This window comes from Dipodomys spectabilis, unplaced genomic scaffold (assembly GCF_019054845.1).
Source record: "Dipodomys spectabilis isolate Male_0828 unplaced genomic scaffold, ASM1905484v1 ptg000140l, whole genome shotgun sequence".
Taxonomy (NCBI): Eukaryota; Metazoa; Chordata; class Mammalia; order Rodentia; family Heteromyidae; genus Dipodomys; species Dipodomys spectabilis.
The window spans coordinates 33,774,589-34,062,946 of NW_024870817.1; the positions used below are offsets into that span (position 1 = coordinate 33,774,589).

General features: G+C 37.5%; 4 protein-coding genes across 11 annotated transcripts; 1 reads left to right on the forward strand and 3 right to left on the reverse strand.

Moving 5' to 3' along the window:
* Positions 1 to 19,070: 19,070 nt before the first annotated feature.
* Positions 19,071 to 146,436, reverse strand: Ipo11 (importin 11). Of its 3 annotated transcripts, XM_042690747.1 has the most exons (31): positions 146,281 to 146,436; positions 142,606 to 142,691; positions 130,238 to 130,381; positions 127,637 to 127,737; positions 127,135 to 127,207; positions 125,742 to 125,945; positions 120,015 to 120,147; positions 117,243 to 117,301; positions 113,602 to 113,650; positions 110,374 to 110,444; positions 106,589 to 106,781; positions 105,619 to 105,771; positions 103,946 to 103,989; positions 101,930 to 102,020; positions 96,878 to 96,925; positions 96,082 to 96,187; positions 93,304 to 93,430; positions 92,431 to 92,464; positions 92,165 to 92,205; positions 89,634 to 89,750; positions 87,336 to 87,449; positions 80,617 to 80,732; positions 73,626 to 73,702; positions 65,898 to 65,977; positions 65,339 to 65,419; positions 58,641 to 58,736; positions 57,734 to 57,847; positions 52,516 to 52,637; positions 32,021 to 32,116; positions 24,587 to 24,671; positions 19,071 to 20,408 (listed from the first exon to the last, which is right to left on the reverse strand). In XM_042690747.1, exons 2-31 carry the CDS (start codon positions 142,630 to 142,632, stop codon positions 20,244 to 20,246), a joined length of 2,961 nt encoding a protein of 986 aa, XP_042546681.1. In that variant the 5' UTR covers positions 142,633 to 142,691; positions 146,281 to 146,436; the 3' UTR covers positions 19,071 to 20,243. The 3 variants fall into 3 exon arrangements, with proteins under 3 accessions (XP_042546681.1, XP_042546682.1, XP_042546683.1); XM_042690748.1 differs by lacking the exon at positions 142,606 to 142,691; XM_042690749.1 differs by lacking the exons at positions 19,071 to 20,408; positions 24,587 to 24,671; positions 32,021 to 32,116 and adding an exon at positions 46,470 to 46,553.
* Positions 45,633 to 46,404, reverse strand: Lrrc70 (leucine rich repeat containing 70). The gene has a single exon (XM_042690750.1). The coding sequence runs from the start codon at positions 46,402 to 46,404 to the stop codon at positions 45,700 to 45,702; it is 705 nt and encodes a 234-aa protein (XP_042546684.1). The 3' UTR covers positions 45,633 to 45,699.
* Positions 146,437 to 148,321: 1,885 nt separating the features above from the next.
* Positions 148,322 to 163,912, forward strand: Dimt1 (DIM1 rRNA methyltransferase and ribosome maturation factor). Of its 3 annotated transcripts, none has more exons than XM_042690700.1 (12): positions 148,322 to 148,512; positions 148,779 to 148,852; positions 152,367 to 152,453; positions 154,668 to 154,729; positions 154,811 to 154,904; positions 154,985 to 155,034; positions 156,901 to 157,024; positions 157,160 to 157,252; positions 158,678 to 158,742; positions 159,828 to 159,891; positions 161,870 to 161,976; positions 163,488 to 163,912. In XM_042690700.1, exons 1-12 carry the CDS (start codon positions 148,434 to 148,436, stop codon positions 163,528 to 163,530), a joined length of 942 nt encoding a protein of 313 aa, XP_042546634.1. In that variant the 5' UTR covers positions 148,322 to 148,433; the 3' UTR covers positions 163,531 to 163,912. The 3 variants fall into 3 exon arrangements, with proteins under 3 accessions (XP_042546634.1, XP_042546635.1, XP_042546636.1); XM_042690701.1 differs by having other exon boundaries at positions 155,009 to 155,034; XM_042690702.1 differs by lacking the exons at positions 148,322 to 148,512; positions 148,779 to 148,852; positions 152,367 to 152,453; positions 154,668 to 154,729; positions 154,811 to 154,904 and having other exon boundaries at positions 155,021 to 155,093.
* Positions 163,913 to 165,820: 1,908 nt separating this feature from the next.
* Kif2a (kinesin family member 2A) lies at positions 165,821 to 226,247 on the reverse strand. Of its 4 annotated transcripts, none has more exons than XM_042690699.1 (21): positions 225,904 to 226,247; positions 197,141 to 197,235; positions 196,272 to 196,391; positions 193,650 to 193,704; positions 192,701 to 192,766; positions 191,998 to 192,098; positions 189,316 to 189,411; positions 187,667 to 187,721; positions 186,995 to 187,157; positions 184,336 to 184,426; positions 184,151 to 184,214; positions 183,048 to 183,139; positions 182,127 to 182,269; positions 181,317 to 181,521; positions 180,627 to 180,737; positions 179,666 to 179,733; positions 173,424 to 173,537; positions 172,431 to 172,581; positions 168,799 to 168,900; positions 167,704 to 167,839; positions 165,821 to 166,714 (listed from the first exon to the last, which is right to left on the reverse strand). In XM_042690699.1, the coding sequence occupies exons 1-21, from the start codon at positions 225,965 to 225,967 to the stop codon at positions 166,629 to 166,631; spliced, it is 2,178 nt and encodes a 725-aa protein (XP_042546633.1). In that variant the 5' UTR covers positions 225,968 to 226,247; the 3' UTR covers positions 165,821 to 166,628. The 4 variants fall into 4 exon arrangements, with proteins under 4 accessions (XP_042546633.1, XP_042546632.1, XP_042546630.1 ...); XM_042690698.1 differs by having other exon boundaries at positions 192,644 to 192,766; XM_042690696.1 differs by lacking the exon at positions 173,424 to 173,537 and having other exon boundaries at positions 192,644 to 192,766; positions 225,904 to 226,246.
* Positions 226,248 to 288,358: the final 62,111 nt, after the last annotated feature.

Sequence of the window (288,358 nt, forward strand, 5' to 3'; positions counted from 1 at the left end):
TCAGATTCCTTTTTCTTTTATTGGAGAGTGGTTTCCTTATTTTAGATGGAGTTTCACTACGTATCTCAGGCTGGCCTTGAACTCGCTATGTAGCTTCAGGCTGACCTCCATCTCGCCATTCTCCTGTTTCCACCTTCCAATGACTAGGATCATAATAAATGCCACAAACCTTGGCTCTCTTTTCATTTCATTGACTGAATTAGAATTATACATTTCTTTTCTTTTACCTGACTTAGCTGGCTGGTCATATCTTAAGCAGTAAGCTAAAGCTGCGTTTTCTTTGAAACACAAGAGGCTAGTTCAGAACTGTATGGCCGTCATAGAAGGATCTGCATAGGAGTGGTTGACAAAGGCTCAATAGCTATTGAATATGATTGTATAAAATAACAATATCAAAATAAAATCCAAGAAAAGGCAACCAGAGATATTTTTAGTTGTTGTGGTTGCTGTTTTCGTTTTCTTTTCTTTTTGTCTTATTAGTTTGTTTGTATTTGGAAGGATAAGGGACCACAGAAGAGGTGGAACCAAGGGTGAATAATACAACAGTGATACTAACTAGAGACTGTGGACAATGAACCATACATCATGTGAGTGGGGACCGGAGGGAAAAACAGAGAGAGCAAGAAAAGGGGAGACGTGGGTCAAAAAGAATGGTGCTCATTACCTGATTCATGTCACTGCCACCCTCTGTATGCCAATAAAATTAAAATTAAAAGAAACGTGTGGCCTTTTTGAAATAACAGGAAGGCATTCAAGTGTCTGTCATAGTCTTCATCTCCCAAAAACAAAATGAAAGAGAAAAATATAGAGCATTGAAGAACCAGAGAAAAAGACAAAATAAGTCCTCTTGCCTATCATAAGCAGAGCCATTATAACTGATCCGTTTTAAGAAATGGGTCACAGCTCCAGCCTGGTTATTTTGGAGACAGTCAATCAAACATTTCTGGCCAGGCTGGCTTTAAACCTGGCCAAGTGCCAAATGACTTTAAGACCACAAAAAGTTCATCATACTTATTTTTAAGTAATTTGTTCTTGTCAAACCATCACATGAACAATAGATTCTTAGCTAAGTAAGTACACAGATTAGTATGATTTTATGGAACAATTTCTAAGGCATTCCAGAACTGTTAGGCAAGACTATGGTTCAGGATGTTGAAGACAGGAATAGACAATGATTAGGTTCCTCTAACTGAAGTCTTCCTTAATGGACCTCTAAAAAAAAAAAAAAGAAAGAAAAAGAAGAAGAAATGAAGAGTATTAACCACAAGAGATAAGACTCCAAGGGGAAATCCTGGTCCACTAAGCACAAGGCCCAACTTCAAACGTCAGTACTGCCACCCCCCCAAAAAAAAATACAAGCCATAAATTCAGATACAGAAGGTAAATAAAACACTCTACCAAAAGGAAAGTCATTAGCATATGACAAAATTAGCCAAGAAAATACCTCACATTCTCAGACCTTCAATTTATGTTTGGCACTGAAGTATTTTCAATACAGTTAAGGATTAGATCATTCATAAGGTGAAAGCACACTAATGCTTATAATCAATTTGTTGAAAAAGAAGCTTAATCACGAATTCTTGCCTCTTACCAAATGATATGCATGCTTAACTACATCACATATCTATGGATAAGAAAAAGTAACTTTTATTTAAAAATGTATTTGGAGGGGCTGGGAAGGTGGCTCAGTGGTAGAGCGCTTGCCTTGCATGCATGAGGGCCTGGGTTCGATTCCCCAGCACCCCATAAGTAAAAAGAAAAAAGCTGGAAGTGGCGCTGTGGCTCAAGTGGTAGAGCATTAGTCTTGAGCTGAAGAGCTGAGGTACAGGGCCAGGCCCAGAGTTCAGGCCCCATGACCAGACCCAAAAAAAAAAAAAAAAATGTATTTGGAGTCACTACTCTGGTTGGTTTTCTGCCACTACTCCAGCTCTGAGGGAGGGCCCCTCAGCTAGAAGATTTCAGGTAACTGGTAAATTTCATCCTATTTCTAGGGCTTTGATGTATAGCTTGGGTCTCTGACTCCAGGAACTTGATGAACATAGCTCTCTGTCTCAGGGACCTTGAGGGAGAGCATGGGTCTCTGTCATTTTTCCCCTCCAGGCCAACATTAGCTTTCTAGACCTTTGTGATCCAGCAGAAATAAAATGTAAGCTCAAAATGAGAGCCATGTAATTTTAAATTTTCCTAATAAATTGGTCAAGTTAATTTTAACAGTACATTTTGTTATGTCAAAATTATTATTGTTATATAACTATACAAACATATTAATGACATAGTTTAATTTTGTATACTATGTTTTGAACATCTAGTGCTCTATCAACTTGGAACATGTCTATTTTTATTTTTTATTTTTTGGTCAGTCATGGGGATTGAACTTGGGGCTTGGGTGTTATCCCTGAGCTATTTTTGCTCAAGGCCTAGTGCTCTACCACTTTGAGCCACAGCTCTACTTCTGGTTTTCTGGTGGTTAATTGATTCTTTTTCACTATTTATTGAATTTTGAGAAGTAGCCCAAGAAACACACACACATGCACACACACACACACATTTTCAATACACCATGTTGAATACACACACAAGTCTATGTATTGACCTACTCTAAAGAAGCTATTAGACAGGAACACAAGATATATATTAGAGATGGTTAAATTATTTTATAGTATATAGCAGGAAAATGAAAATGGCCATAGTAGCTAACAATAAAGGATTATGTAAACTATTTGTGATGCATCTGTGATGGCCAGGTTGCTGTGCCACAAGATTTCCTTCCTCAGAACTTGCTGTGGGGAGACATAGTCAACTGGAAGGATCTGGTGGCTTCTCTCTGGAACCACCATATTGTTCATGGTAAGGTTATGCTGCCATTGCTGCAGCCAGCCAACGATCCAGCAGGTAGGGCACTAGAGTCAGACCATTCTTGTCCAATACTAGAACTGTCCAATGGGCCACCTTTGTCCCCCATCATCCTGGGAAAGACCCTTTCAGCATCATTCCCCCTGACTAGCCCTTCTTTCTCTCCATTCACAGCATCCTGAGAAAGGACTCCTGCACTTCCTCAGCTATCTGGTTCTGCACTCTCTGTCTCTGTCTCGGTCTGTCTGTCTGTCTGTCTGTCTGTCTTTTTCTCTATACTTCACAGGAATTTCCCTCAATGTCTCATATAAACTCAATCCTCTCTCAGTATCTGCTTCCTGGAGGAGCTGCAGTGACCGAAGACCCACACACCAAATATTAAAAGCTGTTTTTAAATATTATATTCATACAAATATTAAAGGATGGAAAAAATGTTCAGGATATAATAGCATCAAAACCTACCAGTATTCTAAAGGTATATTGAAAATGGTCCTAACCTGATTTTTAAAGGTAGTGAGTAATATGTGCATATTAGTAAATTCATGCATATATGTGTGTGTGTGTGTGTGTGTGTGTGTGTGTGTGTGCACATGTATATAAGAGATTTTATCTTTCTCATTGTTCTTTTTAATGTACTTTGTGATTTTTTTCTTTGTATGTTCTTCCCCCATGGTATAACCCCTATTGTCACTGTATTTGATTCCGGTGTCCTGCATCTTGTATATACATTTTTCTAATTTGAGGAGGGGAAGGGAAATAACAAAATTCTGAAATAAGGATAGAGAATGACCCATTGTAACAACGAGATGTACAAGACACTATGTTGAAAACAAACTTTACAACTTTGCAGGGAGGGGGGGAGGATTTGGGGAGGTGGGGAGGGAAGGGACGGTAGGGGAAAAACAAAGGAGGGGGTAACAATGATCAATAGGAAATGGACTCATTACCTTATTCATGTAACTGTAACCCCTCTGTACAGTATCTTTACAATAAAAACATTTTAAAAAATAAATCATATAATATGTGATATAAGTGTGTGAATATGTTTCACTTCTCACACATACATATTGCATATTAAGAGCTACTATTTCTGATGTTTACTCATCCTTTATTTTACAGCCTTTCAGTAATGAACATTATTACCATTATAATCAGAAAAAAAAATAAGGTGCACATACACAATGTACCCACAGTATGCTCAACACACTCTGAGGTATGACCCTGTCTGAATGGAACTTGGTGGCTGGCCTCATGTTTGAGGGTCGATGAACAGCCGACAGGCATTACTAAGCAGCAAGAAATACAGATTATAATGTCAATGCCTAAAATATGTGCTTGACTGATTCCAGATGTTCTCAAAAGCCAAACTGCATTTAGGATTCTTGATGGAGCATCAGAAGGGAACAAAACAGATGGAGTGCCAATCCTACTGAACATTACTTGTTTTTGTTTCATTGTGTTTTAAAAGAAATTTCTATCAAGTCTATGTTTACCCAAATGACTTTATTCGTCATTTAATCACTTATCTACTAAGCAAAAATACTGTCTGCTCCTTGCCGTGAAGGACAGGCAGCTTTCCTCCCAAATCCATGGAAGGGGTCAGTGTGGGGAACCTAAACTGACATGGGCATTTGCTCTGCCCTCCTACCCAGCCACCTGCACCTTTGTCCATTCATCATACCTGCTTCTGCATCTGCTGTTTTGGAGGAACTCCTATAAGTAGAAGTGTCAGAACAATAAAATACCACCATCGACACCATAGCAAGAGCTACATACATGTCAGGCAATGTCCCAAACCTGTTCTAGATATTAAATGACTCACTAAATCTTCCTAAGAATCCTATAGGAGAAGTAGCCACAACATCACAGGTTACAGAAAGGGACACAGAAATAAAGGGAGGTAAAGGAAGTTTGCAGACCCACATAGCTAGGGGATGGAAGAGCTGAATTACAAACACAGAAAGGCACAGAGGAGAAATCAGAGAACAAAAAGCAAGCATGTCTCTCCAGTCCACAGCTTGCTGCCCTTGACGGAAATGAAAGCTGGACAAGGCTAGATAAGCAGAAGGGAAGTGAGATTCCACTAGAAAGCTAATCATTCAAAACAGACAAGAAGACAAGAACTTGAATAAACAAGGGCGACAGTAGACAGAGGCCTCCAAGACTGAAAGGCAGATAGAGAAAGTGATGCAAACAGATATGAAATAGGAGGGCAGGGGGCTTCCCTCCAAGTCTAAGGAACCATTCTGTGGGGGAAAGGCCAGGAAAGGAAGGGAGGCCAACTTGAGAAGAGCGGATATGAAGGACATGAGGCAAGCAAACAATCAATGACAGTGTGGCATGACTGCCAGCCAAGAGGAAGGAAGGAAATGCAGAGGTGGAGAGCTGAACACTCTGGGAAAGCAAGAGGCACAGAGAGGAAATGACTGACTGGAGAGGGAACGGCATCATTTCCTTTTCACTGTTATTCCAACTTCCTGTCTTCCTTAACCACTCTGCCAATGAGTGGAAAGATGAATTCTCCCTCAGGGCTTCACTCCCTAAAACAAAATGGCAACATACCAGTTGCCAAGTGTATTGAGTTAGTGTAGTTTTTCTGTACATCCTTGGTAATTTAGAGGATTCCTGCCAAGAATGACATACAAGTTCAGATGAGTAATTGCCACTTAAAAGGGGACTCTTATTCTCAGAATAAATGTGGCCATGAAATAAGATGGTTTATATAAGGACATATAGATAGGACTTGATACTTACTGTGTGTTCATGAATGGTGTTCTCCCTGTGCTTAAACATATTCAATGCACACTGTCTAGCATGTGAGAAGATTTATGAATTAAAAGACAAATGTCTCCTTCATTACCCAGCTTAGTCATGGATCAGAGAAGTTTATCTATCAACTAAGTCTCCAGGTCTAGACAGGAGAGGAGAGATGACATCCTGAATTGTCTGGATGGGACGGGTTCACTGGAGAGTATCTTTCTCATGAGATAATGGTAGAAGAGGAGGAGAGAGCCTAGCAAATTCCACAGCAAAGACAGCAAGCTAGTGAAGCTGATGGCTTATCATTTCAAGTAGTAAATGAAGTTGGAGTCTGGTGTTTTAAGGTAGACAGCAACCAATAGGCTTAAAAGTAAGCAAACTTATGGGCTGGGAATGTGGCTTAGTGGTAGAGTGATTGTCTAGCATTCACGAAGCCCTGGGTTTGATTCCTCAGTACTACATAAACAGAAAAAGCTGGAAGTGGCACTGTGGCTCAAGTGGTAGAGTGATTGCCTTGAGCAAAAGAACCTCAGGGACAGTGCCCAAGCCAAGTTCTGACAAGGACTGACAGTGCCCAAGCCAAGGACTGACAAAAAAAAGTAAGCAAACTTGGCAAACATTGATGGATCTGCTGAGAAAGCTGTTGTACACATAATTTTCTGGTATCACTAATAACCACTTGGGTCTACATTCTAGAGACCAAATTTCATTTTTTTCCCAACCACTCTATAGCTTCAGGCTAAAGAGTCTGTTTTACTTCATTACTATTGTCCTTGCCATGTAGTAACCCTCCAACTCACTTCTCCTCTATCCTCAGAACATACACTTAGGGATGTATTGCCTGTTCCAAAGGTGGGCATGTGACTTAGACCTGCCTAGTCCATCTGATACCAGTCTTCTGGCTACAGTGATTGGCTTAAAGTCTTGAGCCCAATAAGAACCAAAGAAGCTAGATATAGGTGGCTCATCCTCCTTATTTGGGAGTCTAGGATTGGAAAGAACATAATTCCTAGTAGTATTTTCCTAGTAGAAAAGTCCTTAGACTCCCATCTCAAGAAAAGAAATTGGGTGTTGTCGCATACAACTGTTTTTATAGCTACAATGGGAAGCCTAAAATAGGTAGATCATAGTCTGCATGGGCTCCTGGGACAGGAGGGGAGACTACCTCGAAAATTTCCTGTACAAAAAGTACTGGAGGTGTTCAAACCTCAGCTGGTTTGAGAAAGCAAGAGCTTACCTATATAAGCAGCTGGTTCTATCTTGTCCTTATCTGGTTTCAGATGAGAGGCAGTTAACCAGCCTTTCTTCCAGAGGCCACTTCACCCCTGACCTCAGGGAAGTGGCAAGAGATTGAGGGAGACAAGCTAAGTGACCCTCTCCCAAGTACCTGAACTCTGCTTTCTCCAGAATTCCTTGGTTCCCTTTCCTGCCCATCACCAGCAGAAGCTGTAGTGTGGAGGTAGCCCAGTGTCCTGGGTGGGCCACCAGGTAGGATGGCTTCTCTGGTCTGCCCCATGCTTTCATCCCCCCCTGGCTGGAGTACACATGCCTCACCTCATGACCAGCCATGTGAACAAGGTGGTCCTGAGAGGGTGAGAATGCTTCATACTGTTTCACATATTCACCAAGAAAAAGGCTTTCTGTGGCCTCTGTCACCCTATGTAAGTGCTCCAGAAAAGTGCCAAGCCCCACATTCCATGAGGCAGTGCTGGTGCCCAGTTCTGATCATTGCTGGGTTGCTCCTGTCTTACTTTGGTGACATTGTGGCCGGGGATACCTACTTTCTGCGAGAGGAGCAAGGAGAGGACACAATAGGAGCACAGGAAGTCTGATTTCTCTCCTCTTCAAAGGCAAGGAGCCTGGAGGCCACCAGGCCTGACTCAGAGTTTTGGTGGCCACTTATTCATTGAGTGAGCTCATGTAAATCATTTAACCTCTTGTATTGCAAATTATTCTCTTTGTGGGGAGGGCTGATCTTGGGAAAAGTAAGCAAGGCCCTTAAGAGTAATTTCTGGCACCTTTTAAGCATCAGCCTACATTGCTGGCTGAACAAGGCTCTTCTCTAGAGATTAGGTATTGCTGGCCACAGTAGGTTCAAGTGCTTTAGCTAATGCATCCGTCCCTTTCTACTGCATCCCTATGAGACTGTCCCGGAAAACCTAGGCATGGTGACATCAGCAACCTTCTTAACAGGACAGAGGCCTGGACATCTCAGAGGATGATGACTAATTTTCACTGTCAACTTGACTGGATTGAGAGATGTCTAAGGGATAATTAGAACCCATCTGGGGGTGTCTCAGAGGGCATTCCCCAATATGGTCTGATCATGAGCACTCTACTTAATTAATGACTTCATCCATTGTTGGATTCATAATAGGATGGTATTCTTGGGAGTTGGTGAAAAATAGGAATAGGAGATTGGGCTGAGTTGGAGGAAGTAAGACACTACAGTTATCTTGTCTCTACTCTCTTCCTGTCTTACTTACTGCTTCCTGTCTGCCATGAGGTAAAAACTTTCTCACAAACTCTTGCTGCCATGATTTTCTTCCTAAGCACGTAAGACCAAACACCATAGACTATTCCCTGTGAAACAGTGAGCCTTTCTTCCTTATGTCTCTCCTCCTTTAAGTTGTTCCTGTCAGATGTTTGGTCACAGAGGTAAGGAAAGTAACATCTGACTTGGGTCTGGAAATGCTGTCCCAGTTGCTTTTCAAAAATTTTGCTTTGAAAGTTTGTTTTTTGAGTTCTGAATCCGCTGAGCAGAACCTGTGAGGCTCTATCTCTGTCAAGATACTGTCCTGGTGGATCCACAGGAAGCCATAGCCACCGAAAAAAAGCCTGGTTTACCAGAGCAAAGGCTTTCTGTACTCACACCAGTCTGGTGAGACAGGATGCTGCCACAGCAAGTCAGGCTAGGCAGACTAGGCACTCACAGATAGGCAAGAAGGGTAAAAAGAACCCTTGGATACATGCCCCATGCCTTAGGAAATTAAGTTGTCCAAAAAAATGGAGTCTCACTAGTATGTGTTCACATCACATCATATCACAACACAGCTCAGGAACGCTGAAAGCCATCTACCCTGGGTGTCACATAAAGTTTCTGGAGAAAAGTATTATAGAACATCCAACCAGAAAGGCAAGAAGACATAGCCCAATTGTTAAGACACCATCTTAGTCTGAGAATTGCAAGTGGGAAGGGCAAGAGGTGGGTGGACGTGGCCATCACAGGATCCCTCTCTCTACATCAGGCCTTACAGTAAACATGCAGGCTTGCTGAGCCCTGGGTGGCAGCAATAGTATGTTTTCTCTAAGCCTCCTCATGGTTGGGCCTAACCCTCAGCCTACTTGCCTTTTCCTGGAAGAAGTCCTGAAGGTCCAGCACATAAGAGGAGGCCCAGTGCATTGGTGGTATATTCTTGATACCCAGTCTACAAAGAGCCACAAATGTCTCAAAGTTGCTTGAGGCAACTGTCCAAGCATTTCATCCCTGCCTCCCACTCCTACTCCTCACCCCATGGGCACCCACCTTCCCATTCTCAATGCAGAGACATCCAGAGCCTTCATCTGTTTGATTAGACTTGGGGCTCCTGAGGCTCCTGGGCTAGAGTGTGAATCTAGGCAGTCTATGGATTCTGCCTGGAGCCTGAACCTCTATGTCTCTTGTCCTGAGAGCTCTGGAGAGCAGAGCAGCTGCTCTAGTTTGGGTTCTTGAAGTACAACTACAAGATCATGGCCACCTGCAGACATGGCTGGTCTGCCCTACTTAAAACTGCTGAGTTTTCTCATAATTGCACTCAACAGTGGGGGAAGATGCAGTACTCCTGGAACAGAGTGCTGTCCAGAACCTCTCATCTGTTATCTAATCATTGTAAGTTGTGATTGCAGTTGGATCTCTCTTCTGAAAGAGAAAACAGCCCAGATTTCAAGGCAACAGTCCACAGTTTGAGAGTTGTCTGAGGATTGCTTGTAGGTGAAGCAGGGGGTGAGTCTTATGAATCAAGTGCCCAGGAGGAAGCCTGAATGGGAATCTGACAGTTAAGAGCCATTGAGAATTTGTCTCTGCTTTTCTTTAATGTTTGTTATCTTAAGTAATTTGTAAAAATATGACAATAAGTAAAACTTGCCGAAGCTTAGCTGTTTTCTTTAGAGGAAAAGGTATAGTCAAGTACTTCTCTAAGCATTTATTTCAGGGATTGTCAACCCTCTGTGTATTGAAAATAACTGGAAAAAGAAAACAATTCAAATGTTGAAGGTCCATGCCCATAAATCCTGGGCCTAGCAATCTGTTCTGTTAGACCTGTGGTGTTAGAGAATATCCAGTAGCTCTTAAATTTCAAAATGCATACAAATCACCTGGAGATCTTGTTAAACATGGACTGAATCAGTTGGTGTGCAGCGAGACCTGAGATTCGGTGATTCTAATGAGTTCGGAGGCAAGCCTGATGCTGCTGGTACATGGAAGAGCAGAGCACAGAGCAAGCACACCATCAGACATTCACCTAATGTCATCTGGACATGCACTGCAGGCCAGGCACTAGGGCACAATAGCCAGAATCCTGAGAACTGGACCTCTAACAAGGGACTTAGCACACTTCATCCCAGTTGGTCCACACATATTCTACATTTCACAGATGAGGAAACAAGACTCAGAAAGCCATGCAGCAAGTAAGTGGGTGCCTTAGTTTCTTGTTGCTGCTTTATCTAATGGCAACAAACAATGACTTAAAATAAGAATGCGCATCTATGGTTCTGCAGATGAGACATTCTAAAACCAAAGCACTGACAAGGCTACCTTCATGTGGGGCTCCGGAGGGACTCTGTTCGGTTGCCTCTCCAGCTTGTGGAGACCACCTGCATTCCTTTCCCTTCATTATTTTTTCTCTCTACCACAGCTGAGGAGTGTCCTCTGCTTTTAAGGACCCATGTAAATAGATGCCCCCCCCCCCAATATAATACTCTTTCCATCATAGACTCTGTAAATGAACAGACTTTTGCCATGCACATGAACAGACTTGGTTTCTTGAGAACAGGGCACAAACTGGGGAGGAAGTATTATTCTGCATACCACATTGGAGAAATGAGGATTTGGAGCCTAGAATCAAGGTCAGGTATATCTGATTACAGAGTCAGAGGTCCTTTCAGCAGCTACATTGAGTGTTGTTCTAATGGCCAAATCATGAACTTAGCCAAGTATAATCTAGTGTACTTAACTCATTACAAATCATTTGGCATTATCTTCAGACTGCCAAATCCAGTTCTGTAACCCAATGCAATGGCTCATATCTTGGTGAGTACAAAGGAACAGAGAAAGATTTACATTAAGTAAGGAGAAAGCATGAGAATTATATCCAAAACAGTGTCCTTCTCAAACAAAGTTAGTGTGTGGACTTCAGTTGGGAAGCTTATGCATACTACTAGGAAAGCACTTTAGGTGTCGATTCATTTCTAAGTAGCACATTGCTGAACATGCTCAGTTTAAGGTCATAGTTCACCAAGGAAAAACGGTGGGCACCTTTTGGAGCATGGTCAGTTCCAAGTTATTGTGTTCGCTTAGGTTTGCTTGTTGAGTTAGCTGTGGCTAAAATACCCGAGACACCAACTGAAAGGAGGAAAGATTTATTTAACTCTAGTGTTTCTGGACCTATGGTGAGGCAGAACACTACTGCAGTGGATGTGGGGAGATGGGGTTGTCTGATCACCTTATGGAAGACAGGAAGCAGAGAGTAAGGAAGTTATGGGGACCAGGTATAACCTTCAAAGTTATTCACCCAATGATGTGCTTCCTGCAACTCCGTAAGTTTCCAGAACTTTATAATATAGTGCCACCCTTTAAGGACCAAGCCTGGGGACTTTAGCCTGTGGGGAACATTCTGTATTCAAACCATTACAGTTGAATAGAGTATGTTTGGAGGCTAAAAATGGCAAACTGGAATGCTTTTGGTCATGCATCATAAAAACAGTGGACAGGAATGCCTCTGGGTGTACTTGAGTTTTCCCAGAGTTTTAGTTCAAAGAAAAGGATATTTTAAAAGTACACTAATGTAGGAGTTTTCTCCCAAAGATACCCGTCATGCTTGGTGGAGAACCTTTCTGTACCACTGCACTGCTTCATGATACCTGAAACTCAAATCCTGGTTCCTGGTCATTCTTTAATAGAACTTAAAAATAAGGTCTGGAATGTGGCTCAAGTGATAAAGTGCTTGCCTTAGAAACCTTAAGGCTCTGAGTTCAATCCCTAATACCGCCCCTGTCAACCCCCTACCAAAAAAAAAAAAAGATGGACATTAGCGAACACCTTTAATCTGGAAATTAATTAGACTCTGGGCAACTATATTCATAAGATGGAACGTTCACCTCCACTGCTGGAAGCCTGAGGATGCTGAGGTACATGTTCACATGCCTGCTCCGATTCCAGCCCCTGGATAGCCAGGCTACCTGAGAGCAGAGGTTTAGGCCAGAAACCAAGGCATAACTCATCCCATCTTAACTGAGTACATGCAGACCTAGATTATTTTTATGTATAATTTTATTGGTGATATTGGGCTTGAACTCAGAGCCTTGAGCTTGCTAGACAAACACTTCTAGCTGAACCACACTCCAGCCCTCAGATTTTATTAATTAGCATTATTAATCTACAGTATTGATGCTCCCAACTATCAGACATACTAACATGAAAATGTGAATAGAGAATGTGAATGCTTAGTTGGCTTCTGTATGGGTTAAATTTGCCTTCTCTACCCCCTCCTCCACACCGCAAAAAAAAAAAAAAATGTTGAAGGCCTAGATCCAGCACTTTTAATGTGATCTTATTCGGAAGTGGGACCCTTGCTGATGTATGTAATCCCTTAAAATAAGGTCATAGTGGAGTAGGGCAGACCTGAATACAAGTTGGCAGTGTTCTTATAAGGAGAGACACCAGAAAGTTGACCATGTGATAAGAAGCAGAGACAAGGCAAGGAACACAAAGGAATGCCAGCAAACACCAGAAGATCTAGAAGACACATGGAAGGCTGTCCCTACAGGTCACAGAAGGAAACAATCCTGCCAACACCTACCTAGTCACCAGAGCTGTGAGAATACACTATGCTTGTTGTAAGCCATCTGGTTGGTGGTGCTTTGTCAGGATAGCCTCTTCAAATCTACAGTCCTTCAGGATGTTGTTGCAATTTTACTTTTTCTCATGTTATAGAATGAATGTTCTTCTGGAAAGGTGGAGAAATACAGATCAAGCAATGGTCAGAATGTGGCTTACATACTTGGACACAGCCTCACAGAAGGAATGGCTGTGAATACAACGTTATTTAAAGTACTTCATATTTTGCCAAACGCTATCCATTATCAAGCAGAGTGCAGCCTGTGGGACATTTCCTAGTCCTTAAAGAAGTCTGCTCAAAAGGTAGCCTAGGGCTGCACCCATGTCAAAAGCTTTCCTGGGGCACCTATGCGGGCAGATTCTGTGCTAGCATTTTACATACTGATTTGCACAGTATTTCTTTTTTAGTAAAGAAAGCCCCACCACAAAATCCTTCTTCTTTTTGGGCAGTGGCTCTGCAGAGGGAGGAGAAAAGGATAAATAACTGCACCAAGAAGTCTCTCACACAGTCACACTCAAAAGCCCCTGTCTTCAGAGATCATTCCACCTTGGGAAGTGGACATCACACCTGTCAGTCCTTCCAAGCTGCCCATCAGCCACACCTGCTCCCTCTGTGATAACCCTGCAATGCTACCTTTTCTCATCTTTACTTTGCAGCCTAGTTTCCATAGTTTATCTGTCCTATCCAAGCACACATTATGATGTGTCCTTGGCCTAATAGGAGCACCAGCTGCCCAAGCCTGACCTCTCTGCCCCCAGCTGAGTGACACGGTGCTGCTGGGCAGTGTCACACACCAGAGGACAGGAGGAGGGATCCTTCCTAGTCTACATCCATCACTTCCTGCTGTCAGTACCTCTTCAACTTCTCCAGCTACTCGTTTCTTCCATTTTCCCATTATTCCAGGGCATACAACAGTTCTACCATAGGCACCCCAGTCACTTCCCCATCTTGTCTCACTCCACCCTCCCTTGCGCTCTCCCTCTACATCCTGTGGTGTAGGCTTCACTTGCCCTTCTAGACTCCAAGAGGGAGGTCTAGCGCCATGTTTTTGTTCTTTCTGCCCCCTACTGCTCCTCATCCACCTGCCCCTGAACCTTTGTGTGTTGTTTTCTCTAACAAGACGTTCTATGGCTCTCTGGTGTACCCTCATGTTATTGGCTCTTTAACCGCTCCCCTCCACAGCACAGCTGCAGCTAGCTCTGCCTGCCCACAGTCAGATCTGCAGCAGCCATGCTCAAAGCTCCAGGTCACTGGCCCAATTTACCTGTGCTTAAAGAAGATACAAACAAACCAGTGCTGTCTGCTCTTGTTTGGCTGATTCTATCTAGGCATTCAATAACATGTGTCAAGTGAAAGTGGAATGATTCCAACATCAAGGAATCACAGATTTTGTGGTATCTGGCAAAGACCCTCTTCCTCACCCCTCAGGGTAGAAAGGGTAAGTATGCCCTCTAAGGTTCTATGTCCAAAAAAAAAAAAACATCAAACAAGGTGGGGCTCAGTGGCTGATGCTTGTAATCCTAGCTACTTAGGAGGTGGATTGGAAAAAAGCAATTCAAAGCCAGCCTGGGGAAAAAGTTTATAAAAATGTCCATCTCAACAAACAAGCTAGGCATGATGGTATACTTATCTCTAGTCCCAGCTACAACAGAATAACAGGTAGGAGGGTCATAATCATGTTTCCTTCTTTTTGCCCCGGACTAAAGTGAGATCCTTTCTGAAAGATAACCAAAAGGAAAGTGAGCTAACGGTATGGATCAGATGGTACACTAACCTGAGTTCAAAAGAACTGACCTCTCAATAATTTAGAGCAATTTTAAATAAATAATTTAGAGCAATTTTACTTCACTAATGACCAAGTTGGATTATTTATGTAACAGAAGGACATATGGAGACTAGATTTCTTGTTTTAGCTAAAACACAAAGAACTTGGAGTCTTTTCACATTCCTACCAGAAAAACTGGACAGACTGAAAACTGATTTGCAAGGCAAATTGTCTCCCCGAAATGTGTCACAATGGGAAATCCAGTTACAGCTCAGATCTACTTAAAGGATGTGGGATAAGGGGAACTCTGGCAAGCAACCTGGTAGGTTATGTGGAGGATCACAGTCTTGGTGTTAGGCAAACCCCTTGCTTCTATGCAGTTTCTGCAGATGATGCATGGGTTTCTCATGGCAAAGATCACAGACGGATTCCTGCAGGGTTCTGGCAGAAGGAGAAGAGTACCACCACTACCACTAAAATAAGCCCAGAGTTTGCTCCACAACCAAAGCCTGCTCCCAATGCACTGACTGGAGGGGCATGGGCACTTCTCACATACCAGCTCCTTCTTCTCTTCCTGTTTTACCCAGAAGGACAGGCTAACATTTTCCAAGAAGACAAATGAAAGTCTCAGACCCACAAAGACTACATGATACTTAGCCAGGCACTGGTAGCTCTCACTTGTAATCCTATCTATTTATAAGGCTGAGATCTGAGAATCAGGGTTCAAAGTCTGGGCAGGAAAGTCTGTGAGACTCATTTCAAATTAGCTACCAAAAAAAAAAGCCGGGGTGGGGAAGGTGGCTCAGTGGTAGAGCGCTTGCCTTGCATGCATGAGGCCCTGGGTTCGATTCCTCAGCACCACATAAGCAAAAAGAAAAAAGCCGGAAGTGGCGCTGTGGCTCAAGTGGTAGAGCACTAGCCTTGAGCCAAAATGCTGAGGGACAGCGCCCAGGCCCACGACCAGACCCCCCCCTCCTCCCCAAAAAAAGCCAAACATGGAGCTGTGGCTCAAGTGGTAGAGCTCTAGCCTTAAGCAAAATAGCTCAGGGATAGTGTCCAGGCACTGAGTTCAAGCTTCAGGAACAGCACAAAACAAAAAAACAAAAAACAAAAACAAAACAAAAATACAGACATGAGAATCAGGCAGTAAGAACACTCTCTCTCCAGACCCAGACCTCTACCTCACATATAGGGCCACAGAAAGGGCCACAAGACACTGGATCCCTCAGGAGGAGGCAGGTAAACCCAAAGTCAAGGGGAAAAACAAATCAAGGGCACTGGAGGAGACTGAAGCCACAACATTAGTGCATCAAAGAGCAGTCCCTAGACTTTAACACTAACCCTGCCAAAATACCACAGTTTCTATTATTACACATGAACAGCCAGCCACAAGAACTACAAGGCATGCTACACCGCAAGCAAAAGTCAGAAAAGACCTAGTGAGCTTCAGAACTGGACTAATATGACTTGTCAGAAGGGAGTTTGAAATAACTACATTACATACATAATGGTATAACTACATTTGATACACAATGGTATCAAATGAGAAAAGCAGACAACATGCAATAAACAGGCAACGTAAACTGACACAGAAAGTCTAGGAACTAATCCTAATGTAAATGCTACAAGTTCACAACACTATAACAGAAATAAACAGGATTGAGGGGAGAATATACCTAGTCTTATCATATTTAAACTGCAGAGAGCCAAAGATAGAAAAATGTCTTAAAGAATTAAGCTGGAGAGGGGATTTTTAATTTTAGAGGAATAAAGGTAAAAATTATATTAAGGTTTTCATCAGAAACTGCACATATAGTTGGGTGTATACTGTGGACTCAGGAGACAGGAAAGTTGGAAGTTTCAAGCCATAAGGAAAGAAAGGAGGACAGGAAGAAAGGAGGGAGGGGGAGGGGGAGAGGAGAGGAAAAAAAGGGAGTAATTGAGGGAAGAAGGGAAGGAAGGAAAGAAGAAAGGAAAGGATTTACCCATCTTGTAACAATGGAAACTGCCCCTCAGATGGGCAATGTCTTCTTACCATTTTGTAGGAAAAGGAAAACTTACCCCAAGGAACTCAACAGTACCCCCAAGGAAGAAAACAGTCAAAAGTTCTGGTCAGACTGCCAGGAGACAATGACCAGGTAATTGTGATCAACTTGTTCCCTGGAACTCCTCCAAAGAAAAGGCTGAGATCATGGTAAAATGGGTGACATCTGTTTTGGGCTGCTCACTCATTATGCATACCTCTCGTCCCCTACCCCAGTTCCCTGTCATTTGAGTGTGGGGCTTGTCTGTACCCCAAAGGCAGTTAAAGATTTATTGAAGTGCTGTCTTCCTGTGGCTGCCATGTAATAAATCTCCTGTCTCTGTCCTTAACCATGTCTCTTTATTTGGTGTGTAGAGTTCAGTGCTTGCATCAGACATGTAAAAATCCAGGAGAAACTCCTGGAGTTAGAGCAACTCCAGTTTCAGGATGAACATCAGAAATAAATGAAGGTAAAATCATCTTTGGTTTTTCAAAATTCCTAATAGGTCTGAAAGATAATTGTTTAGAGTAATAATGTATTCATATGGCAAAGTGAAATAAATGACAGCATCTTCCTTAGAGAGGAATTGGGAATACCATATTAGAAGATACCTATAGAACACACAAAAAAAGTGTTAATTGAAAGCAGAATTATTTATATTAGTTAAAATGCTACTGTAAACTTAGGCAATTAAAAAAAAAGAAATATAATTGGGAGTATGTTAAAATAAGTGCACAGGATGCAGGGCCACAGGCCTCACCTTTCTGGACCCAGGTTTCTTCATCTGTGAAATCATCCTGCTAGAATAAGTCATTTGTCTTTCCTGTTCTGCAATTTTATTAGTAGAAAATAAAGTCAATCAGTAAGTCTACCTTCTTCCTTTTTAGCAATTATTTACAAGGAAGAGCCTTTTAAAACAATCCATTCTCTCATCTGTTACTTCACTGGGTTTTCATATATCCTGATTGTGTACCTTTAGCAGCCTCCCCTGGTACCTACAGCAAGACACTGGATGTGCTTCACCTGGCTTAATACTGCAATGCGCTCGCTGTAAGTAGGGTGCACACAAGCTCAAAGGAAAAGGCCATTTCAAGGTATTGATTTCACTGCCAGAGGCAGCACAAGACATGTGCCTTTCAATCAAAAAAAGAAAGGAGAAAAAACGAAATGTAGCTGCTGTCCTTGACTAAATGGAGCTCATAATTAGTTCTTGATTACCTCCAAATATGTCACAGACATTCCTTCCCTGGCTGACTGTCAATCTATTTCTGAGCTCAGTGAACATTTTTATGAGCTACAACATCTCGGTCAATCAAAAAGTTTTACTCTTCCAGATTACTGCTTAAGTCGTAACATTCATTAAAAAAGAAACCAAACCACTCTGGGGCTAGCTGAGATAACTGTGGAAATGACCTGCCCTTTTAGAATGAGAGGCCGATATAGCTTCAGGTGAAAGCTATTAAGAAAAAGCAAGTGCTTGCCCACAGCTCTGCTCACAGCCTTCTCTCCAGCTTTTATTGCTGTAACCCTTTGCAAGAAAAATCCACTCTAGCCCATAAGTCCAATTTTCTACTTTAAAACCTGCCTAGTGGCCAACAGATAGAAATGTATTAAGCCTCCCTATGCTCACAAATCTTCCAACAGTTCCTTGCATACTATTTTGCCCTACTAGAAAATTAAAGTGTCATAAAAGTCAATGTTTCACTTTGAAGGAAAAAAGGGCTAGATGACCAGACATCCACACATTTCTTTCTGGATTAGACTGTTCATCAAAGCACAACTAAGTAAACCAATTCTGACAGATAGGCCCAGAAGGGATGGATGTAAGCATTAACTGGAGCAAAGAGCACAATCTTCCTGTTGTTAAGGATCTTTGACTAATCAAGGACTCTCCATTTATGGTTAGAAGTCTGAAATAGGAAATACATTGAAAAAGAATATGTTTACAGAATAACCATCATTCCTCATATCAGTAGTTAAACTGTTTGGCCAAAACTTAATATACTTGCTATAAAGTTGTGTTAATGAACAGAATTCTGTACATCTTTATGTCCAAACTGAGCACAGAAACTCAATACACATCTATTCTTTTTCTGAGTTTTTAACAAAGCTTATTTTAATCTATACATTCTTTTAAATGAACCAAATTCTTCCCTTAAGACAAAATTTTTACTTTTTTTTTTTCCTTTTCATCCAAGCAGCTGCTTTAGTAACATTTGCTATAGCACTATAATGAAATCTGTCAGGAATTGTAAAGGTGGTAATTTTACTAAAACTGAAGAACCAGAGCATGTCTGGGAAGTCTCTGATTATGTTAATAGAGATAGATAATGCTTCAAATGAAAATAAGCCTCCTAGAAGATTCATTCTTAGATCAGTACTGAGGGCTGAATAATAGCAAAAACATATCACATTAAGAAGCATTCAGCCTTTAAATGAAGAGATATGAAGGGCAGCTCAGATCTATTTCCTGCAGTACTACCCCTACTAGTATACAGCAGGAGCAGAGCCTCCTTTTCTAATTCACTAGGCAGTTTTTATGCAAGAAAAATAATCAGACAGATCAGTCAAAGGTGAGGTATCTTTGGAAAATTTAATTGGGCCACATTTTCTTTCTCTTGCTGAAAACATCAAATATCCCCGGACATCTTGGGTTCCACAGCTTACAAAGGGGCAGTGGATTTCCCACACTTACATACTTTATCCAACTTTCTGTAGAAAGATAAGACATTTTCCAATCTTCCTTTTAAGTATTTCCTAAAAATACTTTAAAATACAACAAATGGCAAGTGAAACAAAGTAAGGCTCTATTTTTTCCTTTCCCCCTTACTAGGTACTGCATGATGGAGAAAGGAAGGAAGACTGGTGATATCAGTGTTTGCCACCCCGAGGGTTGCTGCAGGATCCTCTGAGACCCATGTCAGTGAAGCTTGACAGCCCTGCAGATTGCCTGTCACAGGCTCGTGGGAGACTGGGCGCTGTCCAGTAATTCTCAGCACCCACACAGGGCTGCTGGCCCTCAGGAGTAACAAAGGAATGAGGACCAAGACAAGACCGGAGGTCTCCCATCTGGTACTGCTGTACCACAGCTTCACTGCTGCCTTACAGTGTACATGCACATAACTAAATATAGTTAATGAAGATAAAATGAGAAAAAAAGTGCCTTTACTAGTTCCTCTATCAAATTACTGGAAAGAAAATAGAAGTATTTGTCTGAGAAAACATGTGTTCTATGTCAGAACTCCCTTGCAAGACATTTTAGAGATGCATTTGTCACTATATATGTATTTTTGCCTGGTGCACAGATTTCTTTAGCTGTACTTTTTAAACAGCTTTGCTATTTTTCAAACTTGTTTCATTGACTTAGAAAAAGGACAAAGCAGCCAAATTTAACCAATTTGTTGCAGAAAACATCTCAGACATTAATCTTCACTTTCTTGTGTTAAAAGTACATGATTAAAAGGTAATCAAACAGTTTTCTTCTTACCAGGAAACTAAGCAGCTATTGTCATTAAATGTACCTCTAGTAAACATGGGGCCTTTTATAAATATAAAATTAAATTCTTTTAAGGAATAGGTTTGTGATTTTAGTTATGTGGGATTTACATTTATACTTTGTAGTTTAAAAATAATGCGTGGTCTTCCCTTCTTCACCTCCACAGCAACTTCACTTCAGCAGGCTCGCACGTACAGGTGGGGGGCTAGGGTATTCATTCGGCTGTGGCAGCCGGCACAGGGCATGTGCTCTTAGAATCCTTGCAAAAACTCCTGAAGCTGGGTGACAATCTCTGTGTCCACCGTTTCCATGAGGGACTGGAAGCCTTGTTCTCCGAGCATCTCCTGCTGTGCCTTGAGCTTCTCATAGATGAACTGCTGCAGCGATACCGTGTGCACAGGATCCTTTAGGGCCAGCTGTGGATACAGAGGAAGTGCCAGACAATCAGACAAGCAAAACGAATTCCTCTATATGCAGCTTTGCAGTCTCTTTCCCAACTTTGCTTCTCCCTCTCTCCTTTGAAGGGATTCTAAAATAATCCCAGGGCAGAAGATCTCATTCAATTGACTAATTGATTAGCCTCAGTTTTCTATAGCCCTTTGAATACAAGGGCCTGATTAGGGTTCTGATTAGCCTAGTTTCTCGTGGGCCAAGAGCTTGTCCTACTTAAGGCAATAAAATCCTAAAAGGAACAAAACATGCTAAAGAGCATTTCAACACAACTGCCCAGGAATCTCCTTCGGAAGAATATAATGTATTATATAATATAGTATACAATTATATAACATACCATATTAGTAAAGGTTTTCTTGGGAAAAGGGTGCTTCATATAATCATTTGTTTGTGGTTTTAAAATCAGTAACAGGCTTACAATTTTTAAAATTTTCTTCAAAATGGTAACTTCCATATATAATATAATTCTTAAAAAAAGGATATTTAATTTTGTCTACATTGAAATACAGGTCTGTTATTTAAAAAAAACACACACAATTAGTATTATTGGTAGTTTACTGAGAAAAAAATCAGGCAGGGATGAAAATATGGAAAACTACCACAAATATAATTAAATGTTCTTGTAAATTTCCCCAATCATCCATATTCTTCCTCTATACACCTAATTTTTTTTTTACATTTAGCAAATACTACATTGCCAAAGTTTCCAAGTGATCAGCAGCAAAGTTACTAAACTCTGATTAAGGTTTTTTAAAAGCAACCACTCAAGTAAGAAAGGGTCAATACTCAATAAGGACACTGACACCACCACCAGGCAATTAATTTGACTTCTCAAATAAAAACCAAAACAAAACAAAAACTCAGAGCCATCACTTTATTTAATTCCAAAGACACTTGCAACAGAATTTTCTCTTCCAATGTCTTTTGATTACTATGAATTCACTTGATGTAACAAGTCTTAACCTCTGTGATTAATATTTTCACTCTATCACAGGAAGAACTGCTACCACAGGAGAATGTCTGGTTATCTATGGGTAACTTTACTGCATCTCAGTTGGATTATTTCATTATTTCCTATCTTCTTTTTTTTTTTTTGATTCAGTCGTAGGGCCTGAACTCTGGGCCTGAGCGCTGTCCCTCCGCTCTTAAGCTCAAGGCTAGCACTCTACCACTTGAGCCACAGTACCACTACGGCTTTTTTTTTTTTTTTTGCTTTTTGCTTATGTGGTGCTGAAGAATGGAACCCAGGGCCTCATGCATGCAAGGCAAGCGCTCTACTACTGAGCCACCTTCCCAGCCCATTTCCTATCTTCTTAAACTCTGTTAATGTCACTTGCAACACTGCAGTTTTTAATAGCAAATCACCTACTGCAACAGAATTTTTCTAAGATTTTTGGGATAAATCTGACGCTATTTTCTTCCCCTGTTTGTGATGCTGAACCTTGCACATGTCCACATGGTAAGCAAATGTTCTATTACTGAGCTATATCCACACACAGCCCTTGGTTTTTGTGAAGGGGAATTTACTATGTTACTCAGGTTGGCTTTAAACTTATTTATTTTGTGTAACCTTCTAACTAAACAGCACTAGATTTTTCTTCCTAGGGAAGTCATTTTTAAATATAAATGCAACCTTTGCTGCTACATTAAAAACCATAGGTCATAACCACCTATGAGCAATTGTTTCTCCTTTCCCTTCAAAATTCTCTAAAAAGTCTAGTATTAAAGACATTTCAGCAAAAGAATGATATAATGTATGATTTATACTTGTAACCCTGAAGAGATGAGTAAAACTAGCATTTTTAAGTTATGATATTCATAATTAGACTTAGTTAATATTAAGCTATTTAACCCCCATCTCTCACAAACTAGGGTAGTACCTTTAACGTATCCAAAAGACTAAAGCACTGGGGATCTTAATAGAGATGACACCACAATCTAATTAACTTCACATGGTAATGGTTGTTCTAGAAATCAATAGTACATATAATCAGAACAACTTTAACAAGATAGTAATAAGTAAAAAAATAAAATTTAGGATCCCAAAACTGAATCAAGGAATTTTAAGTGTTATTAAAAATATAGTTTTACTCTAATCTTTAAGTCAATCATTCATTCACCTTAAAAGTATAAAGCTAGAGTGAAAACCAAATTACTATATGATGTTATGACATTTGGATAGTTTAGTTTATAAAGGGCAGATCTACCACATTAACTAAATGTGTCTGCACAAGAGCTAGTGATTGAATATGTGTTATTCATTTACACGTTAAGAATCTTGTTAAGGAAAATATTATCATAGATTATTTAACACCAATGATATATCCAATGATGGGTAGGAGTAGGAGTGGAGAAAAGCCAAACAAAGTTATATCAAGAGGCTATAAATAAAGAAAATGTACATAAAGAAAATAAACTTGCCACAAGTTCAGGATATTACATTAACAAGTCTCATTCCAATGGAGAGAAACTTCTGGAAGTATACTATGAACATTATATGTTGGGAAATGATAAAAATGGTATTGAGAACTTTGAAAAAGATTTTTTAAAAATTCAGCTTATATGCCCTGGAAATTCACTAATCTAATTTTCTTGAACTTAGAAAGATCTAGAAAGACAATGTGGCTGGCTCAAGTCACAGCTAACAGCACAAAAAGGAATAGAATTTGATCTTTAAATGCCCCTCACAAAGGTGCAATTTCTCTGAACATTTAAAATACAATTTATCAAAATGAATTCCAGGAAAGGGAAACATGAGGGTTTTTTGTTTTTATTGTTGGTTGGAATGGTGTTTGTTTTTGCTTTTTTTTTTCCATTTTAAGGGGAAAGGGAGGTAAAAAGGGAGAGAGGAGGCAGCTATAAATGAAATAAACTAAACATACTTGAAAAGATAACAGAGCCTGACATTGGTGGCTCATACCTGTAGTCCTAGATACTCAGGAGGCTGAAATCTAGAGGATCATGGTAAGAAGTTAGCACAGCAGAAAAGTTTACCATACTTTATTTTCAACTACCCAGCAAAAAGTCAGGTCAGAAACATAGCTCAAGTGATAGAGTGCCAGCTAAGCAAACCCGAGGGCCTGAGTTCAAGCCCCATTAGCACCCCACTCCACCCCCCCAAAAAAAAAGAAAAAAGAGGCTATTAGAGTAGCCAGTATTAGCTATATATTGAGGGTTTGTATGAAATTATTCGAATATATTGATCAAAGAAAAATGACAGAAACAAATAGAAATTAGTAGGTAGTGTTTACTGTTATTCCACAAACAATTTATGTTTTCATTTATGTATTCTACTTATGAGTAGGTTCTATTGCTGTTTTCATTTGCAAAGGAAACAGGACATAACACAAGCAGGAAATGCTAAAGCAAAGGCTCTTACTTTTGTATTCATGGTCAAAGTAAGTATTAAACAATTAAAGGCTTTCTAAAAGTAATGTATTTTTGATGTTTCCTATTCACTTTAAAAAAAATGATTCATCTAGTGCAAATAAGTGGCTTTCAAAACAAGGTAGCAGTTTATTCAAGGGTATTATTATAATAGATGTAGACCAGGAAAAGTCCACTGCAGAGATCCAAAAAAGCAATAAGGGATGAAAATAATTTCCTCAAAGGAGAAAATTAAGCATTTTAACTTTACGGTTTGAGAATTTTATTTTTTATTAAGTAAAAGTAAAGCTTCAGGGGTTGGAAAGGTGGCTCAGTGGTAGAGCACTTGCCTTGCATGCATGAGGCCCTGGGTTCGATTCCTCAGCACCACATAAGCAAAAAGAAAACAGCCAGAAGTAGCACTGTGGCTCAAGTGGTAGAGCGCTAGCCTTGAGCTGAAGAGCTGAGGGACAGTGCCCAGGCCCAGAGTTCAGGCTCCACGACCAGACAAAAAAAAAGTAAAGCTTTAGTTTTTCTAACACATGCAACAATTATTTTAGGTCTACTTTCTAGACTAGGAACATAACTTACCTGGTGAGCATATACTCCCAAGTTTTAAAACTCAGATACCTAACATTAATTCTCCTGCAAGTGATGGATAAATGTATGCATGGGAATATGTGTATGTACAAACAGATCATTGGAAACTGTCATATTTACAAAAGAATAATAGTAATAGAAATTTTAATTTTTAGACAGTGGTTTTGTAACTTACCATCTTTTTCCTTTTATCTTGTTCTGTGGGTGGTTCTTCATCTTCTGTTACTTTTGGTTCCTCAAGATGAGACATTAACATGCAGCTGCAATTTTTAAAAAATCTTTGTTTTTAATAAATAAACATATCTATAACATAGAAAACCTAGCCCTCAATATCACTGAAAGCAGGAATGCTTCTATGTTCTAAAATGGGAGACACATGCTAGTTGCACACTTTGTATCTTTCTGTAAAAATGATACTTTAGAAACACAAACTTCTGGGCTGGGAAGGTGGCTCAGTGGTAGAGTGCTTGCCTTGCATGTATGAGGCCCTGGGTTTGATTCCTCAGCACCAGATAAGCAAAAAGAAAAAAAGCCGGAAGTGGTGCTGTGGCTCAAGTGGTAGAGCGCTAGCTTTGAGCTGAAGAGCTGAGGGACAGTGCCCAGGCCCAGAATTCAGGCCCCACGACCGGACCCAAAAAAAAAAAAAGAAACACAAACTTCTTTTCCCTTATGTATGGAGACATACAATATGCAATAATCTAAATAACACTATTATTAGATCACTATTATGTACCGATATGTTTTGTGCTTCGAATGACACTACAAGACTATAAGTAATTTGTCTCTGATGACACACAGAGACTTTCAGTACAGATACAAGTCATTTTATTTTGATTATCCACACCACTGTGCTCTACCATTAGCAGAGATCATCGAAACAGTTTCTATCCAGTCAATGCTAGTTATATCAAGACAAAAAGTGAATATTATCTAGCGGATCATCACTGATGGGACACACCCCATGGGTTGACAATTTAGAACAGGAGATTTCAACAAATTATCAGTCATAGCTTCCTAATCAACAAACCGTGGCAAGGGAATTTTTTTTAATGTTTTGTATCAAGTATAGGTGAAGGGCAATTCCTAATTCACCTACTTAAATAACTTTTTTTTTTTTTCTTGGTCGGTCATGGGGCTTGAACTCTGGGCCTGGGCACTGTCCCTCAGCTTTTCAGCTCAAGGCTAGCGCTCTACCACCTAAGCCACCACTTAAGTCCCAGTGCCACTTCCACTTTTCTGAGTGGTTTATTGGAGATAAGATTCTCATGGACTTTCCTGCCCGAGATGGCTTTGAACTATGAGTCTCAGATCTTGGCTTCCTGAATAGCTAGGATTACAGGCATGAGCCACCAGCACTGGGCTTAAATAACTTTTAAGTTAAGGCTAAGCACAGGTATGGATGCCAGAAAACTGGATCAGGCTCATTCCTCCAGTGGACTTGGGTATTCTTCACTTCTGTTCCCCATCACTAAAACAACATTTTTTGACACAAATGCTACTGGGATCAAACAATAAGAACCTTAGACTGGAAATAAGAAATCCTGATACACAAGATTTCGATCAGTATGTTCTTTGATCTCAATACTGCAATGCTTTTTGTTCACTGTGATATTATAATAGATCAGAGCACAAGTAGTTGGCCAATGCACTCCAAAACAAGGTAAGAAAATTCAATGGTACTACATCAAACCAAATCTATTTAATAAACTGAAATGTCTTGAAAAGTCTAGATCCCAGTCTGTATTTCAGAGCTGAGTAATAAGATAGGGATCCTCTATTCTAGCCACTTTATGCCAACCACAGACTTGAATTCTAGCTGTAATAAATGTAGGTTTCCATGCACTGTATTTTGCATAAACTCTTCCACTGACCTGCAAAATTTACTGTCTTCCCTCTGCTAAAATATTTATCACACTATTATGGAGCATATTTTGTAGTTTATATATAGATAGATAGAGAGAGAGAGAGAGAGAGAGAGAGAGAGAGATGGGCCCCCCCCACTTTTATTCAATGACCAAAACTACCCACATAGACAAGACAATTTTTGCTTTGCAACTCTGTACATTATACTCATTTGGACTTCAGGAAAGTGCTAAATTCAAATGTGTGTGTGTGTGTGTGTGTGTGTGTATGTGTGTGTGTGTGTGTGTGTGTATGTGTGTGTGTGTGTGTGTGTATTGTAGTGCTAGGAGTCAGTCTTGAGTATGGAAGGCAAGCTCTCAATCACTGAGCTACATTCCAGCCCCAAACGCTAAAACATTTTCGTGACTGAAAAACTCAAAGCTGAAACTCCTACAGGAAAATCTGTAATTAAAAGTTAAATTTCATTTTGCCAACCAATATTAAACACAGGCAATCATGCTTTAATTAAAAGCACATGAGAATAGACTTCAACTAAAATGTGTTGGCTGTGAATGTAACGATGGTAATATTAACAAAACAGAAATAACAATAGTTTAAAATTGAAATGCCTAACACAAATATCCACAAAATCAATTATGTCAGGTATCTAGCATGCTATATCAGAATCTTCTGCAACAATTAACTCCAACCAGCCAAATACAACAAAGAAGTGTCCATGTGATATGAAACTCTTTACATAATTTATTTTAAAAAGATAATTTAATTTTAAAGGGTAATTTAATTTTTTTAAAAAGGATCTGTGAAAGAGGCAGGGTAATATACATGTAATCCCAACTACTCAGGAGGAAGGGCCAATCTGGGCAAAGTTAGAGCCAATTTCAAAAACAAAACTTTGGAATAGGTAATAAGGTGGAGGAGGAGTGTAGCTTAAGCAGTAGAGAACTTGCCTAGGATGTATAAGGTCCAGGGTTCAAACCCAGTATTAGCAACACCTTTCACTTAATCTGAATTGAGTCATAGCATTGTTTTTAAACAGCTGAATTTACAAACAACTACTAAGCAGTGATACTTGCTTTCAAAATTCCCTAGAACAAATGAACTTTTCCCTATTTAATTTAGGAGCTTACTGTAGCCTTCACAAAACCAGAGGAGGCCTCCTAAATAAGCCCTGTCCTACTCTATCTGGAGCCTACTCATAACCAAAGGCAAGTGTACAAATCACACTCTTGAGAGCCATTATTAACAAGCCTCAAACTAGAGGTTACACTGGTCATCTGGAGGGCTCTGTTTCAGTATTGACTGTTGGCTGCCGCCCCAAGTTCCTAATTCAGCAGGACTGAGTGGGGTCTGAGACTACATTTCTCACAATTTCCCCAGTAATGCTCTTTCAAAAACACTGGTGCTAACACTGTTAGTGGTATGGGGAGTACCAGAAGACAGAAATTACTCTGAGCACTGACTTGTATCAGGCCCAAATACCAATAGGGTATCCTCCTTATATTTCTATCTCTCTTATCCCGTGCAACTGACTTCAAAATTAAGGGTTAAGAGAGAATGGTGGAAGGGGTGACACCGACCAAGTTGCATTACATTCATAAACTGCTTTGTTGAATGACAACTCCTTGGTACAATTAAACATAATTTTAAAAATCCAAATAGCTATTTACAAAAATAAAAAACAGGGGGGCTGGGAAGGTGGCTCAGTGGTAGAGTGCTTGCCTTGCATGCATGAGGACCTGGGTTTGATTCCTCAGCACCACATAAGCAAAAAGAAAAAAAGCCGGAAGTGGCACTGTGGCTCACGTGGTAGAGCGCTAGCCTTGAGCTGAAGAGCCGAGGGACAGTGCCCAGGCCCAGAGTTCAGGCCCCACGACCAGACCCAAATAAATAAATAAATAAATAGGAATTAGAGTGCAAATAAATATTCACGTCTACTTTTTTCCACAGGAAACATGTTCAAATTTTAAATGTCTATATGAATAGGTTATGAGGGCATATTAAAGTGTGAAAATAAGAATAGGCTCCTGGGTATAGTAAATTATTTCTTAAAAGTTATATATGCATGTCACCAAACTGCAAATCTTTTAATTCTCTCTAGCCATCCCTACTTGTTACCAACTTCTGCCAGTCCTTCCTGTTGAAGCCCATCTCAAGCTCATCATTGTTCTCAGGGACTAGATTACTTGTTATCTGGGTCTTCCTACCACCAGTGAAGTCAATTCTCAATTCCTAAAGGTTATATGTATTGTCAGGGCTCCTGTTTCAATGCAAGTCCTATTGTCCTACTTCCAAATCTTCTGATACATAGGACTATAACTAAAAAAGGGATTTCTAATTATAAATCTGATGTTACTTAGAAGCTTAGAAGCTTTAAAATCACCTGTGGAGTTCCACTAATTAGAGAAAACAGCCCCAAATTCTTCATCTTTCTCATAGGTTACTTAACTAGGTAGCTCAACTTATTACACATACTATAGAGGTTAAAAGCTATGAACATATGACCATACAAGATGATGCTAACCAGGGCTGGGTAGGTGGCTCAGTGGTAGAGTGCTTGCCGTGCATGCATGAGGCCCTGGGTTCGATTCCTCAGCACCACAGAAGCAGAAAAAAAAAAAAAAAAGCCAGACAAGATGATGCTAAGCAAAATGAACCACAAGACGGGGACACGAGGTTTTATCTTTCTTGCTGTTGTTTTTAAATGTATTTGTAATGTACTGTGTGAACTTTTTTTTTCTTTTGTATGTTCTTCCCCCATGGTATAACCCCTGTTTTCACTGTATTTGATTCCAGCGCCCTGCATCTTGTATATACGTTTTTCTAATTTGGGGAAGGGAAATAACAGAATGCTGAAATAAGGATACAGGTTGACCCATTGTAACAATGAGATGTACAAGACACTATGTTGAAAACAAACTTTACAGCTTTGGAAGTGGGGGGAATGGGAGAAGTTGGGGAGATGGGGAGGGAAGGGATGGTGGAGAATAAACAAAGGAGGGAGTAACAATGATCGATAGGAAATGTTCTCATTACCTTACTCATATAACTGTAACCCCTTTGTACAGTATCTTTACAATAAAAAAATAAAAAAATATATATTAAAATTAATATATTCATTATCTTACTTATGGAACTATATAACCCCTCTATACATTACCTTTATAACAAAAAATAGATAAAACAAAATTTTATTCTATGAAAAAAAATTCATTCTTTACATGTTTCAAGTGAAGATACTGAAAACTAGTCCTATCTCCTGGATTTTTTAGCATGCTCATCTTTGTGTGTATATGTGTTTGTGTGTGTCTTTTTTTGTTTCTCTAAAGAATCTTAAAATACTACTTCGGTGAGGTTTTATCCTTTGTTCTAATTCATTCTCAAGTGAGACTACAGAAAAATTTAACAGAACCCAAAGGATTAGCTTTGTTTGGATTCAATAAACATGAAGGGGAAGCTAGAAGCTGAGTTAACTACATAAGGAAATATGTTATATGCTTCTCCTATCAACTTTTCTGACAGTCTATGCCTATAGTCTTATGGGACTACTTAATTCATAAACAAGGAAAATTTATCAAAGTCTAGAATAAAGTCTTAGAAACTGAGATTATGAAAAGGAAGGTAACTTGTTTTCCCCTCAGACACCTATACATACATACTACCATCCCATGGTTAAAATTCAATCTTCAAACGGTTGTGGGGAAGAACCTAGTCAATGGTCAAACAGTCTAGTAACTATGATCATATGGCCTAGTTACCCAAGAATAACAACAGTTGCATTTAGGGCTTTCCACTTTGGTTCCACAGTTTGCTTTCCTTACTTACAACATTTGCCTTTCCAGCCAGAAACATTTTATTCATGCTCAACTTTGCATATTGAATAAGACCTTTCTAGTCTTGACATTTTTATAAACTTTGCTACATTACGATATATTCCTGAGCCTTGGTATCCTGATTGTAGTTTTATCTCACTGTAATAGGTAAGTTCTACTTTATTTCTAACAGATTCCAGATTCTCCTCTCTTCCAGTTAAAATGGCATAATTTTGTTCTACTTCCTATTTTCTCTTTGCCTGAAACTCTTAACTCATAAAACATGTAACTTCTTGTATTCATTACTTCATTCTGTTATTAGTTATGCCTCCTCTAAGCTGAAAATTATATACTCCAAAGAGGACAGGGGACATCAGAACATAACACAAACATTTTACAATCACCCATTGTATAAAAACACATTATTTATAGTTTTGTGTCATAAACTTATTGTTAACTAGTTAAATCCTATTTTTAAAAATTACCTAAAGCTGGGTACTGGTGGCCTGTAATCCTAACTACTTAGGAGGTAGAGATCAGAGGATCAGGATTCAAAGCCAGCCTGAACAGAAAAATCTGAGACTCTTATCTCCAATTAACCACCAAAAGCTGGAAGTAGAGCTTTGGGTCAAATGGTAGAGTGATAGCCTTGAGCAAAAAACTCAGCAACAGGTCCTGAGTTCAAGAGCCAGGACCAACACACACACACACACACACACAAAAACTGCCTTAACACCCCACTTTGTTTCGGTTTGAGTATGGAATGTCTCCCACAGGCTAATCCGTCGAACATTGGTCCCCTGCTAGTGCTATTATTTTAGAGGTTCTAGAAACTTTAGGTGGCATATCACTGGGGGGGACATATCTTTAAGGCCACATCTTGCTCTGGTTCCTCCCTATATGCCCTTTGTGCTCGTGACCACCACACATTCTCACCAGGGTATTCTGCCCAAGCACATAAAACCAAGCAACCATGGACTAAACCCTCAAAAATTATGAGCTGGAGTACATCTTTCACCTTCTAACTTGCTTATATCAAGTATTTTGGTTTGTAGACACAAGGTTGATGTTTCTGCTTCATATGACTGCTGTTTTCCCCAAAATTAAGTGATATGTCAGGCATATTTAGTAAGATTCAAGAACATGTATCTGCTTTACTTATTTTTTAACAAAAGAGGATAGAAATGGCCATTTTTCCCATATGCCATAAAAAGCTTCAAAATGACTGAAGAAAACAGGTTCAGTGTTAAAAGAAGTCAAGCAGTTCAGAATTCCATCAAGCCTTTATTATCATTACAAGAGATATCGCCTTTATTAATAATATTAAGAAATGGAAATGAATAATTCTAATCACAAAAAGATATAATGCTTGATTTAAACATAAGAGAAATTTAAATTATCAGTAAATTATCGATGTTTCTGGTCATACAGTTTTACTAATTATTCATTCAAGAACATAATTTATTTAATCTATTACTTTTTAGAATTAGTCAATTACCACATGACCCCTGAATACCTAAAAGGTACCAGAGATGCTTCAATAAATATACTAAGCAGCCTATTCCAGTTCCCTCTGAGTTTCCTTCCTTAAGGCTAAGTAAACATTCTAAGATTAAAAGAGAAAAAAAATACTGAAATATCTTTAAAAAGGAATGTATATACCAAAATATACTTGGAATTTCTTAAAAATCTAAAGTGAAATTCAAAAACAATGATTATTCAAAAAGCCCAATTCAGAATATGATAGTTACATAATAAAGGTGATTCTAAGATCAAATATTAAATTCTAAAGGCTAACTAATGAACGAAAACTTTTACTATAAGACAAAATTGCCATGTTTCCACATTATGCTTATAGGGTTAATGGTAAACAAAAACCATGAGGCATGTACTTCATTATTTCTCAATCCCAAATATTAATTAAATCATCCACTCACTCTTTGTAAGTTCTTGTTTCAGGGTCTTCTGTCATGACATCATGTAGGCCCTCCACTGAAATATTAATAATCCCACAGAATTTATCTTGGATAACACTGGAATAAAGGAGTAAAACAGATTAGCGGGAATATTTTAACAAGTAATTCAAATATTTGCATACTGTCTTGAACATAAAGAAAAACTTTGTTTCTAAGACACAAAAGAAACTTCCAAAATATACCCGATAAGTTAAAAGTTTTACCTTTAGACATATTACACATTTCTCTTTCACAACATTAGTAGCGTGTTTAAATACGGAAAGGGTAGGTTACACATGAAAGTTAATATATTTTTTGTGTGACAGTACTGAAGTCAAGGAACTCTCTATCAGGTTTTTCAAAATATTCTTTATTCCACTGGTCTTAAACTAGCAGGTACCAGTCTGTAATCCTAACTACTGTCTATAATCCTGACTACTTAGGAGGCCATGTAATAACGGGGTAATAGAGTTTTGGGACCTGCTAGAGAAGAAAAGTTCTCAAAAACCCTTCTCGACCTATAACTGGGTAGAGAAGCATATGCCTGTCATCCTCCATGTGAGGAAGGTTGAGAGAGGATCGAGGTTCTAGGCTGGCATGGACAGGAAAGTTCACACATACCATCTCAATGGAAAAAGCTGGGCATGATGATACACACACACTTGTGTCCTTGCTATGACAAGAACAGGCAGAACCACAGTCTAAGAACAAGCCTTGACAGAAAGACCCCATCATCTACAAAGTAATCAGCATATAAAAATAACTTCAAGGCACGGTCCATCGACCCTGCCTAGTAAGTGTGAGGTTCTGAGTTCAAACCCCAGTACCAACTAAAAACTTGTGCTAAGTTTAAAACTACAAAGATCAAGAAAAAAGTGCTGAAAAAACTTCTGTTCTGAAGGCATATTCAGGGGGCGGGAAGGGGGAAGCATACTATAATTTAGAAGAAAAGAATAGTAAGATCTAGAATTGTATATCTATTTTGGTCATGGAGCTTGAACTCTGGGCCTGAGAGCTGTCCCTCAGCTCTTCAGCTCAAGGCTAGCACTCTACCACGTGAGCCCACTTCCAGCTTTTTCTGCTTATGTGGTGCTGAGGAATCAAACCCAGGGCCTCATGAATGTGAGCCAAGCACTCTACCACTGAGCCACCTTTCCAGCCCTGGATCTAGAATTATTAAGAACTCTAAAATAAATTTAAAAAAAAGAACTCCAAAGACTCAGTAATATGACAAATAACTTCACTTTGTAACAAGTAAATACTTGAAAAGACACTTCACCAAAAAAGATATTCAAAGGTCAGGTGAAAAATCTGAGAGAATGGTCAATATCATTAGACATTAGAAGTGCAAATTCAAATTAGTGGAATTTTGATTGAAAGTAAAAATCAGGAAGATTGATGATACCAAGTACTAGCAAGAATGAGAAACAACAGGAAATCTCATACATTGTTAACACAGAAAAAAAATGTCCATTGTTAAAACAATACACATTTTGGAGAACATGTGATTTTAAAATACAGTTTTATCATTGTTAAGATTTTATAGAGAGGGGTTACCATGCCATAAGTCAGGTAATGAGTACCATTCTTTTTGGACAATGTCATCCTTCCTCCACTTCCCCATTTCCTCCTCTTGTCCCTGCCCACAAGTTGCACATTTCATGACTGCATTTGTTCACCCTCCTCCCTCCATTTGTGTCCCCCCCCCCTTACCCTCCCTAAAAATACCAAAAAAAAAAAAAAAAAAAAAAGAGCAAAGATAAATACCACCGCCAACCACAAAAACCAAAGTTCATTAAAAAAAAAAATTAGTTGAGATGGGTGCCAGTGGCTCATGCCTGTAATCCTAGCTACTCAGAAGGGTAGCAGTTTGAAGCCAGCCCAGGCATAAAAGTCCATGAGATTCTTATTTCAAATAAACTCTGGGTATTGGCTGCAGACCAAAGTAGGCAATCAAATATCTATATATGAATATTTATGGTTGCTTTATTCCTAATAATCTTCAAACTTTCACACAAATCTCCATCACATAGTAAATGGTTCAGTAAATTCTAGAACATTTTATTTGGCAGAATATACTTAGCAATAAAAAGGAACTAGCTGGGCGTTGGTGGCTTACACCTGTAATCCTAGCTACTCAGGAGGCTGAGAGATCTGAAGATCAAGGTTCAAAGCCAGCCTGGGCAGGAAAGTCCATAAGACTCTTATCTTCAATAAACCACCAGAAAACTGGAAGTGACACTGTGGCTCAAGTGGTAGAGTGCTAGGCTTGAGATGAAGAGATCAGGGACAGTAATCAGACCCAGAGTTCAAGCCTCACAACCAATAAAAAAAAAAAAAAGAACTATCTTAGAACAATGTGTATAAATCTCACAGCATTTTGATGAAAGTTAAAATCAAAATGCTAAATGTTGTCACAACTCCATGTATATAACTTTTTGCAAAGGCAAAATTATTTTGCAGGGGTTTCCTGGCAAGGAATACAAGGGAATACATACTTTTAGGATGATAAAAATATTCTATATATTATAGATGGCAGTGTTTACATATTGTGCATATTTACTTGAACTGTACTTTTGCTACATATAAACTATAGATTGATATATGTATCAAAAATGAAAACATATAAACACCTACTGGTACACTGAATTATACTACATGAATTTAAAACCAACTACACAAATAGTAATTTTCCTCTAGGGAATTTACAGCATCATTCCTGCAAGGTACATAACTTTGTTTCTCATACCTCATTAACATGCATAATTACCTTTTTAAATGTTCAGTAATTCCCAAAGCCAGCTCAATTTGTATCATGTCCTTCCTTTGTAGAGTTAGAACCTTCTCTCTATATTCAAATGTGATCGAGTTTAGAGAACTAAATAACCAAATGGGCTAACTAAAAACCAGCAGATATTCTAATTTGTTCTTACCTATGCATTACCACCTTGTTTCCATAAGAATCTTAATTTATGTCATATTTACCTTGTGTAAGAACTAAAAAAAAAACCACAAAAAAACTAAAGAAACACAAATTTATATCTTATTTGATGAGAAACACTTGAAAAAAATTGGAAAGCTAAGATTTTTTATTACAAATTCAGCTGTGTGATCCTTTGGTTTGTTTCTTTAGGTCTCAGTTTCATCTGTAAATGGAGGTTAGACTCTGGCAGACGTTTTCCATTTCCTCATCACTAAGTTATCATGGAATACAAAGGCAGGTAGAACTTGAGATTCCTTAACCTAACAGCTTTCTGAAAGCTAAAAACATTAATTATTTAAAAGACAAAGGCCCCTTAGATTATGTGTACAGAACTCTGACCAGGCCACTTCTTTCTGTATTACCTGGAGACAATCCAGTCAACTCCCTTTTCTACTCCTATTAACTACAAGCACCAATCTTATAACTTCCAGAAAAAAAAAAAAAAACTTGCAAATTTCATAAAATATCATGGAATTGCTAATGCTATGCATTTTCTCAAAATAGTGATTATAAACTTTCCCAACTGACATTTGCCAGCCAAAGTATGGTGTATTCTACTATGTGGCATCAATGTTAATTAAGAAGGCATTCCAGCTGGGCACCTGTGGCTCATGCCTGAAATCCTAGCTACACAGGAGGCTGAGATCTAAGGATCTAGACTTGGAAGCCAGCAAGCTCTTATCTCCAATTAATCACAGAAAAGGCTGGAAGTGGAACTGTGGCTCAAGTAGTAGACTGCCAGCCTTGAGCAAAGGGAGCTTAGGGACAGCTCCTAGGACCATTGTTCAAGCCCTAGGACCAGCAAAAAAAAAAAAAAAAAAAAAAAGTAGTTCGAGATGGAAAACTATGCTCACCCTGGAGTATGAAACAGATTAAATTCCAAATTCAGAAATAAGAAAAATAACTATGGTTCAAAGGAGGAAAACAAAGCAAGCTGGTTTTGAATAGGAAGAGTTGGCTCTAGGCAGGAAGAAGTAAAGAAGCGCAAAAAGGAAATAGTCAGGCAACATTCAGTAAGGAGAGAAGTGATAGAATAATCATCTTCAAAGCACTCAAGTTTAAAAAAGTAATCACCAAAAGGATGAGTCTTAATTAACTCATTAAGCACTTTGAAGTAAGTGTCCCCAAATAACAGAGAACAAAGTACAATTGTACTTTCTGGGTATAAGGGAAAAACAACAAGAACATATATATATATATATATTTACCTTGTGTGTGTGTGTATATATATATATTTAAGGAAGTAACATATATAAGGCTATCTTTAAGCACAAAGCCTCTTTTTCCTTCTTTTTCTTTCTCTAAACCCTTTTCCTTTAGCTCTGGGTTTGCAACTCTCTTTTGGTTCTTTCCACTTAAAATGACTATACCCTTTTAAAAGCATAATTTGGGAAGATTGTATAATAATAGGATAGGTTTTTAAATTTATACTCAAGTGTGAGAGTGCTGAAGAATAAAAGAAGACCCAGGTGTCAGTGGCTTATGCCTGTAATCCTCTTTACTTGGAGGCAGAGATCTGAAGATTGAGGTTTTAAGCTATTCTGGGCAGACAAATCAGAGAAACTCTTTTCTCCAGATAACCAGCAAAAAGACAGGTGCAGGCATGGCTTAATTTGTAGAGTCCTCATTGTGAGTGGAAAAGCCAAGAAAGAACCGTGACATATATATATATATTTGTTCTTGTTGTTTAAGTTACAAACTTTTCCCCCATTTTATCTATTTTATCTAATCATTCCCTTCAATGGGTAACAAGTTACCATGAAGCCTTTTAAAAAGATATGATATACAGTATTCCTATTAAAACCTCCAGAAACATGAAATTTCATCGTCTTCACTTCACCTTTGTTTTCTTTCCTGCAGTATGGAGTGGGGGATTAAGAGGGTTGAACTCAAGAGTCTTGAGCTCTCACTTGGCTTTATTTTTTCATTATATTTTTATTATCTGTAAGAAGTTGTACAAAGGGGTTACCATTCAACATGTCAGTTTTTGAGTACCATGCATCTTGAACAGTATCACCCCTGTCACGGTTCTTTCTTGGCTTTTCCACTCACAATGAGGACTCTACAAATTAAGCCATGCCTCCACCTGTCTTTTTGCTGGTTATCTGGAGAAAAGAGTTTCTCTGATTTGTCTGCCCAGAATAGCTTAAAACCTCAATCTTCAGATCTCTGCCTCCAAGTAAAGAGGATTACAGGCATAAGCCACTGACACCTGGGTCTTCTTTTATTCTTCAGCACTCTCACACTTGAGTATAAGTTTAAAAATCTATCCTATTACTATACAATCTTCCCAAATTATGCTTTTAAAAGGGTATAGTCATTTTAAGTGGAAAGAACCAAAAGAGAGTTGCAAACCTAGAGCTAAAGGAAAAGGGTTTAGAGGAAGAAAAAGGAAAAAAAAAAAAAAAAAAGAGGCTTTGTGCTTAAAGATAACCTTATATATGTTACTTCCTTAAATACAAGTTAGTAACTGTATAATTTTCTGTGTCTTGATGAAAACTACCCAGTTTTTCTTCTTTTATATGCATAACATGCAGAGTCATGCAGGAATTTATTAGAATTCTCATGTGACATCTCCTTGTCCTCCTGTACTCATACATTCAAATCCTAAGTCAGGTACAAAATGGAAGAGAACTGAAGGCAGACTGAGGAAACCATGTCATTTTAGATCTCAATTTTTTGTTTTTTTTTCTTAAGATTTATTTTAGCTTAATAGGTTAATACAGACAGAAATATAAAAGGAGAAACATTTCCAGTTGCTCACCAGGCAGGAAATGGGAGTTAGACTCCTCTAAGAGTTCTTAACTACTAAGAAGTGGCATTCACAGTAACTAGAGATATACAGGAATCTGAAATCCCTGAAAGGGTTAGCTAAGATTTATGCTAGTTTAATACACAGCAGCCTACTAGAAAAACCTACATTTGGCTGTAAGGAAAAAAATAATCAATAATTGCTGATTATTCTGGGGGTGAGTAGAGGAATAATATCTAGGGTTAGTATCATGAGCAAATTACACTATAAACATAAATAAGAACATCAATACATAAAAATGCAGTCTTGTCCAGTTAATTTACGAAGAAGTCAATGGATGAGAATAGATGGTCATATTATTGAGGTTATTTATTCTAGACTACACTACGTCTGGTGAAAAGTCATTGTGATTAAACTCATTTATCGAAGTCAACATTATATGAACCCAGGAAAGGAGTCAGATAATATGACAGGCTCTGGGAATAAAACAAGATACTTAGATACTAAGAGTAGCTTAAAGTCTATTGCATAGAGCTTTGAATGCACACTGGGAAATATGCTGCAAACGTGGATGTTATCTCTTCTTTGACTCAAAGGACCAAGTTAAAAAATCCTGTGCTATAAGCTCAGTCAGGCAGATTTAAAAAAAAAAACCACTAAGCAATAAATTTAGATGTTCCTTTTTTCTATTATTTAATCAAGTTATAATATCCTGATCAGCAACATTTAACTCAACAACTATATTTCTAATTCATTTATTGGCATATAAAACATGGCAAAAAATTACAGCAGCAAGTCATTATTCTATAATTCTCATCACTGGCCCAAAGAGAATCTAATTCATCTATAACTTAGGTACCAGAAGCAGCAAACCAACTCATTGTATTAAATTGTAAATGAATTTAATAAACTTGACTGCATTAAGGCTTACTGTCTTGCTAAACAATGAATCTCAATTCATAATACTGAATAAATAGGACCCTGATTTTAAGCTTTTCCTTTTCTTTTAAACTAAGGGCTATTTGAGCCCTTTTTCTCCCAACTGCCAATACAATGTTTTTAAACTCTGGTTTGCTTTGTTTTTCAAGTTCAGTTCTCCTAATTTTCAGGCTTTAGATCTGTGGATTCAATCTATGCATTCAGACAAGCAGGGACTGAAATTATTTGGGAAAAAATGTACTAAATATTTAAAGATTTCATTATTATTCTCTAAACAACACAGCATAATACTACTTACACAGCATTTACTTATTTTAATATTTACTTTATTAGGTATTAAAAGTAACCTAGAGATGATTTTAAAGTATAGAGGAGGTTGTACAGAAGTTATACACAGATATGACATCATTTTATAGAAGGGACTGAGAATCCTCAAATTTTGATGTCTATAGGGGTCCTAGAGTCAATCCACTGCAGAAATAAATACACAATTGTGTGATAAGTGTTAAACATTAAGCAGGTGAGAGCGTAGGACATAATTGGCAAACAGAGACAATTTTACTATGTAATGTAATTGCATAGATTTTTTTAGCTCACTTTTATTTTAAATAATGAACATGAATAAACTGTAGTTTTTATGTTGGTCTTAGTACTTATTAAGTATTTGGCTTTCTAGGATTTTCTAGATATAAAGAATTTGACAATAGTGTATGTGAACAGCAAATAGTAATTTTTTTCCTTAAACAAAGCCTTTCTTTAGCTTATTCAGCTGATTTTAAAAAACCATGCTGACTTTACATTGTTTCTCTTAAATCATTATGAACTCAAATCACATGTGTTTAATTAAAAAACAAAATGACCTTAGAAAGCCAAAATGAAAATTTTAATCCTGGGGGCTGAAGATGTGGCTCAAGCAGCAGAGAACTTACAGTCATGAGTTCAATCCCAGCTGAAACTGACAGTGCAATTAGTTTTTTTCCCCCTCTATCATCTAGCAATTTTATTTCTGAACACCTAAACAAGAATTGAAGGCAATTGTTTTTCACAGTAGTGAAGAATCAGAGCTTTAATAATAACTTTAGAATTTTCTCTAATCTAACTATACTACACTTTATACTAGTTATAAAATCACATATAATATTTGAGGTCATTGTTGCATTGTTATAACTTAAATATAAGCAATAAGTGAAGTTAGGGCAACTTAAGAAAATACACAAGGGATGGGAAGGGGAAACAAAGGAGGAGGCTATAATGCTTGATAAGAAATGTACTCATTATCTTGCCCATGTAATTGTAACCCCTCTGTACAGTATTTTCACAATAAAAAATAAATAAAAATTAAAAAAAAGAAAAAAATAGACAAGTTTTTAGCTCCTAAAAGCCATAACAAAATTAAACACTCTTAATTACATTTCTTGGCTTATAATATTTAACCAGATTAAGCAAAGAATAATTATTGAGTCAAAAAAAGAAAGCCTCGATTTAGCAGTCTTATTCCAGAATTTCTACAGCGCTCAAAACTAAAAAAGTGTGACATTTCCACTGAAATTAATTTTTTTCCTCTTTGTTAGATATTTGCCAAGACCTAGGCTGAAAATATTTTTGTTAGTTTCAATGGAAACTTGTATCCTTTCTACACATGACCATGAGAAAATATATTAATAAATCTTGCTGTCATGACAAATACCAGCAACAATGAAAACTAAAAACCATAATGGAAATTTACTACCTTAAAATCAAAGTTGTTGTTTTTTTTTTTAACTTATGATGATTTAGGGGCTGGGAAGGTGGCTCAGTGTTAGAGCGCTTGCCTTGCATGCATGAGGCCCTGGGTTCGATTCCTTAGCACCCCATAAGCAAAAAGAAAAAAAAAGCCAGAAGTGGTGCTGTGGCTCAAGTGGTAGAATGCTAGCCTTGAGCTGAGGGACAGTGCCCAGGCCCAGAGTTCAGGCCCTATGACCGGATCCCCCCCCCAAAAAAAAGAATGATGATTTAAAAGGTTCTTAAAAAAAAAAAATCAGTCTTCCAATTACTTCAGGGTTTTTGTCTTTTGAGTACATGGACACACTGATCCTCCTTATGCCCAAAGTCATTATCTTCAAAAACTGTAATAATTTAGATGACATTGTACATAATTAGATATATAGAAATTTCCATCCTATGTGAAGTTCAAGAAAATGTTTATGCAGGCTATAGAAACTATTTAAAGAACTACTAAGGTTCATGAAAATGAGATAGTTCAATGTCATGTCTAAAACTATTTGGAAAAAAAAACCCATTAGATTGAGAAAGGAAGGAAAAACAAAACAAAAAATGATTGTTTTGGATCTTTAAAATAGTTACTTGAGTTAGCTCTTCTTTTAAAAAGAGGATAATTTAACAGAGATTTTGGTTACTATGTGGTTGGGATAACCTGACCATTGGGAATGATGGAAATCAATGAAAACAAAGCTATACAATAAATACATAATCACAAAGATATGACTTCAGAACAAATAAAAAGTCCAACTGTGCTAATGCTAAAGTTAAATAAAAAAGAACTTGAAGCTCAGGATTAAATTCCTGGGTAAGTTCCACATGTCAAATAGCTCCAAACAAAATGAATTTAGTGTACTCCATAGAACAGTATGATATACTACAAGAAGACTGAAAAATTAGGATGAAGACACTGATATCAACAACTGGTAAGAAATTACCTGTGAATAAAATAGAAGATGATCATTTTAAAGCTTAAAAATTAAAGCAGTGTTGGGGCTGGGAAGGTGGCTCAGTGGTAGAACGCTTGCCTTGCATGCCTGAGGCCCTGGGTTCAATTCCTCAGCACCACATAAGCAAAAAGAAAAAAAAAGCCAGGAATGGCGCTGTGGCTCAAGTGGTAGAGTGCTAGCCTTGAGCTGAAGAGCTGAGGGATAGCGCCCAGGCCCAGAGTTCAGGCCCCACGACCAGACCACCCCCCCACACACACACACAAAAAAATTAAGTGTTTTTTTTTCTTTTGGTCCGGTCGTGGGGCCTGAACTCTGGGCCTGGGCGCTGTCCCTCAGCTCTTCAGCTCAAGGCTAGCACTCTACCACTTGAGCCACAGTGGCACTTCTGGCTTTTTTCTTCTTTTTTGCTTATGTGGTGCTGAGGAATCGAACCCAGGGCCTCATGCATGCAAGGCAAGAGCTCTACCACTGAGCCACCTTCCCAGCCCTAAAGCAGTGTTTTAAAAGTTTAAAAAAGTGGTAAGCATTTGAATAAAATTATAAATTTACATAAGTATAACAATTTAAAGTATTATAAAAATATATGCATTATATACATTAATATAAATTCAACTCTACATTAACAGATATTTACTACTTTGTTATGGCTTTGGTAGTATAATGTATTCTAGTTGACCACTAAAAAAAAAAGGTTTAGATATTAGACAGTTTTCTTATAGTGAAAATGGATAATTACCTTATATCTTTAAGCCTGCCTTATGCAGGCTCCAGACAAATTTTCTTACACACAACAAGCACACTGATCCTGTCCTGGGCTCAGGAACCCAAATGACATCTGCATCATATCTCATTTACCCTTGGAAATCTTACATACACCTCAAGCTTCAGTTATCCAACACTAAACTTATGAGTGCCTTTGAAACAAAGAAACCAAACCAAATTAAAAAAAAAAAAAAAGCAGTTCTCCTTAGCTTACTTAAAAAGACTATCTCTGTTGGATCTAGTCAAACGAGAAAATTAAGAGTTCAGTTTTGACCTATCTTCTCATGTACCTTTCTCAAACCTAATCCATCCCCAAATTCTTCTAAATTTGTCTCTGAAGGACTTCTTTGTCGCTATTTTTATATATTCTTTCTATAATACAGTGTCACAATGCCAGTTCTGTCTAGTTTGAACTCTTGGATAATTTCTCAAACAGGGAAACTTGTCATCAGTTTCCTTTAATCCATTCTCTACAGAGCAGACTGAAGTGCTCTTCCCAAAAATCTAAATATAAACTTTCTCTTGCTTTAAACAAAGTTTTATTCATTTCAATGATGCTCAACTACACTTAATCTAAATACTCAACTTTAGTGAACGTATGCACGCTGTTTCTCTCTTTTCTTCTCCTTTTCTTAGGGGGCTATATTTGGATGACAGGCTATGAACCATGCTTCCAGCTCCCATACTTTCTCTTCACTTCTAACCTTACTGCTATTTAGCTCAACCAGCTTTCCTTCATAAACACTTTCTAACTTGGAGCTTTTCATCTGCTGAAAATTCTACTACCTATACTTAACTAGTGAGTTATGTTTACAGTAGGAATAAAACTACAAATGGCTCAGTTCTGATGCTAGAAGATGGAGTTCAAAAGGCTTTCCTACATGCTAAGTAAGTTATTGAGGAAAAAGTGGGGAAACTGCACTTTGGCTCCTTGGTGCTTCAAAGAAAAACACAAGGGAAATATAAGCCTCCATATTAGGCTAAAAGAATACTGGAGAAATTGTCTCGTAAAAGCAACACAATTTTCCACAGACAAAGATCCAAACTAAACAAGCTAGAATTTAGCTTGGACTCAGAAAGAAAGATGGAAACAAAAGGGGAGGGGGGAGGAAAACATATGTACAAGGTCTCTACATTATTCAAGTAAGAAAACTACTTCCTACTAAAGTGCAGTATCCTATACTGTATGATCCCTCAAGAGTCAGAAACCATGAAACAAAGTACTTGGGTCAGCAGTAGGTACACTATATATGCCTCTTATTGATGCTGTTTTGACTGAGGTATTTTTATAGCTTTATTATCTTTATTAATAATTAATAACAGAAGTGTGCAGACACACAAAACTATTATCTTCAGCTGAAAGTGACAGAAGTAGAAGCATTAAAAGAAAATTAAACATTATGCTTGAAACATATCAGTACACAAGACAAAATGGACCTATCACCCTGTTTCTACTATTTTCATAATTGAAATCATTCAGCACGTAGATAAGCAAATAAGACAAATGATTCACATCATTTCCTACTTTGCTATGGGTTCATAGGTACTGAATTTAAGAACCATTATCTTAAGGCAAAATGGACATCAGAGCACCTTCTCATGAGTATATATAATCCATAATATGAACTAAAATTATCACTAGGTTTAAGCATTGAGGATTGCTTCAGACTAATTTTATTTGGTTGGTATTAACTTTTAAATAAAAACACAAATATCGAGGAAGAGGAAGGACAAACATAACAGATTTACTGAAGAAGAATTTTATGTGTGTGAGAGTCGTGGGGCCTGAACTCTGGGCCTGGGCGCTGTCCCTCAGCTCTTCAGCTCAAGCCTAGCACTCTACAACTTGAGCCACAGTGCCACTTCCGACCTTCTCTACTTATATTGTGCTGAGGAATCGAACCCAGGGCCTCATGCATGCAAGGCAAGCAATTTACCACTGAGCCACCTTCCCAGACCCTGAAGAAGAAATTTTAAGTGGCTATTTGTGGTGCAGGTCCTTACTGAGCCTTTACTACATGTATAATAATCTTCCAAGCTAGTAAAAGATATTCATTTATGCTAATATACAACTTGTGAGTGGAGACAGGAAGGAAAAACTGGCAGAGAGGAAGGGAAGGCATGACACTGTCCAAAAAGAAAGGCACTCATTACCTGACTTAAGTAACTATAACTCCTCTGTACATTATCTTTGTAATAATATAAAAAATAGAAATTAAAAAGAATGGATTTACAAAATTATGCTGAGTAAAATGTTATACTACTACAATTATCTACTTTAAGTGGTCTCAAAGCTATTAACATCTCTTGAGGACTTTTTCACTTCTACTAAGTCTTAATAGTTCATATTTATCTGTTTCAAAATCACAGCATAAGTTCCTGTGGTTACTGTAAAGAATGTAAAATGATTCTCCCAATGTATAATGTATTCTCCCAATACACATTTACTTCCAATGTAATAGTCGAAGACTAAGAATTACACTGTCTGATAAAGATCAGACAGACCTCTTTTTCTAACTTTTACTTGCTACATGTTTCCATGAGAATATTTGACATGAATCTCAAATTCATCGATCTAAAACTGAATTCAGTATATTGTCCCACCGGTACCTCCACTCCTGTTATTTCCATATCTCAGTGAATACAACACAAAATCATAAATCTATCAACCCTCACCTACTCCCCCTCCATGCTCCAACAGATCACGAAAGCATCTAAATCATCTCTTCATGCACTCATTCATCTGCCACTTCCTGATCCAGGCCCTCGTCATTAGTATTCTTTCCAGAATGAGTAAACTTTCTAAAGGGTAAACCTGATGATGTCTTTCCACTGCTTGAAACATTCAGTCTCACTGATAAAGCATAAAATGATAATGGTCTCATCATCTGAAATCTCTCTCCAGCTCCAAGTCTCATACCACTCACAGAACTCTAGCTAGTTCCTGAAATGCAGCATTCTTTCTCCTTTAATTCTTCTGACACAGTGTTACTCAGCTTCCTTCACTAGGCTAATTTCTATTTATTCTTCATGATCTAAATTAATGTTACTTAATGCTATTGTTCCCCTCCACCAGTACAGTTCTTACCAAACTATACAGTAACCACATGTATTACTCTAGACTTTATGCTCTATCAAAAACAGGAAACATGTCTAAATCCTAGCACCTGATGTCAGCAGTAGATATTAAAAGCATCAAGCTGACCTATAATATGTTAAAAGCTGTGAGACTTAAATTCTTCTGTTTCCTTACTGTAAAATATAGGTAGTATTACCTTACAAGACTGTGTATGGATTAAACATGGTATGAGAAGCATTTTTAATATAGTGCTTGCTATCAATTGCTATCAATATTATATTTTCAATGAAAACATTTGCTGAATAATTACACTTCACAAATTATTAAAAACATTTTAATAACGCTATGCTCATATAATTCTATTTTCAAACATAATTCTGTAAGAATGATTGTTTTGTGTTCATATGGTTCTATAGTTTTGTTGGAGCCAATATTTATTCATAAAGCAGAATGTTCAAAGAGAATGACTTGTGCCTCATTTTCAGGAACAATTTGTTTATGAAGTTGAATCTGCTCCAAACCAGGGCTTTCTAGAGAATTAGGGGAGGTGTTACAAATGGAGGCAGTTACATTATACCTTGCTGACTGATAAGAGCTGTAATATTCCAATCTATTTTCCCCTGAGTTTTCTGGTGCCTTTAGTTTTTGTTTAAACTGAACAACTTTATAGATCAGAAAAATGATTAAAACACAAGCTAAAATGAAAAAGGCTAGCAAAATGTCAAAAGCTTCGTTTAACTTCTCAACTTCTTGGGAACAAATTAGAGATGTTTTCCCTGACACTGCAGCAGCATCAACAGGTAAGGCACTGTTTTTTTCCAAGTTCAAGTTAACAGAAGAAGTAAGTTGTATTTGCACAGGCAATACTGCAGGAGTCTCTAATGATTTACCAAAAGTATTCTCTTGAAAAAATCTACTGGTAGGTGAAGTACGAATTCGTTCCCAGAAGGTAACACTCTCAGTTTCAGTATTTTCCAAGTGTTTCCCATTTGTGATTACTTTAGGCCAGGCCATCATTAATGCAGTGGTCTTGTGATGAATATGAAGAGACTTTACAGCCCAAGTTCTGGATACATTTGTCGAAGATGTAATGCAATTTGCAAAGTCAGTCCACTTAACATAACGTAATGCTTTGCCATGCATGGATAGGGGATTTTTGATGTTTAGAATAATGGCTGAAGATGCTAACCAGTCTTGAAGGCTCAATAGTTTGCAGTTACTTTCCCAAGGATTAGAATTTGCATGGAGATGAGTCAATGAAGACAGTGGCTTAAGGACCTTTGGATGTAAGTCTGTAAGATTATTAAATGACAGATTAAGAACCTTCAGAGATGCTCCTTTGTCTTCAAATGTATCATTATCAATGCTGATTATTCTATTCCTAAGTTAAAGTAAATTATTTAATTAAATGTGTCAGAATTTAAATTTTAGGTCATATGAGTTAAGATAAAATGTTGAATGCTATTGACTCCACTAAACACATCCCTACTAACATTTTATCTGTTTTATGACTACCCTGTAGTTTAACTAGGACTTGGGTGTCCTTGAGCTTATCTGCTCCTGAGCTGGTGACTTAACTCCACTCTCAGATTTTTTTGGTTACTAATTGGAGATAAGAGTCTCACAGACTTTCCTGCTTGGGCTGGCTTTGAACCATGATCCTCAGATCTCAGCCTGGAGTAGCTAGGATTACAGGGCTTGGCCTAAAGTATGTGGCTCTACTAATAGTATTGATCTTAAAATTTTCAACCGCAGAAAAACATAGTCCTTTAACAGCAAAGAATTATATTGCATAATAGGGTATGTGTCATATATTTGCTGGTATATTTTGTTAAATTATTACTTTGTGGATACAACTAGGGCTTATATCTATAAAGTTATACTCAAGGTTTCCAAAGTAAAGCCTGAGATCTTCAAAACTTTATTGCTTGATAAATCAAGTATCATAAGAGCAATAAATACCCAAAAGAGGTATCAGTCCAAAGAACAGTGATGTGTTTCTTTTCTAAATTTAAATACTGATTAATTAAAAATATTCCTCTTGAACCAAAAGATACTTGAACTAGGCTGTAAATATACATTGGGAAGATTTGAAAGTCCCTTAAATATTACAGGATTTAAGTGTTTTATAAAATTGCTACATGCAGAAAACATAGATATCACAATTTAACAAAAGCTTGGATATATGCACAATATTAGAATTATTCAAATGCACAGCTACAAGAGAATTAAGCCTTGTTAATGAACTTTCATTTGTACGAAATATTATTATTTCCAATCAGATAGAGAAAACTACTTTCAGGAAAATATGAAAAGCCTGTTACAGGAGTTGCCTTCTAGTACAGAAGTGGCAAACTGACAAAAACATCCAAATATCTCCTTATGAGATAATAATAAAAGATAACAAATAATCAGTAGAAACAGTTGGAGGCAGTCAAAGAAAACTGTACTTAACACAGCCATGTTCTTATTTTTCTCTGTTCATATCAGAATTAGCTAGAATAAGAGAAGATTAAACTGTAAATCATCAGAAAGTTCTTAAAATTAATGTTATAAAACACCTCCAGCCCATAAACACATTTTGACAAAATAATTGAAACTTAATAAACTGTAAATTAAACTACTGCAATTAATTGTAACAAAGGTGACAAATAACATATAGATGATAATCTGTGGATGTATGTCCTTTTATAAATCTAAAGTCCAATATCAAATAACAGTATACTTCATGAAAATACGAACACATTTACAGATTAAACACTCTTTGTAAACCATATCTTTTTAAAAAATCAACCACATTTTCACTCCAGCTAGCAGTCTATTTTTAAACAATAATCTTACCAAGAACAGAAAATTCATATCAATACTCGTTGATTCAAATAAAGGTTTCCTTTTTAAATCTGAAGAGCGATATTTCTAAACTCCATTTCTTTCTGTGCCACTGCTGACTGCCAGCCCCCCACCTTTTTTTTAAAGTCACAATTTGCTCAGGAAACGCCACTCTTCACATTGGTTCCTCTGTAGTCAGTGTACAAAATAGAGGTTGCCATAGAAACAGGAAACTGAGAGACAGGAAGTAATTTTATCTGTGTTTCAAAAGCACTGTTGAAAGGAAATCTCAAGAACTTGTTTTTCAGAATGCATTCGGTTTCCCTAACACATATACTTAAATACCTCCCACAATTTAAAAATAAGAAAAAAGGTTTCAACTGTATTTGAAAACTTAAATATCAAGGCCCTAACTATCAATAACGTATGACTGCTGAGTGGAAAAAAGCAAGCTGAAATTAGAAACAAGTAAGGTAATATGAATTAAAAATTATTTTCAATATATAAAATTTGGGTTACTTTATTCCTTTTTAAACAGGTAAAAATCAACAATATAGAATAATGAATACAAAAATTGTTACATTGTCTATATTCTTTTAAATTTTCAAATATTTTTTAAAAAGAGAAGATACTGAGTGCTTTAGTACATAAAGGTATATGCTTTGAGTTGCCACTAAATTACTGACAAAGGCTAAAGGTTTAGGAGAGTAAAAAAGCCCTTCATTTATTTTACTCTGTGTGTGTGTTTGTGTGTGTGCATACGTGTTTGCTTACTATTCTTTTCTAACTAAGAAAATGAGGCAGAGGATATTTCAACTTAAGATGACTAGGACCTAGATCTGTAAAGGTAGCTTTGTATACTACTGTAGAATGTCTTTTGACTTTTCCTAAAACGAGTATCTAGCACTGCTTATGAATATGACTTTTATATAACATTCTTTACGAACAATGACCTTTATGTGAAAATTAAACAAAACGATCACAGAAGGGAAATAACTAACGTGTCTATGTACAAGCTGCCATAACTGACAAATTTAATAGCATAGTAAAACTAGTAACATACTAGAAATTCAGCTCCCACCAAACAAAACAATACTTACTAACTTCATAACTTCTAAATTCCGAGAAACTGATTCTATTTGTTACTATGTGTACAGAGTATTCAAATGCCCCAACAAAAATGACATTGCTATGCAGCAGAACAAGTCTACTACTACTACTACTACTACTACTAATAATAATAAACCCAGTGTACTAACTGAAGAACAAGCTTCCTTTGGTAGAACACATTGATTTTTTTCAAAAACTCTTTTCCACAATTTTCCTTCCTATAGTAGAGAATAAAGTAAATATCAATGCTAGTAGTGGCCTACACCATTAATAAAAGCAATAAACATTTACTGAAGTTTTAACATGAAGTATAAAAAGCAATCTAACATCCACTGATTTCTTAGAATGAACTATATCTCAATATTAACAACAATCCTATAAAAAATATGTTCCTATTAACCTTACTTTGTCAAAGTAGCAAGATATAAAATTAATCCACAAAAGATATAAAATTAACCCACAATGAGAAGAGTGAGGCTGAAATCAGGAAAGCAATTCCTTTTGTAGTAGTCTCAAACAAACAAACAAAAAAACTCTAGAAATTAACCAAAGATGTGAAAGACCTCTATAATGAAAACTTTAAAAAGCTGAAAAAGGAAAGTAAAGCAGACTTAAGGAGTGAAAAAACCTCCCATGCTCCTGGGTTGGGAAGATTAACATCATGAAAATGGCAACACTGCCAAAGCTATCTGCAAATTCATTGTAATACCCATCAATATCCCAACAACATTCTTCAATGAAACAGAAAAAGCAATACAAAAATTCATATTGAATAGAAGACCACCAAATAGTAAAAATAATTCTTAGCAGGAAGAATAGTGCTGGAGGAATAACAATACCAAACTTCAAACTCTATTCTTTAACAAATGGAGCTGGCAGAATTGGTAGCAAACTAAAGTTAGATCTTTTTATAACTCACCCTGTAATAGAATCAATTCCAAATGGATTAAAAAACTCAATTTGAGATCAGATACCCTGAAAGTATTACAGGAATAGGGGAAACACTAGGGCTCCTTGGCACAGGTTGAAACTTTTTTATAAAGACCCAGAAACACAACAAATCAAAGAAAGGTTGGACAAATGGGATTGCATGAAACTGCTGAGCTTCTGCAGGGCAAAGGACCTAGCTAGTAAGATAAATAGAAAGCCCACAGATTGGGAGAAGATCTTCACTAGCCATATAACAGACAAAGGCCTTATATCTACAATGTACTTAGAGCTCAAAAAATTAACCCCCTCCAAAAAAACAAATCCTCAAAGAAACAACCACTCCTTCTCTGAAGAGGAAATAAGAATGGTCAATAGACGCATGAAAAAATGCTCTACTTCTCAAGCCATAAAAGAAATGCAAATCAAAACGACATTGAGATTCTACTTCCCCCATTTAGAATGGCCATTAACAAGAAAAATAATAATAACTGATGCTGGCGGGATGTGGCCAAAAGGGAATGCTAATGCACTCTTGGTGGGAATGTGACTGAATTCTTCATCTTAGCATATAGTTGTTGTTGTTGTTGTTGTTTTTTGGGGGGGGGGGAGGTGTCAGTCTTACTAGACACTGTTGAAAATGAACCTTACAACTTGTGAGTGGGGATGGGAAAATATAATTTCTAAATAAAACTGGATATATACCACTAATATATCACTAAAAAAATGTATGTTCTAAAGTTTTCCTAAGATTTAAAGATCTGATGTACTATATTTTCACACAATATCAGTCTCGGGTGCTTTTGGGTCAAGTAAAAAAACAAAAAATAGAGGTCTGGAAGAATGGCTCCTACAAATAAGGACATCAAAGAAAAAAGTCATGTCATCAATTGAATACACTATTAATATTCATAAATGCAAACATAGAATAGGCTTCAAGAAGCATGCTCGTTGGTTACTCAAAGAAATCTGGATAATTACTTTAAAGTGAAATAAGCCAGGCACATTAAGACATGATCTCACTCACAGGTGAAGTACATTTTAAAAAAAAAAAAAGCTGATCTCACAAACATTCAAAGCAGAATGACAGTTACCAGAGGTGTAAGACTGTAGGAGAGAAACAGGATGAAAATGTTGACCAATAGGTACTAAGTTACGGCTAGATAACAGTAAGAAACTCTAGGGTAGTAATACACAGTAGCATGATCACAATAGACTATAGCAAACTGTATGTACTGAAACATTACATGGAACACCATTTATTTGTATATTTTTGTTTGTATTACCAAAAAGTATTTTTTTAAAAAAAAGAGCCAGGTGCTAGTGGCTCACAACTGTAATCCAAGCTAATTAGGAGGCTGAGATCTGAAGACCGAGGTTTGAAGCTAGCCTGGGCAGGAAAAGTCTGTGAAACTTATCTCCAAGTAACAATCAAAAAGCAGGAAGTGGAGCTTTGGTTCAAGTGGTAGAACACTAGCCTTGAACACAAAAACTAAGAGATAGCCTCAGGACCTGGAGTTCAAGACTTAGAACGGCATTAAATAAATAAACAAACAAACAAATATATAAATATTTTTAAAATAAATCGGGAAATCTACAATGAATAGGACAGGGAAATCCAGATGTGTACATTGATAAAAATGAAGCTCACTGAGCCAAAAAAGGAGAACATGTTTTTAAAAAGAAATGTTTCATACAATATCCCAAGATGACTTATTCAAAAAATGTAAAGAGGTGAAAATTCACTAAACAACCTTCATATAATTATCATCCATCACAACTTTCAAAAATCTACACAAAGTAGATGAAAACTCCTATCAAGTCAAATTGCTGAAAGTACAAAAAAATTAAATACATAATGTAAAAACATGTAATAAAAATGAAAAGAAATAGTCATTCTTTAAATGTCAGAATCAAAACATTTTGTATTTCTAACGGAAATGAACATTTTAATCAAGTATGTATAGCACAATGACTTCATCTATATAGAAAAAGAAATTCAAGCCGTTTTATTGGCAAATTAAAAGGTAAAATAATTATTTAACCAATGTTTGGATCATCATATTTTATATAGTTAGGAAGCGTTACTGAATATAAAGTATTATATGTAAAAAAGATCCTAAAATGATTAAACCTGGTCAGTATAAAATATGGGAATTCAGATAAAAATAAGTTGAAAATATAAACAAGTTAAACTACAGCCTATATCACTAAAGAGTAAGTATGCCATTAACTTTATAAGTTATATCATATTATTATCTATCAACAAAATTAGCATTCACATATACAAAAGTGGTCCATAACCACACACAGCATTACTGATAGCTAAAAGTTGTACTGACATTTTGATGCTTTATAGAAACTAATTTTAAGGAAGCATTTCCTCACCTATTATCAGATGGCAGAAGGGAAAGCAAAGCCAAAGCTGAAAGTTTTCTTCTTTCAGGCTGGGTAATGTTGTCCATTCGATCAACCCACATTTCAATCATGTTTCCTAGAAGCTGATCCATCTGAAAAAAGGGAAGAAGGCATCTCCAAACCCTTGAAATTTGATTTTCTCATGTCAAAGGTTAAAACCTCCTAAGTCAAAGTTAAAGTTAACTACAACAAACCATAGAAATGAATAGCTGAATTTGGGATAGGTCTTGAGCTGGACAAGAAATAATTTAGCCCAAATCAGAAACAGACCCTAACTAATCATGAAAAAAGGAAAATAAAAAAATATTCAAAACCTGTATGCAGGTAATTTCATGTAATAAATTACCAATCAACAATGAAAACTGTTGACCAATCAGGGGTGGAAGGATATTCAAGGATTTGGTTAATAAGGATGAATAAACTTGAATCCTGTCAAAGTAGAATACTTGCAACTACTATGAAAAAAGCACAACCAATCTGATTTCAAGGTTTGAGAATCTGAGTCCTGCCAAACACATATTTCATTAGTAGCTGATAGTTGTAATTTAAGAATGAAATAAAATTTTCTGAATATTATTTCAATAGCTACTAACATATCAGGGCATGAAAGTATATTAAGTTATGCACACATAACTACCTAATAAATAGAACTATTTGTTGTTGGTTTTTTTTGTTCTTCTTTTGTTTTTCTGCCTAGGTATAGGACACTAAACATACCATGAATCAGTATAGTTTGCTGTCATTTATACCACTGTGCTTTCCATTCAAATTTAATGTGGAAAAAATTGGTATAGATGATTTATAAATAATAAGAAAGATTCAGGAACACACTATTATAAATGCAAGTAATGCCAAGTGCGGTGGCTCATGCCTGTAATCGTAGCTTCTCAAGAGAATGAGATCTGAGGATCGCAGTTCTAAGCCAGCCCAGGCAGGAAAGTCTGTGAGACCCTTATCTCTAATAAACAATCCAGAAAAAGCTGGAAGCTAAGCTGCAGCTCAGTGGCAGAGCACTAGCCTTCAGCAAAAAGAGCTCAGGGACAGCATTCAGCTCTGAGTTTAAGCACCAGGACCAAAAATCAAAACAAAACAAAATAAAAGGAAGTATCAAGTTATATCATTAAAATGTGAAATAAATCAAGCTATATTAACATTTTTGGTTGAAATAAAAACAATCAGCCTAAATGAGGAGCATAGGGAAAAAATTAAGGAAATGCTCACTTTTAGTATCTCATCTCCTGCCTCTCTCAATTCTCATCCTGGATGATATAGTTCCAATATTATAGAGAATGCAAGAGAAAATCTAAAGGTCAAAAGACTGGGGCAAAAGTTCCCGAAGAATAAATGCAACTTTTAAATTAGAACTTAAGAGTTTAAGAATCACCTGAAGAGGGCTGGGAAGGTGGCTCAGTGGTAGAGCGCTTGCCTTGCATGCCTGAGGCCCTGAATTCAATTCCTCAGCACCACTTAAGCAGAAAATAAAAGCCAGAAGTGACGCTGTGGCTCAAGTGGTAGAGTGCTAGCCTTGAGCTGAAGAGCTGAGGGGCAGCGCCCAGGCCCAGAGTTCAGGCCCCACGACTGGACCCAAAAAAAAAAAAACAAGAAGAATCACCTAAAGAAAAAATGAGGGGTTGGGAGGCAGAGGAAATGGCCTATATACAGAGCTCAGAACAGAACAGGTTAAAAGGATTAACTAGAACTTCTTGGTCTTCTCCACTTCTGAAGATAGCCAAATATACAATATCTAGAAAATGAAATCACAGTAGCTCTAACTGGAGACATTGAGAACAGGGCAAAGATACAAATTACACCAAATGTCTAACCCAGAAAAATAGCACAGCAGTTGGGAAGTTAATATATTCTAAGTACCAGCCCTATGCACTGTGAATAGTAAAAGAATATAATACTGGAAAAAGGGTGAAAAAAAATATGGCAAGTGGAAGAATAAAATTATTTCTCTGACTTATTGATTCCCTGAAAAAAAAAAACAACTGATTTGTGAACTTGGCACAAAGGCTTAACATTCTAATCCTAGCAACTCAGGAGAGAGATAGTGGGAGAATCAGTATTCAAGGCCAGCCTGGGCAAAAAAAAGTTCATCAAACTCCATTTAAACCAATGAAAAGCCAGGCACCTATCAACCAAGCTACACAAGTAGGAAGACTATGTAGGTCGTACATTTATTATTGGTTTGGCTATTTGAAAAATCATACAACAAAAACATTTGCAGGTATAACCAAGTGGTAGAGCACCAACCTAAGTTCAAATTCTTAGTATCACAAACAAAACAAAACAAACAAAAATGGAATTGTCAATAAGAAAGGAAAAGCTGAGGCTCTGTTCCTAATTAAATTAAGAGAAGGCTGATGACCATCCTGGAGTTTATATCATGGACAGAAAGTCAGTTAGGTAATACAATAAAGAAACCTAACATACGGTCAGGGTTTGAATGGGATGTGAGGGAGGAGAAAATTCAGTAGTAGGACAAGAGTCCTTGGTACCATGACATTTTAGAATGGGTTAGACATTTAAATGAATCTAAACTTCAGAATATTAAACATTCTCAATCTTTATTTTAAAAAAATCCACAAGCCACAATAAAAAAATTACAAACAAAACCAAGGAAAGAACAAAAGAGCAAGGGAAGAAAAAAATAACGGAATGGATATTGTAGGCAAAGGTAGTAGGTAGTAGGTTGTTTCTGTAGTAAGAATGTTAGTCTTCAAAACTATCAAAGAGTGAATAAAATAGCACTTGATTTTACTTTTAATTATATGATAAAGTTAGGCTATGAAAACTGCCCCCAAAGAAGTTTAACACCTTATTACAGAATATTTTAAAGCTAACACAACCAGAAGGGTAATATCCATAGTTATGTTATATTCAAATCATTTAACCTTTCATTGACACATTCAGATTTAACCTGACGATCAAGTGCTGACACAGATCTACGTGGTACTTTTAAGTTTTCCAAATTAAAAACATCTCATTAGTGTAATAAACTGCTTTTCTTTCTGTTCCCATAGCACACTAGACAAATTTTTACTATTATGAAATTGTCTTTTCAGTACTTTCACTTCATTTTTATTTTGCCAGTCCTGTGGCCTGAACTCAAGGCTTGTGTGCTAAGTACTTTCACTCTTAACAGCTTGTGAAATCAAGTGTTGCCAGTAGCTAATAGGAAACTTCATAGTTCTATGCTAGGTGGGAAGAAGCAGTGTCAGGTTCTAAAATTAAGATGCTAGGATTTGTGTATAATCTTCATTATTTAGCAGCTGTATGAACTTGAGCAAATGACCAAATCCCAGATTTCTCACAGGTGAGATAGGAATGAAAAATACTATTGTCTCTGTGAATTATAGATGTTAAAAATCAATGAGCTGTAGATTTTTTAAATATGTGCAATGTTTAAAATTTATATTATTGCTATATTGTTATTATTAGATTCATGCAAAAAAATCACTGAACTCAACTGAGTAACTGTCTTAATTATTTAACATTAACCCATTCCAGTTGAAACTATCAATCTTGGGACACCAGTGGCTAAGGCCTGTAATCCTAGTGACTCAGGAGGCTGAGATCTAAGTGGTACAGAGCCAGCAATGTGTGAAAAAAAAGTGCTCAACTACAGTCTGAGTTCAAGTCCCAGTACAGGTACAAAAGAAAAAAAGAAAAAAAGGAAGAAAAAAATTTTCTTAGATATTCATTAAAACAAAGGATAGTGTAACTACTTTGGTAAGTCTAGTTCTTAAAAAACAATATACACTGTAAAATTTGTACTTTTCTCTAGTTATATTTGTTTCTGTCATAAATAGTGTATAAATATCTTTATTCTAGAAATACCAAATACATTTTGTCTTCTATATCTTAAAAATCTTAACAGATTAATAACTAAAAATATGGAAGTATTACTTGAATATCATGTACTTTATCTAGTCTCCAGTAACTAGATTAAAATAATTAAGAACCTATTCCAAACTTAACTCTAGTAGTTGGTGTCAGCTACAGTATTTTTATTTTATCATCACTTTGCATAATAATTAGAAATACAATAAATGGCATTGAAACAAATTCATTAAAAGAATGAAGAAGCTAGGCCTGGGTGGTTCACACCTGGAATCCTACCAACTCAGGAGATCTGAGTTTCCAGTGCAAAGCCAACCCTGGGAAGAAAAGTCCATGAGGCTCCATCTCCAGTTCATCAGCAAAAAAGCTGGCCTAGAAGTATGAAGTATGGTTCAAGCTATAAAGTTTTAAACTAGCCATGAGGCTTTAAGTTTACTCCCTAGTACTGGCAAGAAGAAGGAGAAAGGAGGAGGAAGGAAGAGTAAAGAGGGAGAAAGAAGGAAAAAGAGGGAGGAGAAAAGGGTAGGAGAAAGATGAGGAGGAGAAAGACAAAGAAGAGGAAGAAAGAAACCCATCATACCCGTAATCCCACCACTCTGGAGAAGGAAGCAATGAAGCTTGAGAGTTTGAGACCAGCTTCAGAGCTTCAAAGACAATCTAGACTACAATGAGACCTTGTCACAACAAAGAAAAGGGAAGGAAAATGGAAAAAGGAAAGAGGAAAGAAGAGGAGAAAAAAAATTACAAATATATTCAAAAGAATTCCTAAGCTGGCACGAGCATCTCATGTCGGTAATCCTAGCTACTCAGAAGGCTGAGATCTCAGGATCACTGTTCAAAGCCAGCCCGGTGGTGATGTGGCTCAAAGCAGTAGCCTTGATCAACAGAGCTCAGGGACAGTCCAGGTCCTGAATTCAAGCCCCACATTCAAAGAAAGAGAGAGGAGAGGAGAGAGAGAGAGAGCGAGAGCGAGAGAGAAGAGAGTGCGAGAGAGCGAGTGAGAGAGAGAGAGAGAGAAAGGGGGGAGAGAAATTCCTATTCCTGTCTCACATAATTTAGTAGTTAAAAAAACTGTAACCAAAAAACAATTAAAAATCCCATTTTATGGTTAGGCAAAATAATAATACCTATTTTGAATAGGAACAAAATGTGAAACTTTCTACTGTGATTTAGATTTCTCTTCCTTTCTTCTATTCTCAATAATAGGTACAACTTAAATTATTAATTATTCAAATGCCTCAAAAGAACTTGAGTATTTCATCAACTATTTCCAGCTTATATACTTTTTCAAATTTATATTTAAATAAATATTTCCTGAATTTAAGGAAATATGGGTTCTTACCTCCTGATTAAACTTATGTGCCATCTCATTAAGAAGTGAAGAAAAGAAACTAGTATTTTGTAGTAAGACACGACCCATAACTCCAAGATATGTGGACATCACTACAGGATATCTCTGTACAATTAAAACATACTACATGTAAAACTGTGTCAAGGTGCAAGAACGAACAAACCACTAATAAAGTATTAACAGAAATATAAAACAACATTCTCATTCATGTAGCTTCTCCTTAGGCTGATTCATCAATATTACCTGAGTTCTAAGCAAATGTTAACTATGTACAAGTGATACATGCATTATATGTGTATGTATTTACACGAATTTTATGTTATATATGTAATAAGCAGAAAAGAAGTACTATGTATCAATGGCATGCTTGTTTTATTCTGGCTACTCCTCTATACAATTAGATAAATCTTAAGAGCAGATGGACTGCAAAACAACCAGTGATCAGGCTTATGGGAGTGGCTCAAGTGGGCACATTGAAAAATTAACAAGCAGCAAGTTCACTATAGTGTCAGAAAAACAAACAAACAAAAAAAAGTGTGCCAACAGTTTCATACATTCAATCTACAAAAATACTACATCTCCCACTCATATTCTCAACAGTGAGTTATTGGAATTAAATTATTAAACATTTTTCTACTTCAAACCAGAAGTACGTAAATACACATGCATGTGAGTAAAAAGCATGAGATATCAAAAAGAAATTTATATTTTTCTGTGTAAGGGGAAAAAAAAGGCAAGTTTACATAACCATCCTGAAATTTACTTAATACAATAGGATCCAAATGATAATAGGTTTCCTTTTACATTTATCAATTAAAGATGGATAGTCTCTCTGGCAATGATAAATAATTAAAAATGAGAACAATAGGAGCCTACAGAATTACAAAAAAAGTCTTACCTCCCCTTCTATAATACCTCTGAAAACACAGGGTAGAATTGGTTGAAACATTTGGGGACCTAATACTGGATTCACTTTAAGGGCATTTTCCACAACCTAAAAACCAGAAAGACATTGATAATATTAAACAAGCAAGTCATTGCTTCATAGAAAACACAAAGAAAACAAAAATCAGTGAACTAAATTAAATATCATACACCAAATGAAAACACTTGCAGGTATATAAGGTATAGAGAATACTAACACTAGATACACTTTTAAAAAATGATCTATAAAAACTGCAATTTGAGAACATTTGCAGAAAATTATATTTAATCACACTCTGATAACATGTAATATGCAATTAATGTAATTCTGATCCTTGTACCATAAACAAATAATCCGTAGAAAATGTTATGCTAACAGAAGCAGCAAAAGGATTTTGTGTGTGCGTGCGTGTGTGTGTGCGTGTGTGCGTGTGTGTGTGTGTGCGTGAGTGCGTGCGTGTGTGTGTGTGTGTGTGTGTGTTTGTCTGTATTGAGGTTTAAACTCAGAGTTTGGGCACTGCCCCTGAGCTTTTTCACTCAAGGCTACTAGCACTCTACCACTTCAGCCACAGCTCCAATTCAGCTTTTTGCTGTTTAACTGGAGATAGGCTTACTGGACTTTCCTGCCCAGGCTGGCTTTGAACTGCAAACCTCAGATCTCAGCCAACTGAGTAGCTAGGATTATAGGCAAGAATCACCAGCATCCAGCTAAAAGCATTGTTTTAAATAATTAAAAGGCAAATTACAACATAATGTTCACTGTCTAAAAATAAATATATACATTTATTAAATTGCAAATCATAATTATCATTATATAACTAGCCTTATGTATCTATGGTTACATAACAAAACTTGAAAGAGAAATTACTTTTCACATTGGTGAGACGTCTCCTGTATAACTAAGATGAGCAAACATGAAATTCAATGTCGTGAGATTTGTTTTGTCACTTTTTGTCTTATTTATGTACATAGTATGGAAGAAAGCAGCAAGGAGAGCAAGGACAAAGTAATCAATGCTTCCAGCTGAATGATTTGAGGGGTAGGAAATAAAAGATACCATCAGAGCTGGATTTCCCTTCTGAATTTTAGCAGTGTGTCTCAGGATATCCTGTTTACTGTGCACAACCATTCTTCATGCTGAAAGGCTTTTAGTATCTCGCCTGCTCAGTATGGGACAATAGCATGTTCCAAACACTATGATAATAAAAGATATGTTCCTGCATTTTGAAACACTTTCCAGCTAGAAAGCAGCACACCTGGTTGGTTAGCAACTTCTCTAACTTGAAGCAAGAAGTAAAGGAAATGTCCCTTAGCCAAAAACTATTAAGCACTGTGCTTTCCACTAAGAAATAGGGATTTTTAAAAACGCCAATTGCTTACTAATAGCAAGAAGCTTTAAGAGTCAGAACAAAACTAAGTCTAACCTCGATGGTCAATTAAAAAAAAAACAGAACTGAGAAGAAAATATATAAATATAGACAATAGGTAGACAAGCTACTAGACTGAGTCCCAAAGGTAAATAAATGTCAGCAGTCATCTGCTGATTACTAAACACAAATTTAACTCCACTCTCACCTTAAATCCCAGAAAGAGTATAATATATGGATTTTAGGGGTCATGGAGATACAATTTTTAAAAGACCAGGGAATGAAAGATGGAAGTACAAAAGAAGTTAAAAAGGGAACTGATTCAATATGTCAAAAAAAAAAAAAAAAAAAAAAAGCTGAATCCTAAGGTAGCAATGAATCTCCTCATATCTCTTCCTGAAAAAAAAAGACAGGAATTAGCAGAACCATCTACCTTTACACCTTTGTAAAGGTATAAAGGAGAAGCTAAAACTTAAATTCTGAAAATAAAGAAAACAGTAAAATAAGATTGGTTGCAAGTCTACCTACCTAAGAAACTAAAATGCCAAATATTTTCTAAACTTATCTGAACAAATGATTCTACCTACAAGAAAAGAATGTTCATGTATTTTTCATACAGCCTAAGAGACTGCTTCTAAAACCAAAAAGGACAATCAATGTCATATATAATGAATTATAATAAGCTACATTAAAGTAACATTGTATCACTTCAGAACATTAAGAAAAGCCATGCATATTTGGAGAATAAAGAGCTCAGAGGGGAGAGTCAATGTGATAACTAAAACCTATCATTGTCAGAACTAGTTCAAGCTGGCTCACACAGAACTAGCTTGACCCTTAAATTTGAAGTAATTTTCAAGAAACTGTAACCTTGTGTGGGATAAACTGAAACTCACAAAATCTCTGCTCTACTCAGAACTAAAACCCAGAACCCAAGTGCTTGTTGGTTGAGGTTCAGACTTTGGAGTAGGAAGTCCTCTGAGCATGCCAGCCTAAATAACGTTGAGTTCTACAACTCTCCAAGTGCTGCTTGCCTCTTCCCAAGTATTTTCCACAACAAATGTAGCTTTGGAATAGTACCTTTAAGAAAATTAACGAATATCTGATCTCATCTGTGTGAACACACTGAACTAAAACATATTACTGAATTCAGCTGGTGAGGAGGGAAGGAAAAAGGAACACAATTCACTGTATAACTAGTCTATGTAAACTAGTACACCACCAAAAACATCAGTATGCAAGTTCCACAAAAAACTAAAAACCCATAACCCTGCTATACCACTCTTGGGCAAATATCTGAAGGACTGTAACTCAACATATAAAATAGGCCCAAAACATGCCCAAGAAATATGCCTGAATATTAACTGCAGCACTATTCATAACAGCCAACCTGTAATAGGATATGAAGTGGGCTCTATCATTCCGGTAATCCTAGCTATCAGAGGAACAAGAATTTCATAACTCAAAATAATATGTGTATATACATATAGACACATTTCAAATTAATGTTAACAATTTAGAGTATTTTTAGAAATATAATTGTATTCATCTAATTTGTTTCAAATCACAGAAGAAAGCCTATTTTTACTCTACACCTTTTTACTCTAAATCATTTGCTCCCAAAGCAGACATACTGATCTTCCCAGCCAATTTTCCTAAAATTGTAATTTTCTGCCTCAAATAACAAAGAAGTTACTTGCAGGTACTGTCAGAAATTAGTTTAATGGTGACATTTAGTCAAAAATATATTAAGAATGCTATGTAGCTAACTATATTAAGAAACAGTATCTGAGGGACATTAATGAGAATAATGAACTAATATTAAACACTTATAATTATACTAGAGCTCTGAGAACAAGAAAATACTAAAAATTTTGAGTACTCTCAGCTTCAAATACAGACATAAGATAAAAACACCATTGTTCTAAAATACTTTTATAATAATAGCACAAGAATATTTATTCATGATAACTACCATATTTCTAGTATCATTCAACATCTACCTATTTACTAGTTAGACCAAATTTCTGAGATTTCAAACTAAACATGTAAATTCAGATACAGGAATATTTATATAATTTGTTATCTTAAACATTTATCAGACTCTCCATTTTTTTATGTGTGCCAGTTCTGGGGCTTGAACTCAGAACCTGGGTGCTGTCTCTGTGTATTTTTGCTCAAAGCTAACATTCTATCACTTGAGCCACAACTCCACTTGCAGCTTTATTGGTAGAGATGAGAGTTTCAGACTTTCCTGCTTGGGTGGGCTTATGGTGGCAATCCTCAGATCTCAGCCTCCTGAGTAGCTAGGATTACAGGTGTGGGCCATCATTAAATGACAGATTCTCAATTTTTAATTCAAGTATATATATACATATATATATATATATCATATTAATAACCTGCTGGTGGTATACTTAAGAGAAAAAGGCTTATTCTGCAACTTTTTTTAAAAAATGCTAAAAATATTTTATCATACATTTGGATTATGACTGATCTATGCTGAATCACTTCACAAACGAAGTTAGGGACATTGTATTCACAAACCGACATGTTAAATTGAAAACTCTTCATATAACTATATTATAATAATAATAATAATGTCAGGCACCAGTGGCTTATGCCTGTTATCCCAGCTACTCAGGAGGCTGAGATCTGAGGGTCACAGTTCAAAACCAGCCTGGACAGGAAAAGTCCATGAGACCCTTATCTCCAATTAACCCTAGAAAATCGGAAGTGGTGCTGGGCTCAAAGTGGTAGAGTGGTAGCCTTGAGGGGAAAAGCTCAGGGACTGTTCCTAAATCCTGAGTTCAAGACCCACGACTGACAAGAAAAAAAAATTACAAGAAAAAATTACAAGAAAAAAAAAAGATCTCCGAGGGAGATAAGCACCACTGTGTGTGTGTGCGTGTGTTTGTGCGTGTGTGTGTACACTGGTACTGAGGTTTGAACTAGGCCTATCTTTCTGTTTTGGTCTTTTTTCTCTGCCACTTGAGTTATACCTCCACTTGCAGTTTATGCTGTTTAACATGAGGTTTTGAACTAGGCCTACCTTTCTGTTTTGGTCTTTTCTCTCTGCCACTTGAGTTAAACCTCACTTACAGTTTTTTTTCGATGAGACTTAACCAGATATAAATTAACAGTTGGCATAGACTTTTCTGCCTAGGCTGGCTTCAAACTTTGATCTTCATATCTCAGCCTACTGAATAGCTAGGATTACAGGTGTGAGGAAACAGCATCTCAACAAAATAGACCTTTGTTACTTATATTATTAAGGACATCTAACATCTAACTTTGAAATTTATTTTAATAATTTTTAATTGTGCTACTCTGAGAAGTGAAAAATACATAAAATTAATTTTAGAGTGCCAGTTGAGATACACAGTTTTTAGTAATATGTTACCATTGCATAAATCATTTATTTTTAAAAGCTAACTGCATGTACTGTTCATTTTAAAGAAGCTCTTATTTAGGAAAACTGTCAGTTAGATCAATTTACTTTAGTTTTTCTACAAACAAAGATCTCCCAACCAAATAAATTAGTATAAATATATATTAGCATGTTTCATCCCAAAGGCAGACTCTGCATGCACGCACGTACACACACACACACACACACACACACACACACACACACACACACACACACACACACACACACACACACACACACACACAGGCTAAAATGTAGGAAGTAGGTAATGGTAACATTCTCATTTTACAAATGGAAAGTGAGAAAGAACACTTGTCCACCTCACAGAGCTATAAAGTAGCTAATATTCTAACCTGCAGTCTCTATCAATTCATAGGCTTACTTGATATGCTAGTATTCCCCCCATTTTGTGAGACTATAATTAAAAACAAGTAGCAAGAAGAAAAATGTATTCTTCTTAGAACATCTTTCTCATTTTTGATGGAAGTTTTAATTGTAATATTTCATAAACTATCTTTCAAAAATATTAGTCATAGTTACAAAAAGGATCTTGATTCTAATTTAGAGAGTGTTTAAATATGGCAGAGGACTTCAAATATTACATAACATATTGTTAGAAATTACTTAATGTTCCAGGTACCAACTGCTCAGGACTATAATTCCAGCTAGCTACCAGGCTGGGATTGAGGCTGAGAATGAGGATTATAGTTTGAAGCCAGCTAAGGTAGACAAATCTTGGAGTCCAAAAAGTCAGAAGTAGAGGCATGACTCAAGTAGTACAGCCAGCCATCAATGAAAAAGCAAAGGGAGAATTGAAGCCCTGAGTTCAAGCCTCAGTTCCAGCACACATGTGTATATATATGAGCACACACAAACATATACAACACACCCTCCCACACACCACTTAATACAATTCCTTATATAATAAATGAGGGAACTAAAGTCCAGAATGTACTCAAGAGCTTTAGAGGCAGCACAGCTCAGCTCAAAAACCAAGGCAAGTACAAGCAGAGAATAACAAATAAACTATTAGTATGCTAAAATTTCATTTCCACTGGATATATACTATTTAAAATAAAATCTATTAGATTTTCTGACTTTCAATCCACTATGTGAATTTATAATAAACATGTACTACTATTTCTATCCTTAATATACAGACATAATAAAGATATATGAAACTATAGGTGAATAGGTTCTAAATTAAATATAGTCTCAACAAACTTGGAACTCTAACTTTATTTGATAATCAAAACTACAAAATTATACAATTAAAAATTGATCCACAAAGCAAACTAACAAATTGAAGAGGCAAGAAGTTTTGGGGCCATTTGTTAAAATGATTTTAAATAGCTGATACACAGTGAGGTATGAGGACTAGGAGCAACCTAATCATTTAGTTTTAGAAATCAGATTTCCAGATAATGTATATGTACATTCAAAATTGAACCTTACATTGCATAGGTATTAAGCCATTCAAATATTATTAAAAGAAAATCCTGCCAGGTGCCAGTAGCTCACACCTGTAATCCTAGCTACTCAGGAGGCTGAGATCTGAGGATCATGGTTCAAAACCAGCTCGGGCAGGAGAGTCCATGAGACTCTTATCTCCAATAAAACACTCAGAAAACCAGAAGTGGTGCTGTGGCTCAAGCAATAAAGCGCTGGCCTTCAGCTCAAGAGCTGAAGGCCAAAAAAAAAGAAAGAAAGAAAAAAGAAAAGAAAATCCTCTCCACTACGACATCAACTCCTCTCTTTACCAACCTCCTACCTCCATATGAAGGCCCAGTTCTACAAAACAAAACAAACAAACCTCAAAGATTTAACAGATGATTCTTTTATGGTCTGTTGGTGATAAAAAGATAACAATACCTTGAGCACTTGAACTTGACCTTCTGTAGTAATTTCCTGTAAGAGTTCACAAAAGGACTGACAAAGACCTATTGCATATGTCTGAAATTCAATCAAAAGTCAAATATATACATTAGAATCTATAACATAAAGATAGGATAAAACTTAACTTTGGATGTATCATATAATCTATGTGAGATATAGATAGATAGATAGATAGATAGATAGATAGATAGATAGACAGACAGATATTAAAGGTGTAAACACATAGTTTAAGTTAGAATTTCTGGTAATAGTTAAAAGCTAAACAAAAAGACTGAACCTAACAAAAATAATTCGCTGGTAAGTTGTGCTTTTAAGGAAAGATATATTTATAAACTTAGTACTTTCTGCATTAAATAAAATGGAACTGCATGCTGATCACATCTTCCCAGGAGTAAGGAGTGCTCAGTAAGAATCCATCCCCTACTTCAAAATAACAAATCAATCTACAATTCTGAAAAGGCATCTCTTAATTTTAAACAAACACCAAAATAATGACCATACAATTTCTTACAATGCAAAAGTAAGTCCAACATACCTGTAAGAATTCTGTTGATGATAAAAAGATATAACCATTGATGATCTTAAAGCAAGTTCTGAGATTGTCTGAACTTAGTTCTGTAAAAACAGTAATAATGAAAAAAAAAAAAGAAAAATAAACTCATTGAAGTCACTGTTAAAAATTAGTTTCCCGTAGGTTCTCTAACAACATGTTTTCTTAACACTTCCTACTGTTTCTCTGTAACAGTTTGCTATTATATATTATGAATAAGTACATAAATATTAAGTATTACAAACATTATATATTGGTTTATTATTAATGATCACTACATGTTACTCCCATAGTTTATAACTTTTGATTATAGGAATTATCTATCATATTTTCTAAATACTGAATTCTCCTCATTGCAGTTTTTCTTTATAGTCTACATGTGAGTTAGGATTCTCTGAAGTATTCAAATATCAGAGTATCTGGGTCTCTAGTTTAACAGAATTTATTTTTTAATTGTGATCCCCTTAATTTGTGATTGAATTAAAAATATTTCCAACATGTACTTTAAAAAATAGTTTAAATGAAATGATTCATTTTAGTTAAAATTGAGTTACAAACTGGGTACTATAAACCTGGATACTCAAGAGGCTGAGATCTGAGGGTTGCAGTTTGAAGCCAGCTGGAACATAAAAGTTCCTGAGACTCTTATTTCCAGTTAACCACCAAAAAGTCGGAAGTGAAGATGTGGCTCAAGTGGAAAAGTGCTGGCCTTGGGCAAAAAGATTAGGCAACTGTGCTCAGGCCCCAGCACCAGCACAAAAACAAAGAAGCAAAACAAAACAACAACACCTAAATTACAGACAAGCACGGTAGAAAACACTGGTGATCCTAGCGCTCAGAATGCTAACTGATTTCAGTTTGAGGACAGCATGGGCTTGATGACACTGTCCCAAAACAAATAAACAGCAACAACAACAACAAAGTAAGGTGCCAGTGGCTCTAGTCTCTAATCCTAACTACTCAGGAGCATGTGACCTGATGATGGATGGTTTTGAAACCAGCCCCAGAGAGACAAACTCCTAAGACTCTATCTCCAATTAACCAGCAAAAGGGGTGACTCTAATGATAAGTTGATATGTTGATGAAATCCAATTTTACCTCTCATCCAAAAATAAAGTAAAATGCATACAATAATGATGCAAGAGTATACAGGATATATATTATACTAATCAAAACATGATTAAAACCTACTATTCTCTGACACAAATCTTTTAGAAAGTCTATTTCAATAGGACTGATAAAAACTTTTTCTGACCCCAGTTAGAATGGCTATAATCAAGAACTTTAATAACAACAGATGCTGGAGGGGATGTGGACAGAAGGGAACCTTACTGCATTGTTGGAGTGTAAACTTGTTCAACCACTTTGGAAAGTAGTATGGAGGTTCCTCAAAAGACTCCACATTGAGCTTCCCTATAACCCAGCAATCCCACTTCTGGGCATTTACCCAAATGATCAGAAACAAGGCCATACTAAAGCTACTGGCACAACTATGTTTATTGCAGCATTATTTACCATAGCTAAAATATGGAACCAACCCAGATGCCCCTCAGTAGATGAACGGATCAAGAAAATGTGGTATATATATATATACACAATGGAATTCTATGCCTCCATCAGAAAGAATGACATTACCCCATTTGTTAGGAAATGGAAAGGCTTGGAAAAAATTATATTAAGTGAAGTAAGCTAGGCCCAAAGAAACATAGGCCCCATGGTTTCCCTTATTTGTAATAACTAGTATATGTCTGAGACAAGCAGAAAAGGCCAGATATGTTGATGTTAGGTGAAATGAACCCCAAGGTAAGTATTCAAACGTTTTTTACTTTCATGTGATTGTTTCTAACATATTTATAAGATGATTTCTTTGTTGCTTTGTATGTCCCTCCCCCACAATATAACCCCTGCTTTCACTGTATTTGATGTTGGTATAATTTGTGGAGGGGAAGGGGAAAAACAAATTGTTTAAATAGGGATACAGGTGGACCCATTGCAACAATGAGATGTACAAGTCGTTATGTGGAAAACGAACTTTACAACTTTGACCGGTGGGGGAGGAGAGGAGGGCGGGATATGGAAAGGGATAGGAAGGGGAAATAAAGGAGGAAGCAGCAATGCTTGATAAGAAATGTACTCATTCTCTTGTCCATGTAATTGTAACGCCTCTGTATGGTATTTTCATAATAAAAAAAATTGGAAAAAAAAGAAAAAAAAACTTTTTCTGGCAAAATACACCGGCCCTGACCTTGGCTTCATAATTTATAACATAAAGGAAATGAATAGGTATTCTATTCAGATGTAAATTTTCAGCTCATGTGCATTAAAGAATGACAATTCTATGCCTAACTCAAAATATCACTTAGGACATTCCTATACATTATACTAACTTTTATAGAGAAAGGGGACATAGAAAGCCAATAACAAAAACATGATGAAGTAAGAAGTCTTAACAAGCAGAAAAGATCAGATAAGATGATGTTAAGCGAAATGAACCCCAAGATAGGGACACAAGTAGTTTTTTTCTTCCTTGATATTGTTTCTAACGTTATTTATAAGGTACCATGTGATTTTTTTTTGGTTGCTTTGTAATGTCCCTTCCCCATGGTATAACCCCTGTTTTCACTCTATTTGATGTTGGTATAATTTGGGGAAAGGAAGAGAAAAAACAAAATGTTTAAATAGGGATACAGGTTGACCCACTGTAACAATGAGATGCACAAGATGCTATGTCAAAAAATGAACTTTACAATTTAGGTGGGGTTGGGGGTGGTAGTTGAGGAGGTGGAAGGGAAGGGATGGGAGGGGATAAACAAAGGAGAAGGCAACAATGCTGGATAAGAAATGTACTCATTACCTTGCTCATGTAACTGTAACCCCTCTATACAGTATTTTCACAATAAATAACTTATTTAAAAAAAGAAGAAGTCATTATATTGAATAAAGTTATCCTTCTGAAAAATTCAGACTTAGCTTTTTCTCCTCAAGGAAATGTCCGGTAGGTCTAGATTTTTATATGTTTTTGCAGACCAACAGTGAACCACTCACTACTTGGCCAAGCACTGTGATAAGCCAGTCATGCAGTCTATAATTTGGGAGCCAAGAATGGCTTTACTTGGGTATGTCAGGGAATGGAATTTTGAAATCACTGCCAAATAAAATGTCAGCAAAATCTATACTGAAAGAAATGTTTACCAAGAACTAACTTTTAAAAATTATAGCATTCACAATTTTATATAGATATCTTTAAACTTCTGGACAAATCTGTACAAATACCAGGATGATTAAGTTACTTCATACTGCTTTCTTTCCATACCTTAAACCATGCCCAGGATAGCTTTTTCTAGATTGTTCTTGAAAATAGCATCATTAACGAATAATAAATACTAATACTGAAAATGTCCTAAGACAAAAATTAATTTGTTTTTAGATATTCAACATTTTCCATTACAGCTGTAAATTACTAGCAAGACTCTAAAGGAAAAGCACACAAGTGATTTGTATTTACTTTCATATACAGTGAATAATTTTAACCAATGATTCTATCAACGGGAATTTCGTCCCTCAGAAAGATCCATGGCAATATATGAAAACTGTTTTGTTCATCAGCAGTAGCATGTGGTAAATACAAGACAGGAGTATTATGAAATATCCTACCGTGAAAAGAAAAGCCTCTCAAAACAAACGAAATGTAAAAAAGCCAAGATGGAAGGAAAACCTCTGACTTAAGTGATTGAATTTTTCTTTATTCTAGGAGCTCTATGGTAAGCCTTTCGCTTAACAAAGTACCTAGACCTGCTTTATGTAAATATGTTGCCTATTAATCTGTTAGCTGTTTTAATCTGGTCCTTATGCACTTTGCTATTTAAGTATTTTCATTTTACTATTGTTTTAAATTTGTGTAAAAGAGTAGAGAATGGATAAATTACTGAATTACACTAGATTTATTAAGAATCATTTTTAATAAGTTTTTTATTGTGAAAATACCGTACAGAGGAGTTACAGTTACATGAGCAAGGTAATGATTACATTTCCTATCAATCATTGTTGCTTTCTTCTTTGATTTTCCCCTACCATCCCTTCCATCCTACCTCCACAACTTCCACCCCTCCACCCACCCCCTGCCTAAATTGTAAAGTTCATTTTTCAACATAGTGTCTTGTACATTTCCTTGTTACAATGGGTCAGCCTGCATCCCTATTTAAACACTGTGTTTGATGTTGGTATAATTTGGGGAGGGGAAGGGAAAAAAACACATACCCTTAAAAAACTAAACCAAATATCCTGGATGTATTCATGTATAACCTAGAATTAGCCTACAAACCTATAAGTAAACACACAGGGAGGAATGCAAGTATTTACAAATGTATTAACTGAAATATGGTTAATTTAAGAAAGAACTGAAACAGTGTAATTCTTTAGAAAGGCAAAGTCAAAGCCCCAAAAAACAAACACTAGGAAATGAGTACTTACAAGGGGTGATGTTGGGATCAAAAGAGAGGGGTAGAACAATGAAGAGGAGAAGGGGGGAAAATGCAGTCAAGATTGCAATGTATATAAAATTAAGAAAAGTATGGGCTGGGAAGGTGGCTCAGTGGTAGAGTGCTTGCCTTGCATGCATGAGGCCCTGGGTTGGATTCCTCAGCACCACATAAGCAAAAAGAAAAAAGCCAGGAGTGGCGCTGTGGCTCAAGTGATAGAGCACTAGCCTTGAGCTAAAGAGATGAGAGACAGCGCCCAGGCCTAGAATTCAGGCCCCACAACTGGACCCCACCAAAAAAATAAAGAAAAGTAAGGGAGCCAGGCACGGGTGGCTCACACCTGTAATCCTAGCTGGTCAGAAGGTTGAGATCTGAGCATCATGGTTCAAAACCAGCCCAGGAAGGAATGACCATGAGAGTCCTATCTCCAATTTACCACTCGAAAACCAGAAGTGGCTGAAGCAGTAGAGTGCTCGCCTTTAGCTGAAGAGCTGAGAGACAGTGCCCAAGCCCAGAGTTCAAGCCCCACGACCAACCAAAAAAAAAAAAAGAAAAGTAAGGGAAGAGGTGGGTAGAAAGGGGTGGGTCAAATGTTGAAAGGGATGGTACATTTTATTCATAAACTGCTTTGTTAAATTGCAATCCCTGTGTACAACTACTTAAAGAAAATAAAAAAGGTATTAAAAACATCTGAAATTGTTATGTATATAAAAAGCTTCCTAGCAAATGATAACAATTACTGAAACAACACTCAAAAATCAAGTTAACACTGATACTAAGATAAACATACATAGATGTGATTTATAATTTTTAAAGTAAATATATATACAAATATACATGCCACAATGAAGAGGGGAGGCAACAGACACACAGACAGGCAGGCAGGCAGACAGACACACAGACAGAGAAGGAAAGAAGAAGGGGAAGAAAGAAGGAGAAAGACTGCCTCAAAAAAATATTAAGAGTTAATCACATTATCTGGACACTAAGATAATCAAATGATGATGAGATTTTCATTGTTAAGGTACAACTGTGTGTTAATCCTTATTTGCTAATAATTCCAAAGAGTGGTTTTGCTTTTTCAATGTGCTGATAAACCTTAGTAATAATTTTGCATACGATAAAATTTCTCAGTACAATTAAGTTCTCAAAATATACTCAGATATTGTTATTAATAATTACATATTTTTCTACATAAATGCCTGCTCAGTATAACACTAAACTATTCAGCTAACATCAAAGTTTTAAAATACTTCATTGATGGGACCCCTAGATGCGAACATAAATTGATACTGAAAATAGTTTATGAATAAGCAATAAGCAGGTAACATTTTGCAGGTTGAAAAAGAATAAAAAAGCAGTTAGTTTGCACTATGTATAATTTTTTAAATAAGCCAAATTTAGGTGTGAAGCTGTACTGGCAAACTCTCATACGAAACAACTCTATAATCAAAGTATTGTTTAAAAATCAAAAATTTAAGGCTTGGGATATAGTCAGTGGGAGAGCATAAAATAGTAAAGCCCTGGGCATAAACCCAGCACCACAAGAGTGTGAGGTGTGTCAGGGGAGGGAATTAAGTTATTATATAATTGAGAATAGTAGCTAATATGCAAAATAAAAAAGTAATGATTATTATCTATCATCAGAACACTTACTTAGAAAACCATCTAGTTAAACCTCAAAAGGATTTAGTACCCAGTACAAAGGATGGTAAGGGAAAACAAAGGAGAAGACAACTTGTACTCATTACCTTGCTCATGTAATTGTAATCCCTGTGTACGGTATTTCACAATAAATACATTTTTTTTTTAAAAAAGGTGTTTGCTCAAATGTCTTAGGAGAAGGAGTGGAGTACCAAGCTGTATTCCTATAATCTCAGCTATTCCAAAGGTAGAGAGAGATAGGAGTATCACAGTTCCAAGTCAGCCTATGACAAAGGGCAGGACCCTATCTAAAAAATAACCAAAGTAAGTTGGGTGTCAGTGGCTCATGCCTATAATCCTAGTTACTCAAGAGGTTGATATATGAGGATTGAGGTTCTAAGCCAGCCCAGGAGGAAAAGTCCATGAGACTCCTATTGCTTATAAGCTTCCCCCAGAGAAGCTGAAAGTGGAACTCTGGCTCAAGTGGTAAAGTACTAGCCTTCAGCAAAAGGAGATCAGGGATAGCATCTAGGCCCTAAAATGAAACCCCAGGACTGACACCAAAACAAAACAAAATAATCTAAAAAGGACTGGAGTTATGACTCAAATAGTACAATGCCTACTTAAGCAAGCATGAGGCTGTGAAGTCAATCACAGTACTGCTAAGGGAAAAAAAAAAAAGGAGCAGTGGCATGTTTTATGTGGTAGAGCTATTGTCTAGCACACTACAGGCTCTGACTTCAAACAACAACAAAAAAAATTAAATAGCAGGGGCTGGAAAGGTGGCTCAGTGGTAGAGCGCTTGCCTTGCATGCATGAGGCCCTGGGTTCGATTCCTTAGCACCACATAAGCAAAAAGAAAAAAGCCAGAAGTGGCACTATGGCTCAAGTGGTAGAGTGCTAGCCTTGAACTGAAGAGCTTAGGCTCAAAGTTCAGGCCCCACAACCGGACCCCCCCCCCAAAAAAATAAGTAAATAAATGCATAAATAAATAAATAAATAGCAGCTTGAAGACTTAGTGAAAGAACAAACGTGTGTATAGTGGGGGTGGAGAAGCGGAGTGATCCATTAAGCTTTCCTATTATATAGTTCATTCATAAATAGTATTTAAAACTACATACATCCATATTTATATACATTCATAAACATATATATATCCTTCTAATATCCCATTTCAGTGGTTCCTTGGCAAATACAGAAGTATATACAAAACTTATTTTTGAAAAATTAGTAGCACAGAATTCCTCTGTAAAACAAATTGGATAAAACCATAATGTCCAGAAGCAGTTTTATACTTTTTAATCAGAATATAGAACTCCTCAAACAAATTTTAGCAGAAAAGATCAAGCTTAATCTGTAATCAATCTCTTAAGATTTTTTGTTTTTATTACAAAATTTCTACCAGGACCAAGATTTTTATTCCAAAAGATTACACTGAAAACTTTAGAAACTATAAAAAAAATAACTACTCAAATTACTTGACAATCCCAAGGACTTTTATAAAAATGGAAGGTAGAATTTAAAGTTAGCTACAATAGCCCCAAAGTTTGGCTATATTAAAGACATCAGTAGTTTATGCTTTTACACATACCAAGAAGTGGTGACATATTCTGAAATATCCGAAGCAACTCTGGTGTAATACACGGGCTGTTTTCCAATGTAACTAACCTAGGAAGAAAAAAACATGATAATTCACCTTCAGTGCCTTAATGCCATTAACACATAGACATAAAATATAGAAAAGTCTTACCTAAGGGAGAAAAAAGGGACAATACTGAGACTAAAACAATAGCATCAAGGAAACCAGGGAGGGTTGGGAATGTGGCTTAGTGGTAGAGTGCTTGCCTAGCATGCATGAAGCCCTGGGTTCCACTCCTTTGTACACATAAACAGAAAAAAGCCGGAAGTGGTGCTGTGACTCAAGTGGTTGAATGCTAGCCTTGAGCAAAAAGAAGCTCAGGGACAGTGCCCAGGCCCTCAGTTTAAGCCCCAAGACTGGCCAAAAACAAAATAAAAAAGAAAGGGGGACGGGGGAGGAGGAAGCTGTCCAAAATCTAATATTAGTAGTGCTCTGTTTGGGTTGGGAATATCTCCAAAGACACGTGCTAAAGACTTGGTCCCCAGCACAGCACTTCTGGAAGGTGGTGAAAACCTTTAAACAGGAAAGGCCTATTAAGAAGTTTAAAACCACTGGAGTCATGGCCTTAAAGAAGTGGGGCTATGGATATCATTAATTCCTCTCTTTCACAACTTGCCATGAAGTTAACAGGCTTCCTCTGCCATATACCTTTGTAATAATTGACTGTGCCACCAATGCCCACAGTAACGGGAAAAATTAGTGGGGACTGAAATCTCCAAAACTGTGAGCCAAAGATAAGCTTTCTCTCTATAAGTTAATGATTTCAAGAGTCCGTTAAAGTAATAGAAAGCTAATGTAGAAACAAAGACTTTCATATCATTATGAATAGGAAAGAACTTCGTTAACCTAGTAGCTACCAAAGAAAGTATCTACCAAACATCTAAACAAATACATTTACTGAGGATTCGTTGAAGCCATTCTCTCAAGAGGCAGAAGGAAGCCTTTAAGAACAATTCGTTTTACCTTGTCTACTTCCACATTACCTTCAGTGTTATGTTTGGAAGGCCTCTTATATACCAAGTTAAAAAAAAAAAAGTTAAAAAGGTAAGAGAAGAAAAAGTTAGTCTTTTAATCACAAGACATAGACAAAAGAAAGAATCGATCAACAAGTAACTCAAAGTACTGAGAGTTCCACAAGACTACTAAATAAAGAGAAAAATGCCTTTATAAACAAAACAGTTGATATAAATGAGTGATGTTATCTGTCAGATACTAAAATCCAACATCACAAGGATGCCAATGCTCTGGAAATTGCAAAACAGAATCACAATAGTTTTAAATACAACTTCTACGTGGTTATACCTGGAAAATAGGCAAACTAATGGTAAAATAATCTGGAGGGCCAAGAGTAAACAAAAAACTTTTCAAGAAAAAAAAATTATGTGTCATCAGGGGTTTAGGTGAAGGAAAGATACTTGCATAATCAGATACTATGGCTTACTGTAGTACCATAGTAATGTGTTTAGCAAAGAGAACAGAAAATGCAGTACTCTCCTGTCATCATGTCCAAACTAAGATTCTATTTGTAGCTTGTTCTTTCCTTTCTGTTTCATCATTCCTTTAGTGAAAAGACCATTCATGTTGTCACTTGATTTCCCATGCTAGCTTTCATAGTGTAAATCTTACTATTCAAAACAGAGGCAGGGAAGACTTTGAATTTAAACTATTTAAAAAGAAAATGACATAGTAAGCAATTTTAGACGAAATTAGTGAGGATTAAAAAATGAACAAAAATAATCAAAACACTATTTATTACCATTAAAATAAAATGAAAATTACCATTTTGATCAAAGTGAGAGTAGTTATATGTAAGAATATCTTTGACTACAGAAAAATAAAGCTAATGCCAATCTTCCAAAACAAAATAGGACAAAATAAAAAGAGACTATCAACTCAAAGATATTAAAGTAAAACAGCTTTGGTGAAGGTAAAACACAATTAAAAATTGTTCTATGTAAGAATAAAATATAATAAATATAATAAAATATAAATAATGAGCAAAGACATTAAATCAAATCTAAACAAACCATAGTGTTAATATCAGATAAAATTCAATGTAAAAATTTAAAACAATAAATGTAAATCATTGTATTTTTTGATTTACATAATATGTTTCAAGAAAACAAATCATTAGGACTATGGGAAAAAGAACTCTTCTTCATTGCTAGTGGGAATGAAAACTAGTTTGGCCACTCTGGACATAAATATAGCAGTTTCTCAAAAAATTAAAAGCAGATCTATCATATGATCAAACTATACCACTTCTGGGAAAATAGCCAGAAGAAGCAAGCTCACCATTCTAGAGTGATACCTATGTATCCATGTATATTCATGTTTACATTAGCCAAAGTTTAAAATGAACAGAGCTGCCCATCAAAAGAAGATAAAGAAAATGTGGTACACCTATATGCCTTAGAATTGAATTTAAGACATTTAGAAGAATGATTACTTGCAGGGAAAAGGATAAAACTAACAATGATCACATTAAGTCAATAAGCCATTCTCATTAAGATAAGTATCACAATTTTCTTCCACTTGTGGAAATTAGGAGAAAACAACACCCCTACTCCCCCCAAAAAACAAAACAAAATAACTAAGGTTATAAAAGTAAGAATGTCTCTTAGGAAGGTAAAATAAAAGTGGAAAGAGGGTAATAACAAAAGTAAGGGAGGAAATATGATCAAAGTACATTATATGCATAAATTCAAATGTCTAGATGAAACCCTTACTATGGTAAATTTAATAAATGTCAGTTAAAAAAGAAAAATGTTAAATTGGTAAAATAAATATAAACGATACAAATCAAGCAGCATCAAAGGGTGGATCATAGATCTACCTCACTTATAAATAGTGGAAAAATAAAATTAGCAAATAAATTATTTTAGGAAATCAAGAGTTCTTAAAAACTTTTTAAAAGAAAAATATAATTTTTAAAGAAAATGTATATGACAAAAAACTCAAAGTAATTGTTTTGTTCTTTTTTTTAAAATGATGAGGATCATCATTTAATGTTATGTGCTTGACATTGCTTATTGCTTCCAGTATTCATTATCTCACTGTCTTTCCTGGAGATTAAAAACAAACAAAAAAAACCTAGTAATACAAAAAAATGTATAAAAGACCTTTAGTTCCAATTGTGCTAAAAAAAACAATTTATAGCTATTGAAAATAATCACTATACATTCAGGAGCTAATTCTTAAAATGACCAAAAAAAAATGGAAGCAAGCAGAAAGAGGAAATAATGCAGCAGTAGCAGAAATTAATAAATGGAAAACAAAGAATCAAAGCCCAAATTTGATTATGTCACAAATCTCTAAGCGGAAGGGGGCAAGAGTAAAATAAAGAGCTATTTTTTTAAAAAATCACATTGGGTTTGAGAGTTTTATTTTATATCCATGATCACAAAAATAACTGGTACTGGTTATCCAAAATAAGCTCAAATTCCCATTCTTTATAACTTTGCTCCTTCACAGACTTGTGTCTTGTATCCATGCCTATTCTAGCCCATAACTGCTACCTCGTGTCCATGGCTCCTTATTTTAGTTAGAAAATACAAGGCAATACATCAAATATTTTCCTAGGTCACTGAACTATAAAATATGGAAATCCACTTTCCTCCAACCAGTGAACATGAAGTATACCTGGAACTATCAAATTCAACCCATCTACTTGAGCTGATTCCTATTCCTCTTTGCTTCCTTCAATTATCCCACTCTCTTGATTCAGCCTCCATCTTCCTCTAGAGCTGGCATTCCCCACATCAGCCATACAGTCTATATTACCTTTATTTATTTATTTTTTTTGGGTCCGGTCGTGGGGCCTGAACTCTGGGCCTGGGTGCTGTCCCTCAGCTCTTCAGCTCAAGGCTAGCACTCTACCACTTGAGCCACAGCGCTACTTCCGGCTTTTTTCTTTTTGCTTATGTGGTGCTGAGGAATCAAACTCAGGGCCTCAGGCATACAAGGCAAACGCTCTACCACTGAGCCACCTTCCCAGCCCTCTATATTACTTTTATATCCTTGTTTCAAGGTTTGGTCTTCCGCTTGCTCAGCTGGCACTGTCAGTTGAGCCATGCAGCCAGCCAGCTTTCTGCTGGTTATTTTTAGAGATGGAATCTTACTAACTTTTCTACCACAGCTGGCTTCATACTTCAATCCTCCAGATTTCAGCCTCCAGAGTAGCTAGGATTACAGGCATGGGGCATCAGTGCTTATCTTTCTTAACAGTAAAACCCTCAAACAAGTTGCTGGTGCTCAATCTAAACTGATACATCTCCAATTTTCTCTGCAATATGCTTTGATTCTAATTTTGGTTCCTACTGACCAAAAACTTCTCCCACTGTCTCCATTTGGATAAATTCATTTCTCTGTACTATATTACTAGAATAATCAGTAATATTTGGAATAAATATTCCTCTTCTAGAAATACCCTCTCTTGAATTGGTTCTCTTATTATAACAGCTCTTCTCTGTCTTTCTAGATGCGTCCTCTTGCATCTTCAAAACGTTTTAAATGTATTAGGGTTCTTTCATGGACAGAATATTCGCCTCCACTCCTCACCTCACAACCCCTTTCCTCTCTGCTCTCCAGCAAACTTTGACATGGGCTTTACATACAAAATAGCAAGTGCTGACCACTTTAGCCACCACTATCTCATCCTCACCATAACTATGAAAGGTAGGGATTATTTTTCCAAATGTTACAGACAAGGAAACTGAGGCTCACAGAAGTAATAAAGTAAATCACAAACTGAATGCAGTAATATGACTAGAAATTATATCCGTTTCCAAAGATAAGCTTCAACCTATCAAGAAAAATATATGAAGAAATTTGTGCCTGATTCTTTAACTTATATTAATAACAATTAACGTAACTATTAATAAGCTCTGTAATTTTCTATGGGCTAAACCTTTGTAATTAGCATCAATTAGTTGTAGAGGAAGATTCCATTTTAACAAGTCCATTTGTGTACACAATGTATCTTAATCATAATCACAACCTCCATCATTCTCTATCTTCCCCAAGCCCCCTTCTCAAATCAATCTCATGAACTTTCCTTGTTGCATTTTCAGAGATGTACTTAAAGTATTTTGACTATTTATCACAATCCCTTTCCCATCTTTGATAGAAACTTTTGCATTTGCACATGTAACTTAAGGCAACAGAAAAAGTACAATTAACACAGCAAAGCATTTTTGTAATTACTTTGTTTTCATAACCCTTTGAAAATGTATCTACCTCTAACAAACACATTAATGTCTGTGAACTGATAAATCTGATTCTACCTTTCTATAATATTTAAAATTTTTCTAATGTTCAACACAATACAATGTGTGCATGTTTATAAAAATTATTTATGTGATAGTGTTTAATATTTTAATTTATAATCTAAAACAAGTACTCAACAGCCTGAAAGACGTGACCTAATTCAACTCACATCCAATTTTCTGTAGATGATGTTTATTAGGACCATAGCCATGTCTATTCATTTGTATATAGACTTACAATTGCTTTGAACTAAAACATCAGAGTTGAGTATCTGTAACAGAGACTACACAGCCTACAACACTTAAAATATTGACTTCTAGGTCCTTTACAAAACAAAAAAAGAAATGTATTAACTTCTAATCCAGGGCAATTCATACTCATAAAATATAAATACTTCAGTATAAGATTTCAACAATGTGTTAATTTATAACCCAACTATCTACAAACTATTTAATTTCAAACAGAAGAAACACTGCACATTAGCATCTACCTAGTTATATCTTAAAATCCTTCATCTAGTACTCTAATACAGATAATTTATAACTTGTTGATTTATATACATACAATTCTCAAGATTCAAAATGTTTAATAGTTAGAAATCTAGGGAAAAATAGAAGGGAAGAAAAGAAAGAGGGAAAGCAAAAAATGCTCATTTTTTTCCTATGGTTGATTTCTGTGATTTTTAAAAACATTACAGCAATCTATTTTTATACTGGCATTTTTTAATTTCACATATATTATTCAAAGATTTTTCTATTGCCAGGCATAGTGGTTCAAGACTATATTATCCTAGCAAAAAGGAGACAGAAACCAGGAGCATCACAGGCCAAAGCCCTAAACAAAAAGTTACCAACAACACCCCCCATTTCAACAAATAAGCCAGGCAAAGAAACTCAAGCCTATTATCTCAGCTAAACAGGAATCAAGATCTGGGCCACCTTTAGGCAAAAAAAACATATTCCCTACTGGAAAAACAAAGCAATAAAGTACTCAGGGCATGATTCAAGCAATTAGAGTACCTGCCTACCAAGCATGAGGCCCTAAATTCAAACCCAATACCCCCTCCTCAAAGATTGAATCTCAAGAAAACTGCTACCATAGACAAGACGAATTGAATAAGGCCAAAGGAATTTTGTAGACTATCCACACATGGTGGATAGTCAATAAGTGTAGCATTAAGTTGCCATGAAGTAAAGTGTTTAGTTTTTTTATTTTAAAACCTTAAACATTATATACTACTTACTCAGATAAATCCACAGTGTCAGTAGCACTAGCATTTGGGGTTGAGTAACAATCCATTAAATACTTAATGGATTGAGATAAAGAATACAAAAAATAACTCAATACCTTCAAAACATGTCATTTCACAGACTGTAAATCTTAAGGCAATCTTTAGTTTAAGAAATCTACCAAGATTCCTATTTACATGCCAAATTCCAAAAGAAGGAATCCAGCAGAGTTCCTACAACAATTGCATGTTTAACTTTGTCTATCATAAACGTTCACTGAGAGGCAGCTGCCAAAAGGAGTTATTTACCCATTTAGGGAAAACAATTTGACATACTTATTTTTAAGTGCTGAATATTTAATGCCTTACATGACCTTTATTGGCATGAAAAGAGGGAAGGCCAGGTAAAGAAAAAAAAAATCCATGGTATCAAGGATTTCCTCTTACCATAATTCTAAACCATCTTCCAGAAGATAGACATGTGGAGGCTGGGAAACATCTGTACTCAGTTGGATAACTGGGAGCAGGAAAGGGTACAGGTTCTTGCTGTCTGCTCCTAATCCCTATGGGAAGTATAAATACAACTTATGATAAGACACTCTAAGGTCCCTCCCCCACACCAAAAAGTAACCTAACATAGAAAAGAAAGGAAACCAATTTATAAAAACTAAAATATTTGTGTTGTTTAAGGTAGTCTTGATTATGGACACTAGTAAAACAAAGTTATTTCTATTAGTTACTAGAAAGTAAGGTTCAAAAAATATTGTTCAACTGCCTAATAGCTGCAAAAACATGTATGCCACGAGTTCATTTAAAGCACTTCCACATACAGGTTAAGTATCCCTTATTGGAAATCAGTGGGATTAGAAGTGATTCTTGTTTCTGATTGTTTTTTTGGGGTGAGGGGATGGACATTTAGAATATTTGCAACATACATAATGAAGTATCTTGGAAACAAGACACAAATCTAAACTTAAAATTAACTTATGTTTTATATATCTCTTATATACATATCCTGAAGATAACTGTATGCAATGTTTATAGTGTATCACCATTTTTTACTGTGATCTATAACATCAGGTAAGACAGGGAATTGCCTGTGGAGTATCATATCAATGAAACAAATTTCATATTTTAGAACATTTCAAATTCCAGATTGGCAATGTTTAGCCTTCCTTATGACTACAGAAGAGGTATTAATACCGGTTTTTTAAATTGTATAAGTATTCTCCTCTAAATGATAAATGGAAAATGAATTCATCCTAAATGGCAATGAAAAATCAAATTACAGCATATCCTATTTTAGAATACCAGTAGCCATGAAAAAGAATTTGGCATGGAATAAAAAAAAAAAGATACAGAAATGTACCTAACAATTCTATGTTAAAGAACTTAAAAATATACCTATATATTTAGTATATGCATAAAATGTTTCTGAAAGCAAATAGAAAAACCAGGTATATATAGGAAAAGGAAGAAAGATGAAGAAGCAAAAGTATTTTTTAACTTTTGTGTGTGATCTTTAAAAAATATGTACACACTATGTGTAATTAAGAACTTGCATTGTGGGGCTGGGAAGGTGGCTCAGTGGTAGAGCGCTTGCCTTGCATGCCAGAGGCCCTGGGTTCGATTCCTCAGCACCACATAAGCAAAAAGAAAAAAGCCAGAAGTGGCGCTGTGGCTCAAGTGGTAGAGCGCTAGCCTTGAGCTGAAGAGCTGAGGGACAGCGCCCAGCCCAGAGTTCAGGCCCCATGACTGGACCCAAAAAAAAAAAAAAAAAGAACTTGCATTGTATTTTAATGAGCTGAACATATAAAGATGGAGGAAGTAAAAGGGGTTTAATTGAAAATTATAGTTTACCTGCTGCTGTCTCATGAGAGATTGACTGGGTATATAACAGTAGTGATATTTTAGAAGGAAATAAAAAGAATTAAAAACTCTATCTCTATGCCATAATAATCTCTATAATAAACACAGGAAGGAAATCAAATGAACTATTAAACATCTCTTCACTTACAAAGTACAATGTCAACAGTTTATAACAAATTACAATGCCACAAAATAAATATATATAACCCTTTTGGTAACATCTGCAAACTCAATTCCGTTTGTTTGTTTATATTTACTATAGTCAACATGCTATACGATGAATTCCTATAATTTCCTCCTGCTGTACTAAAACTGCAAACTTCACATCTCTGACATTTAGCAGCCACTACTTTGTTTTTTTACTATGTTCCACCTTTTTAGATTCATGTATGAGATCTTGCAATATTTTCCTTTCAGTTCATCTTTATCTGTGGAGCATAAACATTTACATAGACATACAAGAAATTTATTTATGTATTTATTTTTGGTCGGTTGTGGGGGTTGAACTCTGGGCCTGGGCACTGTCCCTCAGCTCTCCAGCTCAGGGCTAGCACTCTACCACTTGAGCCACAGCACCACTTCCAGTATTCTGGTGGTTTATTGGAAATAAAAAGTCTCATGGACTTCCTGCCTGGGCTGGCTTTGACCCACAATCCTCAGATCTCAGTCTCCTGAGTAGTTAGGATTACAGGCATGAGCACTGGCGCCCTGCAATGTTTATTTTTAAATCAACTTCTCCAATTAGAAAAAGCTTCTCTAATACAACAATAATTTGGAAGAACTTAGTAAAGAGTTTTTTCAAAACAACAATTCAAGTGCCAATAAATGAGTATAGGACCTAAAAACTCAATTAAATGCCATTCAGCACAGCTCAATATTTACAAAAGAGAGGAAAGAGGGAGGGAATTAAAAACTAGTCAAGTTCATTTACACTACCAAGTAGAAAATTTCCTAGGAAAATTAGAATGTACTAATTCAAATACCGAGTCAAATAGGCAAAATTTGCTAACATTACCAAAACTAAACTAAACAAATGATAAACATGTAAGTTTTTTAGTCAAAGTCATGAAATTCCATACCTGGTAATCTAGTGGTCCCCAACATACAGAGTTAAATAAACTGGAATACAGTTTGAACCCACAGTAAATATTAGATGCTACACAGGACACTATGGATGCTTATAAGTAAAACTAATCAATTCTTAAGAAAACTATTAGAGCCAGTGCCTATGGCTCCTAGATACTCAGGAGGCTAAAACTTGTGGATCACAGTTAAAAGCCAGACTAGACAGGAAAGTCTGTGATTCCAATTAATGATCAACAAGTAAGAAATGGAGATGTGGCTCAAGTGGTACCAGCCTTGAATGAAAAAGCTCAGGGACATCATCTAGGCCCTAAGTTCATTAGACACACTATAAATTAACTATACAACTTTGGGGGGAGAGAAGTCAGGCGGGGAAAAACTGGGAGGGAATGAGGAAGGAAACGTACTCATTACCTGAATCATGTAACTGTAACCCTTCTGTACATCACCTTTAACATGAAATTTCTTTTAAAAATCTATCAGAAGTGACTGAAGGGAGAGAATCACATTCAACTATAATTATATAAAGATTAAGGGAAAAACTGAACTATCTGTGAAATTTTAAGGGAAATAATGGAACTAGTACCCTCTAGATATTTAGTCTTTCTCAGACAGTGTTTAGCTTTGTCTCAAGAACACACTGATCAGGTATAAGTCTATAATCTACAATTGAATTTTCTAAACATCACACATTTGAATCATCAGACTACAAGACAACATTACCAGAAGGCCTCTCGAACTCTTGACTGAACTAACACATCCCCTTCCCTAAAAAACTGTTCCTTTTCATACATTTCTAACTCACATGACATGAACCACTGTCTGTCAACCAGTTCCTTCTTACTGCCTTATCTATTCCACAGCTATTTAAGCCTTAATTCTATACGTTTACTTTTTTTTCAAAATTTTCCTGTTCTTTCCATAGCATTAAGTCAGGTCCTTAACATCTTTTTTTTTTTTTTTAATCCTTAACAGAAGAATATCTTAATTGATTTTCTTGACGTTGGTTTTACCCCCATTCAAAACCAGTGGTAACAATGTTCAAGAGGAAGTGTACTCATAACCTCACTCATGTAACTGTAACCCTCTGTATAGTAGCTTTACAATAAAAAAAAAAAAAAAAACAAAACCAGTGGTACCCTGACTACTTTCTCATTTTTAATCCCAGTACCAGGGCTTGAACTCAAGGCTTGGAAATTGCCTCTTTTTTGCTCAAGGCTGGTACCATGACTCTAATCCACTTTTTTGTTGGTTATTTGGAGATGGAATCTGGAGGAATTTTCTGCCTGGGCTGGATGCAACCCAGATCCTCAGATCTCATCCTTCTGAGTAACTAAGAATTATAGGTGCAAGCCACCATCAACTGGCACCTGATTACTTTAAAAAAAAAAAAAAAAAAAAAAGGCCAGGTGCCAGCTAAAAAGCATCTATATCCAAAAGCACATAGAAAACTGCTCTCCTCAGAACTAGCATAAAATAACTGTTTATTTTCTAATAGGATAAAACAAATGGCCTTAAGACAAGGAAATACCAGGTAGGGCATGATAAAAATTGAGAAGATTAACTTGTAATAGGTAGGAAACTGAAATATGCTTTACTTAGGAAAAACATCAAAATAGTAACATCCTAAAGAAATAAAGCTACAAAACGTCAAACTTCCTTCTTCACTCACCTTTCAACTCAGCTTTACTGCTCACTGCTAAGGTAGACAGACAAGATATTGATAGTTGTTGAAGTTTAGAAATGTTTATAGATGTATTATACTTCCTTCTTTCACTTCAAATTTTTCATAACAGAAAGTAAATAAAAGCAGGCAACCAAAGATTAACAGATATAAATAAAGTATCTAATATGAACAACAAGGAAACACACGAAGTATATTGAAGAAAACAGACCAAGCAGAGAAGAAAGCTTGGAAAAAAATCAATCACTAATAATATCCTTGGTAGAACAAAATACTGTCGTCATTAAACAAAAGTAAAATACACAAAATGATTTCTCAATAAAAAGAACTCCTAGACATTAAAAGTGATAGTAGGGGAAAAACAAAAAAGTCAACAAAAAAGTTCAAAGATAAGGTTGAGGAATCTCCCAGAGCAAACACACAAAAGTAAGAAAAAGAAGAAAATAAACTGTAAGAAAATGAGGACAACTTGAGAATATCCACCATCTAAGTAACAAAAAATTTAAAAAGATAGAAAGGAAACAAACAGAAAGGGAAAACCCAATAAAATACAATAGAGTTATCTAAATGCAAGGATGTGAATTTACAGTTTAAAATGTCTACCATGTGGCCAAACACTGCGATGAAATCACAGCCACATCACCATGAAAGTGAAAACAGAAATACTGAGATAAATATACAAACTGTCATAAAGAAGAAAGGATAATACAATTGAGAATTAGAATAACTTTAGGATTTCTAGAGCACCTTCAAAAACTATATATTAGGTAATGGTAAAATGTCTCTAAATTTGAGTGGCTAAACTATTTATTTATGTACAAGTAGAACAAAGACAATTTAATATATGTAAAAAAATCTCCCCAAAAAGCTGCCTTCCACTATCTTTTGCAGAATATAAATGACATTCATGGGTATTACCTGAAATAGAGAATTAAGCAAGATAACAATGACACAAGACAGAAATCAAGCAGAATACATAGGCAAGAGGAATCCTTTTCATGGCAGTGAGAAGGATGAACTGTAACAAATATACACAGCAGAAAGTAAGTCCAAGCAAAAATAAAACTACTTATTTATTTATGTAAGACAATAAAAGTAGCAAAGCACCTATTAAGTGTGTTCATGATGAAGGACTGTTTAGAAAAAAGGTGAAAAGTATAGGTCCAATTAAAAAGGAATCTAAGATGATCACCTAAGATTCTTTGGCTTTTCACAAATACATCCTTTCCCCACTATTCATCCAACACTCTAGATACCACTATGAAGACATAATTAAACTCCCAAAATACAAGAAATCAGGAGATTTAACATGTTCCTAAAAGGACCTGTCAAAGATGGAGCCAAAATATGTAAAAGGGGCCCCCAACTAACAGCTAGCAAGTCAATTATGATCTCAGCCCAACACTCAAGGAATTGAATTCCACCATAAAGCTGGAAAAGTGTACAAATCAACTCTACCCCAAAGCCTCCAGGGGAGAGTCTGGCATATAGCTTCAATTTCAGCCTGCTAAACACTGATGACAGACATTGGACATGCCATGACAGATTTCTTACTTAAAAAATCCACAGGCTAATAAAACAGATGATTTACATGCTTTTGGTTTGTTTCTGTTTTGGCAGTACTAAGAATTAACATCAAGCTCTCATGCTTGAGTTGAAAAAGCCTTAAACTTTTCCCAAGAAGAGGCTTGTACTGGGATCCTTCTACCTTGGCCTTGAGAGAATCTAGGGCCACTAGCATGCACCACTATGTTCAAGCTTGTTTCTGAGATATGGTCTTTCATTATATTTTCAGGGTCTGGCCTCAAACTTTGACATTCTTACCTCTGCCTCCCAAATAGCTACAGTTACAGACATGACTCACTGCATCCACCATAGAAGGATTTTTTTTTAAGCCATCAAATTTCTTATAATTTACTGCAAAATAAATATGAACATATACACTAAGAAAATAAAATGATTAATATAGGGGGTTAAAGGATGAGAAGATTGTATGCAAAAAAATAGCTGAGGTTTGAGAATCGAGGTTCAAAGGCAGCCTGGACAGGAAAGCTCCTAAGACTCTTACCTCCAATTCACTACCAAAAGAGGGAAAAAAAATAAAAGTAGAGCTGTGGCTCAAGTGGTAGAGTGCTAGCCTTAAGCAAAAAACTCAGGGTCAGCACCCAGACCCGGAGTTCAAGCCCCAGGACTGGCAAAAAAATAAGTAATAATAATGAAATAATTTTATACATATAAATGTATGCATACACATATATATACACATATACATATATATATATACACAACACACACACGCGCACACACACACACACACGCTTTCAACAGTCTTGGGGGGAAAAAATCTCCATTACAATGCATAGAATTTCTCAAATGCACACAAAAAGTAAACAAAAGTTGTCTATAAAACTGTTTAGATGACATAGTTTTAAAATGTGAAAACTTTCACTACCAGTAAGATAAATCAAATTAAGACAATGAAAAACTTAAGAACAAGAAAACTAAGAAACTCTATGGCAAAGTGACTTACCTGAACAAGATGAATAAGTGTTGTCAGAATAGCACATCTCAACATATTGTGTTCCTCACTCTGCTTCCAAAGAAGAGGTAAATACTGCACCAAACATCCTACATACGGTCGTATCTATCATAACAGAAGGGAAAACAAAATAATTCTATTAGGAAAATAGTAATTTACTGAGAATCAGAGCACTATTAAGTCCCAAGCAAAATGCCAACAGTACAGGAAGGCTTGATAACATTGCCTTGGGCATTTATGACCAGTAAGAACCTTCCTCCTTGTGGAGGTGTTCCAGTTATTGGGATAGCACTTCATGCTACAGAACCAGACTTGTATGACCATCTCATCCAGAGGCTAAAATCTCAGATTCCACCACAGAAAAATTTCTTCAATTAGCCTCAAGTAGAATGATCCTAGTATATTAAAAAAAAAAAGTTTAAGTTTGTACCATTTTATTCCTTTTGTGTTAATGGCCTCTGGCTCTTTCTCCTCCCGCTCCTGATCTTTTATGATGGTGATGATGAAGGCAACAACTGAATTTGTTGCTTATATTGCATCTATATACAGTAGATTAAAAAAAAAAATCCATTTCCCACAAAGTAATGTGTCTCACTTACTGATATTTAGTATATTATTTAGCATGGTTTATTCATTAGGATAACTGTTACTTTCTATATAATTTAAAGGCATGTGATAAGTTTCTGAGTCATGACTACCTTATGATGTGGAAAAACTGCCATTTGGAAAAATCCAGTAAGTCTGAATTCCACAAGTAGCTTGACAAAAAAAATTTAATTCCCACCTCAAGGTTTCTATGAGGATAACATGAGATATGTATGTGAAGCACTTAACACTGTAAGTTTACATGAACTAGTTGGGGGACAGAAGCTCACACCTGTAATCCTAGCTAGTCAAGAGGCTGAAATCTGAGGATCATGGTTCAAAGCCAGCCCAAGTAAGTCCATGAGACTCTTATCTCCAATTAACCACCAGAACACCCGAAGTGGTGCTGTGGCTCTTGACTAGCCTTGACTGCAAAGAGGCTCAGGGACAGTGCACCCAGGCTCTGAGTTCAAGTCCCATGACCAAAAAAAAAAAAGATTAAATCTACTGTCTTTACTCCATATTTGATAACTATTCTTATCAATAAAAAATAAAGCAACAATGGGTCAAAATTCACAAATAGCAAATCCAAGAGTAAAGTTATGTCTGTGAACTCCAAATCATTCATCTTTCCCTAATACCTCACAGAGTTACGTTGGTGTTTTTCTCTTTTATTTTTTCTCTTTTATTTTCTTTTTATTTTTTTTTCTCTTTTATTTTTTCCATTTTATTTTTTCTATTTTATTTTTGCTGTACTGGGCCTTGAACTCAGATACCTGAACCTGCTAAACAAATGCTCTAACCACTTGATTTATACCCCATAAAGGAAATGTGCTCCTCTTTTTTTAGTTGTGGAGCTGAGGATTGAATCCTCAGGATTTGTGTATGCTAGACGTGTTCTTCCATTGAACTACATCCTCCTTAAGTTTGTGCTTTTCAAACAAAGGTACAGATAGTGATGAATTAGGGTATAAAAAGTTACAGATTATAAGGTGGTTTCCTGAGCTATCATTTTTTCACAAAAATCAAGGACAACAAGGAAGCTAAATAACTATTAAGAACTTTAGGTTAAACCAAGTATGGGCAAAATGTATATTAGAATAGGAAACAATTTCTTTTCTAACCAAGAAAACTTGTATTTGTTTTTGAAACTATACCCTCCAACATTGAATTTGAAGGTTAGTAAGCTAAATTGGAGCTTCTAAAACATCAAAAATTCTACTTTCTAGATGCGTACCAATAGCTCATGCTTGTAATCCTAGCTACTCAGAAGGCTGAGATGTGAGGACTGCGGTTCAAAGCCAGCCTGGCAGGAATGTCTGCAAGACTCTTATCTCCAATCAATCACAGAAAAAGCTGGAGGAGGCACTGTGGCTCAAGTGGTAGAGTGCTAGCTTTGAGCAAAATGAGTCCAGGCAAAGTTCAAAGCCCAGGATTAGAAAAACAAAATATCCTATTTTCTAAACACCTCTACATTGTTAATATAATTTTACCATTTTAATTTTCTTCCTCATTTTTTTAAACTTTAAATACAAATGTCAATTTTGAATACAGAACTGAAATCCCAACCCTTATGTTAGAAATTAAGAATGCTTTGTCATTTAAACAATGTACATTAATCTGAAGATTACATTACTATATTAACAAATTCTATATGCATTTTATTTAACTCTGACATACATTTTTGTTTTACAACAAACTTACCTGTATGTTGACTCTTTCAATTACACAAGAAAGAACATGCAGAACATGCATCTTTGTGTCACATTCTGTAACTTGCTGCAGTAACTGAAAAAGGAGTGTGAACACGCTTTCCAAATACTGCAGGAAACAAAGAAAAGGCTCAGAAGACAAATATGAAGACCTCCTCCACACACAAATGGAAATAAGTAAACCACAGTGCAAAAGCAATGAAGAAAAAACATAAAGCCAAACAAATCCTCAACGATACTTCAACAACCTGTCTGGGTCAGAGAGAAATTTTTATTACTGCTTAAATAAATCCATTTCAGAAATGTAACCATCAACAAACTGAGTAACATTTAGAAGAGACTGCCTAAACAAGAAATGTTTAAATTTTATTCTATCAATTAAGCTGTTCACAGTGCCCTGTCATTATTCTTCCATATACATATGTTGTCAATCACATAGAAATACAAGACCTATGTATTAAGGTAAAGAGTACTAATTAATGCAATCAAATGGACAGCCACCTGAAAGGCCCCTTAACATATAGACATTTGTCTGTGCATGTGTACATATATGTTTGTTATTCTAAAAATGAGTGTATTAGAAAATGAAAAATGAGCTTTTATCCTGATTGAGCTAAAACCAAACAACAACAACAAAAACACACCACAGCAGCTTTCATAAAACATACATTTGTTTAATCAGATATCTGGTTAATTTGTTATTGAGGGAGTTCTTTAATTTCTTGGAAGAGCTTCATTTGGGTCTATTTTATAGAATTTTTTTAACATATTTATAACATTAAACAAAACTTAGCAACTATTTCCTTAAAGATCTTATACATTTGTGCCCTACAAATTCCCCCATATGTGACAGATACAAGTATACAAAGAAAGACATTTAATCATGTAACTTCTCACCTAGTCCTCTAAAGAATAAACACTAACTACAATCCTGTTTCATATTTACTAAGTCTAAGTACCAGCTCTGTGAAAACACCATGCTATGTGCTAGGGGTTGAATGAAGAGTAAAAAGATATGAGTATATGGGCTGGGAAGGTGGCTCAGTGGTAGAGTGCTTGCCTTGCAAGCATGAGGCCCTGGGTTCGATTCCTCAGCACCACATAAGCAAAAAGAAAAAAGCCGAAAGTGGTGCTGTGACTCAAGTGGTAGAGCGCTAGCCTTGAGCTGAAGAGCTGAGGGACAGAGCCCAGGCCCAGAGTTCAGGCCCCACAACCAGACCCAAAAAAAAAAAAAAAAGATATGAGTATAGCTAGGTGTGGTGGCTCAGACCTATAATCCTAGCTACCTGGAGGATCATGGTGGTTTGAAGACATCCTAGGCAGAAAAGTCTAAGAGACTCCATCTCCAGTTAATTAGTAAATGTCAGATTGGATATACAGTTCAAGTGGTAGAGTGGCAACCCTGAGTGAGCAAGAGTCCCAGGCCCTGAGCGTAAGCTTCAATACTGACACCAAAAAAATTTTTAAAAAGAGTAGAAATGTAATAGACCCATGTAAAATTTAAATACTACCTATTTTATGATCAGGAGAAAAGAAAAATGTGGCAGTCAATTGGAAAATAGACGTCCAGATAGCTAAACATAAATGTGCAAAGTGTTACTAATAAAAGTTTACCAAAATAGTTCTGCTCTGCTGGCTGATGTTAACTCATACCTATAATCCTGGTTACTTAGGAGGTTGAGATCTGAACATCATGATTCAAAGCCAGCCCAGGCAGAAAAGTCTGAGACTCTTATCTCTAATTAACCAGAAAAAAAGCAGGAAGTAGAGGAAGTGAAAGAATGTTAGCCTAAGCTAGGCACCAGTGGCTAATGCCTATAAACCTAGCTACTAAAGAGGCTGAGATCTGAGGATCATAGTTCAAAGCCAGCCCAGGCAGTAAAGTCCATGAGACTCTTATCTCCAATAAACCACCAGAAGACCAGAAGTGGTACTATGGCTCAAGTGGTAGAGCACTAGCCTTGAGCTGAAGGACAGCACCTAAGCCAAAAGTTCAAGCCCCACAACCGCCCCCTGCCCCCCCTCCCCCAAAAAAAACTCATTAAGAATATTAGCCTTGAGCAGCAAAGTTAAGTGAGAACTCAAGGCCCTGAGTTTAAGCCACTGGAGTATACATAAGCACGCAAATAATGCATGTGTAAATAAATAAATAGAGACCCCCATCTCTCAACAAATAAGCTGTCTATGGTGGCACATGCTTTGTGGGAGGCACAAATAGGAGGAGTGCAGTCCAGGCTAAGCTAGGCAAAAACACAAAACTTTATTTGGAAAAATAAAGCAAAAAAAATCTGAGGGTATGGCTCAAATGAAAGAGCACCCTGAGTCTCTGAGTTTAAACCTCTTACTGTTGAGAATAGAGAGAAAGTAATGTCCTCCAAAATAATCCAAAATTCTTTTAAATTCACCCTACATATATATATACATACACACACACATATACATAAATAAAACAAACGTACAAAAATACTTGTGTTCAAAATACTAACAAAAACTGTTAGAAAATCTGGAAATCAGTACTCTTACCGGTAAAAATTGATCTGTTCTAAATTCAAAATCATCAACAGGTAAAAAAGCAGTTAAGGAAAACTGAGAACTAAAAGATGAAGCTTATCAAAATAAAAATATACCTAAACCAAGTATTAAACAATCATTTTAAACTACATCTGAAAGTCTTATAAATAGATTTTTTTAGCCCCATGTATGAATAAATGAACAAATGAAATCGATGAATGAAGCTAACGCTAACAATCTTCTTTACAATGAAATATGTTCAAGTTTTAGAAGGATATTTAACTTCAGAGTTGTAGCTGTTTCAATTCGAACCTAAAACAAAGTATAGCATGAGTTTTTCATCATTCTAGAACTATTAAACATTTAGTACTTAACCAAAAATAAATTGGTAACATACCACTCTGTTTTGTTAACATTAAAGTCATAGATCACATTACCATGTGGAAATAAAAGGATATCCCTCATAGGTTCATCTTTGTGCACTTTACAGTATTCTTTCATTTGCTTATGGACAGTCTTTAAATCCAGAGGGTGCTTACAGAAAGAAAGGCTGGGCATAAAGTATATAGAGAGCAGAGGACTAAGGTCAGTGACAAGAGATGCCAGAAGAAAAGACTGAGAAGCAGAACAGCAGCATGGATCTGAGAAAGCTGGAGGACAGCTACGTGAAGTGAAAAGGGCAGGAGGCGATAAGGAAGGAGAAAAAGTGAACAACACAAACTCTATATCTAAGGTCCATACCATAAATCCTTAAATCTCAAGGATTTTCTACATTCCAAAGTTCACAAATACAAACTCCCAAATTTTGTTTTATATTTCACCTTGCTTTCTAGGTAAATCATACCATTACAATCTGATCTCCTTATTTGCTCAAGTTTTGCCTAACTACTCAGCTAAGTTGGCAAAGGGTAACATACTCATAGTTTCTAGATCAAGTTACAGGAACTCAAGCCATGACTAAATTCTAGTTTCCTATGCATAAAATAATCTATATAAAGCTTACTCCCTGGCTAAAGTGCTATATGCTATACTTTTCACATCTGTAATAGGATTACTTTTCACTTTGAAGCCATTTTAAAGAAAAAAAAAAGTTCTGAACATTTTATAGGAGCTTCTGATGTCTTGAGATGTTGATTAGGTGGCTGACATACCACTAAATCTTGATCTTGAAGCAAGTTACAGATTGCCTGGTATAGCATGGGTCTTAAGTCAGGCTTGAATTTCACAGAAATCCACTGACCAATGAGCCAAATCACTCTGCGCCTCAATGGCTTATACCTAGGTAGAGAAAAATCATGGAATTAAAGAACTCTATTAAAGAAGTCTTATACTTTAAGGAGTCTATTTCATTTAATATATTTCATTATTTAACTCTAAAATGTACTAATAAATGCATTCTGCCTTTACATAAAAGCTATTTCTAATTGTACAACAGCATAAAATACTGACCATAAATTCCTGATCTAAGTTAATAAAAATTTAGAGGCATATATACACATATTTGTGTAATATGTATATATTAATGATCTTTTTACTTTTACATTTAAAAACTATGACAACTTGTAATCCAGAACTTGGGGAGCAGGAAGAAGGATCATGAGTTTGAGTTCACCCTGGGATACATAGTCAATTCAGTATCAGTCTGAACTACAATAGCAAGACTGTCTCAAGAAAACAAGGACTCACTCACTAGTGGTAGAGTATACAACTCTGGCATTCACAACATCCTGGGTTTGATTTCTAGGACTCAAAAAAAAAAAAGGAAGGGCTGGGAAGGCGGCTCAGTGGTAGAGCGCTTGCCTTGCATGCATAAGGCCCTGGGTTCGATTCCTCAGCACAACATAAGCAGAAAAAGCTGGAAGTGGTGCTGTGGCTCAAGTGGTAGTGCGCTCGCCTTGAGCTGAAGAGCTGAGGGACAGCGCCCAGCCCCAGAGTTCAGGCCCCACGACCGACAAAAAAATGAAGGAAATAAAAAGAATTGTAATGATGATCAGTATATATAAATGAAGGCCATTTCTACTCTTCAAGGAACTAAAGACAGTACTGACATTTTAAATCCTAAAACTGGCGAGGTAACAGTAAGTGGTATCCAAATACCACCAAAAAAATGTATTGCCATTAGTAACAAAAGGATAAAATTTTAATATTTTTTAATATTTTTATTTATCCCAACACTCAAAATACCCCTTCAACATATTATCAATACTTACTATATTCTTTTTTTTTTTTTTTTGCCAGTCTTGGCGCTTGAACTCAGAGCCTTGGCACTGTCCCTGAGCTTCTTTCACTCAAGGCTAGCACTCTACCACTTCAGCCACAGCGCCACTTCTGGCTTTTGCTGCTTATGTAGTATGAGGAATCAAACCCAGGACTTCATGCATACTAGGCAAGCACTCTACCACTGAACCAGACCTACATTGTTAAAATTTAAATTTAAATGAATTAAATTTTTCCATAATGTCACTAAGCATAACTAAAGTTCTTAACAGTCCTGTGAGAGTACTATACAGTGAGTCTAAATGAAACAGCCATATGTTTTAAGGATAATTAGATCTCCTCAATGGAGGCTTTCTTTCCATTAAAGTCTTACTAGCACCTTGGCAAAATCAAAGGTTATTTTATTTAACACTGGTTCTATAGAACACTGCAAATTCTACATAATGAAAATATTTGTTGACTAAATGAGTAACTGAAAAGATAAATTTCAACTTACTGAATAAAAATTATACCTTTACCCAGGTACCAGTGGCTCACACCTATAATCCTAGTTACTCAGGAGGCTGACATGAGGATCAAGGTTCAAAGCCAGCCCAGGTAGAAAAGTCCATTAGACTCTTAACTTCAATAAACTACTTAGAAAAATCCAGTGGCAATGTGGCTCAAGTGGTAAAGTGCTAGCCTTGAGCACAAAGAGGCTCAGGGAAAGTACCCAGGCTCTAAGTTCAAGCCCCAGGACCAGTTAAAAAAGAAAACTCTCTCTCTCTCTCTCCTTCTCTCTCTCCCCCCCAAAATAAGCTTTTAGTCTTTAGTTTTAAATCAAGAATTTTTAACAGCTTTTTAATTTTTAAAAAGAATTTGTAACAGATTTTTCTCCTTCTATTCATTCACCAAGAAAATTTAGATAGGCAAACACTTACATGTAAAACAAAGAAACTAGGCAAAATGTTCCTAAATGTTATATGGATTTTCACTAGTGAGAGAGACACCACAGTAAGAGTCTAAAGTGTATTCAAGTGCCTTTTGAGATGTTTTTGCTAAACCTACTCTACTGTCTCCTCAAAGACTTGTAGCATGGCTCTATATGAATTTCCACAAGTCACTTTTCATGGATGTTACTTCTAATAATTAAACACAGTCCCTCTTTGCACAGCTTATATCTGGGACTTGGGAATCTGTATCTTCTCTCACCTTTGCATAAAGTCCTATTTCTTTTCTCCTACAAATGATCATTTATGTGAAATACTTTACAACTATCACAATTCCTGTAATTATGAAAACAAGTAACATAGAAGTCTAGTCTTTTACCTATATTTCAGTTATAAATTTCAGAAGTCTTCTTTTCTACAGTACATAATAACTGCTAAGTCATACTATCACCTTTTCAAAATTGTAAACAATTTCTTTTTTTGGGGCCTGGGTGCTGTCCCTGCGCTCTTCAGCTCAAGGCAAGGGCTCTACCACTTGAGCTACAGCGCCACTTCCGGTTTTCTAGTGGTTTATTGGAGATAGGAGTCTCATGGTCTTTCCTGTCCGGGCTGGCCTTGAACCGCGATCCTCAGATCTCAGCCTCCTGAGTAGCTAGGATTACAGGTGTGAGCCACCAGCGCCCGGCTTCAAAATTGTAAACAATTTCAATGCTTACTTTCCTTCATTTAAAAAAAAAAAGTAAAGCAAAAGAAAGGTATGTTAAACACAGAAATTATACTTGCCTGTTGTGATTGACTTGTAATTCTGGAAGAAGTTGACTTTTAAACCACTGATCAAAATCAATACTGTCAAAAAGTTCATAAGCAGCTAATCCAACAGCATTATATACTAAAAAGAAAATTTAAGAAAGGAAAAGATTTCAGACTACTTGATCTTTTGTGCAAAACTAAAACTACTGCTGAACATGGTGGCTTAAACCTGTAATACAGCACTTAAAAAGATGAAAGCAGGAGGATGGTAAGTTTAAGGAATATACAACATGTTAACCAGGAAAATTATTGAAACTGACATTAAAAAAAAAACATAGTTTAAGTAATTTTAGTCCAAGCTTTTCCCAAAAACTTCACAGTAGAAAACTAAATTCATTCAAATTATAAAATAGTATCTAAACAGATCTAGATACTATCTAAAATAGCATCTAAACAGATCATCAATGTGTATCACAAGCATCACTTGGATGGCTGAGGCAGAAAATTAAAGAGCTATGGTAAATTTAAGATCAGCCTTGGCTATATCATGAAACCTTGTCTCAAAAAAACAAATGAACAAACAAAAATGATCTGCTTCTAAATGGAGATAATGTTTTATGATATGATCTCTGATATCTTTATCTAGTATCCTGGCATTAAACATTCCACAGTATTGTAATTAACTGTCTATTTCACTGGTTATCTCCCTTACCACAGTTCAGATGTTTAATTACTGTACATATCTGCTCTCCTAACACAATACCAAACATAACACAGACCATCTAACAACTAGTTAAATACATATTTAAATCATTTCAGTTTTACATACCAGCATCTTTGATTAACAGTGCTTCCATATCTTCTACATTGGTGGGTCCTTTAAAAAAAGTTGTTATATTTTAGTTTTTAACCAGTATATAAAAAATTACGCTTTAATATCACATGATATGCTGATGCATGACACATTGTATAATGTTTTAACCAGGTTAAGTATCTATCTCCTTAATCTATATAATTATTTTGTGGCTACAAACATTTATTAGTTTCTTCTCTTTTAAATAAACAGTACATTACTGTTAAATATGGTCACCATACTGTGACAGAACTTCTTGCTTAAAACAAATGGTAACTTAATGCTAAATAATCCATCTTTCCTCATCTCCTCCCTCTTATCCCAGCCTCTGGTAACTGACATTCTATTTGTATTTGCAACTTCTGTAAGACCGACTTTTTTACATTTCACAAGAATACGATCGTGCAGTACCTGTCTTTCTGTATAAAATTTATCTTAAAAATAACATTTTTAGCTGGGAAGCAGTAGTAATCCTAACTACTCAAGAGGCTGAAATCTAAGGATCACAGTTGGAAGCCAGTTTAGGCAGGAAAGTCCACAAGACTCATCTTCAATTAACCAGCAAAAAGCCAGAAGTGGAGCTGTTGCTCAAATGGTAGAGTACTAACCTTGAACAAAAAAGCTTAGGGACAGTGCTCAGGTCCTGAGTTTAAGACCAGCACAAATAAAGAGTAATAATAATTTTTTTCACTTTTACTTCAATTAATAGCCTATATTAAAAAATCTGAGGTAAAAAATGATTTATGAACAAAATGTGGTATTAATTAAATCAAACTAGTTAATATTTCTACCATCTTAAATACATTTCTGTAGTGACAACTGAAATTTTCCTCTTAGTCCTGGAATGTGCAACTATATTAACTATATTTATCACAGAAACTTTTTTGTGTATGTGCCAGTTTTGGGGCTTGAACTCAGAACATGTGTACTCTCCCTGAGAGTGACAGCTCCACTTCCACCTTTTTTTGGTGTTTAATTGGAGGTAAGAGTCTCATAGGCTTTCCTGCTTGAGCGCACTTCAAATTGTGATCCTTGGCTCTCAGCCTGCCAAGTAGCTAGAATTAAAAGCATGAGTAACTGGTGCCTGGCTAAAACTTCTAAAATATTTTATTCCTCCTAGAACTTTGAGCCCTTTAAACATTGCTTCCCATTCTCTCCTCATTCTAGTCTTTGCTTCTATCAGCTGGACTACTGTAGATTTCACATGTAATTGTATATATTTGTATACATAATTTATATATACAATATATAACATATAATTTTGTTTATATAATTGTATATTTTGTATATATCATTTCACAGTATAATTTCACTTGGCATGATATTCTCTCATCCCATCCATGATGTCATGAAAGACAATTTCTTTTCCTTTTAAGTCTATGTAGTATTCTATTGGTTATGTATGAATACCCGTTAGACATGCATGCATGTGAGGCTGGAGATACAACTCAGTAATAGAATACTTGGACAGCATAACACTTAGCTAGCAAAAGCCAGATCCTAAATTCAATCCCCAGTGTCATAAATAAACAAAAACATGCATGCACATTTAATAGCAAAGTCATTTTTTTATTGTGAAAATACTGTACAATAGCAAAGTCTTTTAAGTTTTGTTGTCATTACCAATGGAGAATACAGGCACAACATATAAAAGCATAAAATTAGTTAGAAAAATCATTCTACTGTATTTTTAAATGTTCTAATAAGCAAAACTCTTCAAAACATATACCGTAAACTGCTGCTGAATTATACTCTCTTATGCTAAGAGAATTAAAATTATACAATAGAAAAAAAATTCAAGAACTAGAAGCCAAGGATATATAATTCACAAAACAAGTGCTACATTAAAAAAAAAAACAAGTTTAAAGGCTACAGAAACACTTTAAATAGAGTAAAACGAAAAGTATAAACTGACACTGATGGCCAGAAAAATAAAAGAATTTTAAAGAAGCTGCCAATCTCTGCTGTCCTATTCATGCAGGAGGATGGCATAGCTGACAGTGAAAAACAATTTACTTAGTAAGTGCAAGTTTTCTTTAAAAAAATGTTCTAACAAGTCGGCGCCAGTGGCTCACGCCTATAATCCTAGCTACTCAGGAGGCTGAGATCTGAGGATCAAGGTTCAGAGCCAGCCCGGGCAGAAAAGTCTGTGAGACTCTAATCTCCAATAAACCGAAAGTGGCGCTGTGGCTCAAGAGGTAGAGCGATCGCCTTGAGCTGAAGAGTGCAGGGACAGTGCCCAGCCCCAGGGTTCAAGTCCCACAACCAACCCAAAAAAAAGAAAAAAAAATGTTCTAACAAGCTTGGAAAACTTGTTAGCTGCTGTCAAAGAATTATTGAGCTAAATATTACAATAAGCTAGTTTAATTAGTCCTAAATCAGAGTTAGAAAGAAAACAGAGATCAAAAGTAATTGAAGCTGGATACCAACAGCTCATGCCTATAATCCTAGCTACTCAGGAGGCTGAGATCTGAAGATTATGGTTTGATCAGCCTGAACAAGAAAGTTCATGAGACTGTCATCTCCAGTTAATCACAGAAAAAGCTGGAAGTGGTATTGTGGCTCAAGTGGTAGAGTTTCACTTGAGCAAAAAGGATCTCAGGAATAGCACCCAAAGCTCAAGCCTCAGGACAGGCAAAAAGGAAAAAAAGTAATTGAAAATCCTACTAGGAGACAGCAACAGATCAAAATGTAACCTTAACAGTCTCATCATTCCTACAGTGGCTTAAAAAGGCAAACTGAAGTTAGGCAAAAAGTCACCTCAGTAGTATAAAAATTATTAAATCTGTTGGGTGCTGGTGGTTCATGTATGAAATCCTAGCTACTCAGGAGGCTGAGAACTGAGGATCACAGTTCAAAGTCAGACCAGGCAAGAAAGTCCGTGAGACTCTCACCTCCAATTATTCACCAGAAAACCAGAAGTGGCTGTGACACAAAGTGGTAGAGTGCTAGCCTTATTATCAAAAAAGCTCAGGGCCAGCTCCCAGTTCAGGGAGACAAATCACTAAATTTATGTAATCCCACATGAAGAAACCAGTAACTACACCTTGCAAACTATTCAACACAAGAGTATTATCCTCATCTTTAAAAGTTAACATCATAAACTGGATAAATAGTTCATTATTTCACTTGGCTTATTTTAAGCAGAAGACTGAGGCTTTTGAGAGAACAGCTTAAAAAGTGGAGTCACACTGACAATCTACTTGCTCTTGTTTCCTTACATTGCTACTACTCAAATGTGTGTACACACACAAATGTGTGCACATTTATGGGTACTGAGGTTTGAACTCAGGGCCTCTTGCCTGATAGTCAGGCACTCTACTGAGCCATACCTTTAGCCTTATAACAAGTCTCACTTCCTAGCATAAACCACCTGTTTTAGACTTCCCATCACATCTACACTAACCAGGCACATACTACCACCTTCTTCCAGTTGAGAAAATCTCCTAGAGCTTCATTCCTAAGTATCTAAGCTTCCCACAGAGCTGGGATGACAGGCACATGCGACTGCACTTACTTATTACTGAGAAGCACTCTTGTGTATATGCCAAAGCTGCCTTGAACCGCAGTCCTTCTGACCTCAGCCTCCCAAATAGCAAGAATTACTAGTGTGGGTCACTGGCATCTGGTGTCAATTACTCAATTCTTGATCATATATACCATGAGTCTTGCCCCCCAATAATAATAACAACAACAGCAACAAACTATTCTCTCAGATTTCATTGCCTTTTATCTCTTACAAGCAATTCATACTAATTTCTGACAACATAATCATCTCCAATATTTCCTTTCATACTTTGGGATACTTTTATTGTTTGTGTGCTGGTCTTAGGGCTTGAACTCAGGGTCTGTGTACTGTCCCTGAGCTTATTTGTTCTTTTTTCCCCTCAAGGCTAGTGCTCTGCCACCTGAACCACAGCTCCATTTCAGCTTTTGTAGGTTTTGGAGATAAAGGTCTCATGGACTTTTTCCTGCCCAGGCTAGAATTGAGCTGTGTTCCTCGGATCTCAGCCTCCTAAAGAGCTACGATTATATCCATGAGATGCAGGTTCCTGGCCGAAACACTTTCTTATTAAGCCTTTTTGTAGGTTATTTTGCTTCTTCCCTACATTGAAAATCTTAGGTTTGGCTTTGAACCTCTTTTCCCTCCCAAGTCTCCTTATAAACATATACCCCCAAAACTGTCTACAACCAATTGTAGTATTCTCTGAAATAAAGACTGTAAACCTCAAGAACATTTGTAGCCACATTGCATTCGATCATTTGGTCAGGTCAGTCAGCTAAGAAACAGTATTCCAGCTACTAGGAATAAAGTACAAATAAAAGAGGTATGATCGGGGCTGGGAAGGTGGCTCAGTGGTAGAGCGCTTGCTTGCATGCATGAGGCCCTGGGTTCAATTCCTCAGTACCACATAAGCAAAAAGAAAAAAGCCGGAAGTGGGACTATGGCTCAACTGGTAGAACGCTAGCCTTGAGCTGAAGAGCTGAGGGATAGTGCCCAGGCCCAGAGTTCAGGCCCCACAACTGGACCCCCCCCTTCCAAAAAAAAGGTATGGTCAATGTGGCCTGGAACTTAATAGTCTAGAAGAAAGGATAAATTAATGCTAATTAAAAGTAAAAGTTAATTACATATGCATAAAATTCAGTTATAAAATATCTAAAATTTGCTTTATCATTCTTTTGAATTAGTCTTTCTATTCCCAAAAGTACAACTGTGAACACAATATATCACAATTAACCTTTTCTCACTACTTCCCACAACATGCTCTGGAGAGATTATTTCCCTAGGCAATATAGGTACCATTTTGCTTTTGCTGCTTTCATGCTAAGAACAGCAAAAACGATCACATTCTTAATTACAAATCAAGACTCATCTCAAACACCAAACTTTCAGGAAAGAAGACATTCAGTCATTCTCAAAGTCATATTCAATATATGACCTAGGAAACAGCACCTTACTCACAGTACTCAGGCTATTCTGACCATTAATTAAGTGGCTATATAGGATTATCACAAAATATACCTTACCTTGAAGTGATTTTACCATTTCTAGAAGTACAGGAGTAAGAGTCTGATTATATTCATGGAATATATCTATAAATAATACTTCAGTGCAAGGCTGGATGGGGAAAAAAGAACCAAATTTCAAAAATAAATGACATGTTGTATTGACTACTAAAATAAAGCAAAGAGCACTCATTCTTGGAATCCTAAACCTCTGTAGTAAATCTCAGTAGTAGAGTGCTTGCCTAGAAAAAAGGAGCCTGGGATTCAATCCTCAGCAATGAAAATAAAATTACTTTTTTGTAATCAATACAATGGAAAGTAAAGTCAACTTATAATAATTTAATCCACAACAAACAGAACCCTTATTTTAATCACCTGGCATTTGCATTCAAAAATAAATTTTAATTATAGCTCAAAATTCATTCCATAAACCAGGTGCAGTGACTCATGCCTATAAGGGAGGCAGAGATAAGAGGATCACAGTTTGAGGTAAGCTTCTCCCCTCCAAAAAAAAGAGAAGTTATCTCTAAGAACAAGTCGAGCATTTTGATGATAGTGACCTAAAATACTAGGAAGAAGTAGGTAGGAAAATCTTAAGGCCAATACTAGCCCCAGGTAGAAGGTTATGGAACTACCTGGGGGAAAGGGGAGCCACCTAAAAGCAAAGAGCTGTAGGTATAGCTCAAGGGGTAGAGCAATGTACCACCTAAAAGATAGTGTTCTCTGCATCCTAAAAATAGAGAACTCATGCAGGCTAGTATGATGCAAAGCAGTGGTTCATTTACAGTTAAGTACTATATTGTACATTACTGTTACCAGTAATATAACAACCAATGACACAATTCATAAATTTACCTCATCATAAAAATCACTATATTTTTTAACAAATACAAACATTAAGAAATGTAGTTAGCCATTGTTAAAAAAAAGATTGGATTTGATTCTTAAAAGTACTAAATCAGAAAATAGTTCATAATGTGAAGGTATAATAATTAAATGTCCACATTATTTGCTTTATGTTTGAAAAGGAATTCTGTGGATTCACATACTGAAATATATACAGGTAAGATACTATACCATCTTACACATCTGCTTGACAAACTTGGAATGGAGAGATTAGCACTGATATCTGACAAACTAGTTATCATGAAAGGCTGCTTAGACATTAGCATGTTTTTTGTGTTTCTGAAGCTACCTAGAAAGAAAGTTTTTTAAAAAGTTAAATTGCCGGGCGCCAGGGCCTCAAGCCTGTAATTCCAGCTACTCAGGAGGATGAGATCTAAGGATCGCATTTCAAAGCCAGCCTGGGCAGGAAAGGCTGTAAGACTTGCTTGCCTTGAGCTGAAGAGCTAAGAGACAGCACCCAGGCCCAGAGTTTAAGCCCCACAACCAACCAAAAAAAAAAAAGTTAAAGTAATTATTTTTTCAACTTTTAATAGCACCAGTGTACGCTGATTTAAAACTACAAGCTTATGAGTCTAAAACATTTAAGATATATTTTCAGAAAACCACTAATTCACTTTAACAACAAAACAATGTCATTCTTATCTCCAATTAACCACTCAAAAACTGAAAGTGGAGCTGTGGCTCAAAGTGGTAAAGCAAAAGAGCTCAGGGACAGCATCCAGGCCCTAAATTCAAGACCCATGATCAACAACAACAATAAACAACAAAAGAAAATGTGTAAATGTGTGTGTGTTATAAAGGAAAGACTTCGAGGTGGGAGGATCTTTCTAGCCAAAAAGTGACAGCTTACACTTCTACAAATATTATCCACTTGTGAAACAATTACTTCCCAAACTACAAACACATGAAGTTTACAAACCTCATGTTAATAAAAAATATTAAAAATTAAATTAAAATGCATAATTTAATTCAGTAATTCCCTCTCAGATATATAGTTTCTGCAATTATAAATAAGTCTAAATTATAAATCTGTCTGAGTTAATGTTTGGGATTTTAATATAGTATTCTCCACTATGAGTTTTAGAAGAGTTAATAAGCCTTTCCCTATTGATTTTTCTTTCAATTACTTACCCTCAAACTGTATTTCCAAGAATCTCCTCCTGTTTCTTCCACTGCTGCAATAAAAAATAATGACAAATGATAGTCTCCAGAAATGCAATAATGGTGTTTCCAGAATCCAATTTTTGGCAAACAAAAGTTAGAATGTTATCAACATAATGTTTCTTTTTTTCTTTTTCTTTCCTTTCTTTTTCTTTTTATTTATTTATTATTATTTTTTGCAGGCCCTGAACTCAGGGCCTGGGCACTGTCCCTGAGCCTCTCTGTGGTCAAGGCTAGCACTCTACCACTTGAACCACAGCACCACTTCCAGCTTTTTCTGTTTATGTGGCACTGAGGAAACGAACCCAGGGCTTCATGCATGCTAGGCAAGCACTCTAACTAAGCCACCTTCCCAGCCCCTCAACATAATGTTTCTATGACTAGTTTTAAACACTAAATGGAAATCCTTGAGTACACTGGTCTTGCCCAAACTTCTTCACTATAAGCCACATCATAGACTCTTACAATCACCTATCAGGTATATTATATTCATAAGCATTCTAACTTTGAATAAAACTTCTTTACGGAAGAAAGTGCAAAATATCTGTTGTTCAAGTATCTGATATCCCTTAATACAGTATCATTACCACCCTGAGATTTATTTCAATATATCAATCATGCTTTTCAAATTAAGTTACTCTTCATAAATGCCTTCTATGTATTTACATTTAATGTAAAATATTTTACAGTTTTAAAAAATCCAGGGACTTGAACAATATTTCATGTTATTATATGCGCTATATAAAGAAAACCAATTGAAATATATGATTCTAGCTAGGAAATAAAATGGAACAAAAGAGATATTGTGCAGTACAACACTGTATCTTCTAAATAAACTATTTCCATATGAAAAAGATTAAGCCCTCTAAAAAAGTTTTAAGGGACTGTTAAAGCATTAGGAAACATGTTGTTCCTACACAAAAGCATCTAACCAAAGGGCTAAGCAGACTCCAGTTTCTGCTATGTTTAACAGAATGTCAAATGAGCTTTTTGTCATTTGTACTTTTATTTTCTACACATTAGTGAAGAAGCCTTTGATCCAATGCAGCCAGTGATTAACACGAAGGCATTTGATTTGACACCTGACTCTTCTAAGCATGGGTCCAGACACATTTTATGCAAATCATCTATCTACTACTAAAATTCAAATAGATTAAAAAAACTCTTATCATAAAGGGGAATGAAGCAAGCATTTTAAGCATACAAAAAAACCTCTAGCTCAGTGGTGAAGCACATATTTAGCATTCACTTGCCTTGGGTTCAAGCTTAATTATCTACTTCATCCTATCCACCCAGAAAAAGAAACAAAAAGAAAATTCTCTATAAACAAAAAATATGAAATCAATCATAAAATATAAAATTAATAGCAACTTAATAGCAGAGGCAGTATTTTATATTTTTATTTTAAATTACACTTCTAAAAATTAAAAAGATTGCTTTCTAGATAAAATTTTGCTTCATATTTGAAAAAAATCATTCATTTCCCGCTTCTTAATTTGTTCAAATGGGTAAGAAAGAAAAGGCTAATTTTAAAGACCCCCCAGATACCCATATCAAAACTGCTACAATAAAGTATTCGCCATCATTTAAACACATGTATGGAGAAAGATGAGCCATGCTAAAACTGAAAACTTAATTCTTACTAAAGCCTTCTGGATCTTCTTCCCACATTGTCAGTTCTTCTTCAGTTAACAGAAAATACTGAGAGACTAATCTTCTACATATCTCTGTCAAAGTGGGATATGTGAAGAAGGCCATCTTAATCTTATGAGCTTCAAGAGTTTCAGGGCTGCTATCTAGAAAAACAAAATTTCTCAATTAATGGTATAGCTAGACATCCTAAATTGAACTATATACTTAAGTACAAAAATATAGCCTTGAGGGAAAAGATGTATTTGTCTATTTTTATCGTAAACACATTTCACGACCCTCTTTCCTTCTGAATATACACATGAAGGCCGTCTTAGCTCTACAGTTTGTGGACTGCTGTGCTACACTAGAACAACGTGTTGAAGTGACCTCTTGCTCTCATGGTGCCCTCTCCCAAACATTTCTCATTCATCTTGATGTTCATGTACAGAATGAGTTCTAAATAATTCAACAAACAACTTCTAAAAAGTCAGAGAAAAGTTCTAATTGTCCAGTTTTAAGAGTGAATAATCTTGTTTTTTGGTCAGTCATGGGGCTTGAACTAAAACATGGTCACTGTCTCTGAACTTTTTTGCTCAAGGGTAGTGCTTGAGCCACAGTTCTACTTCTAGTTATCTGGTGGCTAACTATAGATAAGAGTCTCACAGACTTTCCTGTCCAGGCTGGCTTCGAACCACCACTCTCACATCTCAGCCTCCTGAGTAGCTTGTGAGCCATCAGGGCCCAGCTTGAAAGTGAAGTCTTTTTAAAGTCTCTAAGCGTCAACCAAGTATTTATTAAGTGCACTATAAAGTTGTTCCAAGCTGGTGTTGATATACTGAAAAAAAATCCTTATTTCTATCTCATGTCAGACACATCAACAGCAAACTAAAATAAATGAATTAGAAGAAAACTTTATAACAAAATAATAATTATTTCATTTAACGAAATAAAGAACAAGGGGTAGAAAACTACAAGTATTACCTTCAAAATTTTTGGATGGTTTATAAGCATAATTTTTGACAATCATCTTAATAAGATTCATGCATTGGACGATAAATCGTTCAAATGTAACACCTTCACCAACTTCAGTAAAAACATAGGTTACAGAAAATTCCAGTGATCTCTGAATTAGAGGAGTAAAGGAAAAGGGATGCTGATCCAAGAAGTCCAAAAGCTATAAAGAAAAAAATTAAAATGTATTGTGTCAAAATTCAAAATGGAAGAAATCATTTTCAAGTTTTAATTTTACTATTTAATATTTACCAAGTTTTAAGTGTTGGTGGGGATTTTCTGTACATGCAACTTTGACTGCATACAACCTTTTTTCTTTGGAGACTATCATATAATGTAAATTTTCCAACATTATATCGCATAAGAATTTTCTATTTCCAGTAAAGGGATCAAAACAGGCCAACTTAATTTTATAACAATGAATAAATGTAATATAAAAGGAATTAACTCCATAAAAGGTTGGCTGTTTAAGACCATACTGAGGATTGAATCAGTCTAGCACTTGCTACACAGGTGTCTTACCATTTGAGCCACACCTCTAGTCCTTCATTGAAAAAAGATAGTTTTAAAAATAACCAAGGAGATAATTAAAAATTAATCCTGTCTTTCTGGCATTAATTATATTTCAATGAATCAAACAGTTGCTGAAGATCTCTCCTTTATAGAATTCCAGCTAATGTATAAAAATATAAGCTAGAGGCCAGTAGCATAGGCCTAGATACTCAGGAGGCTGAGATCTAAGGATCACAATTACAAGCCAGCCTGAGAAGGAAAGTCCAAGAGACTCTTATCTCCAATTAATCAACAAAAGGCTGCAAGTGGATCTGTGGTTCAAGTGGTAAAGTGTTAGCCATGAAAAGAGGCCCACGCCCTGAGTTTAGTCCCCAGGACCAGCACACACATACACGCACACAGAGGAATAACAAAATGTCATCATTTTTTTTTGTAACCTCTAAAAAAAAAATTCAAGCAATGATCATCAGAAAATCAAGAGGAGAAAGATTTCTGAAAAACTCGCATAGTTTACTCTTAAATTTTAACCACACAAGTAGAGAACCAAAGATTGTTTGTCTCCTTATAAGGTAATAGTATGAAATCCACATAAATACACACCATAACCTATAAAGTATTATCATCCCTAGCTTCTCCCACAGAAAAAAAAAGTATGCTTCTATCTCAAACGATAATTTTTAAGAAAAACGAGGAGAGGAGGCAACCAAAGGGCTTACTCCTTCTAAAATGGACATAAACAGCCAAATCTCTAGTGCAGAAACGCTTCAAGAAATAACCTGTTACCCCAATAAACCAACCCAAAGGGGAGGGAGGTGAAAAGGTATCTGACACTACTCAATCCTGTCTCAAACCACCATAAAAAATTTTGTGACAGAGAAATCTGAATCTTAATAGATAGTAAGAAATCATGTCCATTTTTCAATGTGATAATTTTAAAACTATGGTTAAAAAATATTTAAAGATATAGACACAAATTTTACAGAAAATATAATATCTAGGACTTGTTTTAAAATCATCAGCAATAGGAAAGGAAGGTAGCATGTAGAAAAAAGAGGATTGTCCATGAAGATGTGATATAATTGCTAAAGCTGAGCTACTGTGTCCTGGAGATTCTAAGTTTACAATTTTATTTGGATCTATGTTTAAAGTATCCCAATTTCAAGGGGTAGTTATTCCCCCCTTCTGGTTCTTGTTTTTGTCTTTGTCAGTCATAGGGCTAGAACTCAGGGCCTGGACACTGTCCTTGAGCTCTTTTTTCTGAAGGCTATCACTCTACCACTTTGTAGTTTCCAAATGGTTAATTGGAGTTCAGAATCTCAAGGGGCTTTTCTGCCTGGGCTGTCTTCAACTGTAACCCTCAGATCTCAGCTTCCTGAGTAGCTAGGATTACAGGAATGAGACATGGGGCTTTCCCCCTTGTTTTTGAGACAGAATAACCTTATATAGCCCAAGTTAGTCTTGACTTTACAATCTTCTTGCCTTTATCTCTCGAGTGCTTGAATTATATGTATTTACCACAAACTAAGGCTTAAAGAGTTTAAGTAACCAAGAATGTGTTATCTCAAGTAGGTAGAAAGTGGGAGGATCACAATTCAAGGGTAATATATACACAAAGTTTGTGAGGCTACCTCAGCCAATTAAAAAAAAAATTAGTGTGGTGGCACATATCTATTTTCAGCTACATAGGAATCGTAAATAGGAGCATCACAGTTTAGCCAGCCCAAAACATAGATAAGAGACCCTGTTAGAAAAGTAAAAAAAGACAAAAGGGACTATCGGCATGGCTCAAGTTGTGAGGTACCTGTTTAGAGCACAAGGAATTGAGTTCAACCCCCAAGTCTGACCAAAATAAAATTCTTAAATTATTGCTGCAGCTTGTGTCTTTTCTTTTTTTCAAGGATCAAAGCTGATTAATTTTATTGTGAAGGTAACATACCCTCACACAAGTAACTGTAACCCCTTTGTATATCACCTTGCCAACTTGTTTTAAAAAAGAAGTATAAGGACTAGGGGGAATATAGCTCAAGTGGTAAAAAACTTAAATTACTACTTCAAGTGCTTTATAGAGTTAAAAGAATTTCAGAGTTAAAATTGAAAACTAGAAAATTCAGTAGGTAAATAATCAGGGTTTGTTTTTTTTTTCCTAAAACAGACCATCTAAAAAATCATTTTTAACTGTTACTTACATATGTGACATACTAAGCAGGGACTGTTGCTGGCAGATATTCAGATCATTGACTAACTTCATCATTTTGTTTTACTTTGCTTTGTGTTAGGTTCTAAGTTAACTTTGGAACGGATTTTGGAAAGTTAACTTAGTTTTTGCTATGGAGACTATTTGGAACTTAAGAAACAAAGACAACTAAACTAAAGGTACTGTGATGGCTAATCTCGATTAAGTTGATTGCTTTGAGATATACCTATGATTAGTATACCTCTGGGTGTATCTGTGAAGTAAAAAGGTAGAAGGCCAGCTGCACAAGCATTCTTTCTCTCCTCTTTTTCCATCTCTTTTTCTCACTCTCTCTCTCTCCTCCCCCCACTCTCCTCTTTCTTAGCCACTATCATTGGAGCAGCTCTGTTCCACCATTCTTCCTCAGCAGGGTGGACTGAAATCTCAGACCACCGGCAAAATAAACATCCTTCCCTTAATGAGCTATCCACAGCAAGAATAAAACTGCACACCCAAACATGAAAATTAAGTTTGCTTCAGCTGTTTCTCCCCTTCAATGAATACTTTTCCTAATTTTCCAAAACCCAAATTTCATAAAAATATATTTTATGAAAATTGCCTAATATAGTAGACCCTATACAATTTCACTAAAACACATATCACACTGGTGATGAAAATCTGGTATCTATTCTCAATATATTGACTTCTTGATGATATCCTGCCTGCTAGATTTGTCTATTTCTGACTGAACTGCTATCTTCATTATTTCTGCTTTCTCCTATGGTCTAAGAATAAGAAGCTTTAGAGTAACCAACTTGTTTAACATTTATTAAATTCATTCTTCACACCAAGATGACAGTACAATATATGGAACATGAATAAATTATATATACTTTCTAAAGGTTTAAAGATACAAAAGTAGGGTTTTTTTTAGCTTTCCTTGATCATCAGATAGTTAAGTTTGCATACATTAAAGTAAAATGTATACTTACAAAAATATTTTCCTTTCTAAATTTCAGCATATGTACTATATTTGAGAAAATACATACAAGATATAAAAACAACTTACCACTTTAGTAAACAGAATGATGGTTTTTTCCAATCTATCTCTACATACGTTGTCTGTACCTATACTTCTACCTGTTAAAAATATATTGCAAATATTAGTACAAATTTTTAATATTCTATAAATTCACAAACAAAACATTTACAAATTTACAAAAATGACTGTGAAGTTATATTCTTCTATATTTTATATTTTAAGTTCATTATTTAAAAAACAATATAAGATTTGCCCTTAATAAGACAAGTAATCATCACTAATTATTATAACTATGTATTAGTACGTATTACATGCAATATATATAACTATACAAAAAGTTAACCTTAAGAAATAAGCTACTTTAAAGTAATAATTTTAGGAATAAAACCTACTCAAAGCTGAAGTATTTTCTAAGCAATTCTAAGCACCAGAATAACATTCTTAATATCATTTTTCCTTTCTAATGACAAATTTCTTTGAATAATTCCTTTGTATATTGATTAATGACCATTAGTCTATCAACTTGTTTGTTCTCTCATCCTATTCTCCATTATCTGTTTTGTCATTTATTTCACTCAACTTTGACTTCAATTCTTCCTTTTACTATCCCACAATGATGGCTAGAGAAAATTATCTTTGTTTTCTTTCTCAAATTAACTACAAGGCTTGATTGAGTTGTCTTACAAATTTCTGAATGCATAATACATATGAGGGTACCTGACAACAACCTCAATGTTTTCACCTAACTGAAAATAACTGATATAAAACAATCAGCAGGTCAAATTAAGAAGTCCCCAAATGTAAACACCCGCATGACCAATCACCCACACTTGTATGTATATGCTCCCTAAGCAAAGTTCTTATAATCAGAGAAGAGAGAAAATAAGAGATCACCAGTAAAATATAAAGACTTACACACACACACACACACACACACACACACACACACACACACACACACACACTATTTGGAACAAAGGATCACAAAAGGACCTAAAGGCAAGCTAGTAAACGGTCTGACAAAATCAATGTATAGCAAGGTGCCAGTGGCTCATACTTGTAATCATATCTATTCAGGAGGCTGAGATCTAAGGACTGAGATTTGAAGCCAATTAAGGCTTACCCTCATGTCCACCACATATATTATATGCATTTGTGTATTTATTTAAATTCTTTTTTTTTTGTTGTCGGTCGTGGGGCTTGAACTCTGGGCTTGGGCACTGTCCCTGCGCTCTTCAGCTCAAGGCAAGCACTCTACCGCTTGAGCCACAGCGCCACTTCCAGTTTTCCAGTGCTTTTTTGGAGATAAGAGTCTCATGGACTTTCCTGCCTAGGCTGGCTTTGAACCGAGATCTTTAGATCTCAGCCTCCTGAGTAGTTAGGATTACAGGCGTGAGCCACTGGCACCCAACATTATATGCATTTATATACTAATACCCACTATGGAATACTACAACACCATAAAGAAAAATGAAATCATGTCCTTTGCGGGAAAATGGGGGCAAGTGAGAGAACATCCTACTAGGTGAGAAAAAACAAGCTCAAAAATGAAATATTACCAAGCACTGATGGCTCACGCCTGTAATCCTAGCTACTAAGAAGGCTAAGATCGAAGGACTGCAGGGTTTTTTTGTTTTGGTTTGGTTTTAGGACTGCAGTTCTAAGTTAGATATAAAAGACACCCATACTCACGGGCATATATATATATATACACACACACACACACACACACACACACACACACACACACACACACACACACACACACACACACATTTATGATTAAACAGAATCAAGCTAAGAGACTACTCAGGGGAAGAGAAGAAGAATGGAAAAATAAAGAGGGTGAATAACTGTGTAACACACTGGAAGTATACAGGAGAGCAATAGATAAGCTGAACAAAAATTGAGGATCAATAAGATGTGGAGGAGAAATAAGACTACAGGTGCATGGGGACTAGCAGGAAAGGGTTGGGCTAGAGGAGATAATAAGAGGTTGAATACTGTCTTCTTTTGTTTTGTACCAGTACTTCCTGGCCTTTTCACTCAAGATTTGTACTCTATTACCTGAACTACAACTCCACTTTTTAATATTTGATGGTGAACTGGGGATAAAGTTTCACAGATATGGGGCTGGGAAGGTGGCTCAGTGGTAGAGGGCTTGCCTTGCATGCATGAGGCCCTGGGTTCGATTCCTCAGCACCACATAAGCAAAAAGAAAAAAGCCGGAAGTGGCGCTGTGGCTCAAGTGTTAGAGTGCTAGCCTTGAGCTGAAGAGCTGAGGGACAGTGCCCAGGCCCAGAGTTCAGGCCCCACAACTGGACCAAAAAGAAAAAAAGGTTCACAGATATATCTGCCCAGCCTGGCTTCAAACCACAATCCTCAGATTTCAACCTCATCAAGATGAAGGATTACAGGTGTGAGGCACTGGCACCCTGCTAAATAGAACTTCTTCACAAATTCTCTGTATCAGTGAGCCACTGACATCCAGCTGAATACTGTTAAAACAGATTATTTGCAACTATGAAAAATAAAACAAGGAAATGTGTTAGGAATGTTATCTGGGGAAGAGAAGGCAAGGAGTATAATAGAGCAGTTAAGATTGATTAGAACACAGTATGAACATGAGTGGAAAAGTAACAATTTTACTTTTTTATTTTTTTGGTCAGTCATGGTGCTTAAACTTAGGGCACTGTCCCTGAGCTTTTCACTCAAGACTAGCATTCTACCACTTTGAGTCATAGCACTACTTCCAAATTTTACTTTTACTTTACAATATTACTAATATAAACCAATTTTAAAAAGATGTAGATACTAATTTTAAGCATATACATAATCTTTCCAGCTGCCAAGGGCTCAGACTTTCCAATGATTTGGACAGATCTATATGTGGAGAGTTTGAGTTATTAAAAATTCATTTATGGCTGGGCGCTGGTGGCTCACATCTGTACTCCTAGCTACTCAGGCAGCTCAGATCTGAGGATCATGGTTCAAAGCCAGCCAGGGTAGGAAAGTCTCTAAGACTCTGTATCTCCAATTAGCCGCCAGAAAACCAAAAGTAGTACTATGGTTCAAAGTGGTGTTGTGAACTAGCCTTGAGCAAAAAGCCTCAGGGACAGTGCCTAGGTCCTGAGTTTAAGCCCTTAACAAGCCAAGAAACAAAAAAACTCATAACTTTATTGTCATTAATTAGACATTATTTAACAATGAATGACAGTTCTATAATAAGACCTAAATTGTAATGGAAGTACTTACTGCATTCTAGAAACTGTTTTAGACGTTCAAATATTCCATGTAAAAAACTCTGGAAAAGAACACATTTTACAGTACCTTAATTTTGTGTTACAAACATGTACCTTATACACTGTCCAACAATAGTACAATACATCTAGCAAATCATGATCTAGCACAGGCTTATAATCAGCACTCAGAAACTGAGGCAAAAGGAGTTCATCAAAACCAGGCCTAAACTACACACAGAAATGTTCTGTCTGAGCCAGGCGCTGGTGGCTCACACCTGAAATCGTAGTTACTCAGGAGGCTGAGATCTGAGGATCACGCTTCAAAGCCAGCCAGGGCAGGAAAGTCCATGAGACTTTATCTCCAATAAACCACCAGAAAACCAGAAGTGGGAATGTGGTTTAAGTGGTAGAATGCTAACTTTGAGCTGAAGAGCTGAGGGACAGCGCCCAGGCCCAGAGTGCAAGCCCATGACCAACAACAACAACAAAAAATTGGGGGGGGGGGGGGGGGGGGGGAGAAGGTCCTTCTCTTTTTAAAATTGGGAGAAATGGCTAAACCCAAGACTTCATACATGCTAGACCAGCAGTCTGAGACCATTTTATTTTGAGATACGGTCTCATGAAATTTCATGAGACTTGTGATACTTCTGCCCCTCAATCTAAGATCACAGTTATGTATCACCATACCAGCAGCAATTCATTATAAGCATGTCTTCCACAATAACTGTAGCATTTATCTCCTCCTCATCTCATTTTAATTATATAAATAACCCTTTACTAATACAAAATTATTCACTAAATCATTCTGTCATTGAACAATCCATTCTTATTCTGCTAAACTTTTTTTCACAGGTCTTATCCTTTAATATATTGTCTGACTAGTTTATCTGGCTGGCACTAGAATGTAAGCATGTTGAGCAACAACTGTGGTTTGTTCATTGCTCTATTCTACGTTTTCATTCATTCATTCATTCATTCACTACAGCACCAACATTTAAACTCAGGATCTTATGCATGTAAGGCCAGTCAGTGTTCTATCACTAAACCACACACATACACACATACCCCTTTTACGTCTATTTATTTTCAAATAGAGCCCAATTTTTTGGCCCAGGTTGGTCTTCATAAAGATCCTCCTACTTACATCTCCCAGGTAACTGAGATTACAGGCATACACCATCATTAACAGCATTTTGTTAACATAGATCTTTTAAAAATTTTGCATTTGTCTTAAAGAATACTTGTGAATAACTGATAAATGAAGAGCAACAACATCATAATTTCTAAAATAAAATAACATAGAAGAAATAAGATAACAAAAGTCCTACATCTATCTTAAATTTATAGAAGGGTCCAGTGGTTCTGATAACAAGGATTTTTATTCTCTTTCTCTTTAAAAAATTGTTTTAGGGGCTGGGAAGGTGGCTCAGTGGTAGAGCACTTGCCTTGCATGCCTGAGGCCCTGGGTTCGATTCCTCAGCACCACATAAGCAAAAAGAAAAAAGCCGGAAGTGGTGCTATGGCTCAAGTGGTAGAGTGCTAGCCTTGAGCTGAAGAGCTGAGGGACAGTGCCCAGGCCCAGAGTTTAGGCCCCAGGACCGGACCCCCCCCATAAAAAAAAATTGTTTTAATTAGGGTATAATCTATCACTCTCAAAAACGTAGAAAATTTTAGTAAGTTAATGGAGAGAATCAGGAAAGTACAGAATTATAGACAGTTGATTAATCTATATAGTCCTAATAAACTAAGTAATTTAAGTAATGTTACACAAGAATAGACAAAAAGTCAAATAAAAAAAAAAAACCATTAAATTGTAATTCCAAGCACTTTGGTTGCCAAGTTCATTATAAAAGTCATTATCTCACTTAGCCTCCACAATGTCAAATGAGGAAGGTACTACTATTTCATCTCCGCATTACCAAAAAGGACAATGAGTATGTAACCCAAGATTTATACTATCAGAGAACAGCCAACTTACAATTTAATTCAAATGAGCCTGTTTGCAGAGCAAAGAATCTAACCACTATTGTATTTACTTATCATCTTTTCAGCCCCAGTATTTTACAGATCTTTGTGTTACTTGAAAACTCCTAAGTCTGATGAGATTATCCTCTCTCCAACAGGTCAATGTACCTTAAGTGCACAGTAAGTATAACAATGAAGGCTGATACATAATTTGAGACAGAAGACAGACTGAAGAAAAAAATCAAAAGCTCACATAATACTGATAGTATTCACTGAAAACCACTATTCCACCTTAATAGAATATCATTCACAGCAACTTATTTGATACACACTGTTTTAAGATATACTATCAGTATTTGTTATTTTATGACATTCAGTCACATTACATACAATTACTCACATGTTGCTCTATCTCATATATGCATTCATTCAACAAGGACCACTAAGTATTTATTATATAGAAAAGATTGTTCTGCTCTTGAGTGAACAGTGAATAAAACAAAGATCTGCCTTCACAAACTTACATTCTACTGGGAGAACTGGAGTTATCAATTAGTTTCTTAAAAAAAAAATAAAAGAAGCAACAGATATAGATAGATAGATAGATAGATAGAGAGATAGATAGATAGATAGATGTTTAAATTTAAGGTTGATATATCATTTTAAAATATATACCAGCAATTTGATCATATGTATCAACATTATAATGCTGTCATTTCAGAAAAATATCTTAAGGATATAGCTTGAATGGTAACTGACTCAGGTACGCAAATGTTTATTCAAGAATCTCTTATCAACAACTAAAAATTGCAAACATGTAAGTCTATCAACATTTTATGAAAGTAACAAATAAAAATCCTGTACTAATTTCTCTTTTTAAAAAATTAGGGGCTGGGAAGGTGGCTCAGTGGTAGAGTGCTTGCCTTGCATGCATGAGGCCCTGGGTTTGATTCCTCAGCACCACATAAGCAAAAAGAAAAAAGCCGGAAGTGGCACTGTGGCTCAAGTGGTAGAGCGCTAGCCTTGAGCTGAAAAGCTGAGGGACAGCAAACAGGTCCAGAGTTCAGGCCCACGACCGGACCCCCCCTCAAACAAAAAAATTAGTTCACTGACATTATTTTCTTTTTCCTGCCAATCCTGAGGCTTGAACTCAAGGCCTGAGTACTGTCCCTGAGCTTAATTTGCTAAAGGCTAGCAATCTACTACTTGAGCCACACTGCTACTTCTTGCTTTTTTTTTTTTATGTGGTACTGAGGAATCAAACTCAGGACTTCATGCATGATAGGCAAGTATTCTACCACTAGGCCATATTCCCAGCCACTCCACTGACAGTTTATAATATAGATATACCATACAATTATGAAAAATCACAACTTATAACAATATAACAAAAATGAGAAAACTATCCACAAAATTCAAGTTTGTACCAATCACTGGTAGCTCATGCCTATAATCCCAGCTACTCAGGAGGCTGAGATCTGAGGATTACAATTCAAAGTCAACTCAGATAGGGAAAGTCTGGTGAGACTCTATCGTCAATTAATCAGCAAAACACTGGACTGGAGGTATGGCTCAAGTGGTAGAGCTCCAGCTGTGATTGAAAAAGCCAAGCAAGAGCACAGACTCCAAGTCATGAAAATGTCAAACACTGCCCCAAAGTACAAAGAATAAATTACTTGTATTACTTACCATCACTTCCATATTCTTGTGAGGTTCCACAAATCCATTAACAGTTAACTTACGCAGTACTGAAAAGTAAAGGCAAGCTTATTTCTTCATATTTTGTCCTACTATAATCAGTTATAATAAAATCTCAGAATCACAAACTCAAGCAAGCTTACTCCTCTCATTTCATAAAGAAAGGTAACCTTGGCCATTTGGATGAATGGGAAAGACAGAACAAACTCAGTTCTTCTGACTTACAAAAATTATGTTGCCTCATATACCACAGCAAATTTAGTTCAGCTTATACAATTGCTAATACTTCTCTAAAATAGTTAAAATTAAAATTGTCACTTCTATTAATTTTAGAAATAACTAAACACCTTTATTTAGTTTTAGCTCACATGGAAATTTAGTATGCTCTAAAAGGGATATAAAATTTAAACAATTTCCAAATATGGAAGACTATAGTGCTCAATCATAAACATTATGTTTTATGAAAAACTAGTGTGCATAAAGAGACATATAGAGCAACATTTGAAGTCAGAAATAAGTTTAAATCTTTTCTATACTATCTTTATCTGAATTATTTGGACAAATTTGCTAGATCTCACTTTCTTCATATGGTTAATAAATATTTCTTAAAGGACTGAATAGCATAATAACTGTAAACTTAAAACAATTTCATAATAATAAGCATATTGACAAGATGGGACAAAAATTTAAATAACTATTGCTATTTGTATTACTGAAAAATTATCCTAAAAATTACTATTAATGTTCATATGGTGAAGTCTAAAATCAGGGTATTAAAACAAGGTTAGCGTACAAATGTTCATAAAATTGTCCTTCAGTAAGAAACCATCTATCATCTACAACTCAGAAATAACTATATCATTATAGGAAAAAGTACAGGTCAAAGTTGAGTCCCTTAATCTGGATCTACAGTTTATTACAGCAGGATCTTGGTTTATATTACCTGGGGAATACATCCTCTTTATCTTTTATTGTTATTTAACTTGCACTTCTCTTTTAAGATAATGGTTCAACTATCATCTCGGACAAATTTTTTTCTGACCCTATCATCAGTTATCATAACACTATGAGGTAGCTTTCAAAGTTGTCCTTTTCCACATATTCATATGGTCTTTTTATTATATGTCTCATGTCTCCTCAGAATAAATACACATGGATATAAATATAGTCAGATAACATGTAACCAAAACTCTGGTCCTACATATATTTGCAAAAGTAACATATTCTAGGGCAAAGTGCCTTAAAGAAAAGTTAGTAGGTATTTAACACTTTGAGACAGAAAGACATTTAAACAACATAAAACAGACTTAAATCTAAAGTACTGAAAATTCCTTAACCACTAAATATAGCATTATGCACAATTTTGTATATAGCCTTGTATCAACTTCTAATTCTTTTTTAAATAGAATTCTTTTTTAAATAGAATTTCTCTGCAAGAAATTAAATCTTTTCCTTAAAGATGGTGACAAACAGGTGTAGCAGCACACACTTGTGATCACAGTGACTCAGAAGGCACAGGCAGGTGTCTTGTAAGTTCAAGACCAGCCTGGACAAAAACAGTCAGACCTTCAACTTAAACGTGAATTAAAAAGCAAAAGGGTTGGGAGTATAAGTGAAGTAGTAATGTGCTTGCTAACCATGTTCAAGGCCCTGCACTTACCTTCAGCACCAGGATGAGGGGGAAGCCTGGAGAGATTCTGATAACAACAAAATTTCTGTACACTGAATACTCACAGGATAGGGGATTTTACTATGGTTAATACAAGAGACATATTAAGCTAGTGCCAACAGTATGTGGTAGGATTTCAAGGTTTAACAAACAGTAAGTTTGATAACATAGCTTTTTATTTACAATAAAACTATGTCCATAAATAAAAAATGGGCCATACTATAAAGAAAAGTTGTATGAGACTAATAATACTAATAAAAAAAACTAAAAGGGTCTTAGCAACCAGAACTGATTCTATAACAGGGACTAAGAGAAAGAAACAAATGTGTATGTTTTAGAAATCAAAGGAACGTCAGAAAATAATCATTAAGATAGTAATTCAGAAGCCGGACGCTGGTGTCTCAATCCTAGCTACTCAGAAAGCTAAGATCCGAGGATGAAGGTTCAAAGCCAGCTTGGGCAGAGAAGTCTGTGAGACTCTTTATTTTCAATTAAACATCAATAAGTCAGAAGTAGAGCTGTGACTCAAGTAGTAGAGTGCCAGATTTGAACTGAGGAACAGTGTCCAGGCCTGAATTGATGCCTCAGTACATACACAAAAAAAAACTGTTGGAAGGTGAAATGGAAATATTATGGTATGGAATACTAGTTAGCAGGATATAGAAAGGCAAAGGCCAAGATGTCATTTCACAGAGCCAAAGTATTCCTTGGGGAAAGGTGAACTGGAAGCCTAGAGCTCAGTCAAACCTTCAGAATTTTAAGACAGTTAACAGGACAATGAGTAAGTGTAAATACCTAGAATGAGTAAAGATGGAAATAAAAAGTAAAGACACACACAAAAAGAACATATTCAGAGGCATGAGGAAAATGAAGTGGGTAATAGAACTTATCCACTTCAACTGAGTGTTGGTACTTTTCTATTTTAAATCAAAGTAGAAAAAGAGCTATCCTCACAAAAGAAAAGCTTTTGTCTTTCAGGAAAAAATGAATCCTAGTGCAATCAAAACAGAAATCCAGTCAAAGGAAGTATCTGGTGACTTCTGAAATATGCAATAAATGGATTAAACTTATTAATATATAGAGTATACTAGTACCTTTTAATGATAATAATGTTCGTTCTAATGAACTTTGAACTGCAGCTTCATTGCCAGAAGAAATTTGTTGCAGAAATGTGTCTGTATGGTGATTCCACAGAGAACAGGCAAAAGTGTAAATTCCAGAAGCTAACTGCAAAGAAATAGTACAAATTTATTCACAACATATATGTTTCAGTAACAAATTAGATCTATAGGGGCTGGGAAGGTAGCTCAGTGGTAGAGCGCTTGACTTGCATGCATGAGGCCCTGGGTTCGATTCCTCAGCACCACATAGCAAAAAGAAAAAAGCTGGAAGTGGCACTGTGGCTCAAGTGGTAGAGCGCTAGCCTTGAGCTGAAGAGCTAAGGGACAGCACCCAGGCCCAGAGTTCAGACCCCACCACCAGACCCCCCCCAAAAAAATAAATTAAATCTATAAAACAATACATTTTGGCTTTACAAATAAGAACATATTTCTAGTGATTTCTGAAATAAGTAAATATACAGCACTGTTTCAAACATTTTAGCCACAATGCTCAGTAATAAGTAAGCAATAAGCATATTTTACACTGATGAATGCCCAGCCCGAGCTACACAGGGTCTTTCCCCTGTCTCCAAGTGAGGGAAAAAAAATTGAGACATAAAATGGTAGAGTAGCTTGTCCAAATGAAAACACACCTCCTCAATAGTAACTAGCAAGTAAATATAGTACTTGAATAAGAGATTTACATTATTTGTACAAAAATATGAACTCTTAGGATAAAGATACTATACAGCTGGGCACCAGTGGCTCACGCCTATAATCCTAGCTACTCAGGAGGCTGATATCTGCAGACTGCAGTTCAAAGCCAGCCCAGGCAGGAAAATCCATGAGACTCTTATCTCCAATTAACTACCAGAAAACCTAGAAGTGGCACTGTGGCTCAAGTGGTGCTCGCCTTGAACTGAAGAGCTGAGGGACAGCACCCAGACCCAGAGTTCAAGACCCATAACCGACCAAAAAAAAAACAAAAAAACAAAAAAAAACTACACAACTGAATTGTGATAAAAATTTCCTTTTATAACTACAAAAAAATAGGAAATATAGGAATACATTCTTTAACAACTTCTTAAAGAAGTTGAGCCTATGCCCTTTTATTCTATTCTTTGCAAGATTTTCCTATCATGACAAAAAGAAAAAAACTATACTCCATTATCACAACCATAGTATTTTTAAATCATGCCAGATTTACTTTTAAAAATATTTTATAATGAAGTAAAAGGACAGAATTATTTTAACAATTGTCATTTTTCAGGATCTACTTCTGGTACCAGTAAAGCATTATTTTACAGAACCCACTACCTGCATGCAAAGAGTATAAATTATAAGGTAAAAATTATATTTATAGTAACTATAAAATCATCCCCAAACAAAAATATTGAAGAGCATCTCTGAATATTGTAGAAAGGTTCCTAATGTCACAAGATTACCATAAAAGGAACATTCTTTTGTACGATAGATCCAGTCATGAGGCCAGAGAAGCTACTACGTAAAAGGCCAAATTTGGAATCTTTACTGAGTGCTAGCAGGTAGCAGGGGCTCCAGCCACAAAGCCCTACCACTAGCGTGCCAACAAATACTCCAAATTTGGCCTTTTAAGTGGTGGCTTCTTTGTTCTCTCAACTGTTCTACCATATAATAATTTTTATCACAATAGAATCAAAATATTTAGTAATAAAGCACTTTTGTTTCATGAAATCTTTGTCATTTGACTCTACATACAAATGTGAGGAAGTTTGGTAATTGTTAAGATTCATTCCACCTGAAGTAATTTTCTTCAGTGTTGGAAATTTTCATTCTTTTTTCTTCTTTTGGCAGTACTACGATCCGAAGCCAGAGCTTCCACCTTGCTACACTTGCGTGATATTGTAGAGCCACTCCTTCAGCACAATTTTAGGATAGGATGTTCTTTTCACCAGGGCACATATCTGAGTTGCAATCCCCCTCCTTTATGCTTTCCATTGTTGCGAGGTTTATAGGCATGTGCCATCAGGACCAACTGCCCTCCATTATGCACAAGCCAGCCTGAAACCTGAACCCTCTCAATCCTACCCTTACAGGCATGTGCCACCATACGCAGCTAAAAAATCGAGAAGAGATCTATGAACTGAAGTCCAACTCTAACTCTTCAGTTCTCAATCTCCCAAGTAGATAGAAGCCCACTGGCTAGTTGATCCCTACTTTAAAAAAAACAGAAATAAAGAAGCGCGTGTGCGCGCGCACGCATGTACACACACACACACACACACACACACACACACACACACACAACTGTTGCTACGTGTAATGGCACTGGTCTGTATCCCAAGCTGAGGCAGGAAGATCACAGTTCAAGGCTTTGGCCACATACAGAGACAGCATCTCAATATAAATAAATAATAAAAGGGTTAAAAATATTAATGGTAATATTAGATCTTGATGTATTCTTTCTCTTACTGGCCTTGAAAAGTAATTCTTAGAATGAAAGTAGTACCTTGGATAAGGAGAACGGTTAAGAAAAATGTATAAACATGATGTTATGTAACATATTTCTCAATAAATTATTGAACTCAATACAGAAATAAAGAAATAGTATTATGACCTACAGGTATATTCCATATTTCCTATTTCAGTTTTGGAGCTAAGCACTATACAAAAACATCAGACAGCTAGGCGCCAGTGGCTCACACCAGTAATCCTAGTTACTCAGGAGGCTGAGATCTGAGGATCATGGTTCAAAGCCAACCCCAGGCAGGCAAGTCCATGAGACTCTTATCTCCAATTTAATGGAAAAAACTGGAATTGGTGCTGTGGCTCAAGTGGTACAGCACGTAGCACTTGCCTTGAGCTGAAGAGCTGAGGGACAGCACCCAAGCACAGAGTTCAAGCCCCACAACCGACCAAAAAAAAAAAAATGAGAAAATCAGTAAGATAATATGCAAACAAACTAACAAAACACTATGTAAACCTATAATACTTCATTTTCTATTTCTAAACCAGGAGAAACAGTGCCACCCACTGGCTGCTGGGTGACTTTAACTGAAAAAGAATTCAGACTCTGTATAAAAAGCAAACCATTTAATTAAGATTGATTTATTTCAACATCTTGGATATTCTTAAATATTTTTAACTTAAGGACCACTGCTCTCACTACTTTCCCTTATGAAAAAGTTAATACAAAAAAGTTTTAATCAGCCATGTAATGTCACTAGTACCAATACAATAAGTTATATGCACCAAAACATGCTTTAGTCTTTATCTAATCAGCCATATACACAATCAAAAGTATAAAAGGTAGGACACTCCAGAAGATACAAGAACTAGTTTTCTTCAAGCCAATGGTATGAAGAAAGAAAAAGATACACACACACACACACACACACACCAATGGTATGAAGAAAGAAAAAGACACACACACACACACACACACACACACACACACACACACACCCAATGCTACCTTAAAAGCTTTTTGAGATATAGCTAAAATACAATCTGCAATATTCATTTTCAAACAAACCACCAGTAAAAAAAATGTATGGTTTAGTCAGGCATAGGTAGTTCACACCAGCTTCAGTTCTTGCTATTTTGCCCAGGCTGATCTGAAGTGATATAGCTAACTAGGCTTCCTGAGTAGCTGGGACTATATGTATGTATACTACACCTGTCAAAAACTAATGTAAACATAGAAGATCTGAAAGTCCAAGATTATACAATGTTCATCTCCCTCCACCTTTCCTTAAACCATTCTCAAAGAAAAGGCAGTATAGGACCTGGCGCCGGTGGCTCACAACTGTAATCCTAGCGACTCAGGAGGCTGAGATCTGAGGATCACAGTTCAAAGCCAGCCCGGGCAACGAAAGTCCATGAGACTCTTGTCTTCAATAAACCACTAGAAAACCAGAAGTGGCGCTGTGCCTCAAGCGGTAGAGCATTCACCTTGAGCTGAAGTGCTGAGGGATAACGCCCAAGCTCAGAGTTCAAGCCCATGACCGATTAAAAAAAAAAAGAAAGAAAAGAAAAGGCAGTATACCCAGGACAAAGTAATCCACAGAACAAAATGTTAACAAAGAGTCCACAAAAAATAAATAAATAAAAGGGATTACAAAAAGAACCAAATCAGGACAAGCACAGGTGGCTCACACCTATAAACTACAAAAACTCTTCTACTGTATCTTTTCTGGAAAGCATGCATTATCAACAACTTAAATAGTTTCTTGAGCCTTACCATATAATCACATAATAAGATCTCAAAGCATATATCTTCAGCAGTCCAAAATTACCAAAGATAAGCAAAAACACTAACAAAAACTGTGATCTACAAGTATTACATTATACAGCCCACACGTTAAGATAAGCAATATAAAAATCACTTATTACACAGGATTCTCAATGCTCACAAATGGTGAGACCTAAAGAGGATAGTCTTAGGAGAGAATCACAAAGGTGCAGTGCTTAAGCACCTCTTCCTAAGATATGGAAGTAAAGACTTCAAAATTTTTTTCCTCTTCTGATGATTCTGTCTTCTTGACCTTATATAAGGTGTATTCACATGTATATCTTTGAGAGGGTAGAAAGGAGGGTACAGAACACAAGAAAAAGCAAGAAAGTAACAGTAGTGGAGTTCACTAGACATCAGTGACTCATAGGTAGAGACAGAGGGAGGGACTAGGAGAGAATGAGGGAACTGATGACACTAAATAAAAGGAAATGTACTCATCACCTAACTCATGTAAATGTAACCCCTCTGTACATCACCTCTATAATAATTTTCTTTTTGGGTCCGGTCGTGGGGCCTGAACTCTGGGCCTGGGCGCTGTCCCTCAGCTCTTCAGCTCAAGGCTAGCGCTCTACCACTTGAGCCACAGCACCACTTCTGTCTTTTTTCTTTTTGCTTATGTGGTACTGAGGAATCGAACCCAGGGCCTCATGCATGCAAGGCAAGAGCTCTACCACTATGCCACCTTCCTAGCCCAATAATAATTTTTTAATCACTCTTTTATAAAGTAAAAAACAGTCAAAAGTACCAAAGCCATGGATTGGAGTAAAGAAAGTGGATCCAAAACATAGTGGCTCAACAACTAATAAAGGAATACCCACCCTTCCCTAGTGGTATTTCTGTATGGATCACTTACATTAACTCTACTTCCTATTGCTCACCATAGATTCATTTAAAAGATTATGTTATCTGAAGTACTTCAATAATCTCAAAGAGTGTCTCTGCTTTCAAACTGTTTGCTATCAATCAACTGTATTTGCATCACTTCACAGTTCACAATTAGAATTTATTCAATGAAGCATGAACCGAGAAGTAAAGCTGTATTTACTTTCATACAAATAGCAATGTCTCCAGAATCAAATTTAACTCTGTGGCTCAGAGGCAGTGCCCAACTCTACAATACACACATACACACACATACACACACACACACACACACACACACACACACACACACACACACACACACACACACACACACACACTCAAGGTAAGGCCTAGTGGAAAGTCCTTAGCCACCGAAGGAGATGATGGACCTAGGGCTCTCTTTCTGCTTCTTGACTTTAGCTATGAGTACTTCCTCTGACATGTGCTGCAGACATGATATATCTCCTTGCCTCCAACCCAAACTAATGGGGTTATTCAACCTTGGGCTAAAAATCCAAAACTATGGACTAAATAAACCTTCTTTTTCATTAAAAAATAAATAACTATGTTGAACAACTTACATCATAAAACAGTTTTCTATCAGCAGCCAGTCGTTTAGATGCCAGTGTCTTGGTAACATGATAGAAGGTAAGTAATGCTCTGTGCTGTCGAAGATCATCTTGGATTTTAACAGACTCTATAAGAGTGGGAATCAATTCAGGCCATTGTCTAGGACAATCTAACCGAGCAACTTTTGCAATCAGTACTGCAATCTGAGTTGCAATCTAGAGGGAGAAAAAAATCAATCATCATAAATAAATAGAAGAAATTAAAGTACTGTCAGGAATGTTCAATAAATAAAGTCAGTTTCTACTGAGTAAGACTACCATTATTTAAAGATTTGCTTGAAATACCAGCCTAAAAACTGAGGAAGAAGCTGGGTACCAGTGGCTCACGCCTGTAATCCTAGCTACTCAGGAGGCTGAGATCTGCGGATTACAGTTCAAAGCCAGCCCAGGCAGGAAAAGTCCATGAGACTCTTATCTCCAATAAACCACTAGAAAACCAGAAGTGGTGCTGTGGTGTGGCTCAAGCGGTAGAGAGCTTGCCTTGAGCTGAAGAGTGCAGGGACAGCGCCCAAGCCCAGAGTTCAAGCCCCACGACTGACAGAAAAAAAACAAAACAAAACTGAGGAAGATGCCTGGCACCAATAGCCCATGCTTATAATCCTAGCTACTCAGAAGGCTGAGATCTGAGGGTCACAGTTCGAAGCCAGCCTGGGTAGGAAAGTCCATGAGACTTTCCTCCAATTAATCACCAGAAAAACCAGAAGTAGAGCTATAGCTCAAAGTGGTAGAATACTAGCCTTGAGCAAAAGATCTCAGGGAAAGAGCCAGGGTTCAAGCCCCAAGATAACAACAAAACCGAGAAAGTTAAAAGTTTACAAATACACTGTGAAATAACTTCTATATTTTAATTAATAAACAGCCAAATATAACTAAAAAAATTTTTAGAAGACGATGGGACAGTATCAGGCTTTGAACTCAGGGCCTTGTGCTTGCTAGGCAGATGCCACTGAGCCATGCCTACAGCCCCATTTGTACTGGTTATTTTGAGATATAGTCTTGGTTTTGGTTTGGATTGAATGTTCTTCTATTTTATGCTTCTCCCAGTAGCGGTATGTGCCCTACATCCAGCTCCTGTCCGTCGATATAGAGTTGAGTGATCTTTTTCCCCAGGCTGGCCTAGTAATGTGATAAGATTTGCTAAGATTACAGACATAAGCTACCATACCCAGATAACCAAAGTTCTTAACAGCCAAGAGGACCTCAACATTTAAGAACCAGTAGAGAGGTTATGCATAAGTATCACAAATGAAAGTAATGATGTAATATTTCATTGGTTAATATCATGAAACAAAGTAGATATAGTAAAGAAGAGAAAGTTGAGAGAATAATTCATTTTGTCACTAACCTGGTTTATTGGTTCATTGAAGTTGGTGATGAGCCCTGCACGCAATGTACATTTCTCCTCCTCTGAGAGAGCACTACAAAAGATAAATTGATCACAAAAAAAGGTCACCTAACAATAAAAACACTTAAATATGAGACTAATTGGTTTGGGCAAACATGTAAATCATTTCCACTACTTGAACACTTGGTAATCAAAGAGACCAGTTCTTTCACAAATAAATAAAAAAGAGCAAGGCACCAGTGGTTCACACCCATAAACCTAACTACTCAAGAGGCTGAGATCAAAAGATCACAGATTGATGGCAGCCTGGGTAAAAAAGTCTGTAAGATTCTATTTCCAATTAACCTGCAAAAAACAGGGATAGGAGCATGGGTCAAGTGGTATAAAGCCAACAAGGTAAGTAAGAGTATATATAATAAGCACTAATTCTTTCCATGAATGGGTTCATTATTATCCTTCTTGAGTTTGGAAAGTAATACAATGGGGGACTCATGGAACTTACTGAGGTGCTACACGTCTCCAGTAACGATCAATTCCATTCTTAAAGTAGAGCACAGCAAGCCACCTTACATTTATATCTAAAGTATGGTTGGTGAAAATATTCTGTGAATAAAAAATATTAGAATAAAAATGAAATCATTTTGAAGTATATTAATATACCCACTATAAAGCATGGATAAACATAAATTAAATGTTTTAAGTAGTATCATTATATAAAGCACCAGTGATGAGCAAGCAAGCTAACCTACCTTGAAGCCATTGAGTTCAAGCCGAATACCAGTTAAAAAGACATCTCATCTATCTATATATATGTATCTATATAGATACATATATATATAGATACATATATATATCATACATATATATCACATTTGTATTTTCTAAATACATGTGCTTCTATAATTCATACAATGAAGCATGCCTATATAATCAAATGTGGTGCATATGCCTAAAGTCTTAGAAATAAGGAGTCTGAGTGAGGAACATTATGAGTTCAAGCCAGTCTGAATAAGAATTTGTTGAGTAGGGGCTGAGAAGGTGGCTCAGTGGTAGAGTGCTTGCCTTGTATGCATGAGGCCCTGGGTTCAATGCCTCAGCACCACATAAGCAGAAAAAAAAAAGCCAGAAGTGGTGCTATGGCTCAAGTGGTAGAGCGCTAGCCTTGAGCTGAGGGACAGCGCCCAGGCCCAGCATTCAGACCCCACGACCGGACCAAAAAAAGAATTTGTTGAGTAATTAATAAACATGAAAACTTATTATGCTATTCTACTTGTAGGTATGGTTGAAAATTAGTAAAAAAAAAAAAAAAAATTAAGGGCTGGGAAGGTGGCTCAGTGGTAGAGTGCTTGCCTTGCATGCCTGAGGCCCTGGGTTCGATTCCTCAGCACCACATAAGCAAAAAGAAAAAAGCCAGAAGTGGCACTGTGGCTCAAGTGGTAGAGTGCTAGCCTTGAGCTGAAGAGCTGAGGGACAACACCCAGGCCCAGAGTTCAGGCCCCACGACCAGACCCCCCCAAAAAAAATTAAACTCAGAAACAAGCAAATATAATCTTACATCCTACATACACATACACATATACACATATACACATATACACATACACATACACACACACACACACAGAAAATACACAGTCAGGAAGTCTATTAATTTGAAAGGTACAAAAATAACTAAGATGAAAAATTCTAAAAACATTTTATATTTTAGTGAAAAAGTATAAGGATAATTAAAGTATATGCATTCTTTTGTATTTTTTTTAGGATGTGCTAGTACTGAAGCATGAACTCAAGGCCTGTTTCTTTCACTCATGGCTAGTACTTTACCACTTGAGAGACACCTGCAGCCAGAGGGAATATTCATTTAAATAAAAGCATAAAGAGTAAAAGCATTTAGCGATTTTCTAGAAATTTATATTATGCTTCAATTTTACAAACATGATACTGGATTATGTGGGTAAGAACAATGGCATTTTCTTAAATGTTATTTAAAATCAATCTGTTTATTTACCTGTTACTAAACCAACTTTCATCTTAGAATACCAATGAGTCTACGCACTTAATTTCCCCCAGAGTCATGATCAGTATCTTTTTCAATTTTTAATGAACAATTCAAACTTCTCAGCCACGAAGTCAAAAACATGTATGTCAATGACAATATTATTCTATTTTACAAGTTAACAATTTTGCCCTGAATTGTAACCCAGGCACAAATCCAGGGTCAGTTTTGACTCACTTGTCATGACCTTCAACAAAAATAAAATTGCAAACATCAATCAAGGTTCTCAATTTTCAGAAGAATTTAAGAGGAAAAGCTCTCAATACAAGAAGGCTTATTTTATTCTGGCACTGAGAAAACTATTTTGATTAATTAATCAAAGACTTTAAATAAGAACAGTTTAAAGTATATACTGTTCATAACTATTATGCTAATTTCCCATAAGGAAAAGTTTTGGTATTTCAACAGATGAAATTTTTAGACGGTAGAAGATAATGTTTTAAATGAAATAATGTTTTAAAAGAACATAATGTTTTAAATGAAATCATGTGAAGGGGGTTATGCCTCCGTGGTGAGCGCTGAAGAAAAAGAAAAAAAAAATACTGAGCATGATATTCTGAACCCAATACTGAAATAGAAACCAGAACAACACAAATAATATAAATTAACTAGACTAAGGACAAAATATGAAAATGTACAACCAATATTCCTGTCAGCATTCATGTGCTAAAATTGAAAAATCATCCAAGTGGGTCTTCTGAACAAATACTACAAATACTTCGTTCGATTATTTACACAGAATGTTACATTCAGACAGTGAATGTATGAAAGTCACTAACCCATAAAATATATAGCCAAAGCAAATGGCTTCTTTTGTCAAGAGTAATAATTAAAATACAGGGTAAAGGAAAGATCCCAAATGTTAATCCACCAACAATTTTCTTAAATACTCTCAATAAGCCATGTCTTAAAAAGATGTTGGTAGTCAATGGCAGCAAAACACTTGGATCAGGTTAACTAAAATATCACAAAAGGTAGGCTATTATAGAACTATTAAAATAATAGTGTTTCCTCATATCAAAAATAAAGAACTTTGGAACAACTTACCAGCAACACTGAATAGAAACCTGGCTGTGTCTCCCACTGTTTCAACTGTTCTTCAGCTGGTTTTAAAACAGAAGTATCCTGACTAGTAGCCTGTGTTAAGACCTGAAGAACTACAGTGCTGGCACTGTTGAGATCCATGGAAACCTGCAATGATATGTGAACATACCTGAATATATATTTGACATAATAAAAAACCCAAACGGAGAGAAAAGCTTCTGTCTTAAATAATCTTTTACTTCTTTTACCTCTTCTGGTTTCTAACCAATTTCTACCTTTTCTACATACCACCCATGCTCTTTCCAAACTTAAAACCATTTTGAAATGTAAAATGATTTATAGAAATCATTTTTTCTTTAAAGGAAACTGCCTATAAAATATTACTTCATAAATAAGACACTAGTAAATTGGGGACTGGGAGATCACACATACAAAAAATCCAAAGTTCTTAAGTTGTGATTAAACACCAATGCCAGACAAGGTAGAGGCTAGAAAACCATGAGTTCAAGTTCCCCGGAGCTACACAGGACAGTCCTAGAGTGCATAATGATATACTATCTCAACATAAGCAAAACAAACAAAAAATACCATTGGCCTATTATTGTATATCTGCTATTATTATAAAATAAGATTGCAGTTATAACTGTTTACCACATACTAGCACCCAATTTTATCCTTGGGTAAGAGCAGAAAAGAACGGAAAGAGTAATGCTCTTACTTATTGACAATTACCTCTTGACATCATATCTGCTACCAAAAGTAATATATATATATTTATATATTGTGCCAGTCCTGGGCTTGAACTTAAGGCCTGAATGCTATCCATGAGAGTTTTTACTCAAGGCTAGCACTCTACCACTTGAGTCACAGTTCCACCTCCAGTTTTGGTGGTCAACTAAGAGATAAGGGTCTGGAGGATTTTACCGCCAGGGCTCCTTTGAGCCAATATCCTCAAATCTCAGCCTCCTGAGTAGCTGTAGCTGTTAAAGTGTAACAGTGTAAGCTACTGGTGCCCCGCAAAGATAAAAGCCTACTCAAGAAATGCTGTTAAAAATATCAACTGTGATCCCAGCACTCAAGGACAAAAAGAGGCAAGCCTGGGCTACACAGAAAAAAACCTATCCCAAACAAATGCACTAACAAAGAAAATACATAATAAACTAAAAATAAAAAGGAATTTCCTCAATCTCCTCATAAATAGTATCTAGGAAAAACTCATCACAGTTAACTTCATGCCTAATAATTGTTAAACACTGTATGCTTTTTCAGGGCAAGGACAAGAAAAAGTTACCTTCCCTCATTACATATTCAACACTGTATTGGAAAATCTTACTAAATCTATAAGGTATTCAAATTAGAAAGCAAAAAAAAAAATATATGACATAATTGTGTACTTAGGAAATGCAAGGCATCCATTAACCTGTTAGAAATTAATTCACAAGTTCAATGAAATAGTATACAAGACAGAATACAAAATCAGTTGTATTTCACTATACCAGTAATAACATGAAAATTAAATCAAATAAACAATTCCATTTACAAATATGTGAAGGATTAGACTTCTGAAAACCCTTAACAAAATAAGTACAAAATTGTACTCTGAGAAGGACAAAATACTGCTGAAGGAAATTAAAATCCTAAAATCAATGAAAAAGATATTTCAACTTCCTAACTGGAACACTGTTCTAAAAAAAGAGTTTATCTATAAACTCAGTTTAATTGGTATTAACAGTCTACCTGCCTTTTTTATTTTTATTTATTTTTTTTGTTGGCCATAGGGCTTGAATTCAGGGCCTGGGAACTGTCTTTGTGCTTTTTTGCTCTAGGCTAGTGCTCTAACACTTTGAGCCTGTAACAGCTCCATTTCCAGTTTGGAGTTGGTTAACTAGAGATAAGAATCTCATGGACTTTCCTCTGGGGGCTGATTTTAAATGCTCATTCTAGGATCTCAGCCTCCTGAGTAGCTAGAATTACAAGCATGAGCCACTGGTGCCCAACTTCTACCTGACCTTTTTGTTTTGCAGGAAATTAAGAAAATGATACAAAAATTTATATGAAAATGCAAGGGTCCCAAATTTTTATATATATATAAAAAGTTGAAGGTGAAACTTGAAAAAAATAGAGTTGCATGCCCTAATTTCAAAACTGAGTACAAAATTAAAGTAACCAAGACAGTCATCGCACTGGCACAAAACCAGGGATGTGACAACAAAACAAATATCCATATATAGGAAATAGAGGGATGGCTCAAGCAGTAGAACGTCATGAGAAAAAGACAACTCACAAAATATCAGAACAAATGACCTTGAGTTCAGCAAGTATTCTCAAAGCAATTCTAAAATACAAGGAAAAAGAAGTCTACCAAAATTTTAAAATGTACCCTAATGATATCACCAAGAAAATGTAGAATGGGGGGGGGGGGGGTGAGGGGATAGTAGGGTGTGGGGGGTGGGGGGTGGAGAGGGGTAGGGATGGTAAGGGGAAACAGAGGAGGCAACAATGCTTGATAAGAAATGTACTATCTTGCCCATGTAAGTGTAACCCCTCTGTTTTGTTTTGCAGGAAATTAAGAAAATGATACAAAAATTTATATGAAAATGCAAGGGTCCCAAATTTTTATATATATATAAAAAGTTGAAGGTGAAACTTGAAAAAAATAGAGTTGCATGCCCTAATTTCAAAACTGAGTACAAAATTAAAGTAACCAAGACAGTCATCGCACTGGCACAAAACCAGGGATGTGACAACAAAACAAATGGTATTTTCACAATAATAAAAGAAAGAAAGAAAGTGTAGAATGAAATATTCACATATCATATACATAATGAGGAACTTGTATTGAGTATGAAAATATACAAAGAAAATTTGTGTATAGACATATGCATTCATATAGACATATGTATATACATATTAGAGATTATTAAATAAAAATAAAATTGTCATTTGTACAAAAGTGGATACAACTAGAAGACATCATATTGAGACAAGCCAATGCACGTTAAGTATAAAAACTTATCTACATACCTAATTGCTTAGATGGTTGAACACAGAACATGAATCAAGCTAAGGAGACTATTTAGCAGGAGCAGGAAAAGAGAATGAAACAATAAAATGAATAATTGGGACACTCTGCATATTATGAAAACAGTCTAGAGAAATTCACAAAAGCTGATAATCAATGGGTAGATAGGGTGGAGGACAAACAGACTGTAGGCCAGTGAGGAGTAAGGAGAGGGGAGTATGCTAACTGAGAGAATAAAGGTTAATATTGTTGAAATAGATTATTTGCAACTACTTAAACAGAACAAGGTAACCTGTCTGAGATAATATTGTTTGGAGAAGGGTAGGAAATGCACAGAGGAAGTGAAATTGATTAGAATATAGTGTGAAATTGTGGGGATGTAACAATGAAATTCCTCCCCTCTACAAATGATACAAGCCAAATTTTAAAATGAACTCTAACAATTTAGTAATACGAAGGTAAATCAATCTAAAATCAGGCAAAGAATCTGACCAGCAACATGAACAAGATACAAAATCACTAATAATCATTTGAAGAGATGTTCAACATTAATCCTTAGGGAAATGAAAATCAATATTAAAAGAAAAACACATAACAACTTTATTTCTATTCACTACAAAGCTTACAGTCGAAAAGACAGTGATTCCCTAGTGGAGTTCAACATTAGCGGGAGTTCTAATGTGAAATCTTGCCTCAAAAAAAAAAAACAAAAAACAAAAAAACAGAAAATGGGCAGGAGGGGTAGCTCTGTGTAGTTAAGAAGGTCTGCTTACCATCACAAGGCCCTGGGTTCAATCTCTTGTACAGCCAAAGGAAAACTAAGATAATCGGAGGCACAGAAGCAAAATCAGAACCCTTAACACTGCTGATGGGAATATAAATTTGCACAGCCTCTGAGGAAGGTCTAATAGATCCTCAAAATGTTAAACACAGAGACACTATACAATCCAGCAATTCCACCTCTAGGAATATACTGAAGACAAATGAGTATACTCACAACAAAATGTGTACACAATGTTCACAGCATTATGCATACTAGCCCAGAAGTGAAAACAACTTAATCATGGGACAAACAGGTAGTTCATCCTGTAGAATTTTATACAGTGGACTACTGTTTGTCCTACAAAAGGAACAAAATTCATTAAGATGCTAGTAATACATTAATGAAACCTGGAAACAGTAAGCTAAGTGAAAGGAGCCAGACACACACACACACACACACACACACACACAGAGCTAAGTGAAAGGAGCCAGACACACACACACACACACACACACACACACACACACACACACACACACACACACACACACACACACACACACACACACACACACAGTGATTCTACTTATATGAACTGTAAGTAACCAAAAAGTAAGTAAAGGGATTATAGGAAAATGTTGAATAACTATTGATGGGAATGGTTTCTATTTGTAACACTGAAAAGATAACAAAATTGGTTTTAGTGGATAGTTGCACAACCGTACATACACTGAACCAGTGAAAGTGTACACACTTTCAGTAGGTGAACTGGACAGTCTGTGAATTCAGGTTTTTATATCTGTCTTTCAAGAGCTCTGACTATGTAAAAGTCAAAATCAGCAAGAATCAAGGAAAACTGATCAAGGAATGAAAATATAACTAGAGTATCCATAACAACAGATGTAGTCAGACACCAGTTGCTCACACCTGTAATCCTAGCTACTCAGGGAAGCTGAGATATGAAAATCCTGGTTTGAAGCCAGTCCCAGAAGGACACTTTTTTTTTTTTATGCCAGTCCTAGGGCTTGAGCTCTGTCCCTGATTTTCTTTTGCTCAAGGCTAGCACTCTACCACTTGAGCCACAGCACCACGTCCAGCTTTTTCTGTTTATGTGGTACTGAGGAATTGAACCCAGGGCTTCACACATGCCAGGTAAGTACTAGACCACTAAGTCACATTCCCAGCCCATGGATTCTTATCTCCAATTCACCACAAAAAAAAAAAAAAAGCTGGAAGTAGAGGTCCATGGCTCAAATGGTAAAACACTACCTTGATAAAAAGCTCAGGGACAGTGAGTCAGTGAGTACAGGCCTTGAGTTCAAAACTTAAAAAATAACAAATGATGTTAGGGTAAAGAACAGTATTTATCCAAGAAATTAAAGTAAGGTAAGGAAGAAGACTTTTTTTCTTTTGAGACAAGACCTTGCTCTGTCTAGGTTGGCCATTCAAACTAGAGGGCTCTCAAACTCAGAATCTTCTTGCTTTCATCTCATGTACTAGAAGTAGAGATATGTATTACCATTCTCAGCCATGAGACTTTTGACAAAACCCAAAGTGATTTCAAACATGATAGTCCCAGTGCAGTATTTAAATTCATTTCAGTTTTAGTAATTTGGACAAAAATCTTCTCTGTACATGCATTATATATCTTTGTATCCCTGCAAAAAAATGGATTAATTAGTAACACTTCCTGGAGACCAAAGACGTTGCCATATACTATATTTCCAAATACACTTAAGGTAAAGAGCTACATTTCAGGAGACTGGGAAGGTAGCTCAGTGGTAGAGTGCTTGCCTTGCATGCATGAGGCCCTAGGTTCAATTCCTCAGCACCACCTAAACAGAAAAAGCAGGAAGTGGTACAGTGGTGCTAGCCTTGAGCTGAAGAGCTCAGGGACAGTGCCCAGACCCAGAATTCAGGCCCATGACTGGCAAAAAATAAAAATAAAAAAATAAAAGTAAATAAAAAAAGAACTACACTTCATGTGGACTTTTAAAAATTGATCCATTTGGAAGGAAAAAAATATTAAACAAAACATATAACATCAAGGAAGACCTTTTTCCTGCTTTCTCTTGCCTACTCCTAAAATTATGCAACTCCTCAAGAGCTACAAATAGCCATATATTTCTCTTATTAAACACATATCAAGAAAGTATGTCCATGTGCCAATGTCTGCCTATAATCCTCACTGTTCAGGAGTCTAAGATCTAAGGATTATGGTTTGAAGCCAGCCAAGAGAAACAAACCTAAGAGACTATATCTCCAATTAACCAATAGAAAGACCAGAAATGGTGCTGTGCCTCAAGCAGTATTGTACCAGTCTTGAGCAAAATAAGCCAAGTGAGAATGTGAGGCCCTTAGTTCAATCCCTAGTACCAGGGGCCCTGAGTCCAAGCCCCAGTACCAGCACACACACACAAAAAAAAAACAAGTATGGAAATATAGTAAACATGCCAGATTTAAGTGGATGATGATATGGTCAGTAATCATACTCTCTTCAAAAAAGCCTCATAACAGAGAGCTTAAAAACTTGGTCTTCAGTAGCAAACACAGAGAAGCAACAGTCTCATCCTACTATCTGGATTTGTGGTAGCGAATTTGTGGAGGCGATTTTTCTCACTAAGAGGCTCTGGGTCTTATAATCAAACAGTTTTAACTGCAAATAATCTTTTGTATGAAGCACTTAATATCCTTACCATTTGATGTTCATAAGAACAATAAAAAAATCAACCTAACTCATTATTTCCTTCCCTTTTTAAAGGTTCCCTTATTATACACTATACACTTCCAGCACATACAGGAAAAATACACTTATATGTTAGCAATAGTGCCTTTATCTTCATTTCTAAATATTCTCTCTTTTTTTCCAGACCTGGGTCTTGAACTCTGGGTCTGGGTGCTGTCCTAGGCTCTTTTTGCTCAAGGTTAGTGTTCTACCACTTAAGCCACAGTGTCACTTCCAACATTTTCTATGACTAATTGGAGGCAAGAGTCTCACAAACTTTCCTGTCCTAGTTGACAAGATCTGAGATCCTCAGATCTCAGACCCCTGAGTAGCTAGGATTACAGGCGTGAGCCATCAGTATCCAGCTCTTAGAATTCTTTATGCCATTTCTTGCATTTCTTTACAAGATAATGTATTAGACCTACCTTCCTAAAGATAGCTTTTTAAAGACATAAAAATGAGTGACCTGCAGTCCCACCTAGTGGTAAGTAGTAAGTATTACACCCAGAAGAGGATATGCCAAGTGTTCAGTCAAGGGTAAAATTTACTGTAGCCACTTAGCCAAGAAAACCATCTGAAAATGCAATGGAGTTTTCAGGATTCAGAAGAATAACCCAAAGAATAATGAGCTCTTGAGAGAAAAAAAATGGCATTTTAAGGATAATATAATTCAAGAAAAGTAGGATTCAAAATGAAAACCTCATCTTGGAACAAAACATTACAACCAAAGAACTTCCTTACATCTCCTAAACACACACACACACACACACACACACACACACACACACACACACACACACAGGCTGCGAATGTGGCTTAGTGGTAGAGTGCTTGCCTAGCATTCATTCATGAAGCCCTATGTTCTATTCCTCAGTACCACATAAATAGAAAAGGCTGGAAGTGGCTGTGGCTCAAGTGGTAGAGTACGAGCTTGAACAAAAGAAGCTCAGAGACATTGCCCAGGCCCCTGAGTTCAAGCCCCAGGACTGGCAAACACACACACACAGTCGGGCACTAGTGGCTCACACTTGTAATCCTAGCTACTCAAGAGGCTGAAAACTAAGGATTGTGAAAACCAAGGATTCAAAGCCATCCCAGGCAAGAAAGTCCATGAGACTCTTATCTCCAATTAACCACAGGAAAACCAGAACTAGTGCTGTGGCTCAAAGTGGTGGAATGCTATATAGCCTTGAGCGAAAAAGTTCAGTGACAGCACCCAGGCTCAATTCAAGCCCCACGACCAAAAAACTAAAGCAAAACCAAAAAAAAAAAAGTGAGATTTTTTTTTTTTTGGGGGGGGGGGGGAGGGTCAGTCATGGGCTTGAACTCTAGGCAAGCGCTCTACCACTTGAGCCCCAGCATCACTTCCAGTTTTCTGGTGGTTAATAGGAGATAAAGAGTCTCATGGACTTTCCTGCCCAGGCTGGTTTTGAATAGTGAGTGATCCTCAGATCTCAGCCTCCTGAGTAGCTAGGATTACAGGTGTGAGCCACTGGCACCCACATTCAAAGTGAGATTTGAATGTGCTTTTTAGACTTACTTGAAGAAGGAACTGAACAAAATGTAATGCAGTAAGGAACAATGGAATATAAACACAACTCAGAAACTCAATCAAGAACATATATTAGCAGGTCGGTGGCTCACACCTGCAGTCAGTCCTATGTGCACAAGAGGCTGGGATCCAAGGATAGCAGTTCAACAAGCAGGAGTCTCTTATCTTTAACTGACTAACAAAAAGCTGGTATGCCTCAAGTGATACAGCGCCAGCCTTAAGCAAAAAAGTGAATGGACAGAATCAAGGTCCTGAGTGCAAGCCCCAGTTACCAGTCCCTTCCTCCCCCAGATGACACTTACAGATAAATGGAAAAGTTTTAATTAAAGACAATAAGTGAAGGAAGAATTCAAAGACTATTAAAGTAAAAATGTTAACACATTAGAAAACTTACAGGAAATTTTATTATTTTGAGAAATCAAAATTCCAAAAGAAAAACTGTTAGCTGGGCATTGTGATCCATGGCTATAATTTTAACACGGGAGCATGGGAAATTCAGGCCAACCTGAGCTAAATAATGAATTCAAGACTTCCTGGACTACACAGGGAGACCCCTTGGTCATAAAAAAAAAAAAAAAAAATGCTTCGGGGACAAAAAGCTTAAGCTTAAATCTAACCCACTTCTAGATCTTCTAGTAATATAACTAGAATGAGATGAGGTGGTGGATGACAGATACCATGAAATACAATTGATAATTATGAGGGATAATGGGTAGAGATGAAGCTCCCTTATACTAATCTGTCTAATGTATTTTTTAATTGGCAACTGATGGGGACAGAGATCATTCAAGTTGTTCACAGCAGATATTACCTCTTGTGGAAACATCTAAATGCATTCAACAGTAAAGAACTCTTTTATCAAAAATGCAAAGATGTAAGGTGTCTATTATTATACCTAGTTCCTTGCTCAATTGTGTCTGATCTACAAAAACTTGAGCTGCTAATACTCAAGTTCACTTAACACAGTATAAAGGATACAGTAAATGTCATGATGAACAAAACATTAATTTGAGTTGCAAGTCAGTGACAGACTTTTAGAAAAGGTGAGAAGAAAGAAGGCAGGGGATAAAAATATTCCTAAAGGAACGGAGAACTGTTTGACATCTAAAGAGAGGACTACGAGTAAACAATACAGTTAAAAAAATACAACAACAACAAAAAAAAAACAAAACCAAATAAATGGCCTGTAATCCTAGCTACTCTGGAGGCTGAGATCAGAGGATCAAGGATCCTCAAGGATAAACGTTCAAAGAGGCAGAAAAGTCCATAAAACCCAAAGAACTACTAAAAAAACCAGAGGTGGAGCTATGGCTTGCGGGGTAGAGCAAAAAGGTCAGGGACAGCAGTTAGTGAAGAATACATCAATCCAACAAAATTTAGCAACACTTTGCACTGCAGGTATTAAATAAACTCTGGGTTCTCTAATTAACTTTTTTAGTACTGTGATCTCCAACAACTGATATTTCTAGGTTTAACATCAGACTTGTCTGCTTTAGTCATTAAATATGCACTGAATACCTACAAATGCTAGAGATTGCTATATATGACTGAGATACAGAGATGAAACAAAAAGACAAAAAAGTCCTGCAGAACATATTTTCTAGCAAGCTGTGATCAAAACACATATGCTTAACTGTACCTCGTATAACTATACATTTTCACATCACACCAAAGAAACTACTCAGAGGAGTTGAGGACTAGGTTACTGGTTTTTGTTTTTTGTCGGACATGGGGCTTGAACTCTGGGCCTGAGCACTGTCCCTGAGCTCTTCAGCTCGAGGCTAGAGCTACCACTTGAGTCACACCGCCAGTTGGGGCTTTTTCTGTTTAGGTGGTGCTGAGGAATTGAACCGAGGGCCTCATGCATGCCAGGCAAGCACTCTACCACTGAGCCACTTTCCCAGCCTGAGGGCAAGGTTGTTAATCAACCTTGGGCTTCTCCATAGAAACAAGTGGAAAACATATGTGTCTACTTTCAGTGAAATACATCAACTGCTATTCTTCCCTTGTGCAATCAGTTCCCACTAGCTAGGAAGCTCCTGACTATTTATAAGCTAGTCTTGCCCTTTAATGTCATTCTAGTCATTATTCAAGTCCTCTACTTAAAAAAGCTCTTTCCTAACTGCCACTCTACAACAGCTCACTCTGACTCTGATAGCTTCTCTCATTTTTTTGCATAAATCTGTAACTAGGGGCTGGGAAGGTGGCTCAGTGGTAGAGCGCTTGCCTTGCGTGCTTAAGGCCCTGGGCTCGATTCCTCAGCACCACATAAGCAAAAAAGAAAAAAGTCGGAAGTGGCACTGTGGCTCAAGTGGTAGAGTGCTAGCCTTGAGCTGAAGAGCTGAGGGACAGTGCCCAGGCCCAGAGTTCAGGCCCCACGACTAGACCCCCCCCCCCAAAAAAATCTGTAATTATTTGACATTCTGGTATATTTACTGTAATAATGATACAGCTTCTTCATCTGAATTTAATCTAGGGACTTCAATATGTTCAAAGTTGTGTCCTAGAATCTAAAATAGTATCTAAATGAAAATAGGTGTTAAATGAATGAACTGTATGAATAAAATCCAATAAAGCCTTAGAAAGTACTCATTCTCACTTCTCCAGCCTACTCAGTCTAACTTCCAGAGTAACATTTCAGCTTCTTGCAACTGGTAACTTCATTTACATTTACAGTATTGACAATGAAATAGCCTCTGTTAGTTACACACTACTATGAAAGAAGAAAAAAAGTTTTTCATTCAATTCTACACAAAACAAACAACAATTAAAACATACTATAAAAGCACATGCTGCTATAGAAGAAGAGGAAAACTTAACTCTAGGGCACCTAGGGAAAACTATATGGGAGGCATAAATAAGAGGATCAAGGCCCAGGCCAACCCAGACATAAATGCAAGACCTTTTTAAAAAGTAGCTAGGAACAAAAAGGTCATGGTTCAAATGGTACAGCATTTGCCTAGCAAAGTCAAGGCTCTGAATCCAAAACAAACAAACAAACAAAAACCAAAAACCTAGAGAGTAATGGAGAGTTGGAATGAGGACAATATAGTTGAGAATTTGGGGTTTTGGGGGGGCCAGTCCTGGGGCTTAAACTCAGGGCCTAGGGCTCTGTCCCTGAGCCTCCTTGTGCTCAAGGCTCACACTCTGCCATTTGAGACATAGGACCATTTCCAGCTTTTTCTGAGTAGTTTATTGGATATAAGTCTCACAGACTTTCTTGCTTGGCTAGCTTTAAACTGTTGTCCTCAGCCTCCTGAGTAGCTAGAATTACAGGCGTGAGCCACTGGCACCCAGCTTAGAGATTTTTAAGAATGCCCAAATTAGCCAGGCGCTGGGGGCTCACGCCTGTAATCCTAGCTACTCAGGAGGCTGAGATCTGAGGATCGCGGTTCAAAGCCAGCCCGGGCAGGAGAGACAGTGAGACTCCTATCTCCAATAACACCACCAGAAAACCGGAAGTGGCGCTGTAGCTCAAGTGGTAGAGCGCTCGCCTTGAGCTGAAGAGCTGAGGGACAGTGTCCAGGCCCAGAGTTCAAGCCCCATGACCGACAAAAAAAAAAGAGAATGCCTAAATTCCAACAACTTAGTTACAACTCAGTGCTGTAAACTGAAATGATCATCTAAAATTCAAATGTTGAAGCACTAATCCCAGTACTCTTAGTATTTGGAGACAAGAATTTTAAGGTGGTATAATGCGTAAAGGTAGGTAAGATCAGGCCAGGGTTATTCAAATAATCAGCCCTTTTGTTCTGCAAGCCTGAAAAACAAGCAATTTTAAGGTTTCAATATTTGTGTGTGTGCTGGTATTGGGACTTGAACTCAGCTCAAGGCTGATGCTCTACCACTTGGGGCTTAAGTGGAGATAAGTGTCTCACAGACTTTCCTGCCTGGGCTAACTTTAAAGCACAATCCTCAAATCTCAGCTTTCTGAGTAACTAGTATTGAAGGCTTAAGCCACAGGAGCCTGGAATTATTCTTTTCTTTAGAATCTGGCTGCAAACAATGATTCGTATTTTTCCATCCATCTTTTTTTTCCACAGTATCTGTCCTATAAAAACACTTACTTGGAGAGCCTCCTTTCACAACCAGTTATCATTATTTTCACTCCCTTATTAAAACACAGTAGGATTTTATTTTAATCGTGGAAGTTTTCATTAGTATTCCCATTTACCATTGAGGGAATGATGCTCCAAAAATGAAGAAATCACTAGATGGTATTAGTTCCTATTAATCGATTGCTTGAGGAATATCTTCATCTGTATCAATATTTTCTAATCACCTATATCATGAAGTAACTTCCACTTACTTTCAGGCTTTGAATCTGCTGCAGCATGGTGTATATTTTTTCAGCTGGGTTTGTACTTTCTGCAATCTCTGCACTGCTTGAAATAGCTTTAAAATACAATTTGATTAATTACTTAGTCTATTAAAACTTCCCACTACTCACATTGGCAAGCAATATTAAATACATGTAACTTTTCTAATATAAAAAAAGTGATAAAAATTAAACAAAATACTGTATTACTAAAAGTATAGGCTCTCTGAGTATCTTTTAATGTAAATGTTCTTAAAAGCTTTCAAATTTTTCTCTTCAGTTATTATAACTTGGTGAATAAAGAAAGCATTTGTTAAATGAATATATGCACCAAGAAAAGAAAAAAAAGATAAAGGGAAACCATTAGTACAGGGCCCTAATCCAATAACTGGTGTTACAAGAGGACTGCGCACTGGTATCCTTTTGTCCTGAGAGGGAATGGGAGAGAGAAGAAGGAGGGGAAAGGCTGGAAGAGGAGGAGAGAGAAGCAAAAGAGGAAACAGAAGCTAGAAGAGGAAACAGAGGAGAGAAGAGGGAGATAAGGGAAGAGAAAGAAGGAGCAGAGTCCTAAAATGATTCAGAAAATGGCTTATGAATCTAGATATACCTATGACCTTATGAAAGTTACCACTTCTGAGCCTCAGTTCTTCAAGCAGGTAAATAAAACTTGATCATGAGCCCAAGACCACTGCTGATTAAAATAAATGATAGTGTATTTTTGCATGCTTGTGAATGACCTTGGGAATCTTCAACATTTACCAAATTAGCACCTCTCAAATTGTAACAAATTGGTGCTGGGAAGGTGGCTCAGTGATAGAGTGCTTGCCTTGCATGCTTAAGGCCCTGGGTTTAATTCCTCAGCACCACATAAGCAAAAACAAAAAAGCCGGAAGTGGCGCTGTGGCTCAAGTGGTAGAGCTCTAGCCTTGAGCTGAAGAGCTGAGGGACAGTGCCCAGGCCCAGAGTTCAGGCCCACGACTGGGCTTCCCACCCCCCAAAAAAAGAAATTTGCAATCGTTAGTTCTATTCAAAAGATTCTGAATCAGATTCTGCATTTTAAGAGACATCCAGATGATAGGCATATTTGTTACAATTTTTTTTTTGGGGGGGGTCCAGTCGTGGGGCCTGAACTCTGGGCCTGGGCACTGTCCCTCAGCTCTTCAGCTCAAGGCTAGCGCTCTACCACTTGAGCCACAGCACCACTTCCAGCTTTTTTCTTTTTGCTTATGTGGTGCTGAGGAATTGAACCCAAGGCCTCATGCATTCAAGGCAAGCGCTCGACCACTGAGCCACCTTCCCAGCCCATATGATTGCAAATTTCTAAGAAAGTCCCAGGTGATACCATGTACCAGATTTTGAGTAAGCTGGGTATAGAAAATCAATCCAGCTTAAGCTCTTCAAAGCTTAAAATTGTGGGCTTATCTGTAAATCAGCCTGATTATTTAGAATATCAAAGAGATTCCAGATACATACACCTGCACTACTTGTGTCTAGTCATTCCCTCAAACACTCTGAAATTAACTGGTAATCTTCACCAGATGTAGAAAAAGAAAAGAACATGAGTGGAGCTACAGCTCAGTAGTAGAGGACTCTATACTATGTACAAGGCTCTGGGTTCTATCCAAGCAGTAGGGTGAGGGGAAGAACAGACATTATACATACCACACATAGACACATACAATACAGACATCAAAATGTAACTAAACACATTAGCTTTCTCAAAATATGGATTTTTAAAAATCTCACTTTTTAAACTGTTATTATAAAAGTAATGTACAGAAGGGTTACAGTTACATGTCAGTTAAAGAGTACATTGCTTTTTGGACAACATCACCCCTTCCCTCTTGGGAGTTTTTCCCTCCCATCACCACCCATAAGTTCTACAGTTCATTTTCAACACAGTGTCTAGTGAATATCACTGCTGCATTTGTTTAGGCTTTGTCCCTCCATTTCTGTGCCTCCCCTTCCCCTCCCAAAAACAGATAAGCAAATTTTGATAAAAAGAAAATGAAAACATCAACTAAGAAAAAACTCATTTCCATTTCCTGGTGTTCATTTCGATAAATATTATTCTGTATGATGAAAGACATATAGTATATTTTTATTTCTGGAAAAATCTTCCTATGTTTCAAATGCCTTGTAAATAACAAGGACTTGGCATTCTGGTTTAGTTCTCATGTAAATATTCATAATGTTACAAAAATCTGGAGATTTTTCTACTATTACCAAATAATCTTTGCATACTTATCTAAAATTTCTAATAGTATTATTACAACCAATTGTATTTGTGGTAAGTTTTCTTTTTGGTTTTAAAAAGTACAAGCAGGCTGGGAATGTGGCTTAGTGGTAGAGTGCTTTGCCTAGCATGCATGAAGCCTTGGGTTCGATTCCTAAGTACCACATAAACAGAAAAAGCCAGAAGTGGCGCTGTGGCTCAAGAGGTAGAGCACTAGCCTTGAGCACAGAGAGGCTCAGGGACAGAGCCCAGGCCCCAGAACTTGAGGGGTGACGGGGGTGGCGGTGCAATACATCATCCTGCCCAGGTGCTCTAATATATAACCACAAACCATGGTCACAATTAAGCTGTTTCTATGATTCCCAGTGCTAGATTCCATGAGGAGTGGGAACCCCTCAATCCTATTATAACCAATAGGAACAAAACTTCTAATTCTCCAAAATATTCCTCAGTGAAGATAAATATAAGAAGTAATGCATGCAGTGACTGTCTTGTATAGGATAGTCACTCTGTCTTAACCCGAGTCTCTGTATTGACAAGGTGCAAATATGTGAAAGTGAAGAAACAAAATCCCTGTCCACGAGAGTGGAAGGACATCATGGCTGCAAACTGGTCTTCCTCACTCTCTTCTAAAGAATAATCCAATCTCAAGGCGCTTCTGCACTATAACGGGGATCGCTCCAGTTGTACTGGGAAGGAGGCACGGTCGGTTGCAACGTTGGCACCAACAGGCAATTTACGAGTCCCTGCTACTTACTCAAATCACTTTAAGATTACTTCTCTCACACACCACCACCCCACAAAATCACTGCGAAAAATGACACATGAATCGGGCCTCAAAATAATTTTGCTGAATCACAAATATCCCCAAAGATTAAAGCTGCGGGAGTCGCAAGGCTTGAACACCGGCGGCCATACCTCAGCCTAAAAGCTCCTTTCCGAAAAGGTCTACTCCCTATTTACTTTTTCACTGGAGGCCAGGAAGGGTCTGACGTTAAAAGCTTTCACAGTACGGCTCTCAGAAGCGAGACTGGGGACCCTGCAGTAACAGCACACCGTTTTGTACTAAAAAGGGCAGCCTCTCAAAATCTGCACTATTTATCCTCCCAAGGGCAAATGCACCACCCAGGCCTAAGACCCGAGCCACAGAGAGAACCCGGAGATCGGCGCAGCCTGGAAAACCACCTCTGTCACCTCGCACCTCGATTCCTCCACACCCTGCTTCCCGCTGCGGGCTGATCGCGGGGCCTGGCGCCCGGGGACCCCGGGGCTACAACGAGGCCCGACACTAAAGGCCGCCTTGGCCTCGCCGGTGCTAGCCCTCACCTCCGGGAGACCGGGTTCCTTCCTCGCTTCTCTGAGTCTCCGCTGCCCAACCCACTCCGCGCTCCCACTCGCACGCGCGCTGCGGCTCTCCGGCCGGGCCTCACCGTTTGGTTCGGTCCGGAATAGCCAAGTCCTCTCGTTTACACTCCTCAGCACGAACTGGCGTCGGTTAGTCCCGCGCCCCACGCTGCCAGTCAACACGCTGCCGCCTACTGATGCCGAAAACAGCTTCTAGGAACGCGCCATGTTCCGCGTCGCAACTCGCCACGTCACGGGCGCGCTAATATTACGTCAAGGCTTCCTGAAGCACGTGGGGCGGGCAAAGGAAGCAGACCATAGGCTAATGGCGAGGAGAGGAGGCGGGGTTTCCTGTTCGAACCCAAAGGCGCCCGGTATCTAAATCAGTGGTGTGCGCTTGCGCGTTTTTATAAAAACCTGGAGCCTTCTTTACCAAGATCTGTAACCATGGCAACCGTGGATCATCGTCAAGCCAGCCCCGGGAAAATCAATCCTCTCCTGAGCTGACGGAAACTGAACTCAGAACCAGTTTATCCTCATTGTTCTAGATATTAATGGCTTGTTTTACAGTTTTCTCACAGCAGAGATGAACAGAATCCTCACTCAACTCGATCCACCGTGTGGATTTCTTTTAAATTTTTGAACTCCTGGATTTAGTACTCCAAAGAATGTAAATATTTATTTTTACTTTTTTATTATCATGCATTAGTTGTATAAGGGGGGGGCTACATTATAACACTTCCACACACGGATATGATGTATAAAAAAACTCTCTCTGTCTCTGTCTCTCTCCTCTCTCTCTCTCTCTCTCTCTATCTCTCTCTCTTTCTCTTTCTCTCCACCTCCCTTCCTCTCCCTCTTCCCATCACAGTGCCCCCCTCCTTCCCAAAAGTTTCAACAGGTCTCAGTGTTCTGTTTTCCTAGACGCAACTTTCAACCACCTCCTTCATTAGCCATCCCCCTCTCTCAGTGGCATCCCAACACACTGGATGAAGCCTGCCCCACTTTCTTGTCATTCAATTTTTCCTTTTGGGGTCCTGTCCCTCAGATTTTTTGCTCAAGGCTGCCACTCTGCCACAGCTCCACTTCTGGCTTTTTACTGGTTAATTGGAGATTAGTCTTACAGACTTTCCTACCATGAATGGTTTTGAACCATGATCCTCTGATCTCAAAACTGCTGAATAGCTAGAATTATGGGCATGAGCCACCAGCACCTGGCTCATCACAATAGTGTTTATAAGTGAATATTTTTATCGGAGAGAGAAAAGTATAACCATGAAATTAAAAGTCAATATGTGTGTAAGGAATCAGGAATGTTAGAGGTTTGTGGACGTTAGAAATGCCAAGGAATCATTCTTTTCTATAGTCTCTGGAAGTAACTCAGCCCTGAACATAATTTTGAGCTTTGTCTCAAAATCCAGAGATAATAAATTTATGTTGTTTCAAATCACTCACTTGTTAAAGCCGAAAGAGAAAACGAATATATGCCCAAATTGTAGTCTAATTCGTTACACATAATTTTACTATTACAACTTGTGTAAAATTAGGTCTTGGACTGCTCAGATTTACAATAGACCTCATTAGATGTTTATAAATTAAATTGTACCGAGTTTACCACATACAAGATTAGGAAATTGTATCTTTAAGAAATGATTTTGCCGGGCGCAGGTGGCTCACGCCTGTAATCTTAGCTACTCAGGAGGCTGAGATCTGATGATCGCGGTTCAAAAACAGCCCGGGTAGGAAAGTCTGTGAGACTCTTATCTACAGTTAACCGTAAGTGGCCCTGTGGCTCAAGTGGTAGAGCGCTAACCTTGAGCTAAAGAGCTGAGGGACAGCGCCTAGAACCCAAGAGTTCAAGCCACACGACCGACAAAAAAAAAAGATTTCATATGTCCTTGCAAATATAACTCATACCTGACCTGATTAAAAAAACAAAATTTGAAACAACATGGATGTCTTCTGTAAGGACTGATCATATACATTACTATATAGTCATACAATACATACACAATAGTAGTTAATTAGCTGGAAACTACAATTCCCGGCGGTCATCGGGCTCCAACGTGGGCGGTGCCCAGAGCGTGAGTGGGCGGGGACTGGCCTCGCCTCTGCCCCTAGCAGCGCTGGGCGGCGTTGGCCTTGCGGGGTTCTAGTTTCCACGTGGTGCGGTGAGGGCGGCTAGGCCCACCTCGGTGCCCTTAGACACCCTGGCCCTCGGGGCCCGCTTCCCGCCGAGATGCCGAAGGTGAAGTCGGGTGCGAGCGGCCGTCGTCGTGCACGGCAGGAGCAGCGCGGAGAGCTGAAGCGGGCCGGAGGTATGGCCGGCCGGGGATGGGGAGGTGGGGGAGTGAGCTGGAGTTCGTCCGGGCTTCCGGGGCCCTGAGCCGGGACGCTTTCTGACCCAGGAGGCGCGGCTGGAGGGGTGCGCTTGTATCTGCTCGTTGGCCCCGGCCTGGAGCAGGACGTCTGATGGCCTGATCGGCGCCGAAACCGGCCCCCTTCCCATCCTGCTTCTCCTCCCGGACGGCCTTGGTATTTCATTGGTAGCTGGGAAGTCAAGCAGTTTCGTGTTTTCTTCCAGGACTCCTGTTCAACACGGGGATTGGACAGCACATTTTGAAAAATCCTCTGATTGTTAACAGCATTATCGATAAGGTGGGTGTGGGAGAAGACAGGGGAGAAGCTGTTGGCTTACTACTTGTATCCATTTTTCGACAGTTGTATAGCCGAATTCTACAAGTTAATCTTACTCTTAAAGAATACTTCATCCACCAGGCAGCAGCCTTCACAAGCAAGGGATCTTCGCCACTGATTGTGTCCCTCAGCCTCAGGTGACCCAGAGTTAGTTTGCGGTCTTGGTGTGCTGGTCAGTGGCAGAGAGGGGAGACCACGCTTTTGGGCCCCAAAGTGAGTGACCAACCTGTAAATGAGCGTCCTGAGAAGACAGCTAAATCAAAGTCAGTAAATCACACAATGTGCTAGCTTGGGAAGCTCCCTCAAATTTCAGCCTACCTGTCACCTCCTCAGAGGAGATACCCCCATCTGAAGTATTAACCTACGGTCTCCTACCTTAAGTGTCCAACATTAATCATAAATATTTCGTGTGTGTGTGTGTGTGTGTGTGTGTGTGTGTGCGCGCGTGCGTGCGTGCGTGTGCGTGTGCGTGCGTGTGTGCGTGCGTGCGTGTGTGTGGGCGTGCCCGTGCGTGATCCTCCCGTGCTGTCACCCTGAAACATAGGATCATAAGAGCAGGTCTTGCTTGCATTGTGTATCTTGTTTAATGGAATATACTGAGAGGCTATGGCAGTTTTTATCACCTCAGATGTGCTTAACAAATACTTATTTAGTTTTTAGTTTGGGTGTAGTAGTAAACACTTGTAATCCCAGGCATAAGATTGCCAGTTTGAGGCCATCCTGGGCTACATAGTAAATCTGAGCCATAATAATGAGTGCTCTGAAAATAGTTATGGAGTGAGATAACAGTTGCCTACAGTATATTATATGCTTCATTCTGTAGACCTAGATTTCCTGTGACTCAAAAATCCTGTGTCTTTCTCTGTATTGTCCTCTGTCCGGACTTTTTTACTTGTTCAGTCCCAGATTATTGTTCTTCCAATCACTTTCTAAAGTACCATGTTGGTGTTATTTTTCATTTATTCCAGAATAAATAAATAAATAAAATAAAATAAAAACTAATGTGTGCCTAAACCACACATTAGTTGGTTCCTCAGGAAAACATATAAATTATTTCAAGTATTTCTCCTATATAGATTATTCATAACTCTTTTATTATGGATGATTGAGTGCTAGGATATAAAGCAAAGTTCATTTCCAATATACTGTCTTGTGGGTATCATTGTTGCAATGGGTCATCCTGTGTCCTTGTTTCAGCGTTTTGTTATTCCCCTTCTCCTCCCCAAATTAGATAAGATGCAGGGTACCAAAATCAAGTACAGTGACAATAGGGGATATATCATAGGGGAAAGAACATAGAAAGGAAACAAAAAAATCACATAGTACATTAAAAAAAACAACAACATAAAAAGACCTCTGTGTCCATATCTTGGAGTTTGTTTTACTTGGCATTAACTTATATGGTCACATGTACATAGCTTTTGAGCTTTTCTGCTCATCTGATGAAATTATCCTAGATGTATACTAATTATTACAAATGAGGGAAACCATGAGACCTTTATTTCTTTGGGTCTGGCTTACTTCACTTAATACAATTTTTTCCAAGTCTCCACTTCCTAACAAATGGGGCAGTGTCATTCTTTCTGGTGGAAGCATAGAATTCCAGAGAGAGTGTGTGTGTGTGTGTGTGTGTGTGTGTGTGTGTGTGTGTGTGTGTGTGTGTGTGTGTGTGTGTGTGTGTGTGTAAGCATAGAAGCATAGAATTCCAGAGTGTGTGTGTGTGTTTGTGTGTGTGTGTGTGTGTGTGTGTGTAAGCATAGAATTCCAGAGTGTGTGTGTGTGTGTGTGTGTGTAAGCATAGAATTCCTGTGTGTGTGTGTACCACATTTTCTTGATCCATTCATCTACTGAGGGGCATCTATTCCAGTGTGTGTGTGTGTGTGTGTGTGTACCACATTTTCTTGATCCGTTCATCTACTGAGGGGCATCTGGGTTGGTTCCATATCTTAGCTATGGTAAATAATGCTGGGATAAACATAGTTGTACTGGTAGCTTTAGTATGGCCTTGCTTGTGATTGTTTGGGTAAATGCCCAAAAGTGGGTTTGGGTCATAGGGGGAGCTCTGTGTAGTCGTTTGAAGAACCTCCATACTTCTTTCCAGAGTGGTTGAACAAGTTAACATTCCCACCAATAATACAGTAGGGTTCCCTTTTGGCCATATCTCCTCCAGCATCTGTTGTTATTAGAGTTCTTGATTATAGCCATTCTAACTGGGTGATGTGGAATCTCAATGTTGTTTTGATTTCCATTTCTTTTATGGCTTATGGCTAGGGAGGTTGAGCATTTCTTCATGTGTCTATTGGCCATCCTTGTTTCCTCTTCAGAAAAGTCTCTAAATCTTTCGCCCACCTATTAATCGGGCGGTTGTGTCTTTGAGAATTTTTTTTTTTTGGAGGATTTAAAATTTTGAATTCTTAGTATATTTTAGTTATGAGGTCTTTGTCATTGTATAGCTAATGAAGATCTTCCATAGGCTTTCTATTCATCTTATGAGCTATTTCCTTTGCAATGCAGAAACTCTGCAGTTTCATGCAGTCCAATTTGTTCAACCTTTCTTTGGTTTGTTGTGTTTCTGAGTCTTTATTAAGAAAATTGTGGCCTGTGCCAAGGAGCCCTAGAGTTTCTCCTATTCCTTCCTGTAATGTTTTTAGGGTATTTGCTTTTACTTTGAGGTCTTTGATCCATTTGGAATTGATTCTGGTGTAGAGTTACTAATTACTTTTAAGATAAGGAAAGTAATGTTCTGGAGCTTTACACAGTACAAAGAATCTTATGTAGTTACAGTATTGACAGCTGCATGTTTACATGCTCCCAGTTTGGGGTTCAGTTTCTTGTCATCTTCATTTCTGAAACTACATAGTTTGAGAAATCTTGGTCTAGTATAGTAAGAAGATTTTCAGGCAAATACATCATATGCAGTCCTCTCTCATTTCAACTGTTGATAGGAACAGAATTTGTAACTTAATAGCTATTGAATAATTTCCAAGGTAGAAAGCAGGAAGCCAGTCATCATAGCAGAAACATTTATATGTGCTTTTTGTGTGTGTGTGTGTGTGGATCCTGGGATTTGAACTCAGAGCCTGTCCACTGTCCCTGAGCCTCTTTGTGCTTAAGGCTAATAGTCTTCCACTTGAACCACAGCACCACTTCTAGCTATTTCTGAGTAGTTTATTGGAGATTAGAGTCTCATCGATTTAACTGCCCAGGCTGACTTTGAACCAGGTTTCTCAGATCTCAGTCTCCTGAGTAGCTTGGATTACAGGTATAAGCCAGTGCCTAGGAAAATCTCTCTTTTTAAAAAAAAAAAAAAAAAAATCCTATGTTGGCCTTTAACTAGAGATCCTCTGCCTCTATCTTCTTAGTTCTGATATAGTGAGGTCTCTTAAATAAGCATTGATGATCAAAGATGTTTAGGTGTAAACTATGTTCAGATGCACCAAGCACTCACTCAGAGAGGATTGTGCTTTGCTTTTAGGCTGCTCTAAGACCAACAGACGTGGTGCTGGAAGTTGGGCCTGGAACTGGCAACATGACCGTAAAGTTATTAGAAAAGGCAAAAAAGGTAAAAAGAAGATTTCATGTTTAGGTGTCAGAATTGACTATAAAGAAGCTCAATTGGTCCAAATACAAATCTGTTTAAATTCATTGCTATTAGTAAATAATTCTTGATGTCTTAATAGAATTTTGATCTTTGAAAATAGGAGATATATTAGGAGAACAAACTGCACTGGATATATTAACAGGGAGTATAATGTAGGAATTGGTCACAGACTTGTTCGAGGAAAGAACAATATGGGGGCACCAAGATAACCCAAAATGAATTGCAAAGAACAGCTAATTACTTCTAGGCCTAGAGGAACAAAAAAAGAAGTTTAACTTACTGTAAACCAGAACTTTTTTGTTTTAATTTTGAAGGGTGCCTGGGTTTAGACTGAATATTGTATTGGTTAGACAAGCACCCATTTAAATCTCCACAAGTCTTTTTTGCTTCCAATGTTTTTTTCCCCTGGTCCTGTGTCATGAACTTAGGGCCTGGGCACAGTCCTTAAGCTTCTCTTGCTCAAGTGCTCTACCACTTGAGTCACAATTCTACTTGTGGCTTTTTGGTAATTTATTAGAGTCTCAGACTCTCCTGTCTGGGCTGGCTTCGAACTGTAATCCTCATATCTCAGCCTCCTGAGTAGCTAGGATTACAGGCATGAGCCACCAGCACCCAACTGCTTCCATTTTTTTTTTTCCAGTTGTGCTTTTTGCTTGGGGCTTGCCTCAGGTTTCCATCCCACATATGCCTCCTGCATAGCTAGGATTACATGGAACTGTTGCTTTGTACTTGGTGGAAGCAGATAACATTTTATTTTTTTGTCGGTTTTGGGGCATGAATTCTGGGCCTGGGCACTGTCCCCTCAGCTCTTCAGCTCAAGGCTAGGGCTCTACCACTTGAGCTACAGCGCTACTTCCGGCTTTTTCTGCTTATGTGGTCCTGCGGAATTGAACCCAGGGCCTCATGCATGCAAGGCAAGCACTCTACCACTGAGCCACTTTCCCAGCCCAGCAGATAACATTTTAAAGAGCTTGTTTGAAGACTGTTAAATGAAAATAATATTTAGAGTTTTGTGGGAATGGAGTTCAAGGAAATCAGTAAGGATTAGAGAAATGTTAAGGACTAGCCACAGGAAGCAAGTACTCTCTGAAATCTTAGGAGAAAGAGGAGAGAACTTTGTTGCCAGAACCCAGGGGAAATGGAGTTATTGAGGAGGAGCCATTCATAATAGAGTGTATTTACCACCAAAACTTCTACAAGGCATGGTCAGTCATTAGGAAATAAATGCCTGGCCTTTCCATTATAGATACTTAATAATGCTGGTGTCTCGCCCTGTCCCTACAGTGGTGCTGGGGCTTGGACTTAGGGCCCTCCATGTATTATGCAAATCCTTTATCATTGAACCACACCCTCCAACCACTTACTGATGCTTTTTTTCCCCAAAAGCGAAAGAGTAAGGAAGCTGTACTACTTTACCTTCAAGGCTCAGAAAAGATAAGAGAATGGATCTGGGAGCCAACTAGAATAAGCAGCCTATGGCTCTATCCTGTAGACAGTGACTGACTGGAAATCTGAAGCCTCCACTTATACCGCAATGAGATTGTAATGTCAGCCTTGTCCAGTGTCCACTGACATTTACTTGATTTGTCTGTACCTTGCGTACTGGAGCTCAGTATCAGAAAAGTGATACTTCATCCTAGGAGTAGTTGCCTGTGCGTCCCTGTCTTAAGAACATTGACTATGATAGATCTTGTTTACTTTCACATGTTCAGTTATGTAGCCTGAGGAGAGAAGAACTATCCTGTTAACTATTTATTTGCGTAGAATTCTCAATAATCTTGTTTGCTTTCTGAGTAGTACAAAATACAAACTGGAGAGATAAGTGAGGGTAGAATTGGAAAAGTATGAGTTACTATTTGCATAATAAGAAAAGATTTAGCCCGTGCTCGTGCTGGTGGCTCACGCCTGTAATCCTAGCTACTCAGGAGGCTGAGATCTGAGAATTGCAGTTCAAAGCCAGCCCAGGCAGGGGAGACCGTGAGACTCCTATCTCCAATAAACCACCAGAAAACTGGAAGTGGCGCTGTAGCTCAAGTGGTAGAGTGCTCGCCTTGAGCTGAAGAGCTGAGGGACAGCGCCCAGGCCCAGAGTTCAAGCCCCACGACCGACAAAAAAAAAAAAAAAAGAAAAGATTTATACTCGATAAATAAAAAAACTTTTTTGCTATTTGTTTAGGTAGTTGCCTGTGAACTTGACCCAAGACTAGTAGCTGAACTTCACAAAAGAGTTCAGGGCACGTAAGTATAGGTAATGAAATTAAAGTACATGTTAGTATGATATTTAGTACATTGTAACTAAATATCTTTTCTTACCTTCAGACCTTTGGCTAGCAAACTTCAAGTGCTGGTGGGTGATGTGCTGAAATCTGATTTGCCATTCTTTGATGCATGTGTTGCAAATTTGCCTTATCAGGTATGTTCTCAGCCTGTCAGAAACAACTTAAGTTTATCTCTCAGTGCCCGTCCTCAAAGTAACTAGTGGTTCTCTTACAGATTTCTTCTCCTTTTGTCTTCAAGTTGTTGCTGCACCGACCATTCTTCAGGTTCGTGACAGAAGACCAGAGTGACTGCCAAATGGTAGAAAATTGACAATTTAGGCCCGGTGAATAACCAAAAATAAAGTCATTTGAAATACTGCTAGAAAATTTTATACAAAAATATTGATTTGTATGGAAGTCTCTACAGATTTACAGAGGTGTGTGTGTGCCCATGTGCGCATGCACATGTGCATGCATGCATGCATGCGATGTACTTACATACCTTTCCATACTTGCTAGTTCTCTGCCACTTATTAGCCTAGAACAGGCTTTTTATCCTATGTCTAGATAATTGCAGCTGGTCTCTAGTATGGAATACTAGTATACTAATATAGTATACTAGTAACTCAAACTTCAAGTCAAATATCCCCTTAGTGGTTATAAAATAAATTAAGGGCATCATGACCATTTTTTTCTTCTTTTTTCTAAAGTTACTAGAATAGGCTATGGAGGGCATTGCATGGTCTAGGTGACTGTATCTCATGGTTTTGTTTGAGGTATGTAAACATATTTATGACTTTTTTGCATTGTCCATACATTTTTTTGTCACACTGGAAGTTTGAACTAAGGACTTTGAGTATACCCTATTTGCTTGCTTGGTGCTTTACCACTTGGGCCTAGTGTCCAGTCATGCTTTTTGCCAGTTATGTTAAAGATGGAGTCTAGGAGACTTTTCTGTCTGAGCTATCTTTGAATAATGCTTCTCCAGATCTCTGCCTAAGTAGCTAGGATGATAGACCTGAGGCACCAACTTAAAAACTATTTTTTTCTACCAGTACTGGGGCTTGAATTCAGTGCCTCCACCCTCACTTAGCTATTTTGCTCAAAGCCTTTTCCGCTTGAGACACACTTTGACTTTTTGCTGGGTAATTGGAGATAGTTGCATGGACTTACCCAGCCTGGGCTGGCTCAAACCACAATCTCCAGATCTCAGCGTGTGACATTTCTTAATGTGACTCATTGTCAACAAGTGGTAGATTAAAATGCAGCAGTAGTACTCACTAGACACGGCTTTGAAAATGAACTTGTGGGTGAAGATGAGAGGGAAAAACTGAGAGGGCAAGGGAAGGAGTAACATTGGGTAACATTGTCAAAAAGAGAAACATACCCTTTACCTGACTTATATAACTTTATCCCCTTTGAACATCACCTATATAATAGCAATTTTAAAACATTTTAATTGTAAGTTAGTGTAGTGGGCTCATACTTGTAATCCCAGCCACATAGGAGACAGATCAGGAAGATCCGTTCGTGAGATGCCAAAGAGAATTGTTGCCTTTGACTGCAGTCTGAGTTCAGTTCCAGGCATAAATATTAGATCCTTTGTAAAAGTAATTGAAACAAAAAAAGATTGCGGGTGTGGCTTCAGGGGTACAGTGCCTGCCTAGCAAGCATGGGGTCCTTAGTTTAAACTTCAGTACTGAAAAAAAAAAAGTTAACGGAAGTACAATTTTAAAAGATGCACTTGTCTTGTAGACTCAAACATTCTCCACATTGCTTGCTGAAGAACAAATTCACATTGTTTAAACTGTTAAGCCATGGGCACCCAGAACGTCACCTGTCCTTCCAGCCTTACTTTTTTGCTACTCCACAGGTATAATTCTGCTACAGACTCAACTTTCTAGTTTTTGCAGAAGTGTTAATGGCCTAGGGTAGCTCTGAAGTACTCATCAGTGAGAACACACCATATTCCTCAGGGCTGACAGATGCAGCTATTATAAAACAAAAGCAGCCATCTGATTTTGTGGTAGTACAATAAAGCAAAGCCTAAACTAGTTAACATTCACCACTATTTCCCTCACATTATAATGATATATAGTAAAAATACACTTTAAATGACTATTTTCTTATTCCTTCCTGCTTGCTTTCCAGATGTGCCATACTTATGTTTCAAAGAGAATTTGCTCTCAGACTGGTTGCTAAACCTGGAGATAAGTTATACTGCAGACTCTCAATTAATACACAGCTGTTAGCCCGTGTAGACCATTTAATGAAAGTAAGTGATTTTTATTATTGAAATAATGTAGCTTAAGTCATCCTTAAGCAACTAGCTTTGCATTCTGTGAGGCAAGTATCTTTGATGACTATTTAAAGTTGCCTTTGGAAGGATAAGACATTTTTTGATTAACAGGTTGGGAAGAATAACTTCAGACCACCACCTAAGGTGGAATCCAGTGTTGTGAGGATAGAACCTAAGAATCCACCACCACCCATCAATTTTCAGGTGAGGATAAAATTCTAGGTCCTTTAATAATAAAGGGAAGAAAAGGCCACCTAGTGATGTGTCTTCAGCAACAGCCATTTCCTACAAAACGTAAATTGTGAAAATATATCCTTGTGATGGAATAGAGGGAACAGTTTGTTGGAAGATAGGTAAGAAGGCCATAAATACAAAGAAAGTGTAAAAGGCAAAGCAAAACAGTTAAAATGCAGTTGCTTTTTGTTTTGTAGCTACAAAAGCTTGTTTATATGAATAAAACTTAGAACACAAGGTAAAATGCAATGCAAGATGCCTGTTTTGAGTAATATTATAGTACCTTTGTTTTTTTGTCATCCTTGTGATGAACCATAAGTCCTTCAAGTTCCACTGAGCTATACCTCCAGCCTGTGAGGGATGTTTTTTTGTTTGTTTTTGTTTTTTTGTTTTTTGGTGGGGAACACGGTGTGTGCACACGCACACACATGCATGGATATGTGCCAATATAGTGCTTGAACTTAGCCTGAGTGTGTGGGAATACTTTATGTATAGGCTGGTCCTGGGGCTTGAACTCATGGCCTGGGTGCTGCCCCTGAACTTTTTTGCTCAAAGCTAGCACTCTTATCACTTAAGCCATACTCCTTCTAGGGTTTTTTTTGATACTTAATTGGAGATAGTCTCAAGGACTTTATTGCCTAGCCTGTGTTTGAACCACATTCCTCAGCTCTCATCCCTTTCAGTAGTTAGGATGGCAGGAATACTTTGAAATACCACTTTTTGTTTTTGTGAAACAAAATCTTTTAAGAAATCAAGACCACTTGCAGTCTTGATGTAAAACCATGATAGTCCTGTTATTATGGAAACTGTGAGATGAATGGAAGATGGTTTGTGAATTCTCACAAAGTCAGTCATGCTCACAAACTGTATCCTAATCTTGCCTCCTTTACATCTTACTTTTGAAAGTGATACTTAAATGTCATAACCTTAGTTTGTTCTTACATTTTACAGTTTTAGTTTTTTCAAATTTTTAAAAAGGCAAAAAATATAAGGAGGTGCATAAACGTACAGAAATCCAATATACGTCTTATTTTTGCATATGTGCGAGTTAGATCAAGGATTAGGCCATTTTCATTACTCCAAATATTTTCCTCAGTTTTTATATATTAAAAGATAGTACCTTGGGCTAGGAAGGTGGCTCAGTGGTAGAGTGCTTCCCTTGCATGCATGAGGCCCTGGGTTCGATTCCTCAGCACCACATAAGCAGGAAAAAAAAAGCCGGAAGTGGCGCTGTGGCTCAAGTGGTAGAGCGCTAGCCTTGAGCTGAAGAGCTGAGGGATAGCGACCAGGCTCAGAGTTCAGGCCCATGACTGGACCCAAAAAAAAAAAAAAGATAGTACTTTGCAGGCATAAGTAAAATTGGTATTTTCAAGAACATATCCACTTGTATTTCAGGAATGGGATGGCCTAGTAAGGATCACCTTCGTTAGGAAAAACAAGACACTGTCTGCTGCATTTAAGTAAGTATTCTAACTTCTTTCTTTTCTGTGTAATTATCTTTATACAAAAGGATTTCAGTTGAACATATCAGTTTGTAAGTATAGTGTACCTTGTCCCATGTCAGTCATTCTCTTCCCAGCTCCCCCAACCTCACCCATTTCTGAGTGTACTAATTTCTAATGTATAAAGGGTCAGCATCTCACATACCATACTATAATTGATACTTTTCCTGAAAAGTATCAATGTTCCCCTAAAGCATATTCCTTTCCAGAGAAATTTTACTTGCTAAATTTGTACTTTGAAGGGCCAAAGAATTTAATTTAGAAAGGTCCTAGACTCAGGAGTCTGATCATGGTTGTTTTTGTAAATCAGGATTAAGCCCCAATGTCCTACGACACATATCTCTGATCATAAATGCTTCTCAAACTTGTGAAGGATTTGTGCCCTTATATTAACTTGGAAATGTGGAAAAACGTATCTTTGATAATAAACTCCTTTCAAACTTGTGAAGGATTTGTGTCCTTTTATTAACTTGGAAATGTGGAAAAACATCTCTGATAAACTCCTTTCAAACTTGTGAAGGATTTGTGCCCGTTTATTAACTTGGAAATGTAACACTACTTGAAATCCACAGGTAAAAAGAAGCAAGATGTACAAGTATTGAAGTTTTGTCTTCTTGTTTTAAATAAATGGAATGTTTTGTGAAGAGCCTAACACCACCATTACAGCTTCTCTTTAGAATTTACAAAGGCAGGCTAGAGGATAGTACTATATGCCTAATATACCCAGCTACTCGGGAATCTGAGGCAGGAAAATCATTGGAGCCATTCATAGACAACATAGTGAGAACCTGTCTTTAAAAAAAAAGAAGCAACAAACAATACAGCATGTGGAATTTGATTAGATCCTGTTCTTTAAGAAAACAATTTAAAAGATGTTTATCAAAACTTTTCTAAGTAGTACTTGTTTTCTAAGTTTAAATATTCAGTGCTTTAGAAAATTCCTTTAATTTCACTAAATGAAACAAGAGTTTTGTTTAAATTGAAACAATGATGTAAAATTATGTCTGATCTGATTTTGGAATACTTTTATCACTTCCTTCTAGATCCAGTGCAGTCCAACAGCTATTGGAAAAAAACTACAGAATTCACTGTTCACTCCATAATATTGTAAGTAGAATTTGTTGTTGTTAGTGGTATTTTTTTAGAATTTCATGTTTCTGACATTGTTACTATCTTAGCAAGAATTACATTTAACCAAGTTGAAATTTCTGCAAAGTTGATATGTAACCTGCTCAACTTAAAATAATAGTGTATGATTTGCTATCTCTAAAATCATGATCTTCCCTTGTTTCTTGCTCGTGTAACAATCACAAGTTTTATTAAGGGTTTACTTTCGTGTAACAGGATTATAAAGTAGGGAGATATGGAAAAAAAGAAATGTTTCCTACTCCCCATGAAGGAAATGGGAGTTACAAAGTTACTGTTTCCTTTATACCTTTATCAGAATAAAGCATGGAGTGAGCCTTATGTCTCCACAATTTCCTTTAAAGAATTAGTATGCCAGTGTTTATGAACACATGCAGATATAGATGGCATCTTTTTTTTTTTTTTGTCGGTCGTGGGGCTTGAACTCTGGGCCTGGGCACTGTCCCTCACCTCTTCAGCTCAAGGCGAGTGCTCTACCGCTTGAGCCACTTCGTTTTCTAGTGATTTATTGGAGATACCGTGATCCTCAGATCTCAGCCTCCTGAGTAGCTAGGATTACAGGCATGAGCCACCAGCACCAGCTAGATGGCATTTTTTAATGTTTTAGCTCCTTCAGTTTACAAAAGCAAAGAAAAAGTCCTTTGTATTTTTTTATGGCTCACATCTAGTATGATTTAACATATTACCTCTATTCTTTCTATAATCAGCCAAAATCATTAAATATTGGCCTAAGCAGAAAAATTACTAAACTTAAGAAAAATCTTTGGGCACTGGTGGCTCATCCCTATAATTCATTCCTGTAATCTTTCTCAGGAAGCTGAGATATGGGGGTCTTGGTTCAAAACCAGCCAGAGAAGGAATGTCTGTGAGACCATTATCTCCAGTAACTGCCCGGGGGAGAGGGGGAGGGAGGCCAAAGTGGAGCAGTGGCTCAAGTAGAGCTTGAGTAAACAAGCTTGAAAGAGTAGCCTTGAGTAAAAACCAAGTCCAAGCTCAACCCCTAGGACTGGCAAAAAAGAAAAACGAGCAGGGCATCAGGGGCTCACACCTGTACTACTACTTGGGCTGAGATCTGAGGGTCATGGTTCGAAACCAGCTGAGGCAGTAAAATCCATGAGACTCATAGCCTATAAATTCCTCAAAGCCGGAAGTGGCGTTGTGCAAAAGAAGCTCAGAGACAATGCCCAGGCCCAGATGGTTCAAGCCCCTGGTCTAGCAAAAAAGAATCTTTGGGATGATCATCTATCTCAGCATAAACAAAGTGAGTCTTTAAAATCTGAAGGGAAGTAGGGAGTATCAGATGAAACAAGATGAAAATGAATCATTGAGGCTGGCTGTTCATGGGATTTTCTTATAGGATGTTTTTACTTTTGAGTATGTTTCAAACTTCTTACAATTGGAAAAAAATTACATTTTAGGGATGAATTGATTTTTAGAGTATTCTGCTTTAAAAGGCAGAAACCACATTGTGAATTTGAAAACTTTCAAAAACAACTGAAATGTGAAAATATTGTGAAAAATATAAAAATTTACCTGAAGAGAAACTTCTTTGGGGAAAAGACATGAATTGGGACTCTGGTTACATAAGATTGTGGAAGACATGAATCAGCTGTAAAACAATTATTTCTTAAGGTTACATAAAATTGTGGCCAGAAAAAGTGAGTTTTGAAAGGATAACAGGTGCACTTAGTTTACAACTTAATTTTACTTGTGATGTCAAACTATTTCAGAATTTTAAAAATGGAAAAGGGCAATGTATGTGATTACTTAGTCAGGGTACCTCAGCCATTTGAGATCCAAGCCTTATCTAAACTGTTAAGCTTTCTCAGCAATAATTAAGATAGATTAAAAATGACTATACTGAACTAAAAAAATAAAAAGAGCCAAGGTAACTTCATTAAAGATATGTTGTTCATTTATTCTGAATCTTATTTGATAGATAATACCGGAAGATTTCAGCATAGCAGATAAAATACAGCAAATCCTAACCAGCACAGGTTTTAGTGACAAACGGGCCCGTTCCATGGATATAGATGACTTTATCAAGTAAGTACATTTTTGTCTTCCTATTTACATATCTACTGTGATACCTTCAGATAAGAGGTGTAAGGTGCTACTTGAGAGGATTATTGCATAGCACTTCCATGGCATGGAATAATATTTGGTGCAGAAAATGGAGGCTAGTTAGCTGCAGCAGAATGAACATTTTTCTTTAAAGTACAGTAGTAAAGAACAGTCAGAGCCATAGATTGCCTATTAATTTGTGTTCTCATGTGTTTCCTCCCTTTTCTCCCTAACCCCCATTCATTCATATCTTTAAAGTAGCCTCATAAGGTACAGCTTGTACTCTTAACCTGAACCACATTTCTAGTCCTCATTAAATATATCGTAAGCATGAAATTTAATTTGTAATATGCTTGACTATTTTGTGATAGTTTTGTAACCTGAGGGAAGGTATACTTTTTGGGGGTGGGGGAGTACTAGCAATTGAATTTGAGGATTTGTTGTTCTTAAGCAGCTGCACTATTACTGGAGCCATACCTGCAGCCCTTTTTGTTCTGGTTTTCTTACCACAGGCTCTCATTTTTTACCTGGGCTGGCCTAAACAGTAACCTTATTCATACTTCCTGATACAGCTTGTATGTACACCTGCCCATACAAGCCTTTACTGTTAATATTAAGCTTGAAATTTTTTTTCTCTTTAAACTGTATCCTGTTGCAGCCTCAAGAGCTAGGATTACTGGTGTGAGCCACTGGTACCCATGGTACCCAGCATATTCTACAGATCTTGAGAAGGTGTCATCTGTGCAATTTAGACTAAATTTGCTTTCTTTACTAAGCCAAGTACTATGAAAATAGGCTTCAGTTATTACTGGAATGTTACCTTTTTTTTTTTTCTTGATCAGTCCTGGGGCTTGAACTCTGGGCTTGGGCACTGTCCCTGTGCTCTTCAGCTCAAGGCGAGCACTCTACCACTTGAACCACAGCGCCACTTCGGTTTTCTGAGTGGTTTATTGGAGATAAATCTCACACTTTCCTATCCCGGCTGGCTTTGAACCGTGATCCTCAGATCTCAGCCTCCTGAGTAGCTAGGATTACAGGCATGAGCCACAGGCACCCGGCAACTTGTACCGTTTTTTGCTCATGAAAAAGTTCTTTAGCCAGTTTTAAAGCATCTGTGTTCTAAGAACTTAACACTTCTGGCCCTCCTCCGGTAAAGCAGCCTGAAAATTATTTCAGGTCTAAAGGGAAGTATTTATTCTTACTACATTTCCTCAGAGTAGTTTGGTGACATGTCAGTAGGTATGAGGCCTGACCAAATTAAAGATAATTTCATTCAAGCCCACTGCCTAGGCTATGACAAAGCGGATACCAGCATGACTTCATTTTAGCTAAGATATATCTTATGAATGTATTTGGAAAATAGGATTTCTTTAATTGTGTTAGGTGAGTTCTTGAGTATACTAACATATCTTTATATTAGGATTGACAGCACAAGTCTTTACGTGACACAAATTAGCTTTTCAATACCAACCCCTCTTGGCTTTTTCTTCCAGATTGCTACATGGATTCAATTCAGAAGGTATCCACTTTTCATAGCTACTTGGAAAACTTCTTGATGAAACTACTAAGTACTCCACTGCACTGGGCTTAAGTGCTTTTCATTTAAAATCACTGTTGTATCACTGATTATTCTGCATATTTTAAGGCAGTCAGCTGTATCAAGTTCTTTTGGTTTTGAGTATACTGCACATATCCCAAGCTCAAGAGCCGCAGATACGCACAATCAATGTTTCATACAGTTCATCATATAAAGATATTACCTTCTATTTACTGTTTATATACTATGAGTCCCTCTTATATACTTTGAGTCCCTCTTTAGGCCTTCCACTCATTCCCTTACATTAAAATAGGTTCAAATAACCATATATTCCTGTATCATTTCTTACATGTACAATAAAAATTTTTAATGTTTTTTGTTCTCGTTTTCCCCAGTAGTTTCTTGATTGCTTCCCTCTTCATCTGTCCTGTAAGAGCTCAGACTACCTTGAGGGCTGTGGGAAAGCCCTGCTGCCATCGCGTGACGTGTCACTCATGCTGATTATGATCTCTTACATATAACATGAACAAAACTAAAATGAAGTTGACTAATGACATATGTCCTTTCTTGGGGAAACTCATTTGCTAATTAGAAAAGTTTCAAAGGGTTTTGCAAGACAATTAGGTTTTTCAGCAATTTTTCTCAGCTTGAGTTCTCTGATATTTATAACTTCTGGATAATTAAAATTTCCAGTACAGATGCTTATTTAGTAAGTGTCAACTTTTATTAGCTACTACATTTAAATAAATATACTACTACATGCTGAATGCACTATTTCATTTATATAAGAAAATTAAAATATCTTCATTGGTGGTATCTTCACATAACTTTCTTTATACCTAAAGCTTAATATAGGGATATTTCCAATTACTTTAGCAAAAGTATACAGAGTAAAGTTAAAAAGGAAGATGCTGTTTGCCTAAACTTTTTGCCTTTGAAATCTGGTTTCCAACTCATAGTAAATGCTAATTACTTCTTAACAGACATCAGTTTTCAAAGCTGAGAAAGTACAAAAGAATGTTTTATCCATAGAATTAACTATCTTAAGGGTTTAAGATTCATTTCTACTTTGTAAGGTCATTTTCCTTTCCCCTAAAAATAAGCTTCAGTCTCTTTTCTGGCCTTCAGTTTCCCCCTATATAAAAGCTCAAGGACTATTATTACACTTCCTCTCAAGATTTTTTTCTGGTACAGATTTTTCAAATGACTGGTCTACTGTTCCACCACCATAGTCTTCAGCAGCATGCATATCTAAAACAACACCTTCCAAAGATAGTGCCCGTCAAACACAAAGCTAATCCGTTGTGCTTAAAATGAGCAATTTAACAAGTCCTTTACTACCCTTTGAAGATCTATCTCAAGAATTACCTTTTCATACAGCCTTTACAAGATCAATACAAAGTCCTCCATTCTTCCTTTTGTTTTTGCAATAAACACAAATAGAATATATCTTGACTACAAGAAAACCTGAGTTTCTTCCAAAATAAAGGTGACTGTATTGAAGTAAATTATGTAAACTCAGTCCATAGATTTTATTAATAATCATTATGAAAAATCTACATTTGTTTTAGATTTCATGTTTACAGAGCTTTTCACCATGGTATTAAGAATTCTCACAGCTACTTCTGAGTTCTTGACCAGTGAAGTAGAGAATCTGGCTCATGTGACTCTAATCATAGTTTCCCTTTGGTTTACGAATGAGCTAAGAGTTCCTTAGAGTAAATCAAAACAAGATATCCTTGGGAGACTTTGTCAATAATCAACTCCTGGACTGCATCATGGGAACCAAGGAAAACTCCTAGAGATATATTAAATTTTTAAACACAAATATTTACATGAAGAATGGCCAGTTTTCTTCCTCAGCAATTTGTAAAAATAAGTGCTACCATTTAAAGAGTAGCCTACCAGTATACTGGTAAGAATGCAGTTATTCTCACAAATAATGGTGAAACATCACACATTAGGTACCAGATGGAGTTTGGATGAGACCTGCCTTTCAAGGCAACACCAATTCTTTCTATTCTTTTCCAAGGGAGTTATATACTGCCTATACTTGGTTTAAACTAACTTCTATTACGGACTACTTTCAATGTACATTTAAATGTTCATGCATCAGAAGCCAATTTCCTTTTAACAGCACATTAAATAGGTAAATTTGGGGGTGCTAGTGAACACTTGAACTTAAATAATGGTATTGGTAAAGATCAAATTGCACTATTAGTCATTTTAATATCACACTGGCACACACACTGCATATATATGTATTATCCTAAGATAAAACTCTTCTCAGAATTTCGTTACTTTTTATTATACACCAACTAGTATATATTTTAGTTCTTTACAAAGAAAATGCTAAGAAAATTATGATCACATGTTATATGGTTTTAAAAATCATAATTCCAGATTTCTTTACATATAAGATGGAATGGTTCAGCAGCTATGTCCACTGTCACAGACTTTAGTTCCGTTCAATGATATGGCACATCCTGCAAAATTAACTAGTCACACACAAAAAAAGTCTCAAATACAGTAAAAATGTACACACAATAAAGGTAATTTACAATGACAAATAAGGAATGTAATTTATCTTGGCTGTGTTTAAGAAACTTAGGGTCAATAGCCTTGGTCAAGGCACAGAGCAAGAAGTGAGCACAGCTGTCTCTAGGAATTAGGCAAGGTATGTACAATCACAGATGAGGTATGCATGCACGCAAAGTACTTAAAACTGTTCAGTCTCGGTACGAAATTGAACTGAGTTAATAGGAAATGCTGTGGCTTCCTTCTACTCTCCACCTCTGGATCGTCCACAAACTTACTTCATCAAATAGAAAATAACGTTGGCAAAGATCTCCAAAAGTAAATCACTATATGGGTAAATGAAACAAAATACTTCACTAATCCCAATTCTTGGATGTATCTCCTGGACTAGAAGCATTTTGTAGACAAAAAATGTTTCACAAAATTGAAATGTCATTCAGGTAAAAGACAAGACATTTTCCACAGACACTGGAAATTTCAAACACTCAAATGACCCTTACAGCTGAACCACTGTTACAGCTGCAAGGGTTCTGGGGGTCCTTTAGCAGCAAATTCCAATTTAAAGGGCACGGGGTCTTTTCGGATTTATCTGCTTGCTAGCTTGTTCTTCTTCTTGTAGAGCTGCACGAAAAGATTTCACTTTATCTTGGAGAAAGAAAACAAAACGAAAGTTTTGATTTAGATGCAGTGTAGTATAAAATTATTGATTCTATTCAAAGTTAATATTCTCATTTCCTAACAGTAACGATTGTTTCCTTTGTTCATGTAGAACCTGAGAACTATATACAATGTTCAATTTTTACAATATTCAAGTTTTATTATAAGAGAAGCTGACTTTTCTAGATGTTACCACTGGTTTCTGCTAGATACCTTTTCCAGTGTTTTCTAGGATAGGTAGGAGATTCTTTACACACGTACACACGCACGCACTTGGTCTGAATCAGAACCTCTACACCCCATATATTTGTACTTAAAAAAGAACAATAACAGGTATTTCTTCTCTCAGTATTAAGAAAATCCTATTCCCCATTCTTACACCATCTTTTTTAAGCACGTGCATTTTAAAAGACAGTTTAAAATTCTAGAGCTGATGCTTGCTAATAGTTCTCAAACATATTAATCCAAATTATCTAGACAGTTAAACTTTTAGAGTGATAAATGCAATATGTAGTTAGTAATCTCTTCTAAGTTATGGGTTCTAATTCATGAAATCTAAGAAAATGGAAGTCAAAGCTGAATGCTATAATCAAGAAAAAGAATATTAGAATGTAATTTCTAGATGAAAGAAAATGTGATGAGAGAATGGGAAATTATGTTAGAAATCCTCTTGCAATATAAAAATTTCCCACTAAGGGGCTGGAAAGGTAGCTCAGTGGTAGAGTGCTTGCCTTGCATGCCTGAGGCCCTGGGTTCGATTCCTCAGCACCACATGAGCAAAAAGAAAAAAGCCGGAAGTGGTGCTGTGGCTCAAGTGGTAGAGCGCTAGCCTTGAGCTGAAGAGCTGAGGGACAGCGCCCAGGCCCAGAGTTCAGGCCCCACGACTGGACCCAAAAAAAAAAAAAAAATTTCCCACTAAATACACATCATGGGCAAGCAGATTTGTACCAAGCACATTAAAATGAAAAAAAAATTACCCCGCAGTTCAGTCAAAATATCAATTTTTTGCTCAAGAATAGCTTCAAGTTGCGTAGCATATGAATCCACATCATAGTCTACTTCTTCAGTCATCTCTAGAAGGGCCTTTTCATCCTCTAACCAGCGAATTGATTCCTAAAAATAAAAATTCAATGATCAAGTATGTCTCTGTAAAACATACCATACCAGTTTACCAATTCTGTTAAATGTAATGAAACATACATAAAATATTATCTAAAATATTAATAAGCATAAAACATTTTTACTGATAGCAAAATTGTAAAAAATCTTTCCTTAAGTTCAAACTCAATGAACAAGATGATTCATTTCTCTCTCTCTCTATTTTTTTTTGTCGGTCATGGGCTTGAGCTCTGGGCCTGGGTGCTGTCCCTCAGCTCTTCAGCTCAAGGCTAGCGCTCTACCCCTTGAGCTACACCAACACTTCTGGTTTTCTAGTGGTTTAATGGAGATAGGAGTCTCAAGGTCTTTCCTGCCCGGGCTGGCTTTGAATCGTGATCCTCAGATCTCAGCCTCCTGAGAAGCTAGGATTACAGGAGTGAGCCACCAGCACCTGGCTTCACTTCTCTTTTATTCTACCTTGGGTGACAATTTTATGGAGGGAATTAACCAACACATAAATATTAAACACTGTCACAACCTCAACAGCTGTCTCTAGAATAAGGTAAGAATGGACAAAATAAAATACTGAGCATGATGGGAACTATGGGAGCCTAGAATTTAGAAGCCACCCGGAATTAACATATCCAATGGGGTCTGCTTCAGTTTGAATATGGTTTTGTCACCGTTGAAACTCATTTTGGAATTAATTGGACAACTGACAAAAAAAAAGGGGCAGGGGACAGAAAGTTAGCTGATAGATCTTTTCATATGATGAAAAATGAAGACACTGGTCATACTTTAAGCAAACATCCTATGGGGGGAAAAAACTGCTATCGCATGTTCTACAAATACACTATATATACATAAATGCCAGCAAGTATGTTCTAAGACCTGTGTTACAGTCAGAGATTTATGGAAATTTTAGACCATAGATAGTCAAGAAATATTTTGAGGAAAGGTTATTTCAAACTTACCTGGAACACTGCCCTGTGATCTTCTACAACCTGTTCTTCCATTTCTACCATTTGGGAGACAGCTTCATGGAAAGTAAACAATTGTGGAGAAACTTCTTCTTCCTTAAAATAGAATAAATTTTGACAGCTTATTATTTAAATGTTATAAAAGGATCTTTTTGTTAGTTTTGATTCTGGAGAGTGACCCTGGGGCTGTACATGCTGCAGACATTCTGCCACTGAGCTCTTATAGTAGATTTTTCAGTGACATTTAAGTTATTATTCAAAATAATAAAGTTGGAAAGGTGAAGATTATTAAAATACACAACATGAAAAAGGCACAATGTCTTTCTACAGATCAAAATAATGTAATTCTCAGTTAAGAAAACGTTACTAGAGATAACCTTATAATGACATCATGAATAATAATAATTTTCACTTAGCCTAGGCTTTACTGCAAAATTACTCTAAAAAAGCAATCTCTGTATGAATAGGCCAATATAAATTTGTCATAAACACGTCGAAATATTTCATTAGTACTGATTTGTATATAGTTGTGTGTATTTCCTTAATACTCATTGGTGACTGAGTATCTCTGTGTATGCAAGTGTGAGAGAGACTTGGTATAGGGGCTTGAACTCAAGGCCTCATGCAATTGCTTTTTCGCTCAATGCTGGTACTCTACCACTTCCAGCTTTTTGCTGATTAACTGAAGGTAAGAGTATTGGATTTGTTTGTCCCAAATGGTTTTGAACGATGATTCTCAGTTCTTAGCCTCCTCAATAGCTAGGATTACAGGAGTGAGTCACATTGACAATTGCCCAGCTGTATTATTTCTTATCATTAACAATTTGGTTTATCTACATATATAATTCTCTGACTTAGGGACAGTTTAGCTCATAATTTGGTGACTTTATGATGGCATGAAATAAGTATACATTGCAATACCAGACTTTAAAATGTTCTTGTTCTAAAAAAGGATCTTGTATGTAGCCCAGGTAGGCCTCAAACATGTTATCCTCATGACTGCTGGGATTATATACTGCCAAGCTGAGTTTATATTTCTTAAATGAGATATAAAGACATCTTTAGATGGTAGACACATTATGTCCTTCAAGAAAATTACCAGACTCAACTTGTACTGTCATTAATTTTCATTTACACTATACAGTTTGTTTACTAATTGTGTGTGTGCGTGCACACATACACATGCATGACCACTGCAAGCAAGTCCTACAACTTGAATTCAGGACCTGTGTGCTGTCCCTGAGATTTTTGCTCAAGGCTAGAGCTGTATCACTTGACCCAGAGCTCTACTTCTGGCCTTCTGGTAGTTAACTGGAGATAAGTCTCATGGACTTTTCTGTCCTGGATGGCTTCAAATCTTGATCTCAGCCTCCTGAGTACAAAGGATTATAGACATGAACACCTGGCTACTTACTGATTTTTATAGAAAAAAATTTTTTTGTTTTAAGACACACAGTCTCTGGGCTGGGAAAGTGGCTCAGTAGTAGAGGGTTTCCCTTAAATGCATGAGGCCCTGGGTTTGATTCCTCAGCAACACATATGCAGAAAAAGCCAGAAGTGGTGCTGTGACTCAAGTGGTAGAGCGCTAGCCTTGAGCTGAAGAGCTGAGGGACAGAGACCAGGCTGAGTTCAGGCCCCACGACCAACCAAAAAAATAAAATAAAAATAATATAAACGTATGCTTAATTTTTTTGTAAAATTTGAGTAAAAACAAAAAAAAAAACAGGCAGGGCACCGGTGGCTCACGCCTGTAATCCTAGCTACTCAGGAGGCTGAGATCTGAGGATCATGGTTCAAAGCCAGCCCCAGGCAGGAAAGTCTATAAGACTCTTATCTCCAATAAACCACTAGAAAACTGGAAGTGGCGCTGTAGCTCAAGCAGTAGAGTGCTTGCCTTGAGCTGAAGAGCTGAGGGACAGTGTCCAGTCCCAGAGTTCAAGCCCCATGACCGACAAAAAAAACCCAGGAATATCTTCAGTTCTATTCCATTTTAATCTAGCTTGTTAAAACATAATATTAAAGAAGAATATATACACCTGCATCAGTACTTAACTACAGGGTGATTCGGGATCATCCCAGGAGGTAAGAAAAGTAAAAAGAAATACATAGTGTAAAACACAGTGTAAAAATCTGTGATGCTATGTAAAAGCCCTGGATTACTTCTGGCCACATAGTCAACCTAATGGCTCAACAAATACAAGAATAAAACGCAAAAAAAGATACCCTATAGGAAGTGTCTGTCTTAATCTGACTTTGTCTTTGGGAGATACCAGATCTAGGTACAATGCAAGGATTGTTTTATGCACTCAAAGTACAAGTGCAGTCTTTTCAAAACTTCTGGAGCAGATGGATTTTGGTGAGGATCTCATTTTTGAGTGTTACTTTCTAAAGTTCAAAGTGCAGAACTCTCTTTAACCCAGGTTTTCTTAACCTTGGAACTACTGACATATTTAGGGACTAGAGTAAGGGGCTGTGTCCTGTACAATGTATTATGCACTACCCATTAGATGCCAGCAGCATCATCCCACTTGTGATAGCCAAATAATATGACCACACATTCTGTCCTGGGCAGGTCAAATCATTTTTGTCAGCTATAGTGCTGCTGTCAGCCCAGATTTGGTAATGGAGAGTGGTATGGTAACAAAAAGTAGCATTTTCATGTTACTTTAGAATATTTTAGACTTAACATCTACTAAAAATATTAGAATAAGTTGGGCACTGGTGGCTCATGCCTGTAATCCAAGCTACTCAGGAGGCTGAGATCTGAGGATCACAGTTCAAAGCCAGCTTGGGCAGGAAAGTCGATGAGACTCTAATCTCCAATAAACCACTCAGAAAACCAGAAGCAGCACTGTGGCTCACATGGTAGAGCCCTTGCCTTGAGCTGAAGAGCTGATAGCCAGCGCCAGGCCCAGAGTTCAAGACCCACAACCGACAAAAAATAATAAAAAATTAAAAAATTAAAACCTAAGAGTTACCTTGTTGTAAGACTATTATTATATTTCAGAGGACAGGAAGCTTAACTTGATAGAATTTGGCTATGGCATACAGATCTAAGATTCTGACATGGGCCTAATCTTGGCCCCGATGATTAAACCTCTTCAAATATCAACCTGAAAGTAGGGATAATTATAGCCCTTACCACAATGAGTTGTTAGGATTAAATAAGACAACTAAAAAATAACTAAGTAAGGGCTGGGAAGGTGGCTCAGTGGTAAAGCACTTGCCGTGCATGCATGAGGCCCTGGGTTTGATTCCTCAGCACCACATAAGTAGAAAAAAAAGCCGCAAGTGGCACTGTGGCTCAAGTGGTAGAGCGCTAGCCTTGAGCTGAAGAGCTGAGGGACAGCACCCAGGCCCAGAGTTCAGGCCTCACGACAGGACCCCCCCCAAAAAACAAAACAAACGAAAAACCTAAGTAAAATGTCTATCAAAAATGCATGCCCTCTAGTAAGTAGCTAGTAAATTTGTCATGAGAAAATGCCAGGATTACAATTCACACAGAAAGCTTAACTACATCACTGAAAGTGTTTTGTTTGTGCTTGCCCTGCTTTAGGTGAAGGTTTATAATTACATTCTGCCATTGATTTTAACAAACTTACATCAGTTACTATTCAGTCACTCACATTTTGTTCACAAAGAAGTTTTAGATCATCCCTCTGAGGGGAGCTTCCCACACCCCACTGTGTCTCTAAATCATCAATCTGGTTTGGTGGATGGTGCATTATGGGACGGACATCACCAGCAGCAGAAGGATCTACTGTCAGTTCTTTCACCCTATAAATATAAGCATCTAAGATTAAGAAAGACCCATTAAGAGAAACACAAAAAAAAACCCTTCATCAATATAAAAACAATTCACAAACTAAAACTGATGATGTCACCTTTGTGGTCAAATTTATCTGAAATGCGTGGAAACATCTGTGGTTGTTTAATTCAAAAAGTTTAAGAAGAAATTTTACAATAACTTCAAGTTGAATTGAATAAAATAAGTAAAAATTAGCACTAAGTATATATATTCAAAAGAAATGTTATTACTGCAAAGCATTATGGCAAAGCATTTAAAATAGCATTTAGATGCACAAATTGGTCATGTTAAAATCTGTAATTTGGGAAACTTCCATTTACCAAACTTCTGATAGTCACAATGTTCAATATTAAGATAGCTAAATAGGAAACCCTTTTGTTTCTAATGTACAAATACTATAAAATTTTAATTTCTGTTCTTTTTAAATGCTTGCTCATCATGCTTGAATATACACATTTGGAAAAGGTTATCCTCTAAATCAAGAGGATTCTTGTTATTTTCTTGTAGAGAAGGAAATACAAGATTCTAAAGCTTAAATTCTTCATTTTAAGCAAAACAATTTAGCAGTTAGTGGCAAATATATGAAAGTGACATCATCCTTTAAAAAATGAAGCCCAAATTCTAAATCAACATTTTAAAGCAAATGAATAAAGGACATAAAAATGTAGATCATGCAATACAACCACCACCTGCCAAATGAAATGAAAATAAAAAATAAAATGGCTCAGGACAAAAGCAGCAAATAAAATGTTTTATCCATAGACAACTCAAAAGAAACTATTAAACATGTTACGTATAGAATGAACTAGACCTGGTAATCGAAGGAGAAAAGTCGTCATATTCATAAGAAGGAGAGAGATCAGGGCGATTGCCACTACCCTGTGAGAAGGGAATGTCTGATGGACTAATTCCAAACTCCTTTACTCTGCAGTACCAAAACAGCAACAAATGAAAAGGAAATGTTCTTGTGAAGTTGGCAATGCACATTTCAAGTTTTTAATTAGTACTATTTTGTTTCAAAAAGGATTTCAATCCAAAAGGGTTTCACACCACTGCTATAATCATGTATTTAGATTATTTTTAAACAAATAGTCCATACTAAGAAGTTTTTGAGTTGCTTCATCCTATGGATCCCCTACTTGAAAAACCTGAATCTTGTGCTGGGCACCAGTGGCTCACGCCTGTAATCCTAGCTACTCAGGAGGCCGAGATCTAAGCATCACTGTTCAAAGCCAGTACAGGCAGAAAACTGGAAGTAGCACTGTGACTCAAGTGGGAAAGCATTCACCTTGAGCTGAAGAGGTCAGGGACAGTGGCCAGGCCCAGAGTTCAAGCCCCATGACCAACAACAATAACAACAACAAAAACCAAAAACAAACAAACAAACCTCAATCTGCTGGGGCGCCAGTGGCTCATGCTTTTATTCCTAGCTACTCAGGAGGCTGGGATCTAAGAATAGAGGTTCAGAGCCAGCCCCTACAGTCCCGTTGCGACTTTTATCTTCAGTTAATCACCCAAAAACCAGACGTGGCACTATGGCTCAAGTAGTACAGATCCCAGCCACCTGAGTAGCTAGAATTTTTATGAGCCACTGGCGCCCCAGCAGATTCAGGTCTTTTTAATTTTTTAGTTTTTTTGAAATGTATTTGCCACACATGCTGGCAAGTTCACTTTATTCTTTTTTACTCCAAAGCTCATTTCTCATCTGCTTGAGAATTTAACTTGAACACCCATTAACCTCATGAACAATTTTTCCCTTGTCTTATACCTTCCTTCCCAAACCAAATGTTACTACTTACAGGAATCATAATTCTCAAATATTATTATTATTTTGTCGGTCGTGGGGCTTCTTGAACTCTGGGCCTGAGCGCTGTTCCTGAGCTCTTCAGCTCAAGGCACTTGAGCCACAGTACTACTTCCAGTTTCCTGGTGGTTAACTAGAGGTAAGAGTATTCTTATAGACTTTCCTGCCTGGGCTGGCTTTGAACCATGATCCTCATATCTCAGCCTCTTGAGTAGCTAGGATTATAGGCATGAGCCACCAGCACTTGGCTCAAGTATTACTCTTTGTTTTGTTTTTTGGTCCGGTCGTGGGGCCTGAACTCCGGGCCTGGGCACTGTCCCTCAGCTCTTCAGCTCAAGGCTAGCGCTCTACCACTTGAGCCACAGCGCCACTTCCGGCTTTTTTCTTTTTGCTTATGTGGTGCTGAGGAATCGAACCCAGGGCCTCGAGCATGCAAGGCAAGCGCTCTACCACTGAGCCACCTTCCCAGCTCCTCAAATATTACTCTTAAATTAAAACTCTTTTTTTGCCAATCCTGGGACTTGAACTTAGGTCCTGGACATTGTCTCTGAGCTTGCTTTGCTCAAGGCTAGCACTCTACCACTTGTGCCACAGCACCACTTCTGGCTTTCTTCTGTTTATGTGGTACTGAGGAATTGAACCCAGAGTTTTATGCATGCTAGGCAAGCACTCTACCACTAAACCATATTCCCAGCCCCTCTTAAAAACTCTTAATTACTGTTTCAACCAAGACCCAATCACTCCAATTTTTCTATTAAGCAGAATGTTCTTTCTGCTTCAGAAAGAGACAACTCTTGTTTCTCATTTGTCCTGCATAGTTCAAGGACAGCCACTCCTTTTACTATACTATCCTCTGCATATCAAATTTTGTGAGAGAACTGCAACTGGATTTATCTTCACCTTGATCACTTAGCATCAGTGTACTGTTACAAACTATCCCTCAATTCCCACAATGAAGTGTAAAACCATTTTCCTTGAATATTACTGAAAACAGAAATGCTCATAAAGTAGCAGACAGAATAATAATTTACATACATTACCTATCTCAGTTCTTAAATCAATCCTTTATGAGAGACAATGAGGTCAGAACACATAGAGGCTTTGCTACCATAGGTCATGAGCAGGCATGAAACCCATTTTTTTTTTTCTTGAGATCCAACACTCCTGAATCTCTACGCTAAGCCATGAAAGGCGAAGAAAAAATGCAAGATTAACAAGTTCCTAAAAATAGGGGAATTAATGTAAGGCAATACTGATTGTTCTTCAGATCATATAAATATTTCACCTTTTAAAAATATCTTAAGGCACACTTAATTTTAAAGACAAATAAGTTCTCTTTGCCTGCAAAAACAGTAAGTGTAGTCAGGGGCCAATGGCTCACTCCTATAACCCTAGCTACTAAAGAGGCTGAGATCTCAAGATTGTGATTTGAAGCCAGCCCAGGCAGGAAAGTCCATAAGACTTTTTTTTGGGGGGGGGAGGGGGTCCGGTAGTGAGGCCTGAACTCTGGGCCTGGGCGCTGTCCCTCAGCTCTTCAGCTCAAGGCTAGCGCTCTACCACTTGAGCCACAGCACCACTTGCGGCTTTTTTTTCTTTTTGCTTATGTGGTGCTGAGGAATCGAACCCAGGGCCTCAGGCATGCCAGGCAAGCGCTCTACCACTGAGCCAACTTCCCAGCACTCATAAGACTCTTATCTTCAATTAACCAAAAAGCTACAAGTTGAGCTATGGGTAAAGTGTGTAACACTAACCTTGAGCAAAAAAAAGCTCAAGGACAGTGCTCAAGCCCTGAATTCAAACCCAGGACAGACATAAAAAAAGGAAAAAAAGAACAATAGATTTGACTCTTAAAGGTTATAAAACACTAGCTGAGCTATCTAGAGAATGAAAATCTTTATTCCTAGAAAATCTTTTGAAATTTGGAAAAACAGAGACAGAGTAATTTGTCCCAAATGGTTACTACATTGCAAATGAGCAACAGTATTCAATAAAACACTGAAATGAACTAAGAAGAAACAACCAGATACAGATTGAATATCCTAACTCAAAAAACTGAAATATAAAAGCTCCAAAAAGCTCAAGAGCTTTTGGGTGCCTACATGAGACCAGATAAAAATTTCACATCTGACCTTTTATAATGAGTGAATCAAAATATTGTATAACAGAAATAAGTGATAATTGGTAAAGAAAGTAAATAAGAGATTTCAGTCTCATTAAAACATTACATATGCACGTATGAAATGGTGAACAATTAACATACACATACTATTTTTTAAAAGGTATATAAAACAGGATACTAGTAGAAGGAGGAAGAACAAACAGAAGGGGTATTATTATAGTCAAACTGTTTTGTACACATGTGAAAATGAACTATGAAGCTTATTGAGATTGGTTTAGGAAGAAGGGGTAATTAATGGAGGGGGTGATCAAGGTAATGAAAAGTGATGAAGGGGGTGATCAAGGGAGTCTGATCAAGGTAAAACGTAAATATATGTGTACATGTTAAATCTCCTAGTACAAATGAGTGATGCTAATAAAAATGTAAACACATAAAAGAAACAAATTACCTTCAGAGTGTGTGTATAAGATATATATGAAACATAAATGAATTTTGTGTTTAGACTGAGAGCCTGCCCACCAAAATATCTCATTTACTACATGAAAATATTCCAAAATTTGAATCCTGCACTCTCAAGCAAATGCTCTACCTGAACAGGATTTTCATACCAAAAATCTACTAGAATAACAACAAAAATTTGCAGCAAAGGTCTTATAATTCAAACTTTGAAAGGGATTAAAATTTGAAAATTAAGTTATTACATTTTTGAAGTAACATTACATTTTTTAAGTTAATGCCTTCTTATAAAAGGCCAATAGTTTGTATTTCTGTAAAGAGATTTTGTTTTATAGGCTGAAGACTGACTCAGGGCCTCAATTATGCTAGGTGACTGCTCTACCACTGAGCTACATTCCTAGCCCAATAGTTTTAAACTTTTCAATAAAGTTAACCACCATTAAAAATCTCCTCAGTTCGGCCGGGTGCCCAGCAGCTCAGGCAGGCCTGTAATCCTAGCTACTCATGAGGCTGAGACCTGAGAATCGTAGTTCAAAGCCAGCCCGGGCAGGAAAGACCATGAGACTCTTATCTCCAATAAACCAAAACCGAACTGGCGCTGTGGCTCCAGTGGTAGAGCACTAGCCTTGAGCTGAAGAGCTGAGGGACAGCGCCTAGGTCCAGAGTTTAAGTTCCAGGACCGACCAAAAAAAAAAAAAAATTCAGTTGAAACAAAAAAGCAAGATACTAAATAACAAAGGGTATAATCCAAACATAGCTATCTAAGTTGCTCAAAGATATTTTCCATCATTAGAACTATTTTTATTAAGAGAAAAATAAAATTATTCTACTGAAATCGAGGTCTGTTAGAGTAGAAGTTAATGGGTTTGGGAAAGTTATTTACAATTTAGATCAGGAAGGAACAGAAAACATTTTTCAGGGACTCATAATACTCATAATACTCTATTTCCTATTCTGACAAAAATATTTTCACTTTGTAAATATGAGTTCAAGTACTCTTGAATGTTTCTAGCTACTTTTTATGTGCATATATTTCAGATTTTAAGAAAAATTTTAAGATGGGGCTAGGAATGTAGCTTAGCAGTAGAGCACTTGCCTAGCAAGCAGGAAGCCTTAAGTTCAATTCTCAGTATCACAAAAATAGAAAAAGCTAGAAGTGGGGCTGTGGCTCAAGCGGCAGAGTGCTAGCATAGAGCATAAGAAGCTCAGGGACATGCCCAGGCCCTCCGTAAAAGGGGTAGGGGGGGGTGGGGGAAGGGTGGGGGAGAGGCCGGCAAAGGGACATTAAAATAAAAATTATATAGTAAAATGAAGAAATAAGACAAATATTTTGGTAGAAAAGACATTCTTCACTCTAGAAATAGGTTGCAAAAATTCTAAAATCATGAATGTCATATGTCATAATAGAAGCAATGGTAGAATAAAATTTATGGAATAAATGTGCCCACCCCAACTTTAATAGTATCAATGACACAGGTGCTTACTGAAGTTGGAAACACTGCTGACAACCATTTAGACCAGAAAAAACTTGGACCAGGAAAAACTGTTAAAATTTTTTTTCTCAATCTCTAGATTTCCCATATATAGCAGTTAATATCAAGAATTTTCAGCACATAACAAAATCATTTGTCAAAATACAGATTAGCCCCTCTATGTTCACTTACATCATAATTTTTCTTTGGCAGTACTGAGATTGAATTCAGTGCCTCATGCTTGCTAGGTAGAAGAGCTACACTTGAACCTTACTCCAGCCCCTTTTAGTCTTTTTTTTGTTGTTGGTTCTGGGGCTTGAATTCAGCCAGGTGCTGTCCCTGAGCTCTTCTTTTGCTCAAGGCTACCCACTCTACCACTTTGAGCAACAGCACCACTTCTGGTTAATTGGAAGTAAGAGTCTCACAGTCTACATGGGCCAGCTCTGAACCACAATCCTAAGATTTCAGGCTTCTGAGTAGCTATAATTAGCAGGAATGAGCCAACAGCACCAAACCCCTTTTAGTCTTAATTTAATAAGAATTAGCATGCCTCACATGTAATTATATAAATATATTTAAGTAAAACATATTTGCAAAAACATAATCATGTTCTAAGACATAAAGGTAAATAAAGATACTAGGCTCTTCTCAAATTATATAAAACATTTTCATTCATTTTTTACAACTTTATAAAACAGGTGTAAGTATTAAGTAACATGTAAAATTTTATTTTGAAAATTAAAAAAATAATGTGAAAAAGTTTACCCTATCAGGTTTGTTTTGCTTGTTTCACTTATATTTTGCCAGTATCAGGGTTTGAACTCAGGGCTTCTAGCTCTAGCCAGTTTGCTTGTTGGCTGTTCTACCACATAAACCACACCTCTAAGGCAAGCTTTTTTGCTGGTTAATTGCAGACAGAGTGTCATGACTTTTCTGTCTGGGTTAGCTTGGAACCACACTCCTCTTGTGTCGGCCTTCTGAGTAACTAAAGTTAAAAACATTAGCCATTGGTACCCACATGCTTTGTTTAGTTCTCACTATGTCCCTCAGGCTGGCCTGAAACTTGAGATCCTCTCACCTAAGCTTCCCCGATGCTAAAATCACAGGTACGAACAGTGTCAAACTGCCCTATTAAATATTAAACATGCTAATTACTGCTCTTATTAGTTTCAAATTTTTAATTAGAGAAATATCTTTCATACCTATTTGCATATCTTAATGTATTAAGTGTATTTTCACAGGATGCCATTCCTGGAGAGATTGTAGCAATCTAAGAGAAAGAAAAAAAAGCAAATTTAAAATACCATAAATAATAGAGAAAATAAATATAACTAATAATAACTTTGGGTTTTATCTTACAAAGGTTATTTAAAATATTTATTAATAACAACTGATCTCTAATCAAATAATTATCAAATCTATTAAGAATATAAGCAACTCTGAAGACAATTAGAAAAGCATTAAAAGACTGGCAATACATGAAAGTAAACACTTAAAGGAACAACCCTGACTGCCTCCTCTTACTTAATTTTATTTTTATTTATTAATTATTTTGCTGCTCCTGGGATCTGTACACAACACAATACAATATGCAACACAGCTAAATCTAAAAGAGATGATTTGTTTTTGGTGCTAGTACTGGGGCTTAGTTTTTTCGCACAAGGAAAGCCTCTATCACTTGAGCAACATCTCCACTTTTAGCTGTTTGATGGTTAATTGGAGACAAAAGTCTCAAGGACTTTCTTGCCCCAGCTGGCTTCGAACTTCAATCCTCAGATCTCAGTCTCCTGAGTAGCTAGGTTTTATATTTCCATTTGCTGCTCATGTACCATGGAACAAAAAAAAAGGAAAGTTTGGAGTTAATGTCTGCTAAACAAAACAAACCAATCTCCAGGAGAAAAAACAGAATCTCTACAAAGTATTCATTTTACACACACACACACACACACACACACACACACACACACACACACACTCAGACAGTGGAATCAACACTGCAATATAATTCTTTCTATCAGTTTGGCAGGGACCATATCATTTTAAATATCACTATCTTTCACAATAAGAGGACTGAAACGATTAAAATTAATAGGGGGTTTAAATTTTCCAAATATTGTACAATACATACAGCATTAAAGAAACTAAAATCAAAAATTCACTTACCATGCAGGTACGCGAGTTTTCACCTATAAATGAATCCCTTAACACCTGAGTGAGTTTACTTGCTCGGAAAGGAGTATGAGGTTTATTTCTACCTAAGGCTCTGATGCACTCCTGAAAATTAAGAAAGCAGGTATTATAGGTTAGGCTTTCCCATCATTCCAAAACATGTATCTGAAAACTATGACTAGCATTCAAAAGTGACAAGCAATAGAGAGACACTGTAAACTCCTAAATTTTAAAGTGGCATTCCAAAAAAAAAAAAAAAAAAAAAAGAACATCTTATATTGTAATCCGTCCACCCTTTGCTTTTCCAGTAAAGGAAAAGACAAAGTAAAGTTAACTGGCCTCACTTTTGAAAGTCAATCCATACTGCTTTCTAAGATATTATTTATTAGTTCAATTCTGTGGTTGTCTTCCTGAAGAAATCATAACTAAGTATGGCTCTTTAGTATCTATCTAGGCAGCCTCAGAATAGGCCTGCAAACTCACCTATCCTTTATCCATCTAAAAAGAATGATGTGCATAAGGAAAAATTCTAGGTACAATAAATAAAAGCTATAAACTTAAGTATAACTAGACTTTGAAAACACTTTTTTTTCAGTAGGTTAAAAGCAGCACTATTATTTTACATTAAACAAAATTAAAAGTCAACAGTATAAGACCTTTCACGAGTAAATACATTTTATTTACCTTGAGTGCTAAAAGGCTTTTATTAATTTCAGCACCTTCAAGCCTAGTTTGCCTGTCTGCACTGGAAGTATCGGCTCCTCTTTCATTTCCAGCCAAATCAATGAGAGAGAACTTGCCATGTAGTTTTCCTTTCCTTCTGAGAATAATCTGAAACACTGCATGGCTCCGAGATGAATGTGCATTTGCAGATGTTTGACCAGATGTTCTACAAAGTGATTAAAGACATCCTGATATATATGAATTCTATGAATCACATTAACCATGATACTCTCATTCAAAAAGCAACAACAAAAAACTCAGTTAAAATTTAACCAGTTTTAATTATTTAAATTCAAAAGAGACACTCTTAATGTAACTATTAAGGATAAAGAAATGTATATAATCTCCCATTCTTCCAATACATTCATACCGTTATTTATAGGCAACATCAAGTCACAATTTAACAAAAGATTTTATGAACAGTACTTTTTGTGTATGTGCAAATCCTGAGCTTTAAACTCAGGGCCTGGGCACTGGTCCCTGAGCTTTTGTGGTCAAGGGTAAAACTCTACCACTTGAGCCACAGCTCTACTTAAGGTTTTTTTGGTGATTAACTAGAGATAAAGGCCTAACAAACTTTCCTGTCAATGCCAGCTTTAAAAACAGTGATTCTCAGATCTCCATCTTCTGAGTAGCTAGGATTATAGGTATGCGCTACTAGCAGCTGGCTAAACAATGTTTATTTCAAAATACATGGGAGAAAACTATAGCTTCATTCTTATGTTATAGCCACAGTTTCTTTAACTGAAATTTCCCTCTCTCGAGATTTACCTGCAGCTGTTGCCTATGTCAATAAGTTTCAGGACATCTTCCACACATTTGACCTCCCGTTCCTGTAATCCCACCACTTGAACCTGCTGTTTTCCATCTTCTAGTACTCTTAATTTTGTTTTCCTATTTAGCAAGTCAAATACCTATGAAAAACCATATTCAAATTAGAACTAGTTTAAGAAAAAAGTCAGTTGTACAAAAATGGTTAAGAGTCTGAAAATTGTTTGAGATGAAATGAGTGGTCATTATTACATTAGTGCTTGACATTAAGAGCTTCAACTGATTATTTCTTTTCTTTTTATTTGCCAGTCGTGGGGCTTCAACTCTAGGTGCTGTCCCTGAACATCTTTATGTTCAAGGTTAGTGGTCTACCACTTGAGCCACATCTCCATCTGCGTCTTTTTCTGAGTAGTTTATTGGAGATAAGAGTCTTACAGACTTTCCTACCTGGGCTGTCAAATGATATTTTTTAAATCTCAGGATAAACTCAGGATAAAATAATATTGCAAATACATATAAAATTTATAGTAGTGAAAACTGAAACCAATGTGAATATACTCAATGTTGCTGAACCGCACACCTGAAGATGTTTAAAATGTGTATTTTAACTGCCCCCACCCCTTTTGTGGAAGAGCCTCAAGCTAGTTAGCTAAGAGTGCAACCACTTAATCCATGTTCCTAGTACTTTTGGCTGAGCTAGCCTCCACTATGATTTACTTAGCCTCCTGAACAGTTGAGATTACTGTGCATGCCTTATTTTGAGACAAGATCTCTGATGGCTTTGCTCAAGTTGGCCTAAGAACCATGATCCTTCTGTTCTACCTCCAAAGTAGCAGGGATTATAGAAACGTACAACCATGTCCAGCCCCTCCCCCCTTTTTCTTACAATTAAAAAAAAAAAATTGCTAAGTCTCCACATACCTTTCCACTATAGATTTCAAAGAAGGTTGCATATACTTGAAGTTCTAGTTTCTTATAATTTGGCTTCTTTATCATTAAAAAGACATCTCGAGCTATCAAAAAATTCACACAAACATTATTAAAATGCAATGAGCTATTTACTATTTTTCAATAGTTTAATTTTTCTAGTTTTAAAGGGAGCTAATTTTCACCTAGCATGACAGCATCAATTATAAAAATAACAACTATTCATTTGATTAAAAAAACTGCAACAGAAGTTACTCTGCTTTATAAAAGGTTCTTACTACTTATTCTTACAAATAACATAAATAGGTGGTCAGAATAAAGTCATTCCGTATCAAACAGAGGCTTTTAATTATTTTATTAAAAATTGTTGGGTGGGATGCCAGTGGCTCACATCTGTAATCCATGCTATTCAGGAAACTGAGATCTAGTTCAAAGCTGAGACCTGGTTCAAAGCCAGCCCAGAAAGGAAAATCCAATTAACCACCAGAAAGCCAGAAGTGGTGTGTTGTATCTTAAAGTGGTATAGCCTTGAGGAAAAGGAGCCAGGCCATATGAGTTCAAGCCCCACACTGACAAAAAGAAAAACAAAAAATGTTTTGGGATTTGAACTCACTAAACACTTGAGCCATACCCCACAGAAGTTTTTTTTGTTTATGTTCCTGGAACTTTAACTTTGAGACCTAACCCTGGACTCCTTTTGCTAAAGGCTATTACTCTACCCACTTGAGCCACAGTGCCACTTGTGGCTTTTTCTTAGTAGTAGCAGTAAGAATCTCAAAGGACTTGCCTGCTCAGGATGGCTTCAAACCTTGATCCTCAGATGTCAGCCTCCTGAGCAACTAAGATTACAGGCATGAGCCCAAAAGCTTTTTACAATGTAGCTATTCAATAATTTATACTGGCTTAATAATAACGTCATACAAGTATAATAAAAATTTTTGTCACCAAAAGGTAACTTTACAGTTATTTTGTAACAATCTGATAACATACAAATTGAATATACAATGTGTATAGCCAGACAGTATTTTAAAGCTTTATTTCAAAACCACTCGACTAATCCAACAAATACTAAAAATTACATGCTAAAGGACATTTACCTGCTAATGCATAAATTCCTTTAGAACAATCCTGGTTCTTTCCTGAAAAGTCACCACCCATAGTCTACATTTAGGGGGAAAAAAGAGGTTATGCAGGAATAAATCTTAAGAATCGAGGTCTTAGTATTTTAAAAGGGAAAAGAAGTTGGTACATCATACCAGGATACCAAGATGTAATTACTTACATGGGTTTTTCCACTTCCAGTTTGTCCATAGGCAAAGCATGTAGCCATTCCTCTTTCAAATATAGTTTCTACTAATGGCCTAGCAGTAAACCTTAAAAATAAAATGTGACTGTCATAAATATTTGTTGAGTAACAAAAATAATATCAAATAATGTAAAGTATATTTTATTAATAATTAAAGCATACAGCAGGGTTTTAAAATCCACTTTTTTATTGTTATAGTAAAGGTGATGTACAGAGGTTACAATTACATAAGTCAGGTAATGAGTACATTTCTTTTTGAACAGTGTCACCTCTTCCTCATTTTTCCCTTCCAAACACTATCTCCCCAAGATGTATAATCCATTGCCAATAGAGTGTCTAGTGAGTATCACTGCTCCATCTGTTAACACTTTTTCCCACCATTTCTGTGCTTCTTCTTACCTTCTCCCCAAATAGATAAACTTACATATAAAACAAAGGGAAGATTTTAAATAATTATCTTTAAAGTACTTAAAGTTATTTAAATAATTTCAAATAATAATTCCATAAAAGAATGGTCATAGAAATAATGAAAATATGATATAAAATAAAGCAAGGTTATCTCAATAAAGAATAAAAAGGATAAAACCTATAAAAATGTTATCTTAGATCTTAAGTAGGTAGAAAAACAACAATTACCTTGAATATAGATAAATCGCTTATACTAGGGGAAAAGGGAACAAAAGTTAAAACTAAAAGACAGTGAGTTCTGAGTTGAGGAACTGGTTTAAAAAAAAGATTGCCAAGCCAGGTACCAGTGGGTCATGCCTGTAATCCTAGCTACTCAGGAGGCTGAGATATGAGGATTGCGGTTCAAAGCCATCCTGTGCAGGGAAGTCCATGAAACTCTTATCTCTTATCTTACCACCAGAAAACAGGAAGTGGTACTATGGCTCAAGTGGTAGAGTACAAGCTTTTTTGTTCAAAAGCTGAGGACACTGCAGAGATCGAGTCTTAGCCAAAAAGAATCCTAGCCAAAAAAAAAAAAGTGGGAAGGAGTAAGAAATACTCCTTCATTAAGCAGAGTATTAAAAAGTATGCTAGAAAACAAATCTACAAATGGAACACCATATAGTTCTGCTAAATTTTCTTTAATGTAAAATTGGAGAAGGTATAGAACAAAAAGCATAGGAGAAAGTTAGCAGTACTAGGAATGAACATGCAAAATGAGTAGCCCCCAAAATTGTACATACTTCCTAAATCCATAAAAGTTAAGCACAATAGGGCAATTATTATAAAGATAAAAAAGACAGGCTTTAATGAGGATGGAACAGAAGGGAGTGAAGAGGAAGAAAAAAATGTTTTACAGAAAGCTAAAAAAAGTACAATTTATATGACAGGCACCAGTGGCTCACACTTGTAATCCTAACTACTCAGAAGATTAAGACCTGAGGATCACAATTCAAATCCAGCCCAGGTAGGAAGGTTATGAAACTCATATTTCCAACTAACCACAAAAAGCTGTTAAGTAGAGCTGTGACTAAAGTGATAAAGCCCTAGCCTTGAGCACACCAAAAGCTTAAGAGACAGCAGCCAGGTCCAGGAGTTCAGGCCCAGAGCCAGAAAAAAAAAAAGTTTAATTTATAATACCCTTTAAAAATATTCTTCATGGGCTGGGAAGGTGACTCAGTGGTAGAGCGCTTGCCTTACAATGCATGAGGCCCTGGGTTCGATTCCTCAGCACCACATAAGCAAAAAGAAAATAGCCGGAAGTGGTGCTGTGGCTCAAGTGTCTATAGAGCGCTAGCCTTGAGCTGAGGGACAGCGACCAGGCCCAGAGTTCAGGCCCCACAACCAGACCCCCCCCCCAAAAAAAAATTCTTCACAGTATCCCTATATATATACAGTATTCATATATTCTTTAATTATTTTTTTACAGATGAACACTCAGTTTACTTGCTAAAAATCAATGGTCTTCACATTTCCTTTGTAACACAATTACCAGGATTCTTATTAATTCTAAACTATTTAGAATTTACAAAATAAGAGGGTAATAAAACATAACTTTCAAGCAATTACAAATTCAGTTTTATATAAAATAAAACAGCAATATACACTGAAATCAATGTAAAATTCATTAGCAATAAGTATGTTTAGAACTAGTGATATAGTTTAACTCAGTAGCAAGGTGCTTGCCTACCAAATCTAAGCCCTGGGTCTGATCCTTAGTGCCATAAGAATATAGAAGGGGAAAAAAAAGCAGAAATTAGGAAGTTTGTAAAAAGTGATCTATGAAAATTAAACACTGACATAAAAGTTTGCAATGTCTACATATTTAATACATGAAAGCTTAAATTTTGTAAGCCATAAACATAGGATTCTCAAGTATTAAAACCATACTCAGATTAAAGATGATAATATAAAACTTTTAAATTTTTATATTACATCCCATTCCATAGATTACATTAACATTTTCCAAGAATTTCTCATCCATGTGTATGTGTTAATTAACTGGCCCTGAAAACTATGATTTTTTTCTAAGTAAGAGAGCAAGTATTAATACTTATTTTTAATTTAGCACATTTTCTTCATTTAAATCCAGAAGAAAAAAAAACCCACTACACTCCTGGAGAGCAGAAAACAAGGTGATGATCACACAGTATAAAAACAGCACTCTAATTTAGAACAAATTACCTACCTGTAAACCATTTCATTAGGAGCTGAGTCATCGAAGGCATAATCAAAACGAAATGTTTGGTTTTCTAAGTACCTTGTTAAATCTACTTTTTGTTTAGGTTCATGTACCATCACAACATCTTTACTAGGGATTGTGATCACATCAAGATCTTTCATTTGAGTTTCTAAAAGAACAAATGAAAATCAGTGCCCCATATTTTTTCAAAGCATTTGAATACACAAAATTAATCTTAATAAAAATTTAGATCAAAGAAGTATAAAGATCTATAAACAAAATAGTTCATAAATATGCCATTCAATAAAGCAAACTATGTCAGACTAAAAAGCAAAACAACCAAGATTCATTTCTGGGAAACAAGAATCAAGAATGGCAATGCTTTAAAGAACAGTAACAACCCAACAGGGCTACCCATGGAAATCTACCTAAGTTAATGCACAAATGAAAGGCAATGATTTACATTTAAGTTTCTAAGCCAATGTGAATTATGTAGTTATCAAAACATACTACTAATTACATGAAATTAAATTTTTAAGTGGTTGTTTTTTTTGAGACAATGTCTCATGACATAGCTCAGACTGGCACAAAACTGAAAAACAGCCTCACTCTCCTAAGTGTTGGTCTGTGCCAACTTGCTGTGTTTCAACTTTTTATAGAGTTTATTAAGCATTATACCTTTTTTATTGAGTGGTCGTTTTCTTACACAAACACATATTCTATGTTCATCAATCTAGAAATAAAAAAATTTTACTTCAGTAATTATCAAGAGTTTCTAAAAATCTATGCATAGAACAAGTATGACAATTAAGCTTAAGAAATAATTAGCTTTGAACACACTTTAAAGGTTGTCAGACACAATTATTTCTAAAGTGTAATAGAAATGTGCTAATTTTGGCTTAGGTAAGCCATTACCTTGGGAAATAATTATGTTAGAAAATAATTTTTGTACAAAGTCATATAGTACTTGAAGTGCTATGTTGTATACAAAAAAATAAATAAAACTTTCTACTCTAGAAAGTGTTTTATATATATATATATATATATATATATATATATATATATATATGTATATGTATATATATATATTCAGGTTGATTATCAGGAATGTTGTTGGCAAAAATTACTATAGAAAAACCAGAACTCTCAGATTACTGAGCAAAATACTTCAGAAAAATTTTTAAATTATAAATTATTTTCTGTGTGTGTGTGCCAGTACTGGTGCTTGAACTAAAGGCTTCACGATTTTTTTCAGCTTTTTCATGCATATCTGGTGCTCTGCCACTTATACCACTTCTCTAATCCATGGCAATTCTTATGTATAAATATTTTTTCATAAAAGTTATATTCTCAATGCAGCCTTCTTCAAATAAAAACATTACCATGAAGCTAAAATTAAAAGCCAAAATCTTTTATTATCATTACCAGACTAATTAAATTCTATTATATCCTATATAATACACCTAACACAAATGTATTTTGTAGTCAACACTTATAAACTTTAGGTCATATGGATTACATTATTCAAAAAGCATTTTCTGTACAACTACTTCTCATTCCAATTTTTGTTTTTGGTTCCAGTGATGGAATTTGAACTTTGGGCCTAGCACTCTAAGTTGACTTTTTTGCTCAAGGCTGGTGTTCTACTACTGGAGACACAGCTTCAATTCTGGCTTTTTTTGCTGGTTAGTTGGAAATAAGTTGAATGGACCATTCTCCCTTGGGCTGGCTTTGAACTGTGATCCTCAGAACTCCGTCTTCTGAGTAGCTAGAATTACTGCAATGAGCCACCAGCACCCAGCCCAAATTCTCCTTTTTCAACAGCAAAAGAGTTGAAGACTGCAGACTGTCTTCAGCACTGTATTTCTGGTATACTGTAGATTTCAAGAACCATCCTTTCATCAAAAAAAGATGAATAATAAATCAGAGTGACAGTTGGATCAATAGTTTAAGCCAAAGAGGAAATGAGCTTAGAACTGAGATCAAACCTAAGTGGCAACTGGAAATGAACTGAGTCTTCTTAGATCACTCTATCTAAGTGACTCTAGAGTCCTCTAGAGTCTTAGATCTCTCTTAGATCTTCTCTGTCCTTCCAGAGACAGGAAAGCTTTGCATGCATCTCCCTGGGCAGCATTGCAGTATCTGAAATTATGGGAGACGAGAATACAAATAGATGATTTCTTGATTTTCTTCTTAAAATATAAGGATTGAGCCCTCATAAAGAAAGAAACATAGCTAAATACAATATTAATTTAGTAGACATCAACATTTTTTTTTTTACAAAATAAGTAAGTAGTACCAGTGCAATAGTTTACAAAGAATCTTACAGGATCTGCTGTCGTTAACGGTCTATAATCCAAACTTCCTCTAAAGTCTCTGATCATACACATAATTTCATAATTTGGGTTTGTAGCATCAACATCCTATCAGAAAACAAAGAAAATTTACCAATTATAATAATATTACATGCTGTATTTATGTTGTATGTGTTTTGAAAATTGTAACTGAATTAGTGTCATTTGCCGTAACCCCTTCTTAAATTGAAACTGTGACAGTTTCAGAGTTCAGGTTTAATACATTCACAATCACTTCCATATTAATAACTAATAATTAGTATCTTATTAATTATAAAAATCCCTTTTATCTTTTAACTATTTAAAACATCATCTACTATACCTATGCTTTATCTCAGAAAAGAAAGCAAAAGAGAAATAGCACTCATGTAAAAGACCACCAAAGAATTCTAGAGAAGTTGAAATTACAGAAAAATACAATCTAGATTTGCTAGGAAGGTGGCTCAGTGATAGAGTGGCATGCATGCATGAGGCCCTGGGTTCGATTCCTCAGCACCACATAAGCAGAAAAAGCCCAAAGTGGCACTGTGGCTCAAGTGGTAGAGTGCTAGCCTTGAGCAAAAAGAAGCTCAGAGACAACACCCAGGCCCAGAGTTCAGGCCTCACTACTAAAAAGAAAAAATCTAGATTTAAATTTAATTACTTAGTGTTTTAGCAAATCAGAATATGGGTTCATTTATATTCACTTCCTACTTTTGTGGACTCAATAAAAACAAAACCTTAAGGCATGGCAAGACAGCCACATGTCAATAAGACAGAACTTACAGGAATTAAGTCACATCATTTTTCATTTTTCAAATATCCAAATGACTTTTATGCTCTAAAATTAACAAAGTTCAGATTAAATTATAAATAATCATTAGCAGGTTCTCCTAGCCATGAACAATTAATTATTAAACATTTTTAAAAGTCAGATTTTTTTCATAAGTCATACTCAGATTTGCTTTAAATGTAAATATTAAATGTTACTCAAATTTTTCAGTTAACCTTCTAGGAAGTAATACCAACTATGTCAACTGAGAAGCAGAAAGTAAAATTAGATTAGAGATTACAAAGATGTTTAAATATTATCAAGTACCCAAAGGAAACACTAGGTGGCATCTATGCCAGTATCATTATCTATTTGTGTATTATTTATTTCAAAACTCTACTAGAAATCCTCTGGTGACTTAGCCATAAGCTGAGCTACTTAAGTTGAATATCATACTGGATCCTCAGTTCCACAACACAAGTGTAAAAGATTAAGGACATTTACATATGCTAAATAAACAACCTCATGTTTTAGTAAACAAAACAAATTCTGAGATTAAAATAGATACAAGCACATTGAAAGATTATAGACAAAGTAACATTCCTATCAAGGAGTAGAAGAACAGTTTCCTATTGTTATCAAATAGCTTTGCTACCATCTGAAGAAAATGAGAGGAACATAGAAAAGACCAATATCGCTCAATAAAAATCAAAACACAAGAATTTTCTTCCTTTTCACTATGCCATGATGAAATTAAATACAGAAAACAATGCAACTTTATATACAATGGCCTATTATTCAAAAAGCAAAAACACTAGGGCTAATACACTAAAAAACATGAAAAATACATGAAATCTCTTATGGCAACATATTTTCAAGAGTTTGTTATTTCACAATTTTAACATAAAGAATTTGTTTTATTTCTTTTGTCTACTGCAATTTAAATTCAGGGATTCACACTTCTTTAGCCTGTTTGCTAAACTGGCAGACTACCACTTGAGTCACACTTCCAGCCTGGCCTTTTTAAATTATTTTGGAGATAGAACCTTGTGGCCTTTTCTGCCTGGGTTAATTTCAAACCAAGATCCTCTGAATTTCAGTCTCCTGTGTAGTTAGGGTTTCAGGTATGAACCACTGGTGCCCAGCTAATGTAACTAACTCTTTAAATTTATAAAATGAGTGATACCTCTCCACAGTTTTTTCAATGACAGTCTCAAGAATCATAGGTTAGGGGCTGGGAAGGTGGCTCAGTGGTAGAGCGCTTGCCTTGCATGCATGAGGCCCTGGGTTTGATTCCTCAGCACCACATAAGCAAAAAGAAAAAAGCTGGAAGTGGCGCTGTGGCTCAAGTGGTAGAGCGCTAGCCTTGAGCTGAAGAGCTGAGGGACAGCGCCCAGGCCCAGAGTTCAGGCCCCACGACCGGACCCAAAAAAAAAAAAAAAAAAAAAAAAGAAAGAATCATAGGTTAGAACCAGATGTTAATGGCTCAAGGGTATAATCCTAACTATACAGAAGACAGAAAAGTTTGAGGCCAGTCTAGTCAGAAAAGCCCACCAGAACCTTTCTCTAGGAAGAGCTGGACATGGTGGGACACAGCTGTTAACCTAGCTACCAGGAAGCTTAATATAGATGAACACCACTGAAGTAGAGTCCTAGGAGAAAGCCAGACCCTACCTCAAAAACAAACAGCAAAACTCAGGGCTAGAGCACTAGCCTTGAGTAAAAAAAGGAGCTCAGGGAAAGCGCCCATGACCAGCAAAAAAAAGGGGGAAGGGGTGGGAAGTATGGCTCCATAGTATAAGTTCTGGTTAGGAAACACAGCCCTGATTCAAACACAATAGTGCAAAGAAATATAATAGTAATAAAATGTTTGGTTGGAAAGAAAACACACTGATATAACAAACCTGTGCTCTTTTTTCTCTAAGTTCTTGCTGCTGCAGTCTCCGTTTTTCACGTTTTTCTTGTAATTTTTCTACTTCTTTCACACAGTTAGATTTTCTACGGGCTGAAAGAAGAAAGATAAGCTGTTCAGGAAATATACTTTTTAGAGTAGTATACTCATACACAAAAATGTTATGAATAATTTCACCACATACACAAAGGTACACTGACAAAAAGCAAACATGCCTGTAACACCTATGTGAACTTTTACGTATGAGCTGCTTTTACAAAACTAGGAATGGGACAATCTACAAATGAGTCAAGAAAAATGACTCAAACATACTGATACATGTTATCTCTTGGTTTAGAATCATAAATCTTAGAATTTGAAGGGTTTTTTTTTTTTCTGTAGCAACTGATAAATTATCACCTGGTCAGAATTTTAGTGACAGAAAAACTCACTTAGAACCTCACTTAGAATCTCACTTATAAAATTTGCTTTCCCAAAAATATACGTTAAAAATCTGAAGTAGCAGACTAAAGCATTAAGAACAAAACTAAATTTTCCAGAGTGGTAAAGTGAAATTCAATTGGAGACTTAAAAGGATTACCAAGAGAGAAGACATGTATGCCTGAAATGACTAAATCTTTGATACATGATTTACATACAAGGGGGTCCAAATTCCTTTTTTGCAGCTTGAACTGGAGATATATCTGAAACACTACCATTCTGTTGTGCAGAAGATGACTGTTCAGGAAGCTGACTAGGACGTGCACGTGCAGAACCAACCACTGCAAGAAAAAAGAAAAAAAAAAACAAGGAAATTCAAATTCCGAACATAAAATTAACAAAAAATAAGAAATAACTTTAAAATAACAGATACCTCTGATAATTACATGTCACTTTTTGAAAACTGCCAGTTTTCTAATGATGTGTATAAACAAAATATGAAATTTAATGAATTCTATTCAATGAACTGTTATACAGGTACATTTCCAAGGTACTATGCATACACTTAACTTCTAATGTAATTTTAGATATAAAAGTCAACCTGAGTAGTTTATATACAACCAAACTAAACTTCAATTTTAATAGTCAATTAAAGGAATATGAAGCCAGGTGCCAGTGGCTCACATCTGTAACCCTAGCTAACTCCGGAGGCTGAGATCTGAGAATCATGGTTTGAAACCAGCCCAGGCAGACAAGTGCCCTTAACACTCCTATCTCCAATTAACCACCACAAAAACCAGTGGCACTGTGGCTCAAAGTGGCAGCGCACTAGCATTGAGCAAAAGAGCTCAGGGACAACACCCACAACCAAGTTCAAGCCCCAAGACTGGGGTTAAAAAAAAAAAAACTGAGATGAATAAAAAATTACATATTTCATAGTTTATATTTATTAATCAATACACATTATGAAAAATTATTTTTAAATCCAGGTGCTGGTGGCTCAAACCTATAATCCTAGCTACTTAGGAGGCTAAGATCTAAATACTTTGGTTTGAAGCCAGCCTGGGTTGGCTTCCAATTAACGAGAAAACAAAAGGTGCAATAGTGGTAAAGTATTTGCTGTGAGCAAAAATGTTAAGTGACAGCATCTAGCCCTGAGTTCAAGGTCTGGTACCAGCACCCAAAAAACTTTAGGGAAGATTAAGGGATAAAGTTGTACTTTACCTCTATTATCTCTTGGAGGAGGGTCATTCTTAACTGAAGCCACAGTCCGTCGATTCTATAGAAGAAAAACATACTCACTGTATTTTTTTGACATGTATATATCATTATTTCAGATTCTTTTAATTAACAAAAAAATGGGCCAAAACACAGCAACACAAAATTAAATAGAGAAAAACAAGTAATCTAATGAATTACTGTTATCAGTATTAAGTTCCTGTATGAGATATATCAACCAATCTTCACTCCAAGACCAATATTCAGGAATTAATGAGCAAGGGATTGTTCTAAGGACACATAAATATCATTACATTTTACTTTTACATAACCCATGAAGTCATTATTCTTGTTTTTCCCATTTCGGCCATGTGAAAACCGAGGTAATGAGAGGATATATAACTTCAGTACAGCTACACTGCCAAACAATGTATAAGTAATTATCTGATTTTTCTGTATTATATATTATATAAATATCTTTGGAATGGAACCTGAGTTTAAAATATAGACCCATTTGTGTTATATATCAGACAGTCTTAAGGTAATTTTTTCCTAGCATTAGGGATTGAATCCAAGCTTTAGGCATGCTATGGTAAGGGCTTTGCCACAAAGCTGTATCCTATATACACAAAGGCAATTTGATGCCATAATGTTGGTACACCTTTATTCTGACAAAATCTACCATAAAAGGTCAAGTATAGAAGTTTCTATTTGTAGCAACATGCTGGTGCTGAAAACCTTTTAGATTTTAGTGTACTTTGGATTTTGAGGTTAGGTACTAAGTTTCATCTTTGAATATCAATGTAATTATACAATAGTTCTAGACAGAGTACAACCCCCTTGTTAAAATATCTAAACATTGTCACACTAAAAGGTTTCACTGATAGTTTCAAAGATTTGGACAAAATAGATCAATGGAACAAGTTTTAGGTCCTATTATTTTCGAAGACAATTCACTTCAAAAAAAACAAAAAATCAAGGGGGTGGGAAAGTGGCTCAGTGGTAGAGTGCTTGCCTTGCATGCATGAGGCCCTAGGTTTGATTCCTCAGCACCACAGAAGCAGAAAAAGCCAGAAGCAGTGCCATGGCTCAAGTGGTAGAGTGCTAGCCTTGAGCTGAGGAGCTGAGGGACAGAACCCAGACCCAGAGTTCAGGCTCCACATCCAACAAAAAAATCAAGTAACACAGTTATACTGAATCATAAGCACACATTCAAACAGGTGTCAAGGAAAGGATAGTGACACAACGACCTCCAGGAAAAAAATAAGTTAAAACTGAATTCTTGGGAGGAGCCCAGAAGTCAGTATTTAGAAAAATTCTTCAGGTGACTTTAATGCGAAGCAAGAGTTCCTAATGATATACCAAGAAAGACAGGGCTGGGGATGTAACTTATATGTAAAAAGCCTGCATACCATGTGAGAAAACCTGAATGGAGGTTAGGGAGATAAAATCGCACTCTCCAAGGTTTTGAAACTGAATATGAAAACAGTCCTTTACAAATGGCAACTACAGTGACTGTCAATATTAAGTCATATGAACTGAAAGTCTGTCTTATGTTTATATGAATAGTTTACAAAGTAGAAGATTTTGTTAATTCTCTCATTTTGTATTATATATGGATGTTTATGTATGTCTTCCCTACAAAATACCAAACTTTTTTAAACTATAAAAGCCATATCATATTCATTCATCAAGTTACATGTATTCATTCAACACATATATAGATAAGAAAATGGTTGACTTCTTTTTTCTTTTTTTGTATGTACTGGTATTGGGGCTTCAACTCAGGATCTAAATGCTGCATCTTTTTCATTCAATGCTGATGCTCTACCACTTGAGCCACAACTTTACTTCAGGCTTTTGGTTGGATAATTGGAAATAGCTTCTTTCCTGCTTGGGCTGGCTTTGAACTAAGATCTCAGTCTTCTGAGTCACTAGGATTACAGGCAAAAGTTACTGGCATCTAGCCGGGCGCTGGTGGCTCACGCCTGTAATCCTAGCTACTCAGGAGGCTGAGATCTGAGGATGGCGGTTCAAAGCCAGCCCGGGCAGGAGAGACCGTGAAACTCCTATCTCCAATAAACCACCAGAAAACCGGAAGTGGCGCTGTAGCTCAAGTGGTAGAGCGCTCGCCTTGAGCTGAAGAGCTGAGGGACAGCGCCCAGGCCCAGAGTTCAAGCCCCACGACCGACCAAAAAAAAAAAAAGTTACTGGCACCTGGACAACATCTCTATCTTCTACTTCAGGAAAAATTCTAACTAGGCAAGAAATTTCCATGACAAATCAGATGTCCTTAATTATGAATCATACAACTTGAATCGATCAAAGTTTGTATTTCCATGAAGGTAGATGGAAGAAAGAAATTATTTTTTTAAAAGCAAACTATTCAATACTTAGTATGTATTCTTTACCTAACAATTTCAAACCAGACCACTTTCCCCCACCTCCCCACCCCTCCCACCCCCGCTCCTACCCCCCACTCAAATATAATCTCTAAATTTTCTTTTTCTGACTTAAGTAGGTCAAGCTGGTCTCAAACTTTCATTTCTCCTGCTTCATCTTCCTTAGCTGGAATTACAGGTATGTACTGTCATGCATAGATCTCTGCTCTACATTTTTATCACTAACCTTTATAATTTTGTTTACTTTGGCTGAGGATGTTGGAGGTGGAGGTATTTCTGGACTGGGTTCAATTTCTTCATCAGGTACCAGGTCAGGGTTAAGTGAAAAGATGCTTTCCAGGTCAATCTGTTTAAAATATGGACATATATTTTTAAGGGTATTCTTTTAATGAATGTAAAGAGAAAATAATTTCCAAGTACTTTCAACCTCATGAATGACACTGCTTTGAAAATTAAGATTTCAGAATGATAATTCACATATATTTAAACAATTTCTCTTTCCAGCAACAAAGGCAGTAATCTGTTACCCTACCTCTGCCCAAATAAAACACTTTCAAGCAATAAAAAAAACCAAAAACAACAATTTCTCTTTTTTTTTTTTGGGGGGGGGGGGGCGTTCCAGTCATGGGGCCTGAACGCTGGGCCTGGGCGCTGTCCCCCAGCTCTTCAGCTCAAGGCTAGCGCTCTACCACTTGAGCCACAGCGCCACTTCCGACTTTTTTTCTTTTTGCTTATGTGGTGCTAAGGAATCGAACCCAGAGCCTCATGCATGCAAGGTAAGTGCTCTACCACTGAGCCACCTTCCCAGCCCAACAATTTCTCTTAACATAACACTTCATACCCTACATTACATGAAATGCTAGTATCTATCAGGGACTGACAAAAGTATTAAGTAGTACAACTTTAAAAGTTTGTGAGCTGAGTTTAAAAAAACGCACAGTTTCATCTAAGATTTGTAAGAACAAAATTTTTGAGTTATTTTTTCAAAAAATGATAAAGAATGCACACACGATATAAATATTATGTAGTTTTCTGTGCTGCTTTACATCTACAATCTGGATTGAAAAACTAGACATTTTAGTCCAGTCATCATACCTCTTTGCCTTTTGTATCTCCATTTTCTATCCATTCAACAGTTACACTTTCATTATCTTCATTTAAAGACGTTACCATTGCTTGGTGTATTCGCCCTAAGTGGGAATAAAATTTAAGGTTATAAAGCCATAAACTTTGTCCATGGAGTCATAAAATCAATTTGTAATTTGTCAAGTCTAGGGACTCAAAGTATGGATGAGAAAAAGTTTATTTCCAGAATATCTGATAAATGGTCACAGTGACACAGAATGCCTAAAACTGTATACTATTAAACAGTTCTAACCATTAGAACTTTTCCTTATTATAAGTCAAAATTTGACTCCATCAAATTCATAAAAATGTATTTTACTAATATAAAAATCATTTTAAATTATATATTATGTAGATGGAAAAATTAGCTTTGAACCAAGAAAAGTAATCTGAGTCCACAAACACTGGACTAAAAATTATGATATGGTAAAACAGAGAAGTTTCAAGCCTGGATAACAAGGAGAATGATGGTACTACAGAGATAACTAAAATTTACAAAGCTAGGCACTGGTGGCTTACACCTGTAGTCCTAACTACTCAGCAAGCTGAGATCTGAGGATAGTGGGTGAAAGCCAGTTTGGACAGAAGGGTCTATGAGACTTTTTTTTTTTTTTTTGGGGGGGGGGGGAGGGTGTGGTCAGTTGTGGGGCTTGAACTCTGGGCCTGGGCACTGTCTCTCAACTCTTCAGTTCAAGGCTAGTGCTTTACCACTTGAGCTGCAGTGCCACTTCCGGTTTTCTGGAGATAAGAGTCTCAGGGACTTTCCTGCTGGGGCTAGCTTTGAACCACGATCCTCAAATCTCAGCCTCCTGAGTAGCTAGGATTACAGGCGTGAGCCACAGGCGCCTGGCTGGTCTATGAGACTTTTATCACCAATAAACTACTCAGAAAAAGCCCGAAGTGGCACTGTGGCTCAAGTGGTAAAACACTAGCCTTGAGCATAAAGAGGCCCAGGGACAATAACCAGGCCCTGAGTTCAAGCCCCACAGGTAACCCCCCCCACCAAAAAAAGTCTCATAGACTCGTTTAAAAAAATTCATTTTATTTCTTCTCTTACATTACAAACATGTTTAAGTTGATATTAAGTTATGAATTTCACTTTTAAATTGATATTAGGTATGAATTTCACTTCAGGATGGTAAAGGGACAGATCTACAGTCATTACTATTTTAAAAAAGAACTGGATTTGAGAGGGTTGGAAATTTTAGTTTAAAGGTTCAGAAATGTGAAAGCAGAACTTGGGGGTAAAAGCCTTAACATTTTGTCAGGAGCAAACCAGGCCCTGTACCTGCACCCTTTTCTCTCCCGTAAGGCTCTGTGTCTTGGCATAATCATCACTGTATGGACCCCTATAACCCTTTCAAGCAATAGTGGTTTTTCTCAGACTGAGATCTGTAGACTCAAGAGAAGATATGTCTCTCCCTTGGAGATTCACCTAAGAGTTAAGATACACTGTATTTTTAGGAAACAAAAGTTTCAAAATTTACAAAAGAAACTATTTCTATGTTGTGGCTATGATTTTATATCCAAAGATTCTTTGCAGTCATATTAAAAGGGTAGAAGATGGAACGAGGAACAAGAAGAAAGGGAAGACCAACTCTGTAAACTAGTTTTTGTTTTTTTAATTAGTGAACTTCCTTTTATGACAGTCATAAAGAGAAGACGAGTTGATAGTGGTGAATTCCTGGAAGGTAACCACAACCAATTCTAAATTTTATGCTATTAATTCCTGTCTTTTTTCCATCTCAAGTGAAAAATCCAGATTCATGTGGCCTCCCTGTCCCTGCTCTTCTGTTTCTGGCAAATTTCAAATCCAAGTATGTAAGGAGGCTTTTCAAAGGAGAGACAATTTTGTCTTCCCTAAAGACAAATCATCCACTTGCTTTATGAGGCAGATAGCAGCCCCTAGCCACAATGTTCAGGCTGGGGCCTGCGCAGGCCTCAATTACAATGAGATAAGTTTATCCCAAGTCTCAGTTGTAAATAGCAAGCATGTACTAATGTAAATAAAACTAAGAGAACTAAAGCTCAAAACAGCAGAATTGGGAAGCTTGGCCAACATTCCCATGTGGCCCTCCAATACCACCTACTTTCTCTGGTCCTTTTAAGAAAATTCTTGTGTTCTATCTTCATTCTGACTTCCCATTTAATTTATTGTGACTCATATATAACTCCACATTGAATGTGTTGGTGTATGTGTGCACGCACACACACATGCAAACACTGGTATATCCAACACCAACCAAGTTACAAAGAAAAAAAATGTTTTTTTCTTATTGAGGATGAGTTCTTGCTATGTTGTCTAGGCTGACCTGGAACCCTTAGACATAAGGGATCTTCCTGCCTCTGAATAGGACTATGGCAGAGTGTCACCACCCCAGCAGAAAGCAGTATTTCTGAAACCACTTGTGCTGACCCTTCCACCCCCCTTCTCTAACTAAATCTGTTTTCCTATCCCCTCTCCAGAGGGGAGTACTACTCAGACATTCAAGATCACCACACTCAGGCTTTTCTTTGTATCACTTAAAAATATAACACCCATAAAAATTTTATTTTTAAAGCTATATATAAACATATTAATGATACTTTAAGACATGATTCTTTTGCAATACTAATTTTCTGATTATAAGGTATATCTAATTGCTGCATACATATGTACATAAACTCATTTCCACTACTACAGCCTATTTTCTTTCCTAAATATGCCAAGATATTGCCCTTTCCCTCCTCAACCTCTTTTAACATGGTCCTAAAGAACCTTCAGACATGTTACCATATCACAAAGATAGAAGTACATAATTTCTTTCATTAATTTTGAAACTTTTGCATTAAGAACAATGATGCAGCTAGCTGCCAGTGGCTCATACCTGTAATCCTAGCTACTTAGGAAGCTGAGATCTGAGGATCTTATCTCCAATAAACTATCAAACAACCAGAAATGCAGCTGTGGCTCAAGTGAAGAGTACTAGCCTTGAGTAAAGGAGGTCAGGGACAGAGCCCAAGCCCTTAGTTCAAGCATTCGTGTCAACACACACACACACACACACAAAATGGAACTTACACCTGTATACTGACACAAATGTTAAAGAATTTCTCTGAACACACAGAAAAGAAATACAGACTAGATGTGGACACACATAAAAATTTTCCAGTGCCATGATATTTCCTATGGTAGCAGTACTTGAAATGATTTGTAATCCCACAAGGAGTTACCTTACATCCACCATAATACTTAGTATTTGGCAGTATTAATGTCACATTGTGGTTTTGATTTCTTTGATTTAATGAAGGTGTGCCTATTTTTTTGTCTATAAGCCAATCAGGCCTTTTGCGTGCTGTCATTTTCTTACTATTTCTCTGTAGAATTCTCTAATGTTCTTAATTTTTTTTTTTTTTTTTTTTTAAAAAAGCTCTGGCTTTTTATTTGTTTTTTTTTTTTTTTTTTTTTTTTTTTTGTCGGTCGTGGGGCTTGAACTCTGGGCCTGGGCGCTGTCCCTCAGCTCTTCAGCTCAAGGCGAGCGCTCCACCACTTGAGCTACAGCGCCACTTCCTGTTCTTAATTTTTATGTACTGTATTTTTTGAAAGCTGTGGACTACCTTTTTATTCCTTATGGAGTCTTTGATGAACTTAAAGTACTTAAATATTTATTTTAAATTATTCCTTTTTTGTATAAGCCTTTACAAAAGCTATCATATTCATTTATCCATTAAGCATTTAGATATTTGTTCTTGGTAAGACAATTTCCTTTTCCTCCCTAGAAAAACAAATTGCTCAGTATCATTTCCTAAAAAGTCCTTTCTTCACCTATGTAACTTCAATGTAACTTTAGTAGTACCTCTGTTATAATTCAGGTATACATACATAAGTCTGTGTCTTTGCCTTTTAATAAAAAGTAGTTATACTACTGCTTATACTAAGTCTAATGTCTAATTGAAAAGGCCCTCCTCACAGTTCTTTAAGAGTTTATTGGCCTTTTAGAATCACCTTGTCAAACTCTCCAAATTAAACAAATTAACAATACCAAACTGCTGAGAGCTTGCTTGAAATTGCATGGAATATTTTGTTTTGGATACTGGTCAGCAATTCTCCTTTCTTAGATAGCCTTTAGATTTTGATATGTTAAGTAAACTAACTGCTTAATGGCAATTTTTTTTCCTTTGTAATCTTGAGCTTTTAGCTGCAACTTACTACTTGAAATAGCTTGACCTGGAATATTATGTAAGAAGAAATTTCTTAGTAATTATAGAATATTGAGTATGTTGTTTTTTCTAGAACTTGCACATTTTTTCTATAAAATTATTCATGTTGTCTATATGCCCATGGCATCAGTGATAGAAACTTTATCATTCCTAATTTTTAAACAATATTTTCCTTGATCTTCTGAGATGTGTCCATTTTACATACTTTCAAAATATTTGTTATTAAATATTTATTCTGCTCTAACTTTTTCTTTTCTTTCAATTCATTTTGGGCATATTTGCTAAGGATTTCCCACAATTTTCAGGATGAATGTCCCTTTCTTTCTTTCCTCCGTCTCTCTCCTTCCTTATTTCTTTTTCTTTCTCCCCCCTTTCTCTCTCTCTCTCTTTTTTTGTTGGTTGTGGAGCTTGAACTCTGGGCCTGGGTGCTTCTGCTCAGCTCTTCAGCTCAAGGCTAGCGCTGTACCACTTGAGCCACAGTGCCACTTCCAGTTTTCTGGTGGTTAATTGGAGGTAAGAGTCTCATGGACTTTCCTGCCCAGGCTGGCTTTGAACCACGATCCTCAGATGTTGGCTTCCCGAGTAGCTAGGCATTACAGGCATGAGTTACTGGTGCCCAGTTCTTAATTTTTTAAACCGTGTGGTTATGTAGCTCAGATTGTCCTGGAACTGTCAAGGCTGGCCCTGAATTTGCAATCCTCATGTCTCCACCTCCCAAGCACTGATGTTACAGGTGTGCACCACCCTACCCTTCCCTTTCAACCTTTTGTCTTTTTTTTCTCATTAAGCAATTAAAACCACTTTTTCTCCTGCTAAAGCAGTTCTTTAGTAACATCATATAAGTTCTTACATGTATTTTTATTTTTATTTTTTGGGTCCAGTCGTGGGCTTGAACTCTGGGCCTGGGCGTTGTCCCTCAGCTCTTCAGCTCAAGGCTAGCGTTCTACCACTTGAGCCATAGCGCCACTTCTGGCTTTTTTTTCTTCTGCTTATGTGGTGTTGAGGAATCGAACCCAGGGCCTCAAGCATGCAAGGCAAGCACTCTACCACTGAGCTACCTTCCCAGCCCCTGTATTTTTATTTTTGTACATTTTTATTGTAAAAATACTGTACAGAGGGGTTACAGTTACATGAGCAAGGTAATGAGTACATTTACATTTCCTATAGAGCATTGCTGCCTCCTCCTTTGTTTTTCCCCTACCATACCTTCCCTCCCACCTCCATAACTGGCCCCCCACCCCCGAAGTTGTAAAGTTCATTTTCAGCACTGTCTTGTATATCTCATTGTTACAATGGATCAACCTGTATCCCTATTTAAACATTTTGTTTTTTCCCTTCCCCTCCCCAAATTAGAGAAGTGTATATACAAGATGCAGGACACTGACATCAAATACAGTGAAAATGGGTTATACCATGGGGGGAGGAACATACAAAGAAACAAAAAAATCACATGGTACATTATAAATACGTTAGAAACAACAGCAAGAATAAAAAAAATTGTGGTCCCTATCTTGGGGTTCATTTTGCTTAACATCATCTTATATGGTCATATGTATATAGCTTTTGACCTTTTCTACTTGTCCTACACATTTATTAATTATTGCAAATAAGGGAAACCATGGGGTATTTCTATTGTTCTTCAGAGGTAGGCTATGCTGCTACCTCTCCACAGGATCAGAATTTTGGGGCTTTGGGTAGAAGGGAATTGTTTGACAAAGCTGTTTCAACAATGTACTCGCAGCACCCATCAGTAGCCACACATTCTCAAGACTACCATTCTCAAGGGCACAAGCTAGAGGCCTTGACAGTGTGTATTATACAAGAGTTATAGCAGCAGTTTTTATCGATTTTTAAAAATGTCTGAAAGCCCAGGCACAGGGACAGCACTACTAGGGAGTCTCCACTAGGGCACTGGTACTGAGGTTTGGAAGTGGGACCCCTGCCAGGACCCTAAGAACAGTGGGGCCACCAGCAGCGTACACCTGGGAAGGCTACAGTCACTTTTAGGCAACTCCAGTCCAAGAAAGCAACCATATAAGCAGAACCCAGCAAAATTTGGTGGCTGGTTTGTCTAAGGTCCATGGGGACTCAACTCCTGGCTCAGAGTGTCCAAGAAGCATAGGACGTAAAGTATCATTTGAGTTTTACGATTTAATGTCTCCCCTGCTGGATTTGGATTTGCTTTGTGAAGGTTACTCCTCCTCATCTATTCCTACCCTTAAGAATGTTCATCCTATGATTGGTCCATCTTGTCTTGGGAGCAGATACCTGTTTTGATTTTAAAGGATCAGAGCTAGAGACTATTGGCATAGAATGACTATGTTACAAGGACAAATTTTGATTGGTCAGGGACAGAATGCTATTTGTCCTCCTCCCATTGTCCAAACTCATGTTGAGGCTTAATTTCTCAATGCAGAACATTCAGAGGTATATATCCAGTAGGAGGTGGTTTGGGTCATGGAGGTTAGTGTTATCTTTTAAGAGTGAATACTAAATCTCTTGGAAACGACTTAGCTATTGCTACAGGAGGTTGACAGGAAGTTAAAACTTTTGTGGCTTTCTTGAGCCTACTTGCCCTTCCATTTTTTTGGCCAGGTGTGGAACATCATGAGACCCCAGGCAGAAGCTATGCAGATATAAACAATCTTGGATTTCCAGACTCCAGAATGTGAACTAAATGAATCTTTTTTAAAAATAAATTACCAATCTCAGGTAATGAGACTAATCATACTCAAGGCAAGCTAATTTCTGATAGGGTACACTTATCCTGAATGTTCTTTCAGTTTCTTTTTTTTTTTTTTTTGGGGGGGGGGTGTCCGGTCGTGGGCCTGAACTCTGAGCCTGGGTGCTGTCCCTCAACTCTTCAGCTCAAGGCTAGCACTCTACCACTTGGGCCACAGCGCCACTTCCGGCTTTTTTTTCTTTTTCCTGCTTATGTGGTGCTGAGGAATCGAACCCAGGGCCTTATGCATGCAAGGCAAGGCTCTACTACTGAGCCACCTTCCCAGCCCTTTTGTAGTTTCTTATACTTATTAGTTCTCCTTGTTTTGCCTAGTGTTGAGTGACTCCTAAAACATTAAAGAAAATGCTGAAGAAATCACTGGTCATGGGCAAAGGATACTCTTTAAATATAAGTTGATCTTATTTATTGCTAGTTGATTAAACATGACAGCATTTTACTATGTAGATGACTCAGTTATCTTTATATTTCTGAAGTTGATTCAGGAATTTGAGTGGATGATTAATTGACTGATTTTTCCCCCCTCATTTAAAATGATCTTTTATTCCTCATTTAAATTAAGGGCAATAGATTTCCAGTAAGCATCTTTACACACAATGTGTCATTTTGGGAAAAGCTTACTGGTAAATGCCTGTTTATTGTCTACAGACAGAATCCTCATGTGTTTCTGTTAAGAACCAATTTTTACATAGTTTAAACCACACTAATTCTCAGAATAAAAATCACCAAGTCAAACTCAAGCCATCTGACCTTAAAAACAAAAATCATATTCAAATTAATAGAAAAGTAAATTTCATCCTCAATTGAGGTGTCAAAATTATTTATAAAAATATAAGTTACTGAGTCAATTATAGAAAATTTAATGTTAAATAAAGAATACATATATTTTTAAATCATACCCTTTATGTAATTTTACATTTAGTTCATTTAAAAATCCTTTTTTTTTTTCTTTTTCTTTTTTGCCAGTCCTGGGGCTTGAACTCAGGGTCTGGACATGGTCCCTGAGCTTATTTTCTCAAGGCTATCACTCTATCATTAGAGCCACAGTGCTACTTCTGGCTTTTTCTGTTTATGTGGTACTGAGGAATCGAACCCAGGGCTTCATGCATGCAGGGCAAGCACTCTACTACTAAGCCACATTCCCAGCCCTTTACATTACTTTTTGTTATGGTAAAAATAGTTCATATCTCAACATTTTAATATCTTTTAACAAATAGTAAGACAAATGATTCTTTTTAAAGAAAAATACAAATTAAATAGAAAAATGTATGTCCCAAATTCAAGCCACTTTGGCACCAGTTGGGGGGTGAGAGAACAAATACATGAATTCCATATTTCAGGACTCTGTGATCTTTAAAATTAATTATGATTACTATTATTGATATCACATCTATTTAATTCGCAAGAGCTCCTATATTGAGCTGTCAAAAACAAGTTTTACACAGTAACGATTGTTTTTTGGTTTCTGAAAACAGGATCCTATTATATGTTTCCTAGTTCACAGCTGAATTCACAGCAGCTGTGAGGCTAAGAAATGCCAGCAACCAATTAGGCTGGCATAAACCTTTCCTAGCATAAAGTATAATTTGGTTGCAAATGTAGAAGAGCCAAAATAAGCTACCCCAAAATACTAATAAAATTTTATTTCAAGTATTTAAAAACCAGAATATTCAATACCTAACCAATACATGTATTTTTATTTTAAAAAGTTTTACATTGGGACAAATACAAAAAAAAAATCAATTCTTTTCAGATTCAAACAATTTTTTTAAAAAAAGACTGCAGCTGTTGCTGACATACCTAGGATTACAAATTCAATTTTTTTTCTTGTTTTTAACTACCCTAATTATAGGGTTGAGGTATGAGTAAGCAAATATGTCTTTCTAAAAAGTGAACATTATTTTTATCAGTACCTCTTAAGATCTGTAAGATTTTTCTTTTCATACTTTTAAAATATTAAAACTATAATAAAATTTGCAAAATCAAAACATGTAAGAATAGCATAACTAAGTCAGGCATGATAGACCAAGCTTATAATCCCAGCATTCCAAAAGCTGAGACAGAATTAAGATTGAGGCTATTTTGGACTATACAAATTCCAGGGCAGTCAGGGTTATATAGAGATTCTAATCAAAACATTACAGAAAAAAGAAAGAAAAAAAAACCTTGGGCTTATTATAATCTACTGGTTTTATCTTAAGTTTAGTAATATGTGAAAAATGCAGGCACCAGTGGCTCACACCTATAATCCTAGCTATTCAGGAAGCTGAGATATAACAATCTTGGTGTGGAACCAGGCTGGGCCAACAAAGCCAAGATATTCTATCTCCAATAAACCAGCTAAAAAGAACTAGAGTTGTGGCTCAAGTGAATAGAGTATGCCAACTGTGAGCAAAAAAAGTTATATACAGATACAAATTACAGTCACTGAAGTATCAGTGAAATATCAGTTACTGGTGATTGATGTATGCCCAGATAATGAAAAAAACGTCATTTAGATGCAATAAACCTAAGTTTCTCAAGTACACCAATTTTTTTTGTTTTGTGCTGGTTGGCACTGGGCCTTGACCACAGGGTCTTCATTCAGTTTTTTCACCTAAGGCTGGTGTTCTATCACTGAAGCCATGCTTCTAGTTAGTTCTAACTTTCTACTGGTTAACTGTCAACCAGATACTCTGGGTTCTTTCTGCTTGGGCTCACATTGACCCACAACCCTCAGATCTCAGCCTCTTGAGTGGCTAGGATTATAGCCATGAGCCACTAATGTCCAGGTAGTGCATCTATTTTTGAAAAAAAGCATTTAGTAATTCCTTCAATTTTCAACTAGAAAACAACTTTATAATTAGAAAGGAGTTTTGTAGAGAGTTAGAGAAGTATGCTGATATAACCTAGTGATATCCTTCTGTACCTATTATGGAGGGACTATGAGGAACAGCACACATAAATTGCTATTCTAAAAAGAAAAAGGTACATTTTTTTCTCTTTACTATTTTTTTTTTTTTTTGGCAGTACTGCGGCAAATACTTTGGTAGGCAGGCACTCTACCATTAGAACCACACACCTTCAGCCCCCAAAGTAAATTTTATTATAAAATCCTGTAATTTTGTAACTACACATTCAGACCAAGTACCTAACACAACTACTATTTCTAGAGTGTATGAAGAATAGACATCCTTACTAGTTGATAAACAGGTATCTGGAAAGTCAGTTCCTATCAGAAGAGAATCCAGATAAATCATCATAGAAAACAGAGCCCTCAGACTTCTGCCACTTTCTATCATATGATTAAAAACTGGCTTAGCTCAATGTTGTCCCCCTTGAGGTTTTTGGCGTTTTTTTTTTTTTGGGGGGGGGGGGAGGGGCGTCAATCGTGGGGCTTGAACTCTGGGCTTGGGTGCTGTCCCTGTGCTCTTCAGCTCAAGGTAAGCACTCTAACGCTTGAGCCACAGCGCCACTTCCAGTTTTCTAGTGGTTTATTGGAGATAAGAGTCTCAAGGACTTTCCTGCCTGGGCTGGCATTGAACCATGATCCTCAGATCTCAGCCTCCTGAGTAGCTAGGATTACAGGCGTGAGCCACCAGCACCCAGCCCCTTGAGTTTTTTTGAGACTAAGTATTTCTATGTTGCCTACAGATTCCATAGCGTGCTACCATGCCTGGCTTCTCATTTGTCTTAAACAAGTAAATACTACATAAACCAATGGCTTTGAGTATATGTATTTTAAGAAGCAAGTGCCAGCTTAAAGTGCAAATTCAAAGTCTTGAGTTCGTCTTTCCAAGTAGTACAACAAAACATGGTAGTTTTGGTCTAAAAAAAAAGCTGTTTCAGGGCTGTCTTTTAAAAAATATGTAATTTCTTTGCTTGTGCAACTAAAAATATTTCTAACGGGGTACTCCTATAGGATCATGCTAACAAGCCCACCCCACCCTCTCTCTCTTTGTGGTCTGGAGACTGAACCTTATACCTTTGCTAGTAAGTGCTCTACTACTTGAGATACACCCTCAGCCAATCCACATTGTCAATAAATGTCAATAATTATCTTATATCTTAATTGCAAACTGTGGAAAAGTTGGAAAAATAGAGATTATGAAATTTATTTAAAGCAGACTACATAAGAAGATACTACAAAAGCTGCTATTTAAAAACTGAAAGGCTTGCAATCCAAAAATTCATATGGAATGATGTTAGATCCTGAATAGCAAAAACAATCCTAACCAGAACAGTGCTGGAGGAATATTAATGTTAAGCTTCAAACACCATTACAAAGCTGTAGTAATAAAAACACCTAAGGACTGGCACAAGAATAGGCCTGAGGACCAATGGAATGGAGTAGAATAGAAAACCCAAAGATGAATCCCAGACCTACAGCCACCTAGCAGTTGATAAGGGAGCCAAAAACAGAGTGGAAGAAAGACAGCATCTTCAACAAATGGTACAGGCTACACACATGCAGAAAACTGAAGTTAGATCTATATATCATGCTGCACCAGAATCAATCCCAAGTGGATCAAAGCACTCAGGGTAAGACCAGATACTCTGAAAAGAAAAATTGTTGGAAGGGATAGGAGAAACACTAGGGCTCCTGGGCACAGGTGGAAACTTCCTAAGTAAAGATCACAACAAATCAAAGAAAGACTGGATAAGTGGGATAACATTAAACTGAAGAGTTTCTCCATGGCAAAGGACATAGCTAGCAAGATAAATAGAAAGCCCACAGAATGGGAGATCTTTAGAAGCTATGCATCAAGGTCCACATATCCAAAATATACTTAGAGCTCAAACAAATGCTCAAAGAAACAACAACCTAGGGACTGAGGATGTGGCTTACTGGTAGAGTGATTGCCTAGCATGCATGAAGCCCTGAGTTCAATCCCTCAGTACCACATAAACAGAAAAAGCAACAAGTGGCACTGTGGCTCATGTGGCAGAGTGCTAGCCTTGAGAAAAAAAGAAGCTCAGGGACAGAGACCAGGCCCTGAGTTCAAGCCCCAGGACTTGGGAAAAAGAAAGAAAGAAATAACAACTCAATTAAAATGGGCTAAAGACTTAGAGAGACTTCTAAGAAGAAATAATAATGGCCAACAGAGATGTTTGACATCTCTGGCCATAAAAGAAATGTAAACTGGAGATGGGAAGGTGGCTCAGTGGTAGTGTTTGCCTTGCATGCATGAGGCCCTGGGTTCGATTCCTCAGCACTACATAAGCAGAAAAAGCCGGAAGTGGCACTGTGATTCAAGTGGTAGAACACTAGCCTTGAGGCTGAAGAGCCCAGGGACAGCACCCAGGCCCCAAGTTCAGGTCCACAACCAACAACAACAAAAAAGAAGAAATGTGAATCAACATTGAGATTCCACCTCACCTCAGATACAATGGCTATTATCAAAAAATCTAACAATAATAGATGTTGGCAGGGTTGTGGCCAAAAAAACGGAAAGCTAAGACTGTTAATGGGAAGGTTAACTTGTTCAACCACTCTGGAAGGCAGTATGGAGGTTCCTTAAGAGCAAACACAAGCCAGCTTTGGTGGCTTACGCCTGCAATCCTAGGTACTCAGGAGGCTGAAATCTGAGGATCAGGTTCAAACCAGCCATGAAATTCTTGATCTCCAATAAACCACTCAGAAAACCAGAAGAGGCACTGTGGTTCAAGTAGTAGAGTGCTAGCCTTGAGAGGAACACCCAGGCCAAGAGTTCAAGTCCCACTCCCATCCCCTCCCCCACCTCCTCCAAAAAAGAGACAGAGTAAACACAGAGCTTCCCTATGACCCAGCAATCCCACTACTGGGCACTTATCCAAATGACCACAAACCAGGCCACATTGAAGCCACCAGCATAACCATGTTCACTGCAGCACTGTTTACCATAGCTAAGATATGGAATCAACCCAGATGCCCTCAGTGGAGAAATGGATCACAAAAATATACACAATGGAATTCTATGCTTCCATCAGAAAGAATGACACTGCCCCATTTGTAAGAAAATGGAAAGACTTGGGAAAAAATTATACTAAGCAAAGGAAGCCAGACCCAAAAAAACATAGGCTGCATGGTTTCCTACATTTGTAATCATTCCAATGTACCTGTAAATTGACAAATAAAACCAATGGATAGTAAAAGACAAATAATTACACTTGAACATGATAAATTAAACAACACTATAAACATTTATACAGTGAGACCAAAGGATACTCTTTAGGAGAAAATCACAGGGCTGAATAGCTACATAATCATATAAAATGATGCTTATTTAAATGATTTTTGCAGTTTTTTTGTTTCTGTTTTTTCCCTTTTGTCACTGTTTTTTATTTCTGTACTCTGTCTTGTATATAAGAGGAAGGGGAAGCACAGGAACAATGTGACAAAGGGTAAACCAATTCAGTAGTGATTCACACTAAACACTATCTTGGAAATGAACTTTGGGGGAAGGAAGTCAGGACGGGAAAAAAAGTCAGGATGGGAAAATCTGGGAGACAATAAGGAAGGAGGTTAACATCTTTCCAATAAGATTTTTAAAAATTTAAACTTTTTTTATAAATGAAAAGACTTCACTAACTACTCAGTTAATGGCCATATATCATAGCTTTGCCAACTACTTCAAGGCAATTGATACTTTGATTCTATGATCAACTTTGTTCCTAGATGTCACAGGCTAGTAAGAGGAGAGAGACAGCACCCAGGCCCAGAGTTCAAGCCCCATGACCAAAAAAAAAAAAAAATACATATATATATATATATATATATATATATATCTTGTCCACTAAAGCTATTGAAGGTATATATATAATATATAATTATACATTATATTATTATTAGATTATATACTATATATTATGTCATATATTACATAATATATGACATATTATAATATTCTATTATATTAATATATATTATAACATATATATTATATGTTATATATGTAATATATATATTATATATACCTTCAATAGCTTTAGTGGAACAAGGAGCCATTAGAGAAGGATATAAATAACATTTCAGCTGACATTGTGCTGTTGCTATTTAGTAAATCCCTGGGGAATGTGACTTTGCCAAACATAGAGACCTTTCCATTTTAGCTTAATCATACTTCATATGTTACTGTTTATGATTAAATTTAAAATCTCTAGCATTTTCTTAGACTTTAAACATAAAGCTGTAATTCAGAAACTACAGGAGAAAAGGGAAGGATACTGCTCAGATTTTTCATGAAGAAAACACAACTTGAAAAATGGGACTAATTTTATTTGGACTGCACACAAATACAAATTTTCACTCTTACCTCATTCTCAGTCTAGTTTTTAAGAAGAACTGATACTGTTCAATTCCTCTGGTTTTAACAGAGAAATTTTAGATCTGATAGGATACTCTGTAGTGATGACTGAACTACACTGTACATTAATGATGTGGGTAGAAACATCAGTTAGAAGAGATAATTGTACAGCTCTTCAAAGTTCCATTTGGCATTTGAATAAGGTAATAAGAAAAGATAATGAGCCGGTGCTAGTGGCTCAAGCCTGTAATCCTAGCTACTCAGGAGGCTGAGATCTGAGGATCAACGTTCAAAGCCAGCGGGGGCAGGAAAGTCTGAGACTCTTTATCTCCAATAAACCACTCCAATAAACCAGATGTGGTACTGTGGCTCAAGTGGTAGAGCCCTAGCCTTGAGCTGAAGAGCTGAGAGACAACACTCAGACTCAGAGATCAAGCCCCAAAACCCACACACACACACAAAAAGATATAAACCATTAAATAATTTAGTTTCCTGGGTCTATTTTCATATCTGGTAGTTGAGATAAGAGGAAAAATTTTGAAAGGTTCAAAAACAAAGTTCCAAACAAAAAAGAACTAATTATGCTATTATATTACTGATTCTAAGAGAACTAGTGAAAACCCACACATAGCACTAAAAATTCACTTTATTAACTAAATTCACTTTATTTACTACCTAGATATTTTATGTAAGGTTTATTGGCCAAATAAAATCTCAATATTTACAAACTTTAAAGAATTCATATACGTATATTTTCTTGTGTAATAGAAAAGATCTGGTACTTAGAATACCACAATATTTTACACTGGGTTTTTCGTTTTTGTTTTTGGATTTTTTTTGTGGGTCGTGGGGCCTGAACTCTGGGCCTGGGCGCTGCCCTTCAGCAATTCAGCTCAAGGTTAGTGCTCTACCACTTGAGCCACAGCACCACTTCTGGCGTTTTCTGCGTATCTGGTGCTGAAGAATCAAATCCAAGGCCTCATGCATGCAAGGCAAGGACTCTACCACTGAGCCACCTTCCCAGCCCTTACATTGGTGTTTTCAAAGCCATACATTGTTGATAGCCCGACATTCTGAAGAATTGCCTTTCAAAACTGTTGTGCCAAATATATCAAGCAATGCTAACTGCTCCCTAGTTTAGATTTTAATTTACTCAAAAAGTACAATAGGATATTCTATTTCCAGTCCCTAGTTTCTTTTATGTTCAAGCAGGTAAATTCACAAAGAGAAGGTTAAGATTAATGGATGCCAGAGGTTAGACCTAAAGAGGAACATATTTACATATGTCTACATTACAGGGACAAACATTTTCAGCAGCTTTGTTCTAATAAACAAAAAAAAAAAAATTGATTTGTATCCTGAAAGGAGAAATGGGTGGCTGAGGGATGGGCAACCACAGGCATGAGACTTTTCAATTGTAATGCCTTTTGATACATAATTGCTGAGCTTGGGATTCTTATTTGTATTCAAAGCAGGTTACTGAATTTAAAAAACTAAAGTACATTATGTGCAAGAACGTACTTAGTTATATAATTCTTGATGTATGGAGATAAACTACACAAACCATTCTTTTCGAATAAATATCAAAACATCTAAGTACTGGTGGCTTCAGCCTGTAATCCTAGCTACTCAGGAGACTGAGATCTGACGATCACAACTCAAACCCAGCCTGAGCAGTGAAGTGTGTGAGACTCATATCAAATTAACCACAAAAAGACAGAAGCAGCCAGGCATGCATGGTGGCTCATGCCTGTAATCTTAGCTACTCAGAAGGCTGAGATCTGAGGATCACAGTTCAAAGCCAGCCCTGCCAGTAAAATCCATGAGACTCTTATCTCCAATTAAATACCAAAAACCTGGAGGTGGCGCTGTGGCTCAAGTGGTAGAGCGCTAGCCTTGAGCTGAATTGCTCAGGGACAGCGCCCAGGCCCACAGTTCAAGCCCTGCAACCGACCAAAAAAAAAAAAAAAAAAGACAGAAGTAAAGCTATGGCTCAATTGGCAGTGCTAGTCTTGAGCACAAAAGTTCAGGGACAGCACTCAGCCCCAGAGTTCAAGCTCCAGACTGGCAAAAAAAAAAGTCAGAACTAGAACAGAGTAGTAAAAGAATAGTGCTGTTAGTTCAAAGTGGTTCAAACAGGAACTTAATAATTAAAAAGTATGTAAAGAAGATAAAAAAAAATGGAGGGGTGAGGTTCACTGGAATATATTGTATAAGTGTAAATAAAATCTACCTGTAAAATGTTAGTTAATAATAAACAAACGAATGAAACAAAAACAAAGAATAGAAAGGAAAGGGGAGAAGGGGAAGATCTATGTAGAGGACCTCTGCTAGGCAGTAGGGATATAGTAGAACTTGAGTGTAACCAGACAGATCTGGTGATCTCATAATCATTTTGACAGAATTCAGGAGATTTCAAACTATCTCATGATCATTTTGACACAATACACGAGATTCCAAGTCTAGAAATCAAGGAAGAATGGAATACTGAACAAAGGCCAAAACAGAAACAGCAGTTAGCAAGTATTCTAAAAGAGAGTTCAGTAAGTCTGGACTAATAACAAAATAGCACTAGTCTTTTCTATCAAAGTGATCCCTTCTTTTCTGTCAGTTCTATGGGAATTGTTTTGCCAAGTAGTTGGCCTTATCATTGTATTTTAGTTACATGCTATTCCTTTTACACTTCAATTAAAAAATCCTGTTACAAACTCATTGAATTTTGGGCTGGAAAGGTGGCTCAGTGGTACAGTGCATGCATGCCTTGCATGCATGAGGCCCTGGGTTCGATTCCTCAGCACCACATAAGCAAAAAGAACCGGAAGTGGCTCTGTGACTCAGTGGTCAAGCGCTAGCCTTGAGCTGAAGAGCTGAGGGACAGCGCCCAGGCCCAGAGTTCAGGCCCCATGACTGACCGCCTCCCGCCCCCCCCAAAAAAACTCATTGAATTTTAGTTACAGCCTGTTCCTGTTAGTTAAACCACATCCTGTTGTAGATTGTGAACCTGAGCTTGGCCAATCTGAGCAAGAGTGTGGCAGGAGATAAAACCTGTTTCTTCTGCTTACCTACCTGTTTTTTGGCTGCTGGTGCACCCTCCTGCAGAAGTAAACTCTAAGTTTGAAGAGCCTTGTAAGTGTTGCTTCTTCAGCAAAGATATCTAATACTAGGCCTGATCAAAGTTATAGTAACAGAGGTGGAAAAAGTATATGAGAAAGTACTTGAGAACCCTTCATGATAGGATATAAAATTAAGAGAAAATATGAGTCAATAAGATGCCTGCCTGGGTTTCAGAGTTAGGTAATAGGGTGAATGAAAGGTATTAAAGTGATCTGGGGATAGACCATGTTGAATTTGAGTTCACAGGATATTTAAGTGGAAGTATTCAGTAATTTATCAGGTATACAAACAATACAAGTCTCTACAGCCACCCTACCTTATACTTCGGGGAAATACCTGAGGTATTTCAATTCTAAAAGAAAGAAGCATTTGTAAGCAGTAAGGCCTGATGGATATGATGGATAACAAGAAAGAAAATTCAATTTACTCTTTTTTTGTTTTTTGAAATGCTGGTGTTTGAATTCAGGGCTTCACCCTAGGAGAGACAATTCTACCACTGAGCCACACCCTTAGTCCTTTTTTATATTGGGCATTTTTTTGTAGGCTTCCTATTATAACTATGATGACAGGTATATACCACCATACCCAGATTCTACTGAGATAGAGTCTCACAGACTTTTGTACCAAGGCTGGCTTATAACAGGTCATCTGATCTCAGCAGCCCATGTAGTCAGGATGTCAGGTACTACCACTACGGCCAGCTATGGGCTGAGGAGTCTTGCTAACTCTTCCACTTGGGCTAGCTTCCCAAATTCAGTAACTAGTATTTCAGATGTGAGTCCAGTCATATCTTACTTTTAATAGAATCCTAATACTATGTATGGTTAAAAGCAATGTATCACTTTTAATAAAACTATGGGCTGGGAAGGTGGCTCAGTGGTAGAGCGCTTGCCTTGCATGCCTGAGTCCGAGTTCGATTCCTCAGCACCACATAAGCAAAAAGAAAAAAGCCGGAAGTGGCGCTGTGGCTCAAGTGGTAGAGCACTAGCCTTGAGCTGAAGAGCTGAGGGACAGCGCCCAGGCCCAGAGTTCAGGCCCCACGACTGGACCCAAAAAATAAAAAAATAAAAAATAAATAAAACTACAACACAAATAGAACGTAAAGAAAAACCTATATATTCATCATCATTAACAGTCAACTTCCATTGTGAGCTATCATTGAACAAGTAAAAATACAACCCATATGTAATCTCAAAAGAACAAATTTAATAAAAATAAAGAGCAGAGCAGAGGGCTGGTGGCTCAAGCCTGGAATCCTAGCTCCTCAGGAGGTTAATAGATGTGGATGGAGGTTTGAAGACAGCCTGGCCAGCAAAGTCACTGAGACACCAACTCCAATTAACAAGAATAAAAAACTAAGCTGGAGGTGTGGCTTAAATGGTAAAGCATTAGCCTAGAGTAAAAAAAGAAAAAAGTGATAATGAAAGACCCTGAATTCAAGCCATAAATTCACATATACGAGCGCACATGTATGTATACGCGCATGCATATGCATGCACATAAGCATATACAACCAGTACATCTGGAGACTCCCAAATTGATACTGTAACCTAACACTTTCCCAACAATGCTGCTGCTCAACTAACAAGAAGCCTTCTTTGATGTGATAATCTATCTTCCTTGTCTACAGACTTGTGAGCAGAAGGGCTTAAACTCAGGCAATGGCAAAAATGACTGGAGAACACAAGAATCATTATTCTTTGTGTTTGTTTTTTCTTGTAGTGCTGGGAATAAAACCCAGGACCATGACTATGCTAGGCAAGCTTTCTCAATGAGTTCCATCTCCAGAACTAGATTTTCTTTTACAAAAGATATTTTAGAGGCATATAGAATATATACTGAGTACAACAGCTATTTGATATCTTGTAAGCAACAGATGGAAGGATACATAACAGTCATCAGCAAATACTACCTGGGTTAATTAAAAAAACACCCTATAACAAACTATATCCCACAAAAAAAGCATTACATAATAACTTATTTGATTTCCAAAGCATAAAGAACCATAGTATATGTACTCAAAGGAAGAATGTAGGACTTTGGGGGGTGTGAGGGGGAAGGCCATATCAGGCCAGGCATTGGTGGGTCACACCAGTAATCCTAGCTACTCACAAGGCTGATATCTGAGGATCCCAGTTTGAGGCCAGACTGAGCAAAAAAGTCCCATGAGATTCTTATCTCCAATTAACCTATCAAAAAGCCAAAGTAGGGCTGGGAAGGTGGCTCAGTGGTAGAGTGCTTGCTTTACATGTATGGGCCCTGGGTTCAATTCCTCAGCACTACATAAGCAGAAAAAAAGCTGGAAGTGGCACTGTGGCTCAAGTGGTAGAGCACTAGCCTTGAGCTGAAGAGCTGAGGGGCAGTTGCCCAGGCCCAGAGTTCAAACCCATGACTGACCAAAAAAATAGCCACAAGTAGAGCTGTGGCTCAAGTTGTACAGCACTAGTCTAGAGAGAAAAAGCCAAGAAATAATGAGCGGACCTAAATTCAATCCAAGTGTTGGCTCAAAAATAAAAATGAATCATGTCAAGTACATCAAAACCCTTACACTGGCTAATAAACTCCATATGACAATAATAAGAGAACAAAATTTACCTTTAATTACATGGTTGATCCTCATTTTTTTTTGGTAGTGGGGCTTGAACTCTGGGCTAGGGCACTGCCCCTAAACTCTTCAGTTCAAGGTGAGCCCACCCTACCACTTGAGCCCCAAGGCCACTTCTGGTTTTCTGGTGGTTTATTGGAGATTAATATTCTCATGGACTTTCCTGACTGGGCTGGCTTTGAACTGTGATCCTCAGATCTCAGCCTCCTAAGTAGCTAAGATTGCAGCATGAGTTACCATCACCTGGCTGATCTTCATTCTTAATATGCATAAATTCTTATCATTAATAAATTGGTCAATTATTTTTAGGGGTTTTGGGGTAATGGAGATTGAACTTAAGAACTTCATATATGCTAGGGAAGCATATGTGTGTGTGTGTATATATACATAGAGAGAGAGAGAGAGAGAGAGAAAGAGAGAGAGAGAGAGAGAGTCCCCATTCTAAAAACAAAATTAAGTGGCACATACAGAGATAACCTATCTCCCCCAGCACAGTCTCCCTCACTATCACAGTCAGGTATATTTGTTACAACTGATAAAGCTACACTGACACATCATTATCACCCAGTCCCTAGCTTAGTGATGTCTTAGTGACTGACACCTCTATAACTTTTGACAAATGTATAATGACATGTATCTTTATACTCAACAATATGTATATACAGAATATATATACAGAATTTCACTGCCTCCAAATTCTCTGTGCTCTGACTATTCATTCCTCATCTGTTAAAGTCCTAAAATGCAAATAGTTGTTAAGAGAGTCTAACCACTGAAATGAAATTTAGAATCCCTTTTACAAGGGAAGAGGGAAAATGGGCCAAAAATAAGAGCAAAGAAAAAGCAAAGGAGAAGAGCCATTTTTGGACAAAGAAGGCATAGGGAAATTGTACTAGGTCTAGGCATTGATAACCCAGGGTCTGGTACATGCTAAACGCATGCCATTTTAGCTACACTCAGCTCCCAGCTCCATCTCAAGAATCAAAACACTTCATCTCTTAAAGAATTAGAGCCAGATTCTGTAAGTACTATTTTTCCTTTCCATTCTGTTCCAGGAATTCTGAGTGTTGGCTCAATCTTAAGTCAAAAGTTAGTTTCAATAAATTTGTGCTGCATGTAAACATTTGAAGTGTCTTATACCTACAACTTACTTTTAAGATATTAGTGGCAAAAAGCAGCCTAAACTGGATGGTCTCTTTAATATAATATTCACGAATACAATTAGCTTATCTTTATTCAGCACAAGTGATACATTGCCATATAACCTTTTGCACTGTTCTGCATCTCATCTGCTCCTAATGATTGTTCACCTCTATACTGATACTGACTCAATCTTACCCAACCTACTCTATTTTCAGTACTACTCTCCCTCTAATCCATCACTAATCACTGGCTAACTCCTACTGCTGCTTTTAGGAGATTAAGTCCTGTATTGGTTTCCAAGTGTCCTGGAAATTAATTCCAAGATCATTACCATTGTTTTCAAGTCTTAACAAGGTACATAAGATTATCCTTCTTCCCTTATTTTCTATATCTCTCACCTTTTTTTTGGGGGGGGGGGGGGGGTCCGGTTCTGGGACCTGAACTCTGGGCCTGGGCGCTGTCCCTCAGCTCTTCAGCTCAAGGCTAGCGCTCTACCACTTGAGCCACAGCAACACTTCCGGCTTTTTTCTTTTTGTTTATGTGGTGCTGAGGAATCGAACCCAGGGCCTCAGGCATGCCAGGCAAGCGCTCTACCACTGAGCCACCTTCCCAGCCCCCTCTCACCTTTTTATATTTTTTCTTTTTCTTTTTGCCAGTCCTTGGGCTTCAACTCGGGGGCCTAGGCACATTCTTGAGCTTCTTTTTGCTCAAGGCTAGCACCACTTCCAGGTTTTTCTATTTATGTGATACTGAAGAATTGAACCCAGGGCTTCATGCATGCTAGGCAAGCACTCTACCACTAAACCACATTCCCAGTCTCTTCTTTTCTGAATCACCACCTGACAGTCCTTTATTTGCAGCTCAGGAACTTCCTTCCAAGTTGGACCACAAGCCCACTATTTACACTTCATTTTCCATGAGAAATCTTGTTAGGTCACTCCACTAGAAGATGTTATTTTTTCTAAAATAATGGATCACAATGCTGGCTCATACTGGAATCTGTATAAAGTTATCCTACTCAGGAACTAACTACATCAGAGTAATCACAGTTCAAAGCCAGCCAGGAGAAAAAGTTTGTCAGACCCATCTCAACTAACATTGAGTATGGTGGTGTGCCCCTGTCATCTGAACTATGAGAAAAGCTAAAATTAGGAGAAGCAAAGTTCCAAGACATTCAGAGCAAAAAAAGTTCATCAGCCCACATCTCAAAAAAGGAAGCTGGGTGTGGTAGTGTATGCACATCTCAAAAAAAGAAGCTGGGTGTGGTGGTGTATGCTTATCACCCCAGCTAGACAGAACATAAAAAGGAAGGCTGTAGTCTCTGCTAGCCCTACAGATAAAGTTGATCCTATCTCAAAAATAATCAAAGCAAAAAGGGCTGGAGGCTTGTCTTAAGCAGAAGTGCCATAATAACTAGGAGACCTTGAGTTCAAATCCTAGTGCTGCCCAACCCAAAGTGACAACAGATTTGGCCAAACATTAGTATGAAATACAGACACTATATCTGTAAGGATGAGAACATAATTGCTGGCCAAGAATTCTGATCATTCAGAAAATTGTCCCATATGTATCATCTCCTAATCCTATCCCTGTAAAGAATCTGACCTAGGTGTGACTAGAGAAAATGGGTCTAGGACTTCCATCCTATTATGGACTTTACACACACACACACACACACACACACAATTTAAATAGACACAGATTTTAACATTAGTTAAAAAAAACTGAGCTGGGCAATAGTGGCTCACGCCTATAATCCTAGCTACTCAGGAGGCTGAGATCTGAGGATCATGGTTCAAAGCTAGCCTAGGCAGGAAACTCGGTGAGACTCTTATCTCCAATAAACCACTAGAAAACCAGAAATGGTACTGTGGCTCAAGCGGTAGAGTGCTCGCCTTGAGCTGAAGAGCTGAGGGGTAGCGCCCAAGCCCAGAATTCAAGCCCCACAATGGGGGGGGGGGGGGGGTAGACTGACACAGAAAAAGTGGCACACAGCCTTTCCCTAGAAATCTATTAGAAGAATCAAGTGGCTAGACAATGAATACAGACTCCTGGCTTTCTGTGATACTACTTGAAGCAACAAATGAATGGCTACTGAAAAGAACTTTTCAAAAAGCCTTAAGATTCCTGAATGTTAACCTTTATAATTGATAAAATGTCAGAGTAATTTGATTTTGCCATTCTGGCAAATTTAAGCTATGTATAAATTGGTAGTACTCTGGACTTTTTCCATAGTAGTAGTAGTAGTAATAGTAGTGAGAATTTTATTACAGGGACTTGTGTTTCAAAAAGAGAATGAATATATACAAGTACATATACAAAGTATAAGCAAACCAACAACTGAAAACATCTGCTAACACTTAAGAAAGCTAAGTGAAAGGATTTAGGCTTTGACCCAGGATTTGCCTCTATGAACAATGTAATCTTTGCAAATAATCCAACCTCAAATTTTGCACCTGTAAAATTATGAATCTGCTAACTTTCTGTCATGTTTACTTTGTAAGATTTCTGTGAGGATCCAATTTGAAAATGTTTAGAAACACCTGGAAAACTATGGCTAAACAAATATGGAATCATAATCATCCCAATCACCATGGAAAAGGTAATATTAAAGTCTCCCCCCATTTATCCTACTCCTACATTACTCATAAAATGGCAACTGAAGAATAAGTGTAATACATGTGACTCATTTTTTATTACCTAAGTTTGGAGTCTACACTTCAGAAACCTATATAACATGTAAAAATGAACTAGTAGAATAAAAATGTGGCAAAGTGTGCAAAGAACTAGGCCATTTAAAATCTTTCCTTCATTAAGCTCCAAAATTCATGATAGATCCTTTGAAATCTTCAATTTCTTCTAGTTTTCAAATGCTTTAATTGTGCTCATCCCCACCATCTCTCTCACCTCCCAGGTTCAATTAAGAAATAGTTTCCTCCTATAATTTTAGGTCTGGTAACATTCTAGTAACTATACTGTGTAAGGGATCATTACAAAGTGACTCTATAATACTGCTCTGTGGTGCCTTTCCCATGAGTGAGAAGCAATTTCCTACATCTTTATCAGATGGTAGAAAACTGCATATGGTTCTGAAATAATTTCTCCCTGTGATGATTACTGAATTATAGACAGGAGCTTTCTACACTATATAAGGCAAGTTCCTGAACATTACTGCCAAGCTAAATAATGACTCGGGACTCAGTTTCCACATTTATAAAAATGAGAAATAATCAAAAGGAATTTTTTTTTCTGGCTGAAATAGTCTTAAGCTTCCCTTCAGGTTAGGAGCCATGGGTGACAATGTTGTCAGACACCTTGTATTCATATTGTAGAATGGAAACTTCTTTGTACAACTGCTTAAAGAGAATGAAAAAAAAGAAAGAAAAAAAAAGATTCCCTTCAAAAGATCACATATATTAACACTGTGACTAAAAGATCCCGAAGACCAACATCCTATTAGTGGTAGCTTTCAAATACTCAATATTTATTGTCTCTCCCCCTGTCCCCAAAGAATCACAGCTACCACACAACTGGCAAAAATGTTTTCACAGTGCAGATTTTTTTTAAAGAATCCCAACCAGCTGGGGCTGGTGACTCAGGCCTATAATCCTAGCTACTCAGGAAGCTGAGATCTGAAGATCTTGGTTCAAAGCCAGCCTGGGCAGTAAAGTCTGTGAGACTCTCATCTCCAATTAACCACCAGAAAAACAGAAGTGGCACTGTGGCTCAAGCTGAAGAGCTCAAGGACAGCATCCAAGCCAAGAGTGCAAGCCCCACAACCAACAACAGCAGCAACAACAAAAAGAATCCCAACAAAGGCTATCAAGCTACATAACTCTTAGAAGATTGTAGTCTTTAGAATCACTGTGTTCTAAAATGAACCTAAATCAGAAAGACAGTAGCAAAATACATGGGAGAAAATATATCTAAGTGGCTATTTGCAGAAATCAGTCCTACTTTACACCAGCTTATCTCCCTGTGACTGTATGTAACCTACAGAATTCAAATTAAACTCCTCCTACTTCTAACCTTAAAATACTAGAAAAAAACTAGACTGGCTTTAACAGATCACTCCAATTCAATCAATTCCGGTGATCCTGAACTAAGAAGCCATCAGAAAAGGAGTCCACAGTAAGAAGGGGAATGATCACAGATAGAAGAGTGTCACTGTCTGGAAAGAGTTCATCTGAATGGTTAATTAAAATGTTTAAAAGCCAAAAATTTAATAGTGATTAATTCTCAACTGCGGGTACAGTTGGTGAGGGAAAGCATAGATTAATTCAAGGAATATAAGAGCCTGTTAAATATTTTATTCACATAAAATACTTACTCTGTTTGATGCACAATACAGTAGTCAGACATTTCTCCATTGCATTTTTTATACCACACATTCTCCCAGTACAGTGTGAAAATATATTAAGATTTATATACCCAAAATGGATGACTAAGGAATTCAGAAGCCTATGGCTCATCTGGTTTTAATCATCAGTGTGGACCAACTGGGATTAATATTACTGAAGGGTCTTGAAAGGCAGGAGTAAGCCTGTTTTGCCTCATCCTTTTGTTTTTGGAATGTGTGTGCCAAGGCTGAGGCTTGAACTCAGGGCCTTATGCTCTTGTTTGGTTTCTTCCCTCAAGGCTGGTGTTCCACCAATTGAACCACACCTCCACTTCGGGCTTTTTGCTGGAGATTAAAAAGTCTCACATATTTTACTTCAAAATCCAATCCTTGGGGCACTAGTGACTCACATCTGCAATCCTGGCTACTCAGGAGGCTGAGATCTAAGAATCACGGTTCAAAGCCAGCATGGGTAGTCAAGTCCATGAGTCTCTTATCTCCAATAAATCACCAAAAAACAGGAAGTGGCACTGTGACTCAAGTGGTAGAGCACTAGCCTTGAGCTGAAGAGCTTTAGGACAGTGCCCAGGACCAGATTTCAAGTCCCATCACCTACCAAAAATCAAACAAAAATAAATAAAACAATCCTCGGATCTCAAGCCTTCTGACTGACTAGGATTACAGGCATGAGCCACTATCATTCAGACTCAAAATATATTTTTATTAATATATGAGTATCAATGATTGGGGGAAAAAGGCATGAAAATCTGAAACAGATGGGGAAAGCTCAGCATTACAATACAAGCAGAAAAACATCAAGTCACCAGTTAACAGCAAGCAGTCTAAAGTGGCCCTTCTTTACCTTTCTCAAAACACTCCATATTGTTCATTCAACTACAAAAGTTTTTATTTCTTACAATGACCACTAGTGTTTTTTGTTGTTGTTTTTGGGGGGGGTCTGGTCGTGGGCCCTGAACTCTGCACTGTCCCTCAGATCTTCAGCTCAATGTTAGCGCTCTACCACTTGAGCCATAGTGCCACCTCCGGCTTTTTTCTTTTTGCTTATGTGGTGCTGGGGAATCGAACCCAGGGCCTCAGGCACGCAAGGCAAACACTCTACCACTGAGCCACCTTCCCAGCCCCTGACCACTAGTGTTTTATCCAATACAAATCTGTTACAGAAATGAGAGGAAGCAGAACAGCTTCTTTAAAGGGGGAAAGGGGGTGAGGGAGTCTTCCTAGACATCAATTTCAACTGTGAAAGACTATCATCTAATGCAATTATTCCTTTAAGTTACTACTTCTGCCTTTCAACAACTTCATTTAGAATCTAAGCTACTTAATTCCATACACTTGTAGCATAGTGCACTGGAATGACTACCATTATTTCATATAAGAAACTGCTTCTGAAATGCAGTTTTGGACACATAGCTCTTGTATGTTTGGTAATTCTAGGATAGGCTGAAAGTAAAGGCTGAATGAATATTAGAAGTCTTTATGTTAGAAGTACCAAAATTACTTCAAGTCCAATATATTTAAATAAAAGATACTGGCTCAGAAAAGTTTTTAATATACTCTTTGAACGTTGACTTACAAGATTGCAAAGAATTTACATTTTACTGTACCTCAAGTCGTAAAAATCTTTTGTTGGTAAACAGGAGAGCCTATGGTCACTTAAAAATAAAATGGCATTAAAAGGACTCTTTCAAGACAGTAATCTGAAGAGAAAACACAAAAGGAACTCCAAGTAAAAGAGCATTCTTCTTTTCACTAGTCTTACTGGAAACTTCTTGGGGGGGGGGGGTCCTGTCGAGGGGCCTGAACTCTGCGTCTGGGTGCTGTCCCTCAGCTCTTCAGCTCAAGGCTAGCGCTCTAACACTTGCGCCAAGGCGCCACTTCCGGCTTTTTGCTTATGTGGTGCTGAGGAATCGAACCCAGGGCCTCAGGCATGCAAGGCAAGTGCTCTAGCACTGAGCCACCTTCCCAGCCCCCTTACTGGAAACTTCTGAAGCTGTAGGTGGCATATTTATCTTTTCATACACAAGATACTGCTTCCAGCTGTTACCACGAATTTTCTCAACTACAGCAAAGGAAAAAAAAAGCATTTTATAAAGGAAGGATGTTCTGATATATTATGGATAACAAGGAATGCGCGTGTCAATCAACTAATATAACTTGGTCAAACTTGGTAGGAACCAAGAGGGTGCGGATGTGAAGACACCTACGATGTATTACTAATTAGCCTAAAGGAAGAATAAGTCGTACATTTTAAAAGCTGGGTCTAGCAGAGATGGGAGACAAGGACACGTTCAACCCCTATATATTTATGTGTTACACACCTCTAGCTCTTTCAATACGAAGATCGAAAAAAATGACATAACTGCACCTCTCTCCCTCTATGCATTTTCTCCTTTACACTATAAATGACTTCCATATCCCCAAGCTGGTGATATAAATCATTTCTCCCAAGAGGAACCCACAGAAACATACATAAACGCAAGGTTCTTTAAAAAAAAATAATAATAAAGCGTTTTCAGCTCGCCTTCCACTTTTCTGTTACCTCCCCAGAATGTGTGAAAATATCAACATCCGGTCGCCGGCCCCCGCCCTCGGGAGGCCCGCGTGGACTCCGTTCATCTCCTTCCCATTCAAGAGTCGTCACCTTGGAGAAGCTGCCCCGACATTTCTTCCCCGGGCTCCCCACCCCTATTCACGCCGCATTCTCCGCATCCTTCACCCCAGGAAGGGATTAGTAAAAAAGAAAAAAAAGCAAGCAGCGTGCTAGGGGGAAACGCCGCTCCAGAGGCCTGACAACCAACCCCACCCGGCGGGGCCTCCGCCGGGCCAGGCTTCCCTGAGAGCTGCGACCGAGGGTCTCCACGCGCCCCCAGCCCCCACCCCGGAGGAGACCCGACGGGTACAAGGCCGAGGCCGGGCGGCGCGCGCGGCGGGGACCAGCCCTAACGAAGCCCGCTCCCCCCCCCCCCCCAGGGAGGACGGAGGCCTCGGGAGGAGCGACGGTCCCCCCACGACTCCCCGCCCCGAGCCTCCAGACACCCCGCAAGGTCCGGCCGCGACACCCGGGCTGGGTCCGCGCCCGACCTCCCCCCCCCCCCCCCCCGCCCCGCGGCCCGGCCCTCGCACTGCAGCGGCTCCGGGCGGACCCCACGCCGACCTCGCCGCACACTCGCCACACACAAAAGCGCCGCGGCGGCCGCCGCCTTCCGCCCCCACGGCCCGCGGAGCAATCAGCGAGGCGGCCGGCGGCTGCGTCCCCGCGGCTCGCAGCCGTACACGGGCCTGGGCGGGCCGGGCGTCGCGGCTCACCATCACTGCGCTTGATCTCCACGTAAATCCCGATCTGGATCTTGCCGAAGTTGGCCGTTGCCATCACCTCATCTGGAGCGGCGGCTGCGGGCCGAGGGAGGGGGACCGGAGGGCGGAAAAGGCGGGGAGGGGGCGGGGTGGGCGCGGGAGGGGGAGCGGTGGCCCGCGGCCGCGCCGGCCCGGGAGGCAGCGTGAACGCGAGCGGGGCGGCGAAGGAGAAGCAGCCGGGAAGCGGGCGGAGGCCCCGGGACTGGCAGGCGGGCGAGAGGATGAGCACTGCGGGGCGTCGGGGTGAAGCGAGGGCCGGGGCCGTGAGGCGGCGCGGGAGAGAGTGGGAGGGCCCGCGCGCCGCCCGCCCGGGAGCCGACGCTGGGAGAGAGGCGCCGCGCGCCTGCGCAGAACACACGACCGGCGCCTTCCTCTCCGCCCGCCGCCTCCTGGCCTCCTCGGGGCGACCCCGCCCCGGCGCGGAGCGCGCGCGCTCTCTGTCCCCGCCGCGCCCGCCGCGCGTTTGATTCCGACGCGCGGCCTGGAAGACGCGGGAAACGGCGCGGCGCGCCCTCGTGCTCTTGTCTCCCGTGAATCGACGCGGCATTTTGGAGTGAATCGCGGGGAGGAGCTGCGTGATTTCTGGGCCTTCCGAGGGGACGGATTTAGGGGCCTGCCTTTATAGTCCGGCTCTCCGTTCCTCCCTCGCCGCCCCCTGCTCCCCGCCGTTTGCCACTTGGAGGAGGTGAAGGGCCCCGGTAAACCGTCCCCAGCCACACCTAGCGCAGGTTCCTCCTCATCCGGTGAAATGAGAGGCAATGAGTCGCCATTGAGGTCGGGATGAAGACCCACTTGTCGGGGGACTTATCTCGGGGTTCCCCCCCACCCCGGCGCCCCGCGCCCCGAGGTGGCCTTGAGTGTTTTGTTTGTGATCCCTCGGTGCTGGCCCGGTGTCCTGTGTCTTACTTGTCCTGAAAGGCCTGCACCTGTGACTCAAGAGCCGAGGTCCTAGACATCAGATTGAACTCGGGATGTGGCTTTTCCTAGGTCACTTGACTGGTCGGACTACATTAACAATGTGGGGACCAAGACTCCCCGTCCTGGCAGGGCAGGATGTTTGCAGCATCGTGTAAAAACCTCCAGACCCGTGACTTTGTAGTACTGGGGCTTGATTCAGAGGAGATGTATTTCATGACCCGGTTTCCCTAGTCATCGTTAGTCCCCTGCAAGACTGAAAACATTCAAAAGTGGGAAACTGGATAGATAGGCCTGATATAGGGACGTGCCTAGAGCGTCTGGAGTTTCTCATTTCAAATGGATCCTTTAAAAAAAAATGGTTAGAACACTGTCTCCATCTGTAACTATTGATAATCTACTTGTCGAAGAGCAAAGACTCTTAAATCCATGCTAAAGTAGGCGTAATTTCTACGGGAAAAAAACTGGATAGGCAATGTAATGCTTTTTAACTTTGGAAATGATCATTTCTTATACATCAGAAGCTCTTTTTCAAAGTTTAGACAATGAGTTTATGGGGGTCATTTTCTAAAGATTGTTTTATCTGAATTCTGAGCTGCGGACGTATAGTAGTGCTCATTTTCTTTTTTTTTTTTTGGGGGGGGGGGGTTGGGTCGTGGGGCCTGAACTCTGGGCCTGGGCACTGTCCCTCAGCTCTTCAAGCTCAAGGCTAGCACTCTACCTCTTAAGCCACAGCACCACTTCCGGCTTTTTTCTTTTTGCTTATGTGGTGCTGAGGAATTGAACCCAGGGCCTCAGGCATGCAAGGCAAGCGCTCTACCACTGAGCCACCTTCCCAGCCCCTAGTGCTCATTTTCTTAAATTTCTGTGACTAAGAGAGAAGACATCTAGTTGCTTGCAAATTCTTTAAAGAAAAAAATCAAGATGTACTGCTATTAATTGCTTCATAAAGTATAATGTTAAACTATGATTGCTGACATGCACCTTGCACCCTCTGGATTATACAATTAAGAAGTCTTAACCTTTAATCCATACATAAAGGAATTTTAAAAATATGTACATCATCTGCTCCATAAAAATGTATGAGATACTTATCAAACAAAATGAAAAACATTTCCTGTATAAGACATATACAACAGGCCTTGGTATTTGATATAGCCCAGCACATGTATTTAATAGAGCTTTATATGAAGAGTATAACCATAAAATGTACACTGTGGCTGTGTTTCCATCAACATCCTGGATCCAAAATTCTAATTCTGATTCAAGTATTAACAAGCAATATAACCCTAACTAGAATACTGTTACCAAGCACCCACACCAAGAACTAATTGCCAAGGCATATAATCCTATTAGGAACTACTGTTGCAGTTAGGATTACATAGCAGACATTCAGATGTATGTTTAATGAACTGCTTGGTATCTCAGTTACTTCTTTGACCAACCTGGAATAATAACTTCCATTCTCCAGTCACAAAGTGTTTATGAGGACTAATGAAACAAAGTGAGATAACATATTGATATTCATAAGCATAGTACAATTTTTTAAGTGATCTCATTCTAAAAACAAAACACATAGTACTTACCTCAAATCATTGAGAATTACTGTCCAAGCCACCTGGATATAAACTGGAGACCCTATCTGAAAAACAACTAAAGCAAAAAGGCTGTGTGGGGTGTGGCTAGGCACTGCCTACCAAGTGCAAGGAGCTGAATTTAAGCTTTAGTACTGCCCTCCCCCCACCAAAAAAAAAAAAAAAAACATTTAAAAACATAAAATGAAAGGAAATTTTTTAAATCCCCTTTTGCCTTTAAAATTCCACTCCCTAGAAATAGCCACTAAATATATTAATCTGGCAATTCTCAAACTATCAGGCATTAAGATTAATGTAGATTTTTGAACAGGTTCTAGGCCATGTCATTAGAGAGAATCATTCAGTAGATCTAATTTGTTTTTTTTTTTTTTGTCGGTCGTGGGGCTTGAACTCTGGGCCTGGGCGCTGTCCCTCAGCTCTTCAGCTCAAGGCGAGCGCTCTACCACTTGAGCTACAGCGCCACTTCCAGTAGATCTAATTTGAAGTCTGGGAATACATACTTTTACATACACTTCAGGTCGATTTGATTCAACTGGTGACATTTTATGTGCTTAAAAAACAATTACAGGGGCTGGGAATGTGGCTTCCTAGTAGGTAGAGGGCTTGCCTAGCATGCATGAAGCCCTGGGTTGGATTCCTCAGTACCACATAAATAGAAAAAGCCAGAAGTAGCACTGTGGCTCAAGTTTAGAGTGTTAGCCTTGAGCAAAAGCAGCTCAGGAACCATGTCCAGGCCCTGAGTTCAAGCCCCACCTGGCAAAAAAAAAAATTACATTTCACATGAGGTTAGAACTAGGAATAGAATTATCACCATTATCTGTTATCAGTAGTCCATACTCTTATCACATCATCGTTCATTCCTTGTGGATTTATGTATCTCTGTATGGCTTGGTTATAGCTTGTCCCCAAGTGTTTCATGTGTTAGAAGAGTGGTCCTCAGTCTAATGGTATTGAACTAGTAGAGACTCTGAGATTAGGCCTAGTTTGGGGACATTGGATTATAAGAGTTCCATGCTCAGGAGGCATATTAATACCTATCTCCAGAGAATAATTTGGGTCTTGTTTCACTAGATTAGTTCTCGAGAGAGAGAGATCTTATAAAACAGAGCTACCCCACCATGCTTGGCCTCTTCTGCGTTGTTTTCCTTAGACTTTTCTGCCCTGGAGAAGAAGAAGGGGAAGATTCCTTATCAGAATCCAGCATCAAGCTGTTTGAACTTTCTAGCCACCCAGTTTGTATGCCAAGTTAACCTTTTTCCTTTGTAAAGCAGCCTCTGTTATTTTGGTATAGTAACACAATATACTAAGATAATCACTAGCTAGGTTATTGGCCTAGACATACTGCTTTGTTTCTCACATACAAACTCTGTCTCAGTATTTTCCCAGACCTCTGCTGTAAATTCACAATAGCATTTTCTTTAACTCAGAGTTAGCTGTTTCTCTGTCTGCTCTTTTAACACATCACTTCTATGAATCTACACTCTATCCCAGATCCCCATAATCTAATTCCACCCACATTTTTGTCACCTACTCTAATACATTCGGAACAAACAATATGTAATTAAATACTGATTGCATGTTACAGACTTTAAGTAGAGATAGAAGAAAGGCAATGAAAACTAGAGTTGCCAGGACATTTTTGGTGTTAAATGCTTTTAATGCTTTTTATAGTTGGTGTTTTTTTTTTTTTTTATGAGAAATGAAGAAGTTCAGTTTTAAAAGGAGTCCTTACTTCTGTGGCTTCAACAGCACATGAAAGATGACTGTAATCTAAATAATCAGAGAGCAGAAAAGAAAGCAAGCAAAGCAAGAAAAACCTGAAGCAGGGTATTTTCACATGACCATTCTGATGTGGCCATTTTATGTGCCTGCTAGGACTATTTGGTCAAAATGTAATAACCACCATTTCCTTTTAAACTAACATGAGTGTAAGCAGACATCCAATACCTGTAGCCATCCATAATGTTCACTTCAAATATGGTAGATTTCCATTTCTTATTTTAGTTACTTTTATATTACCCAGCACTTAAATTAGTGTATATTATTAAAGCCAGATTTTTTTTCTCAGAAGTATAGGATATAATGCATGTGGGCTAGTTTACAGAAGGGAAATTGGAAAGATATATTTGATGAGAGATATATACATTGAAACTATTGAGGAAAATCTTTAGATAGCATATGATTACAGCAAATCTTGGTAGCCATGGAGAGATGCTTGCCCTTGAGGGGGGCATCAGCAGGAAACTCCCTGGAGAACAGGCATGATGTGAAGTCATGGAACAGCAGTATGATGTTGTAGAATGAGCACAGGCTTTGAAGTGCACCTGACCTGGTTTCCAATACCAGTTTTGCTGCTTGTTATGTGTGTGGCCTTGGGCAACTCACTACATTGTCTGAGTCTCAATTTTTTCATCTATAAAATGGGAATTAAAAACTCTTGTTAGAATAATAAAGTTTTGGCATGAAGAAGTTCTTTGGAAAATAGTTGCTATTGTTATTTGGAAAATAATATTAGAGTAGAATTTCAATTACCCAGTAGGTTTAATAAAGGAGAGTTTTATATCAGGATGGACAGAAAAGAGACTCATGAGAAATCCAGACATGAAATTATTGAACAGCGAATAGTGGAATAATAGGAATAAAAGAAAGACAAAAGTAACAAAGATCACAAATGAAAACTGAGAAGATGTGAAATATAGAGGATAAAGGGAAGTGGTACATGCAATTCTCTTAAGTTTTAAAAATTAAGAAAATGACCATTAGCAGGTTTGAGAATTTTTCTGGGGGCAGAAAAGTAGGAAGTAATCCATATTAGCATCACTACAAAATAATACACGTTGGAAAGCAGGAACCAGGCAACATGGAAGTCAAAAAACAAGAACACAATGTCAGATGGCAAAATTTTATTGGAAATAGTTATGGTTACTAACATAAGTGATAGTAACATGAAATTTTACAATCTCATTTAATTCCTACATGAAGAAATTAATGTGCCTGTAACAAAAGTTTAATAAAGTGTATTTTTACCAAAACCTTCAAGGATTCTATGCAAAACAAAACTCAAGTTCTTTGACACAATTTCCTTTTGCATTTTATCTTATTTTTATTTTTATTTTTTTGTCCATTGTGGGACTTGAACTCAGGTCCTGGGAACTGTCCCTGGGCTCTTTTGCTCAAGGTTAGTGCTCTACCACTTTGAACCACAGTTCTACTTCCAGTTTTTGAGTGGTTAATTTGAGATAAGAGTCTCATGAGGACTTTTCTGCCTAGGCTGGCTTCAAACCACAGTCTTCAAATCTCAGCCTCCTGAGTAGCTAGGATTACAGGTATGAGCCACCAGTGTCCAGCTGTATTTTGTCTGTTTGCCAGTACCAAGGATTGAATGTAGACCCAGCTTTTTGCTCACGGTTCTTTGACTCCTATTTTTGAGGGGCTTAGCCAATGTCATGGGAAAAGGATAATAATTAATGTGAATACGTTTAACTGTAGAAAAAAAAACACAAACCACCAGGTGATTTCCAAGATCCCATGAAGGTTTCGTTTATAATTTTGAACTATATGGCATAATTATTACAGATCAATTTTTATTAAAAAAACAGGATTTGTATGCTATGTACATTAATCAAGCTTTTATTGTTTTGACAGATATGTAAGAGATACGGAAGGAAAGATTTATTTAGGCTCATAGTTTCTAGGATATCAGGCCATAATTTCTTGGTCATTTGGCCTTACTGCTGTTCCCAGATTAAAGCAGAACATCAGGGCTGAGAGGACATAGTGGAGTAGAGCTTCTCACTTCAAGATGGCCTTACAGTGGAATGGGAGGAGTGAAGGAAGGAAGAGGTAGAGGGGGAAGAAAGGGAAGAGAAAGGCAAAAGGGTCAGGGACAATAGCTTTCAAAAGTGTATCCCAGTTACTTCTAACTATCCCTTTCCTCCCAATATTCCTAGTACCTCCCGAAATTGCAACATTAGAGACCTACCCTTCAATGCACAAGCCTGTGGGAAGACAATTCACGTTTAAACACTACTACTATGGTTATTGTTTTTTGTCGGTCATGGGACTTGAACTCTGGGCCTGGGTGCTGTCCCTCAGTTCTTCAGCTCAAGCCTAGCACTCTACCACTTGAGCTACAGTGTCACTTACAGTTTTCTGGTGGTTTATTGGAAATAAGAGTCTTATGGGCTTTCCTGCCTGGGCTGGCTTTGAACCGTGATCCTCAGATCTAGCCTCCTGAGTAGCATGAGCCACTTGCTCATTAAAACTATGGTTTTAATGTGCCCCTGCAAAATTAACATATCAGAAACTTAATCTCCAAATGTATATGTTGATGGATCCTTGAAAGGTAAGTAGGATTAGATGAGGTCTTGTAGGTTTGGCCTTAACGATGAAATTAGAAGAAGAGAAACTTGCACACTCTTACATACTTCCTTGCCATGAAATATCCTCATACAAGAAGGCCCTCACCAGATGCCAATCTCCTGCTCTCAGACTTCTCAGCCTCCAGAAATATCAAAATAAATTCTTATCTTTACAAATCACTTATCAGTTATTCTGTTATAGAAGCAGAAAGTTGTAAGAAGATGAAACAGAAGCATGTCCACTGCTGAGACTGTATTTAAATGTCTGGAATTAAATTTTTTTAAAAGGATTTAGTAGGCATAGCTAGAGAAATTTGTACAAATTCCTTCATATATACATATTGAGGAATTATCATTAATTGTGGATGGTAATGAAATTGTGCTTCTGTTTCTTTAAAGCTGAATGTGTTGAAGATACAAAAAGACCCAGCAACAATAACAACAAACAGCAAAACCTTCAAACACTGGATACCTTTATTGGAGCAAAAAAGATACATATTGGAGTGACTCTTCTTGAATCCTTAACAAAGGTAGAACTTTTAGTTCTGACAAATTGGGTCGAATAAGAGTGTTATAAGTCATGGATAGTGGAAATTTAAAAATCGCAAGTATTTTATATATGTAGCAGATACTGCTAATGAGCATCCTTACTTGCTTTAATGTGATTGAATGAGTACTTCTGGTCAATGGAATATTATTAGAGAAGATGTGGTCCATTCATAGTTATTTTTGTTATTTCAATTCCTCATCTGTGTACTGAGGGATAAGACTCCAAGAAAAGGGTGGATCCAAAGGGTGGATTGAGTCTGGATTCCTGAGTGACTATATAGAGGTATGCTTCCACCATACTGCCTCTCTCTCCTTATCAGACTATAATGCACGATAAGATTGAGTAAGAATCAAAATTTTACTGGTAGCATCTTACATTTTACTAACATCTTGCAAGTAGCTTCAAAAGCTGATCTACTGTAACTAACATACAAATTGCATCAAAACTAGAATTTTGGCAGTACTGGAGTTTGAACTCAAGACTTCACATTTGCTAGGAAGGTGTCTACCAAGTGAGCCACTTCTCCCCTTCCTTTTTTTTTTTTTTTTTTAAAGGGCTTGAACTCTGGGCTTCGGTGCTATCCCTGTGCTCTTCGGCTCAAGGTGAGCGCTCTACCACTTGAGCCAAAGTGCCACTTCCAGTTTTCTAGTGGTTTATTGGAGATAAGAGTCTCGCAGAGTTCCTGCCTGGGCTGGCTTTGAACCATGATCCCCAGATCTCAGCCTCCTGAGTACTAGGATTACAGGCCTGAGCCACCAGCACCTGGCCTCTCTATTTTTTTTAACCTTAGTTAATTTTCCTATGAAAGCCTTCTAATGTCCATGATTAAATTTCAGATTTTTGAAAGATAATTGAAACTGGTCATTGTATTTTAACCAAGAGAAATCTCACTGGTCATGTTCCCTAAGGAAAAGGCACCAACATGGAGATTAGCTTATAAGAAATTCACTGAAAAATGGCTTTGGAATAAAAAAAGTAAAAATCAGTAGGACTATATACAAGCAGTTGAACTGTGGTACAGTGACAACAAAGGCCAGTGCCAGTTTCACAGGCAGCTTTAGAGCTAGGATGTTCTTTCAAAGTTGTCTCAAGTTTAGATGCAGAACAATTGTACTCTGGCACATGTGCCAGTTTATGTACAAGGGTACTCACAGAGAGAGGAATGGAGAAATTCCCAAAGAAGAACTCAGCTATGAGCTCTCAGTAGGCCATACTCCTAAACTAGAAAAACAAGTGCCTTGGTCTTAAAGGTGGATCTGGCCAATGCAGTGCATATCCATTTCAGGAATACTTCTGGTTTGTAAGTGGTAATATACTTTATGACTTATGAAAGAAGTATATTATTTATTATTCATGATAGAAGAGTCTACTGAGGCCAAGGAATAAGTAAAGTCTATATTACATACCAAGGAACTTGAAAAAATAATTAATATAAGGTCACCAGAAGATAGTAGATGGAAGAAACAGAAGAATCTTCTCTGAGATTCTGAAGCCACCTGTTACAACTTTGTAACCCAGGGTTACCCTCAGTTATTTTCTGATTGCCCATTTGATGATAGTAATCAAGCGGTACTGAAAACCAGTAAGAGGCCAATATAATCAAAATGAAGTTTGTTGATTATTATTAATATATTTTGAAGAAGATAATCTTTTCCTTAATGTCTTTACTACTTGCTGCAGAATAATATACTAAGAGGATTTGAACAATTATCCAAGTCAATTGCCAGTGGCTCACACCTGTAATCCTAGCTGCTCAGGAGGCTGACATCTAAGGATCACAGTTAGAAGCCAGCTAGGGCAGGAATGTCCAAGAAATTCTAATCTCCAATTAACCAACAAAAGGTAGAAGAGGTGCTGTGGCTCAAGTAGTAGAGTGCTAACCATGAGCAAAAAACTCAAGATAGGCCCAGGTCCTGAGACCAGCACACACACACACACACACACACACACACACACACACACACACACACACACACACACACACACACACACACACACACACACACACACACACACACACATTGTCCAAATACAAACTCCATGTGGAATTCAATTTTTAATGTTTTACAATTGTACTCTGTTCACTTCTCTGAGTAAACAGAAGATTAATTGAGGGTACATTGCTGCAAAGGTGAGAAAAGAAGTTCAATGATGGATTATCTACCTTTTCCTCTTGAAGTTATTAACATATCAAAAACTACAATCATAACTCTGTAACTTCTGTATTTTACCACATCTTAGTAGCAACTAATAACTAATACACAAGGATAAATGTTTTGTTTATAGTCAGTCCAATGATTTCTTTAACTTCTAAATATGTTGGAATTATTTTGCTTATTTTTAGGTGATTGGTTTAAATGATGCTGACCTATAATATCACAGTTGCCTTTTTAATTCACATTTATGTAACCTTTACTAATAAACAATGAGAAAAGACTTGCTGTGGAGAGGAAAGCCCCCTGAGTATTCATAGCTTAAAGAAAAAAAAAATTCCTGGGCCAATTCCACGGATGATCTAGTTCATGTTTTTGCTGGAGTACTGACTTCAAAGGAAACTTCTTGAAACCTCACAAATACTGACCTCTTTCAGAAGCTGGTAATATGAAGCAAAACAAAGTTTCCAACAACTCAGCTGCAATGAATTGTATTTGAGAACAGACAGTTCCTGTTAGAAGTAACTGTACACTATAGTGTTACCCAGCAAGCTGTCCTGGATCACCACACTTGAGAATTTCAGGTTCACCTCTTCTAAATTTCCTAGTCTACTGGAAAAAAATATCATTCTTTTCAATCATCATCTCATCAGAATAGAAATCATAGGTCCTGTCTGTGAAATAAAGCATCTTAATACTTAAGAGACTTACACTTAGAGTCTTAGAAGTATGTGTGTGTGTGTGTGTGTGTGTGTGTGTGTTTGTGTGTGTGTACCTGTTAATGATTATACACTGTGAACAGAAGATTTAGTATTTAATAAAAATATATGTTGCATCTTATTACTGTTACTGGGTAATACAAAATGTATAACACTCAGTGAATCTGCTGCCAAAGAATTATTTTGAAGCAATTTTGAAACTGAGGGCCTTAAGTGAATATCTGCAAAATTCTCCTTACAGTGTTATTCACTTCATTCATCAAATATCCATTTAATGCTCGCTATAGGCCAGGCATTACTGAAAGAATATGGGGAGGTGTTTTTTTTTTTGTTTTTGTTTTTTTAGTCAGTCATGGGGCTTGAACTCTGGGCCTGGGCGCTGTCCCTCAGCTCTTCAGCTCAATACAAAGCACTCTACCTAGTGAGCCACAGTGCCACTTCCAACTGAATGAATATGGAATGCAACCGTACATAAAATAATCAACTCTGTCCTCAGGACCTTAAATCCTACTAGAGGAACAAGAAGTAAATAAAAAGCAAATAGTAAGTATTTACTCTATGGAGAGGAAACAAAAGATGAAACAGAATGAAGAAAAGTAAAGAGTGTTGATGGGACAGACCTCCTACAGTACTCCATAGGTAATGAAAGTAAGGATCCTGGAAAAGAGAGTTAAACATAAAAATCAGAGGATGTGAAGGAGCATAGTTCTCTGAACAAAGAGATCTACAGCCTGATTCTACAGCTACAAGGAAAGAAAGAGTTGGCTGGCTGGTTTGAGGAATAGCAGAAACAGTAGAGGTATCATTGAGCTACAATGCAGGCTTAGTGGTAGCCATGCCACCTCTAAGGAAGAATGGAGTTAATTGGTTCTTCAGAGTTGAGTTAGGACATGTGGTCAGGCTGTTACACTGCACATTAATATGTTAATATACAACATAAACATATGGCCTTAAGCAAGGTAGTTCTCTGCTGTAGGATGTCTACTGACTTTTCTCTCAGATATGGGAGAGTCATCTAAGTGATCATCCCTAAAGCACCTCCATTTCTAAGTACATCTGTGTGTAGGATGGCTACTCTACATTTATCATCCATATTCCTGCTATCCACAAGAAGAGAAAGAAGGAATAGATGTTATCATGGTAGTTGGGGGATTTTTCATGTCTTTTCACAATGACAGAATTTATTGAATAGCATTAAATCTACAGGCTATGTTGATTTTTGTCTACATTAATTTGTCAAGAACTACTTGTTTCACCTGATAACCATGAGCAAATAAGCTCTTTTATTCTAAAGTTAATTACTAATATTAACTCCTAGTTCACACATTACAACTCACACAATAATATGTAGGTTACAGAGGGTGTAAGAAAGAATTAAAGTATCTATAGAACTTAAAGGAGTCTTGCTGAAGATAAAGAGCAGACAGTTGATATAGATGCAAAGAGTATCACTTCAGATGATAAGCTATTATTATGATCTTGTCATGGAGTTCAAGCTCAGAGCTAGTGATGATTTAAGTGATGATTTAAGGCACTGAGCTGATTCGAGGCTTATTGGGTCCAAGAGGCAATTGGAGTGGGATTGTGCTGAGCAGAAGCCCAGAGGACAAAGTTGAAAGTTTCTTGTTCTCTGTTGATCTGTAATATATCTAACAGTCTGATGATAAGTTGGCAGGTGCTACCATACCCCAGTGTTGGGTACCCAGGTGAGGAAGCTAGCTATATCATTCATTGGTCTAATATAGTCATGGGATCTAGCTTTTCTTATACTATTTTGAAATGCCTATGTATCTATTTGCTCCTGATTCAGCCTGATAAGTTCAGAGGTAATAATCTTTCATTTGCTCAAATGAGTTGTTTATCAATCTGCTTCATGATTTGTGCACCATAGTGGTGGTTGTTACTTTCACAAACAAGATGTAGCATCATCCTGCCTCAATATTTGCATTCTAGAAGGAGCAAACTGCTGTTTTATGAAATAGAGTCACTCAGGGGAAGGCATAACCTGAATGATAATGTTCCATACAATATGGAGAACTTTGGAACAGGACACAGCCTTATCTCCGCAATGGTTATCCTGGTACTTATGTGCACTACTTCTGTTCCCAGTCTGTTGTAAGAATCTAACCACATGGCCATACCATTCAAGAAAAGGTAGGCCATGTAGACTTTATTCTTGGAGGCCTGGGATTAGCAAACAAACAAAAAGATATTGAAGGAAAGCTATCAGCTCCACTACATTATAGTCCCCATTTGAACAGAGAAGAGAATATGAAACAATAGATGAAATTTAATCCTTTTAGCTCATTCAAGATTTCATGCTTTAGGAGAACAGGACAGTAAGAGATAGCAAATAAACAATTTCTCGAGTGGTTCATAGGAAAGAAGAATTTGGGGGACAAGGGTGGAAGAAATTTTACAGAAGAGTTGAGTCTGATATTTGGAGATAAAGATCACATTCATCTATTGTGATAGTTGGAGATGAAGATCACATTCACTTATTGAACACAGTGATCTTGATGGGGTAAAAACATTCAAGTTGGACCCGATGTGGTGGCTCAAGCAGGTAATTCCAGTTATTTGGAAACATGGAGATAGGAAAATTGAAGTTCAAGATCAGTCCAAAGCAAAAGAACAAAACTGAAAAATAACTAAAACAAAAAGGACTAGGGAACATAAGGTAGAATATTTGCCTAGCAAACAAGGCGCTCTGAGTTCAGGAGCCCAATAGTTTAAAAAAGGTATCATTCTTCCATCTTTGTCTATAGCTATGCTCTGTCAGCATTCCCTAACTAGGCAGATTCTACAGTTTAGTCAACTCTTTTAGTGATTGAAAAAGCCAGAATTCGTTTAAGACTCTAATTACATTTATACTTCTCTATTTTCTGACTTTTGTTTCGTGGTCCAAGCACTTTCAAAGTTACTCTTTTGCTCTTCCTCACCTCCCATTTTTGGTTCATCAGGTTAAAGGTCACTAGAAGAAAAGGCTGGGATTATCTTTTGTATCTGGTGTCCCTCTAGACTCTGTCTAGTTCTGCCTTCTAAAGATGACTCTTTCAAAGTGATGGCCTCTGCCTTACAGATTGTGAGATTTTTCTCTGGGTACTTCTCAATGGCACCTGTTTCCCTCTGGTGTTCAGAGGGAACACATCGAAACACATCTTCTCTGGAAGATTATCACCTCCCTTAGATGGCTGCTTCCTGGAAAGCCTTACAGCTTCTGTTTTGTCTGTCCTCCAGCCTTCTTTAATATTCTGTTTTCTGCACATAGGAAGTAGTACACATTTACATTTACATTCTACTGGCCAGTTTGTCTAAAGGGAATAGGAAATAATGGGTTAAGATACAGAGACCTTGATTAGTTCCTTCAAATTCAGCTATCAGATTCCTCTGTGGAAAGCAGTGAATGAAAAGGAAAATGAGAGCCTCAGTGTTATTCTAATAGAAGTTCCCCACTATGGAAACAGCAGGTATAAGAAAAAAAAATATTCCTGACTAACATCTGTATGTTGCTATTTAAATGTCTTACAGATAAGTTGAACTTAGATTTTATTGTAACAGACTCAATTTTTACTTTTACATTTCTACTTTTTTTCTATTTTTCCTACATTTCTAATTTTTACATTTCTACTTTAGACTCTGTCATCTATGCTTTCTTTCTTATCATTTACCTCATTACTCAGGGAAAAGTTAAGGAATCATCTTTGGTCTCTTGGTCTCTTTTGGTCTCTTTAGTCTCTTGAAAATCCCAATTACCAGGATATATTCTCCCTTAAGTTTTACTTTCTTCTATAATTTGGTTGCTATTTCTATTGCCTTACAGAAGGATACTACTACCTCTAAATTATACTATTACAATAATTAATTTCTCTATATTCAGATTTATTTTCTTCAGACTCATTTTGTCATACTGTATTTGGAGTGATCTTTAGAAAATTTAGATCTTGTCAAGAGTTCTTCTTGGAGAGGGGGCTTAGGAAGATTAATAAAGGAGGTGAATTTGATCAAACTACATTGTATACATGTATGTAAATATAGCAATGAAACCTCTTTGTACAACTGATTTTATTTATGTTTTAAAAAATATTCTGTATGGGAGTAGGAAGAGGCCCTTCTGTTTACAATTCTCCAGTGATTCCTCATCAGACTTTGATGCTTACCAAAGTGACCTTAGATCACCTCTGACTTCAATCATTAGATGGCCTAATAAAATGCATATTACCAGGCACTCTCAAAGACTTAATAAATCAGAACCTCTGGGGATAGATGGGACTCTGGAGTCTCAATTTTTGTTTATTTATTTATTTAGTACTAGTCCTTGGTTTTGAACTCAGTGCCTGGGTGCTGTCCTTGATCTTTTTGTTCAAGGCTAATAATACTCTACCAGATCCACTTCCAGCATTTTGGTGGTTAATTGCAAATAATAGTCTCATAAACTTTACTTCCCAGGCTTGCTCCAAACCAGATTTCAGCCTCCTGAGTAGCTATGATTATGGGTTTGAGCTGCCAGGGTCTGGCTTCTTTTGATTCTTATCTCTGCCCTGTCTCAGAATCAGCTTCACTTTATCAAAATTTCCTAATTGTAGGAACAGTTCCCAAGTTAGCACTTATGGTTTAGCTATGTAGACAAGGTGATCCGTTTTTTTTTTTTTTTTTAGTTTTAAGAAGGGACCAGTAGGTTCCACCACATTCAGGTACCCATCTGAAGAGAGATTAGCCATGCCTTTGGGAAGTATCACCTTATAAGAATATTGCAAATCCTCTGAGCTGAGAGGATTGGGCAATGGGGTGAAGCAATTACTGGAAAATCATTGCTAGGTAGACAAAACAATAAGTGTATGTTTGATGGAAGATTAGATAAGTTAAAGGATGACATATTCATAATAAAACACAAAGGTTGTTCAAGGTTCAACAATAAACACCCTCTGGAGTTTTACATGGGAAATCACTGGGTATCCAGTTGACACTTGAAAAAACTGATTGGTTAGACTCTTGATCTGAAACAGAGTAGCATTTCTTCTGTTCCAGTCACTTTACTATAGCATTTTTCTGGTTAGATTAGAGAATTGTCCTCATTGCCACATCTAATGAAGAGGGTTTAATTAAGAGAAAAACTGGAGAAAAACTGGAGGGGTGGGAAGGTGGCTCAGTGGTAGAGCGCTTGCCTTGCATGCCTGAGGCCCTGGGTTCGATTCCTCAGCACCACATAAAGAAAAAGGCCGGAAGTGGCGCTGTGGCTCAAGTGGTAGAGTATTAGCCTTGAGCTGAAGAGCTGAGGGACAGCGCCCAGGCCCAGAGTTCAGGCCCCATGACCGGACCCCCCCCAAAAAGAGAGAAAAACTGGATTATAACTTCAAATACACTATATAGCTTTAATGGGAATCAGATATTTTTCTAACACTTGTCTTTCTAAGATCTTGATGACACCAGTGATAGATTTGCTAATAACTGACTTCAGCATCTGGAAGTTTTATGTATATGTTTAAATTCAGATTTTTTTGATGGATCCTACTCCTTTATTTTATGTATTTTGGCAACAAAGGTAAGTCCTTTCCCTATAAACTGCTATTACAAATATATTTTACGGTAAAACAGAAAACAAAACACCATTGACTGAGAGTGTAGAAGAATATGTTCCTGACCTAGTTTTTAAAAGGAAGGAACATTATGACTGGGGTGAAATTATCTCTGTGATTGTTCCATCAAGTGAAAGGCTTCTAATCAGCAGAGATAGCAGGGAAAAGTCTGGGAAGAATATTCTTGGATCCCCCTTGTCAATGTTTCTGAATGCTGACAATGCATTTTATTGTTCCTAATATATTATACTTTTTAGATAGGACCAGAGAAATTAGTATTAGAACCAGGGAAAACTGATCTCACCAACATCAGTTTTCTCTGCCCATTTGGGCCTTGAGGTGGTATTCCAAGGAGGAAATCTGTGCTGCCTATTGTATCAGCTTGCTCATTTTTCTTTTCTTTTCTGTTTCCTGGCTCTAGGCCTTTTCACACTTGTAGGACTGTGATTTATACCACCAGCTCTTTCCATTAAGATCTAGCTTTCACCTGCAAGCTTTGTCATTCATTCATTTGGTCTCTACTTCGAAGTTCAGATTTTGACATAATGATCTTTTCAACCAATCTCATTAATGTCAACATCACTGTCCATTAGAATTACAATTCTATTTCCTCTAAATAATCAATACTCAACAAATAAAGGTGAGTTTTATTAATTTTGGCAGATCTAATTTTTCTTATTTTCTCTTTCATCTCAGAAACATTATCAAAGTGTCATACATTTATAAAAACTTGTGTATTCCTCTGGTTGTGAATAAAGTTTTTTATTTAAATAAAAATGAGTGATAGATGAAGTAAATGTGCTGTAGCTTCTGGATAATTACTCCAGCTAGTCTCTGTACTTCAGTTCAGAAAAATTACAAAGCATTTGTCAGCTATACAGAGGGATAGACAGCCCAAAGGAAGGTAGGACCATTAAAATCCCAGAAGACTTTGCAAGAAGAAGGGAAGTCAAAGTCCTAAATAAAATCAGAATTCACTTGTTTGGACCTGCCCAGTATTAGTCAGTTGTCAGCTTGATTATATAGTAATCCGAAGCTTAACAGTAAGAAATTACACAGTGCTAAGAAACCTTTCAAATGTATTTGTCCCTAAATTTACAGCTTTCCTTGCATCATTATTTTTACAGCATTTCTGTGATAGTTTAAATCAATACTTTAATATGTTCAATGTTTCTTATGCTTTTTTAGTTAGAAGTTTGTAGGTAGAAACAGTAAGTTGTACTAAGCATTTGTCAAATGAATGAATATAATTAGAACAGAAAAATACAGCCTTGTATCTAAAAGTTCTTACATTTTTTCCTATGTCTGAACCACGTTAGCAGTCTAGTAAGACCTATGGATACTTCTTAGAATATATGTATTTTTACTTTTATTTATTTTTTTGTTGGTCATGGGGCTTAAACTCTGGGCCTGGGTGCTTTCCCTGCACTCTTTAGCTCAAGGCAAGTGCTCTACCACTTGAGCCTCAGCACCACTTCCGGTTCTTTAGTGGTTTATTGGAGATAAGAGTCTCATGGAGTTTCCTGCTTGAGCTGGCTTTGAACCATGATCCACAGATCTCAGCCTCCTAAGTAGCTAGGATTACAGGTGTGAGCCACCAATGCCCGGCTAGAAAAATATTTTTAATGCATAAAATATATACAATTATGAAGGAAATTAAATCTATCAAAAAAGTTATGAAAATATTTTTGAAAAATGTAGGTACAATAATAAGATTTCCTTTTCAACTTATAAAACCAAATGTTTACTGGGTGCCAGTGGTTCATAACTGCAATCCTAGCTACTCAGGTGGCTGAGATCTGAGGATCAATACAATGCATCAAAAAAAAAGCCTCATGTGATAGCTGTGTTAGTTTTAGTTTAGTTTTCTTTTCCTTAATCACTGTAAAATAAAAACTGACAAAAAAAGTTAGTTTGGCTCACAGTTTCAGGAGTTCCGGTCCATGCTTTTAGGACTATCCAAAAAGACATGCTAACTCCATTGTTTTAAACTGTGGCAAGACAGAAATATCAAGATGGAAGGGCATAGCAGAGGAAAGCTTTTCACCTCATGGTAGCCAAGAAGCAGTTACCCAGACAAGAAGGAGCAAGGGGCAAGATACAACCCTTCAAGGGCATGCCAAAACCTACTTCTTAAAATTAGGTGCCACCTTCTAGTTTCCACTACCTCCCAATATAGTCTTCAAATTATGAATCCACCAATGCATTAATCCAGTGATTAATAGGTCAAAGTCCTCATGTTCTAATCATCTGTCAATGGTTAGATTCATTAACTAGGGACTAGCTTTGACATATGAGTATTTGGAGGAACACGCCATATCCAAAATATAATAATGCATATAGTGAACAATTTTTATATCCTGTGTGTCTTATCTCCCACTTAATTAGTAAAGCTATTTTTCTCTAAATACTGTTTTACTACAAAATTACTTTGGTTATTAGAATATGTTGATCAGACCACCAAGGAAGCTGTTTAAATTCTTTCTGTGAGTAAAAGCAACATTTTGGAAGTCTTACTAGTGAGTATCTGCTCTAGGTTTTCACAGATGTTAGCCTTCATTGGTTGCTATTTTGAGTTCATGCTATCAGCAGGAACCAGAAGAATTCTTTTTTGATTTAGCTTTAGCAGAAAATGTACACTGAAAAAAGCATATGGAGGGGAAATAGGATTAGCAAGATAATCAATGTACTCAACTAAAGCTGTTTTACTATTTTAAAATATTCCCAAGTCTTTATTTAGTACTACAATGAAATTGCCCCCTTGAACATTTTTCTGTTTAATGAGGACACACATGGTAGTCTTTGCTACTCAGGCATTCCTCAGGACTCAACATAAACTCTGTGTGGAAGAAATATACTCCCTTTACATTATGCCAAGTGCTTTGCCTACTAGTCACGTTTTTGAGAATAAAATGAGCGTTATAATTAAACCTCACTATTAAACATGCTGATTATCTTATATACCAGCACACATTTTTATTATTTTATTTTTACTATTACCTGAATTTGTATTCATGATACAAATATTTGTTTTATAGTGTAACTTTTTTTAGAAAAATAAGTCTTAGAACATTAAAAAAATTGAGATGGTGAAAAAAATTCTGAGGGGAGAGTGATAGCAATGTATTTTATATACATGTATGAAAATGTTACAAATATCTGTACAATTAGAATACTTTTGAAAAGTTCACAAAGAGAAAAAGAAGTATGTTCTTGTTTTTTCATTTAAAAAGCTGTGTATTAGAATAGCTTTGGATTTGTTTTATTGATTTCTTTTTTTTATTTCTCAGATTGTAATATGGACACTCAAATACTAAAAAGTGTTGTTACAAGTACCCATATGTAAGTTCTAATCAAAACAAAGAATGTGAAAAAGAATTCAATGTTCTGAGCTTACTTACAAAGAAAAAATTATATATTAGCCATTATTAAAATTCTGTGAAAGTAAGTATCTTAGAGTTTATCATCTATCATTTATCATCTACATATCATTTATGTAAAAAACATTTAATATGTTGCAGAATCTTTTCTTCTCTGTTATTGAAATTCATTTTGTGCTTATAGTTTAGCAGCCCTGAGTGCCAACTAAAGGGGTTAGTAATGTCACTTCAGAAGGTTGTACATGATTGAGTGAAGGAAGCTGAAATAAGAAAGTACAATTTCAGAGAAATCAACATGCTCAGATGAGATCTGCAAAATAATTCTGGATAGCGATCACAGTAGGTATAAATTATGCATTTACAAGTCTGCATAGCACAATTATCCCAGCTCTCTCTGTTATAAAAATTCCACCAAAGAAGCAGGAAACTCAGTTGTTTAGTAGAAAGACTATAGAAGTTGAAGCCAAAGTTGGATTTGAACCCCAGATCTGTTGCATTTTCCCCTGTATCTTGATAAGTTAATCAATGCTGTGAGATCCTGTTTCTCCATCATTAAAATTGAAAGAGTATTAGCTTTTTAAAGTTAAAAGAGAATTACATAAAATACATACACACATATACTAGAGGATATGTGTAGTATACTAAGTATACTATAAACAATAGTTGTCTACCTTTTGAAGACTTAAAATGACTCCAGATGTATTCTACTAAAACAAAAATCCTTTTATGTACATTATCATTGTTATAAAAATACATATTGCTAAAAGAAATATAGCTGAATATATGGGAAATTAAGCTGGAGTAATTATACTTTAAGTAATTTGAACTTTTTCCTTTAATAATGAGAGAACAGAAAATTTTAAATTATGGCACAATAATGACAGGAGGCATTTATAGAGTACTCTAGTCCTTATATTTGGTTTTATACAGTATCTCTTTCAATGCACACAGCAATCTCATGAGGCAACAATGTTATCTCCATTTTTAGAAGTGTTTGGTAATTTGGGTTCAACTACATAGACATTCCTTCTCCTCATAGCTTGTGGGCAGCTACCACAGCAGGAATAAATTATATGTTTATGAGATTGTATAACAGAATTGTCCCAGCTCTCTTTGGATATAAAAGTATATCCAGTGCAGATATTCAAGCTGACCCAGATGGAGTCAGGTATCCCAGATCCAAGCAACTGTTGTCAAGGATGCTTATAGAACACTGACTTGACTTCCAGAAGCACTCCAAGGTAAAGAAAAGATTACCAGGGCTAGAAGGTGACTTATTGGTAGAGTGCTTGCCTTGAATGCATGAGGCCCTGGATTTGATTCCCCAGTACCACATAAGCAAAAAAAAAAAAAAAAAAAAAAGCCAGAGGTGGTGCTGTGACTCAAGTGGTAGAGCGCTAGCATTAAGCTAAAGAGCTGAGGGACAGTGCTCAGGCCCAGAGTTCAGGCCCCACAACGGACAAAAAAAAGAAAGAAAGAAAAGAAAAGATTTCCAGAAAGGAGAGTCTAGTCAGAAAACCCTATTTGTGGTCATCATGGTACCATTAGGTAAGGGGAAATCCCAGGCAATGGTGGTATCTTTACTCTGGAAATGTTTATCCAGCTTTTGGGGGGAAATTTGAGGATATTAATGAGTTGGAAATCATTTCAGATTTCTTTTTTTTTTTCTGGTAGAGAGCCAATGTCTGTTCCCGGCATCAACAATATCAGTGCTTCATGTCATCAAAGATAGATACTGTTCATCATGCACTTCACTCTTTTAATTAAATCTCAACTGATGAGTGGTTTAAGTTCACAGAATAGGATGCTGTGAGGTAATACTGCCCAAATCTCTGGTTTGGGGGAATCGATGTTGCAACTGTAAAATGTGCTATTTTAGTGTTGTATACTATTTTTTTGTGTGTGCCAGTTTTAGAGCTTGAACTTAGGGCCTTGGTGCTGTCACTGAGCTTTTCTGCTTAAGGCTAATGCTCAACCACTTGAGCCACAGTTTCACTTATGGCTTTTGGTAGTTTATTGGAGATAAGAGTGTCATAACTTTCCTGCCCTGGCTGGTTTTGAACCATAACCCTTAGTTCTCCGCCTCCTGAGTAGATAGGGTTATAGTCATGAGCCATGGGTGTGCCTGGCTGCTATAAACTATCTTTTAATTCTTACCTCTGGGACAAATAGTCCCTTTGTTTGGGAAAAAGCTCTCCTACAAAGAAAGTTATATTGTTCCCATTGTCCTTGGGAGATGGGGGAAATCTTGATGCAGAAGAGTATAACTTAGAGACAGATTCATCTAATAGAGCAGCTATTTGTAGTCAAAAAAGCAAATACACCTCTTAGGAAAACTTCCACTATTTCCCTTAGGGCTTAAGGGCTTCATTTAGGAACCTTCTATTTTAGCCCACCATACTCAGCTTACCAGCTTTTCCAGGAGCCTGTTTTCAACTCCTTATCTACATTTTGTGTATCAAAGACTATTTTTTTTTTTTGCCAAACATACTTGAGCCTGTTCTTTGAGTCTTTTTAAGGCGTCTTTACTGAGTGTATGATTTCTTGAGACTACAAGACCTAGTATTGGGAGTATAAAGAAAGAGCTTAAATAATTCGCTTTCTGTAACCACAGGTGAGGTTTCTTGAGGTGTAGGATAGAGCTGGGTAGAAGGAGAAACAGAGTGGACCAGAATATCTTGCCTGGGGCACTACAAATGTTCGGGGTAGGGATGCCCTAAGGAAAGTAACTCAGACAATAGGGTATAACAAAACTACCAGATGGACTTATATAGATTCTCTGGGCTCTGCCACAGAGGGTCTAATATAATGGGTTTTATTTGGTGTGCCCAAATCAGTGTTTTTAAGTAAGTATTCCAGTAATTACACATTGGAAATACTTCTTCTGAAATTTTTATTTTCCTTGAGTTTAGAAGCTTAGTGCCTATTTACTTTTTCTTGTTCTTTTGGTATGTATATGCTTACATTTTTTCTTTTCCAATAACTCCATTTGGATACCAGGAGTGGAACCCTTCCAACGGTAGGAGATATACTTGAGGCTGAGAGGAGATATACTTGGGGCTGAGATATACTTGGGGCTGTTAGAGGAGACCTTAGGGAGGTCTCAGTCTTGTGCACCTTGATATAAGTAAGCCTGATTCTGTGGTATTAGGACTGGAGCATATTGGTCGTGAGAAAGGGCTAATGATGATAACAGGAATGGTTGTGATATCTTTGGAGGCCATGTGTAAAGACAATATCCCCTTGTAAAGAGTGGATCAGTTACAGAAGTGGCTGGAAGTATGGAAGTAAACGAAGGTTGGGGAGTATATCTGAGGTCTTGGTAAGAGAGAAAGCCTTGTTCCATCCTTTGAATATGATGGTTTGTCTAGGAATTGAAGTTGTGGGAGTTTTTGGATTATTCTTGGAGGTAGAAGTGAGCTGTCAGTAGGAAAATAATCTGGAGGTGGCACTCCCATGGTCTGTAGCTGTAAAATATTGCTAGGTTGTTTTTCCATCTTATTAATGTGGGCAGTTAGGTAATGGCAAGGATGAAATTGGTGTCCTCTTTTCTGGAAGTTAGAATGGTGGTAGGGAAGACCTATGAGTTCCAAAGGGCCATTACTACTGAGGTGGTAGTATAATGGAAAGAAAAGAGCACAAACATAATGATGTTTTCCCAAGCACGGTTGCAGACAATATTTGAGTAACTGGGGACACTTCAAAGAGAGCTCTTTTCTAGCAATTAGGTAGAAGCCTCAGCCCTTTAATATTCACAAGCAGTGATTAGAGAGTTTGGGATCACTTCGGTGGCCTTTAAAATATTCCTTGGCATTCTTACACTCTTATACATATCACATTACGATGGGTAAGAGTTACATGTGGAACTCTGGACAGGGCAATTCAGACCTGTACTTCCCAGAGGCAGAGATGGACATCACTATAACACTTCTAGCAATGAGAAAGGACTGTTACAATGAAATATGTTGCTGTGTGAAATAGTATGACTGAAAATTCACTTCCAGAGAAGAGATGCTACAGAAAGCACAGAAGTTTTGGGAGGCTGTCAGAAAGGGGAAGATATTATTTGATGGGAGTGAGAAAAGGGAACAGGAAGAATTGAAGTCTGACTACAATAAAGGCTGACAACTTTCACTATTACCTAGGACTTAATGAAACAGTATATGGTTAAAGGGAATCAAAACATGAAGGTCTGGAGAGCCCCTAATATTTAGAGATTTGATATTTTAAATCACAGGACACAAGAAATGGAAATTGATGTAGTTATTTAAGCTACAAGGACATAGGTTTAGGGGCTCAGTTTCAGATTTATGTCTTAGTCATAGAAGAGATGTCCAGGTTATATTCCACAAATAGCCTATCTTAAAGGGTAACTTTGATTCCTGTCTAGGGAAACAAATATATAACCCCAAGAAGACACAGAAGCAATGAACTTATAGTTTATTATTCTTTTGTTGAATTTATGAATGAGTATAATAATTAGGCATGTAATCAAGTTACATATCTGTCAATGGCTTGGGTTTAAGAGGATTAAATCTTTCAAATTTATGTGTCTAGTTGGTTAGATTTATAACAATGCTTAAAAGAAATATTTTGGGGTTTCTGGTGATGGACATGTTTATCTTTGACTTTAGGAGTCTGAGGAATTGTGATAATTATAGCTACTTAAGCTATAAGTAGCTCAAGATTTTGAGTTGTCAAATATGAGATATTTGTTATTACTTAAATGACTTAAAATCATTCGTTAACCATACCACATTATCCCAGAACTCTAAATCACAACTTTGCTAAAAGGAAAGCATAGATACACAGTTCTACATAGGAATCTGTGTATGATGGTCATGGGGTTACCATTAGCAAACTTGTAAAACATAAGAATGAAGAAATACTTGAGTTCACAGGGAAGGATAAGGATTGTTGCTGTGTTCACAAGCTGGCAACAATTTACTTAGAACATATGATTACTATAGTTGATTGTATGGAAAATCCAAATATAGAACCATTGGTGTCAAAACTGACCTCTGCTTTGATCTAATAAGAGACTTGGGCAACATATATTGATGGCTCATCCTCTTTCTAGATGAGAGAAATAGAGAGTGAGCAGAGGAAAACTTGAGCAAGAAAGCACCATATCACACATCTTTGTGTGCTACCAAACAGGGAAACTACATGGAGGAGGGAAGTAGTTTATCATCAGGTACTAAAAAGCAAGTGCAACTTGTTTAGGTTATGGTGAATACAGCATCAATCTCAAGTTGAAATCTTATTAAGCCTGAAGAAGGTGGGGGATGTAGTTAGCATAAATCCATGGTTAAAAGACCTATGGAATTTGGGAATCACCAGCTCTGTTGTTAATTGACTGTTGCTTCTCATTTAAAATTAATGGTCCATCTGTTACTACAAATTAAATGACACCTCACCCCTTTGAAGTCCCCTATCTACTCCTAATACTTTCCAACAAGACCCATTTGGTTTGCTTTTCATAAAGATTCCCAAGGAAGAGATTTTATGACTTTCTTTGTTAGTGCTTCCATAGCTGTCAGCCCACATCACCAGGAAATCACTCTGTGTGTCTCTTAGGAAATCCCTTTGAAATTAATGAGTAACTAAATCTTACTCCTGAGTGGGAGGAAAAGATAATGGAATATGAGTCTGCCAAAGCAAAGGTGAATGGAGCCTCAGTTCATTATTTGATGGGTGAGATTCCAGAAGGTTGTGAAGCAATTTCTACAGGTGAATCACAGATGGGAGGTGAAATGATTGGTTCCTGGCCTATCTTCTTTGTTTTAGGGAATAAAAGGAACTAATCCAGAGTATACTACTGTACAACAAAGTAAGCTCTCACTGGCTTCTGAAACCCTTAAAAAATGTGCAGTCATGTGTATATAGAATTTATATTGTAATTAAAGAGATATTTAAGGCATATCTTATTTTTAAAGTTTATATGTAATACACATAGTCTTGCATATATTCATTAATGTTCACTTTTTAAAGACTAAGTCTAATACCTGGGTAAAAATAAAAAGGTTTATTGGGACGGTTCCTGCCCAGTATAGTAGGTACTCCCAGTACTCAGAAGGATGAAGCTGGGGGACGACATGATAATGATTCTATCTATGTCTTTCAGAAAAGACAAGAAACAAAACAAGCAGAATCTCAGGTTGCTGAGTCTGGATGAGAATGGTCTAATGAGATCACATGTTTTGACCATCATAGGAAAGGAGAATCCATCAATGTGTCTAGATGGAAACTACTCAAGAAGAAAAAAAAATGATGAGAAAGAAGATTGAAAATCCAATCTGATTTACATTAGATGACTACTAGTAAGTTGGTTAGTGGGAAAGAAACTTTCAACAATTATTTATTTATTTATTTATTTAGTCTGTTGTGGGGCTTGAACTCTGGGCCTGATCACTGTCTCTGACCTCTTCAGCTCAAGGCGAGCACGATACCACTTGAGCCACAGTGCCACTTCCTTAAACAACCATTTATACACTACAGAGAAGGTCCAAGAGACCATTGAAATTTCTAATCTGGGGCTTAGAAATAATAATATGCTCCAGATCATAGAAAATAAAAGGCCATAAATCTGGACTAGTAAAGAACTCTAGAACAAGGATGAGAGATTAGGAATTTGAGCAACACTAATTCATGTAGGATTGAGGTGGGAAAAGACAGGCAAAATTTAAGTATCGTCAGTATAACTCCAATTCAAACCCCATATGAAGTTTTCTGTACTAGTAGAAGCAGCAAAGACAAAAATCAGATCTAGACAGGAAGAACTGAGATCATCACTGGTCTTAAGGTGCCTCAGGCCTCATGGCAGGTGTGGATGGTTGATGAATGGATTTCAGGTCTGATGATAGTTCTCAATGGGAACAGTAGGTCATGATAGTGAGCGAAGATTCAGAGTTTTGGGGGTCAGGTCCTGTATTTTGCACAAAATAGTGCATACTTATTAATATCAAAATCAAATAAGCTATGCAAAAAGGAAAAAGCGAAAGCCACCTTTCCTTTTTCCCTGACTCCAAACTCTCTATAATTAAACAATCCTTTTTTATTTTCTTTGGACACATTAACATGTATCTACATTATCTATACTGATGTGTCATGCAGGGTAAAGATTTGGAAATTATATTCACAAAGAGGTCCTACAACTGATGTATATTTCCAGGCTCTCTTGAAGGCTGACAGGGCTTTGTGATCACACTCCTACAAAGGAACATGTATCAAAGTGGCACTTGTGACTTAGAGACCTGTTCCAGAAATTCTCCTGTACCTTCCTCTATGTGATCTTTCCTCCCATCTACCCATTTGATAAGGGAGACTCCAAAGACTTAAAGAAAAGAGGAGTGTCTTGTGGGTATCACTGTAGAAAGATGGTGTTCATCTTGGGCATTCCAAAGCAGCCACACAACAAATATATATATATATATATATATATATATTTTTTTTTTTTTTTTGTCGGTTGTGGGGCTCGAACTCTGGGCCTGGGTGCTGTCCCTGTGCTCTTCAGCTCAAGATGAGTGCTCTACCACTTAAGCCACAGCACCACTTCTGGTTTTCTGGTGGTTTATTGGAGATAAGAGTCTCACAGACTTTCCTGCTTGGGCTGGCTTTGAACCATGATCCTCAGATCTCAACCTCCTGAGTAGCTAGAATTACAGGCACTGGCACCCAGCCGCAGCAGAATATTTTTATAAGACAAGTGGGCAGAACATCTTTTGATCTGTTGTTAGCTTTTTATTTTACTTTATTATTACATTCTTTTATTTTATTTTGACACTATTAAATCCTAGCCATGGGCAGGTTGAGATCACAGATTAGCTTGGTAGTGTTGGATTCTAGCATGCCCAGAAAAAGCTCTATTGTAGAGAAGGGGGAAAAAAGCCACATCATCAAGAACAATCAGAAGGGCTGATTTGACATTAAGCTACTGACCTGAGGTTCCTTAGAGATCATAAGTGAGCCATAACGTGGCAACTTCCTTCCCCCTACCAACTGTAACAGCTGTTTTGCAGGATGTAGGTGCAGAACTGTAGGACCTGACCTGACCCAAGAGCCTGGAAGAGCCAAAAGACATAGGTAAGCATAATCTAAAGATAGAAAAGAGGTCTTCCCATGTGTGGATTAGCAGCAGTAGATACTGTCAACAGTTGTAAGACATGACAGAGCAGAGGAATGGACAAACTGGAAAATTCCCCAAATTATGAAGTATCTGAAAGTTCTACTTGGTCTGGCCTCTCAGGTATGAACTATCCCACTAAGACTGCTAGTTAAAATCAATCAGCTTTTGGTATTAGAGGCTTCTTAATTCCTTGGCTCCTTGGCTGATTTAAGCATTAACACCAAACTTCTTTTATGTTTGCAAACAAACACAGTGACATAGCTTCTTTCCATGTTGGTCAGTGAACTCTCACTTGTTTTCAGTCACCTGGATTAATAATAGTACTGAAATCAGAGGCTGGAGAAAGAGAACCATAGTCCCCTCCTATTGTAAAGGTTAGAGGACTTCAGGGACAGAAATCCTGCTGTAATATATACCTAGTATCTTGTTTATTTTTGTGTCATTCATTTATTCCACAAATATTTGCGGAGTACTACTATGTACTATTTTTGTATTGAAGGATACAATGGTGAACAAAGGGAATGCAGATTCTTGTTCTCAGGAAACTATAGGTGGATCGGGTTGTCAAATAAATGATGATCAAATTATATATTGGTTATAATGGCTGAACAGAGGAAATGCCAGCTTTATCCCATTTTAATGTGTGCAACTAAATATAAGGTTTAGGCCCTGATAAATTATATTATTACTATTATTATTGTTGTTGTTGATTCTAGGATTGAACTCAGGACCTTTTGCTTGGAAGGTGCTCTACCATTTGAGCCATGCCTCCAGCCCTTTATTATATTGGTTATTTTCTAGGGAGCATTTTGCTTTATGGCCAGGTCAGTCTGGGCTGCCATCGTTCTACTTATGCTTCGTGGTGCTGCAGGGGATGAAAGGCATGTGCTAGTTTTCAGAGCCATTATACTTCCTTGGTAGATAGACTAACATGTGTAACATGTGGCACTACTATATCCAGCCATTAGTTTGGATGGAATCTTGAAACTTTTTTTTTTTTTTTTTTTTTTTTGGCCCAGGCTATCCTGGAACTGTAATTCCCCTGATTTCTGTCTCTCAACTAGTTAGGATGTAGGTTTGAGACACCACATCGGGCTCTAAATTTATGGATTTGTTTTATTTTAAATAGATGGTTGCTTTTCTATAAACATTGGTGTAGTACTTTCTAGAAGACCGAGTTTAAAAAAGCAGATTTTGAGCCAGGCGCTGGTGGCTCACACCTGTAATCCTAGCTACTCAGGAGGCTGAGAACTGAGGATCACCGTTCAAAGCCAGCCCAGGCAGGAAAGTTCATGAGATTCTTTTCTCCAATAAACCACTAGAAAACTGGAAGTGGTGCTGAGGCTCAAGTGGTAGAGTGCTAGCCTTGAGCTGAAGAGCGCAAGGACAGAGCCCAAGCCCAGAGTTCAAGTCCCACGACCGCCAAACAAACAAACAAACAAAAAAAAGATTTTGATTTTCAACTCTGAAACACCTTTGCACAATTATACAAACACTATCGATGGTGAACATGCATTCCATCTTTCTGTTATAAAGTGGCAATTTCTGCAGGTAATTTATCTTCCTCTGCTCTGTTGCATGCTTCACTAAGCTAGTTATGGAAATTATGCTTCCATTTACTACTGATTGGTTCATGCATGACTATGCGATTCTGTTCTGGCTACTGAGGATTGAGAAAATACAGGTTGGCAAGCTTCAGGGGAAGAATACATGTTAACTACACATGGCAGTAATCTGGACAACAAACTCTTCAGGCAGAGGTTGGCAGATCAGAGAGCTGGGAAGTACCTCGATCTTTGCTGAGCTGCTGAGTCAGAACAGCAGCCTGGGAGCTGTCAGTCTGAGGGCTTCTTATGTGAGATAAAAAGTGTCTGTTGCCTAAGGCAGTCTGGTCAAGCTTCCTGTAATCTGTAAAGGCCAACCACCTGGTGCTTTCTCCAGAAGAGTCACTTTAAATCACAAATAGTGACATCATAGCAAAGGCTTGGTTCTAAGAACATAAAGGTTTAAAAATCTGTCATGGAATTGTATACAGTAGTAAAAAAAATAAAGACTACCATTATTTGTTAAATACATTTTTAGATTTTAATAATTTGGGAATGCTGAAGTCAATTGTGATTATATGTGATATGTTCAAGATTTTAAACCTAATGGAGAGCTCTATATGTTTGCTTTATTGGCAATTGGATGTTTTAAAGCGACTGTAGCTGGGCTCACTCCTGTAATCCTAGCTACTCAGGAGGCTGAGATCTGAGGATCACGGTTCAAAGCCAGCCCGGGCAGAAAAATCCATGAGACTCTTATCTCCAATTAACCACTAGAAAACCAGAAGTGGAGCTGTGGCTCTAGTGGTAGAGCCCTCGACTTGAGCTGAAGAGTGCAGGGATAGCGCCCAAGCCCAGAGTTCAAGCCTCACAAAAGACAAAAAAAAATTGACTGTAGCTGCTTTTTCAGAAAAGGTGTTCCAAGAAGAAATGAAGATTGCTAATATTTAATGAGTACTAAGTACATGTTAAGTGCTTTACTTCTGTCTGTCTGTCCTGTCTGTTTCTGTCTGTCTGTCTCACTCTGTGTCTCTTTTTCCCTACTTTCTCCACAAACTACATAGTACAGGCTGGCCTGAAACTTACTGTGTAGGCTGGCACTCTTCATCCTACTTATTTTAACGCTTCTAAATGCTGGATTTACAGGTGAGCCACCATGCCTGGCTACATATATTATCTTAATTATTCTTCAAATGCTTAGGAAGTAAATACTATTAGCTTCCCCATTTTTACCAAAAATGACTTATGGCTCAGAGTTTGAATAACAAATAAGTACTGAAAACTGAGGCCTAAGTCCCAGGTCTGTGTGACTCCAAACCCCTTCTGTTTGAACTTAGGCAAGATAGGACATTTCAGCCATTTTCCAAAATCCACCTTTGGTAGAGCTCCTTCATAGACCAAGCTACATGCTATGCAGGTTTCCTTGTTAATTAAGCAAATAGCAAGGCCAGCTGTAAAATAAAGGAGAAGGCCAATGCTGGCACTAATTTTAGGGCAAACCACAGATGTCTTTGATGTTTTCATTGTATGTGAGAACAGAGACAGTAATCTGACAGCTGCTGGCAGCCCTCATCAAATATGCAGAATATTAAGGCAGCTTTATCTCAAGCCTAATTACAGCTGGCACAGAGAAATTTGTTTTGCAAAGGAGGAGATGTCAAATGGCATAAATGCAACACATAACCAAATTTGATTGCCTCATTCTATTTTCTCAAGGCTGGTCAAATACAGAATACTTTTTTTAAAAAAAGTATTATTAAATAATGGTTCTCTCATCTCGGTAACTATGACTTTAACTATTGGAACAGCTCAACTACTTCATTCCCTCATACTTCAATACAATTTTCTCTTTTTTCTTCAGATGTAAAATATTTCTAGCAAACATAATTACAACATTCTTGTCTAGTCCATATTTTGATACCCCTATAATCAGTTTGACAGGACCATCATTTAATATTTTTACCATCAAAAATCATTTCATATTTCTGATGATAGAGAAAAATGGCTTAGGATTCAGATAGAGATGCTAATAGTTAGCTACCTTGACAACCAGTACTCATTCCTAGATGATGCTGTGCTGTTTCAACATTGATTTTTGGCAGTGACTACCAGCCACATGAAAACAATGTATTATGTTCAGAACTCCTTCACAGATGCACGTGTTGCCCAGCTGAAAAAAGTGCCCTTCAAGGTTGGTGTTAGCTAGAGAGAGGAACATCTTGAGATATCTAGCCCTTCTAGATGTAGTCCACACCCAGTGACTGAGAGAAGGGTACAAAGGCCCAGACATGGTATGGACCATCTTGAAGGCCAGATCTTATCCTTGAACTCTCTCTGTGTCTGCTTACTTTTCCTATCAGAGTTTATCTCTTCCTGTGTGTGGCTAGGCATAGCTGGCAAAAGATGACATGATAGGCGTGAGCTGCCATACCTGTCTTATTTGTTGAGATGGAGGTCAGGCTAAATTTTTGTTCAAGTTGGCTGCAAACGGTGAGTCTCCTAATCTGTTTCACAGGAGCTGGAATTATAGACATAAGCCATGGCACCTTGCCTCTCCCAGGCATCTTCTACCTCACATCTTCAGTATTTCTTGGCAGCTGCTTCGAGAAAACCCAATCTGTAAAATATTACAAAATGAAGCATTTGTAAAACAGTGCTACCTTTTCAGAGCAAAAACGTTTTGGCCATCATTTGAGAGTATACATTGAGTCAAAATTCAATCATTACTTTCAATACTAAATTGCCACATTACATTTTGTAATTATATACCAGGAACAATTTATTTCTCAACATACTGGTATTACATTGTTAAAACAATAGGCTCCCTCCCTCTTTATCTTTCTTGGCTTCAATGTAATGCCACTCTTTCTTTGAACTATTTCCTGTTTGATTTTAAAGGAAAAACAATCCTTTCTACCTGCCTGGTTACTACTTTATGATTTGTTCTGGTTGTCTGCCTTGTGACACTGTGCCCCAAGATTCTTGCCTTTGCTCTCTTACCTTTACTTCCTTTTCACAGATAACTTTAATCACATACTGCTATAGTTCAGATCTTGAATGTCCCCCAAAGGCCATGTGTTGAAGGTTGGCCGCCTCCTACTGGCTCGTGGTACAATTAGGAGGTAGTAGAAACTTTAGGATATGGGGCAGAGTAGGAGGAAGTTGGGTTGTTGTGGGTGTGGCTTTAAGGGAATATTAGGTCTCCAGATACTCTTCTTCCTCTTTACTTCCTAGACACCATGAGTTAAATATTCCTCTTCTGCCAAATACTCCTATTATGAAATATAATGCCACCACACACTCAGAGCAGCAGGGCCGAGTGACTATTGACTAAAACCTCTGAAATCAGGAGCCAAGATGAACTTTGCTCTTGAAAAGTGGATTTATTTCAGACATTTGTTATATTGATGTAAAGCTGACTAACCCAACATGGCTTCAACTGCTAATTATACACTGAATATGCTCAGTTTGACAAATTTTTTTTTTGTCGGTTATGGGGCCTGAACTCTGGGCCTGGGCACTGTCCCTCAGCTCTTCAGCTGTAGACCAGCACTCTACCACTTGAGCCTCAGCCCTGCTTCCAGCTTTTTCTGCTTATGTGGTGCTGAGGAATCAAACTGAGGGCCTCATGCATGCAAGGCAAGCACTCTACGACTGAGCTACCTTCCCAGCCACTCAGTTTTACAATTTATAGTCCAGTCTTCGCTCTGAAGCTCCAGAGCTGTAAGATTCTCAAGATTATACAAAATGGAATGTTTTACCACCACAGTTCATCCCCAAATATTCTAAAATGAAAATAACCAACAATAGCTACTTGTCTATCCACCAATTATCATATATGCATGAATGGCACTGCTACTAACCCTATGGTTTTAGCTTGAAGTCTGGGAGACATCCCAGATTTTTCCTCTTACAAATGCTCCATAGTGAAGCAATTTTAGTTCTCTTTCCTAAACAGCCACACCTTTCTTTCCCTTGACCAACGTTTCTTTCCCTTGTGTTTGATTCCTTTTTCCTTGGGTCACATGGGGTCTCTAGTATCATTTTATCATTCTCCTTCTAAGTCTCATCCTTTTCAACCATATGATTTTGCTATGTCACTGTTTAAAATCTCCTGTGGTTACCAGCCAAACATTTATGGTTCATATGAGTGTCTCGTCTATATAGTATCACTGTCAGTCATTTGTAACTTAGAGTCAATCTTTTGCTTTGGTCATAATTACATTAGGTAGGCCATATTCTGTTTTCTTAGCAAAATACTAGTCCCTCTTCTGCATGAATCTTCTGCATGAAAATTCTTCGTCTTCCTTGTTTTTAACTAGTTCTTGCTCGTCTTCCAAAGGTGAGCTCCAGCTGAGATCACTTTTGGAAAGGCCTTCCCAGACAATAGCCCCTGCCCTGGCACCTAAACATATATCCATCAAGGCATTTATCCTATTGCAAAAGGATGTGTCCTCTCAAATTGATCTACAAAGTTCCTTGAAAGCTTCTTATTAGAGTTCACACCAGCCTATATTGCATAGTGCCTCTGGAATAGCATACATCATAATATGTTTGTGAAATGGAATGTGAAAATGGTATTACTTTTTAAGGAGCCATTGTGATGCTATATTACTGAAATGCACATGCACATTTTTCCATGTAGATCCTTTGCAAAAACCTTTCCCAAAAATTTTTAATCAATATGATAATTTACATACCCACATATAAACAACATCTATATTTTACTTTAAAAGTTATATAAGTGAATTTATATATAAATTATATATAATATAAAATGAGTTTCCCATGTTTTTATGACATATGGTATTTATTAGGTACATTATGCAATTATTTATGTAAATTGTATAATATAAAGCACATTTAGCTCTCATACAATTTAATTATGTTTATTACATATTATAACATAAATTTCTATAGCAACATAGATCTATGTAGGTGCTATTAAAGTATTCATGTAAGTTATAGATGCTATTATATTTTATATGTAATATGAAAAAACTTCAACACAATTTTTAAGTGTTGATACTGCTAATGGGAACATTTGAGCAAGAGCAGCTTTTCCATGGAGTAGAGGATACAATTACTGCCTCTGAAAACTGATTGTCAACATATGGGTAAATAACAATCTACTGACTTTGAAAAATTAGTTATAATCCATTTCACACAATGCATGCAAAGCACAGCAGGCAACGGCCCATAATTGAAGGATTCATTTTGGGCCTAAGGGTGGTTTTTAAAATTCACAGGCTGATAGAATGTTACACCCCATATGGACCCAGAATACTCTCATCAGGGAATTTTTAGCACTCATTTCTCTCCTGCAGAACACTACACATGCTGTGGACAGGAGAGATAACCTCCTCCATCCATCAGGGCAGCAGCTAGAGATCTCCCCTAGTGATAAGTAGGCAGGAGGCCTAAAATGCCTTCGAATTTGAATAGATTTGTAAAACCTCAGGTCATTTCTAATTTTTCTGTTCTGCAAGGCACACCGTAGCTTTGTCTTGTCTCATAGCCTACAACTCATGTTCTGCAAACTTGCTCTTTGTGCACTGTTCCTTGAAGATCTTAATGACTTGCCAGCATGGAATAAGAGGCTGCCCACATGACTGTCATTGCTTATATTTCTTCCCTATGTTTTTCACTCGCACCTGTTTGCCTCAATTTGTACCATTTCCAGGGTATGATTTGCATGTCTGCCCCTGCTTTTTATATCCTTACTGCTTTCCTCTGTGGTCTGTCTTGTCCTTGTAAACCTTTTTTGAATCTCTAAAGGAAGGTTTTTTTCATCCCTAGCTGTGCTGGTCTAATCCTGCCCAGCACAGCTGGCTAGGGATTAGGAAAGAAGCAACCCTGGCTGACCCAATCTACAGAGATATTGCTTTCTGTTCCTGGGCTGGGGTGTGGGCGGTTTTTGTTTTTGTGAACTATTCTCATGAGTACGAAATGCCTGAACTGCACAGTGATTTGGCAGGCCTGAAATCACATAGCAACTTGCTGGGGTTCATAGCAACTTGCTTCTACTAGCAACATGAGAATTAGAAACACTTCCTGGCCAAGTAGCTTTGAATCAGGTATAAGTGGGGGAACAATGGGCCTAGGTTCATTCTGCTTGGGACAAGAAGGCTTTATAATATTTGTTGTCAGTCTTTTTGTAAGTAAACATAAGAAAGGTTTCTAGTTACTTATCAGGGTTCTTTCTTTTTTATTGTAAAGGTGATATACAGAGGGGTTACAGTAACAAGAAAATGAACATTGTTAATCCCCCCCTCGTTTTCTCCCACTATCCCCAGCTCCATGTATTAGGTTTTATGTTATTATAGGAAACAGATAGGAATTTGTAAGTAAAACTTGCAAATCTTTGTCTGATAATCTTTGTCTGATGAGCTAAAATATGGTTTAAAGAGTTAGAAAGATCCTAGCTCTTCAGGAGGCTGAGAACTAAGGATCACAATTCAAGATCAGCCTGGGTAGGAAAGAAAGACTGTGACTCTTACCTCCAAAAAAACAGCAATAAGTAGGGCTGTGAATCAAGTTGTAGAGTACCAGCCTTGAGCAAAAGAGCAAAGTAACAGCACCCAGGCCATGAGTTTAAGCCCAAGTACCTTCCTTCTCAAAAATTAGAACAGTCAACTGTCTACAATGACATTTGATATTTCTCAAAAAGAAAAATTGACTAAAATTAAAATTAATTTGCTTTTCTGAAGCCAGAGTTAAGAATAGACATTTGAAATGGTGAGGGTTATGCTGACATGAGAAGTGAAAATAAGATCAGACTAGGAGTGCCATTTCTTAGAGAAAAATCTACAAAATGGGCCAAGCGCACATAGTCTGTGTGACTTCATTTAGTTGGAGAAAGAATGTCGAGCTGATCTCAGATGTCTTTCCCCAGGAGAAATGATCTCTCTTTTCTTGGAATGACAGAAGCATTGAAATCCTATTCCACCCTTCAGCACTTAACTTAACCTACCTTGTAATGTTATCTCTTTCTGAAATGTTTTTCTCTCTTCACTGTAACAATCATCTGTCTATGTGTCTTATTTACCTAGGATGGTCATTCATTCCAGTTTGCCAGAAAGTTTGGATTTACACCTGCTATGGTGGTTTCACTGTTAATGGTTCCCTCTTGTACTGCCTTACGTGTCCTGATTTGGGAGATGATAATTTATAAGGTTACTCTAGTCTTGTGCCAACTACCTGAATGTTCTTGTTTCAGTTGAGATGCTAGTAAAACACAACACAGCTTACTGGGATTCTGAAGAGACTTTATTAAAGGGACTACTTGGAGAATTGTGGACAGTGATAAGGGCAATAAAAAAGGATAGTGAGGCACCAGGCCTGAGAAGTGAAAGGGAAGGAATGATATTGGGAGCACCCCAGTTGAGAGGTTGAGCCATAGAAAAGGGGCCTCTCCAAGAAGCCACTGTCTTGGAAGGAATCAAGCACCCAGACCTGACCAAGTGAGAAAGTAATTCCCTCTACTCATTGCTCTCCTGTTTGTTTGTGTTTTCTGTTGGCTGAACTTAAATGTAAATCACAAGGCAAAGGAGTCCAGGAAGGTGTTAGTTATCTTGGGAGAAAGACTAGAGAAAGGAAGAAAAGTACTTTGAACATCAGTCGTATGTGTATTGTAGGAATGTATATGTGAACACCAAAGGAAGAGTACAAGGTAATCTTTGACAGCCAGTTTAATACTGGGAAATAACAATGACAACAAAAATGAACATATGAAAGTTAAACTACAAGGCTAAAGTTAGGTGAGCATGGTGGTGTGTGCTTGTAATGCTGTCTACTTTGGGAGGCTGAGGCAGAGGATTCTAAATGCAAAGGTAGTCTGGACAAAGATAAGGAGATACTACATAACAACATAAAATAAAAATAGAGGGCTGGGAGGGTATGGCTGGCGGGTGGGTATGGCTCAAGTGGTAAAGGGATGCTTATCAAGCTCAACACGTTGGATTCAATCCTATACTTCTGATGGAAAAACAAAACCCAACTGAGAACCCATATACAGGGTTTGATTAGCACAACAACTTCTTAAGCTGAACCAATGAAAAACATCAGATGAGGAAGCTGAGACTTGGTGCTTACAAGTTCCTTGTTCTAAGGGGCAATAGCAGCAAAACTGACTCAGGCTGAATTGACTCCAGAGTCTGTGGTTTTTCACCTGTGTGTCTAGGTACAAGAGGTATACTTTGTGGCTTACATTACCTGCAAGGAGCTTGCAGCCTGAAGGTGATTCCCTGGGTAGTACAGAACAGTGGTGCCCTTTTTTTGTTTTTTTGGTGCTGGTTTGAACTCAGGGCCTGGGTGCTGTCCCTGAGTTTTTTCTTTATCTCCCTCAAGTCTAGTGCTCTAACACTTGAGCCACAACTTTCAGCTTTTTTGGGTGGTTAATTGGAGATTAGAGTCTCATGGACTTTCTTACCTGGGCTAGCTTTGAACTGTGCTCTTCAGATCTCAGTCTCCTGAGTAGCTAGCATTATAGACAAGAGTTACCAATGCCTGGCAAGTGGTGCATTTTGAACAACTGAAGAGATGTGGAAGTGAATTAGAAAAACATTCCAAGAAGAAGACTCAGTATGTTCAAAGGGAGAGGGTGGGGCACCTTGCATGTTGGAAAGCTAGGACTTAGCTCATTATGATGGGCAGTGCTAAGAGAAGTAGAGAGAGGTAGGGCTGAGAAGTAAGCAAAGGCATGTAAGAGGCTTCCCATAGTCCTCCACTAAAAGGTGGTGAAATACACAGAAGGAGTTTAAGACAAGCTGCAGGAGCTGGCTGGAAATTTTAAGAACCTCATTGCTACAGCAGTGTGAGGATATCTGGGGCAGAACAACCTGGAGGCAGGGAGACCAGTGAGGAGGCTAGATGCAGTTGAGGAGCAAGAGATGGTAAAGACAGGAAGAAAGAGGTTCAATATTATGGAACAAGCTTAGACAGAGGGGACACATGATTTGAGGGTTAAAGTGATAAATATTCCTTATGTAGTTCATAGGAAAGAACCAACTTGGGGCTTGGGGGATGAGTTTAAAGGATGATCACCATGAATAACTAATGGGCTTTTTTTTTTTTTTAACCTTCCTGATCTATTGTGTTATTGTTTATTGTGGCCTTGGAAAGAATATAGTCTTTCCAGAGAAAATATTTGTCAATAAGAGTCAAATGATTTTTTTAATCTTTATTTTTGATGGTGCTGGGAGTGAATTCAAGGCCTTACACTTGCTAGGCTGGTGTAATAACACAGAGTTATGTCTCCAGGTCTGATTTTTGTTTCCTTTTGCAGGTCCTAGTACTTGAACTTGGGGCCTGGGTGCTGTCCTTGAGTTTTTGTGCTCAAGGCTAGCACTCTCCCACTTGAACCACAGTTCCACTTCTAATTTTTTTGGGGGGAAGGTTGCCAATTGGTGATTTGAGTGCCATGGACTTTCCTTCCCTGATTGGCTTTGAACTGAGATTCTCAGTTCTCAGTCTCCTGAGTAGCTAGGATTACAGTCTTGACAACAGTGCCCAGCCCAACCAGTTGTTTTTAACTGGTTATTTTTAGAATGGAACCATGCTATGTCCCCACAGGTTTGCCTAAGATGTAGCTTATCTATGTTTAGGCTTCCCATAGTTGCTGGGATCACAGGCATGCACCAGAATTTTTAGCTTCTCTCAGTAGAGACAGAGTCTCTTAAACTTTTCTGAACAAGCTGGCCTCGAACCACTATCTTCCCGATCTCAGCCTTGTACATAGCTTGGGATGAGAGGCAACTACCACTTCACTGAGATATCAGTATAGAAGGGATCTTGTCAATTTTTCTGCTTAGTCTGTCCTCAAACTGTGATCCTCCTATCCTCAGCTTCTCAAGTAGTTATGATGATAGGTGTTAGCTACCAGTACCTGGCTTAAATCATTTTTTTAATATTTTGCCAAGTCTTACTGTTTTTATTGAGAAAATAATATATGCATAAAATTTAGAAAATACAGGTGAGTCCCCCAAAACTGATGTTATCTAAACAGTCTCCTAATGATATATAACATTTGGTGTATGTGCTTTCAGGTTTTTATTTTTCTATGCACATACTCATGTATATATTTTCTAAAATCTTGATTAACTATGTCATGTACATGTTTCCATGACAATAATTCTATAAAATCATTTTGGAAACTTTGAAAACTTCCATTCTGAATGCAATATATTCTATTGAATTGTTCCTGTTGTAGATATTTAGATTATTCCCCATTTTTAACTCTTAAGAACAACACAGCCATAAAGTAATTAAAATTTAAATTGACTAATTAACCTTGGACTTTTTCATAGCGCAGTTTGGACTATGGAATCAAGTTTAGGCATGCTTTGTTTTTATGATATGGTTGCATAAAGAACAGTTGTTTTCAAAGTGCTCTGAAAGAAATATATGATGTTCTTTTTAATTCTCAGGAGAAAAAGATCTGATACAGGTGCATATTGTCAGAAAATAATTGTAAAGGAAATTGATATGGCTATTAAAAAGGTAGTATGGAAATTATCTGTGAGTTGAGTCACTCTATTTTCAGAAAGAACAGAATCTACATTTACTAATGGAATTACTTTGCCTTAATGACTCTCAGTATCTCCCTAAGGAGCACAAAAATGGTAACAGCTCTCCAAAATGATGTGGGAATTGATCAACCTTGTAAATAATTGCAATTGTGAGTTAAATTCAACTTCCTTTTGCTTGTGTATGATGAATCTTTTGCATGTGTATGATGAATCTTTTGCATATCTTAAAAATTTCCCCTTAATTTAGAAGCAACCATTGAAGAAACAAAATATCGACTGTCCTTTAGTGACTTATGATGCTCTCTTCCTGGGAGTTTTTGCTGCCCATCCACTATTCTGCTGTTTACTTTCTCTTTCTTTGCCCTGCCTCTATGAGTCAAACATCTAAAATCCTTCTTCCCAATAAAGGTACTCTACACTACATGGAAGAAGTCATGAGTCTCTAATTTGTCTCAACAAGGTTAGAGTTTTGATTGCATCAGAAAAGGGATATAGGAGCCAGGAGCTGGTGGCTCACACCTGTAATCCTAGCTACTCAGGAGGCTGAGATCTGAAGATCACATTTAGAAGCCAGCCTAGACAGGAAACTCCATGAGACTAAAAAAACTAAACTGCTACTGCTACTAAACTACTAAAAAAAAACAAAAACTGAAAGTGGTGCTGTGGCTCAAGTGGTAGAGTACTATCCTTAAACACAAAGAGGCTCAGGGACAGAGCCCAGGCCCTGAGTTCAAGCCCCATGGACTGACAAAAAAAAAAGAATGAGAGAAAGAAAAGGGATGTAGGAGGCTAGTAATAAAAGGCTGCTCTCTCTCACACTCAATAGATTTTTATGGAACTCCACTAAGGAAATCACCAGTAGCTGCAAACTCTAAGACATCTTAGTTGACTATAGATACATTTGACCAGTCTCAACACTTCTCTTCTATTTTAAAGTGAATAGAAAAACATAACCTACATCCACATAATATTCAAAGATAGTAGACTGAGTATAACAAAGAAAATGTAAGAAATTTATAATAAACATCTTTTATGGCTGGAGATGTAGCTCAAGTTGTAAAGGATCTGCCTAGCAAGGATGAACCTTGGAGTTCAAATACCAGTATTGCCAAAAAAAAAGAGGAAAAAAATATCACCCTATAGTAAACATGCATTATAGTCAGATGCTTGCATGAATCTTGGTGATGACAGCTACAGAGGCAGATGATGCTGGAATGTTGTGCTAATGACTCAAGTACCACATGTGGCAGCACCATTAGAAATACAGTCTCCACTCTGGGTTAAGTTCTGAATGAGACAAATCAATTTTCCATGCATCTATGTGGCAGCTGCATTCCTAGAAAAGTTAGTGCACTTAAAACAATTCAGGATACATCATATTTTATGTATAAATGAAAGTTAGGTTCTTGGCTCAGATTATAAAAAATTTTTAACTTACATGGATGACATTCGCCATTTGTCTCCTTCCAAAGACAACTCATTATTTGCATAATTCACCCACAAATTATTTAATCTCTTGACCTCAGTCAGGGGTATATGTTTTCTACCCCAGACACAATATGGCCTTAGTAGACTCTGACTTTTGTTGACTTAAAACAAAGTTGCTTGAGATATAGAGAATTAGGTCAATCTGAGATATCTCTGGATTAAAAAGATTTTTAAAAAATTGCGCTCAAATGTACATATATTGATCATTTAAACTTTTAAGTGTCTATTTCAACAACATTAAACATTTCTAGTCTGTACAACAATACCACTTTTTCTCTCTATAATGTTTACATCTTTTCCTTCTGTGTATATGTGTGTGTGTGTATTTTTTTTAAAGGAAATAATTTAGTCTGTTTTATTTCTCATTTTCTTAGGTCTTCTCTTGGGCACTTTTTTTTCTTTCTGCAATACTAGAATTTGAACTCAGGATTTTGAGCATCTAGGTGCTATCATCTGAGACATATTTCTACCCTTTTCTATTTTACATGAATTATTTTTGAGATTGTGTCTCATTTCTTACATGTGTGGACTGTGAAATGCTTTTTACTTGCTGCTGTAAGTGGAGTGTGACAGGCACCAGCTTCCATGTCTAGCTTCTTCTGTTGTGATGGAGTCATGAGACTTTTCTGCCTAGACTGATCAGGAAGCTCAGTCTTCCCAGATCTCAGCCTCTACATGTAGTTAGGATGGCAAGCACTCCACCATCATGCCCAACTATTGACTGAGAATGGGCTTTGTTTGTATGTTTTTGCTGGCCTCAAACCATCATCTTTCAAATTTCAGCTTTCCAAGTAGCTAGGATTATAGGCTTGAGCAGCTGGCACGTGCCTCAGTATACGTATCTTGGGTATTGTTCATTTTGACTCAATTAGGTCATGGTACTCATACATCATACCACCACTGTGGCAGGCTTGATCCTCCAAAGATCTGTTGCTGTGTCTGGGATTGAATAAGTGTTTGTCTCTCTCCATTCCAGAAAATTCCCTTTTATCCTGGGAAAATTATTTTGTATTTATTTAGTCCTTTTAGGTCTACTCATTTCCAAAGTTACATCCCTACTCTGTTTGCCTATACCTGTCTATCTCAAACCATATGTTATAAGGCTGGATGTTTGCTATTGGAGGCAGCTTGGCTGGCTGGAAAGAGAATTGGACTTATGAGAGAGAATGAAAGGATGGTGTCTATAATGCTCCTTCAATTACGTTCAAGCCAATGACTCAGTGTAAGAACTGCCATTGCTCTAAGGCTTGAGTTTCTCATTTGAAGATGAGAGCCTAAGTCACTAGAACATCTCTACTTTAGAAAGTTTATTAGTCAATTTCTATGAAAAATAAAATTTTATCTTATATAGGACTTTTTAAAAGTGTGAAATGTAATTGGAAATCATAAAAATATAAGGTATTACTATGCAATAAGAGATGCTCATTACATGCTTTTTAATGATAAAATATATAATGAAACTCACTATTAATTAGCATCCTAAAGACCATAAAGCTGATTAAACCAGGGATGGCCTAGTTTATTTAGAAGAGATGTGGTTGTTGAATGAGTGTACAAGTTGCAGAAAAGTTCTGCAAATCTTTGACTTGGGAACAGTACCTTAGATATTTATCAGTAGATGAAAACTTGGAAGTGCACACAATTCTTGAATCATCAGCAGGTTTGTGAGCTAATGTATGACCACTGCTCTAAGAACATGGCTTCGTTTTATTGTTCTGTAGGAAGACTATTCAAAAAGTCAGATTGGCAGTGATATTTGTCTTTGAAAAGAGAGGTTGTGACCCACAAGACCTGGGACGGGAGGCTTGAGGAATCAGACATCACCAGATGCTTGGCTCCTGTATACAGACTGTGCAAATGTTTCAGGCTGGTCCCAGATAGTGCAGGAAAAGACATGACTATCTAAGGTTCTAAAACAATGAAACTGTTCTCTAGCTTCTATGAAATGGGCCTACTGTGTGGTTATTTTGGTTTTATCAGAGACTCTAATGATTGATAAAACACACTCATTGTACTACATGAAAATATAATTCTACTGTTTTGCATAGATTTTCCCTAAAACTAGTATATTGATGGTAATAACCATTCAGCACTTCACTAAGAACAATTTTGCTTCTTTCTCAGAACTTAGAAAGGCATTTGGGGGGGGCGGGTAAGCATTTTAGAAGGCGCAGATTTCTTTAAAACATCTGTCTAGGGAAATTTGAACTAATTGCTCTTTTATTTCCCTGTCATAGGAAATTCCTATTAGCAAGCAAGTACTTTCAGAAGCATTCCCTTAATCTTGCAACTGTGTTTTATAAAAATATCCCCGAGATTTTCCTTTGTGTCCTACAGTCTGAGTCTGCTGCAGTGAGCCCCTCCATGGCACACAGGAACGGAGGGAACTGGGAAGTGAGGAGTGGCCTTGCTTGCAGAGGGATCCTAGCCTTTCCAGCAGCACAGCAGACACAGAGAGAAAGCATTTGACTTCACTCTTTTTGTTCTGACTTCATCTCCAGGAACATGTAAAAGTGAAGTCTGCTAGGAACTTATTTAAAACTATACTAGAAGGTAAAGGCAGATTTTAAAGTGCTAATTTCATGACAAAAACTGGTCTTTCACTCTTTTTCAGAACCCAAGCAGTTGCTCCAATAAAATATCCACCCCAGATTCAATCTACAGAGTAGGAAAAATATCTTTTCCAACTATTCATTTGAGAAAGAATTAGTATGAAGTGAAGCTGTGGCTCAAAGTGGTAGAGCACTAGCCCAGAGCACAGCCCAGGCCCTGAGTTCTAGACCCAGAACCAACAACAACAGAGAGACAGAGACAGAGACAGAGAGACAGACAGAGAGACAGAGACAGAGGATTAATAGAATATATACAGAGCTCAAAATAGTAAACATTAAAAGAACAAATAATCCAATTAGTAAATAGGCAAATGAATTGGACAGTTCTCAAAAATGTACAAATGGAAAATTAATACATGAAGAAACATTCACCATCTTTTGCTATAAAGGAAATGGAAATGAAAACACCCCAGTCAGAATGAGTATCATCATGAAAATAAACAACAACAAGTGCTGATGAGAATAAAGAGAGAAAAGGAAACCTTATATACTCTTGGTAGAAATGTAATGAAGCCACTATGGAAACAATATGGTACTTCCTCAAAAACATTAAAAAATAAAACTACCTTATGATCTCATGATACAAATCCTGGGCGTATAGCCAATGAATGTCAGCATACCACAGATAAATTTGCACATTTTACCACAGTTTATTTATTGTGATAAAATATGCATAGTGGAATATTATTTTGCATATTATTCCTGCAAACATTATTTTGAAATAATGTTTGCAGGAAAAGGAATAGAACTGGAAATCATCATGTTAAGAAAATAAGCCCGGCTCTGAGGACACATAATGCATATTTTCTTTCAGAAATTTAGATTAAAAAAGAATATAGAAGGAGGACTGTTGGGGCTAAACCTATTGGAAGAGGTGAAGGGGAGAGAGAGAGAGGAGAGGACAATGGATATGCATATATGAAAATACAATAATGAAATTGCAAATCAAAAGAGAGAGAATGGTTAAAAGAGTAGTAGAAGGTGAATAGAAGTGAATTTGAGATAAGCATATGCACATATAGAGATGCATCACAATGTGAAACTCCTTTGTATAATTAACATATGCTAATAAAAGAGTGAAAAGTACTCACACCACATTGAATCTCATATCATCTTTATATCTCCCAGACAGCTTCTGTTTCTATTGGTTCAAGGTCATGCTAAGGACAAACACATTTTGAGAAGATTTATCTACTGTGATTATCTTTTTCCAGTGATTTTTTTAAAAATAGGAAGTTCTAGGGATCAAGCAAAAGGCCTCAAAGCAGGCAAAGGCTCTGCCATTGAACTCCAGCGCTAGCTCACTGTGATCATTCTATGGAATCACAGGAAAGTTTCATTTTTCCCATTATTACTTCTTCTATCAGTTTATCTATTCTTCTCTCCTAACCAAATGCTGGAGAGAAATTTGACCTGAACCATGGCTATAATATATTGAGAGCTTATTTAGTGTCTGGCACAATATTAGGTTTGTTATATGTATCATTGCATTTAACTTAGGTGTGACTAAGAGATTTCAAGTCTCAGTAGCCACTTGGGCTCAGCAAACTTTATTGGCTTGACCCAGAGTGCACAGCTAACAAGTCATGAGGTTCTTCTTGCTCAGCCCTATCATATGCAGCCCACATTAACAATCACTGTGCAGGATGGTCTTCCTTTATGAACATTGTTCTTTCTGGATAACTTACATTCTTTGGAGGCATCTCTGCTTCCGGATGTCTCTTTCTCCTGTGGCAATCTATGTTTGGGGATAGCCAATTATTCTCCTCAACATTCAGACTTAACATTCTCAGAACTGACACTATTGGAAGCCTCTCTGAGCAAGAAAGTCTTGAAACCAGATGTTTCCAGGGAGATGAAAGCCTCCTTAGGACTAGCAGTTGGCTCTAGATTGCTATAGGGAAGCGTAAAAATCTCTAGTTTCTTCCACTTCTATTCTTGGATGAGTTTAGGTCTCTGGTTGCTTCAGAAATTCTTCATCCTCATTTAGATTCTGCGGGAGTGGCAGCCCAGCCTCATTCTACTCATAGCAGGCTCCCTTCCGGCTCTGCGTCCCCACAGGCCAACTCCAAGGCTGGACAGCTGCAGGGCACCTGCAGAGGGTGTGAACCTCCCCACACAGGACAAACTCCTGTCTGGTGGCAAACCCAATGGCTACTTTCCTGCTTCAGTCACATTCCTTAGCCAAACTGTTTGGATGTGACTAAGACATTCTGTGCCCTAAAACTGAGAGTGGGCTTTGAAAATTGACCTCAACTATTACAGGCCAAAGATGGAAGCTTCCACAGTCACTTATAGTGGTATGTAGCAAAGATAGCTTTCTCATCTGTTTTCTTTCTCTGTGCAAACACAGTGTGTCCAAATTCGTATTTAAAGTGGCTTAAATTCTAAGTGCCATTCATTGAAGATGGAGATGTTGATCTCTATAAATACGTAGATGCTTCTGTCTACATATTCAGATAGTGAGTGGGAGGAGGTAAGAGATGTCAGATTCACAGCTTGCTTTTCTTCATTTCCTTGCACTCGAATTTTCTTTTTAGACACCTGCTTCTTTTTCTTTGCCAGTCTACTCTAGAATTACCTCAGAATTAACCTCTAACTTCTATGTGCTTCTTGATTTTTTTTTTTTTGGCAGTACTGGGGATTTAAAGCTGGGCCTGAGCAAGCTCTCTTCTACTAGAATTATACCTTCAGTCCTTTTGAATTAGATTTGTTTCTCAGACAGGGTCTTGTGCTTTTTTGCCCAGCTTCCGATAGGATCTTCTTATTGTCTCCTACTTCTGTCTCCTGAGTAGCTAGAACTGTAGGATGCACCACCAATGCCAGGACCTCCTAAGAGTACTTCCAATACTTAGTTGATAATAACAATATCTACTGATAGAATTGTAAGGGAATTGTGAGCATAGAATGTAGACAAATGTGTTTCTTGTCATAACCTGAAGAGAAAGCCATATCGATAGGTGGTAAAGCTGCTGACATGACATCACTTCCTCAGAGTGCATCTTCTAGAAGCATGTCACAGTGCCTGCTACTCCCACCATTATGGATTTCCCTTTTTTTTGCGGGGGGATCCGGTCATGGGGCCTGAACTCTGGGCCTGGGCACTGTTCCTTAGCTCTTCAGCTCAGGGTTAGCGCTCTACCAGTTGAGCCACAGCACCACTTCCAGCTTTTTTTCTTTTTGCTTATGTGCTGCTGAGGAATCGAACCCAGGGCCTCATGCATGCAAGGCAAGCGCTCTACCACTGAGCCACCTTCCCAGCCCCTATGGATTTCCCTTTTTGAGGTCAAATTTTCTCATGCCAGTATTAAAAGAAATGTTAATAAACATATGGTACAAAGTGCTCCATGCTCAAATAAATGTGGAGGCACGTTGGTGTTAAATGAAGCTAAGTAATTTTCTTAATGGCAGGCTTCACAGAGCCTCTCACATGCTTGTCTGCTTTACAACTGCTCACCAAGGGTCCCATCACGGGCATTTCCTGGTATTTGACCACATAGCTTTTTCTTTTTATCATAGTTTATTAATAGCTTCTAGTACAGAGTTCCAACACAGGGCAGGAAACACTGAAGGTCTTCGTCAAAGGCTTTGAAGATTCTTGTCAAAAGTATGTATATTATCCAAGAGGAATGCAATTGACCACCATTATCCAAGAATAAATGGGCTGAAATTAGCTAGTTAATCTCACTTGGCAAGACCAGAGGAACAGCCTCCAGCTTCCTCCGTCTTCAATTTGAATCCCTGTTTTGTCATGAATGTGTGACTGCAGCAAATGTCTGACCCTTCTATTTCTTTTTCTGGCCCTGTAGCTGATAGCCCATTTCAAGGTGGTCATCAGACACAGACACCTTCCCACCATTTTGTCCCCCCCTTCTCTATTTGAGATATTGTCTGGTTTAAAAAGTGGGAAGACTTTAATCCTGACCTAAATCTTCTTGTAGATTATCACCTCTGGAAGCAGCCACCTTACCCCAACAGAACTGCTAAATATTCTCCAGGGTGAGGGTGAGGTAGCAGAGAACTAAAGTAAAATGTGGAGGTGCATTGTTTATTAACACTTCTTGGGCAGACAGTGACTGTGGGGTGGAAAAATCTTTGTACCATGGCTTCTGTTTTGCAGAAATCTTTTCAAGTCACCAGTAAAGAACAACGTTGATGACATGTAGGCAGGTACTTACGATGTAAGCTGGTAGTAATGAGAAATGAACAGTTAATGCCTTTGCAGATTATGATAGAAAAAGAAGGGCTAGATTTGTGTCTTTTCTCTAGGATGCCCAGCAGAATCATCAAACTTCTGAATAAACTTGCAAAATTAAGTTCTTTAGGATCTTTAAGTGTTATACCTTATATTCATTTAGCTCTTTGATTTTAAAAGCTCTTTCACACATCTTAGTCAAACTGGTTTTTTTTAAAGAGAATTTATTTTCTGAAACAATTTTAGGTTCATAGAAAAATTGCCCAGTAACTATGGAGTTTCACATCAATTAACCCTTTCTTTTCTCCTTTCCTCCTGATAACATATTAAATTGTTAACAATTAACAATATTGAAGCAATATTGACACATTATGTTTAGATAAATATAGACTCCAGTTTACCTTAGGGTTTGTTCTGTTGCACTGTTCTGTGGGCTTTGATAAATTTTACAGATCACATATCCACCATTACAAAACCATACAGAAGGTTTCTACTGTCCTAAAAAATACTCTGGGCTCCATTTATTCACCCATAAACTCTTGATCTAATTTTTTTTCTGTCTCTGTAGTCTTCCTATTCCAGAATGTCATGTAGTTGGCTGAATGTCATGTAGCTGGATAAATTGATTTTATACTTTTCATGACCAGCTTGTAGTTAGACAAGTTGGATTGCCCTCATGATAAAGGATATAAGTGCAGTGAGCTGAAGTAATGTGTCTGGTCCCATAGATTGAAGTGCCCAAGCCCAGCTAGCAACAGGAGCCCTCACCAGATAAAGAGGCTAATTGCTGAGGCTATAGACTGTTAACTTACAGTCTATAGAGCCCTCTCAGCCCAGGAACTGCAATTATTTTGTAGGTGGTGGTGGTCGTAGGGCTTGAACTCTGGGCCTGGGCGCTGTCCCTCAGCTCATCAGCTCAAGGCTAGTGCTCTACCACTTGAGCCACAGATCCACTTCTGGTTTTCTGATGGTTTATTGGAGAGGAGTCTCACAGACTTTCTTGCCTGGGCTGGCTTTGAACCGTGATCCTCAGATCTCAGCCTCCTGAGTAGCTAGGATTACAGGCGTAAGCAACTGGCACCCGGCTTAGGAGCTGCATTTTTTTTCTTTTTTCTTTTTTTCCAGGGCTGAGGACTGAACCCAGGGCCTTGCAGGCGCCAGGTGGGTGCCCTTCCGCTGGGCTAAACCCCCAGCCCGGAGCTGCAATTTTTAATGGTAGTATAGGGAGGAGGAAAATTGCACATTTTCAAAGGAAACTAGATGCAAGATATTGGTTTTGTAAGAGAGATGACTTCAGAGATGATAGGTTTAGTGGCCCATAATTAAGAAGGAAGGCCAGTCTCTGCCAGTCTGACTCAGAGGGCTTACTGACTCATCCTGTTTGTCCTTTCTGATGCTATTTATGGGCTACCCAGTTGCTGATATTTGTTGGTTAAATACTCACACAACCAGCCTTGCCTAAAGCAGTGTTGCTCCTGGGGTGCTGGGAACAAACAGGGTGACAGGTGTTGGGGGAGAGTCATTTTAAGTAATATTGGTAGCAGATTCTTTTATAAAGCACCATATGCTTAAAATATAATCATTCTGAAAGAAAAAGCCAAGACCTTTTAAATAAAGATTACTAAGACTTTCAAGAAACACTGGCTGTAGCAGCAGTGCAAGTCAGCATTACGGAAGTTGCTGCTGACAGCAGCTCAGGAAATGAGGGGAATGAGAAGTGAAGCCAATGAAAGGGAAAAGCTGAAACATTGACACTTAAGTTCTATTTATCGTTAGAAAGAAGCACCACCACTCTCATCAACCATATATGAGTCTGAGTTCCCACAGCTGACAATACATTATTGCTCAACCAAAAGGAGTGATTGAAGAAACATTAATTTAGGGGATAGCTACTGAGTTGTGGGCAGGGTTAAGGGAAACATTCTAGAACTAGCAATTGAAGTGACAAAAACCACCTCAGTCCTACAAGGCCAAAGGAAGGGGCAGCTACTAGAACCATGAGAGGATTAGTTTAGTGAAAAGCTGCCTGACTTAACTGGATGGTTTTGTGGAGGAAAGCATGCTGCCAGTCTATGGAGATGGAATGGATAGAGATAAGAGAGGGATAAATAACATATCCCCTCTTTCCTCTCATTCTCTTATCTCCTACTGACAACATCACCAGTAAATATCAAGTAACAGAGATCAAGGAAACCCATATGATGCAAGGCAAGAAGCTCAGCATCCTGGACCGCTTAGCAGGGCAGATAGGGGTGTCCTATACATCATCAACTAGAGGATTGTTTAAGGCTCTATCTAGGGTGAGTCAGTGCCAGAAGATTTTTGATGAAATCTACTTTCTTAAGTCTATATTACTATTAAAGCTATTGCTGGTTAAGATATTAAGAGAAAATGTGTCGAGTGATAGTTTCAACTTTAGACATCCTGAGTATTTGAAGTGCCTTAAATAATTAGAGTGTGTCTCTCCCCAAATTTCTATGTTGAAAGTAATTCCTAGGAGGAAAAACAAAACAATAGACGGTGTGTATATAGTCATGTAGAACTTAACAACAAGGATACATTCTTAGATGATTTCATCTTGTACAAATATCTTAAAGTGGACCAAAGCAAAGTAGGTTCTACGACATCATTCGGTGACTTAATCTAATGGGACCACTGTGATACGTGATTGAAACATTGCTGGATAAACATGACTGTGAAGCCCAGAGAGACCTTTGATAAATCCTCTAGATTTACTTGGTTTTAGTGATTTACTTTTAGTTGACATGAAGAATCACTAATTTTGGAGGTCATGCAGCTAAGCCACAGGTTATTAGCTTTGCTGTTGATAAGCCCTCTGACATGTGGGTGATGATAATGGTTGCTTAGGTTATTTTCCAGGGACTTGAATGCCACTTTTGTTGAAATCACAGACTCAGGTTTGTACAGGTGTCTGATGGGTGGTATTTTAATGTCAGAGGGCCAAAAACTCAACTCCCAGATCATGCCAACTTGGCCATTTCCTGAACATCTCTCCTGTGAAAAGCCATAAGGACTGAGTCGGCCTGCATATGCCAATGATCACTGCCAATCACCTTTCCTTATGCCTCCAACCACCCCAGTTCTTTATCTCATAAATATCCCTAAGCCCTACACTAAGAGAGGTGGGTTGGAATCTTACTCTTCTATCTCCACACTTAGCTACCTCAGGAATAAGCTTCTTCTTTTGGAAAACATCATTTTGGTGATTGGATACTGGTTGGTAGAAGAAACTGACCTAGTTTGTGACAACTGCATATGGGAAAGCATAGTTTAAAAAGCCATTGAATAGCCAGACGCTTAGAAGCTGAATAGCTAGAGACTTAAGTAGTCTAGTTCAAAGCCAGCCTAGGCAGAAAAGTTTGTGAATTCTCCAATTAACCAACAAAAAGCCAGAAGTTGAGGTGTGGCTCAAGTGGTAGAGCATCTGCCTTGGGCAGAAAAGCCAAGTAAGAGCACTTTGGCCCTGAGTTCAAGTCCCAGTAAAGCACAGAAAAAAATGAAATGATAAAGACAAGGTTCTAGTTTACACTTTAATAATCTAATATTTTATCAGTTTGGTTTAGTTTTATACATTAGTCCATTCAATAGACACACACTTTACCTCTGCTTTGTGATTATATAAAGATTTACAACAGCAATCTCTTTCTAGTAACTCAGGCCTACTTTCCCCCAGCTACTACTAGCAGGGCTGATGACAGATGGAAAGGAAAGCCTCTCTGAAGGGACTTGGAAGTAGACATCTAAAGAAGTGACAAGTAGACATCTAAAGAAGTCTGGGGAATTGTGGTGGAACAGCTTGCTCAAAGGCCCTGAGGTCTCCTTAAAGACAGAAAAGCAAGAGGGTTGAGGACTTTAGGCATGCTGGCTGAATCCTGTTCTCATAGGGCTGCAAGAAATCTGGATTTTATTTTGAGGGTCTGTTTCTCTTGTGGCAAGATTCATGGCACTTACACTTACATCATTTATAAAACTTTAGTTGATATTGTCTAACTCAGCTTGTCTCAAATTTCCTCATGAGACTGAATAAAAAGACAGATTTTCCAATCTCTTACTCAGAAGATTCTGAGTCTCCAAAGCCTAGAAATTCACATTTTAGAACTAAAACGAATATTTTTGTGAAATCCTAATACTTCTATATTTCCCCCTTAAGAGGAAAAAATTGCTTCCTCCCTCCCCGCACGGGTCTTGGGGCTTGAATTCTTGGCTTATGTGCTGGCCCCGAGCCTTTTTGCTCAAGGCTAGTTCTCTAAGCACTTGAACCACAGTGCCACTTCCAGCTTTTTCTGTGATGAGGATGATGATGGTAATAAGTTGAAAAGAACCAACCAACCAAGCAAAACACCCTAACAACGCTTTCAACAAAACACAACTAAAACAGAGAATTTTAAAAGTATTGAGCAACGCCCCTAGTGGTGGGTGTTTGAAATTACAGATGTTACAAGTAAATATATTTAATTCTCCATAGTCATTTGTTACAGGGAAAATAACATTGTTTTACAGAGCAGGTTAAATAGGGAAAATTTTAAAGGAATTGCCACTATGAGGCAGAAACTCTTTCTCTAGTGATTTCGGAGGAAACTCAAAAATGTCAAGATAAAAATAACTGAAGCTCTCCTGTAACCCTGTTGGGAAATTTGGAGGATTTCTGTTGAGGGCAAAAAAGTCTTTGCGACTTTATCTCCAAAACTAACCAGCAAAAACCTAAGCTAGAGTTGCGGCTCAAGTGGTAGTATACCAGCTATGTGTAATGAAGCAAGTCAAACAAGTGCAAGGCCCTGAATTCAGATCCTAGTATAAAAAATATTGAATGAAAACTTTGTGAATAGTAATCAATCTGCTTTTATAGAATTAGAGAATAAAAATAGCTTTAAACCCACAGCCCAGTAATGATGAGATTAATATAAGGTTAGAGTAAAAATGGAAAGACAGTGACCCTTTCCAAAAGCCAGCCTTGTGTTCGCCAGCAAGGTTACCAGCCAAGGAAGAAAGCATTAGGTCCGCAGAGGCATGCATTTTTTTTGATCTCTAAGGAAGCTATTAGGTTCTTATCAGAAGTTTATGGCTTTGTCAGTTGGGGGTGGAAATGGCTCCTCTGGACTCAGCTCACCCACAATGCCTCTGTTTGCTCTTCCTGTGTTTGATGGTTGTGACTCTGGATTTTCCAGAAGGTCAGACAGTGTAGCCCAGCATGTGACAGCCCTGGCTGCAAGGAGAAGATAGTCCAAAGGGGAGTCTACCTAAAAATATAATTTCTACAGGCCAGTGGATTGGCAAAACTCCCAGTTTCATAGTTTCAATTTGTTGGCTTGCTTGTTTCTACTTGCCATTCTCAGAACCTCCACAAGCATTAGTGCTGCACACTACTTCCATGCATTCTTTCATGCAGCACAGGCTCATGTTTGAATCAGAGACCATCGAGTTCACATCACTGTCCTTGTATATGAGGAAACCGAGCTGTGAGCAGTTGCACAGCAATGCTAAGGTTTCTTACACTGGCAGCTGTCCAGCTGGAGCCAGAGTCCAGGACCACTCACTGTGGCCCAATAGTACCCACAAGTCAATTTTTTCCTGCTACCTCCCTGCCCACAAGCACCCACCTTTGCTTCCTTCCTCTCTCTCCAACTCTTCTCCAGTTTTCTTTTGTTTTCTTTTTTCCACACATTTCTTCCCCAGTTTTCATCTTGGCAAGCTAGAAAATGAGCCTTAAAAAAATCCTTTATTTAAAAATAAATCCAAATGAAACCTCAGCTATCAAACCTTCACCAACTTAATTATGTATGCGGTGCTTATTTGTGTTATCTCATCTTGATTTATTTTTGTGGGTTAAGCTTCTGACAGAAAAGAAAAGGCTCATTTGTCACAATCCAAACGAGAAAGATCTGGAAGGAGGAAATAGAAAATAAAAGGAAAGGTGAGCTGAAAGATCGAATGACTAATAAAAGGAAAACAAAATGCAAAGCTGGACATGCCCACATGTATTTTTCCATCTAGAAACAAACCTAAGCTGCAATTTTACTTATTTTCTCAAGACCAGAGGGCTTTGCAGAGAAGTGCCCTGAAGTAGACGTTAGGCTGCCCTCTAGTGGTGCGGGTGGACATGTCCTTGTATTCCAGCGCTTTGGGAGTGGGGCTTTGGTTGTTCAGGCATAGCACGCGGAAAATTCACACAGAGAAGAAATGTGTGAGCTGCTTTCCAATAAATACAGTAGGTGGAGACAGACACTGGAAAACTGGAGCATAGTCAACTTGGCTTTCATTTGGCTCTTAGAGGATTGTGAAGCACCCGAAGTGAAGTTATTGAAACAAGTTTGATTATAATTTATATGTGATACTTCATATTTCCTTCTTGGCTTTTAACTCCTGAGAAATGTTCAGAAATAAAGATTTTAGCTAGGTGCTGGTGATGCTGTAATCCTAGCTACTCAGGAGGCTGAGAACTGGAGGATGGCTGTTTGAAACCAGTCTGGGGAGAAAAGTCTATGAGAATCCATCTTCTAAATAACCAGCAAAAAAAGCCAGAATGGAAGGGTGGCTCAAATGATGGAGAACCAGTTAAGCAAGTACACCAACAAAAGCTTAAGTCTATAAGTTCAAATCTCAGTACTAACAACAAAAAAGACTTTAAATATATATATATATATATACACACACACACACACATACATATATAATAACTAAACCTGTTGGCTCTCTACATTATTTATTCATATTAAATATCTATAGTATATAGAGCTCTTAATGTGTGTGTTGGGGTTGGGGGTAGGGGTGGGGGAGGATCCAAAGGTTGAGATGCTGATCCTGTCCTTCCCTCTGACTGGAAGAGAAGGTATGTATTTGGACATAACATTGCATAGCAGTGGTATAAACAAAGAGGAGTTTATGTCTACATTTGATTTAATATTTCCTGTACAATGTCTTTTTTACTCAAGAGGAAAAGGAGCTACAGAAAGATTAAGGTATCCTAGATCAGCTAGAAAGTAACACTGAAATTCAAATTCAGTGTTTCTGAGGACCTTTCTTTCAATTAACAAAGATCTTTACTGAGAGTCTATTATATATCAGGCACTGTGTGGATACTGGAGAGGCAAAGACACCATTACTGGCCACAGGGTTATTGTCTTGCAGAGGACTAGGCTAGGAAGGAATAATTATACTATTATTATGATAGGTGCAGCAATGGAAATACGTATGTATTGAGTGTGGAGCCAAGTAATGAGCAATGTAGTCTTGTACGCTGTCACACCTGTCATGTGACAGGTGGATTGATCAGGAGTCTGCACCTTGGTCAAAGGAAATGATCTGTAAGTCTATCCATGAGGAAGCTTGGTGTAGGCATCCTGCCCAGGAGGGGAGGCGACCCACTGATTCAATGCATGATGTCTCCTAGCCAGTTTCCAGTGCGAGAATCTCAAAACTGTAGAACCAGAGTAGAGCTGGAAAGAAATAAAGTGGATAGAGTATCTGACTGGGCAGCAGGGAGGCAGAGTTAGTGAAAGAGAGAAGTGGGCATGGCACTACCACAGGAGGAAGGGCCAAAGGTCTTTCTCAGAGGAAGCTACTGTTACCTCCTGAATGACGCTTCAGGCACCACAAAGCTGGACAGTATAACTGCTTAGCCACATGACTGGGCCTCCTTATTGCCTTCTACTTACGCAGTCACCTGAATCACCAGAGGTCCTGTCTCAGATCCATGCCATGGAAAAGTTTAACTGAAGTGGTGCACGAGAGGAGAGAGGGAGAGTGACCGGAAGAGTAAACTCAGCAAAGGCTTCACCAGGAATTACAGCCTAAGTAGAGTTTTAAGGTACAAGTAGGAATTTGGAAGGAAGTCAAAGGTGAGAAAGGTGCTTCAGTAGTCTTGTGTTCATTCTAGAACAGAGCATAATTTGTGGTAAGATGTAATGCCAGCTTGTCTAGAAATCCTCTCTTCAGCAACAATGGGTTTTGATAGAAGGGTAAGAGAAATGCTTAAGATGGCATTAATTATATCAGGCCTGTGATTTCTAGTGCATGGGATATGCTTCAGAGGGAAGTTTGCCATCCCCACTGGCTAGGACTCCTAGACTGAGATGCTGCTGGGACAGGAGCAGGAGCAGGTGGAATATGTGGACAGAGAAGCATAATTTGGCTACAAACACCACTGCTCTGCTTTACTTATCACTGCAAATGGCCAGCCTTCACCTTAGCTTACTTGGGAGAAGGAGGGGGAGAGAGAAGGGGAGGGGAGAGGAATAGAAAGTCGAAGGGAGAGGGAAGGTGGCAGAGAGAAAGAGGAAGAAGGGATAAAAAAGGGAGGGAGGGAGGGAGAGAGGAAGAGAGGGAGAGAGAGAGAGAGAGAGACTGTCTCTCTGTGCAGGTCATTTGCTTGGGTGAGTTGGCTTGGGCTTGGTGCTCCCCTCTGATTGTCTTAAGGATTGGTATTTGTGAGGTTGGAGACAGGTGCCCCATGGATAGCAAGAGCAAAGAGTAGTTTGGGCTGAGTGAGAACTTAGAAGCATGCCTATTGTAACCATGCTTTGCTTCCTGTTAGCGGCAGGATATGGACTGTACATATTCTGGAAAACTTACAACCCAATAGAATAGAAGCCAGGGGGCAGTACTCTTTCTTCCATTATATCCATTGAGCTGTGCCTGAAAGATAAGGGTAGGTTGATCAGTAGAGAGAGGCGGGATCAGGCTTTGGTAAGGAAATGAAATCTCACTTCAAGATGTGGATTAGAATCACAGTTTCTAAGAAATCCCTGAAAGCAAGAATAAGGGAAATGAAAAGAAAATGGGGAGAAGAGAGCGTAACCTATAAAAGTAAGCTCTTCTAGAAGGAATTTTATTGTCAAGTAGTTCCCTGAGGTAATTAAGTCTTCTGGGAAGTGTGAAGCATAATCCTCCCCCCTCCCCCTTGCTCCTCCCTCCTCCCTCCCTCCTCCTCTCTCTCTTTTCTTCTATTCCCTATGAAAATCTGTTAATTTTGTATTAAAAACAAAATAGATTTCTTTTTCTTGAGTACTATAATTGCAGAGCAATGTGTATCATTTCCTCTCTATAATTTTGAGAATATTTTTGAAGACAGTGACATATTCTGACTCTTTAAGAACAAAACAATTCAATTTAAAAATCACTGAGTGACAGCAATCTAAGTCCTGAAATGATGCAGTTCCCCTCAGCACTTGTTCAAAATGTCATTAGAAAACCAACATATAGCAGGTTGTTATGGCAACTGGAATACCAGAGTTTATAACATCACTGTAATTAATGTTATCCAAATGTTATTAATCTTTCAACATCACTCATATTCTCTGAAGGAATAGTGGCTCTGGTTCTCCAAGGATTTTTCAATAGTGTAATTCGTTTCAGCTTTCCTTTGTACTTTATTTTATTTTTAAATAGATCTTTTTCTGACTTTCCTTTAAGAAAATTATTGTTTCTACTCCTTTGCCCATTTGTTTTGGCTGCCATATTTTTTTCCCCTGATAAAGCTTGGGGGAAAGGATTACAGCTATAAAACAGAATGAAGTTCAAAGAAGAAAGATATTTAATTGTAGAAATTCTGAGGGAAAATGTTAAAGTATTTTGCATACAAATTTGTAATATGAACACATATTTGAATTGTACTTTATAATTTTTTTGTGCCAGTCAGGAGGCTTGAACTTGGGTCCTGGGCACTGTCCCTGATTTTTTTGGCTCCAGGCTAGCACTTTACCACTTGAGGCACAGCTCCACTTTGGGCTTTGCTTTGGTGGTTAACTATAGATAAGTCTCTCAGACTTTCCTGCCAAGGCTGGCTTTGCACCTGGATCCTCAGATCTCAGACTCCAGAGTAGCTAGGATGACAGGTATGAGCCATTGGCCCCCAGCTACATCTTATAATCTAAAAAATGGTCTTTTGCATATTATTAACATAACATTATTTGACATACAACCATGAAAGTTCAATTAATATTTGTTGAATGACCACTGTGTGATGATTAATGTGATCTAAATTTGTGAATGGGTTCTCACAACCACCTTCAAGATAGGTATTCTCCACAACCTGACTAAAAAAATGGGCAAAGAGCTGGCATAGACATTTTACCAAAGATGATGTGTGGATGGCTAACAAACATAAAAAGTTGCTCGACATCAGTAACATGAAAAGAAATGCAAATCAAAATTACAATGAGTTTTTAAATAGAAAGGAAATCCTGCCTCCATTGCTTGAAGACATTATGTTAAGTGAAAAAAAAAAAAAAAAGACAAAGACTATAACTTCCACCTACATGAGGCATCTAACATAGTCAAATTCATAGACAGGAAGTGGAAAGGTGGTTGGCAGAGAATGGCTGTAGGGGGAAAAAAGAAATTACATACGCGTGTAGCATTTGCAAGATGGGTTTCCACTGCATAGCAGTGTGAATATACTTAGCACTTTCCAACAGTTCACTTCAAAGGAGTCAAAATTTTTATGTTACATGTCTTTTTGCCATGATTTCATTTTTAAAAGACCCCAAATTGACATTGCTTCTTTTCATTTGTGAAGCCAGTTCATCCTACAGTTATTCCACATTACTGAATAAATTCAGTAATTTGTTTCTAAAGAGTGCTGCAGCGGAGAGGGAGAGGGAAGGGTGGCATCCAGGGAACTCATTCAAATCATTGCTGCTTTTGCTTTGAAGGCCTTTTAGCTTTGGAGGAACTGCAGGGGGTGGGGGCGTGGGGTGCAGCAGAAGTGCATCTTCTAGCCCTAGCCCCGCTGACAGGGTACTGTAGCTGTGGTTGATGACTTGATTCAACCTCAGGAGAGACTAGGAGCTACAAATCATCCTGCTAAGCTGACCCACAGAAACTGAGAACAAAAAATGGTCACCCTTGTTTTAAATCACTTCCTTTGGAGGTAATTCACGCATAGCAATAAATCCCTAATGTGATGAAATACTTGGTCCTCATCTTTAGCTGTGGATATCTCTGGTGTATACAGTGGGCTCTGCATGATTTTTTTTTTCTGGTTTGAGGCTTTGATGGCATGCCGAGTCTACTCTGCACCCTGCTCAGCCGTGAGTTAGAGTGTCTTGTGCAGATTACCTGAAGCCCTGGTTTTATGAACGGTGTGAGGGAACAGGCCACCTGAAACTGGAGGGCTCCTGGATTTCTTTGAGTTCCTTTCTTTTCTCTCTCCTTTTGGCACCAAGACCTACAAATGCCCATGGATATTCTCATCAAAAGTTCAATCACATAGGAGCCAGTGTGTGTAGATAGTAGAGGTCATATCCCAAGATGATGCTACATTCAAAGAAAGCTTTCTTTTTTAAAAATTCACCTTTGTACAATAAGTCAAAAGGCAAAATAAGAGAACATTGGAGAAACATACAGAAAGCCAGCGAGGAAGAAAACTCAGTATCATCTTGACTGGAAAATATGGAGGGTGAGATTTGAGAATAGTTCATCTTCTGAAGGACTAAATAAATTTTATCCTTCCCTTCTCCTAAGTGTGGGAATTGTGATAGATGAGGCAATGTCACTCATCCTGGTACTCAGTCTGAAGATTGTATTCATACTTAGAAGTTAAGAATAGCCTACTGTTTTAGAATGGTTATTTATTTAAAATGAATGAACTAGCCAGGCATTGGTATTCACCTTTGTAATAGTTACCTAGTTACACTAGTTAGATAGTAGGCAGAGCTCTGAGAATCCTAGTTCAAGGTCAGCTCAGAAAGAAAACTCTGGGGGACTCAGCTCCAAGTAACCAGCAAAAAGCTGGAAACAGAGCTGTGGCTCAAGCTTTGAGCAAACAAAACAAAACTAAGAAACAGTGCTTAGGCCTTGAATTCAAGCCCCAATACTGAGAAAAAGAAAACAAAAAGTTAAGGGAGAGTGCCTTGCCCTTGAGTTCAAAGCTTAGTTCTGACAAAAACAAAACAAAACAAGATAAAAATAAAATAAAATGAATGAATGAGCTTCTATGTATAAACTCTTTGGGTAGGAAAAAGACATTTCTTTCTATTTTACAAAAACAAAAATAAAGTTTTACAAGTCATTTTTTAAACAAATGGAAATTAGTTGAAGATCTCTAAATTTTAGTTTGTTAACCAATATCATATATCCAAAAGGAGGGAAGCGAAGACTACAAATTTAGATTTTTTTTTGCTTCTCAAATCCATGCTGACATTCATAATAACAGAGAATCCTTACCTTTGATTTAGAGATGAAGGAAGTGATTTTGAGAGAGGTTTAGTAACTTAGCGGTGGCTACCCACCAGCTAGTACCAGAATTCAAGTCCTAAGTCAGCCCAATATTCTCTTACATTTCACCATGCTTTCTTAGATAAATTTGAATAAGGCAATCTTGTAAAAGATACACCAACATCGAGGAAATATGCCAACTACTAAAATTCCAGTGAGATTCTTTGGCTTTTAGTTGAAGACCTCAGATTTTAAGTAAGATGGTAGTTTTAAAACTTTTCACCTCAAATCTCTTTCCAGTCAACTACCCAGGAAGCCACTATTCAGAAGAACAAAACACATAATAATGTTTCAGGTGTGATCATTAGTGTTACTTTTTCTGAGCACTCTCACACTCAACACACCAGGTAGCCTGCTTATCCTGGGTGATTCTGATATGGTTTATAACGTTCACTTCTCTGAAGTTCAACAAGAATCTGTAGCTAATGTGTCAGAAATGACGGGTAAGACACAGAGTAACAAGTCACGGTCTCCATGCCAGGTCCTTGCAGGCAAACTGGTAACCCACTCACAGCTCTCAGAGGACGCTGGCCTCCTTTGCCATTCTTGGACACACTTTCAATCCCGGGCTCTCTTCCAAAGTGACTTTCCCCATCCCCTGACAATCCAAACACTTTTCTTTAATCTGGAAATAGAAACTTATGTCTGTCCTTCCTTCCTTCCTTCCTTCCTACCTTCTTTCTTTCTTTCTCTTTTTCTTTCTTTCTTTCTTTCTCTTTCTTTCCTTCCTTCCTTCCATCCTTCCTTCCTTCCTTCCTTCCTTTCTCTCTCTCTTTCTTTCTTTCTCTCTCTATCTCTCTTTCTTTCTTCATCAAGATAATAGAAAAAACTCCAACTACTGTTTTCTACAGAAGAATGCCAGCAAAAACAAAACAAAAAAAGTATAGAAGGAATGACTCAACTAGAAAATGTCCATCATCCCCCCCCTCAGTGACAAGCTGGACTCTACAATAAGGAAGTGAAATGTTAGTGAAATGTTAGTTTCTCAGATTACTCTTTCATGGCATAGGGAATTACTCAGATTTCAAAGGAAAATTGAAATTCAGAAGCCCTCAGAATTCTAAGGGAATTCTCAGATTACCCTTTCATTATCTTCACAACAGGGACTTCTGGCCATCAGTACTTGAACTATGAGAGCTAGTTTTTGTGCTTTCATAGAAGGACAGCAGCACTATGTATAGATAATGTGATGTTGTATGAGGTGCAATATGATGAAGTATTTTTTTTCAACATTCACCTACATTTTATTTTTTATTTTTTTTAATTTAATTTAATTTAATTTGAGAACATACTGTACAGAGGAGTTACAATTACATGGGCAGGATAATGCATACATTTCTTACCAAGCATTGCAGCCTCCTCCTTTGTTTACCCTTCACCTCCCTTCCCAGCCTCCCCCCTCCCCCCCACCCAATCCTTCCCCCCCCACACACCGACATTGTAAAGCTCGTTTTTGACATGACATTTTGTACTTCTCATTGTTGCAACAGGTCCACCTGAATCCTTAAACGACTTGTTTGTCCCCATCTCCTCCACAAGTTATACTGACATCAAATATAGTGAAAGCGGGGGTTACACTGTGGGGGAGGGACATACAAAGCAACAAAGAAATAATCTTATAAATGGGTTAGAAACACATGCATGAAGAAACAAAAACATTAAAAATACATATTTAAGGGTTCGTTTTCCTAACATCACATTATCTGACCTTTTCCACTTGACTCATACATATACTAGATATTGCAAATAAGGGAAACCATGGGACCTATGTTTGATGAAGTATTCTTGTCACAACACATTGCACCTGACTTTAGTAAAACTGCAGATTCAACTTCCAAGTTACAAGGAATTCAGGAAACAGAAAACAACCCAGCAAGAGACACTCAGACAAATCTAGAAAGTGATACAATCTGGAAAGTGACTCATTTAACTTCAGTCCTTTCCAGATCAATGCTAATAAATGAAAACACTGGAAATGTCTGCTCCAAATCCAGAGGAAAAAGTGATTGTCTCTCGGTTAAAAAGACAAAACAGAACACCAAATTGTATGTAATACTTTTAAGGCACCTGGAGAAATCTGTGAATGGATGGAATTAGTCATTTCCAGAGAGGTACCATGTATTTCTTTGTTTCCAGAGCTGAGGACCGAACTCAGGGCCTTGCACTCGCCAGGCAGGCGCTCCTCCGCTGAGCGAAACCCCAGCTCCAATCTGATTGTTTTTGTAGCAATTGCATCAATTGATCTCACACTTAATGTTTCAGTTCCAAATCTCTTCCGGACTGCTCAACAAGGACCGGCTGGACAGACTGTAAACATTGCTCCTTCCTACCAAGTGTAATGCATCACTTTGTCAATAGAGGGCGCAGGAGGGACATTACTGGTTTTGGAGGGTGGTTTTTCTTTTATGCTTCAGATATCCAAACCAGA

Bases quoted from the DNA above. Each gene is read 5' to 3' on its own strand.
- Kif2a (XM_042690698.1), bottom strand. From the start codon at position 225,967: ATGGCAACGGCCAACTTCGGCAAGATCCAGATCGGGATTTACGTGGAG. The intron at 172,582-173,423 runs GTCTAGTTCATT...TTATATTTATAG, and splicing joins TTTTCTCCTTCGATTACCAG to GGTGAAAGAACTGACAGTAG. The intron at 168,901-172,430 runs GTGAGTGACTGA...TTCTATTTTAAG, and splicing joins AACTTCTTTGTGAACAAAAT to GAAGAAGAAGTTTCTCCACA.
- Dimt1 (XM_042690700.1), top strand. From the start codon at position 148,434: ATGCCGAAGGTGAAGTCGGGTGCGAGCGGCCGTCGTCGTGCACGGCAG. The intron at 148,513-148,778 runs GTATGGCCGGCC...GTTTTCTTCCAG, and splicing joins AGAGCTGAAGCGGGCCGGAG to GACTCCTGTTCAACACGGGG. The intron at 158,743-159,827 runs GTAAGTATTCTA...ACTTCCTTCTAG, and splicing joins ACACTGTCTGCTGCATTTAA to ATCCAGTGCAGTCCAACAGC.
- Lrrc70 (XM_042690750.1), bottom strand. From the start codon at position 46,404: ATGCATGGCAAAGCATTACGTTATGTTAAGTGGACTGACTTTGCAAAT.
- Ipo11 (XM_042690747.1), bottom strand. From the start codon at position 142,632: ATGCTGCAGCAGATTCAAAGCCTGAAA. The intron at 87,450-89,633 runs GTAAGTTTGTTG...CTGTTATGATAG, and splicing joins TTGAAAGAGTCAACATACAG to ATACGACCGTATGTAGGATG. The intron at 32,117-52,515 runs GTGAGGAAATGC...CCTTTATTCCAG, and splicing joins CTTCTGCCATCTGATAATAG to TGTTATCCAAGATAAATTCT.